The sequence below is a fragment of the Pristis pectinata genome, chromosome 26 (assembly GCF_009764475.1).
Source record: "Pristis pectinata isolate sPriPec2 chromosome 26, sPriPec2.1.pri, whole genome shotgun sequence".
In the NCBI taxonomy this organism is placed as follows: Eukaryota; Metazoa; Chordata; class Chondrichthyes; order Rhinopristiformes; family Pristidae; genus Pristis; species Pristis pectinata.
In genome coordinates this window covers 29,580,443-29,868,800 of record NC_067430.1, presented here as the reverse complement: position 1 = coordinate 29,868,800, position 288,358 = coordinate 29,580,443, and the positions used below count along the sequence as shown (strand labels likewise).

General features: G+C 44.2%; 3 protein-coding genes across 4 annotated transcripts; 1 reads left to right on the top strand and 2 right to left on the bottom strand.

Annotated features, from left to right (window-relative positions):
* Positions 1-77,943: 77,943 nt before the first annotated feature.
* vwa5b1 (von Willebrand factor A domain containing 5B1) lies at positions 77,944-206,142 on the bottom strand. Its single transcript, XM_052039010.1, has 23 exons — positions 205,605-206,142; positions 202,157-202,347; positions 197,720-197,881; positions 194,404-194,623; positions 190,906-191,060; positions 186,410-186,541; positions 163,043-163,167; positions 159,614-159,790; positions 156,449-156,559; positions 150,479-150,681; positions 145,515-145,629; positions 144,949-145,134; positions 140,021-140,171; positions 137,524-137,723; positions 131,203-131,434; positions 116,882-117,190; positions 113,076-113,213; positions 110,761-110,895; positions 91,242-91,351; positions 88,019-88,046; positions 85,348-85,351; positions 79,756-79,879; positions 77,944-78,837 (listed from the first exon to the last, which is right to left on the bottom strand). Exons 1-23 carry the CDS (start codon positions 205,700-205,702, stop codon positions 78,100-78,102), a joined length of 4,044 nt encoding a protein of 1,347 aa, XP_051894970.1. The 5' UTR covers positions 205,703-206,142; the 3' UTR covers positions 77,944-78,099.
* A 37,465-nt stretch (positions 206,143-243,607) lies between these two features.
* ddx19a (DEAD-box helicase 19a) lies at positions 243,608-271,169 on the top strand. Its single transcript, XM_052039242.1, has 12 exons — positions 243,608-243,789; positions 247,720-247,771; positions 250,387-250,485; positions 250,779-250,914; positions 253,705-253,797; positions 253,919-254,021; positions 256,322-256,436; positions 260,545-260,722; positions 261,536-261,773; positions 261,994-262,156; positions 263,987-264,178; positions 268,674-271,169. Exons 1-12 carry the CDS (start codon positions 243,733-243,735, stop codon positions 268,733-268,735), a joined length of 1,488 nt encoding a protein of 495 aa, XP_051895202.1. The 5' UTR covers positions 243,608-243,732; the 3' UTR covers positions 268,736-271,169.
* A 5,455-nt stretch (positions 271,170-276,624) lies between these two features.
* ubxn10 (UBX domain protein 10) lies at positions 276,625-287,085 on the bottom strand. Of its 2 annotated transcripts, none has more exons than XM_052039245.1 (2): positions 287,034-287,072; positions 276,625-279,307 (listed from the first exon to the last, which is right to left on the bottom strand). In XM_052039245.1, exon 2 carries the CDS (start codon positions 279,290-279,292, stop codon positions 278,486-278,488), a length of 807 nt encoding a protein of 268 aa, XP_051895205.1. In that variant the 5' UTR covers positions 279,293-279,307; positions 287,034-287,072; the 3' UTR covers positions 276,625-278,485. The 2 variants fall into 2 exon arrangements, with proteins under 2 accessions (XP_051895205.1, XP_051895204.1); XM_052039244.1 differs by having other exon boundaries at positions 276,657-279,307; positions 287,070-287,085.
* Positions 287,086-288,358: the final 1,273 nt, after the last annotated feature.

Genomic DNA, 288,358 nt, shown 5'->3' with positions numbered 1-288,358 from the left:
TTCTACAGATTTATGGTGGAGGGCATTCTGACTGGTTGCATCACTGCCTGCACAGGATCGCAAGAGGCTGCAGATGGTTGTAGACTCAGCCAGGTCCATCACGGGCACAACCCTCCCCGCCATCAAGGGCATCTTCAAGAAGCGGTGCCTCAGGAAGGCAGCATCCATCACGAAGGACCCTCACCATCCGGGACATGCCCTCTTCTCATTACTACCATCGGGGAGGAGGTACAGGAGCCTGAAGACCCACTCTCAACGATTCAGGAACAGCTTCTTCCCCTCCGCCATCAGATTTCTGAACGGTCCATGAACCCATGAACATTACCTTGTTAATCCTTTTTTTTAACTATTTATTTTGTAATTTATAGGAACTTTATATCTTTGCACTGTACTGCTGCCGTAAAACAACAGGTTTCACATCATCTAAGTCGGTGATAATAAACCTGATTCTGATTCTGGATTGATGAGTTTTCGTAAGAGTTGAACTGTTAACTCTGTTTCTTCTCTATGCAGAATCTGCCTCAGTTGCAGGGAATTTCCAACATTCCCTGTTTTTTCCCAGACAGAATTGGCTTGTGTTTCCCATTTCTGTGTTGACATTGCTACGCAAGTACACATCGGCACTGTGAGCAGCTGACACTGTATGACCATTGACTACAGCTGGTCATGCAAAAGGAAGTCAAGGTTTCTGAGCATTAACACAAAACATCATCCAAATATAGAACGTTATCCAGTCACAACATGTTCACAATTCAGTGGACAATACAGATCCTTCACAAAAGGTATATTTAGTTTCCAAATTTGGGTATCGCCAACTAATTTGATAAGAGAGAGATCGGCGAGATCTGTTAAAGGGGAAAATGACAGTAGGGCAAAGTGAGATATTAGGAATTTTTTTTGTTTGTGTTAAGGGAACAGTTTATATACCGAACAGGCAAAAGGTTTACTTGCCAAAATAAAAGAAATGCTTGACTACGAAGGAAAGTGGAGTGCAGGGAACTAATGGAAAGAGCAAAGTAAGAACAGAAACCTGCAGAGGTCCCAGCACTGGAGAGAGATACAAGGAACAGCGAAAGGTGTTGAAATAGGGAAAGGCACAAAAAGAGAGTCTGAAGGGAGGTTTATAAAATTATGATGAGGCAGAATCAGATGGTTAAAGGTGGAATGAGTCCCTGACAGAACTGGAAATGTAAATTAAAATTAAAATTAAAAATGTGGCACTTATGATGAAGAAACGGTTTGTGTCCAGATTTATACTGGAGGGGAGGAAAACTACCACACACTCAGAAGAAACCATCAATCAAGGACATAGACTCATCAGAATTAACAGTAACAATAAGGTCAAAGTGAGACAAAATAACAGCAATAAGGAGTGACAAATCTTTAAGACTAAATGAAGTCCAGCCCAGAGTTTTAAAGGCTGTGGGTGAGACTTTACACATGCCTAACTATCCCTCCCCACCATCGGGAGTATCTACAGGAGGCGCTGCCTCAAGAAGGCAACATCCACCATCACAGATCCCCACCATCCGGGCCGTGCCATCTTCTCGCAGCTCCCATCGGGCAGGAGATACAGAAGCCGGAAGTCCCACCCCACCAGGTTCAGGAACAGCTGCTTCCCTTCAACCATTCGGTTCTTGAACCAACTGACACAACCCTAATCACTGCCTCAGTTTAGCAACACTATGACCACTTTGATTACTTTGCACTAAAATAGACTTTGTTTTTTTTTGTTCTAATTGTGTTCTTTCTTGTAAAAATTGTGTATAATTTATGTTTCATTTATGTTTTTCTTGTAAATGCTGCTTATCTGATGCTATGTGCCTGTGATGCTGCTGTAACTTTTTCATTGAACCTGTGCACACATGGACTTGTGCAGATGACAATAAACTCGATAACTTGACTTGATGATCTTCTAAAATACTCTTTATTGAGTAATCAAACTTGGTCCTGTTTCTCACTAGGTGTGAGTCAATTTTCAATGAATCTTGTTAAGAAGCACTATGTTTCTCCACCATTGTTTTCTGTGTGTGTGTCTGTGTGTGTATGTGTCTGTGTGTGTGTGTTTGTGTGTGTGTGTCTGTGTGTTTGTGTGTGCCTGTGTGTGTTTGTGTGTGTGTGTGTGTGTATGTGTTCGTGTGTGTGTGTTTTTGTTTGTGTCTGTGTGTGTGTGTTTGTGTCTGTGTGTGTGTGTTTGTGTGTGTGTGTGTGTGTGTGTGTATGTGTTCGTGTGTGTGTGTGTGTGTATGTGTTCGTGTGTGTGTGTTTTTGTTTGTGTCTGTGTGTGTGGGTGTGTGTCTGTGTGTGTGACAGAGAGAGAGAGAGAGAGAGAGTCCATGCATGGGTGTAGTGACCTGTCTTGCCTTACTTTCTGATTGCTTCTTAAGTTATTTGGTTTTATATAAATTGAATAACTTATTTGTACGTATTTACCTATTTAGAAAATTGCTATAAAATTTGCATTTTTAAAGGCTACATATCTGTCTTTTACTCCTCCCATTTCATTAACATCCTCATGATATCAGCAGTAAACTGAGGAGAAAACAGTAAATTGTTCATAAGATGATGATTTCTTCTTTTGTTTAAGACTCATTCATAGCGTCATAAAGTTATACAGCACAGAAACAGGCCCTTCCGCCCAACACGTCCATGCTGACCAAGTTGCCCGCCTGAGCTATTCCCATTTTCCTGCATTTGCCCCCATATCCCTCTGAACCTTTCCGATCCATGTACCTGTCTAAAAATCTAAATGCCTTTTAAATGTTCATGTGGACAGTTTCCAATTTTCAGACTCTGGCCCTAGCCCCAGAGTTCCTGCAGCAGGTTCTGAGGATTACAAATGATATTACAATGTAGTGGTGGCAAACTAGTTAAGAACATTCACTGACCACATTTATTTGAGTGCTTAGTGTTTGTTAGTGCCTCCAGAAAGGCTGGATAATGAAGACAGTCATGGATAAATTCAAGAGTTATTTGGCAAGTGCACTAACAAAACCTGGCATTTATAGATCACCTCTAGCATCAGGTGAAGAATGTAAGAGCACAGGAAAATAGGAGCAGGGTTAGGCCACTCAAGCCAGCCCCGCCATTCAATATGATCATGGTTGGTCTACCTCAGGCCTCAATTTCCTTTCAGTGCCAGTTCCCGATAGCCCTCACTTCTCTGATTTAGCAACCCCCACTTTAATTGCTTCTAATGAGCTAGCTAGCCTTGGAAGTTATCTTGTAGTTATAGAAGACATTGGTGATGGTGTCACTGGATAGGTATCTGAAAAGAAAGAATTTCCAGGGGTGTGGGTAAAGGTGAGGGATGAGATGAGGAGGATTACTCCTGCATAGATTTGGAATGGACCTGATAGGCTAAGTGAGGGTGGTGGTAGCAGGAACTTAAGAGTTAACGTTACAATCAGTTCTGCCATGGTCTTATTGAATAATGAGGAGCCATGTGATCTCCAGCTCCTAACTCATATGTTTAATGATTTTTTTATTCATTCAAGGGATATGGGCTTCGCAGGCTGAGCCAGCATTTAATTACCCATCTCTGGTTGCCCCTTGAGAAGGTGGTGGTGAGCTGCCTTCTTGAACTGCCGCAGTCCTTGAGGTGTGGGTGCATCCACAATGCTGTTAGGGAGGGAGTTCCAGGGTTTTGACCCAGCGACGGTGAAGGAACGGCGATATACTTCCAAGTCAGGGTGGGGTGTGGCTCGGAGGGCAACTCCCAGGGGGTGGTGTTCCCCGGGCTTTTGCTGCCCTCGTCCTTGGAGCTGGTAGAGGCAGTGGGTTTGGAAGGTGCTGTCTGAGGAGTATGTTTCAAAACTGTAACCCTTCTGTGATTCAGTATCTTGATGGTTTCCATGTGTTGACCTCACTTTAGCATATAGCACTTAGGAGGCTCCAGTTGCAATGCTTTCCCCAGGGAGCACACCAATTTCAACTAATTTAAAGAGTTGTGTGTATCAACCGAAACTGCCCAGCACCAAGTAGCATCTCATCCCTTCCATTTGTTAGTCCGGCTGCATTCCCACTCACTGGGTGTGAATGAGTCGATGTTTAAAGTAACAGCCAATTTGCAAAAGACATCAGATTAGAATCTTTGTGGAGCTAAACTAAGTAATCATTTTAATACCCTGTGCTATGCAAATGAGATTTAGAGTGGTGTTGCCATAACAATGCTCTGAAGATTTGTCTATATGCAAGAGGTCACAAATATTTTGACCTTTCTTAAAGAAGAGCTGATGTGGCCTAGATTTCTGAAAATGTTTTTACAGTTTGCGGGGCTGATTTGAGACCTCTCTCTGGTGGAAACAGGAAACTGGGGTGATGGGGTAGAAAATATTGCCCCCTTTTTTTGGGGACTCTGTGCCTTTACTAATTTCCTTGGGATCTTCTGATTACAAAGCCTCAGTGGCTGCTCGAAGCCACTGCCAGGTGACTTAGATGGTTTCTGTGGGTGGCTATGTATGGTGGTGAGCATAGAAACAGGTCCTTTGCTCCAACTCATCCATGCCAATCAAGTTGCCTGCATATTTCACCAGTAAGATTCTGATGTCTCCATCACATATTTTTCCAGCTGTTTATAAAATTTGAGTCTTAGTGAATGTGAGTCATGATCTCCTCTCCTCCCCTGGTATTTCAGATTCCATGAACCTCTAATCTATTGATCTAGCAGGCAGTCCTTATCACCGTTCTCCTGGGAACAGAAGGTTGACGAGTGATCCAACAGAGAGCTGCAAAGTGATGACGGGTTTGGATAGAGTGGTAACCAGAGACTGTCGATATATTATGGTCACCAGGAAATCTAGTGGGGAATTCAGAGATGCTTCTTTACCCAAAGAGAAGTGAGAAGGGGAACTTATTCCTATGGCAACTGTTACTGATATTGAGGCAGATTGTACTGGTGGCTCACTCACAGTTCCAGAGGGAACCAACGGCTAACTGACCTCTTGCTCTGCCTCTGGACTCATCACTCAGCCAAGGGGCAGCGGTTTCCATAACTTGCTGTGATTTTTCATAGAGTCGTACAACAGGGAAACAGGCCCTTCGGCCCCACTCATCCATGCCGACCAAGATGCCCATCTAAGCCTGTCCCATTTGCCTGCATTTGGCCCATATCCTTCTAAACCTTTCTGAACTTTTTATCTTTGGTTTTCATTACTTCATTATATATTGATGCTTTTAATTAACCAGCAGGCGTTTCACGTGTCCTTTAATCTACTTAATTTAAAAAATATATAAAAAATGGTTTTTCAGTTGATAATCAGAGACATTTCAAAATAGTGAAAAGGCCTTTGGTAGCAGGAGCTGTCAGCAGGTGATCAGGGCGGTCCATGGGTGGGGCCTTAGTTCCAGTGCCTTGGTCCAGACGCCTCTCATGACCCTCTGTGCCTCATGGACAACCCACAAGCTCTTGGGGTCTGCACGGCAGCAAATATTTACTGCTGCTGTAGGATTAGTGCAGGCGGCAGCTAGCAGGTGTTGGCTAGCATCAACGAGATGGGCTGAGTTTCATTTGCAGAGGAAGCTGAAGAAATCAGCAGCTTGCTTTAACAGCATTTTCTAACTTGCTTGTGTTATTTCACACCGGTATTTTATCTGTAAGAACTTGGCTGACAGTTCTTCATCATAGACCCTGGTTTGTGTTTTGTTGAGGGATTGCTCTGTATCTGCACTCATTCCCTGCCTGAATTTTTATTCACACTGGTAGGAGCCTCTGCAGAGATTAGGATGCAGTTTTGTCCTCCATTTGAAGTCTGTGTTTATTTGCTGCCATCCTTGAATAATAAGGGAGATCGGCTGCTGTGTTTTATCATCAATAATGAATGGAAAGTAGCAGTCACATCTCCAGTAGAAAGATTGGAGCATTAAAATTACAAATGATTTGGAGAAACAATTCATTTACAGAGCTTTAGCAATCAACCTCAAAGAGGAAGATGAATAGGTCAGTGGCAAGTGATAAATGAAATCACTCTCACTGTATAAGAGTGAGACGTTTGACAGTCATTAACTGTACACAGCATACACCTCCACTAAAATCAAATTCCTGTGTTAAAGTATTTCTGGCGGCTTGTGGAAGCAGCCCACTTGGTGTTGCTGTGTCTGTCCCTCAGTTAAGAAGATGGTGAGCTAGTGTGGATGAACAAGATCTGTATCACCACAACAGGGCGGCGTACAGGAGTGAGGTAGATCGGCTGGTTGAGTGGTGTCGCAACAACAACCTCGCACTCAACGTCAGCAAGGCCAAGGAACTGATTGTGGACTTCAGGAAGGGGAAGTCGGGAGAACACACACTAGTCCTCATTGAGGGGTCAGTGGTGGAAAGGATGAGCAGCTTCAAGTTCCTGGGCGTCAACATCTCAGAGGATCTATCCTGGGCCCTACACATTGATGCAATCACAAAGAAGGCACGCCAGTGGCTCTACTTCATTAGGAGTTTGGAATTTTTAGTAACATAATGTTCAATGTTCAGAAATTCTTCCTAATGCCTTGTCATGCTGTCTGCAATAAGAAGGAAAAATGACATTTCTGCCCCTTATTTGAAATCAATAAACAGGAACAATCTTTGCTGCAAAATGGGTAATTATTTGTTTGCCTCAATACTGCAGTCACAGCAACTTATTGTAGGTGAAGATTCCAGATCAGCAGCAGCTCTATGGGATTCTTAGCCTTTGGTTTTTACTGGCATACATTCATACACATACACCCCCACCACACAGTCCCCCACCCACCCCACACACACACACACCCCCATACACCCACACACACACACTCACACACACACACACCCCCACACACACAGATACACACATACACTTGCACATAACACACTGAACCCTCCCCCCACAAACACACACACACAACCCCCCCACACACCTGTTACTGAACCCCCACACACCCAACCTCTCCACCCACCCCGCACACACACACACACACACACACACACACACACACACACACACACACACAACCATACCTACACACACAGAAAGACAAGCAAACTCAAACGCACACATAGTGCAGATGTGGGGGTAAAGGGGGGGATGGTGTGAGCAGGTGGAAAGGGGAGAGGCTGGAGGGGAGGTGGGTGGTGATGGAGGTAGAACGAGGCGAGTGCAGGAGGGAGTGAGGGTGGGAGGGCGGAGGGTGTGAGGGAGATGGGAGAGGGTAGGAGGGGGAGAGGGTAGAAGGGGAGGAGGTGTGATGGAGATGGAAGGGGAGAGGGTGTGAGGGTGGAGGGTGCGAGGGGGAAGGGGGAGAGTGTAGGAGGGGAGAGGATGGGAAGGAGGTGAAAGGGGAGGGTGTATATTGGGCAGATGGACTACAGGGTGTGGAGGAAGTTCAAGTTCAAGTTTTTTTGTGGTCGTAGACATACATACCCAGGGTATAAATGCCATGAAAATGAGCTTTTTACAGTAGAACAGTGAAAGGTAGCCGTGTGGGAGGATTTGAGACAACTTCTTACATAACATTACAGTGTGTGAAATGTGTAAAAGGACACAGCAAATGAATCTTCTCTGCAGATTTCAGTTAATTGATTGGTTAACCCTGTACTTTTTCTTTCTTTTTTTTACACCAGGATTTTGTGTTGTTGTTTTTCAACATATGCTTATTGATTCATCTTCAAGCTTCCAAAGAGTTGGAAGCAATCCCTACGGTTTTAGTTTGACTGGGATCACGATACAGACTGAAGTAGTTCGGGAAAAGCCGCACTTTAGTTTTGGATGGGCTGTTGATTATTCCGCTGTTAATTCTAATGGATATTGTTTCATTTCTTTGTGTGTGCAATTAGCTAACTTGAAATTAAAAAAAGAGTAAAGCATCCAAGGTAATTAGCAATTAGTGGTTACGCAACCAGAATTTTTAGAAGTTTGTATTTATTGACATTGTTAAATGTTTTAATTAGACTGATTTTATCCTTTATGAACACTGAGAATAAAAACTGAAAGAAATAAAAACAAAACCTGCAGATGCTGTAAATCAGAACATGCTGCAAACACTCAGCAGGGCAGGCAGCACCTGTGGTAAGAGTAGCATTTAATGGTTCAGGTCTGAGACCGAGAAAACGCTGGTGTCTCTCTCGAACTCGTGCAGTTTGCAAATGGGAAGAGGCAAGAGGGCCAGGGGTTTTGTGAAGATTGGACAGGTACAGACATCATTATCCACATCATTCAGTCCACAAACAGGTCGGCGATATTTCAAGATGTCATTACCTCCCCCTCCTTGCCTCACTCAGAAGGGACTTCCAGTAAGATCAACACTTATGAGTAGCGATCTCCCATTAGCTGACAGCCTGACAGGGAAATGGTGAACCTGTTGCCCAAGAGAGTCTGACCGTCTCAATTCATCAGAGCCTCGACAATAGATCTCATTTCCACCTTCAATATTCCCATTGCCCTATTTTTAGTCACCTGCCATAAATGATAAATCTTCCAACCCAATCCTTCAAGTGGAAGAGAAAATTCCCTCAGACTGATAAGCAGCAAAAAATATTGTCAGCCACTGGCAGACTGACCTATTTTTTCCATAGTCAACATCAAAGGAGCTTTTCTTCTTTGGAAATTGGAGGGGAGACTTAATCAAGGTGTGTAAAATCATGAAGGGCTGTGATAAAGTAAAACTTGAATATTAAAAATAAAATGAATACCTGTTCTACAGCTAATATTTTCATCATCTCAGCAGGGTTGGAATCATTGTGTTCCCTGGAATATTAAACTACCTCTGTCAATACTTCAATCCTGAGAAGTCACTGGTTCTTTTACAAATTGCTCTTATAAAGCTATCTCCTCTTATAACTCTCCCGTAGTTATAATTCTGTTGGGGATTCATCTAATAACTGTCCTGCTAGAAGTTATTTAATTTTAAACTGGCACCTTGCTGTTCTATGAGGACAGTCTATGTTAAGTAGCTGACTTAAATTGTTTGTTACAACTGTGACCACACTTTTAAAGTTCTTGATTGGCTACAGAGTGCTATGGGGGGGGTCCTGTGGTCATGCAAGGTGCTATAGAAATATAAGTCTTTCTCTTTATACACTCATGGTTTCAGTATTGTTGGATTCTGAATCTACAACAGTGCTGATAGTCTGTAGACCCCTTGAACTTGTACAGAACCAGGACAATACCACCAACAACCAGTGCTCTGATCTAGCAGGTTATCACCGAATAACATCACAGAGAGCAAAGTGAGACATCAGCACTGAGCTTTGTTCTGGAAAGCGATCACAGGTCAAGCAGCTTTAAAGGAAGAGAGAGAGAGGAAGATGCTTAAAAGATCAGAGAATTTAGGGCACTATAATCCTGCTGGCTTTATAGGTCAAGGCAGGGGTACAGGCATACAGGGACACAGGGTCAAACATGATCATGAGAACTGTACTGGTGGGCAAGGATCGAAGGTGTGATCGGAGTGAAGGGTGCACGGGAGTTCAGTCAGGATAAGAAGTCTCTGAAGTCAAGTCTATTGTCACATGCACAAGTGCATGCATGCACAGGTGCAATGAAAAACTTACTTGCAGCAGCATCGCAGGCACCTGGCATCAGAAACACAACATTCAAACAAAAAAACAAATTAACAACATAAATTATACAATAATTATACAAGAAAGACAATTAGAACAAAAAAAAAGAAAACAAAGTTCATTGTAGTGCAAAGTGTTGCTGTACTGAGGTAGTGATTAGGGTTGTGCAGGTTGGTTCAAGAACCAAATGGTTGAAGGGAAGTAGCTGTTCCTGAACCTGGTGGTGTGGGGACTTCAGGCTTCTGTACCTCCTGCCCGATGGTAGCTGCGGGAAGATGGCACGGCTGCAGAGTAGGTGGCATGGAATAAGTAGCCCGAGGAGCCTAGATCCAAGGAAACAAAGGATGAAAATTCCTGCACATGATAGGCAGAAACAAAGGGACGGTGTTGCAGTGGTGGACGTGTACAGTCTCTGTGGTGAGGAGGACACAATCAGCTTGAGGTCAAAGAGAAATAATGGTGGTGCACTGGTTACGTTATGGGGATAGTAATCAAGAGGTTTGAGCTCATGACTTGAAGATGTGAGGTCTCTACCCAACCCCAGCACACAGAGAGTTCAAGTTCAGTTAATTAAATAAATCTGGTTATTTTAAACCCACCGGATTGTCGTACAAACCATTGGGTTCATTAACGTCAGTAGGGGAGTGTTGCAAGGTGACACAACACAGAAATAAGGCCTGAGTTGGCCTGAGAAACAAGGCTGAGTTGGTAGTAAGGAAGGCAAGTGCAACACTAACACTTGTTTCAAGAGGACTAGAACATAAAAGCAAGGATGTACTGCTGAGGTTTTATAAGGTGTTGGTCAGACCACAGTTGGAATATCATGAGCAATGCTGGGCCCTGTACCTAAGGAAGGATGTGCTGGCCTTGGAGAGGGTCCAGTGGAGGTTCAGAATCAGAATCAGGTTTATTATCACTGACACATGTCGTGAAATTTGTTGTTTTGTGGCAGCAGTACAGTGCAAGACATAAAGACATAAAAATTACTATAAATTACAAAAATAAATAAATAGTGCAAAAGAGGAATCATGAGTTCACAAGAATGATCCCTGGAATGAAAAGCTTAATGTCTGAGGAGCGTTCGATGGCTCTGGGCCTGTGCTCGCTGGACTTCAGAAGGATGAGGGGGGATTTCATTGGAACCTACCGGATGCTGAAAGGCCTGGATAGAGTGGCCATAAAGTGGATATTTTCATCAGTAGGACAGCCTAGGACCAGAGGGCACAGCCTCAGAATAAAGGGACGTCCCTTTAGAACTGAGACGAGGAGGAATTTCTTTGCAGTAACTTTGCAGTATGTGGAGTCAAATTTGGTTCCAATGCAAGAAAATATTGAGGAATCACATTAATGTTTCCTAAAGGATATTGTAACCATTTCAAATTATCTCAAAATCACCTCAGATAAAAAAAATGTCGTTTACCTTTAGTAATCCTCAAAAATGGGCATCAAGAATCTTTGGATTAGTGCACATAATGGAAGCGAGTTCACAGTGAAGCTCCATTAATGTCTTGCTGGTTCTGTCACTGGGAGAATGAGATTATTATCTCATCCTTAAAGTTGAGCAATTTGTTTCTTTGGACAGAGATGAAAGAATGCAATTACAATGATCTGATATTTCAAAAGAACCACAGCACCGGAAAAAGGATTTTGCAAACTTTTTAACAACTATGCTAACATGCTTGCTTCCTTCAGTTGAATTGCTGGAATAGCATTGCAGATGCCCGGACTAACAACCAGAGACAAACCCTCACTGTAATAACTGTGAAATTTAAATTATGTTAATTAAATATTTTGGAATTAAAAAACACTCGCCTTAGTAATGGTGGCTGTGAGACTACTGGATTGTTGCAAAAGAAACACCTGGTTCATATTAGTCTTCAGGGAAGAAAATCTGTCTTCTTTATCTGGTCTGGCCTATATGTAAAACCAGATTTGCTGTAATGTAGTTGCCTCCTAATGTCTCTGTAATAGTCCAACAAGCCATCCAAATGTATTATTACTGCAGCAGTTCAAGAAGGTGGTTCATCATCACAAGGATTTTACCAGGACTGGAGGGCTTGAGTTATAAGGAAGGCTGGATAGGGTGAGGCATAGGAGGCTGAGGAATGACTTTATAGAGGTTTATAAAATCATGAGGGACCTGGATAAGGTGATTCTTATAGCCTTTTTCCCAGGGTAGGGGAGTCTAAATCTAGAGAACATAGATTTAAGGTGAGAGGGGTAAGATTTAAAGGGGACCTGAGGGGCAAGTTTTTCACGCAGAGGGTGGTAAGTATATGGGACGAGCTGCCAGAGGAAGTGGCAGGGGGGGGTACAGTTATAACATTTAAAAGACATTTGGACAGGTACATGGATAGGAAAGGTTTAGAGGGACATGGGCCAAACACAGGCAAATAGGACTAATTCAGGAAGGCAACTCGGTCAGCATGGACAAGTTGGGCTGAAGGGCCTGTTTCCATGCTGGATGACTCTATGCCTCTTATCCCTCTAGGACTCTGGCTCCTTCACAAGGGTGATTAGAGATGGGCAATAACTAGCCTTCTCAGTGATGGCCACATCCCAAAAACTGAATAAAGAAAAAAAAGTTGCTCATTCTAAGTAAAGGCCAACAGGCTTTTAAAACAGATCGAAAGAAACAGTTCCCTACTTTTGCCCAGCTTTGTGTTAGTCAGGTACCTTGGACCATTTTACTTTGACTTGCTTTGTCAATGGGGTCTGATTGGCCTGTCTCTGCGCTGCAATGGTTCTCCGATTCTGAATCAGTGCAAACACATCAGATGCAAAAAAGAATCTCATTTTATGTTTATTTGAAATAGTATTAATACCCCTTGGATATTACCGTTCAATGTCACCACAAAACCCAAGTGGAAGAAGTCATTCTTGACCCCAGGGGACTGCCTAAGAAGAATCACTCTCTGACCTGAATATACTCAGGGACTGAGTCTCTGCAGGCCCTCTTAGAGAATTCCAAAGATCCACCAATGTCCGGGTGAAGAAATTTCTGCCCATCTCAGTCCTGAATGGACGCCCCCCTTTGTTGGAGACAATGACGTCTGTTCCTAGTTATTCCCGTCAGGGGAAACATCCTCCCTGTGTCTACCCTGTCCTGTCCCATTTCATTCTTCCAAATTCAAGAGAGGTGAGGCCCAGCCTGCTTAATCTCTCCTCAAAGGACAAACCCACCCTGCCAGGGATCAACCTGGTGAACCTTTACAGTATTCCCTATTCTTAGAGACAAGGACCAGACCTGTACTCAATGTACCAGTTGCAGTCTCATCAGGCCTCTAACTGGAGAATTCTTGAACCCAAATTATGAAGTTGGCTCCAGGGAATCTAAGAAAATAAGAGTAGCATAAAGTCATCTGATGTTCAAGCCAAAACCACCTTTAAGAATTCTAAAGAAACAGGCAGTATCCACAGAACTATGTGTCCAGATTTATTGCCACAGCTGAGGTGACATTTGGAGTTGGTCAAAACTCATGCATGGGATTTAAACAATTCCACAGCAATATTTGAAGAGGCTTGTTTTGAACGAGGAACCTCCTATGAATCACCTCTGATCATTCTTGCTGGCAGAGACTCGGGTGAGTGGGTTAGAGGCCATGGAAGTTCTTCTCCCTTGTGTTCTGAATGGGAGTTGTGTCATAGAAGCCAGTCTACTAACCCCATTAATTCCCAGATCCTTAATCTCTAAGCATTTCATGCCAATTCATACCAGGCTATGATGAAGACCAAAACTCATTTTTAATTGTGAAATAGAAAATTAGATGGAATTGAAAAACATATTATATCACAAGGAACTGACAGAAGTTTATAAGGTTATGAGAGGCATCGATAGACATCGATTAGAAATATCTAATCCTAGAGGGCATGCATTAAAGGTGAGAGGAGGTAACTTCAAAGGAGATGTGCGGGGCAAGTTTTTTACACAGAGTGGTGGGTGCCTGGAATGTGCTGCCTGGGGTGATGGTGGAGGCAGATACGATAGAGGCGTTTAAGAGGCTGTTCGATAGGCACATGGATGTGCAGGAGATGGAGGGAGATGGACATTGTCTAGGCAGAAGGGATTAGTTTAGTGAGGCTGTTAATTACGTTTAATTAGTTCAGCACAACATCATGGGCTGAAGCTCCTGTTCCTGTGCTGTACTGTTCTGTGTTCTAGGAACTTCATGCAATGACCAATGTAATTTATGAATTCTGGCATCTCTACCATCTGATTTGTGTACCAGAGGTTAAATATGGTTTGAATGACAAATGAAGAGATCTCTGCTTAATTCAGTTTATCCACTGTGTGGTTTTAGTACTATTTGGACGTGTCATTTGACCCTACACAGTGAACTATAATGACAAGTTAACTTTTTAAAATTATAGTGCAAAACTTCAATTTTTTTGAAAGCATGTTGTCTCTTTAATCATGAGCTGCTAAATAGATCATCTGCGATTCCTCAGCTGCAGAGAGAGGAGTTGATTTCCTTCAATCTCAATATCCCCAAAATTGTTGACAAGTGCAGGCACAGATTCTTAAATTTCCTTCACAGAACTGCTCCACATGGTCCAAGTCAGAGAAACAGTCTCCTGCAGCAGGAGGCTGGATGAGTGTGTTGCAGAAATGCTATAAGTTGCTGTGCATTTGGAACTGGTCAAGAGACTGCAGTCAACTGACTGTGCATGAAGTAAACATCATCGTATCTCTTCTTCCATGTGATCCCTTACCCTGTAAAACTGCCCTTGAAACACCACCTCACCCTGGCAGCACGCCAAGCCATTACAAAGGTAACAACAATGAAGCATTTGAAAAAAAGAGGAGTGACTGTTGGTTGAATTGTCCCTGTCAGCTCCATTTCACTCTTTGTTTTAACCATGCTCTTCAGCACCTAACATTTGACTCGATTTTAGTGGTGTGGGAGGCACAAGCATTTGAGATACTAATTCTTAATGTGTCCCCGAGTATTCTTAATAGGGAAGCTCAGACCTAGGGTGGACCTCTAAAATCCTATAAAATCCTACTAGGTGTGTAGTTGGCAACTTTGAAGCTGGTTTCATTCATGGTTCAATGAGTGATGTGGTTCCCTCACAGTGAGAAGGTTGTGGGTTCATGACCCACTTCTGAGACTATAGTTGGTGTTCTAGTGGCCCTCAGTGGCCACCCATGCCCATAACAATGCCTCTGGTAATAAAGTGCAGCCATCAATGCAACCATCTAGGAGGTAATACAAGAAGTCTCTCAGCAGCTAAATACCGGGGAGAGAACCTCCTGTTCTCTCTAGTATTATACACTGTGGAGTCTGGGAGGTGTTTGAGAGCCACTTTCAGTTCTACAGTTGCCCAGTCACGTCTCCCAATATCAGCAGTATGTCTTTAAACATAAAGAACATAGAACATCCAACAGTTCAGCACAAGAACAGACCCTTCGGCCCACGATGCTGTGCCGAACTAATAAAGCTAACGACACCTAATTAAATGAATCCCTTCTGCCTGCACGTAGTCCGTATCCCTCCATTCGCTGCACATCCACGAGCCTATCTAAGAGCCTCTAAAATGCCTGAATTGTATCTGCCTCCACCCCACCCCTAGCAATGCATTCCAGGCACCCATCACTCTCTGTGTAAAAAACTTGCCTGGCACATCTCCTTTGAACCTCTCCCCTCTCATCTTGAATGCATGCCCTCTAGTATTAGATATTTTGACCCTAAAGAAATGCAACAAGTTGGTGCGATGTAATTCTGGTTCTCTGGAGACAGTGCCACAACTGTTGTACTCTGAAACATCCAGCTCTAATTAATGTTGGTGTGAGTGGGAAATGGTTTTGTGAGAATAATCTCACAATGAGGTGTGTGTCCCCTACTGGGAAAACAGATGTGCTGGTGTGGATCAAAACTTGAAGTGACTGATCCACTGATATGATTGGGATGGTTTCACCTGGAAACAATCGCTACCACAGTTCACACAGGGTAAAATCAAAACTGGATTGTATCATGATGATGGTTTTCAGTGCTAAGTGATCCATTTTCTAGGCATTTGCATCCAGGAAATTACAGCAGTGTAGTCACCAAGCTCGGTTGATGGAGGAATTACCCAATCATCTTGGCTCTGCTGGGATATGGTGCTGCACCAACATCTGGTTGGTTCTGCTGGCATCTTGTTCCTTCACAAATTGACTGTCACACTTCCCACATTTCAACAGTGAGAACAGTTCAAGAATATTTCACTGGCTGTAAAAAGACTCCCAATGTAGTGAAAGCTTTTGTTGCTGTTAATTGTCAGAGTTTAAAGCAACGTTGCCTGGGGGATTTGCAAAATGCTGAACATTGCATCAAACATGAAATTAATGGACTAATTATTTGATTATTGATTATTGATACGTGGGCTTTGTTGGACCCTTGCATGATAACATTGTCTGCAAACACTGTACTTCACATGGATTACAGAAGGCTACAATATGTTTTTGTGCAACACCTTGCAAGTTGTTACGGACTTGGGTCTAAATGAACACTGCCAGAAAAGTGGACACTCGGTCTAACTCCTGGAACTCCCTCCCCAACAGCAGCGTGGGAGCACTTTCTTCACATGGACTGCAATAGTTCAAGGCGATAGCTCATCACCATCTTCTCAAAGGCAATTAGGAGTGGGCATTAGATTTTGTCCTTGTTAATAAAACATACATCCCATAAACAAAGAAAGGAAAAGCTGTGTATTCGATCTGAAATGATGTCTGCTGAAAACAGCTTAGTTATTGGTATTGGTTTATTATTGTCACTTGTACTGAGGTACAGTGAAAAACTTGTCCTGCATACCGTTCGTACAGGTCAATTCATTACACAGCGCAGTTACATTTTGTTAGTACAGAGTGCATTGAGGTAGTACAGGTAAAAACAATAACAGTACAGAGTAAAGTGTCACAGCTACAGGAAAGTACATTGCAGGTAGACAATAAGGTGCAAGGCCAAACAGTTAGAGCAGCTACTTGTCAAGTACAGGTCTCCAGCCTGAGACATTGTCTGTTTCTCTCCCTCCATAGACGCTGCCTGACCTGCTGAGTGTTTCCACCATTCTCTGATATTTTTATCCCAGATTTCCAGCAGGAGTTTTTATTCATTTTCCTTCCCTTCCCTTGTTAAACACTTTGACCTGGTGGGATGGAGTGTGTTGTTTTGATCTCTGAAGGATGAAATAGAAGTTCCAGCTGCAACATCTGAATAAAGATTGGCAGACATTTGAACTGGTCCATTGAAGACATTGGATCCACCCAGTGTTCTGTATGTTGTGGGCGAAGGTCATCACCTGCACCCCATTGCTGAAGTGGATGGGGGCAATTGAAGGGAGAGCAGGGAGTGGAGGAGTTCTGAGATGAGGCTTACTGGATTCTTAACTTTAGTCAAACCTCAAGATTCATTCAAAGAACACAAGGAGTTTCAGCTTTTTATCTAATTCTGAAAACAGATTTTGAAATGATAATCTTTTAAATTTGCTCCTGAGTGGGTGTGGAAAGAGGGGATCCCTGGACTACTGTAAGCCCACACCGGCATTCACTGAAGTGATTGGTTGGATCGCCCTGTCAGTCAGTGGGTGAGTGAGGAGGTGCTGTGTGTGCCACTGTTGTAGAGCTGGTGAGTCCTGCTTCAAGCAAACTCCAGGAGACACAGAGAGCTTCATGACAGGTGCTAAGTGCACCACAAGTCATTGGGTGTATTTATGGCAAAGATTGATAGGTTCTTGGTTGGTAATGGGGTTAAACGTTATGGGGAGAAAGTGGGAGAATGGGGTTGAAAATTAGCCATGATTCAATGGTGGAGCAGGCTCAATAGGCCAAATGGCCTAATTCTGTTCCTCTATCTTATAGGCTTATGGCCTATTAAAGACTAACAATAACTAACACGTGTGTGATTATATTGTTATGTCACAGGCATGTGACTTATTTACACATTTAAACATGAATGCTGGAGTTTCTGATCAGTGAAACTTACCTCTGTTTTGCAACCTTTTGGAGCACATTTCACCTGAGAGACAAAACAAATCAGACAGAAGAACTCAGACAGTCAAGCACCATCAGGTGGTGACGAACCATCCCCTTGAACTACTGCAGTTCAGGTAATGAAAGGGCTTCCACGCTGTTGCTGGGAAGGGAGTTCCAGGACTTAGTGTCCATGAGCTTAACACCTTGCTACGAGTTGCATAAGAACATCTTGTAGTTTACTGTACTCCATGCCAGGTAGAGTTTACAGACCAGGCAGCAGAACTGACGAAGGGTCTTCAACTTGAAACATTAACCGGTTTCTTTTTCCACAGATGCTGCCTGACTGCCTGAGTTCTTCCAGCATTTCTGATCTTGTTTCAAGTTCAAGTTCAAGTCAAATTCAAGTTTATTATCATGGGCCAGTGTATAAATGCCATGAAAATTAGCATTTTGCAGCAGCAGCACAGTACGTTACAAACGTAAATTAACATAAACCTAAATTAACATAAATTATACGTAACTTACACAACAAAATAAACATAACGACACTGGTGCAAGCTGAGAGAGAGAGGAAAAATGAAATATAGCCTGAGGTAGAATTAGGTTTTTTCAGGTGGGTTCAAGAACCTGACGGTAGTGGGGAAGAAGCTGTTGTTGAACGTTGAGGTGTGGGTCTTCAGGCTCCTGTACTTCCTGCCTGATGGCAGCATCGAGAAGAGGGCATGGATCGGATGGTGGGGGTCCCTGATGATGGATGTCACCTTCCTGAGACATTGCCTATTTCAAGATTCAAGCATCTACAGGTTTATTTGTTTTCCATGCCCTAGAGATATCCTGATCAGCTCAGAGCAATTACTTTCTTTGCTGTTTTTGTGTTCTGCTTTCCAAAATAACTTCATTTCTCAAATGATAAAGTATAAACTTAAAATGCTGTACTGAGTGTTCTATGACACACTCCAGCCCTGGGTGCTCACTGGCCATGGAAGGTATGAGCAAGTCAGCGAACACTATCTGCTCCTTTCCAGGGACACCTGGACATGAATACAGTCTGGGGTGGACCTTAAGAATAACCTTAGGGGATAGGCGGACAGGGTGGACAGACCACTTAAGGTCACGTCTTATTAACTTGATTGAGTTTTTTGATGAGGTGACGAGGGTGATTGATGAAGGTAGAGCTGTGGATGTTGTCTACATGGATTTTAGTAAGGCATTTGACAAGGTCCCTCATGGGAGGCTGACCCAGAAGATTAAGATGCATGGGATCTACTGTGACCTGGCTGTTTGGATCCAGAATTGGCTTGCCTGTAGAAGACAGAGGGTAGAAGACAAGACTAGAGGTCTGTGACTAGTGCTGTTCCACAGAGATCCATACAGGGACCTCTGCTGTTTGTGGTGTATATAAATGACCTGGATGAACATGCAGATGGGCGGGTTAGAAAGTTCGCAGACAATACAAAGGTTGGTGGTGTTGTGGACAGTGTAGCAGGTTGTCGAAGGACACGGCAGGATATAGATCAGTTGCAGATATGGGCGGAGAAATAGCAGATGGAGTTTAATCCCACTAAATACGAGGTGTTGCACTTTGGGAGATCAAATGTAAAGGGACAGTATACTGTTAATGGCAAGATCCTTAACAATGTTGATGTACAGAGGAATCTTGGGCTCCAAGTCCATAGCTCCCTGAAAGTAGCTGCACCAGTTGATAAGGTGGTAAAGAAGGTGTATGGCATGCTTGCCTTTATTAGTCGAGGCATTGAGTTCAAGAGTCAGGAAGTTATGTTGCAACTTTATAAAGCTCTAGTTAGGCTGCATCTGGAGTATTGCATTCAGTTCTGGTCGCCCCATTATAGGAAGGATGTGGAGGATTTGGAGAGGGTGCAGAAGAGGTTCACCAGGATGCTGCCTGGATTAGAGGGCATGTGCTAGAAGGAGAGGTTGGACAAATTTGGGTTGTTTTCTCTGGAGCGGCAGAGGCTGAGGGGAGACCTGATAGAGGTTTATAAGATTATGAGGCATAGATAGAGTAGACAGTCGGTATCTTTTTCCCAGGGTTGAAATATCTAATACTAGAGGACATGCATTTAACGTGAGAGGGGGTAAGTTTAAAGGAGACGTGCGGGCAGGTTTTTTAGTGGTGGGTGCCTGGAATGCGCTGCCAGGGGTGGGGGTGGAGGCAGATATGATAGAGGTGTTCAAGAGGCTCTTAGACAGGCGCATGGATGTGCAGAGAATGGAGGGATATGGACATTGTGTAGGCAGAAGGGATTAGTTTAGTTAGGCATTTAATTACTCGTTTAATTGGTTCAGCACAACATTGTGGGCCAAAGGGCCTGTTCCTGTGCTGTACTGCTCTATGTTCTTTGACCTTCTACAGGTCCTTTGAGCAGCCTGCTTGACCAGGTCCAGAGGCAGATGATGCAGAGAAAGGCAACAGCAGAGAGAACGTAGAACACTACAACACAGTACAGGCCCTTCGGCCCACAATGTTGTGCTGGCATTTTATCCTGCTCTAAGATCTATCTAACCCTTCCCTCCTACATAGCCCTCCACTTCTCTATCATTCATGTGGCTATCTAAGAGTCTCTTAAATGTCCCTAATGTATCTGCCCCCACAACCTCTGCCAGCAGTGCGTTCCACGCACCCACCACTCTCTGTGTAAAAAGCTTACCCCTGACATCCCCCTTATACCTTCCTCCAATCACCTGAAAATTATGCCCCCTTGTGTTAGCCATTGTCGCCCTGGGAAAAAGTCTCTGACTGTCCACTCGACCTATGCCTCTTATCATCTTGTACACCTCTATCAAGTCACCTCTCATCCTCCTCCTCTCCAAAGAGAAAAGCCCTAGCTCACTCAACCTATCCTCATAAGACATGCTAGCTCATAAGAAGCTGAACATAATCTCTTAACTGGAGTCTCTAACAAGATGACGACACTTGGCCACATGGAGCGAGAGCCCGGAGAGCAGGAACACCAGCTTTGCTGCCACCTCAGGTACTCACGATGCTCTTTGTGTGTGGTAAGTGCCTTTGCCGGCACACTCAGTGGCAGTGCACTCTGCAGTGTTCTGCATTCCGGCAGCACACACATGGACTGCAGTCAGCATCCGATGAATCTGTCACTCCCCCATCTGCCAGCATCATATGACGTCCCCCTCTGGATGCCTGTAGTCTTCGTCTCCCGCTGGTCCCTCTGCTAGTGATCTCTGCAGAGGTCTGAAAGGAAGCATTGATTTTATAACCGTTCATGATTTCTCCCAGCTCTGCACATTCCTCGTAACACCTCTGCATCAACTGTAATTGTGGCAACGCATCCAAGGTTTAGATGGTGGGGGATGGAACAGAATCATTTCCAGAACTAACGGAACATATTCAACCACAGACCATTTTCTTGTCACAAAGGTTGAGTTGTGGGGCACAGGGAGATTTGAGAAGGAATGGCTGGAGCTCAGGAAATAAAGGGGAAGCTAATGAAGGATTGCAGATACAATTACAACGTGTAAAAGGCACTTGGACAGGTACTTGGATTGGAAAGGAGCAGTGGGATATGGGCCTAATATGAGCAGGTGGCATTAGCATAGCCAATCGTCATGGTCGATATGGACGAGTTGGGCTGAATGGCCCGTGTCTGTGCTGTGGAATCATAGAATAATACAGTACGGAAACAGGCCCTTTGGCCCAACTGGTCCCTGCCAACCAAGGTGCTCATCTAAGCTAGTCCCATTGACCCATGATTGGCCCATACCCCTCTAAACCTTTCTGTTGTAAGTTGTTATTGTACCTACCTCACACACTTGCTCGAGCAGCTCGTTCCATATATGCACCACCCTCTGGGTGAAGAAGTTACCCCTCAGGACCCTTTTAATTCTTTCCCCTCTCACTTTAAACCTATGCCCTGTACTTTTTGATTCCCCTTTCCTGGGAAAAAAAACAGTGACCATTTGCCCTAGCTATGCCCCTCATGGTTTTGTACACCTCGAAAAGGTCACCCCTCCTACCCTCAAATAACTCAACCCAACCTCTCGCTATAACTCGGGCCTTTGAGTCCTGTACAACTCTATGACTCTATGACAAAATAATACAGAGGGCACAATGTATAACCTTCAAGAATGCTTTGTGCAGAAGAATGTTTATCTGCACAATCCATTACATTTCGTGCATTTGTTTAATTCATGAGGTGTGGACACGGCTGGCAAGGCCAATGTCTTTGCCTATCCATTATTGCTTTAGGTTACTTCAAATACAAATCGTTTGATGGGGCTGATGTCACATATTGATCAGATTTCCTTCCCTGGACAAAATTAGCAAATCAGATGGGCTTTTATGGCAATTCAGAAGCTTCATTTTCATTGTTATTAATGCTAACTTTTTATATACAGATTTATTTATTATTTGAATTCAAACTGCACAGCTGGGATTTGAACACATGAACATAGATCAGCAATCCAGGCCTCTAAATACCAGTTCAGTGATTATGCTTCTGTAGAACTTCAAGCTGGAAAGAGAGGAAGAAGCGACCAGACTGGGTAAAGAGTACAACCCCTACTATCGAAGCTCACCGTAATATTTATGATATCTCTTCATTAAATATGAACCTATGGTGATAGTAAATGACCCAGAGCCAACACTGGTGTCTGTCGGCAGTCCTGGCTGATGCCCTAATACACAGGTTGGGAGCATGTTCTGTCACTTCAGTTCAATACTGAGGAAGTGGTTTATAAGGACACAAGAGACTGCAGATGCTTGAATCTGGAGCAATATAAAAAGCACTGGAGGAGAGTCCAGATGAAGGGTCTGGACCCCAAAAATCAACTGTCCATTTCCCTCCATAGGAGTGGTTTAGACGCTGCCTTTTGGATAAGAGATTAAAACGACATTTGCCCCTTAACTGGATATGAAAGATTTCAGGGCACCACGTCAAGAGATGGGGAGCTCTCCCTCTGCCCGAGACAAAACTAAAACTTCTGCCAGCCGTCAGCCATGAATCAGTGGGCGGCACACGCACTTCTGAGTCATGGGAAGCGTGGATTCAAGTTCTGCTCCTGAGACTTGAGCACAGAAGTCTCGGCTTGTTCTCAGGTGCAGTACTATGGGAGTGTTGCACTGTTAAACTGGAGCTCCTCTTGGATGGGTGTGAAAGATCATTTGTTTTGTCAGAGTATCACTGTATCAGCCCACGTATTGGAGCTGAGTAGAACAAGCGGTCTACAGTACAGTGGTCAATGTCAATTTTCTCATAAGACAGCGTCGACTTAAGGAGCAGAGTAAAGAGAAACTACAGCAACTTCTACCAATGGAAGCAGGGTGATTTCTCCAGGAAAACACAGTGACTGGAGGCTAGTTACATATAATTTCCATAAAATTAGATTTGACTCTTGAAGCACTATTCTGGTGAAGATCATAGGCATCCTGACCAATATTTATTCCTCGTTCAGCAATACGTTACTTGTGGGTGCTTCCTTATCAAATCGGTTGCTTCGTTTCATACATTAGAATAGTGACAAAACTTCAGAGGACTTTCCCTGGACGTGAAATGCTCTGGGAAGTAAAAGGCGCTATAAAATGAACATATTTTTTCTGCTGATCCGCTTCCACTGTAACGTGTGTCTGGGTCATTGCTGTGATGTATTTTGGATCGCATGTGTTAACTGAAATTAGTTCTTGGTAAAATAACTCCCTACCAATCAGCAAATTGTCACGTTGAATTCAATTGGTTTATTATTGTCACTCGTACCAAGGCACAGTGAAAAACGTCTTGCATACCGTTCATACAGATCAATTCATTACACAGTGCATTGAGATGGTACAAGGTAAAACAATATAGAATGCAGAGTAAAATGTCACAGCTACAGAGAAAGTGCAGTGCAGGTAGACAATAAGGTGCAAGGTCATAACAATGTAGATTGTGAGGTCAAGAGTCCATCTTATCATATGGGGGAATCATTCAATAGTCTGATAACTGTGGGATAGAAGCTGTCCTTGAGCTTGTTGGTATGTGCTTTCAGGCTTTTGTATCTTCTGCCCGATGGGAGAGGGGAGAAGAGAGAATGTCCAGGGTGGGTGGGGTCTTGGATTATGCTGGCTGCTTTACCGAGGCAAGTATAGACAGAATCTATGGAGGGCAGTCTTGTTTCCGTGATGTGCTGAGCTGTGTCCACGATTCTCTGCAGTTTCTTGTGGTCCCGGGCAGAGCAGTTGCCATACCAAGCCGTGATGCATCCAGATAGGATGCTTACTATGGTGCATCAATAAAAGTTGGTGAGTGTCAAGGGGGACATGCCAAACTTCTTTAGCCTCCTGAGGAAGTAGAGGCGCTAGTGAGCTTTCTTGGTTGTGGCATCTACGTGGTTGGACCAGGACATGCTATTGGTGATGTTCATTCCAAGGAACTTGAAGCTCTCAACTCTCTCGACCTCAGCACCATTGATGTAGACAGGAGCATGTGCACCGTACCTCTTCCTGAAGTCAATGACCAGCTCTTATGTTTTGCTGACATTGAGGGAAAGGTTGTTGTCATGACACCATGTCACTAAGCTCTTTATCTCCTTCCTGTATGGCGAACACCATCTCCCCGGCCCTCCAGTTATCTCTGGAGCATCTGGACAATAAAGACACCTATGTTAGACTATTGTTTATTGACTACAGCTCTGCCTTCAATACTTTAATTCCAAGCAAACTCATCACCAAACTCCAAGACCTGGGACTCAACACCTCCCTCTGCAACTGGTGCTACAGAATAAGTTGGCCTGTCTTGCAGTAGTGCCTGGGACGGAGTGTTAGTTATGAGGAGAGACCGGAGAGGCTGGCTCTGTTCTCCCTGGAGTCGAGGGTTCAGAGGGGACATGATTGAGGTGTGTAAAATAATGTGAGGTACCGATAGGGTAGACTCCAGGAAATTTCTCCCCATGTCAGAGGTAGATAAAACTAGAGGACACAGATTTAGGGTACGGGTGAAGAGATTCAGAGGGGATCTGGGGGGACTCTTTCTCTCCCAGAGAATGGTGAGTGCCTGGAGTGCACTCTCTGAGAGAATGGGTGAAGCTGGGTCACTGACAGCATTTAAAAAGTCTCTGGGCAAGCACTTGAGTTGTTTAGGCATGGAAGGGTCTGGGCCAAGTGCTGGGAGATGGGATTAGTGAGGATAGATGCCCACTGGTCAGCATGGAGGTGTGAGCAGAATGGCCTGTGTCCATGCTGTACATCGCGATGAGCCTGTGACTGTATAAACACCCACAACGCTTCAATCTGCTTCTGCACTCACCTTCTGGTCTTGACTTCCTTTAGTAGCCGTGCGTGCAGAGACAGCAGCAACATACACATGTTTTCCCTCTCCTGCAGACTGCCATTTTTCAACGGTGAAAGCACAAAGCAGCAGGTATTTCTCTCCACAAACTTGTGCTGGGAGGTGGGCCAGGAAACTGGATCTGCTGGGAACACCACAGGGCTAACTCTACATGGCCTGGCTGCTGTGGAATTCGTACACAGAAAAGTCTAACAGAAGTCTTTCCTGCTTAACGTGACATAAACTCAGCATGGAATTGCTGCAAAATAAAGTGGGAAGTGATGAAGTTTTGCAAGGGAAGCAGTAAATTGTTGTCAGATTTAAGCCAGCTTCTATATAACTGAGAGACATGCAGGTCCCAAGCACGGGGATACCTGGTACTCCTTGCTATTTGCTCAAGGACATCTAACGACTGGCCTTGTCAACAATGCCCACAGCATATAATTAAATCAACAGTTTGACCCCCACTCCCACTGTGTGTGGCTCTCTCTCTCTCTCACAAAAGGAATTGTTGACGTTTTGGGTTCAAATCCCACAGTCCTGATGTAGGGTTTTGAACTAAAATGTTGACAATTCCTTCCCCCTCCACAGGTGCTGCTCAACCTGCTGAGTTCCTCCCAGGTCATTCTCTCTTCTCTCTTCTTCCATCATGTAGAAGGTACAGGAACCTGAGGGCACGTACCACCAGGCTTAAGGACAGCTTCTATCCCACTGTGATAAGACTATTACGATGAGATGGACTTTGATCTCACGATCTACCTTGTGACCTTACACCTTATTGCACTGCACTTTGTCTGTAGCTGTGACACTTTACTCTGTACTGTTATTGTTTTTACCTGTACTACCTCAATGCACTGTGTACTAACTCAATGTAACTGCACTGTGTGATGAATTGATCTGTACGATCGGTTTGCAAGACAAGTTTTTCACTGTATCTCGTACAAGTGACAATAATAAACCAATACCAATACCAATACCAGAAGATTGTTTCTTGCTCCAGATTCCAGCATCTGCAGTCTCTTGTGTCTCCATAACTAAATAACGGAAGCATAAATATTTCCTACGAGGCCTTCACAAAGGCCTAAAGCCAGGGAGTAAACAAGTAGACAGGCTGGTGAAGAAGGCAAATGGCATGCTTGCTTTCATCGGCCAAGGAAACACAAGAGTTAGGATGTCATGTTACAGTTGTACGAAATGTTGGTCAGACCGCACTTGGAGAAGTGTGAGTTTCTGGTCACTGACCTACAGGTGGGATGTAATTCAGCGAGAGAGGATGCAGAACAGATTCACAAGGATGTTGCCCGGATTCGAGGGCTTGAGTTTTAAGGAGAGACTTGGATAGGCTGGGACTGTTTTCCCTAGAGTGATGGAGGCTGAGAGGTGACCTCATAGAGGTTTCTAAACTCATGAGGGGCATAGATGAGGATCGTCATGGTCTTTTTCCCAGGGTAGGCAAGTTTAAAACTAGAGGGCATAAGTTTAAGGTGAGAGGGGAGAGGTTTTAAGGGGGTCTGAGGGGTAAATTTTCACACAGAGCAGTTGGTATCTGGAATAAGCTGACAGAGGAGGTGGTGGAGGCAGGAACAGTAACAGGATTTAAGAGGCATCTGGACAGGTGCCTGAATGAGCAGGACAGAGAGGGAGATGGAATTAATGTGGGCAGGTGGGATTAGTATCGATATTCATGAGGTTTAGCACAGAAGAGGTGGGCCGAAGGGTCTGTTTCTATGCTGTACAATTCTGTGACTCTATGACTCTACGTGATTGGGCATGAGATGATGTGTGATGGCACTACTTCACAGCTCCAGAGACCTGGGTTCAGTCCCGGCCTTGGGCGCTGTCTATGTGGAGTTTGCATGTTCTCACCGTGACCATGAGGTTTAACCTGGGTGTTCTCCCACATCCTAAATCATGCAGGTTTCTAGATTAATTGGCCACTGTAAATTGCCCCTAGTAAGATAAGATAAGATAAGATCTCTTTATTAGTCACATGTACATCGAAACACACAGTGAAATGCACCTTTTGCATAGGGTGATCTGGGGGCAGCCCGCAAGTGTCACCGCGATGGATGCCCACAACTTCCTAATCCGTATGTCTTTGGAGTGTGGGAGGAAACCGGAGCACCCGGAGGAAACCCACGCAGACACGGGGAGAACGTACAAACTCCTTACAGACAGCGGCCGGAATTGAACCCGGGTCACTGGCGCTGTAAAACGTTACACTAACCGCTACACTACCATGCCTGCCCAGTATGTGGGTGAGGGTTAGAATTTGGGGGTAGTTGATGGGAATTAGGGGAGAATAAAGTGGGATTAGTGTAACTGGGAGGTTGATGGTAGGCAGGGACTCAGTGGGCTGAAGGGCCTGTTTCCGTGCTGTGTGAGGTGACACGGGCCCAGAGTCCCAACTTACTTGTCCCTGCAATGCTGACCAATTGTGTAATGAGTTCAATGACATCAGCATATCCAGTAAGGCAGTGTACTGCGATGGTAGTGCAGTGGTTAAATTACTAGATTAGCATTCATAAAACTGGCCTATTGACTCAGAGACAGGAGTTCAAATCCCACCACAGCAGCTGTGAAACTGGGACCTGAAAAGCAGAAAGCTGCAGATGCCGAAATTCTGAAGTTAAAACCTGCAGAGGTTCTCAACAACACAGGCAGCGTCTGAGGGGAGGGAAAGTCACTTCAGGATGACTTGAAACATCAGCTCCGTTTTTCTCTCTCCTTAGATGCTGCCTGACCTGCTGAGTATTTCCAGCAATTTTTCTTTTTATGCCACACCTGGTTCATTAATGCAATTCAATGAAAAAAGTTCTCTCATCACCCGGCCTGCACGTACGTGACTCCAGGTCCACCAGTGAGGTTTATTTTTAACTGCAGTCCAAAAATGATTAAAAAAGCTATTCATTCCAGGCAAATTAGGGATGCAAATGATATCCTATCCCATGGGTGAATATACAAACCTTCCTTATGCTTTACTGGCTACCGGGGAACGATCATTCTTGTTCTCAAAAGGAAACACTTCCTCTGCTGGGAGAGTCCACAGTGGGGACATAAACTTAACACTAGGCTCAGGAGTGAAGGGGGAGAGAGATGAACGAGCAGCAATTCTTCACACAAGGTGAAGTGGGAATCTGGACCTAACTCTCCCGAGAGGCTGTAACCAACCAAGAATTAGAAAATTGAGATTGATTCCTTTGAGGAGCAGTAGGGTACAGGAACAAGGCTGTAAACTGGGTTCAGATATGGATCATCAGTGAAGTAAATGTAGCTGGTTTGTGGGCTGAATGGTCTCCTCCAGAGAAGGAAACCTGGCTGGTTCAGTCTGGTAACGCATATAGAAACATAGAAAAAACTACAGCACAATTCAGGCCCTTCGGCCCACAAAGCTGTGCCGAACATGTCCCTACCTTAGAAATTACTAGGCTTACCCATAGCCCTCTATTTTATAGAGCTCCACGTACCTATCCAACAGTATCTTGAAAGACCCTATCGTATCCGCCTCCACCGCCGTTGCCGGCAGCACATTCCCCGCACTCACCACTCTCTGAGTAAAAAACTTACCCCTGACATCTCCTCTATACCTGCTCCCCAGCACCTTAAACCTGTGTCCTCTTGTGGCCACCATTTCAGCCCTGGGGAAAAGCCTCTGACTACCTACCCGATCAATACCTCTCATCATCTTAAGTCCGTAGTTTGGACTGAGCCAAGTCAAAATCAAAGTCGAGTTTATTGTCAGATGCACAAGTCCATGTGTGCACAGGTGCAGTGAAAAACTTACCTGCGGCAGCATCACAGGTACAGAGCATCAGATAAGCAGCATTCACAAGAAAAACATAAATTAAACACAAGTTAAACACAATTTTTACAAGAAAAACACAATTAGAACAAAAAAAAATGAAGTCCATTTTAGTAATCAAAGTGGTCATAGTGTTGCTGAGCTCTGGTGATTAGGGTTGTGTCAGTTGCTTCAAGAACTGAATGGTTGGATGGTCAGTACTATATAAAGAAGAGATACACACGAGACTACAGATGCTGGAACCTGAAGCAAGAAACAAACTGCTGGAGGAACAGTCAGTGGATCAGTCGGCGTCGGTGAAGGGAAAGGGATAGTCGATGTCACAGGTTGCAACCTTGCAGGGTCCCGACCCACAATGATGACCATCCCTCTGCCTCCACAGATGCCTGACCCGCTGAGTTCCACCAGGAGTTTGCTTTTTTGTTCCAGTACTATATAAATACACTTTAGCAATAACTAGACCATTTTTCATTATTAGCCAATGAAAATTAGTTCTGGTTTGTTGGAATTACCCCTTGATTCAAAGTACTTTTCAGATTATTAAACGTACGGGAGTGGCCATGGGTGGGCCAGCTTTTAATTTTTTCTCCAGCCCTTTAATCTCCTCCTGTTCCTATTTCCAGATACAGGGATGCGCTGTGCAACTAATCTTTTAGAATATGTCGTTGTGACAGATTATTCTTTCCCATCACCACTAATCTCTCCCAATGTATACAGAACTATAGAACACTTTCCTCCACTTTAACAGACTGCGTAATCCTCAATAGCAAATTTTAAACTCGTTTAGAAGGAAAAAAAAAGTTTGTTGCTGGAAATTTGCAAAAAAAAATGTTTAGCAAGTCAGGCACCATCTGTGGAGAGTGAAAGAGAGCTGACATTTCATGTCAATGGCCTTCCATTAGAACAGAGAACAATTCGAGATAAAGCAGTTGTTAAGATGCAGGGAAAGAGACGGGGCACAGTGAAAGTCAAAGTGAAGGTTTGTGATGGGGCAAGGCAGGAGAGAATGAGAGCCACCCACAAAGTACTGGAGGAACTCAGCTGGTCAGGCAGCATCTGTGGAGGGAGATGGACAGTCGACGATTTGGGTCGAGACCTTCACCTGGATGGGAGATAATGGGTCACTATTTTAAAATATGAACTTGACCATTTAAGAGGCAAAAAAAAACCTCAGAAGATCATGAGTCTTTGGAACTCTCTTCAAAGAGCAGTGTTTTTGTGAATAACAACAAATTTCACATATTCTAAGTCAGTGATAATAAATCAGATTCTGATTCTGATTTTAAGGTAGATTCTTGGTAAGCAAGGAGTGAAAGGTTACCATTGGTAACACGAATGTGGAGATTACCCATTGAATGATGGAACAGGCTCGAGGGGCTGAATGGCCGACTCCTGCTACTAATTTGCATCCTCATTTGACACAAGGGGATGAAGCCACGGGATGGAAGAGGGTGGTGAAGGGTTTAGGTATCCCCTTGTGACTTTTTTTGGTACAATAGTTATTTATCTGTCAAATGCCCTTCTCGTTGTGTTGACAGATTTAAATGTTTGTTTTCCCGAGGGACAATGGTTGGCCTATTGGTTCACATTTACAAAGTTGTTGAAACAGAAAGATCCAACAAATCCTCGCTGGGTTTAGTTTGGTAGATACTCTGTTGGAGTCTGTCTCAGCCTAAGTCAGGGGACTGGAATATTTGGCTTTTTCCACACATTGGCTTAAACAGCATGCCTGCAAGATGTTCTCAACCCTTGAGTGCTGCCAATGTCATATCATGAATATACATCAAGCCTTAACTATCTGTAAGATAAACAAGAGCAAAGTAAATCCTAGCAAGTCAAAAGGTGCCAATCAGTTAAATGTGTTCGCTCCAAGAGCTAGCTACAGGGGGTGGAGGTACAAAGACTGCAAATGCTGAAATCTGGTGCAAAAAAATGAGCGGCTGGAGGAACTCAGCGGGTCAGGCAGCACCTGTGGGGGAAAATGGACAGTCAATATTTCAGGTTGAGACCCTGCAGTAGGACCATGTTACAGAGGATGCTGGAAATAGAACATAGAACAGTATAGCAGAGGAACAGGCCCTTCAGCCCACGATTAATTTAAGTAAACTAATCCCTTCTACCTACACAATGTGCATATCCCTCCAATCTCTGTAGAGTCATGTTCCTGTCTAAGTGCCTCTATAATATTTTCCTCCACACCCACCCCTCGCAGTGTATTCCAGGCTCCCACCGTTTTTAGAAGTCTAAAATCAGAGGATACTGGAGATGTTCAGTGGGTCAGGCAGCATCCATGGAGGGAGAAACAGAGTTAAGGTGGAAGGAGAGAGGGTGGTAGGGACAGGAGAGAATGGTGGGGGGGGGGGAGGTTCGTGGCGGGGTTGGAGACGGTCACGGTGAGTGGGGCAGAGGACAGCAGTGAGGTAGGATGGGGAGAGGCATCATTAAGAGTGTGAAGAGAAAGGATCAGTGCCTTGGAGTCCCCAGTGGTGGCCCAAGTACAATCAGCCTCTGTTAAGTGACGTTAACGCATCAACTAACACTTGTTTCATTGTCTATTATCCACGCTCCAACAAACTTCTACAGATGTACTGTTGAAAGTATCCTTACTGGGTGCATAATGGTCTGGAACAGCAATTTCAATGCGTGGGAATGTAAGAAGCTGCAGAGAGTAGTGGACTCTGCCCAATACATCACGGGCACATCCCTCCCTGCCATCGGGAGTATCTACAGGACTGCTTATCTGATGCCATGTGCCTGTTATGCTGCTGCAAGAAAATTTTTCATTGCACCTGTGCACACGTGTACTTGTGCATGCGACAATAAACTTGACTTTGACTTTGTTTTCCAAGGGTCTTGCCTAAACTTAGCACCAATGACATCAAACTGAGCATTACACACACAGATTGGCATTACTACATATGCCCCGTAGATTTAGTTTGTTTGAGGATAGAAATCTAACACAACAAATGATCGGATATTTGATAAAATTCATTCACATAGTGTACAAGTCGCTGATCAAGCTTCAGAATTTGTAGCTCTGTGTCTGCAACGATTCACTCAACTGACAATTTCCCAATAAAAGCAGCTCTGGTCTAGAGGAAAGTTTGTAAGCACACTCTTAGCTCCTTCAGATTCTGCAATCTCCCTCACATCCAGTCACATCTCCAGTAACAACTTCTGTCAGGAAAACAATTTGAGTTTGCACCAGGAGTTACCACCTGCCTCTTGAAAATGAATAGACTCTTGGGTTCCTGGAACGCTCCACATATAGTGAATAGCTCCACATCGGCTACTCACCACATCGTGCTCCCTGGTTGAGTCCAAGGTCAGATCCATAAACATCCATTCACATTTTATTGCATCTGGACTTGTCTATGCCTGGTTGGCACTGTGCAATGTGCCTTCCACTAGTGACACAACCCCTCCAAACGTGGTGGGCAGGTTGGTGGTGCCGTTAACTGATCATTCCCACTCGCACACTCACAGCCATCCATCTCACCCACTGCACTTTCTTGGACATTTGGCCAATGTCACTTTAGCGAACTGCTAAAGTTTTGATGTAAACTTGGTCAGAATCACATTGACTATCAAATTGGAGTGGATGGTCCAATTTGAATGAAAAAGACTAAATGATCTTTGGAATTACATTCATTGAATTAAGACCTAATGGTCACACTCAATTAACTCACATATTTCAGGGATGTTTATGCTGAGATTGTTGGAACTGCTTTGTGTCAGAGTTGACAGATGGTTAATGAAGCTCACATGGCAACAGCTTCTGTCAATGTGGTGGGATGTTTGTGACAAGCAGGCCACTGTTTAAGAGCAGGTTCGATCATTCACCCATATGTTGCACTGGCCTGGAAACTTCATCTGTGAAGCCATATCTTCCATCACACCACCTCCAGTCAGTCCAACAGTACTCCGATCAGTCTCACCACCATGAATTTCCAAAAACACTTACTTTTCCCTGTGTGGGTTAGAGGGCATGTGATATAAGGAGAGGTTGGACAAACTTGGGTGGTTTTTCTCTGGAGCGGTGGAGGCTGAGGGGAGATCTGATGGAAGTTTATAAGATTATGAGAGGCATAGATAGAGTAGACAGCTGGTATCTTTTTCCCAGCATCGAAATGTCTAATACCAGAGGGCATGCGTTTCAGGTGAAAGAAGGTGAGTTCAAAGGAAATGTGTGGGGCAAGTTTTTTACACAGAGAGCGGTGGGTGTCGGGAATGCACTGCCAGGGGTGGTGGTGGTGGCAGATATGATAGAGGCGATTAAGAGGCCCTTAGATAGGCACATGAATTTGCAGAGAATGGATGGATATGGACTATGTGCAGGCAGGTGATTAACTCCAGGAAAGGGAGCAATGTGCATGCACCTGTCTACATCAATGGTGCTGAGGTCGAGAGGGTTGAGAGCTTCAAGTTCCTTGGAGTGAACCACGTAGTCCAACCACGTAGACGCCACGGCCAAGAAAGCTCACCAGTGCCTCTGATTCCTCGGGAGGCTAAAGAAATTTTGCATGTCCCCTTTGACACTCACCAATATTTATCAATGCACCATAGAAAGGACCCTACCTGGATGCATCACGGCTTGGTATAGCAACTGCTCTGCCCGGGACCACAAGAAACTGCAGAGAGTCGTGGACACAGCTCAGCGCATCACGGAAACCAGCCTCCCTTCCATGGATTCTGTCTACACTTCTCGCTGCCTCAGTAAAGCAGCCAGCATAATCAAAGACCCCACCCACCCTGGACATTCTCTCTTCTCCCCTCTCCCATCAGGCAGAAGATACAGGGGCCTGAGGGCACGTACCACCAGGCTCAAGGACAGCTTCTATCCCACTGTTATAAGACTCTTGAATGGTTCCCTTATACAATGAGATGGACTCTTGACCTCACAAGTGCTACCTGCAATGCACTTCCTCTGTAGCTGTGACACTTTACTCTGCATTCTGTTATTGTTTTTACCCTGAACTACCTCAATGCACTGTGTAATGAATTGATCTGTATGAACGGTATGCAAGACAAGTTTTTCACTGTACCTCAGTATAAGTGACAATAATAAACCAATACCAATACCAATACCAGAAAGGACTAGTTTAGTTAGGCATTTAATTACTAGATTAGTTAGTTTAGCACAACATGTTGGGCTGAAGGGCCCATTCCTGTTGTGTACCTGTTCTGTGTTCTGTGTTCTCTCTCTCAGGGTTTTGTGTCCTGGGCCCTGCAGTTAAACCAAGGTCTTCACTCTTAAGCAGCTTCCTTTCACCTCTGGGTTTGTGTTCTAGGTCAGCCAGAACCAAAGGGGACCTGGTACACAGAATGGCCGGTGTTTCCCGGGAGCCTTGGTGGGACACCGGACAAATACAGAGGGATTTTAAGTCTGACATGTAAGAGATTGCAGAAAGATATCAACTCTTCCCAAAAGAATCATTGTCTTTCATAACCCAATGGGAAATAAAAGCAATAATACCCAGCAACACACAAAAGAACTGGAGGAAATCAGTGGGTCAGGTAGCATCTATGGAGAGAAATGGACAGTCGATGTTTCAGGTCGAGACCTTTCATCGGGACTGGGCAATAACACCCAACCTCTTATTCAAGGGTTGACTGATTGTTAGCAGGATCCTGTTATTATGGAAACTTTACCTTCCCTCCAAACTCTAACCTTCTGAAAGAGGAAGCATTGCAATGTGACTGCACTCAGTGAAGCTTTTCCAAACCCACCAGTGAAGCTGCAAATCTGCTTCCTTATGGAATGCAATGAAATGAATAAAATGAAGATGCATTTGTATTAATAATAGAACCTAAATTACCGGCAAAACTAATCTCAAGGCCTGATTTAAGCCTGACATTTTCATAGGAGTAGTGTGAGCTGGGGTTTAAAATGGTTAGCAGAGTGCTTCCCATCGCATTCCTGACAATCCCGGCCAACACACCACCACTTTCAATGGCCAAGTTCCCATCCCAAGCATTACATAGACATAGAACACTACAGCACAGTACGGGCCCTTCAGCCCACAATGTTGTGCTGACATTTTATCCTCCTCTAAGATCTATCTAACCCTTCCCTCCTACATAGCCCTCCATTTCTCTATCATTCATGTGGCTATCTAAGAGTCTCTTAAATGTCCCTAATGTATCTGCCCCCACAACCTCTGCTGGCAGTGCGTTCCACACACCCACCACTCTGTATAAAAAACTTACCTCTGACATCCCCCTTATATCTTCCTCCAATCACCTTAAAATTATGCCCCCTTGTGTTAGCCATTGTCGTCCTGGGAAAAAGTCTCTGACTGTCCACTCAATCTATGCCTCTTATCGTCTTGTACACCTCTATCAAGTCACCTCTCATCCTCCTCCCTTCCAAAGAGAAAAGCCCTAGCTCACTCTACCTATCCTCATAAAACATGCTCTCCAATCCAGGTAGCATCCAGGTAAATCGCCTCTGCACCCTCTCTAAAGCTTCCACATCCTTCCTATAATGAGGCGACCAGAACTGAACACAATACTCGGTGTGATCTAACCAGAGTTCTATAGACCTGCAACATTACCTCGTGGCTCTCAAACTCAATACCCCGACTAATAAAGGCCAACACTCCATATGCCTTCTTAACAACCCTATCAACCTGCGCGGCAACCTTGAGGGACCTATGGACGTGGACCCCAAGATCCCCCTGTTCCTCCACACTGCATGTGAGGGCCTTGTAAATATTTAAATGTCATATTCCTGTGACATAGTTCAGACTCCAACAGGATGCCCAGGGATGCACTAGCACGATGCTCGGTGACTCTACCAGTCTCCAGTTGTCTGGTGCATTCACCCAGAAATGGGAGTTCACATCCCAACATCACCCCTTATTCTGCCTGGGTAGCCTACAGCCTGACACACGAACATTGAATTCTCCAACTTCTGGTGAACTGCTTCCCCTCTGTCCCTTTTCTCTCTCCTCCTGATCTACCCAGCCCCTATCGCTCTGTCTCTTCCCCCTCCTCCACCCACACACTCCTCCCACTGGGTCCCCTCCCCCCAGTTCCCACCTGCCCTCCCCACCTCCCTCCCTTTACTCCAGGCTCCACCTTCCTCTCCTATCAGATCCCACCATCTTCAGCCCTTTGTCACCTCCACCTCTCACCTCCCGGCCTCTGTCGCTAGTTCCACTCCCCCCTCCTCCGTCTGCCCATCACACCTCCTCAACTGGATCCACCTATCACCTGCCAGCTCTTGCTCCACCCCTTCAATCTACCTCTTTATACTGGCCACCTCCCCTCTATCTTTCGGTCTAAGTGAAGGGTCTCGATCCGAAAAGTCGACTGTCCACTTCCCTCCACAGATGCTGCTCAACCCACTGAGTTCCTCCAGCATCTTGTGTGCAGCCTGGAGATAAGTCCGGCATGCACTGCTCCATCCTCATCTGCACCAACAGAAGAAATAGACCTCCTGGGAATATTTGGTTGACTGTTGTCAGTTTGATAGAGTGTTAGACTGAAAAATCTATTGACGTTCCGGCTCCTTATTCAATCGCCTGAAACCACGAGGGCTATAATCCTATCTCACAACTGACAGATCAAGAGCTGGGGACAGGCCAAGATGGTGAGGGAACAAAAAGGTTACCTTGGAAGGTTCTATGGAATCTCACCGTGACTGAAAGCAAAAACAGATGGTGGAGATCTCTGTGTAAGAACAGAAAATTCTGAGAAAGTTCAGTGGGTTAGGCAGCATCCATGGAGAGGGGAACAGTTATCATTACAGGTCCTGGACCCCACGTCAGAGTTGAGAAAGAGGGGAAAGATTTAAAGGGGACCTGAGGGGCGACTTTGTTACACAGAGAGTGGTGGGTACATGGAACGAGCTGCCTGAGGAAGTGGTAGAGGCGGGTACAATTACAACTTTAAAAGATATTTGGACAGATACATGGATAGGAGAGGTTCAGAGGGAAATGGGCCAAACGCAGGCAAATGGGATCAGCTCAGGTAGATACTTTGGTTGGCATGGATAAGTTGGGCTGAAGGGCTTGTTTCTGTGGTGTAAGTCAAAGTCAAAGTTGAGTTTATTGTCATATGCACAAGTACATGTGTGCACAGGTACAATGAAAAACTTAATTACAGCAGCATCACAGGCACATGGTATCAATATAAGAAGAATTCATAAGAAAAACATAAACTAAACATGTCATACACAAATTTTTACAAGAAAGAACATAATTAGAACAAAAAAAGTCCATTTTAGTACAAAATGAACGATGTGGTCATAGTGTCGGTAAAGTGTAGTGATTAGGGTTGTGCTGGTTGGTTCAAGAACCGAATGGTTGAAGGGAAGTAGCTGTTCTTGAACCTGGTGGTGTGGGACTTCAGGCTTCTGTACCTCCTGCCCGATGGGAGCTGTGAGAAGACAGCATGGCCCGGGTGGTGGGGATCTTTAATGATGGATGTTGCCTTCCTGAGGCAGCTCCTCCTGTAGATACTCCCGACGGTGGGGAGGGATGTGCCCGTGATGTACCGGACTGAGTCCACTACTCTCTTCAGCTTCTTACGTTACTGCACAGTTGGATTGCTGTACTCTATGATTCTAAATAATTTTGTCCGGGTAACAGGTAGAACTCATTGCCCTTCTCAATCTTCTCTGCTACCTAGAATAACTTGTTCCTCTCTTTCTCACTTCAGAATCAGAATCAGAATCAGGTTTATTATCACTGACGTATGTCGTGAAATTTGTCGTTTTGCAGCAGCAGTACAGTGCAAGACATAAAGACATAAAATTACTATAAGTTACAAAAATAAATAAATAGTGCAAAAGAGGAATAACGAGGTGGTGTCCATGGGTTCATGGACCGTTCAGAAATCTGATGGCGGAGGGGAAGAAGCTGTTCCCGAATCATTGAGTGTGGGACAAATGGTCCCAAACATGAAATGTTAACTGATTGTCTCTCCACAGATGCTGCCTGACCTGCTGGGTTTTCCAGCATTTTCTGTTTCTATATGTAACCAAAAACAATCTGAATTAAATAATCATCTGAAATTAAACACAAACACCCAGTATTTGGATGTTTAGCAAAACATGAAGATGAGGGGTAGATTTTGGGAATATGTTCAGGCACCAACAAAACTCCAAGGCTCCAAAATGGGCTCCTGATCTGAAACTCTAGCTTGGTGCAACATGCCAACCTGGTCAAGGAATTGCACCTTGTTGCTAGGGACAAGTCCCCAGAAGAGCTGATTGAGAGATCGTGCCTTGGGTCAATTTCCATCAGAACCAGTCCTCTTATGGGTTTTGCTAAATCATTGTCAGTTCAGTTCAATTTCATCTCACAGCCCAGATGGGGTTGAATTGAGTTGCTTGGCTCTTTCCCCAAGGTTGGCTGCAGGAGCTTGGGAAGCAGTTTTCATTGCTAATCATGACTTTGGGACAATGAAGACCTCAGGTTGAGATGGATCTTTGGACAACAAGGGAGCCAAGGGTTATGGGGACCAGGTAGAAAAACGATGAGGTCAAAGGATTAGCCATGAACTTATTTATCTACTTCAATTCAGACCAGTGACTGGAACTTTGTCCAATATAACGGGTGCGGCAGCCAATCCCATTGAAGGACATCTATGACTGACTGACTGGATTTTTAAACTATCGGAAGAAAAGCTGTGTAGGGTTAACGTGGATATTGCTCATCACTTTTTTCACGGATAAATCCTAGCACTTTGTTTAATGAGAAAATCATTATACTCATTACAATAAATTTGTGTAAAATGTCACCATTCTAACAGAAATATCAGGTTAAGTATTTATATCAACATCATATTTATATTTTTCTGTCTTAAAATCAAAACAACTGTCCCTACATCACATTTTCTAACAGGCACAATTAGTCATCACTCTTCTTCAAATAAGGATGATAGAAAAATTGATAGAAAATAGAAATAAGCAAGCTTTTTAATCTATGAGAAACATAACTGTGCCCCTCATGAGGCTGCTAAACAAGATCAGAGCCCATGGTGTTACAGGAAAGGTACCAGCATGGATAGAAGATTGGCTGACTGGCAGAAGGCAAAGAGTGGGAATAAAGGGGGCCTTTTCTGGTTGGCTGCCGGTGACTAGTGGTGTTCCGCAGGGGTCAGTGTTATGTCCGCTACTTTTCACGTTATATGTCAATGATCTGGATGACGGAATTGATGGCCTTGTGGCCAAGTTCGCGGGTGATACAAAGATAGGTGGAAGGGCAGGTGGTGTTGAGGAAGCAGGGAGTCTGCAGAAGGACTTGGACAGGTTGGGAGAATGGGTAAAGAAGTGGCAGTTGGAATATGATGCAGGGAAGTGTACGGTCATGCACTTTGGTAGAAGGAATAAAGACGTAGACTATTTGCTAAATGGGGAGCCAATTCAGAAATCGAAGGTGCAAAGGGACTTGGGAGTCCCAGTGCAGGATTCCCTAAAGGTTAACTTGCGGGTTGAGTCGGTAGTAAGGAAGGCAAATGCACTGTTAGCATTCATTTCAAGAGGACTGGAATATAAAAGCAAGGATGTAATGCTGAGGCTTTACAAGGCATTGGTCAGACCACATTTGGAATATTGTGAGCAGTTTTGGCGCTCATATCTAAGGAAGGATGTGCTGACATTGGAGAGGGTCCAGAGGAGGTTTACATGAATGATCCCAAGAATGAAAGGGTTAATGTATGAGGAGTGTTTGATGGTTCTGGGCCTGTACTCACTATGAGGGGATATCTCAGTGAAACCTACTGAATATTGCAAGGCCTTGATAGAGTGAATGTGGAGAGAATGCTTCCAGTAGTGGGAGAGTCTAGGACCAGAGGGCACAGCCTCAGGACAGAAGGCTGTCCCTTCAGAACAGAGATGAGGTGTCATGGTTCCCAGTGCTGGCCCTCGATTCTGCTCCATTGATGATGCTTCGTTGTGCAGCACATGGTTTCCATGCACTACTAATTGCATAATGACACACACCTGAGCCCCATCAGGAGACTAGCATAAGAACCCTGGTTTCACTAGCACTAGTTGCCAGAGTATTGGTTAACTTTTGGCTCCTGGTTGCTTAGAGCTGGTGACTCTCAAGCAGTACTGGTTTTGCTGTTCCTTTTAGGGTATCCAATTTCTGTGTTGGGACTCCACCTCAGAGCCGAGGCAAGATTCCTCTGGTCACTGCCTGTGTTTGGTTCTGAGGAAGCATCCTGACCCCAGTCTTGTACCAGGGCACTGCATTTGGGTTCTCTGTGAGCTTGCTCTTTGCTTGACATTGTGACATGAGGAGGAATTTCTTTAGCCAGAGGGCAGTGAATCTGTGGCATTCATTGCCACAGATGGCTGTAGAGGCCATGTCATTGGGTATATTTAAAGTGGAGGTTGATAAGTTCTTGATTAGTAGGGTGTCAGAGGTTACAGGGAGAAGGCAGCAAAATGGGTTTGAGAAAAATAAATCAGCCATGACTGAAAGGCAGAGCAGACTTGATGGGCTGAATGGCCTATTTCTGCTCCTATGTCTTATGGTCTTATAATGTAACAATGATTTTATTTTCTGATTATGATGAATTTAATGTTGAACCAGAATAGAAGCCTCCTTGGGAAGGATACCTTCATAAAATTTATGATTGCCGTGTAGCTAAGTGAATGTGGGAGAATTTACTACTGACATAATGTGGTTTTGTTTCAAAACTAGTAGGTTGTGAGTGACACAATTGCCAGAGGTACCAGTTAGAAGATGGTAGTTAAGGCTTGTGAATCACAGTTGGTCTGTCTTAGGCAGCATCTTGAAATAGTGATTACTGCATCTGTCGTTTGTAAGTGAACTGCATATTCCACAGGGTGTTGAAGGGGACACTGCCAACAGCTCAGAATAAATTTCTACCCTATAACATCCAAGTCAGTCTGTCAATTTTTCATGGGACTGTTCCCTGTGTTTCCCCTGAGATTTCCAGATACATTATATTCTATCCCACAACTCAGTTTGATTTAGACCTTGTGTGCAGGATACTAATAACAAATCTACACAGCTACTGCATTCACATGAAATGATCATTGCTAGTGGCTGACATTTATCACACAATTGGAAAGTCTCAAGAAAATACCATCTGTACAGATGTCAACATTCACCTCCTATCCAAGTTGAAATGCAAAGTAATGGAGATGCTAGAAATATTGAAATAAAACCAGAAAATGACGGGAACATTTAGCAGGTCGGGCAGTATCTATGGAGGGAGAAGCAAGCCCAATATTTTGGCTTCACGATCTTTTGTTAGAAGTAGGAAAGGTTTTATGTTGCAGAGATGGGGGTGGGGAAAATAAGAGGAAGGGTGGTGTTGAGATGGAGGCCAAAAGGTTGTGAGTGACCCAAATTGTTGAGGTACCAGTTAGGAGATGGTAGTTAAGTCTTGTTAATCACAGTTGATCTACTTGCAGGATCTAAGTAGAAGGGGATAGCTACTGGCTAGAGAGACAAGGGCAGCAAACACATGGTAACGCCACCCCCTGGAATTTGCCCTCCATGTCACACCCTATCCAGACTTGGGAAATATATCACTGTTCCTTCACTGTCACTGGGTCAAAGTCCTGGAACTCCCTCCCTAACAGCACTGTGGGTGCACCCACACCTCAAGGACTGTAGCGGTTCAAGAAGGCAGCTCACCACCACCTTCTCAAGGGCAACTAGGGTTGGGCAATTAAATATTGGCTCAGCCTGCGAAGCCCACATCCCTTGAATGAGTAAAAATGAATGGAAACCAGGGGGAGAGAGAGAAAACAGTGCAGGAGCTGTGAAATGAAAGTGGATGCTGGAAATACTAAGAAGGTCAGGCAGCATCTGTGAAGAGAGAATTTGTGTTAATGTTACAGGTTGATTTGTCATCTGAGCAGACCACTTCTGATATAAGCTGGAAAGACTGGCTGTGAAATTCACTTGGTAATTGGTAATTCATAATTTGTAATGGGTTTATTATTGTCACATATACCCAGATACTGATAAACTTTGATTTGCATGCTATCCATGCAGATCATTCCAAATCAGAATCAGATTTATTAACATTGGCATATGACATGAAACTTGTTGTTTTATGGCAGCAGTACAGTGCAAAGACACAAAAATCTATAAATTACAAAAATAAATAACGCAAGGGAATAACGAGGTAGTGTTCATAGACTGTTCAGAAATCTGATGGTGGAGGGGAAGAAGCTGTTCCTGAATTGTTGAGTGTGGGTCTTCAGGCCAAATGTACGTCAGTACATCAAGGGAGTACAAAGGGAAAAGCAATCACAGAATGCAGAATAAAGTGTAACAGTTACAGAGAAAGTGCAGTGCAGGCAGACAATAAGGTGCAAGGGCCGTGATGAGGTAGATTGTGGGGTCAAGAGTTCATCTTTAACATACAAGAGGTCCATTCAAGAGTCTTAGAACAGTGGGGTAGAAGCAGTCCTTGAGTCTGGTGGTATGTGTTTTCAAGTGTTTGTAACTTCTGCCCGATGGGAGGGGGGAGAAGAGAGAATGTTCAGGATGGGAGGGGTCCTGGATTATGTTTTCTCCTTTCTGGAGGCAGTGGGAAGTGTAGACGGAGTCCATGAAGGAGAGGCTGGTTTCCGTGATAGAATGAGCTGTGTCCACAACTCGGTTGAGTCCTGGTGGAGACAGTGTCAGATTCCAGCAGTTCAACCTGAGACCACAGCTGGTGGGCTCCTCACCCTACCGTCCCTCCCTCCTCTCCCCACTTCTCTCTCTGCCTACATGCTCCCTAATTCCTCACCCTATTTCCCATTCCCAATCACCCTGTGATCTCAGGGCTAGGATTGCTAACCCGGTATTGGGAGACTCTTCGCTTAATCTATCTCACAGAGGAGCTTATTTGCAACAGGAGAAATAAAAATAATAAATGAAAAAAATGCCCTGAACAGCCAAGGGGAACTAAACAAATTGTTTGCCTGAAGGATGTGGATTTGATTCATAGTTTGAGGCAGAGGAAGGTAAGACAAGGTTGGACCAAATCGAGATTAATGCTGGATTGTGTTGCTGCAGGGTATGGCACTCCATCACATTGGCACACTTCAAGCTAAAGCAGCCAATTGTCTCATGAGTAAATCGATGGATGAGAGTTATTGAACCGTCCAGATTTCCCTGATTTAACTTGATGCAGTCAACACGTAACCACAGAATGACTTACACTGAAAGGTATACTACAGCCTGTAGGTCTTGCATAGACACACGGCCAAGAAAGCTCACCAGTGCCTCTACTTCCTCAGGAGGCTAAAGAAATTTGGCATGACCCCTTTAACCCTCACCAATTTTTATCAATGCACCACAGAAAACATCCTATCTGGATGCATCACGGCTTGGTATGGCAACTGTTCTGCCCGTGACCACAAGAAACTGCATAGAGTTGTGGACACAGCCCAACACATCATGAAAACCAGCCTCCCCTCCATGGACTCTGTCTACACTTCTCGCTGCCTCAGGAAAGCAGCCAGCATAATCAAAGACCCCACCCACCCCAGACATTCTCTCTTCTCCCCCCTCCCATCGAGCAGAAGCACATACCACCAGGCTCAAGGACAGCTTCTATCCCACTTATGATATTGAACGGTTCCCCAGTACGATAAGACGGACCTTTGACATCACAATCTACCTTGTTATGGCCTTGCACCTTACTGTCTGCCTGCACTGCAGTTTCTCTGTAACTGTGACACTTTATTCTGCATTCTGTTATTGTTTTCCCTTGTACCATCTCAATGCACTGTTGTAATGAAATGATCTGTGTGGATGATATGTAAGACAGGTTTTTCACTGAACGTCGGTACATGTGACAATAATAAACCAATTTACCAATTTATATTCCTTTACTGATTGTGTTTCTTTGTAGACTTTAAGTCCATACTGTACACATCCCCACACCTACACACATCTCCTGAACACACCCCTCAAACCTCCTCAGCTGCACTCCTCCACACCCTTTCCCACACCTACACCCCACACCCCACTACCTCTCTCCCTGTCACAGGTACACAGCACACAGCCCACTCACCCCACACACATATACCCACAACCTCCAGTGTACACACACACACATACACACACACACACACACACACACACACACACACACACACACACACACACACACACTCTGTTCTTTATAGTATCTTACAGAGTTTTGCTTCATTTATTCATTGTCTCCCAAGAAGTCTTTAAATATCCACAAACAAAATTGATTTACTTGAAAATACTGAGACAAGATAAATGAAAATCAACCACTCTTTGATTCACAGTTTTGATTTAGTTTGATTTATGAAACCATAAAAATTGACAGCATTGAGTGATAAAGTGACCCCATTGGATCTATTGGTAATCGGTAATTGGTTTATTATTGTCACATGTACCAAGATACCATAGAACCATACAGCGCAAAACACGCCCTTCGGCCCACCGTGTTATGCCGTAACAGTGAAAAACTTTGTTTTGTATGCTATCCATGGAGATTATTTCATCACATCAGGGCATTGAGGTAGTACAAGGGAAAACAATAACAGAATGCAGAATAAAGTGTTACAGATACTGTTACAGAGAAAGTGCAGTGCAGGCAGACAATAAGGTGCAAGGGTCATGATGAGGTAGATTGTGGGGTCAAGGGTTCATCTCTATCGTACAAGAGTCTGTTCAAGTGTCTTATAACAGCAGGATAGAAGCTGTCCTTGAGCCTGGTGGTACGTGTTCTCAAGCTTTTGCATCTTCTGCCTGATGGAAAAGGGGAGAAGAAGGAATGACCACAGTGGGAGGGCTCTTTGAATACGTTGGCTGCTTTCCTGAGGCAGCAGGATCTATCCTAGATCATTTGGTTCAACTTGAACTATCATATTGTACGTCAAATCCAAACTAAAAACCAAACATTGAACAACTTCATGGCATTTGCTTTAGATTTCTTGACAACTTAAGGACACTTATTCCCCTTTACAGTCCACACCCATTGTACTTTTGGTTGAGATCTATTGGACATCAGGTTCATGAACCAACTTCCACATCTGAACCCTACCTCAGCAATGGAACACTATGGACCACCTCTTGCACTACCATGGACTTATCTCTGATTGTGCCTTTTTTTTTGCACTATGACCTTGTTTTTGCACAGACTTTTTTCTCTCTTTCTTTGCTGTCTTGTATAATTCATGTATAATTTATGTTCTCTGTGTTGTCTGTACCTACGTGCCTGTGATGCTGCTGCAAGCAAGTTTTTCATTGTACCTGTACCTCACCGCACTTGTGCACATGACAGTCAACTCGACTTGACAGCAACATAGGACAGAATTTCTTTCAAATGAATAAAAATTAAAGTGAATCATCAGTAACCCTCAGGTTCCAAGCTCCATGCTGGCTGCTCACATGAGGAAAGTGCAGACTCAAAGGCCTGCCCTATCTTGGAATGAAGATCAAATCATAGTATGTCCATTGCCAAGAATGTTTAATCCCAGCTCCACGTGTTGGTATGTCTCCCTCCATCCCAACCAGATTTCCACAGAAACTCATTAGAATATAAGAAATAAAGGCAGGAGTGGGCCACCCATCCCCTGCACCTACTCTGCCATTCAATAAAATCATGACTGACATTTTGTCTCTTTCCTGCACTAGCCCCATATCTCTCCATTCCATTAAAATCCAAAAATCTACCAATCACTCTCTTGCATATTCTCAGCGTCTGCATCTCCATAGCCTTCTCTAAAGATTCACCCTCTCTCTTGGTGAAGGAATTTCTTTTCCCCTCGGTCATGGACAGCCAATTTTTATTGTGAAAATGTGACCCCTAGTTCTTGACACCCCAGCCTGGGGAAACATGAGCTCCTCATTTACCCTGTCAGGACCCTTTGGAAATATGTTCCATTTCAATGAGATCACCTTTCATTCTTCTAAACTCGAGGGAGTGCAGGCTTAATCTGCTTTATATCTTCTCATGCAGATGTACAGGTTAGGAAGTTGTGGGCAAGCTATGTTGGTGCTGGAAACGTGGTGACACTTGTGGGCTGCCCCCAGAACACTCTATGCAAAGGTTCATTTCACTGCGTGTTTCGATGTACATGTGACCAATGAAGAAATCTTATCTTAAACCTGTCTTCCCAGGGATCAGAGTGGGCTCATTAGACACAGATTCATTTGCTATCTTCACACTTTATTTACACAGAAAGATGGGGATATGATAATCTAGAGATGAATGGCATCCTGCTTTCATCGGCCAAGACGTTGAGAATAAGAATTGGAATGTTGTTAACAAATGTATAAGATGTTGGTTAGGCCACAATTTGAGTATTGTATTCTGGTCACCACACTACAGGAAGGATGTGCTTAAGTTAGAGAGGGTGCAGGAAGGATTCACAAGGATGTTGCCTGGATTGGAAGGCTTGAGTTATGAGGAGAGATTGGATAGGCTGGGTCTGTTTACCCCGGAGCAGAGGGGGATAAGAGGTGACATGATAGAGGTAGATAAAATTATGAGAAGCATAGACAGGGTAGATAGCCAGTGTCAGTTCCCAGGGTAGGGATGTGTAAAATTAGAGGGCGTGGGTTTAAGGTGAGAGGGAGGAAGCCGAAAAGTGATCTGAGGGGTAAATGTTTTACACACAGAGTGGCTGGTGTCTGGAATGAGCTGCCAGAGGAGGGGGTGGGGGCAGGGACAGTAAGAACATTTAAGAGACACCTGGACAGGTGCTTGAATGAGCAGGGCTGAGAGCAAGAAGGGAATAATGCTGGCAAGTGGGATTAGTATAAAATAGGCATGGTGGTTGGCATATGACTCTAGATACAGACCATAAGTTAGAACTTATTCCTCAGTTCCTGCATCTATCCTATAGGTTTATTTGACACCTTCTTCTTATGTTTTGCCTTCATCTGTTCATGAGGAACTGCAAACTTGAACTCTACAATCTCTTTGTATCCAAGTTAAGTCCAACATTTTCATCCCTTGAGGTTACAAGGTGCGGCAAACAGTTATGACGGTGAGTGTATTGGCCTTCACAGCAAGAGGATTTCACCACAGGAGTAAGGATGTCTTGCCACAACTGTATATTGACTTTAAGACTGAGATCGAGGGAATTTTCTTTTGTTACTGAGGGAATCAAGGGATTTGGGGTCTGGATGGGAAAGTGGATGAGACACACAATCACCCATGATGTTATTCAAAGGGACAGCTGGGTTGAGGGCCTGAATGACATGTTCCTGCTTTTATTTTATTTGTTCTCATTTAAAATAATTAGCAAAACACACAGGCAAGACGTAAAATGAATGTATATGCATAGAATAAATATGTATATACTAAACAAGATAGGAGCCCATGATGTTACAGGAAAGGTACCAGCATGGATAGAAGATTGGCTGACTGGCACAAGGCAAAGAGTGGGAATAAAGGGGGCCTTTTCTGGTTGGCTGCCGGTGACTAGTGGTGTTCCCCAGGGGTCGGTGTTGGCTCTGTTACTTTTCACTTTACGTTAATGATCTGGATGACGGAATTGAGGGCTTTGTGGCCAAGTTTGCAGATGATACAAAGATAGGTGGAGGGACGGGTAGTGTTGAGGAAGCAGGGAGTCTGCAGAAGGACTTGGACAGTTTGGGAGAATGGGTAAAGAAGTGGCAGTTGGAATATGATGCAGGGAAGTGTACGGTCATGCACTTTGGTAGAAGGAATAAAGACGTAGACTATTTGCTAAATGGGGAGCCAATTCAGAAATCAGAGGTGCTAAGGGACTTGGGAGTCCCAGTGCAGGATTCCCTAAAGGTTAACTTGCGGGTTGAGTCGGTAGTAAGGAAGGCAAATGCAATGTTAGCATTCATTTCGAGAGGACTAGAATATAAAAGCAAGGATGTAATGCTGAGTCTTTACAAGGCATTGGTCAGACCACATTTGGAGTATTGTGAGCAGTTTTGGGCCCCATATCTAAGGAGGAATGTGCTGGCATTGGAGAGGGTCCAGAGGAGGTTTACACGAATGATCCCAAGAATGAAAGGGTTAACGTATGAGGAGTGTTTGATGGTTCTGGGCTTGTGCTCACTGTAGTTTAGAAGGATGAGGGGAGATCTCAGTGAAACCTACCGAATATTGAAAGGCCTCGATAGAGTGGACATGGAGAGGATGTTTCCAGTAGTGGGAGAGTCTAGGACCAGAGGGCACAGCCTCAGAATAGAAGGACATCCCTTTAGAACAGCAATGAGGAGGAATTTCTTTAGCTAGAGGGTGGTGAATCTGTGGAATTCATTGCCACAGACGGCTGTGGAGGCCAAGTCATTGGGTATATTTAAAGCAGAGGTTGATAGGTTCTTGATTAGTAAGGGCATCAAAGTTACGGGGAGAAGGCAGGAGAATGGGGTTGAAAGGGAAAAATAAATCAGCCACAATTGAATGGCAGAGCGGACTCAATGGGCCAAATGGCCTAATTATGCTACTCTGTCTTATGGTTTATGGCATAAAATATCTTGCTTACACAACCACTACTTCAGATCAGGAACGTGCAGCCTGAGAGCAGTGTGTGTAGATTTAATTGGGACTTTCAAAAGGAAATAGGATAAATGGTTGACAGAGGAAAAAGAAAATGAAGTGTCATAGTGTGAGGCAAGTTTGAGTGAAATAAAGCAGGACAGACTGGATGGCCTGTATGGTTTTCTGCTGTACCAAGATACCAAGCTATTCTCACTCCACTATAGCCTGCCTTGAAGAGTGAAAATTCTACCCGTCAGCACTGACACAAGTATCGGAATCAGGTTTATTATCACTGACTTATATGACGTGATATTTGTTGTTTTGCGGCAGCAGTACAGTGCAAAGACATAAAATTACTATAAATTACAAAAATAAATAAATAATGCAAAAAGAAGGAATAACGAGGTTCACGGGTTAACAGACCTTCCAGAAATTCAATGGCAGAGGGAAAGAAGCTGTTTCTGAATCGTGTGGGTCTTCAGGCTCTTGTACCTCTTCCCTGATGGTAGTAACGAGAAGAGGGCATGTCCCGGGTGGTGAGGGTCCTTAGTGCTGGATGCCGCCGCCTTGAGGCACCACCTCTTGAAGATGTCCTCGAATGTGAGGGAGGGTTGTGCCCGTGATGGAGCTGGCTGAGTCTACAACCCTCTGCAGCCTCTTGCGATCCTGTGAATTGGAGCCTCCATACCAGGCGGTGATGCAAGCAGTCAGAATGCTCTCCATCATATATCTATAGAAATTTTTAAGAGTCTTTGGTGTATTGTGAGTTACAACATAATTGACTGTGATACACAGAAATTGTATGCCACTTATTTCACACGCTTCTTGGTATTGGTATTGGTTTATTATTGTCACTTGTACCGACCTACTTAATAGGGAGTGCTTTTGGTTGAAAGGTACAGTGAAAAACTTGTCACATACCGTTTGTACAGATCAATTCATTACACAGTGCATTGACGTAGTACAGGGTAAAACCAATAACAGAATACAGAGTAAAGTGTCACAGCTACAGGGAAGTACATTGCAGGCAGACAATAAGGTGCAACGTCAAACAAGGTAGATTGTGAGGTCAAGAGTCCATCTCGTCATATAAGGGAACCGTTCAAAGGTCTTATCACCATGGGATAGAAGCTGTCCTTGAGCCTGGAGCCCTCAGGCTCCTGTATCTTCTGGCTGATGGATGAGGAGAAAAGAGAGAATGACCTGGGTGGGTGGTGTCTTTGATTAAGCTGGCTGCATCACCAAGGCAGCGAGAGGTAAAGACAGAGTCCATGGAGGGGAGGCTGGTTTCTGTGATGCGCTGGGCTGTGTCCACAACTCTCTGCAGTTTCTTGCGGTCCTGGGCAGAGCAGTTGCCGTACCAAGCCGTGATACATCCAGATAGGATGCTTTCTATGGTGCATCGATAAAAATCGGTGAGTGTCAAAGGGGACATGCCAAATTTCTTTAGCCTCCTGAGGAAGTAGAGGCGCTGGTGGGTTTTCTTGGCCATGGTGTCTACGTGGTTGGACTAGGACAGGCTATTAGTGATGTTCACTCCGAGGAACCTGAAGCTCTTTGTTAAACCTTCTCCATAAATAATGATTTTCAGTTATATGCTGACAGCGAATCACAGAAGCTTAGATTTGATGCTTTTCATTTTACCCGCCTTCCCCTTCCCTCTTGCTCCCGAAACACTCTTGCACATATATTGTATTTCTTTGATTATTATTCCTTATGTCATCTCCTAACTTCAGGTTTGCCATTTAACTCTTTCCATATCCTTCTGCAATCCTCCTCCACGTCAAGTCATAGAGTCATACAGCACAGAATCAGGTCCTTTCACTCAGCACCATGGTCACGATGACCATCAGTTACCATCTACACTGATCCCATTTCCAACCCTCTATGCCTTGACGATACAAGTTCCCTTGTGGATACTTCTGTAAATGATATGAAGGTAGCTGCCTTCACCACTCCCTCAGGCAGCGCACTTCATATTCCAACCACCCTCTGGCTGAAAAAAGTCTTCCCTGGATCCCCTCAGAACCTCTTCCCCTCACCCTAAGCCTAAATCCTCTGGTTGTTGTTTATACGTCAACGTTTCCTGATATCTACCCTGTCTATGCTCTTCGTAATCTTGTACACGTCAATCAGTCTCCTCTGCTCCAAAGACAAACCCAGCCTACGCATTCAGAAGTTTACTATCATAATGTCACAGGACATGTAAGAATAATGTGTTGCCAAAGGCACTCACTATTAAGTAGGTCAGAAGAAAACAGTTTAGTAAATCACATGCCTTCTCCTGTTTAGCCACTTTGTCAAGCTCAATGTGTTATCCTTCCAGTCTCACAGTCCTTTATCCAACCACTGATTGTCAACTCATGGGAGCTCCTGGAGAAGTCTATGTCAGTCCTGTGCATTAGTCGCTCCATCAAAGTCTATCTGATTAAATAATTTGCTTTACCCTGCACTCTAAGAATTGGAATCCTAACCGAAAAGACCCATTTCATGCAAAGAGTACATTACCGTTTAAATGTGGGTGTGGGAGTTTCATTTTTCATGCATATCTCTTAGAGAAGTGTTTTGTAAATTGGAAATACTGATTGGAATTCAAATGGCATTTGCTCCCTGCTGTGAATCAATCTTACAGAATCTGCAGCTTTGGAAATTCCATGTTTGTCTGAAAAGTGGTGGAGGCAGATACATTAGATAAGATAAAATAAGATATCTTTATTAGTCACATGTACATTGAAACACACAGTGAAATACATCTTTTGCGTAGAGCGTTCTGGGGGCAGCCCGCAAGTGTCGCCACACTTCCCACAATTTCCGAACCTGTACGTCTTTGGAATGTGGGAGGAAACCGGAGCACCCGGAGGAAACCCACACAGACACAAGGAGAATATACAAACTACTTACAGACAGCAGCCGGAATTGAACTCGGGTCACTGGCGCTGTAATAGCGTTAGGCTAACCGCTACGCTACCGTGCCTGCCCACACGCTACCGTGCCTGCCCACATGGTGATACCGCATTGGGAATATTGTGCGCAGTTTTGATCAACCTGCTATAGGAAAGATGCCATTAAGCTGGAAAGAGTGCAGATGAGATTTGTGAGAATGTTGCCGGGACTCGAGGGACTGAGTTATGGAGGGAGGTTGAGCAGGCTGGGACTTTTTTCATTGGCACGTAGGAGAATGAGGGGTGATCTTGAAGAAGTGTATAAAATTATGAGGGTGTAGAAAGTGTGAATGCACTCAGTCTTTTTCCCACGGTTGGGGAATCAAGAACTAGAGGGCAAAGGTTTAAGGTGAGAGGGAGAGATCTAATAGGAGCCTGAGGGGCAACTTTTTCACTCTGAGGGTGGCCAGTGTATGGAACGAGTTGCCAGAGGAAGTGGTTGAGGCAGGTACATTAACAACATTTAAGAGGTACTTGGACAGGCACATGGATAGAAAGGATTTAGAGGGATATGGGCCCAACACAGACAAATAGGACTAGCTTAGAGGGGCATCTTGGTTGGCATGGGCCAGTTGGGTTGAAGGGCCTGTTTCTATGCTGTGTGACTCTATGACTTTGTATGTTTGCTGTGTTTGCAAACATTGCTCAACATCCTTTGCTTTGCCTTTGACCTCACTTCCTCTGCCTCTCCATTCTCTGCTTGACGCCCCATCTCCACACCAAAAGCACCGAACTCTGCTGCTCTGGTCCACATGTGATCCATCGATGGCACAAATTGACGGATTTGACTCTCTGAACCTTTGAGCACAGAAGGAGAACATTCTGCCCCTTGAGTCAATATTAGATCACAATAGAGCAATCCCATCACTCCCAATCCCTCCAACGTTTCCACAGACACCTGTAAATTATTCCTTCTGAAGTCCCTGTACAATTCCATTCTCAAGCCAGTGACTGATTCAATTCCAACCACCTCTACAGGCAGTGAGTTCCAGATACAGGCAGTGAGTCTCAGATACAGGCAGTGAGTCTCAGACACGGGCAGTGAGTTCCAGATACAGGCAGTGAGTCACAAACACAGGAATAGAGTTCCAGATACAGGCAATACTTTCCATTAATTGGCCATCAATTCTAGGTACAGGCAGAGAATTCCAGATACAGGCAATGAGTTACAAATACAGGCAGAGAGCACCTGGTACAGGTAATGCTTTCTCTAAAATGATGATGGATTCTAGGAACAGGCAATGAGTTACAGATACAAGCAATGAATTCTAGGTAGTGAGTGACAGATACAGGCAGTGAATTATCAACTTGTCCCAGATTTCCGCACTACACTACAGGCTGAAAGTCCTGGATTTGCTCAGTTTAAACAGGTCAAAAATTAACAAACTCCAGCCCAGTATAATTCCAATTTTGTTATCTGTGTGAGGAGAAACTGGTCAGCCATCTTCACACCCAACTACTCAATGGATTCAGTGTGGAGTGTGGCTCAGCGACACCGGTGCATGAAAGGGAGGTATTTGCAAACTTGGAACATCCTGTCTTCTCAACCAAGGAGCAGAAAATCAATTTGGGAGATAATTAAAAGAGAATGTCAGGAATGATCTCAAAGACTTTAGAAAGTAAGATGGAAATTAATGTTCAACTCTGACAGTTTTACAGATCAAGGCATCTATCAGCAAAGTAACTATAAGGTTTATCACAGCATTTACTGACAGCATCCCTCCCCCAACTGACATCATCACCAGGGACCCTATTTAACCCTTTCCTCTTTGTTATCGCAAAGCTACAATGATTGGATTATGTTATATTTGCATAATAACAAACCTAAAACCATCTCTGACATGACATAGTCATGTGGCATAATAGAACACAATTTTTAAAATTCTTTTGTTTTCATTATAAAATATTCTTTGATGTTTCTAAGAGAAATAATCCAATGAAGTTTGGTTAACATGGCTGAAAGGTAGTTACCACTGATATAGGCCTTTCCAACAGAGCTATTGATTCCCATATTGGATGACCTGATTTAAAATCTCTTAGAACGGCTAAAATAAATAATACTTATTCCTTTATTCACTTCAATGTCATACACTCTTCTGCTTTTTGGTTGATTGGATAAAGGGTCACAGAAGGGGTTAGTGTGCAAGGTTAAAACACATGAGATTCGGGGTACTGTATCAGCATGGATTGGGAATTGTTTGCCAAACAGGAAACAATGAGTAGGAATAAATCTGTCTTTTTCTGGAAGACAGGCAGTGATGAGAATCAGTACTTGGACCTCTGCTGTTCACCACTGATTGCGAGACGAAACCAAATGCAGTATTTGTCAATGACACAAGCCAGGGTGGGAGTGCGAGCTGTGAGGAAGATGTAAAGAGCTTCAAAGCAATTTGGACAAGTTGAGTGAGTGAGCAAGTACAGGGCAGAGGCAGTATAATGTGGGTAAGTGGTAGGAAAAACACTACAGGCAGAGTATTCTTAACATGGTGATCGATTGGGAAATGTTGTACACCAGTGAATGAAGGTAGGTGCAACAAGGAGTTAAGAAATTAAGTGGTATGTTGGCTTTGAGTGCAGGAGTAATTGTCTTACCACAATTAAACAAGGCATTGGTGAGACTTTACCTGCAGTATTGTGTGCAGTTTTGAACATGGAACATAGAATATAAAACAATACAGGATAGAAAATAAGATAAGAAAAGATATCTTTATTGGTCAAGTGTACATCGAAACACACAGTGAAGTACATCTTTTGCATAGAGTGTTCTGGGGGCAGCCCGCAAGTGTCGCCACGCTTCCGGCGCCAACATGGCACGCCCGCAACTTCCTAACCCTGTACGTCTTTGGAATGTGGAAGGAAACCGGAGCACCCGGAGGAATCCCACGCAGACACGGCATCAACCGCCCATTTACACCAGTCCTACATTAGTCCCATTTCTAGCTGTGGTGGAAGCAAAACCAATCAGGGCTTTCGGCAGGGAATTGAACTGGCACTTGAAGAAAAATAATTTGCAGGAATATGGGGAAAGAGCAAGGAAATGTGACGGATAGGGTTGTTCAATAAAATGCCATCATGGAGTAAATAGGCTGAAGGGCCTTGTTCTGTAAAATTCTATGGTCTCATGATTGAAATGCTCGATCTAATCTGCAGATTTGATTGTTAGCACTGAGCACAAACTGGTAGAACCTCAACTCTCCAATTTGCTGTTATCTAATCAAACAAATCTACACATTCACCGACATCCACCTTTAACAGTCCAATACATTGACTGTTAAGTATTTGCTATCAACAACAAATAAGAGAACTCTCAAAACAAGGTAATTGCTCTGCAAAGAAAGCTAAAATAAAATGTGCATGTCTTTTTATTTTGTAATTCGAATATCCCCACCAAGATATTGCTTTTGATAATGCACTGATGCTTTTCTCTGTAATACTTCAATGGCACCCACTGGTATCCATCGTGGCAGTTAATTTACAACAAAATCTGACTTTAATTGCACCAAAGCAATCCAGCTAGCAATTTTCTTCTTCGTGGGTTATTAATTAGCTTCTTCTCCCCTGTTTTTCATCTTCAACTGTTATTCATTTAATGGTTTCACTTGTTCCAGACTAAATTAAAGTTTGCAATTCCCTTCAAAGTGAACAATGGAGGGACCTTTCAGTCCAAACCTACCTAATCATTTGTCAACCTGAGCTTTATCAAGTGTCTTGAGGGATCCAACTGCATTGGGAATTCACTTAGGATGCACTGGATTGATTCTTGGGATTAATAGGTTGTCTCAGAAGGAAAGTTTGGGCAGATTGAGCCGATACTCACTGGAGTTTAGAAGAATGAGAGGTGATCTCATTCTCACAGACTCACAAGATGGTTATCTCATTCTCACAGACTCACAAGATGGTTAATCAAGATGATTAGAATCAGAATCAGAATCAGGTTTATTATCACTGACTTATATGATGTGAAATCTGTTGTTTTGCGGCAGCAGTTCCAAAACCACCAGCCTAAACATTCATTTCCTCCACCACCAGCACACCATGACTACAGCTTGCACCATCTGGCCATGGAGGACTTCAATATGATTGACTGGGTAAATCAGGTTGGCACTGGATCGCAAGAGAAGAAATTTGTAGAATGCCTACAAGATGGCTTTTTAGAACAGCTTGTGGTGGACCTCACTAGGGAAAAGGAATTCTGGATTTGATGTTGTGCAATGAACCAGATTTGATTAGGGAGCTTAAGATAATGGAACCCTTGGTGGGCAGTGATCATAATATGGTAGAATTCACCCTGCAGTTTGAGAGGGAGAAGCTAAAATCAGATGTATTGGTATTACAGTTGAGTAAAGGTAACTGCAGAGGCCTGAGGGAGGGATTGGAAGGGGACCCTCACAGGGATGATGGCAGAGCAGCAATGGCAGGAGCTTCTGGGAGTAATTTGGAAGACGCAGGATCATTTCATCCCAAAGAAGAAGAAGAATTTTAAAGGAAGGATGAGGCAACCAAGGCTGACAAGGGAAGTCAAAGACAGCATAAAAGCAAAAGAAAGGGCAGACAATATTGCAAAAATTAGCGGGAAGCTAGAGGATTGGGAAACTTTTAAAAACCAACAGAAGGCAACTAAAAAGCAATAAGGAGAGAAAAGATGAAAAATGAATGTAAGCTAGCCAATAATGTAAAAGAGGATACCAAACGTTTTTTCAGATATATAAAGTGTAAAAGAGAGGCAAGAATGGACATCAGACCACTGGAAAATGACACTGGAGAGATAGCAATGGGGAATAAGGAAATGACAGATGAACTGAATGAGTATTTTGTATCAGTCTTCACTGTGGAAGACACCAGCAACACGCCAGAAGTTCGAGAGAGTCAGGGGGCAGAAGTGAATACAGTCGCAATTTCTAAGGAGAAGGTTCTTGGAAAGCTGAAAGGCCTGAAGGTAGATAAGTCACCTGAACCAGATGGACTACACCCCAGGATTCTAAAAGAGGTAGCTGAAGAGATTGTGGAGGCATTGGTAGTCATCTTTCAAGAATCACTGGAGTCAGGAATAGTTCCAAAGGACTGGAAAATCACAAATGTCACTCCACTCTTTAAGAAGGAAGGGAGACAAAAGACAGGAAATTATACACCAGTTAGCCTGACTTCAGTGGTTGGTAAGATGTTAGAATCCATTATTAAGGATGAGGTTTCGGGGTACTTGGAATCACATGATAAAATAGGCCAAAGTCAACATGGTTTCCTTGAGGGGAGATCTTGCCTGACAAATTCTTTGAGGAAGTAACAGGCAGGATAGACAAAGGAGAGTCAGTGGATGTTGTTCAGTTGGATTTTCCGAAGGCCTTTGACAAGGTGCCGCACATGAGGCTGCTAAACAAGATAGGAGCCCATGGTGTTACGGGAAAGGTACCAGCATGGATAGAAGATTGGCTGATTGGCAGAAGGCAAAGAGTGGGAATAAAGGGCCCTTTTCTGGTTGGCTGTAGGTAACTAGTGGTGTTCCTCAGGGGTTGGTGTTGGGTCCGCTACTTTTCACATTATATGTCAATGATCTGGATGACAGAATTGATGGCTCTGTGGCCAAGTTTGCAGATGATACAAAGACAGGTGGAGGGGCAGGTATTGTTGAGGAAGCAGGAAGTCTGTAGAAGGACTTGGACAGGTTGGGAGAATGGGCAAAGAAGTGGCAGATTGAATACAGCGTAGGGAAGTGTACGGTCATGCACTTTGGTTGAAGGAATAAAGGTGTAGACTATTTTCTAAATGGGGAGCAAATTCAGAAATCGAAGGTGCAAAGGGACTTGGGAGTCCCAGTGCAGGATTCCCTAAAGGTTAACTTGCAGGTTGAGTCAGTGGTAAGGAAGGTAAATGCAACGTTAGCATTCATTTCGAGAGGACTAGAGTTAGCAAAACCTCAGAATAAAAGGACATCCCTTTAGAACTGAGATGACAAGGCATTTCTTTAGCCAGAGGGCGGTGAATCTGTGGAATTCATTGCCACAGACGGCTGTGGAGGCCAAGTCATTGGGTATATTTAAAGTGGAGGTTGATAGATTCTTGATTAGTAAGGGTATCGAAGGTTACGGGGAGAAGGCAGGAGAATGGGGTTGAGAGGGAAAGATAAATCAGCCACGATTGAATGGCAGAGCAGACTCGATGGGCTGAATGGCCTAATTCTGCTCCTATGTCTTATGATCTATGAAATGCACTCCGGTTACTTCCTAAGGTTAATCCAATAACATCTCCCGATTCCACATCTTCCACACTGGAGAAGGACAAAGGCTGTAGGTGCATGGGAATACTACTCCCAATCACACACCATTCTGATTTGGAAATATATCACAGTTCCTTCGTCGTCACTGGGTCCACATCCTGGAATTCACTCCCCAACAGCAAGTGCCCAAATCCCAACTAATCAATAAAGAAAATGTATAAGCAACATTTGCACAGTCTGGCTGGGGATGCATTGTAATGCTGGTCACAGCCAATCAGCTACCTGCCGGAGTACCCTTGGCACAAGGATATACTCCTGGCGCTTTATACAATGTTGGTCAGACAGCATTTGAAATATTGTGAGCAATATTGGGCCTTGTATCTATGGAAAGATGTGCTGGCCCTAGAGAGGGTCCAGAGGAGGTTCACAAGCTTCTGATGGTTTTGGGTCTATACTTTATCAAGTACCATTTCAGAAGGGAGAGGGGAGATTGAAACCTACCAAGTACTGAAAGGCCTGGATAAGGTGAACGTGGAGAGGGTGTTTCCATCAGTAGGAGAGTCCAGGATCCGAGGGCACAGCCTCAGAATAAAGGGATGTCCCTTTGGAACAGAGACGAGGAGGAATTTCTTCAGCCAGAGGGTGGTTAATCTGTGGAATTCGTTGCCACAGAGTGCTGTGGAGGCCACGTCTTTGGGTGTATTTAAGGCAGAGATTGATAGGTTCTTGACTGGTCAGGGGGTTAAAGGTTATGTGGAGAAGGCTGGAGAATGGGATTGAAAAAAGAAATCAGCCATGATTGAATGGTGGAGCAAGTTCGATGGGCTGAATGGCCTAATTCTGCTCCTATATCTTATGGTCTCATGGCACAAGGACAGTGCTCCTTCATGCACTGTTCATCAGAAGCTGGTGCCCATTCCTCTGCCCCCCGAGTGGACTCTGCAGTCTGCACTCTTTCCTTAACACACTCCCCAGCGGCTGGAATAGTGCTGCCTGCATTCTGGGATGATCTCTTAAGGACTACTTCCTGTGGTCAGAGCTGTGAGGAGTGGTGTTACCGACATGGTAACTTTGACCCCTGATGCGTGTTGTTTCCGAAATAGAGCGGCAGTACCCAAAGGAGGCCGTTAGTTCTGCTTGGGAACAGGCACCTTGTGTTCCAGGATTTCTGTTAGAGATTTATGAAATATTATTGTCGAAATCAAAGTCAAAGTCAAGTTTATTGTCAGATGCACAAGTCCATGTGTGCACAGGTGCAATGAAAAACTTACTTGCAGCAGCATCACAGGCACAGAACATAAGGTACATAACACTCAGAAGAAAAACCTAAGTTTAGTATAAATTATGCACAATTATACAAGAAAGGACACAACTAGAACAAGAAGAAAACAAAGTCCATTGTAGTGCAAAGTGGTCATAGTGTTGCTGTACTGAGGTAGTGAATAGGGTTGTGCTGGTTGGTTCAAATCATTACAGTTGTTTCAAAATGCCATGTTAATGCTGGAGAAGAGGCGTGGATGGATTTCTTGGCACGGCCTTCCTAGAAGAGCCACACTTGCTCACAAAATTCCAGGGGTAAAATTCACTGGAGCCACACTTTTGATTGTTGGTGGTAGGCAAGGAAGCAGACAGACTGGAAATTCCTTACACAGTCGAAGAGCCTCTCAGCACTTACTAGCCAGCTCACCCCTTCACAAGGCAAGAGAAAATAATGCTAGACAGCAAAAAGGGAGCCACATGTGATGCTGTAATCCTCTAGCCATGTTGGAATTGTAATTGAATCCTAGACTTTCTAACCAACAGCCCTCAATTAGTGAGGATTGGCAGCAATAGCTCTGGCATGATTATCGTCAGCACTGGTGCCCCACAAGGCTGTGTCCTCAGCCCTCTACTCTACTCCCTATACACTCATGACTGTGTGGCCAGATTCTGCTCTAACTCCATCCACAAGTTTACAGTTGACACCACAGTTGTAGGCTGTATCTCAAACAGCGATGAGTCAAAGTACAGCAAGGAGATAGAGAGCTTAGTGACATGGTGTCATGACAACAACCTTTCCCTCAATGTCAACAAAACAAAAGAGCTGGTCATTGACTTCAGGAAAGGAGGCGGTGTACATGCACCTGTCCACATCAACGGTGCTGAGGTCGAGAGGGTTGAGAGCTTCAAGTTCCTCAGAGTGAACATCACTAATAGCCTGTCCTGGTCAAATCACGTAGATGCCATGGCCAAGAAAGCTCACCAGTGCCTCTACTTCCTCAGGAGGCTAAAGAAATTTGGTATGTCCCCTTTGACACTCACCAACTTTTATCAATGTACCATAGAAAGCATCCTATCTGGATGCATCATGGCTTGGTATGGCAACTGCTCTGCCCAGGACCACAAGAAACTGCAGAGAGTTGTGGACACAGCCCAGCGCATCACGGAAACCAGCCTCCCCTCCTTGGACTCTGTCTTTATCTCTCGCTGCCTGGGCGAAGCAGCCAGCATAATCAAAGACCCCACCCACCCAGGTCTTTCTCTATTCTCTCCTCTCCTATCATGTAGAAGACACAGAAGCCTGAGGGCACGTACCACCAGGCTTAAGGACAGCTTCTACCCCACTGTGATAAGACTATTGAATGGTTCCCTCATACGATGAGATGGACTATGACCTCACAATCTACCTTGTTGTGACCTTGCACCTTATTGCACTGCACTTTCTCTGTAGCTGTGACACTTTACTCTGTACTGTTATTGTTTTTACCTGTACAACCTCAATGCACTCTGTACTAACTAAATGTAACTGCACTGTGTAATGAATTGACCTGTACGATCGGTATGCAAGACAAGATTTTCACTGTACCTCGATACAAGTAACAATAATAAATCAATACCAATATGTAGTAGTCACATGGCTTCAGTGTTTGCTCTTCAATTAACATGGCCACTACATGCTGAACGACAAGAGTACGAGGGGGTTACATAATCTTGTAGATTTTCCAGGAACCATGTAGTTGAAGAAATAAATCTGCTTCTTAGTGAAATATACAATAATCTCATGCACAGAAGTGCCATGAAACCTACCACTGAATAAGTAGTCAGTAAGAACTGAAATAACCAATTAATAGTTAACTCCTGATGAAAATGGAGTCACTTATGGGATGGAGCAAAGGGCTATTTTGTACATTTCGAATATCCCAAATGACACAGCCTTTGTTTTTCATCATTTGCCTTTCTGACCTTCTATGGCATGTGTAGAATCTGGCGTATATAATTTCGAGAGACTATCCTCCCCAATTTCTTTGATGGATTATGGAAAAAGACAAACAACTTCACCGGGAAATACTGAGGAAATCAGGAGCAGACTGGCCTGAGTTGTCTCTAGGATAAGCAAAATCTTTCATATTCTTGATCGCAACCTCACCAGAATTCCTCAGAGCACTGTCAGTTAGGAAGTGATTGGAGGCAGTTGGAACTTGTTGCAAAAAAGGCAACAGACTCCTTAAACCGTTGGTATATCACAAATAGTTTGCTCCATTTGGTGTTGAATGGGTCTGTATTATTGGAACCATCGTTCTCAAGATTAGACTATCAAGCTTATCTGTGATCACCTTCTTGATAAATGTTCTGTTCAGTCAATTATTCTCACCAGGGATAAGTGGCCTGTTCGAAATAGTCCCCTGGGGTCTTTGATCTGTTCTCAACCATCAGCAAAATGATGGAAGATGTTGTCAGCTGTGCTGTCAAGTGGCCCCTGGTTACCAATAACCTGCTCACCAATGCTTAATGTGGACCTTACTGGCCACTCCAGGTCTCATCACAACCTTGGTCCAAACATGTACCAAAAAAAGAAACTTCAAAGATGATGTGAGAATAATAGTCCTTGCCATCAAGGCAACACCAAGGACCCTGGTAAATCTAAAATCAATGGGATTCAAGGACAAAATCTCTACTGGCTGGAGTCATGCTTCAGTCAAAGGAAGAAATTTGTGGTTGTTGAAGGTCAATCATTTCTGCCCAGAACATCAGTGCTGGAGTTCATCACGCAGTGTCCTAGGCCAAATCATCTTTAGTTGCTTTATTGATGACCTTTCTTCCATCATAAGGTCAAAAGTGGGAGTGTTCTCTAACTATAACACTGCATTCAATTCCACTTGCAATTTCTCTTAAATGAAATAGTCCATTCCTGTACTCGGCAAGACTGGGAAGACATCCAGATGTGACCTGTAGTCCTGAGCAACATTCATGCTATATATTCATCTGGTAAACAAGCAAACTTCCACAGATGTACTGTTGAAAGGATCCTGACTGGTTGCATCACGGTCTGGTACGGCAATTCGAATGCACAAGAACGTAAGACACTGCAGAGAGTAGTGGACTCTGCTCAATACATCACAGGTACATCCATTCCCTCCATCAGGAGTATCTACAGGAGGCGCTGCCTCAAGAAGGCAACATCCATCATCAAAGATCCCCACCATCCAGGCCATGCCATCTTCTCGCAGCTACCATCGGGCAGGAGGTACAGAAGCCTGAGGTCCCACACCACCAGGTTCAAGAACAGCTACTTCCCTTCAACCATTTGGTTCTTGAACCAACCGGCAAAATCCTAATCACTGTGTTTAGCAACACTGTGACCACTTTGATCGCTTTGCACTAAAATGGACTTTTTTGTATCCTAATTGTGTTCTTTCTTGTAAAAATTGTGTATAAGTTATGTTTAATTTATGTTTTTCTTGTGAATGCTGCTTATCTGATGCTATGTGCCTGTGATGCTGCTGCAAGTAAGTTTTTCATTACACCTGTGCACACATGGACTTGTGCATGTGACAATAAACTCGACTTACACTTTGACTACAATATGCAGGGGTCTGACCACCTACTGTCGACTCTCAACTCATTACCACTGTTGAGATCCCCATTGTCAACATCCTGATGGTTGCCATTGACCAGAAACTCAACTGGACCAGTCACGTGGATCCAATAGTTTGGACATAAGAGCGAGTCAGAGGTTAGATATCCTCCAGTGAGAAATTCACCTCCTGACATCCCAAAGTCTTTCCATCATCTACAAGTCAGGAGCATGATAGAATATTCTCCACTTGCCTGGATGAGTGCTTCTACAGCACTCAAGAACCTTAACACCATCCAGGACAAAGCAGCCCATGGTTAGTATCCATCCACCACTCAGTGGCTGCAGTGTGTGTACCATCTACAAAATGCACCTCATTTACTCACCCAGACTACTCTCTCAGTACCTCCCAAACCTGTGACCTCTACCACCAAGAAGGAGAAGGGCAGCAGTGATTAGGAGCACCACCACCTGCAGGTTCCCCTCCAGGTCAAGCATCGCCTATATCACTGGTCAATCATCGCTGCTGTATCTAAATCCTGGAACTCCCTCTGCAATAACACGCTGGGAGCACCTTCACCATAGACTACAGAGGTTCAGGAAGGAAGCTCACCCCCACCTATTCAAGGCCTTGTAAAAATGGACAATAAAATCTGGTGTTGCCCTTGACACCAACATTCCGAGAATGAAGGTTACATTTATGAATTAATCTGTGAAGAAATTTCTGGTATACACAAATTCCACTCTCGTTTTAAATCAGTAATCTCCTCAGCACCAGGAGCCTCTGTATCCCAGAAATTCTATATCTGTGTTCTGAGCTATTAGTAAAACACAAGAAATAAGGAATAGGAGCAGGGGTAGGTCTCTCAGCCCCTCAGGCCTGCTTCACCATTCAACCACATCACAGCAGATGTTCTACATCAACACCATTCCCCAGCCTGTCCCCTGATTTCTCTAATATCCAGAAATCTAATGATTACAGATTTGAGTGCGATCAGTAATGGGGCCTCCATATCCCCCTGGGGTAGACTTCCTACCCTTCAGGTGAAGAAATTCCTCCTCACCTCTGTCATAAATGACCAACCTTTAATTTAGATACTGTTCTAAACACCTCAGCTAGCGGAACCATCCTTTATTCCTGTTGTGTCCTCTAGAACTTTTCTACATTTGAATGAAGTCACCTCTCACTCTTTTATAATGCTAAAAATATAGAGCATATTGTAAGTATATACTTCTTCAGGCAAGGAGACTAAAATTGCACACAACACTCCAGATGTGGGTTCACCAAGGCCTTATATCATTGTAATATCCTTGCTCCTGTCCTCAACTCCTCTTGTAAATAAAAGCCAGCAAACCACTTGCCTTCTAACTGTCTGTTATACCTGCACATTGGCTTTTAGTGACTTGTGTACAAGGACCCCAAGTCCCTCGGAGCATCAACATTTCCCAACCTCTCATCATTTAAAAAAGTACTAAATTGATGTCAAGTCAAGTCAAGTATTAACAATCTTGCTTCCAAGGTGCAAGGTTGTGGGTTCAAATCCCACTCCGGACATTGACAAACCAAAGTATCATTGAGGGAGTGCTTCATTGCCAGAAGTGCTGTCTTTTTGGAGAGCACACTCGACTGAATCCCTCAAAGCTTTCTAAGCTGATCTAAAAAAATCCCTTGGCCCTGATGCCAAAGAAAAGGAGGAAATTTCTCCCTGGTGACCTGGCCTCTTACCGTCTCTCAAGAAATAGCATAGAACATAGAACATAGAATGGTACAGCACAGGAACAGGTTCTTTGGCCCACCATGTCTGTGCTGAACCTGAGGCCAAATTAAACTAAATCTCTTCTGCCTGCACACAATACATATGCCTCCATTCCCTGCATATTCATGTATCCATCTGAAAGCCTCTTAAACAGCACTGTTGTAGCTACTTCCTCCAGCACCCCTGGCAGCTCTTTCTAGGCACCCACCACTCTCTGTGTGAAAAATTTGCCCCACACATCTCCTTTGAACTTTCTCCCTCTCACCTTAAATGCATGTTCTCTAGTATCTGACTGTTCACCCTATCTATGCCTCACACAATTTTATAAACTTCTATCAGGTCTCCCCTCAGCCTCCGACGTTCCAGAGAAAAAAAGGCAGGTTATCCGTATCTACTTCTTGTGGGACTTTTTTTATTCATTCACAAGATTAGACCATTCCTGGCGGGATCAACATTTCTCGCCCACCCCTATTGAGCCAGAGCTTGGATAAGAATCAATCACATTGCTATGGACACATATGTGTAAGGACTACAGATTTCCTTCCTTGAATGTTGTTTAGCTCAATCCAATGGCTTCACACCACCATTGATAGAACACAGAACAGTACAGCACAGGAACAGGCCCTTTGGCCCACCATGTCTGTGCTGACCATGACACCAAGTTAAACTAATCCCATCAGCCTGTACGTGATCAATGTCCCTCCATTTTCTACATGTTCATGTGCCTCTCTAAATGCCTCTTAAAACCTAACTCTTAATCCTGACCTTATATTCTAGATTTATTTAATGAACAAAATTTAAATCTCTCATCTGCTGTGTTGGGTTTCAAAATATGATTAGTCAGGTCACTCTGTACCCTCTCACCAAGATTGGTGACTCCCTTGCTGTATGACTCCCACAGTACATAACAATGGCTACACTTTGCTGACTGTGAAACATCTTGGATGTCCTGACATTGTGAAAGATGCTACAGAAATGTAGGACTATATTTCCCCTTTCTCATTTGTGGTAGTCATATACAATGCAATCCATTTAGAATGTGATTAAAATTGCCACAAAATGATATGGATGATCTTCAAAGCAAAAACATTAAGAAATCTAAGGCAATTAAATCCAACCTACAGTCTAGGTCTGTTGAGTTATAAGGTTGTCATTCTACTTTTGAGAGCTCTGGTGATGTGTGTAGTCCTGTCACTTTGGCTCCAGTTGGGAGGTTAAGCATTAATTAACCTTGTCTTTTCTACGTGTCTCCTGTGCTGCTTCTTCGCTGAGTTCCAATTAGTGCTCCGGAAATCCTGAAACAATTCAGCTCTTATTAAAGAACAAAACACTCTGAGCCCAAGAGGAAAGAATTGAAGAAAGGCTCTGCAAGTAAAAATCTTCGATAAAGGTTCAAGGTTCATTTAATATTCTGAAAGCAAACTGCCCAATTAATCAAATTAGCCAAGCTTTTTTTTAAAAGTTTGGCATTTCATACAGCATTTTCCAGATACTTTCATTTTAGCTACTCTCTCAGCAAGCTTCTCAGCATGCCTCAGTGATTCAGAGTCATAGGGTCAAACTGTGCAGGAACAGGCCCTACGGCCCACTGAGTCCGTGCTGACTATCAAGCATCAAATAGCACTAACTGCATTTTGTTCTCCCAACATTTTCATCAACTCCCCCCAGATTCCACAGCAGCCAATAATTAACCCACCAATTTGCACATCTTTGGAATGTGGGAGGAAACCTTAGCACTCTGGGGAAACCCACAGGGACACAGCAACACAGCACGGAAATGTTCAAAGTCAAAAGACAAAGTGGAGGTTATTGTCAGATGCACAAGTCCATGTGTGCACAGGTGCAATGAAAAACTTACTTGCAGCAGCATCACAGGCGCATAGCATCAGATAAGCAGCATTCACAAGAAGAACATAAATCAGACAAATTATATACAATTTTTTACAAGAAAGAACACAATTAGAACAAAAAAAGTGTTAAGACAATGCAGAAGTGATATCAATGGAAGCAAACTGTCTACTCAATACAAGATAGCATGGAGTAAGTGCTTTGCCTGTAACATGGAGCATTGTAGATAGAATGCATTGACACTGGATGCATTAACAAGTCTCCACAATCAATAACCAAAGGATGTTCCTGTGGTGACTGCAGAACCTCACAATTGGATTGAAAAAATTGACTCTGGGGATCTGGAGAGCAGTCGGACCAAAAGCAAGTAAGTTGTCACTCGCTGTTCTTCATGGTGAATCCAAGGACAAAGCATCTCTCCAGTGAGGGAGACTGATGGATGGGGGAATGTTTAAGTACCCCGTCCTCCCCTAGTTGCTGGAAAACCCTCAGAATAATTCACCTACTTGCTGGCTGTGTCTGGGAAGATGCAGAAGAGTCTCATTGCAGTGAACTGGGCTTGAGGTGGAGTAGCAATATTACAACTGAAGGTGGGAGACAGTAATGAGACTGGGAAGATACATGGGGAGAATGACAGAAGCAGGCCATTTGGCCCAGCAAGTTAATGCTGGTGTTGACTCCCACAGGAGCCTCGTGCCATCCTTGTTGCTGGAGGATGGCTTTACCAATTACCATTACTGAGTCCCTCAGCCTCAGTATCCTGGAGGTCACCACTCACAGGAAATTCGGCTGAATCAGCCATGTAAATACTGTGGGAAAATGAACGGGTCAGAGGCTGGGTGCCCTACAGCGAGTGACTCACCTCCAGACACTCCAATGCCTTTCCACCATCTACAAGACACAGAAATCTCCATTAGCCTGGATAAATGTAGTTCCAACAACACTCAAGAAGCTTGACAGCATCCAGGGCAAAGCAGTCCATCCAACACCTTGAAAGTGCATTCCCTCACCACTGGTGTGTCGTGATTACATGATGTAGTAGCTACAAAATGCACTGCAGTTGCTCAGCCAGAGGATTCCGATATAACCTCGCAAGCCTTTAGTCTCTGCCACCAAGGTGGATAGGAAAGCCACACTGCTCCCTTCCAATTTGCAGGACATATTGATTTGAACACATATCACTCATCCTTCATCACTGGGTGTAGGTCCTGGAACAGTCTCCCAACAGCACATGGGTGGCCCTGTAGTAGATGGATTGCAGCAGTTCGAGAAGGCAGCTTATTACCTTTCTGGGGGCAAGTAGGGAGGGACAATAAAGGATTGATTTCCCAGTGGTGTCCACATCTCATGAAGAAGAGTCACAGAGTTGTACAGCCCAGAAACAGGCCCTTCAGCCCTCCACATCCATGCTGACCTTTCTCGCCCCCTACACTAACCCCATTTGCCCGCATTGGGACCACATCCTTCTAAGTCTTTCTATTCAAGTGCCTCTTAAATATAATGAGTGTACCTGACTCCACCACCTCCTCTGGCAGCATGTTCCAGATATCACCCACTCTCTGTGTCAAAAAATTTTCCCCTCAGATCCCCTTTAAAACTCCTTCCTTCCATCTCAAACCTATGCTCTCTTGTTTTTGATACCCCCACGAAGGGGAAAAAGTTCTGACTATCTACCCTATCTATGCCTCCTATAATTTTATAAACCTCTGTCAGGTCACCCCTCAGCCTCCTTCAGTCCAGGGAAAACAAGCCCCGTCTGTCCCATCACTCCCCGTAACTAAAGTTCTCCAATCCAGGCAACATCCTGGTGAGTGTCCTCTGCACTCTCTCCAGCACAATCACATCCTCCCTACAGTGTGGTGACCAGAATTGCACACAGTACTCCTACTGCGGCCTAACCAGTGTTTTGTGAAGTTGCAACATTAGGTTAAAAAATCTTCACCTCATTCCATTAACACAACTTTCCTTTTTCCCCTGTGATTTGTGATGCCACATTAAAAGGATCCAGACATGTTAATTCTCAGAAGGGAAATCCAAAAATCTTAGGCAGAAGAAAGAAAATCATCTGCCAAAATAACCTTCACAATAAGCTCCACAAACCAAGCTTGATTTTGGATGGAAGTGCAATCCTTCTCTGTAAGGAAAGGTCAAAGTGTTTTGTGTTATGTCACACACTGATTAGTGAGTCTGAGGGCTGCACTGTGGGTAATGTAGGGCATCAGAGTGTGACAGAACCAATAGTTTAGCCTCAACACTGTGACGTATGGTCAGCAGTAGCAGAGCTGAGATTTGTCTCATGACAGAAGATCACCCAGGTCCCCAGTAATGATGGCTGCCTGGTTACCGTTTGGGCAGTGGTGATGTGGATAAGATCATAAAATCATAAGAGTCATAGAGTCACTCAACACCAAAACAGGCTCTTTGGCCCAACTAGTCCATGCCGACCAAGATTCCCATCTAAACTAGTCCATCTAAACCTTTCCTCTCCATGTACCCGTCCAAGTACCTTTCAACTGCTGTTAATGTACCTGCCTCAACCACTTCCTCTGGCAGCTCGTTCCATACACTGACCACCCTCTGGGCAAAAAAGTTGCCCTTCAGGTTCCTGTTAAATCTCTCCCCTCTCACCTTAAACCTATGCCCTCTAGTTCTTGATTCCCCAACCCTGGGAAACAGACTGTGCACACTCACCCTATCTATGCCCCTCATGATTTTATACACCTCTATAAGATCACCCCTCATTCTCCTGCGCTCCAATGATAAAAGTCCCAAGCTGCTCAACCTCTGTCCATAACTCAGTCCCTCAAATCCTGGCAATATCCTTATAGGTCTCCTCTGCACTCTTTCCAGCTTAATGGCACATTTCCTATAGCAGGGTGACCAAAATTGAACACAATATTCCAAATGCAGCTTCTCCAACGTCTTGTACAACTGTAACATAACATCCCAACTCTTATACTCAGTGCCCTGACTGATAAAGGCCAGCATGCCAAACACCTTCTTCACTGTCCTGTCTACCTGTGATATGTGTGGTTTTGGGACAGTGGGACCCCTGATTCAATAGCCGGCTAGGAACAAAGTAAAAGTTGACTATGAATAAGAAGATTGGTGTCTCAGTTCTCCTTGAGTATTCCTTCTTTAGATATGTTAAAGGAAACTGCTCTCACATAAAAAGCTGTCTTTATTTCTCCATTGCTATCTAACGTGTAGCTCTCACTCCCTAAGCCCCAACACCGTCACTAAACCTGCTGTCTAGAACATTGCTGTTGCATAAAGAAGGACTTCTGACTATTTATAAAGTCCAGAGACTTCTCTCTGCCTGCTTGGTCTCTCTAAGCTCTGTGTCATTGGGGTAACATCTGTTCTTTCATTTCTTCCTTTCCCTCCACCCACAACGCCCAACACCTTTTCCAAGTAAAACAGCGATTTACTTTAACTTCTCCCAATTCAGTGTAGCATATTCAGTTCTCCCACATTAGGGAAACCAAATGCAAGTTGTGTGACCACCCTGCTGAACATTTCCCTTCAGTTCACCTCAAGTCCTGACATGGTGGACTTGTTGTATGAGGAGCGATTAAGCAGACTGGGTCTATACTCTTTTGTGAAGAATAAAAGTAATCTCATTGAACCTGTACAAACTTCTTCAGGGATTGACAGGTTAGGTGCTGCGATGGTGGTTCTGTGGCTGGGGTGTTTTGAACCAGGCATCATAATCACAAATTAGGGGTCAATCCATTCAGAAATGAGTTGAGCAGTCATTTCACTGCCCAGAGGGTGCTGAGTCTTTGGAACCCTCTACCCAAGAGGGCTGCGGAGGATCAGTTACTGAATATATTCATAGCAGAGATCAAAAGATCTTGGATACTGAGGAGATGCAGAGATATGGGGTTAGTACAGGAAAGTAAAAAGTGACAGAAATCAATCCGGGATCATACTGAATGGTAGAGCAGGTAAGAGGGGCCGAATGGTCTACTCCTGCTTGTGTCACTTATGTTCAATCTATAAGAGTGACCTTCAGCTTCCAGTTGCCTGTCACTTCAATTCCCCATCCCGGTCCCACTTTGATCTGACTCTTACCCCACTCAAATCCAACCAAGTTCAAGGAACAGCCCTTCATTAACCCTCTACCCTCCATCTGGGAATACCGCAGCCTTCCAGACTCAACACTGAATTCAACAACTTCAGGAAGTCAACCATCCTTCTTTTGTTTGCAGCTCTCAGTGTTTTTCCTCTCTTTTAATCCAGTATTGCAGATTTAAATCACCTCCACACATTCACACTTCCTACACACAAACAGTTTTCACAGAGTCTGCCAGGTGTCACCTTGCCTCTCCCCTTCCAGCCCATCACAAACCTTCCCTCCGGTTCTCTCCTTCCTTCCCCCGCCTCTCTCTGCAACTTAAAGCTTGCATTGACTCTAACTTCTTCCCGTTCTGATGAAAGGTCTGCACTAAAACATTAACTCTGTTTCTCTCTCCTCAGATGCTGCCTAACCCACTGAGTATTTTCTGTTTTATTTCATGATATAAAATAGGGACTGTTATTCAGATCAACATTCTATCACACAGTGAAGTTAATGCAAGAAGATAGAGAAGCACAAAAGTCACCATTTGTGGCATGTTATTTAATGGAGTTTATATATTGGTTGTAAAGATGCCTAAATGGTTCTTTATTCCAAAGCTGCAATCAGCTCATTAGCTTTGTTAGTCTCTTGTGTACAATTTATGTTTTGAACCTGAGGCAGGGTTTGATATGGTTCCAATTTGATATTTGAAATACAAAATATTAAAGCAATTTTTCATGCTGATATAATGCATAAAATTATAACCTGGAGACAATTCAAAATCCTCATAATGTTGTAGCACAGGAGTAGACCTTCTGGCCAATGTTGAGAGTGCTGTTGGAACATTTCATTTAGAGTTGCAAATTGTAATTCCATTTCACCACTCTTTTACCACGATCTTTTACAGATTTTATTTCTAAATATTTACGTAATTCTCTTCTAACTGGTGCTACAGTTTGCAATGCAATAGCTGTTTACTGAAAAGTGTTCCGGGCCATCAATGACAAATATTTTACGCACTCAGGTGGAAAAAACTGGCCAAGATGGAATGTGAAGTTGAATTGCCATTTTGGTCCATGTTTTCCAAGATCCCAACTTGATGAAGAAGTTGCAGCCAATGTTATGAATGGCTACACAGATGCTCATCAAATAGCTAATTATTTGTTATAATGTTAGCTTCTACCCCACTGTGATAAGACTATTGAACGGTTCCCTTATACCATGAGATGGACTCTGACCTCATGATCTACCTTGTTGTGACCTTGCACCTTATTGCACTGCACTTTCTCTGTAGTTGTGACACTTTACTCTGTACTGTTACTATTTTTACCTGCACTCTGTACTAACTCAATGTGACTGCACTATGTAATGAATTGACCTGAACGGTCAGTATGCAAGACAAGTTTTTCACTGTACCTCGTACAAGTGACAATAATAAACCAATACCAATACCAAGAAAGACAAAACATTTGGTTGGTTAGAGATTGACTAATACTGTACATGTGTGTGTGATGGAGTTTCCTCCTCTTGCCGAGATGTGTGAGATTCCAGTAATCAACACTCAGCATCAACCTTCCATCCACCACACTACACTCTCCAGCGCCAGAGCACAGTGCCTGCAGTGAGTAGGATCTGCAAGATGTTGGTTTATTATTGTAATAATGTGACAATAATAAACCAATATATTGTATTGGTTTATTATTGTCACTTGTTCCAAGATACAGTGAAAAGCTTTTGTTTTGCATGTCATCCAGATCATGCCATACATAATTACATTGAAGTAGTAAAGAGAAAACAGAATGTGGAATATAATGTTACAGCTGCAGTGAAAGTGCAGTGCAGGCAGACAAATAAAGTGCAAGGGCCACGACGAGGTAGATTGGGAGATCAAGAGTTCCAGAGTTCGTCTTTTAGCGTATGTGAGGTTCGTTCAGGAACCTAATAACAGTGGGATAGAAGCTGTGCTTGAGCTCAGTAGTTTGTACTCTCAAGCTTTTATGTCTTCTGCCCGATGGGAGGTGGGAGAAGAGAGAATGACTGGGGTGGGAGAAGTCCTTGAGTATGTTGGCTGGTTTCCCAAGGCAGTGGGAAGTGTAGGCAGGGTCAATGGAGGGGAGGTTGATTTATGTGATAGAGACAGAGTCAATTGAGGGGACGTACACCGGAGTGACTTGCCTAGACTTCTCCAACAGCACCATCAATTCGCATAACTTCTACCACCAAGAAGACAAGGGCAGAGGCACATGGGAACATTTGCAAATTCCCCTGCAAGTTGCACACCATAATGACTTGGAAATATATTGCTGGTCCTTTATTGTCATGTGGTCTAAATCCTGGAACTCCCTCCCCAACAGCACTGCGGTACACCTTCACCTGAAGATCCATTCATTCACTGCCACAGACAGGTCATCGACAGTGGGGTGCACTTTATTCCAAAATGTTTGAATGGATGTCCGTGCTGAAGCAAAGTGGAACATGTGTCCAGCTGGAAAGATCACGCTCTTAATCAGCATAGGATGTGAAAATGCTGACTCTTTAGTCTTCAATACAACATGACCATTGACACTAATGAGAAAGATATAGACTGAATAAAGTGGGGGACGTTGCCAACCCTCCCTTATTAGCACAGCCATTGCAACAGTTGGATGCCTCCTTTCCTTATTAACACAATTGAATGTACTTAAGCCGTAGAGATTTAATTAAAGCCTGCATTTGGCATTTATGAGATTCCACCTAGATCCAAAGCTTCTGGCTGCAAATGAAAGACTCATGGGCTGCTATCGTACAGAGGCATTGATGTAGAAACTGCTGTCATTTGTAAACTGTTAGTTTAGCATTTCTTATTCCCCTTCTATTACTTCAGAAAGGCAGCAGGCATCCTCCTGCTTAATTTGAAAGGTTTAAAGCAAACAAAATCAGGTCTCTGATAACATTTTAATGAGAATAGATTTTAACCCTTGAATTGAATTTTTTGAAGATGTTATCGTGAAAGCCATGCTTTCTGGGATTTACTCCACTACCTCAGCCTTTGACTCTTGTTGGTTATAATTATTTCATGATTTTTGGTACAGTAAACTGCTGTCAATTGATTTACATTGATCTAGGGGTCATTGTGAGTGAGCTCCATATCCTACACAAAGATGCAGGGTCTTCCTTGCACAGATTGAGCCAATCAGTGGTTGTGTTCTGAAGAAGTGAACCTGCTGCAATTTCCTGGGTAATGTAACCCATGTGAATCACATGCAAGAAACTGCAGAGACTCTCTACTTCTTCAGAAATTTGGCATGTCCCCTTTGACCCTCACCAATTTTTATCAATGCACCATAGAAAGCACCCTATCCGGATGCATCCCGGCTTGGTATGGCAACTGCTTTGCCCAGGACTGCAAGAAACTGCAGAGAGTTATGGATACAGCACATCACGGAAACCAACCTTCTCCCCCACTGACTCTGTCTACACTTCCCACTGCCTTGGTAAAGCAGCCAACATAATCAAAGGCCACACACCTCCAGGACATTCTCTCTTCTCTGCTCTCCCATCGGGCAGAAGATACAAAAGCCTGAAAACACGTACCACCAGGCTCAAGGACAGCTTCTATCCCGCTGTTATAAGACTATTGAACGATTCCTTAGTACGTTAAGGTGGACTCTTGACCTCACAATCTACCTAATTATGGCCCTTGCACCTTATTGTCTGCCTGCACTGCACTTTCTTTTTAACTGTAACACTTTATTCTGTACTCTGTAATTGTTTTACCTTCTACTACCTCAATGCGCTGTTGTAATGAACTGATCTGTATGAATGGTATGCAAGACAAGCTTTTCACTGTACCTCAATACAAGTGACAATAATAAACCAATTTGCCAATTTACCACGCAAAATAACTTTGGTGCAGTACTTGTGATGGAAATTACAGTGAGGCCTTTAAAAAGCTGGTCCAGGTTTGCCTCGGTGGTGAGAGAGGGTGTCTGTCCACATGTAATGCCAAGCAATGAGTGAAGCAGGAACATCAAACGCCAACAGATCCAAAAACCCAACAATAACATTTTCTTTGAAATAAAAGGGACTAATTCTAATGTAGTGAACAAGTTACTCTTTAATGCATTATACTCTTTTCAAAGGAAGGTCAACATTAATTAACATCATGCATCTGATGTTACATAAAGCGAAGAAAATATTCTTGTCAGCATTATTTTCAAACACACAACACAATGAGAAACAGAGCAGAACAAACTGATTACATTCCATCCCACTACCATTAAATGCAGGTCTGAGAAACACCAGCATGGAACACTCTGAAATACATGTGATCTGTAAACATTCACTGCACTTATATCTTTAGTTTTACATTTATACAATGACACTAGTTAGGCACTTCATGAAAATTAAGGTGTACCAGAAATCATAGAATCTCACAGCACAGAACAAGGTCATTTCACTCATTGTGCCTGGGCTGGCTCCATTAGAAAGCTCTCCACTCGCTCTCTCTCCCCTGCACTTTCCCCACAGCCCTGCGATTTTTGCTTTTGTTTTCAAGTATTTATCCATCCTTCTTCCACCGCTCTTTTCGGCGGCGTGAGTCTGATTACAACAACTCGCTGCATATCCCGCAACTTGCTAATCATCTTAAACCCGTGTCTCTGCTTATCAAGCCTCCAGACAGTGGAAGCAGTTCCTCCTCATTCACTCAATCAAGAAAATCTCTATAACACCTTTACTTCACCTTCGTTGCTTGAAGGAGAACAATCTACAGTAATCTCTCCCTGTAACTGAGGTTCCTTGTAACTTGGAGTCACTTGAATGAGGGCTGAAAAATTCAACACATCTGCAAGACGGTGGCAGAGATGCTTCTTTGAATCATGAACTACTCAAGCTCCTTAATTCTTCATCTGTACCAAAGGCGCAATGCATTTTTCTAATTTGTCGGGCAGTACACAGTTCAAGTAAGTCACTTGGTACAAGAACATTATCAGACAAATATGACTGATACACATCCTATGCAGTTGACAAAGAGTGACTGCTGGAGGGTCTGTCCAGGACTGCTACGATGACTGGAATAAAATGATGTGTCTTCAGCACACGTTACCATCATGTACTTCACTTAGCAATCAAGCACTGACAAGCTAAGTCAAATAACAGTAGCAGGCATTAATAGTGGAAAAGCTAAAGTGGTGTCTCCCAGTAGTGAACATAGTCTGCTGAAATGGTTCTCAACCAGTTTCCCAATATTCAGACAAACATTATTAGCAGGCAGGCCACTGGAAAGCTGATTAGCCCTGGTGTTCAGGACTGTCTAGTCTTCAAAAATCAAAAATTAAAATGACATCTGAAAATTGCTTCACTTAATTAACAACACAAATCTGACAAACTGCATGCCCACTTGTTAATCTCCAATATGGCAGCTATGTACAGAATTACACTGGGCTAAGCTGTGAAGCTCTTTGATTGGGTCAATGCCTCATATTATACTTGTCCAGACAGTAGTCCAGGAGTCAGAAGCAGTTGCATAAAAGCAGAGAATTTCCCAGACCATTATCAGTGAAATTTAACCCTTGGACTGCCAGCACACATCCTGAGAGACTAAAACAAGAAAAGATAGGCTTGCATTCCTACAGTGACTTTCATGATCTCTGGATGTCTCAAGTGATCTCCAGTCAATGAAGTGCGGTCACTGCTGTACTTGGGAAACATGACCAATAATTTCTGCACAGCAAGCTCCCATAAACAGCATTCTGAAAGTGACCAGATGATTTTGGTTAAGGGTTAGATATTGGCCACAGCATCAGGAAGAACTCTCCTGCTCTTCTACAATGCAGTCCTGTGGAATCTGTTACATCCATCTGAATGAGTAGATGGGCCCTCCCTCAGTAAATCTTCTCTCCCTCAATACTTCTGCTCTCCCTGGTTTTTATGCTCAGATGCTTGAATTGGGACTTGAATTTGTAATCTCTTCCCCAGAGCAAGCATATAACCCACTGAGCCATGGCTGACCTACCATGTTAATTTACATTATTGTGCAGGAACCTGCTGGAAAATGTTGGTAATTCAAAGCAGAACCAGCAGCAGTCCCCACCCACTGGACACCCACATCGATGTGGAGGTAAGGAGCGACCACGACCTTATTGAATGGCAGAGCAGGTTCGAGGGGCTGAGTGGCCAATTCCTCCTATCTCTTACGATGTTACGTAGAGGCCCTGAACTCGCTGGTGGTTCCTCACTTCCTCCGACACTGCAAATCCCCAATATTCGGCCGGTTGCCTCCCATGTTCCAAAGACGTACAGGTTAGGAAGTTGTGGGCATGCTATGCTGGCACCGGGAGCGTGGCGACACTTGCGGGCTGCCCCCAGCACATTCTCAGTAACGCATTTCACTGTGTGTTTCGATATACATGTGACTAATAAATAAGTACCTTATCTTATATTAGTCTTACTATCAAATTAATTTATTTTATCGAAATACTTTAATTGTGTTGAGTGATTTAGATTTTACAATATTAATTATTTACTCTTTATAATTGCTTCATTGATTTCTAATAGTTTTTGAGGCTAGGGAGAAAGGGGAGTGGTTTATCCACCTATCAAAGTTTTTCAGCTATTTCATGGGTGGGGCTTGTTGTAGCCACCCACATGGGGGCTTTGTCTTGAACCAGCTTCTGCCACCATGCAGGCCCTTGGGATTTGGATGGCCTCAGACTGCAAGAAGACCCGGAAAAGGCAAGTCAGTAATTAGTACATCAGTCAACAAGAAACATGGATGGTGAGTATGTGCCTCTCAGCATAGAACATAGAACACTGGAACAGGCCCTTCAGCCCACAATGTTCTGCCAAACACAATGCCAAATTAAACTAAATCTCTTCTGCCTGCACATGGTCCATACCTCTCCATTCTCTGTATATTCATGTGTCTGTCTAAAAGCCTCTTAAACACCACTGGCATACCTGCCTCCACCACCAACCCTGGCAGCCTGTTCCAGGCACCCACCCCTCTCTTAAACATCTCCCTTAAACTTTCCCCTTCTCACCTTACATACATATCCTGGCCCAATATCTCCATGGACCCATTACACGGTACATTTTGAGTCCTAATGCCGAATCAACCACTACTACCACAACAAGAAGGCATTCTAGTATCAACACTACTTCACTGCATCAGTCTTAACTCTAAACAAATAAAACCATTTCAAATGGAATTTTATTTAAAAATGTAAAAGAGCAGAATCTGTTTAATTCTGCTCAATACTAACACTTTCCTGATTTCCACTTGTCTTATTTTAATTTTCTATTAAATAAAATCACTACTTTTATTTAATTTCTATGCAAGCAAACTCCTTGTGTCTTTTTTCTTGGTTTTGTTCTTCGCAAGTGGAATAGAATAGTTTATCTCTGGTTATGTGGCAGGTTGGATGATAGTCATTTATTGACCATTAAACACCATTCTCTTGAAACTAATGGAAGTAGGTTTGACCATTGTGTATAACTGGCTGATAATTCAGTATTTCTCATCCCGCCTGGTCAGCTAAAGTTAATATTAGTCCCAAAGGTCTGAAATTAGATCCCAGCATCCACAGGTTAAAGGCATCAATCTGCCAAGGTGTTAGAAGGATATCAGATAGGTGGGTGAAGTATCTCATGGGATTGGTTTTGAGTTGCAGACACAGGAGACTGCAGATGCCAGAAAGAAACTGTTGGAGGAACTCAGCAGGTCAAGCAGCTTCTGTGGAAGCAGAGGAATGGTCGACGTTTTGCGTCAAGACCCTGCGTCAGGACTGAGAGTGTAAAGAAAAATCAAGACCAACAAACAAACTGCTGGAGGAACTAAGTGTTGGGTCGTTGGAGATTGTGTTCTGCAAATCCATCCACAGGAAGTTAAGGGGCTGAAGTTGGCTGCCCCATCAGATCTCACTCCCCATTGACCATGTCAGTTTCCCCATTATGTTTCAAACCAGTCCTTTGTCCTCGCGTCCTCTTTTAACAAATGGGAACAGATTTAGAAAAGCTGTCCTTTCATGATGTGACAAAATATTTAAGTTTTCCCAGCCAATCAAAAGTCTGCACTTGAAGAATTGCCATGGTCAGATACAGCTACACACCAAGCCAGGAGGAGTTGTCTGAGGACAGAGACACAGTAACCCCTCCCCTACCCCCACCACTAGCGAGCCCCAAGAAAAATCTGTGGCATGCAAAAGGTTAGACCAAGCAAAAAAAGGTTACACTGAGAATCTGCTCTGAAACCCGGAGCAATTATTTCAAGGAGAAATAATCCAAACCAGCAACATCACTTAAAAACTGTCCCAACTTTAGCCAACCCCCATAGCAACAGGTGTCAGAGCTGAAGGATTCCACTGTGTCGACTGGAAGTCTAAAACTTGTTAATAAACCATTAATTCCTAAAGTTAGCAAGAGTTGCGTTAAGGGTAAACACAGACTCAGCTGCCTAATGACTCTGAGGCAACACTTTTAAACACTGTTTGGGTTGTAGCACAACATGTTCAGCTGAAGGTTTTCATCCCAGTGTCGTAACAGGACAAACAGCTGCCTGGCTGAGGCTTTGACAGAGGCAAGCTCCCGTGCCTCGGGTATCTGCTGGGCATCCAGCCACATACAGGCCTTGGCAGCCACCAGCTCCCACTCAATGAAGTAAGCAGCTGACCGATGCTCCAACCAGGCCAATGCCACCGCCGTGGACCAGATCGCTCCCTCGGCATCCAGGGGCTGCTGAAACTCACTAGGGGTGGTCAAGAATGGACTGCTGCCGGCACTCAGGTCGGAAGCTCCGCCAGCCAGCAGGGTGCTCGAAGCCTGCGGGTTCCCCGGTGAGGATGACCGACGTACTGTAACCGGTGGAGGGAGCAGTTCACAGCTTCCACTTGTAACTCTCGACTGGATCTCCACCAAGCTGCTCGAGAAGTGGCGTGACCTGATCTTTTTGGATTCTGCTCCGACTCCGTCTATCCCCAAGTAACTCAACGTTCCCACATTCGCAGCTTCTGTCTGATGGGAGCTCTCTGTGGGTTCCTTCTCTTGGGCTGCCCCCTTGCCGGCGAAGCTGCTCGAATGAGTGTGTGAGGTGGGGCTGACACTTGATCGGTGGCACATGAAGGGGGAGGTCCACTTCAGCTGCTCCATGGGGATGTTAATGGCTTCGCAAAACGCCGGACTCAGCAAGAAGGCTCCAGATGCCAACTGCAGGTTAACCTGAACAATGGAACAATATTAACCCTTTCACAATCATAATATTTACAGCATGATAGAAACACACAACTGTGATTTATCAATAGAAAAATCTCTGCTTACTGCAAATTGTGTTTACAAATCATTTTAGACTAATTCTGAAATTAGGCTGTTTGGAAAAGTTCTGTTTCAACATCAACAGAGTTCCATTGTGTGGATTTAACTCAAGGAGATAAAAGAACTCAGTGCAAATATGCATAAACAAAGTATTAGAAATAGGGCAGGCACAGTAGTGTAGCGGTTAGCGTAACGCTATTACAGCGTCAGCGACCCAGGTTCAATTCCAGCCGCTGTCTGTAAGGAGTTTGTACGTTCTCCCCATGTCTGCGTGGGTTTCCTCCGGGTGCTCCGGTTTCCTCCCACATTCCAAAGACGTACGAGTTAGGAAGTTGTGGGCATGCTATGTTGGCGCCGGAAGCGTGGCGACACTTGCAGGCTGCCTCCAGAACACTCTAGGCAAAAGCTGCATTTCACTGTGTGTTTCAATGTACATGTGACTAATAATGATATCTTACATCTTACAAGCTACAACTTAATGCATATTTAATATTCACCATTATCTGCTTAATGGAAACAGTCATAGATCTGAATGTGTATTGCAGGAAGGTCTTTATGTTTTGGTTCAACTGGTATCAATTTTTAGATATTTTCCTTTACTGTCTCTGCTCCCCAATTGAGTATATACTTGCATTTACACTTCAGTGTTTTAATCAATTGAAGAAGCACGCAGTCCATGATCAGTGCACAAGAAATAGCATGCATCAACAGAATCAATGATTTCAGAAGGCTCAGAGAACCTTAAGATGTTGACACACCCTCCTCCCTAAAGTGATGACCCACCCTTCGACAGTGCAATGAGTCAAATACAATATTGTTGCTAACCAGAGGCATGTAATCGTTGTTCTCAGTCTCCGGCTCACAGATCGACTCACTCATCTTGCTGGGTGACCTGGACATGAAGCCTTTGGCGGCCAGGGACAACATACGCGTTTTGTTAAAGCTCAATCTTGAAAAAAATACAAGAAAAGGTTCTTCAAAGTTCTACCAGCACTTGGTAGAAGGTTAATGACAATAACCAGGCAGTTTACTCCTTGATTTGACCCAGGCCAGTATTGGTATAGAAATACACTCATCACAAGAAGTAAATACAAATCCAATACAGAACTGATCAAAGTCTTTGAAGAAATGTCTGCTGGATACTTCGAAATTTTATAATCAAAAAAAAAAGTCAACATTTTGTAATGTTAACTTCATTTGCAAATCCCTGAGCAAAACACAATCAAACATTTTAGAATGACTTGACTTAATAATAGTGCAAGCTTGCAGGAGCAGCCTAAACACAGCTGAACAATCCAATACCTACTCTGTAAAGGATTACCTGGAAACAGCATTCCCCATCAAGTAATTACCTGTCAGCATGGCAGCATTGTAATAAGTTTTATAGCACAGAAACAGGCCCTTTAGCCCAACTTGTCCATGCAGACCAAGATATCTGTCTGAGCTAGTCTCATTTGCTTGCATTTGGCCCATATCCCTATAAACTTTTTCTATCCATGTATTAGTCTAAATGTCTTTTATTTACCCACCTCTACAGCTTCCTCTGGCAGCTCCTTCCACATACCCACTACCCTCTGCGTGAAAATATTGCCCGTCAGGTCCCCTTTCAATTTTTCCCCTCTCACCTTAAATCTATGTCCTCTGGTTTAAGACTCCCCTACCCCAGGAAAAGATGTTGCATCCCCCCTATCCATGCCCCTCATGATTTTATAAATGTCTGTAAGGTCACCCCTCAGCCTCCTTTGCTCCAGGGAAAGCAGTCCCAGCCCATCCAGAGAAACAAAGGACTACAGATGCTGGAATCTAGACGAAAAACACGACGATGCTGGAGGAACTCAGCAGGCCAGGCAGCATCCGTGGAGAAAAGCAGGCGGGCAGTGTTTCAGGTCAGGACCCTTCTTCAGGACTGAAGATAGGAAAAGGAGGAAAAATATATAGGAAGCAAAAGCAGAGCAGTGACAAGTGGATAAAAGAGGGGAGGCGGGGTGGGCACAAGGTGGTGATTGGTAGATGCAGGTAAGAGATAGTAATAGGCAGGTGTGGGGGAGGAGGGGAGAGCAGATCCACAGGGGGATGGGTCAAAGGTAAGGAGAGAAAGGAGAAATCTGGGTAGATAAAAGAGAGAGAGGCTAGGAAAGGAAAGGGAAGAAGCATGGTAGGGGAGGGGGATTGTGGGGAAGAGGGTGGGGATTACTTAAATTGGGAGAATTCGATGTTCATGCCGTTAGGCTGCAAGGTTCCAAGATGGAAAATGAGGTGCTGTTCCTTTAGTTTGCGCTCGGAATTCTCCCGGCAGTGGAGGAGGCCGAGGACTGACATATCAGTGATGGAGTGGGAGGGGGAGTTGAAGTGACTGGCAATGGGGAGATGCAGATCGCGGTTACGGACGGAGCGCAGGTGTTCTGTGAAATGGTCACCCAGCCTATCCGGTCCTTATAACTCAAGACCTTCAGTCCCGGCAACATACAGTTATAACCACTTGCAAAACTTTTATGCTGACTGGTGATTAAGAACTAGCACAACACTATGAACCAGAATTAAATCATTTTCATGGATGCTTCACAAATAAATAAACTTTCGGGAGGAGATTAAGGTCCATTTTGACTTTCCTGAAAATTGCAATGATATTGTGGAATAAATCCACTTTCAGTGCTTTGTTGGCAGGATGTTCTAATCTGCCTGACCGTCCACAAAAGCAAAAATTAAATAAAAACACAAATTGCTGGAAATATTCCAGATGTCAGGCAGCATCCGTGGAGGGAGAAACAAAGTTAACGCTTCAGATTGATGCACGAGAACGATTCCAATTTCTGATGACTGCTCATCATCCTGATGTGGACTTTTTGTCAGGATATTCCATCGGGATTTCTACCTTTGTTGTCTGTTCAGCAACAGGGGACATACTCTTAAATGGCTGTGCAGCTGCTTTGGACACTGGGCGGCTCAGGGTATAGAGAACAAGCAGGAAAATGGAGTGAAACCAAGATTAGATCAGCTGTGTGTTTATTGAAGGTGGAACAGGCTTGAGGGGCCAAATGGCCTCCTGCTTCTCCTCTTTCTGAATGTTCTTATATTAAAAAACTCACTCTTTAGTGCCCCTTGCAGGTTGAGACCCTCTCCACATGTTTGTGGACTAGGGCACTGTGGACAGAAACCCTTCAGAAGCAGAGTGCTCGGAGAGTCTGCACTGTTAAGGCAGCCAGAAGCGAAGATGTTCCCCTTTTCTCCATAGTGTTGTTGCTTTGCATACAATGAGAACAATGGTGAGGCTTTCCACTTGTCACTGCGAGTGACTCTGTGATGGGTCAGCCCAAACGGAGAACTACACTTACAGAAAAGCCGATCAAGGAATTCCTGGAACTCCTTCTCCAGCCATTAAATGGAATAAATTGTAAATAATTTTGCTGTCTGCAGCTCAGAGAGAATCGACCTAACATACACATTCATTTTTGTTAATGTGCTTGTTTAATATTTTATAAAACTTGTTAACGTGTGAAGGCTGAAGAATAAACAACGTGCGCTTGTTTAAGGCTTAGTTAAATGAAATGTTTTTTTTTGGATGTGCAATCAATTTGTTGTTTTGTAACTCCCACGTAGACTAATGACTAATTGGTGTGACTAATTGATCCTCACTCCAAGAAACTGCTGCAGAGCAGGGTTTGGGAGTGAGAGAGAGTTTTCTTTTAATGGGGAAAGCATTGAAATGTTACTGGGAACCATGTGCCTGCAGGTGCATGGGGTGCAAGGAAGCTCACCAGCACCTCTACTTCCTCAGGAGGCTGAAGAAATTTGGCATGTCCCCTTTGACCCTCACCAATTTTTATCGACACACCATAGAAAGCATCCTATCTGGATGCATCACAGCCTGGTATGGCAACTGCTCTGCCCAGGACCACAAAAAACTGCAGAGAGTTGTGGACACAGCCCAGCGTGTCACAGAAACCAGCCTCCCCTCCATGGACTCTGTCTATACCTCTCGCTGCCTTGGTGAAGAAGCCAATATAATTAAAGACCCCACCCACCCGAGTCATTCTCCCTTCTCCCCTTTCCCATCAGGCAGAAGATATAGGAGCCTGAGGGCACATATCACCAGATTCAATCAACAGCTTCTATCCCACTATGATAAGACTATTGAACGGTTCCCTTATACGATGAGATGGACTCTTGACCTCACAATCTACCTTGTTATGACCTTGCACCTTATTGTCTACCTGCACTGCACTTCTCTGTAGCTGTGACACTTTACTCTGTATTCTGTTATTGTTTTTACCCTGTACTACCTCAATGCAATGTGTAATGAATTGATCTGTACAATCAGTATGCAAGACAAGCTTTTCACTGTACCTCAGTACAAGTGACAATAATAAACCAATACCAATACAGCTGACTACAGGTGTACCAGGAACTGTAAGTGACTACAGGTAAATGGGGAACTACAGGTGCATGGGTGACTACAAGTGCATGAGGACCCACAGGTGCATTGGAGTGTGATGCAGTACAATAAGTACAAAATAGAATAGCTATGGCCCATAGCAATAATGGGCAGCAGAGTGGCGCAGCTAGTAGAGACACTGCCTCACTGTGGCAAGGATCCGTGTTAATCCTGACTCAGGTCCTGTCTGTGTGGATTTTGCATGTTCTTCCTGTGATTGTTTGGGTTTCCTCCAGGTGCTCCGATTTCATCCCACACCCCAAAGGCGTGTGAGTTGTAGGCAACAGACTGCTGTAAATTGCCCCTAGTTTGTAGGTAGGTAATAGAATCTGGAAGGAGTTGATGGGAACATTGGGAAAATAAAATGGGATTAATGTTAGAATTAGTGTAAACGGGTAGTGATCTTCAGGCAAGGCCTCAATGAGATGAAGGGCCACTTCTGTGACGTATCTCTCCATGACACCACGGAACAATGTTGCTGCAGGTTACAGCTCCAGTGACCCACGTTTCAATCTTAACCTCAGGCACTGTCTGCGTGGAGTTCGCACATTCTCCCTGTGACCGCGTGGGTTCCCTCCCACATCCCAAAGGACCGTTGCTTGGTAGATTAATTGGTGACTGTAGAATCTGGCGGAAGCTGATGGGAATGTGGGAAGAATAGGTACAGGAGAAACAAGTGGAGTACAGGATTGATGGGATTGCTCCAGGAGCTAGCACAGACTCAATGGATGTTGCCTTCTCAGCCAGTTCCCACTGAAATGATCCCTATGACCCACAAATACTTTGGGGATATTCAAGGGTGCATGGAATGGGAGGCGCAAACAATTGCAAGGATTTAGGAATCATGATCCTTAGTTGGTCCAAGGATCGCCCCTATATAAGTTAAGCTTATGTGTACACCTCCAAGGTTGTATACCTCCAAACACTTAAAATATAAATTCCTTGCACGGTCCTGTGGAGGTTTAGAGATGCTCTATAACCTCCACAAACATCGTTTCCCCAGGACTCATAACTCCACATTCTGCTCTTGGGAATCGAGTGCTTGTGGCATTAGCTTTAATACCGATATCAACTGCTGCCACACAATAATCGCTTGTCAGTCCCAGAGTGATGAACCAAACCTCATGGGCTGATCGACAACAAATCCACTGCCAATTATTTATTCAAAATCAACAACTCATGTCAAAGGGAATCAGAAACGGCAACGGGTGGAAGGATCCGGAGCCCGAATGCCATCTAAAGGTGACCCCTGTGATATGGTCACTCGGGTAAGGGAAATTCGCCCTTATGGAACTCACAAATTACTACCAGAATTCTGGGATACAGAATAAAAATTCGCTCTTATGTGAAAAAAAGTAAATAAATAAAGATAAAACTTTTTTTCAACTCGCATCTCTTGACGTATCCACAGATGATGCAGCTTTGCATTAGGGAAGTTTGCAGTATGGACCATTTTCTAGGGATACAGCCCACCTGTAATGTGGGGATGGACTGTAATGAAATGTGGGGTTGTTTAGCAGTGTCTCTCACTGGGGTTCTTGCAATGATCCAATCTGTTGATAACCCTCTGAGAGATATGATTTGTGCTCATTCAGCAACTCAATCGAACCAACCGATCTTAATTTCTTTCACATCTTCTCATTACTCACTCACACTGAAGACGTAGAGCAGAAGGCCATGGGTGATGCTCGCATAGTGTTTACATTGCCACGAGCGTCAACCATCATTGGACTTACTTAGGGCAACACAGTGGTGCAGCCGTTAATGCTGGTGCCTCACAGCACCAGAGATCCAGGTTGGTCCTGACTTTGGGAGTTGGCCCAATATATCACGGGCACATCCCTCCCCACCAGTGGAAGTACGTACAGGAGGTGCTGCCTCAAGAAGGCAACATCCATCATCAAAGATCCCCACCATCCAGGCCATGACGTCTTCTCACAGCTCCCATCGGGCAGGAGGTACAAAAGTCCCAAAACACCAGATACTTCGCTTCAACCATTTGGTTCTTGAACCAACCGGCACAACCCTAATCACTACAGTATAGCAACACCATGACCACTTTGATCACTTTGCATTAAAATGATTTAGAAACATAGAACATAGAAAAACTACAGCATAATTCAGGCCCTTCGGCCCCCAAAGCTGTGCCAACATGTCACTACCCTAGAAATTACTAGGCTTACTCATAGCCCTCTATTTTACTCAGCTCCATGTACCTATCTAACAGTCTCTTGAAAGACCCTATTGTATCCGCCTCCACCACGTTGCCGGCAAGCCCATTCCACACACTCACCACTCCTGAGTAAAAAACTTACCCCTGACATCTCCTGTATATTCTACTCCCCAGCACCTTAAACCTATGTTCCTCCTGTGGCCACCACTTCAGCCCTGGGAAAAGCCTCTGACCATCTACCCTATCAAGACCTCTCATCATCTTATATACCTCTGTCAGGTCCCCCCCTCATCCTCCATCTCTCCAAGGAGAAAAGGCCAAGTTCCCATCAACCTGCTTTCATAAGGCATGCTCCGCATTCCAGGCAGCATCCTTGTAAATCTCCTCTGCACCCTCTCTATGGCTTCCACATCTTTCCTGTAGTGAGGCGACCAGAACTGAGCACAATACTCCAAGTGGGGTCTGACCAGGGACCTATACAGCTGCAACAACACCTCTCGGCTCCTAAATTCAATTCCCCGATTGATGAAGGACAATACACCATATGCCTTCTTAACCACAGAGTCAACCTGCGCAGCCGCTTTGAGCGTCCTATGGACTCGGACCCCAAGATCCCCTCTGATCCTCCACGCTGCCAAGAGTCCTACCATTAAGACTATATTCCGCCAACATATTTGACCTACCAAAATGAACCACTTTACACTTATCTGGGTTGAACTGCATCTGCCACTTCTCAGCCCAACTCTGCATCCTATCTATGTCCCTCTGTGACAGCCCTCCAAACCATCCACAACACCCCCAACCTTCGTGTCATCTGCAAACCTACTAACCCACCCCTCCACTTCCTCATCCAGGTCGTTTATAAAAATCACAAAGAGTAAGGGTCCCAGTACAGATTCCTGAGGATTTAGTTTGTTTTTGTTCTAATGGTGTTCCTTCTTGTAAAAATTGTGTATAATTTATGTTTAATTATGTTTTTCTTGTGAATGCTGCTTATCTGATGCTCTGTACCTGTGATGCTGCTGCAGGTAAGTTTTTCATTGCACCTGTGCACACCTGGACCTGCGCATCTGACAATAAACTCGACTTTGATTTTGACTCTGGCTATGCTGAATTCTACACATTCTCCCTGTGACTGCATGAATTCCCCCAGGTGCTCCAGTTTCCTCCTACATCCTAGATACGTATGGTAGATTAATTAGCTCCTGTAAATTACCCCTAGTTTAGGTAAATGCCAAAAAAAAGCAAAGGAGAGTTGATGATAAGAGAGTTGAGAGTTGAAGATAAGAGGGGTTGGAACTGATGAGATTGCTGTGCTGGAAGCCAGCATGGACCATATGGGCTGAATGGCCTCCTTTTGTGTCACAATAAGTAAGTGCTTGAAAGGCACTTGTCCCTTGACAACCAGTTTATTGAATACCAGTGTCAACACCGCACAACAAACAATCTGCTGGAGGAACTCAGTGGGTCGAGCAGCATCTGTGGGGGGGAGCAGAATTGTCGACGTTTCGGGCGGAAAACCTGCATCAGGACCCAGATCGTCAACTATTCCTTTTCCCCTCCACAGATGCTGCTCGACTTGCTGAGTTCCTCCGCAGATTGTTTGTTGCTCCAGGTTCCAGTGTCTGCAGTCTCTTGTGTTTCAATACTCTCACACCTGTTTATGTGCTGGCATCTGAAAGCCCAACTTATTTTTTACTTGTTCATTCACAACTGGAGAATGCTATCTCCATTTATTGGTTTGCCAGCAAAGACTGGACCAAAAGGTTACAGTCTACGTCTTGTGTTGTATCTTGCAGTAAATGAAGGATCAAAGCACATAGCATGCATGAGGGGATAGCATTCATGAATTAAACTGCTTCCTGCCTGAGGCATTGATTTTATTTTCAATCTCCCTGCAGTGAATTAAAGAGCTACCCTTCTACAAACAGGCTGCACTGATAAACATCGCAGCTCCTATGTGAATGATGTGATCCTGTGGCCATGGTGATCACCATGGGAGAGTCTGATGAAGATCTGGAGCCCAGACTGGCTGCTTAATCCTCCCACACTCCAATTTCCTGCTCTCCCCTAAATCTCCATCCTGACTTTTCTCATCATCCCATTTCCCCCTCCCCCTTCCCTTTACATCTCCCTCTCCTTCTCCACTTCTGACCCCCTTTTCCCTCATCTGCATGGCTGCCATGGAAAGTACTCTTCAGCACCAATGACCCACTTCCCAGCATGCAGTACCTGAATGAGACGGCATCGAAGGGTGCAGCAAGCAACAACCGTCTGCGGACATGTGACAGGTTCTAACACTTCAAAATGGGTGAAAACAACAGCAGGGATTTCTTAAATCAAGGAAGTCCCAAGTTAGAGACATTTTAGTTGACACCCAATTTTGTGCAGGGAACACAACAATTCAATAGTGCATCGAGCATGGGTAGAATCCAGTTTCAAAGCTGAAGAGTTAAGTTAATAACGGCACTAATTTCAGATACCTGCAGTAAAAAGGCTCTCAGTGGATCGCTGTGATGAAATCGAAGGACTTTTTCAGTGAAACTGCAAGACAAAGAGACAAATTGTCAGAAATTGTCAAGGTGACACATTTGCCTCATAGTAAAGTATGTCTCCGAATTCATTGCGAATGCACATATAATTTTGATCAGAAAAATTTAGATTTTGTATGACAAATCAAATTAAAAACTGTTTTAGAACTTGGGGCCAGAGCAGAGCCATGCCAACACTGAGAAGGTGCTGCAGATCAGAGGTTCACACAATGTAAAACACTGGAAACTCTCAGCAGGTCAGGCAGCGTCTGTAGAGAGAGAAGCAGAGTTAATGTTTCAGTGTGATGGTCTTTCACCAGAACTGGGAAAGGTTAGAGTTAAAGCAGGTTTTAAGATGCAGAGAAAGAGGGCAGGGTGGAGAGATGGGGCAGAGGACAGAATGGATTGTGACCAAGGGGGTGATAGTAAGGGGTGAAGGATGGGCATAGAGAACAATAGTCTCGGGGAGATGTAAATGCTGGATAATTATCAGAAGTTACCAGAGAGAATACGGTGGGAAAATTCTACAAGTGCTGATTATCTGAAGCTGTTGAATTCAGCGTTGTGTGCAGGTTGATTCTACATTCTGCAACACCTTCCTATTCATTAGTATCAGTGGTCCCCACAGTGAAACTTCCACATGGCAACAATTCATCCAGTGGGTGACAGAGATCAGAGTTAGAGACACAATATCAGAGCCAGGAAATGCACCATCCGATCTCCCTGCCAAGGTATGGCTCTAAGCAATCTGGTCTTTAAGCTTTAGACACAGCATTAGGCTGGTCTCTTAAACTTTCACTCATTCCTGAGATTCGATAGGGTGTCACAGTGGTTATGTTGCTGCCCGACTGCTCCAGAGACCCAGGTTCGATCCTGACCTCCGATGCTGTCTGTGTGCAGAGTTCCCACATTCTCCTTGTGTCCATGTGGATTTCATCCAACTGATCCAGTGTCCTCCATATCCCAAGGACGTGCTGGTAACTAACTGGCCATGGTTAATTACCCCTTAGTGTAGGGCACAGGCAAATAGAATCGGGGGGAGTTGATGGACACAAGTGAGAGAGAAAACATTGCAGGGCTATAGAGAAATGGGGGGGGGATTGGGACTGATGGGATTGCTCCCCTGGGAGCCAGTACAGACCTGATGGGCTGAATGGCCTCCTTCTGTATGGTAAAAGGATGTGTAAGATATCTCCATCTACATCCTGATTTCATTGTGCATCTTGCAGTTCACTGTTAAATGATTAATTGTTCTGCATCAGGCCTGTCTCCTCACATTCACTCTGGCAATCCACCTCGTCCAGATGAATATAAGAAATAGAGTCATAGAGCTATACAGCATGGAAATAGGCCCTTCAGCCCAACTGGTCCATGCTGACCAAGATGCCAATCCAAGCTAGTCCCATTTGCCAACGTTTGGCCCATAACCTTCTAACCTTTCCTATCCATGTACCTGTCAGTACTAACAGGGACTAGTGGAGGCCACTCAGAAATGGCCACCAAACCTTGGGCTCCAGTCCTTCACAAGCTAGTCACTCCCTTCCATCCAGTCCACCTTCACGGTATGTTGCTTCAGGAAGGCTAATGGATGCCTGCCACCCTGGCCATTCCCTGTTCTCCCTTCTACCTTCTGGGAGAAGATACAGGAGCTTGAAAGCCCAGAAGTCCGGACTCAAGAACAGCTTCCTCCCCACTGCTGTCAAACTCTTGAACCAATAGAAACAACAAGACAGAGTCCCTCACCGTGCTCCGTCACTCAGCAAGGTCATGGTTGGTCTTTTACTTCAGTGCCCCTTCCCTGCATTAATCCCAGACTGTCGGAGTTCCTTAATATCCAAAACCCTGGCTTGAATAAACTCAGCAACTGAGTCTCCATAGCACCCTTGGGTGGACAGTTTCAGACCCACTGCCCTCCATAGCCCTTACCGATGGGTGCTTGTGCAAGTGTGTGAATTGGTCACAATTGTCAGGCGATTGTGAAGGAATCCAAACCTGCCGAAGGTTGGCCGCCTTGATGCTGCCCCTGAGGGAAGGAGCAGCAACTTGGTCCTGTGGACTTGGGAAAAGCACCTGCCCTCCAGATGTGGCTGGGATTGCTCGCCAGCTGTGAGCACAAGGTAAACGCACCATAGAAAGGATGCAATAGCATTAGAGGAGATTTGTGCGTATCATAATTAATTAGAGAGACGGCCCATGCTGGGACTGGCTTTGGACTGAAGAAGGCTGAGATGAGATTAAACTGAGGAGTGTAAAATTACAGGAGATCGAAGATGGATCAATGGCCCTTGGCAGAGAGAATAATAACTGGGGGACTTAAATTTAAGTTAGTTGGTAGGATTTGAGAGGAATTGAGGAACCAATTTTCATGATGTCAAGGGTTGAGGGTCTGGAACTTACTGGCTTGAAAGGGGACGGTAGGCAGGGGCACTCACATCAAAACCTGAAGAGCTGTGACATGCAGGACCACAGATTGTGAGCTGGCAAGAGTCCTGATGAGCAAGGTGGGGAAGGGGACGGAGGTGGGTGTAAAGTCAAGGGGGATAGAAAGCAGAGTAGAGGTTACAATAAGATCAACCGACTCAGGAACCAGTTGGAAGGTAGAGCAGATCTGAGAGGTGGGCTGACCCATTCGTGCCCCTTACTCATATATTCATGTGTCTGCATGTTTGGTTAAGCTGAATCCATTTTTAGACAGCATGAACAGGATGGGCTGAATGGCCTCCTTCTCTGCCATAAATTTCTGTGATTCTTTGATCCAATGAACATGTCACTCAATAATTCCTCCAATTTATCCATTAGTACAATCAGGCTGTTCAAGATCCTGAATATAAACCTTATTTATATTCCCATGGAAGCTGGCTCACTCTGCAATGTGTCACAGTTGCCCCACTTCCAGCCATGGTGTTAACTTCCACCGAAACGGAGCAAAACCTGAAGAAGTGCCATCACCATGGCAATAAGATTTAGTTAATAAGGTGTTACTCAGGATATTACATTTCTCTGTCTTTCAATACTGATCCTCTTCACCATCTGAAAGCCTAATACTGTGTGAGAATAAGATTTAACGTTCTCTCTGTCACAGGTAATTAAATCTTCTGGACATGTTTGAGCTTCAGGGTCACTGTTGAAATCTATTATGCACAGTTAGACAGAAAACAGTTAGAAATCAAATCACGCAAGCAGTCACTTCTTTTCTACCGTTTGTTTGGTCCGTACCTTCCGTGCTTCTCTCCCACCCTGAGGATGAAGGGGATGTGCAGGGTGATTGCTTGTTATCCTCCATTGCTGAAAAATATACGAACACAACAGGCCAAGGTAAAAGATCGAATAAATTAGGTCAACAGAAACACGTGGTCGTCGATGTTGTGTCCCCGACGGCTCAGGGAATTGAGGGAGAAAATAGTTCAGCCACACACACCAGGAATCTCTGCCTTTACGTTCCGTCCGTACCAACAGGGACCAGTGGAAGCCACTCAGAAATGGCCACCAAACCTTGGGCTCCAGTCCCTCCTAGGCTTGTCGTTCCCATCCATCCAGTCCACCTTCACAGTGCATTGCTTCAGGAAGGCTAATGCACGCCTGCCACCCTGGCCGTTCCCTGTTCTCTCTTCTACTTTCTGGGAGAAGATACAGGAGCTTGAAAGCCCGGACGTCCATACTTAAGAACGGCTTCTTCCCCACTGCTGTCAGACTCCTGAACCAATCCCCTCTCTCACACCCCCTTCCCAGTGGTGCTGCCACCTTCTTGGACACTTAACTCTCCCTCTCTCGCTTATTCCGTTATTGTCAATTTAACGTTTCTTTTTGGACTACTTCAGACTGCACTGCAATCTTTGCACTAGTCTGCTGTTAGAACCGTAGAACAATACAGCACAATACAGGCCCTTCGGCCCACAATGTTGTGCCGACCTTCAAACCGCACCTAAGACTATCTAACCCCTTCCTCCCACATATCCCTCTATCTTAAATTCCTCCATATGCCTATCTAACAATCTCTTGAACTTGACCAACGTATCAGCCTCCACCACCACCCCAGGCAGCGCATTCCATGCACCAACCACTCTCTGGATGAAAAACCTCCCTCTGACGTCTCCTTTGAACTTCCCACCCATCACCTTAAAGCCATGCCCTCTTGTATTGAGCATTGGTGCCCTGGGAAAGAGGCGCTGGCTGTCCACTCTATCTATTCCTCTTAATATTTTGTACACCTCTATCATGTCTCCCCTCATCCTCCTTCTCTCCAATGAGTAAAGCCCTAGATCCTTTAGTCTCTTCTCATAATCCATACTCTTTAATCCAGGCAGCATCCTGGTAAATCTACTCTGCACCCTTTCCAACGCCTCCACATCCTTCCTATAATGAGGCGACCAGAACTGGACACAGTACTCTAAGTGTGGTCTAACCAGAGTTTTGTAAAGCTGCATCATCACTTCACAGCTCTGCATTTTTTGCATTCATCACTGTTTTTATTGCTGTATTTATTATCATCATGTACACTGTTTCCTCTGTGAGCTTCACGCGAGCGAGGAATTTCATTGCACCCTGGTGTATATGACAATAAACTAATCTAATCTAAACTATCCTAATCTAATCTAAACTAATCTAATCTACAGAAACAATCTGGGCCACTGGTCTTTTGCTCTGAAACTCTCCGTAGCTAAAACAGTAGAATTGACGAGGCTTCCATCCATGGGAGAAGTTTAGTTCTGTAAAGTTATGCACACTCTGCAAGTGGAAAACCTGTGTAGAGTTCATTTGCTGTAATATTGATAATCATTCTAGAGTAAGTGATACCTCTAACATTAGCAGTCAGTCTCTCCCATGTAGTTACCTGCCACAACCTTGTGTGAGTTCATTGCGAATTTAGGTCCTACTACTGACCACATCAATATCACATCCGGTAGATCAGTAATACAACTATCAAAATTTCAGATTTCTTTCTCTGAGTTCATTTGATTGATTTTCTTTTTTTTAATTCATTATATGTCAAGAGTAAAAGATGATTGATCTGACAGTCAGTATGGAGAGAGGTGATGAATTTCCCTGAGCTCCAATGAATATTCTACGATGTGTCTCTTGGGCTTCAGACGACAATTAAACTAACTGGATAGTAATTTGGCTGAGCTGAACCTGTAGCATTGGTTCAATACAAGTCAGTGTTCCAGCCTGGAAACTCTGTGATAAACTCAAGGTCGAATCTGTAATGTATCAAAGAGTCAAAATTATTTTTTGTGAAGTGAAATTTTTGGCAATCCAATAATTGTGGCAACTCTCAGTTTTTCACAAAGTTGACTGTTCTGGCTTGGGAATGAACGCAACTAATATCTTTAACAAAAAAAATCAATTCATTACCTATAGCTGGTGCCAAGGTACTATGCCTACAAGTTCAGCTCCAGTTACAAAATGTGCTTAATGTTGGTGACAGCATATTGAACTCTGCCCCCTAAATTCATGCCTTTGACTTTGGTAGTGAGGTACAATACCCACACACTTACTAATGGAGTGAATTTCTAGGTTCTTAAGGTCATACAGCACAGAAACTGGCCCTTCAGTGCAACTCGTACTTGCCAAGCAAGTTGCCCATCTAAGGTAGTCCCATTTGACCACGTTTGGCCCATATCCTTCTAAGCCTTTCCTATCCCTGTACCTGTCCAAGTGTCTTTTAAATGTTATTATTATACCTGCCTTAACCACTTCCTCTGGCAGCTCATTCCATAGCACATCTCCCTCTGTGTGAAATAGTTGCCCCTTGGGTCCCTTTTAAATATTTCCCCTCTCACCTTAAACCTATGCCCTTTAGTTTTTGATTCCTCAACCCTGGGGAAAAGACTGCGCGCATTCACCCTATCTATGCCCCTCATGATTTTATACACCTCTATAAGCTCATCCCTCAGTCTCCTACACTTCAAGGAATGAAGTCCAAACCTGCCCAACCCTGTAACTCAGGCCCTCGAGTCCCGGCAACATCCTCATAAATCTTCTTTGCACTCTTTACAGCTTAATTACATCTTTCCTATAACAGGGTAATCAAAACTGTACGCAATACTCCAGGTGTGGCCTCACCAACGTCCTGTACAACCGCAACATACATTATCAGACATTAGAAGGATGCCTCCAGTATTTGGTTCCCTTTCCCTGGGATAAAGACCGTGTGCTGTTCTTTTGGCAGTGAAGGAGGCAAAAGACAGAGAGGTCACAGTTGGATTAGGAGGGAGAAAGACAGTGATATCTGTACTTTGCTTGTGGTATGGGGATCATGTTGCTGCTTTGCAGGAACCTCCATTCAGTCCACAAGGGAGACCCTGACCTTCCATTTGCCTGTCACTTCCATTCTCTGTCCCACACCCAGTCTAGCCTCTCCGTCTTTGGCCTCCACACACTGTCCCAAAGAACGTAAGCTTGAGGAGCAGACCCTCATCTCCTGATGGGAAAGGATCTCATCTCCTGACCTGGCCCCCTCATCTTTCCTTTAACAGGGTAATCAGAACTGTACACAATACCCCAGGTGTGGCCTCACTGATGCCTTGCACAACTGCAACATACATTATCAGACATCAGAAGGATTAATGCAACTAGTTCATGAACAGTTGAGAAAGACCAAGTCTCCCTTGTGGACTGAATGGAGGTTTCTATCATTTCCAATTTCCTCAAACTGCTACATTATTACTTATATTGAATAAAATGCACCAGTACAAAAAACTTTGCGGTTGAGTGTTCTACAGAGAAAGATCATAGAAACAGAGATGGTGCCCCACAGAGCCTATCAAGTAAAACCTGCTGTCCTGATCTGCAGGCACCTAAGGAGGTATTAAGGCTGAAGAATTAAAATTTATTCAAAGAGAGAGGTTTTAAATGTTTTGAAGGATGAGAGAGATGTTGTGGTGGAGAGGGTGAAGGAGACCACAAGAACACCAGGATATTTCGAATAGGAGCAAGAGTACATGATGCAGCCCCTTAAGTTTGCTGCTCCATTCAGTCTGCAGTCTCTTGTGTCTCCAGAGTGGGTGAATATGTCTCCGCTCTTGAACTTCATTCTGAGCAAAGAGGCAGCCAGTCCACTTATGACAAGGGTAACGAAAATCAGGCACGGTGTAAAAATAGCTGGTGATTGGCTGCTTAGACTGAGACCCTTTCATTTTGTCTTACGGCTTTGGCAGAGAAACGTTAAAGGCCTGTGGTCCATGCATGTGGACATTCACCTGCATGCGGAGAGCTGATCTCACAAGCCCTCTGCACTCTCAGCAGGTGGTGTATCACTTGGTTACTACCCCTCAGAATGCCTCGAAAAAATTCAGCAAAGACTAAGCTGCTTGGAGCTGGGCCACCTATGAAACCTGTCAAGGATTTTAACAGTTTTTAAATAGTTCTGACATTTAGGAACTTTTAAAAGAAAGAAAATAAAAGAACTAATCTTTTAAAATTATTTTTAAAAGACTAAATTAGAAAAAAAGTAGAAATGCAGTTATAATTACAAATATTAAGTAAAATAGAATAACTTTTAAAAGTTAAAGCTTTCCCTAGCTCCTGATCGGTAAACCTTGAATGCCAGTGTATCTGATTCTAGGCTGCTGTAAGATTGAGGAGGCAGTTCCCAGCACAATGCTGAAGAATCCCAGTGAGTCAGGGCTCTGCTGTTGAACTCTGCGACACAGGACTGGGTGGCACAGTGGTGCAGCTAGTAGAGACACTGCCTCACAGCGCCAGAGTCCCAGGTTCGATCCTGACCTCGGGCGCTGTCTGCGTGGAGTTTGCACGTTCTCCCTATGACCACATGGGGCTCTCCTGGGTGCTCCGGTTTCCTCCTGCATCCCAAAGGTGTGTGGGTTGGTAGGTCAATTGGCCTATGTAAATTGCCCCTAGTGTGTGGTTGAGGGGTAGGATCTGGGGGAGGGGAGAGTTGATGGGAATGTGGGGAGAATAAAAAATTTGGATTAATGTAGGATCAGTGTAAATGGGTGGTTGAAGGTCAGCATGGACTTGGTGGACCGAAGGGCCTGTTTCCATGCTGTACCTCTCTGTGTCTCTATGATTCCACTTGGACAGATTAGGGAAAGATTGGTTACAGGGAAAGATTGAACAGGTTAGGACTTTATTTCTTGGAGCGTAGAAGAATGAGGGGAGATTTGATAGAGGCTTACAAAATTATGAGGGGTACAGACAGAGTTAATGCGAGTAGTCTCTTTCCAGCTAGATTAGGAGAGATAAGTATGAGAGGACATGGCTTTAGGGTGAAAGGGGAAAGGTTTAGGGGGAATATTAGGGGGAACTTCTTCACTCAAAGAGTGGTGGGAGTGTGGAACGGGCTGCCATCTGACGTGGTAAATGTGGGCTCCCTCTTAAGTTTTGAGAATAAATTGGATAGATACATGGATGGGAGCGGTCTGGAGGGTTATGGACTGGGTGCGGGTCAATGGGACCAACGGAATAAATTTCAGCACAGACTAGAAGGGCCGAATGGCCTTTTTTCTGTGCTGTAGTGTTCTATGGCTCTATGGAGTCCAGTGACAGAGCATAGTGATAGATGTGATATTACATCTTTCAGTCAGTAAATCTCAGATTCCTGTATTCAACACTGAGGGTGCAGAAGTTTGAGATCAACTGAAGTTCCAAAATCTGAAAGCCAGCATTTTCAACTGGAATTTCCAGCCAGCAAGCTCTCCTCCACTGACATCACTTGAAGAGACTAATGAGGAAATATTTTGGATCAGAAACCAAGACAGTGAGAGGGACCTCAAAGAATCCATCATCAAAACTCCCAGGGGTGGATTCCCTCCAGTGCAATGGCTTCTCATGCATTGGTCTACACAAGTAGAGCAGCTTGAGATAGGAGCAGCACACAAGATACAGGAGGAACTCAGCGCATTAGACAGCATCTGTGGAGGGAAACGGACAGCCGATGTTTCAGGTTGTGACACTTCTTCTGGACTGAGATAAGAGTTAGCTTTCTACAGATACCATTCTCTGCTTTGTCACATTTAAGAGTAATGTTGGGGGCTCTGTTCTATCTCACAATAAACAATCATAAGAAGAAGAACATAATAAGACAAAGGAACAGGAGGATGCCTCACTCTGTTATTTGAGTTGCAGACAATACAGAGATAGGTGGAGGGACAGGTAGTGTTGCAGTCTGCAGAAGGACTTGGACAGGTTGGGAGAATGGGCAAAGTGGCAGATAGAATACAGCGTAGGGCAGTGTGGGGGTATGCACTTTGGTAGGAAGAGTAAAGGCGTAGACTATTTTCTAAATGAGGGGAGAATTCAGAAATCAGAGGTGCAAAGGGACTTGGGAGTCCCAGTGCAGGTTGAGTCAGTAGTAAGGAAGGCAAATGCAATGTCGGCACTCATTTCGAGAGGACTAGAATATAAAAGCAAGGATATACTGCTGAGGCTTTATAAAGCATTGGTCAAACTGCATTTGGAATATTGTGAGCTATTTTGGGCCTCGTATCTAAGGAAAGGTTTGCTAGTTCTGGAGAGGGTCCAGAGGAGGTTCACAAGAATTATCTCGGGAATGAAACGTTGAACGTATGAGGAGTGTTTGATGCCTCTGGGCCTGTACTCGATGGAGCTCAGAAGGATGAGGGGGATCTCATTGAAACCTATCGGATACCGAAAGGCCTGGATAGAGTGGAGGTGGAGAGGACGTTTCCACAAATAGGAGAGTCTAGGATCCAAGTAAAAGGATGTCCCTTTAAAAATGAGATGAGCAGGAATTTCTTCAGCCAGCGGGTGGTGAAACTGTGGAATTTCTGCCACAGAGGGCTGTAGAGGCCAAGTCATTGGGTATATTTAAGGCAGAGATTGATAGGTTCTTGATCGGTAAGAAGTTAAGGGTCACAGGGAGAAGGCAGAAGAATGAGGTTGAGAAATAAAAATCAGCCATGATTGAATGGCAGTGCAGACTAGATGGGCCAAATGGCCTAATTCTGCTCTTATCTCAGTCTTATGGATAACCTCAGTACCACTTTCCTGTACCAATCCCATACCTGATGATTCCCTTAATATCTAAAGCTCCAGCAACTTCTGCCTTGACTATACTCAGTAACTGAGCCTCCACGGCCTCTTGGGTAGAGAATACTGAGGATTTATTACCTCTGGATGAAGATATTTCTTCTGATCTCAGCCCTAAGTGGCTGACCCATTAGCTTGAGACTGCAACTCGGGATCTAGATTGGAAAAACATCATCCCTGTATCTCCCCTGTCTAACCCCATATGAAAATGTATATGTTTCAATGAGGTCACCTCTCATTCTTCTAAACTCAAGAGACTACACATCCAGTCTGCCTAATCCCACCTCACATGTCAAATCTAGCACCCCAGGAGTCAATCTGGTGAACACGCCCTCCATCACACTTCCTTGGAGAAAGGGGGCATGACCTGTACGTAATATTCCAGCTTCAATCCCATTTATGTGTCTGCAATAAAGGCCAACATACTTCTGTCTTCGTAACTGCTTGCACATTAACATTCAGTGACTTGTGTAAAAGGACAAACAAGAGCTTTTGTTCACCAACACCTTTCAATCACTCACCATTTAAAAAATACACCGTCTTTCCAACAAAGTAGACGCAGTCACATTTTTCCACATTATGTTCCATCTACCCATTTATTTAACCTCTCTGCATCCTCCTCAAAACTCACACTGCCATCCAGCTTTCTATTACCAGTAAACTTGGTTATATTATTCCTGATCCTCTCATTCAAATCATTGATGTAGATAGTGAACAGCTGGATCCCTGTGGCTTCCCATGTATTACAGCCTCCCAAACCAAAAATTCCTACTCTCTGCTTTCTGTCAATTAATGAGCCCTCTGTATATGGCAGCCACAAGAGACGGCGGATGCTGGAATCTGGAGCCACAAACAATCCGCTTGAGGAACTCAGTGGGTCGAGCAGCATCTGTGGGAGGAAAGGAATTGATGATGTTTTGGGTTTCGACAACAATTCCTTTCTTCCCACAGATGATGCTTGACCCACTGAGTTCCTCCAGCAGATTGTTTGTTGCTCAATGTATGGCATTATCCCCAACACCATGTGGCCGTGTTTAACAGCCTCTTGTGTAGCACTTATGAAAGGCTTTCCAAAAGTTCAAATGCACAAAAGCAACTACTTTACCCTTTTCTTTTGTGGAAATTACAATCTTGAAAAAATCCCTGATACATTTGTCAACATGATTTCCCCTTCTTAAATCCACGATCACTCTATCCAATCCTCTTGTTATTTTTCATGTGCCCTGCTAGCATTACTTTAATGAAAACAGAAAACAGTGGAAAGACTCAACAGGTCCGGCAGCATCGGTGGAGGGAGAAACAGAGTTATCTTTTCAGGTCGAGGAAAGAGAGAAAACAAGCTGGTTTTATGTTGATGCAACAAATTCTGCAGATGCTGGAATCTGGAGCAATACACAAAAAGTGCTGGAGGAACTCAGCAGGTCAGGCAGCACCCATGGAGGGAAATGAACAGTCGACGTTTCAGGTCGAGACCCTTCATCAGGACTGGAAAGGAAGAGGGCAGAAGCCAGAATAAGAAGGTGGGGGGAGGGGGAGGAGCACACGCAGGCGGGGGAGAGGTGAGTTCAGGTGAGAGGGGGAAAGTAAGTGGGTGGGGGAGGGGGAGAAGACGTAATAAACTGAGAGGTGATAGATAGAAGAGGCCAAGGGCTGAAGAAGGAATCCAGTAGGGGAGGGCAGTGGACCATGGAATAAAGGATGGGGGAGGGGAGGAGAGGAGAGGAGATGGGCAGGTCGTCAAGGCGGGGGAAGGGAGGTACAGGAATAAGGGAAGACAAAGGAGTGGTGGGGGGGCAAAAGATAAAGAAGGGGAGGGGTTACCGGGAGTTGGAGAAATCGATGTTGAGGCCGTCAGGTTGGAGCCTCCCAAGGCAGAATATGAGGTGTTGTTCCTCCAACCTGCATCTGGCCTCAACGTGGCAGTAGAGGAGGCCGTGTTACGTTGCAGGGAAAGTGAGGGAGTGATAGACAGGACGAAGGGAAGATCTCTGATAAGGTGAGACCAGGATTGCCATGGGGATAAGTTGTAGAGATCATCCAGTGGATGGATTATAGGCAGCAATTAGAAAGAGAGAAAAGGAACAAAAGATATGAAATGAGGACAGTTACAAGGTAAGATTACGAAGGAAAATAAAATGTTCCAAAATGCAGGATTGTCGGACATGCCCAGCAGGTTAGGCTCTGCTGATGGAGAGAGAGAGAAACGAAGCCAATATCACACATGAATGACTTACAGCGGAGCTGGCTAGTTCTGACAGGGACAAAGAAAGTGAATTACCTGAGGTTGCAGAATTTGATACGTAATCTGGATGGCTGCAATGTCCCCAGACAGAAGATAAGGTTCTGTTCCTCAAGCTCACATCAGCCTCATTACATTAATATAAGAGACCACAGACAAATAGGCCAGAGTGGGATTTTGATGGGGAATTAAAGCAGCAGGCAACAGAGAAGCTCTGAGTTGCTCCTGCAATCGGAACACAGGTGTCCCACAAAGCTGTCACCTGTAGAGCAGACCACACCGTGGGCACTGAATGCTGTTCACTAGATGAAAAGAGGTGAAAGAAAACTGTTGCTTCACTTGAGAGAACTGTGTGGCACTTGGAGTATGGTTCCGGTTGCCGGGTTAGAGGAAGGATGAGATTTAGCTGGCGAGGGTGCAGAAAAGATCCATGGAAGCGGAGCGTAGATGGGGTAGATAGTCATGGTCTTTTTTCCAGGGTGGGGGAATCTAAAACTAAAGGGCATAGGTTTAAGATGAGAGGGGAAAGATTCAAAGGGGATCTGAAGGGGAACTTTTTCACACAGAGGGTGGTGGGTATATGGACCGAGCTGTCTGAGGAAGTTGAAGAGGCAGGTACATTAACAATATTTAAAAGGTACTTGGACAGGTACATGGATAGGAAAGGTATAGAGGGATATGGGCCAAATGCAGGCAAATGGGATTAGTATAGATATCTTGGTCGGCATGAACAAGTTGGGTCGAAGGACCTGTTTCAATGCTGTATAACTCTATGGATCTATAAGATGTAAAAGTATAGGTGTTGCATCTCTTGCAGTTGTAAGGGAAAGTTCCATAAGAAGGGGAGTGGTTGGTGTGGATGCAAAAGGGGAGCAGGGAGTTGCAAAGGGAATGATCCCTTTGAAATATTGAAAGGGGAGGGGAAGATGTGTTTGGTCGTGGAGCCTTGTTGAAGCTAGCAGAAATTGCAAAGGTAGTTCAACCAATCTCCAGCAGCTTTAGATTGGGATGTGAGCACTGCTGCCAAGACAAGTGTTTATTTCCCACCTCTCTTTGCCCTTGAGAAGGTGGTAGTGAGCTGTCACCTTGAACGACTGCAGTCTTTCTGGTGAAGGTGCTCTCACAATGCTGTTGGGGAGGGTGTTCCAGGATTTAGACCCAGTGACGGTGAAGGACCGGTGATATATTTCCAAATCAGGATGATGTGTACCTTGGGGAGTAGGGGGTGTGGAGATGGTGGCCTTCCCCTGCACCTATTGCCTGGTCCTTCTTGTTGGGGAAGGTCACGGATTTTGGAGGTACTGTATAACCTTCCCTTCAACATCCTTGTGCCATCAAAATTGTTAATAGCTTTATATTCTGGATTTAACTAAGCACTTGAATTCAAATTCACCAACTACTGTGCTGAGAATTGAATTCCACCCTTGAATTAATATTTAATTAGTTGTACAATAACTTAACCACTATATTACCATACCCCGATTCATTAACATGTAAAATATTATCATGTGAAATTTTGTCAGGTTGTTAAGTGTCTTTTTTGGTTTTAAGGTAGTGTATTTTGCCTTTGGAGCTCTTTAAATATTTAATTACCTTCTGGTCTTATTTGGTGATGAATTACTCCCGTAAGTACCAATGAGGCAAAAGTCCAACATTATTCACAAGTAACCTTATTTCACCTGTACAATTTTCACTCTTTGTCCTTGATTTTTTTTTGTCTAATATCATGACAGATCTCAGGAAGAGATGATTGGTGTCAGCCCTATGATGAAACTGCTTAGTTATTGCAGGATGGTATTCTGCACAGGTTCATTGAAGTGTTCGTGTGCCCAGCTATGGGAAGCTTAATGTTACTGTATGTGCAGAAAGAGAGGTAGCTGGTAAATCATTGCCCAGTATAATCATCGATGGATTCACATGTTGTTAGCTTGGTTTTGTGTAACATAATAATATCCAAATGCTGGGATGTTGTTGAGGAAAACAATGAGTGTGGAAACGAAAGCTGCAGGAGCGCTACCTCAGGACCAGAGAGTCAATGCAGCAGTTTCCCTGAACACGGAGATTAATGTTATGCAGTTGGTTTTTGCAGTCAGATATTGATCCATTAAGCCTTGTCCGTTAAGACAGAAGTTGAAATGCTTCTGCACTGATCTACTGGTTGAATCAGAATTACACTGGAATAAAAAAAAGCACCGTTATACAGCCAGCAGTCATGTGTGCATGAACAGGTTACCTCACTGCTCCCTGATCTATCTGAGGGAGAGTGAAGCTGCAGGAGGTACAAAATCCCAGCCTATCTGGCTGAAATGGGTCAATTTCTAAACTGCTAATCACAAAAAATTACACCTCCACATATATACACACCCACACATTCTCCAATTCATATGCTTCATTAAATTTTATTGAACCATAATATAAATCTAATCTGCTGCATCCCTGAAATCTAATGTCATTATAACACACTCCCACATAACCACACGTATTGCACTTTATGGTGAGATGTGCCTTAAACTGTTATGAGCAATATGCTAATGACAGTTCAGGACACGCCCCAACTGGTAATAAGTAATCACCAGCTGAACAACAATAGCTTCCGAACAAAGTTTAAGAACACCAAGGAATAGTTTAGAGGCCTAGATTGTTGCATTCTCTCTCTGACATTGCATTACTAACCCTTTAACAGTGCAGCACTCCCTCATTACTGCCCCTCCAACAATGGAGTTATCCTCAGCATTGTCCCGGCAGTAGTGCAGCAGTCCCACAGTACTCCTCCTCCAGCAGTGCAGCCCTCCCTTGGTATTAGCCTTCTGAAAGCACAGTGCCTACTGAGCACCACCCTTCAAACAGTGTAGCTTTCCCACACCACTGCTCCTCTGACACTGCTGTACTCTTTCAGTAATGACCTTCTGACTGTGCAGGATTATCTCTAGACAAGAGGTTCTTCGCCAGCATCTTGAAGATTACATATGTGGTTGTGATAAATCTGGTAATTTTTTGCCATTTTCCCTCTTTAAGTGAAAGAGTTTAATATTGCTCCCAGTGTTTAAGCTTCCATGCCAATATCTGGCTCCTTGAGAAAGTTCAGCAAACTCCCAATAAGCTTCACCTTTCAGCCATCTTTATTATGGTATCCGTATCAATATTAGCTTTCCAAATCTTGCAGTGAGTGTGGAGTTAAAGGTGGACAAATGCAGCCTAGCAATGTGCCTTACACCAGCTTCAGGCAAGGACCTTTGACAGCCCTATCCTATCAAGTACACGATCCATGGCATCTTTACATGATACAACTGACCTTACTTGCAAAAATGCACACACAGACCTTTGTTCCTATCTGCTTCCCAGACCCTAGGGAACTGGATGGGGTTAGGGTGGTCCCTTTTCGCCAAAGTCAATGTTAGCCTCAGACCTTCTGGGTCAGGACCAGAAACCTGAGCTGCTCACGGACAACCAATGCCTAGGTGGGTGCTGCGAACCAAATTGAAGTCACTTCATTCTGTTGGCTTGTGTGCATCATATATATTGGAAAACTCACAGCAAATTTTCAAAAGTGTGTATCTCTAGTGCAAACAATCCGATTGTATTTACCAAACCGCTATGCAAAATAATTGTATGTTTAAGCCAAGTGTTCACTGGCCAATGTCAGCCTGAAACAGTTGGTGTGCTCCACCTAGTGTCAGAAAAATTTAGCTACGCACCTTAAGTGAGCCAATAACTTGGGGCAAGGTTGACATTAAATCACTTTTCTGTTGCTGACTGCAAGGGAATGGAAAGACGTTCTGAAGCTGCAGAACCCAGTCTGTTCTAAGAAGAATGAAACCGTCTGAAGTGCCATTGGGGCAGTTTATATTCTTAGATAGTAATGGAATTAAAGGGTATGGGGATAGTGCAGGAAAATAGAGGATCAGTCGTGATCTTAATGAACAGCAGAGCAGATATGAGGGGCTGAATGGCCTCCCCTTCTTTCTATTTCATATTTTCTTATGTCTGTGGTGTGAACACCAGAACAAACATAGAGCATAGGACATAGAACAGTACAGCACAGGAACAGGTCTTTCGGCCCACCATGTCTGTGCTGAACCTGATGCCAAATTAAACTAATTCCCTTCTGCCTGCACACGATCCATCTCCCTCCATTCCCTGCATATTCATGTGTCTGTCCAACAGCCTCTTAAACTCCACTGTCGTATCTGCCTCCACCAACACCCCTGGCAGTGCGTTCCAGGCACCCATCACCCTCTGTGTAAAAAACTTACCCCACACATAACCTTTATACTTTCCCCTCTCACCTTAAATGCATGTCTTCTGGTACGTGACATTTCTACCCTGGGGAAAAACTTCTGACAGTCTACCCAATCTATGCCTTTCATAATTTTATAAACTTCTGTCAGGTCTCTCTTCAGCCTCTGCCGCTCCAGAGAAAACAACCCAAGTTTGACCAACCTCTCCTTATAGTTCATACCCTCTAATCCAGGCAGCATCCTGGTGAACCTCTTCTGCACCCTCTCTAAAGCCTCCACATCCTGATCCAGCATCAACTGTAGACAGGAATTCAAAGTTTTACTTTATCTGTTTAATGTAAGATACCAGACTGGCTGTCCCTGCTGATTGCCACACTGACTGTGTTTGTACCCTCAAAGAATCTTCAATGCATTTACCCTCAAAATCAGAATGAGATTTATTATTACCGACTTAAATAACGTGAACTTTGTTGTTTTGCAGCAGCAGTGCAGTGCAAAGACATAAAATTACTATAAATTACAAAAATAAATGAATAGTGTACAAAAAGGAATAATAAGGTAGCATTCATGGGTTGATGAACCATTCAGAAACCTGAGAATTACTCTGAGTGAACTGCAGAGAATAAGTTGTTGTAAGTAGTTGTACAAAGTTATTGGAATCCTGTTTCTAACTGACCCCAGATTCAGCCGTTGATGAAATAAAACTTCAGTGTATTTTCCTATTTAAAGAAAAATTTTAATTCTAAAGAGATATTGTTTGACAGAAACGTATGTTCTAGACGTGATGATACACCAAGGATCAGTCTGTCCACTCAGATTCAGATAACAGATCCCATTGTAATGTTCAAAGAAGTTTTTCAAAGGTTCATCCCTCAGATATTATCACTAAGTTATAGGATATTGTTCCTTATCACATTTCTATTTGTGGGAATTTGCTTTGCACAAATTGGCTGATACGTTTCCTACGTTACAACTGCGACTACACTTTCATTGACCGTGAAGTGCTGAGGTAGTGAAAGGTGTTATAGAAATGCAACACTTACTTTAAATCTTTATCTGCCAGTAAATCCAAAGAACAGAATGCCTCGCCTCAAGAGTGGTTTGTTGGTGTCCAGCCACACGCAAAGCCGGAGAGATAAACTATAGATGCAATAATGAACACATTCCAAAGCCAGCTGTATACATCTTATAATAATATTAATTTCACTGAGATAAAACTCACCTTCAATTTAAAATGTTAACACGTTTTTCTATGTAAACAGTGGGAGATTTAGAGCAGAACAGAGAACTTTTTCACCCAGAGGGTGGTTGGAATCGAGAATGCGCTGCCTGAGGAGGTGGCAGAGGCAGAGACTCTCACAGCTTCTAAGAAGTTTCTAAATGAGAACATAGACAGTACAGAACAGGACAGGCCTTTCGGCCCACAATGTGCTGTACTAATTAAACTAATGACTCCTTATTAATCCCTCTTCCCCACACACTTACCATATTCCTCTATTCTCTGCATATCCATGTGCCTATCTAAGAGTCTCTTAAACACTCCTATGCTATCTGCCTCCACCAGCACCCCTGGCAGTGCATTCCAGGAACCCACCACTCTCTGTGTAAAAAACTTACCTTGCACATCTCCTTTGAACTTACCCCCTCTCACCTTAAACATGTGCCCTCTAGTACGAGACATTTCAATCCTGGGAAAAAGATACTGGCTGTCTACTCTATCTATGCCTCACATAAACTTCTATCAAATCTCCCCTCAGCCTCCACTGCTCAAGAGGAAACAGCCCCAGCTTGTCCAACCTCTCATAGCACATGTCGTCCAAACCGGGCTGCATCCTGGTAAATCTCATCTGCGCCCTCTCCAAAGCCTCCACACCCTTCCTGTAATGAGGCGACCTTCCTATAACGAGCCCTTGAATGACTGAGGCAGTGAAGGCTATGGGTCAACTGCTGGAAAATGGCATTGGTATTATTGGATACTTGATGATCAGTAAGCACATGGTGGGCCAAAGGGCTTGGTTCTGTGCAAGTGCAAGTAGAAGAAGATAGTCCAAAACTACTTCATTGGATCTAAAGAACTTTAGACTTCCTGAAGTCATGAAAGGCGACTTATAAAGAATGGCTCAAGAGTGGTTGGAGCAGTAACAACCTTATGATAGAGAGGAGAAGAAGAGCAGAAGACTAGAAAGAAATAAAATTATTTGTAGATACTAGATGCCAGTCTTGCGTCCAACCCATGCTCCTTGTGAACGTCACTTCTGGACGGGCTGAGGTTACAGCTTCACTCCACGGTAGTGTAGCAGTTAGCGTAACACTGTTACAGCGCCAGCGACCCGGGTTCAATTCTGGCCGCTGTCTGTAAGGAGTTTGTACGTTCTCCCCGTGTCTGCGTGGGTTTCCTCCGGGTGCTCTGGTCTCCTCCCACATTCCAAAGACGTATGGGTTAGGAAGTTGTGGGCATGCTATGTTGGCACCGGAAGCGTGGCGACACTTGCGGACTGCCCCCAGAACATTCAACACAAAGATATATTTCACTGTATGTTTCGATGTACATGTGACTAATAAAGAAATCTTATCTTATCTTCTTGGATTGGTTTATAACTGAAGAATGTTTCCCTAAGCAAATTTCTGCTGAAAATTTAGGTTCCATTATAGTATTGTCTCCTCTTGATTCATTGGGTGTAATTTATCAACATTCAGTAATTCCTGGTGAATTAAAAAGATCGCCCAAGGTTATAGTCCTATTCAGAACATTGTGATAGTATTAGATTTTGTACATTCTGCACAGTCTGTACATCAACTTGTAGCACCAGATCAATGAAAGGACTTAATAATGATTCTGACCCTGTATTGAACTTATCTGTATGTCAATGCCTAACTGTTCTTGAAGATACTCAGAACATCTTCAGTGAAAATGGCTTTAAAAGAAACAAAAATCCTTCAATCTTAAGATCAATATGAAAGGTATTCAACACAACTTGCAGGAATTAGTTCATTTAATTAGTGAACTTGGAAACTTTACCTTAGATGATCTAATAGCTTCTGCCCACATCACTGAATGATTTACGAAGGAACAAAGGAATTGGAGGAGACAATTCAGTTCCTCAGGCCCACTATAGCATGCAAAGAGATCAAGGCTGAATCTGTATACCTGCATATGTTCCATACTCCTTAATACCCCTGGCTGCCAAATATATATCAATCTCAGATTTCACACTAATAACTGAGCTGGCATCAACTGCAGTTTGTGAAAGAGAGTTCCTAATTTCCATTGCCCACTTCAAGTTGATCAAGTGTTTCCTAGCTCCATCCTGAAAAGCTTGGCACTAATTCTTAGACTCTGTTCATGGTGCCAGACTCCCAGGCCAGTGTAGATCACTTCTCTTTCACCACCCTAGCAGTTGTCCTTAACACCTTGACAACCTCAATCATACCTCCAATTAAACTTAGAGTTTCTAAGGAATGCATTCTGGTTTATGAAATCAGTCCTCAGAATGTAATCCTTGTTTTAATTCTGGTAAATCTGCAATGTACTCCCTCCGAAGCCAGTATGTCCTTCCCAAGGCCTGATGCCCAGGGACACAAGCATCTCTATATCCTCCCATAGATGGAGACGCAAACATCTCTATATCCTACCTTAGGTGGGGACACAAACATCTCTATATCCTCCCATAGATGGAGACGCAAACATCTCTATATCCTACCTTAGGTGGGGACACAAACATCTCTATATCCTATCTTAGGTGGGGACACAAACATCTCTATATCCTCCCATAGATGGAGATGCAAACATCTCTATATCCTACCTTAGGTGGGGACACAAACATCTCTATATCCTACCTTAGGTGGGGACACAAACATCTCTATATCCTACCTTAGGTGGGGACACAAACATCTCTATATCCTCCCATAGATGGGGACACAAACATCTCTATATCCTACCTTAGGTGGGGACACAAACATCTCTATATCCTACCTTAGGTGGCAACCCAAGCTTGGATTTGGGGCTTTCCACTCTCTCATCAATAGATATTATAAATATCGTAAACTGTTGAGCCCCGGACAATTTTCTGCAGAGCTGCACTAGCTGCAACTCCCAATTTAGACCCTCTCTTCCTGGTTCTTGCTGCCTCACCACTGATCCCCTGGAGAAGGTGTGAACAGAGGAAATGGACAGAGGGAGAAGAAGTGATGTTAGAACTGTGAGCTACCAAATAGTTGTTTTTCTTTCTCCCTCCTCCAGCCTCATTCCTCTCCCTCTGCTAACGTCCCCTGCAAATTTCATCTCATTGCTTTTGGTGAGTCTCGGTGAAACATGCTTCAGCCATGTTCACGCAGCCTGGATATCATGCTTGACACTGGAAACATCACCAATACAGCCCTGACAAAGGCCTCGATCAAATACAATAAGGTAAGCTGGGTTTCCTCGGTTTACAGAAGAATATTTGTGAATATTTGAGAATTTTTTACTGGCCTAGTTTAGTTTACCTCTGAAAACATTTTCAAAACTTTTATTAAGTTGTACAATTTCAATACTTATTTCAGACTAGCACTGCAAAGATGTCAGTGCACGCTGATATCGCAGATAATATTGGATACATTCTCATCTCTGTATGAAGAGCGCTATCGGTACACCACTGCTTGGTGTACGTATTAGTAGTCTATATGATTAGCATAGAAGTTCAATTATTGTTTTCTTTGTGAACACAACCATTTATAAATCAAATCATGTTAGCAACAATACACTAACATTCTTTTTGTAATGAGGTTCTGTAATATAAACTAACTCCACAGTGCCTGCAGTGATGGTAGCTTCCCAATGATGCCCAGGTCCCAAGCCAGACATGCTTTAAAAATGGTGCTGATGCCTTTGTGGTCAGCGAGACCCACCTGACAAGAAAGCTGAGTTCTGACCACTGTTGTCCCATTGTCGAGTTCCCACTGTTGTCCATTAAAGGACATTCCCCAATGTTACAGCCCATACACAGATGGAGTCTTAAGCCTGCATGTGAACTGCAGCATTTCAGTGCTCTGAATGTGGCTGTGGTTGGCGTCACTGTTCCAGAATCTATTTCACAACACCTATGTACTGGTGCTGGAGGCTGGACTGATGGGCAGGAAGGGGAGTTGATTTGGAGCCACATGTTGGGGTGAACATCAATGGAGTTATTACAGCAAGTAATTCACAAAGCTAACATAATGGTTGATAGGATGGTCAAAAAGGCATACGGCATGCTTGCCTTTATTAGTTGGGCATTGAGTTCAAGAGTCAGGAAGTTATGTTGCAGCTTTATAAACTCTGATTAGGCTGCTTCTGGAGTATTGATTTCAAATCTGGTCACCCCATTATAGGAAGGATGTGGAGGCTTTGGAGAGGGTGCAGAAGAGGTTTACCAGGATGCTGCCTGGATTAGAGGGTATGAGCTATAAGGAGAGGTTGGACAAACTTGGGTTGTTTTCTCTGGAGCAGATGAGGCTGAGGGACCTGATAGAGGTTTATAAAATAATGAGAGGCATAGATAAACAGCTGGTATCTTTTTTCCATGGTTGAAATGTCTAATACCAGAGGACATGCATTTAAGGTGAGACGGAGTAAGTTCAAAGGAGATGTGTGGGGCAAGATTTTTACATAGAGAGTGGTGGGTGCCTGGAATGTGCTGCCAGGGGTGGTGGTGGAGGTAGATATGATAGAGGCGTTTAAGAGGCTCTTAGATAGGGACATGGACTGGAGATATAGACTGGAGGGATATGGACATTGTGTAGGCAGAAGGGATTAGTTTAGTTAGGTGTTTAATAAGTTTGACGCAGCATCATAGGTGAAGGTCCTGTTCCTGTGCTGTACTGTTCTATGTTCTACAAAACATGCAACATGGACAACAACTAAACCTCAGCAGTTTACCAATGGAGTAATTCAGTCATAGGAAGTCCGTGTGAGGGAAGGGCTGCTTGGGGCTGCTGATGACATAAGCTTATGGTTTAAGAGAAGGCAGAAGATACTTTTCACTCAGAGCAGAAAGGCCACATTATTTCATTATATGTCAGAATGCCAGGGTAACATACTTCAAAGGCATAAGTTCCACACCAATTTTAATGAAGGCTTGGCTGTAAGGTATTCTAATGTTGATGACATGATGGGCCTGTTTCTGTGCTGTACGCTGCTGTGGCTCTGTGACTATAACAATTAACTAATGAATATCTCAGGGCCTTACTCAGAATGGACAAACCATCTTCTGCTCCATCGGATCCGTATTCAGACTGAGAGTGACCAAGGCCCCCAGAGTAACCTCTGTGTCTCCTGCTTCCTGAGTGTGACCGTCTGTAATTGTTCGGCTTTGATCCAACAGCTGCTGAAAGATTTAAAACAAAATTGGTCAAAAGTTGTGTCAAACAATAGTGTTTCAAAGCACGGCTGTTTAGACCATCTGTTATCCTTTCTACACCACAGCTGGTTCAAAACATCTTCACTTCCAACTGGAAAGGATACTTGTGTCTATGGAAACTGAACATTACAGCTGCAGAACACTCTAATCACTACAGTTTAGCAACATTATGACCGCTTTGATCACTGTGCACTAAAATGGACCATTTTTTTTTTGTTCTAATTGTGTTCCGGGGTTGGGACGGTAGTGTGGCAGTTAGCGTAATGCTATTACAGCGCCAGCAACCTGGGTTCAGTTCCAACCACTGACTATAAGGAGTTTGTATGTTCTCCCCGTGTCTGTGTAGGTTTCCCCCGGGTGCTCCGGTTTCCTCCCACATCCCAAAGACGTACAGGTTAGGAAGTTGTGGGCATGCTATGTTGGCGCCGGAAGCGTGGTGACACTTGCGGACTGCCCCCAGAACACTCTATGCAAAAGATGTATTTCACTGTGTGTTTCGCTGTACATGTGACCAATAAAGATATCTTCTTTCTTATAAAAATTGCATGTAAGCTATGTTTAATTTATATTTTTCTTGTGAATGCTGCTTATACGATGCAATGTGCCTGTGACACTGCTGCAAGTAAGTTTTTCATTACACCTCTGCACACATGGACTTGTGTGTGTGACAATAAACTCGACTTTGTCTTTGAATGTTAATAAAGCCTGCAAACATTCTGGAATCTGCAAGAGTATTTGTAGCTATGGGTTATCACTCAACCAAAGATAAACAGAAATGATCCAAAAGGGCCAGTTCCTACATTGATTCATTCCAGTTCTGACTACGTCCTATCCACTGCTCTCTTTCTGCTCTTTTTCACCACTACCTGCACATGGTTTCCTGTTGTATGTTCTATCATTGTCCCACATACTGACAGAGGACATTATAGAGCAAATCCCCAGATCTAGGTACGAGAGAGGCAACCAAAATGGGACAGAGTGGAAGCAGTGTTGATACGTCTGGATAGAACACATTCTGTAAGCACCTCAGTCTGATCTCAATCAACAGTAAAGTGATGGTGAATGTCACTGACAGTAGAAAGAAGCTCCACTTAGTACGTAACCTCCTCCCTAATGTTCATTATGGGATTTGCCAGACCTCACTACCACCTTAGTCTAAACATAGATGAAAAATCTGAAATGACTGCCATTGATATCAAGATAACTTTTGACCCAGTAAGACATTTAGTTTCCCTGGTAAAACTTAAATCATTAACTGTAGTTAATGAGATTCATGAAGCAAACTGTCCAATGGTTGGAGAAGTACTCTGAGTGGTTAAGCTAAGATTCTGTTAACTTTGGATCGTAACAACCCCCAAGCTTCAAAAGACTGTAGGAGGGAGGTAGACGAGAGGGACCCCTCCGTCGATCTGGGAAAGAAGTTGTTGCTCAAGAAGTAATAAGTCTTACTTTGAACACTATGAATGCAAAGTGAATGAAAAGTATGCAAGATGAGACACAGTGATGACTCAATAAAGATAAAACTGTAAGAAATGGTAACTAATGTCTAATTTAATAACTCAGAAACCCTGCTGGGTTGCCAGAGTGAGACAAACAAAGAGTTTATGGAAATGAGTGCATCCTAATACCTCTGATTTTCTTAATACTTCCAGGAAATCTGTCCTATTGTAATGAAAAATTATTCAGCAGTTGCATGCCTGTGATAACATTTCCTCAGGAACATTGAGGATGGCTGCAATATTAATTATTCCTAATGGACTACACTACCACGTTTCTGTCTGTTCCATCTGACCCTCTCAATCAGTGAAGCTAAAAATAGCTTGCAACATGCATTTGATTTCATTCCACTGCTCCACCCAAGTTGAACAAACCTCACCAAGAAAGCCCCTGAGAATCAAAGTCTTACTTCTTTCAGAACTCAATTTGCGAGGATTTGGCAATAATATCATTCCCAAGGTGCAGGTGGATGTAAATTGTTAACACGGGAATGTCTGGAGAATGGAAGAAATTCCTTTTAGTTACTGCTACCATTACCTCTTAATCACCTGGACTTATTGATGAATAAAGAGTAATATATACCATTATAATACATAACAAAATCGAAGATTCTGTGAAATTAAGTCAGAATAGCACAATGACAGTACCTGAATTTGAATATTCTATAATGTTTGGCAGATATTCTTTGTTGTCAAGATACACAGGGACAAAAGCTGTGTACTTGCTGATGATATTACACGCCTTGCTAGTTTGAATCGCATTCAGCTGGTATCTTCTTCCAGAACCTGCAATCCAAAGGCAAAAATAAAATGCACATTTGGTAATCTGATCTTTGGTGTACTGGTAAGATCATTGCAGAGAAATATTTATTGTTATCAGCCACAGCCACTTCTGGTCTTGTAACATTCACACAAAAGGAAGTTTATGAACAAAACATAGATTCTTCCCATCGCAATATCCTCAGGATAAATAGCAATTCGATTACATTTCAGTAACTCTGTGACAATTCAATACCAGCATCCAAGAAAGCAAAGTGATGTCACTTATTTGTAAAACAAACTCTATTTGGTTTTCCTGCCTGCATGTTATTTAAATCCGGTGGTTGAGGTAACATGAAATGATGAAGGAAGTGAGACCGTGGTGCAGCTGACGGAGCTGAAGGCAAAAGCGACTGCACTTGCCGGAATTTGAACAAGAAACAGAACACTGGAAGAACTCAGCAGGTCAAGCAGCATCTGTGGAGGCAAAAGGTGCGAGTTGACGTTTTGGGTCAAGACCCTGCACCAGGACTGAGAGGGAAGAGGAAAGATTGCCGGTGTACAGCAGTATGGAAGGGGTTAGCATAGAGGCAGGTGGATATTAGGCGGAACCAGATGAGGTGGGGATGATGGGCGGATGGAACCAGGTGGGCAGGGGGGGGAGGGGTGCAAGGTGATCAAAGGAAACCAGGTAGCAGGTGAGTATGTGTGGGAGAAGAAGACACAGGGTGAGGGTTACCTGAAAATGGAAAATTCAATGTTCATACCATTGTGTTGTAAGCTGCCCAAGCCAAATGGTATGCTGCTTCACGGTCTAACAGCCCAGGTTTGACCCTGACCTCGGGTGCTGTTTGCATAGAGTTTATGTGTTCTCCCTGTGACCATGTGTGTTACCCCAGGTGCTCCAGTTTCGTCCCACATCCCAAAGGTGTGTGGATTGGAAGGTTAATTGGCTGCTGTAGGTTGCCCCTAGTGTGTGGGCAAGTGTCAGTATCTGGGCAGTTGATGGCAATTCAGGGGGAATAAGTTACAGGGAAAATTGGCTGAGCATCCAAGCCCTGGGGGGGGGGGGGGGGGGGGGAGACAATTCCAAAATTCCACCATCCTCTGCATGGAGAAGGTTTTCCTCATCCCAGCCTTAAACAACCTATCCCTTATTCTCAAACTACAGCCCGGGTCCTAGATCCCTCAGTGAGGTGGAACAATCTTCTCACCATCCAGACTGACAAGCCCTATAAGAACGTTATAAGTTTCAATGAGATCTCCTCTCATCCTTCTAAACTCTAGTCTCAGTCTAGTCACTCTCCCTTCAAAGGCAAACCTGCCATCCCTGGAACCACCTAGTAATCCTTGCTGTATTCCCTCTGAGCCTGGTACATCCATTCTTTGGTAACAAGACCAAAACTGTTTACAATACATCAGGTGCAAGACCCATGCAATTGGAATAAGACTTCTATAATCAAACCATCTCATAATAAAGGTTAATATACCGTTTGCCCTCCTAGTTGCTTGCAGTATGTGCATGTTGGTTTTCAGTGGCTTGGGTACAAGCACATCTACATCCCTTGAACATCAATACTATCCAATCTGTCACCATTTACATTTAATCCTACCTTATCCAGAGGCATCACAGCTTGGTGTGGCAACTGCTCTGCCTGTGACTGCAAGAAACTGCAGAGAGTTTTGGACACAGCTCAGCACATCACGGAAACCAGCCTCCCCTCCATGGACTCTGCCTACACTTCTCGCTGCCTCGGTAAGGCAGCCAACATAATCAAAGACCCCACCCACCCTGGACATTCTCTCTTCACCCCCCTCCCATCGGGCAGAAGATACAAAAGCCTGAAACCATGTACCACCAGGCTCAAGGACAGCTTCTATCCCGCTGTTATAAGACTATTGAATGGTTCCCTAGTACAATAAGATAGATTCTTGACCTCACAATCTACCTTGTTATGACCTTGCACCTTATTGTCTACCTGCACTGCACTTTCTCTGTAACTGTAACACTTTATTCTGTATTCTGTTATTGTTTTCCCTTGCACTACCTCAATGCACCATGTAATGAATTGATCTGTATGAACGGTATGCAAGACAAGTTTTTCACTGTAACTCGGTACAGGTGACAACAATAAAGCAATTTACCAATTTACTAACTGTGACATGAAAAGAGGCAATTCAGCCCATTGGGCCTATGTTAGCTTTCAGAGCATTCCCATCAATCCCATCCCACTCATTAGCCTGCGTCCCATTCCCTCTGAAATGCCCATCACCTGCCCCTCCCCTGATTCTCCTGCACCAGGGGCAATTTACAACAGCCAGTTAACCTACCAACCCACATGAGTTTGGCATGTGGGAGGAAACTGGAGATCCGGGGGAAACCCATGTGGTCACAGGGAGAACGTGCAAACTCCACGCACACAGATAGCGCCCGAGGTCAGGACTGAACCCTTTTGCTGGAGCTGTAAGACAACAGTACTAACTCCTGCCTCTCAATGCCACCCAGATACTTTATTTTTCTGTCATGGGCACCTCACTGGAATGCTGAACATTTTTCCAAATGATATTCCATTTGCCATGTTACCGGAAGATTTCACTAGAATGGTTTCAGGATTGAGGGGGTTCAGCTGCAAGGTTAGACAGAAGAAGCTGGGATTGTTCTTACAACAAAGGAATTTGAGGGAAGATTTGATAGCCGTGTTCAAGGTCATGACTGTTTTTGGTGAGGAGAAGCTATTCCCACAATTCTAGCACCAGGGAGATAAATTTAACGTTTTGGGAAAAAGATATAAAGTGGATTCCACACAGGGAGAGGTTGTAATCAGGAACTCACTGCCTGGAGGAGTAGAGAGGACAATCAATCAATAGGAAATTAGATTGACGCTTCAGGGAAAACAGTTTGTAGAGCTATGGACAAAGACTTGTTCTACAAAGAGGGGGGACTTCATGGGCTGAATTACCTCCTTCTGTGTCAAATAATTCTATGTGGAAATCAGTTGGGATGTAGGAAGCAAAGCGTTAGGAGCTGGGGAAACTTTATTCGATTGAAAAGCAGAGATAAGTAGTGTTTCCCAGACACCAATCAACTCTCAGGTTCTGGGAAGTGCATTATGTACAGGCAGGGGAAAACACAAAAGGAACACAATCAAAAACGGTGCAGAAAATGCTGAAATATACATTGGGTCAGAAAAAAAAGTGCCAGCCATTTGGATGCTTTGACTATTGGTTACACTGTAGCATTAACCCAATGTTCCTAAGATACTAATCTGCCGGCTGCTTATTTACATTTTCTGAATGAATGATGTATCAGCTTCATACCTGTATGCAATCTGTAACAGACCACGTGTAGATGACATTATTCATCATGCATTGAATACAAGTATACCTCTATTTACCGTTGTTCTAGTTGTACATTTTCACTACAATGTCATTGACACATTGGACTATGTGCTTTCAATTTACAACTCTATTTTTTCATCATCATGAATGGAGCAGTGCTCTCCACTCAAGAATACACTATTCCAAAATACTGATAATGCATTTTGAGCGGTCTTTTCAAAATGAAGTTTTGCTTTACCAAACATTTTCCAGGAACATATCTCTTTTGTAAATTGAAAAGTGATTGCATTCTCTTTATGATTATCATGTAGCAACAGACACTCTCTCTGCCACATATGAGTCCTGAACATCCTTACCATGTTCTATCTCACTTTCTTTCTCAGCCATTTGCTCAAAATCTCGAATGAGGGACTTAGCTGCCAGCTGGTGGATTGTTTCATTCCACATGTCTTCCTGAGACGATTTACAGTTTGTTCTGCGATAAAGAAGTGATTGAAGATCGAACGTAACTTCCCACTGAACGACTTTCCCGCAAAGCAACCCAGAAATGACTGCCTTGCAATCGAACTTGCACTGAAGACTGCCTGCGTTACAACTCACTGACTGCTCTTGGAGCTCAAAGGATGATTCATCTTCAAGAGTCGATGATCGATAGTGAAAACAGCCTGAAAAATCAGTCCAAACAATATTCAAGCATTAGCTTTGCAAAGGAGACATTAAAATGCAAATAAATCCACAGATGTGCCAAGCTGGAAGAGCCAAGTATCCTATAAACCTCCAGGAGAGGTGAAATGAAGAGATGATAAAAGAAAAATAAGATTACAACAGAAATACTTTGAGGAAGGTAAGGCATCCAACAAGAATAGAAAGCAGGTGACAAATAGAAGCAAGAATAGAAAGCAGATGTAAAATAGGCTGTCTTCCTTAAAACCTTTGCCCCTCAGTTCTGATGAAAAGTCATTAACTTAAAATGCAAACTCAATTTCTCTTACTCTACAGCCAGGTTTGTAGAGTATTTCCAACATTTTCTGTTGAAACACCTTTTGTGCATATGGGCTGAACCACCTTCTTCGTGGCAAAGAATTCTGTGATTCCATGATATTCTCATCCTGTATTGGATTAATTGGTGAACAATCTCACAGGCCTCTGCAGTACAGTGGGTTGGTTTGAACATGTTGATCAGTCGCAAACATTTTGAATGACCTGTGTGTGGCTGATCTCCAGTTAGTGACAGTGGGGGCATCGATTTATGTATATCAAGGCATTTAGTTTAACAGATTATAACCCTCTTATAAAAACAATCAAATGTTGCCCAATGTTACCCATAAGAAACAATTCAATTTAAATTTAATATAGATTGAATTTCTTCATTATAATAAATACACTATTGATCTTGAGAACAGAAATCAGATAATTTACGTATTAGCGAGACAAAGCTCGGAAACTGGCTTTGGTTAGAAACACCAATTCTTGCAGAAATTCCATTTCAAGAGCATTCCTTTATGAATAACAGCGCAGTTACTTGCTCAGCTGCCATGAACTTGGCTTCCTCACTCTTTGTTGGCAGGATTCATTCATTGGTTGTGGATGTCATTGGCAATATCTGCATTTATTGTCTATCTCTAAGTGTACTTGAACTGTGGAGATAGTTAAGAGTCAACCACACTGGTGGGTCTGGAATTGTGTAAAGGCCAGGGGTAAGGATGGCAGATGTCCTTCACTGAAGAACATTAGTGAACCAGATGAGTTTTCATTACAATCCAGGAGATTCACTATCTCTATTAATTTCAGAGATATTTGAATGGAAATTCCCCAGCTGCCATGGTGAGACCTGAACTCATGATGTCTCTGGATCATTGGTCCAGAACTCTGGCTACTCGTCTAAAGTCAAAGTTGAGTTTATTGTCAGATGCACAAGTCCATGTGTGCACAGGTGCAATGAAAAACTTACTTGCAGCAGCATCACAGGCACATAGCGTCAGATAAGCAGCATTCACAAAAAAAACGTAAATTAACCATAAATTATACCCAAATTTTACAAGAAAGAACACAATTAGAACAAGCAGGGTCCATTTTACTGCAAAGTCTACAGGATACCTTACATGGAACCGTGACAAAAATGGTCATGGAAATTTCTTCCATCCCAGTGTCATTTTAGAGGCACTGTACTTATGAGTGTGTATATTCTTCAACCATATATAAAATATCCCTCAGCTGAATTTCTCCCTCCACAGATGCTGCCTGACCTCCTGTGTATGTCAAGCTTTTTCCCTTTATATCCCAGTGTTTCTCAATGTCTTTTTTTTCTCCCAAATTTATATTTCAGAAAAGGAATAGACAGTGACGAATTTAGAGAGGAAAATTTAATTGAAAGATGCTACAAATAGTCATTGAATTCAAGTAACTTAAATAATGTATTAAAATAATTTGATTATTATTTTACTAAAGTCACTTCAATCATAAACAGGTTCCATGAGAGGAGAATATTCAACCCGATGTGTTCACGTTTGCCATCCAATTTATCCCCAGATGTCAGCTCTAAGTCCATGGCCTTCATGGTTATGATACATCAGGTACTAATCCAGGTACTTCAGAAACATGATGATTGGAACTGGAATTAGTTTATTATTGTCACATGTACCGAAGTTCAGTGAAAAACTTATCTTGCACACTGTTCATACAGATCAATTCATTACAAAGTGCTTTGACGTAAAACAATAACAGAATGCAGAATAAAGTGGAACAGCTAAAGAGAAAGTACAGTGTAGGCAGACAATCAGGTGCAAGGCCACGATGAGGTAGATTCTGAGGTCAATATTATCGTACTAGGGAACAGTTCAATAGTTTTATAACAGTGGGATAGAAGCTGTCCTTGAGCCTGGTGGTACGTGCTTTCAGGCTTTTGTATCTTCTGCCCGATGGGAGAGGGGAGAAGAGAGAATGTCCGGGGTGGGTGGGGTCTTTGATTATGTTGACTGCTTTACCAAGGCAGTGAGAGGTGTAGACAGAGTCCATGGAGGGGAGGCTGGTTTCCGTGATGTGCTGATCTGTGTCCACAACTCTCTGCAGTTTCTTGCGGTCCTGGGCAGAGCAGTTGCCGTACCAAGCCGTGATGCATCCGGATAGGATGCTTTCTGTGGTGCACTGATATAGTGTTCCTTCTCCTCCTCACTTTCAGGCAAGGAGTTCCTGACACCCTCCATCTTCTGGTGAAAACAATCTCCTCACCTCCATCCCCTTTTGTCTTCCACACAGTTACTTTATTTTCTTAATAAGGAATGAATTGAAGGCTTAAAGAAATGCTGTACTCTCTCCTCTTCCAGACACATCTTCACCACCCTCTTTCAACCATTTGCGTATTTCAGTCTTTCTTGGTCTCCACCAATCGCAAATATTCCTTCCCTTCACTCCTTCCCGATATCTGACTTTCTATTGAAGGGTCTGCAAGCTGAAGCATGAACTAGACCTGGCCATTTTGCGGAACATCTGTGCCTTGACCGCAACGGCCATCTTGAGCTGCCGGTTGCACACCATTCCAACTCTCCTTCCCATTCCCACACTGCCCTTTCCGTCCTCGGCCTCCCCTACTGCCAGGGTGAGGCCAACTGCAAACTAGAGGAACAGCACCTCATACTCACCCTGGGTAGTCTGCAACCCAAAGGTATGAACACTGAATTTTCCATTTTCATGTAATCCACAACCCTTTCGCTCCCCTTTCGCCCTCCTGATCCACCCAGGTTCTGTCAGCCCTCTTTTTTTCCAAACCGTCCCTCCCCAGACCCCCATCACCCAGTTTAGTTCCCCTCCTGCATATGCCCATCATCCACTGTCATGTTCCTTACTTATCAGATTCCAGTACCCGCAGCCCTTGTCTCTGTGATTTGTTGTCTGTACTTACCACCTTTCAGCTGCTGTCCATACCTCCCCCATCTGCCTCCCCTCAGCCCCCTTGTATCTCTCCCCTTACCTATCGCCCACCAGCCACTGTCTCCCAACTCCACCCCCCCCCCCCGCCCCACCTGGCTCCATCCACCCGTCAATCCCTCCTCACCTGGTTCCACCTATCGCCTGCCAGTCCCTGCCTCACCATAAGACCGTAAGATATAGGAGCAGAATTAGGCCATTCAGCCCATTGAGTCTGCTCCGCCATTCAATCATGGCTGATTTTTATTAACCCCATTCTCCCACCTTCTCTCCTCAACCCCTAACCCCTTACCAATCAAGAACCTATCAATCTCTGCCTTAAATACACTCAATAACTTGTCCTCCACAGCCCTCTATGGCAACAAATTCCACAGATTCACCATCCTCTGGCTGAAGAAATACCTCTTCATCTCAGTTCTAAAGGGACTCCCCTTTATTCTGAGGCTGTGCCCTCGGATCCTAGGGTCTCCTACTGATGGAGACATCCTCCCCACGTCCCCCCATCCAGGCCTTTCAGTATCCCCGCCTCTCCTCTTTATACTGGCTAGCTCCTCTCTACACTCTCAATCCTGATGCAGGATCTTGACCTGAAACATCAAGCATCCCTCTGCCTCCACAGACGCTGCCTGACTCACTGAGTTCCTCCAGCAGATTGGTTTTGCTCCAGATTCCAACATCTGCAGTCTCGTGTGCCTCAATGTTAACTCAATTTCCCTCTCTACAGATCCAGCCTAATCTGCTGAAGTTTTCCAGCAGCTCCCATCTTTATTGCTGAACAGTGTGCACTGCTTTTCCCCCTTCAAATAATCACAAGGCTCGCGGCCCCATGAAAATCTGTCTCCAGCCTCTGTTGTCAACAGTCTGACTTCAGTGCTGAAGCCACATCCGAGAATTTCATACGAGCCCAGGATCCTATATGGTGCTGTGATCGGCTTCACTCTCAGAGATTTCAGGTCTCTGATGTTGTACTTTCCCATCTGAGCCAGTTAATTTTTGCAACATCTGACACCAACACCACCTCAATTAGATTAACTGGCTGTTTAATCAGATCACTCAATGCACAGCAGGGATGGACTGAAGCTCACTATTATGTTTTATTGCTGTTAATTAAATCTTACTGCAAGCAAGGTCCTTACTAACAGTATATGAGTTGTTGAGGTAATTCAATACAGCATTATGTTCTAAAGGTATAGTCACCCAGTGATGATGCATGGTAGAGAAGGGATCGATTTATCAGTATAACTGCGGGTAGACAGACTTAGTGACTTATCACATCCTGGTTAAGTAACCAGGTATCAAAGTGATGTGCAGAACATTTCCACCATTTTCTAGTTCAGAGTTTTAGTGTTCCTGGGATTTTGGTTTCGTGTTGAAATGGAGAACTCTCCCTCAATGCCAGTATCCATCAGGAGGTATGAAGGTTCCTTATGCCAGCTCATTCTGCTCCTGGCATAATATGAAGGTCTGAACTTCTGGCTTTGTTTTTTAAAAAACGTGTTCCTTGTGGCTCGAGCTCTTTTCTGATACTTTACAAGCTGTCCAAGTAGAAAGATTTCCCTTTGTTAACCATTGACCCAAAGCCTTCTTCTCATTGGTCAAATTACGTGAAGATGCAGGGCTCACTGCCCAAACAAGAACAGAACACTAGAGTCAAATACCAGAGGACATGCACTTAAGGTGAAAGCGGAAAGTTTAAAGGAGACATGCAGGGCAAGTTGGGTTGTTGTTCTCTGGAGCGTCGGAGGCTGAGGGGAGACCCGATAGAAGTTTATAAAATTATGAGAGGCCCAGAGAGTAGATAAGCAGAATCTTTTTCCTAAGGGAGAAATATCAAGTATTAGAGGACACGCATTTAAGGTGAGAGGGGGAAAGTTTAAGGGAGATGAACAGAGCAAGTTTTGTTTTACACAGAGAGTGGTGGGTGCCTGGAACAGGCTGCCGGGGCTGGGGGTGGAGGCAGATACAATAGTAACATTTAAGAGGCTTTTAGATAAACACATGAACATGCAGGGAACGGAGGGATACGGATCATGTGCAGGCAGAAGAGATTTAGTTTAATTTGGTATCAGGTTCGGCACAGACATCGTGGATTGAAGGGCCTGTTCCTGTGCTGTACTGTTCTATGTTCTAGAACAGGCTACCAGACAGGGTTCTTGGATGCTGTACTGGATGTCCTGTTGGAGGTACGTGCCGAATCCACAACTCATCCTCCTGTCCCTGAACTGGCCTCATTTCCTCCCCCCATTCCTCCTCCAGACCAGGACTCCAGAACAAGATGGCCAAGATCCCGAGCATGCCTTCTCCTTGTGACTCCTGGAAGCTGTCCAATCAGATGGAGAGAAGTTTTCTCAGAATTTTCCAGGAAAAATGTTGATCAGGTGTCCCAGAGTATCTCCCCAAGTTTGAGAATACCTATTCAGACCTCCAGCAGTAAGTGATCGGTATAATTCATTCTTAAAATCCTCACTGTTGACCTGCTCAGCTGATTGCTATTAGGAAAGAGCTTTAACTGAATGTTATGTTGTCTGTCCAATAACAGCCAGAAGGCAAGTTAATTGTCAATTAGAACATTAACAGCCCCCGAGGCAATGGTTTCTATTGCATCCTGGTTGTTATACCAAGATAACATCATGCCAAAGGAACAATAAACCGACAGTGGAACTCAGGACCCCACCTTAGCCACATCACTTGTTAGTACTGAAACCATCCCGGGATAATTACCCCTCTGATCTTTGGTGAAGACAGCTGAAGCATTCAAACCTGTAGGCTGTGTTCCCCAGTTAATTCCATTGGAAGTATATATGCACCGTGTGGGAAAAGACAATTGAATGTGACATTCTCTTAGGAGTGAAGTGCTAAAGGTTGGCCTGGCCAAATCCTCGTCAGTCCGTGATGTGAGTTTGAACAGCACACTGTTAGTACTCCCGATTGACTTGTGACCTACTCATTTACTGCTTACCCATTCAACACATGGATGAGATTGGCCTGTTGGGTTCACTGTGGCAACTAATTCTGAGGGTTAATAGACAGCTCTAACATGGGCAAGGACGTTATATGAATTCTCTAAAAGTTCATGGATCATTTCAGTAAACTGACATTTTATTAAATGCTAAAGTTTACCACAGGAGCATTTTAATTTTGAATTTGTGGTTATTTGCTTTGTTTTGGGGAAGAATGCATTGTCATGAATTAATAACAGGTTTATCAGATGTGTCAACTTTGGATCAAGGCAAGTAGAAGCTTTGTTCCTGGATTCTAAAGGAAATGTGGCTCCATTTGTCACACCGACAGCTCAACAGAAGAATGTTGGCAAGGTCTAATTAGTATTTGCTCCGTTGATTACAGAAGGCTATTCATAATTGACATGGTTGATCAGACACACATTTATTAATGTCTTAATGTCTCAGCCACACATGCCCTAATAGAGTTAAAGATGGATGTTAAAACTTATAAAGTAGTATATGAATAATTAATTGGGAATGTGTGCTGGGTAAGTGCAAACTGAATGCTACCCACTTTTAAAACTTGTGAAGCAATCACCAGAGATGTCAAATTAACTTCAGAAGCAGGGAAGGATATTTCATCTCAAGATTTTCTTCTCTGCAGTTGGGTTCTTCAGATTAATTTTTTAAAACCAAATTAAATTCTTGTCTTTTTTTACATACAAAAATTAATGTAATGTGAGTCTTGGGAAGGGAATATTAGTTTGCAGTTCATTTAATCATGGAATCAGGGTACCCTTGTAACACAACATCTGTGGTTCTGTCAATCTTCAGACTCTGTTGCCAGACTCATAGGGTCATAGAGTCATACAGCACGGAAGCAAGCCCTTCGGCCCAACTGGTCCATGCTGACCAAGGTATCCATGCAAACTAGACCCACCTTTGGCCCATAATCTTCTAAACCTTTCCTATGTACCTGTCCATCTGTCTGTTAAATCTTGTTATTGTATACTTCCTCTGGCAGCTCATTCTACACACATACCACCTTCTGTGTAAAAAAAAGTTTCCCCTCAAGTTCCTACTAAATCTTTCCCCTCTCACCTTAAACCTATGCCCTTTAGTTCTTGATTCCCCAACCCTGGGGAAAAGACTGAGTGCATTCACCATATCGATGCCCCTCATGATTTTATACACCTCTATAAGGTCACTCTCAGTCTCCTATGTTCCAAGGAAAGAAGTCCCAACCTGCCCAACCTCTCCTTGTAACTCAGGCCCTCAAGTCCTGGCAACATCTTTGGGAATCTTTTCTGCACTCTTTCCAGTTTAATAACATCTTTCCTTCAGCAGGAACAAATCTGAACACAATATTCCAAATGCAGCCTCACTAATGTCCTGTACAACTGCAACATACATTATCAGACATTAGAAGGATGCCTCCAGTATTTGGTTCCCTTTCCCTAGGATAAAGACCGTGTGCTGTTCTTTTGGCAGTGAAGGAGGCAAAAGACAGAGAGGTCACAGTTGGATTAGGAGGGAGAAAGACAGTGATATCTGTACTTTGCTTGTGGTATGGGGATCATGTTGCTGCTTTGCAGGAACCTCCATTCAGTCCACAAGGGAGACCCTGACCTTCCATTTGCCTGTCACTTCCGTTCTCTGTCCCACACCCAGTCTAGCCTCTCCATCTTTGGCCTCCGCACATTGTCCCAAAGAACGTAAGCTTGAGGAGCAGACCCTCATCTCCTGACAATCTTTTTTCCCAGAGAAAGGGAATCAGAAACTAGAGGGCATAGGTTTAAGGTGAGAAGGAAAAGATTTAAAAGGGACCCTGAGGGGCAACTTCTTCACGCAGAGGGTGGTGCGTATATGGAACGAGCTGCCAGAGGAAGGGGTTGAGGCAGGTACAATAACAACATTTAAAACACACCTGGACAGGTACATGGATAGGAAAGGTTTAGAGGGATATGGGCCAAACATGGGCAAACACAGGCAACTAACTTAGATGGGCATCTTGGTTGGCATGGACAAGTTGGGCCAAAGGGCCTGCTTCAGAATTGTATTATTCAATGACTCTGTGACACTTCAACTTCAGACTAGACACATTACAGCCTCCTGGACTCACCAATGAGTTCAACTATTTCATACAATCAGCCATTCCTGCCTTGTACATTACATTTCCTACATTGACTTATTTGTCTTCCCCTCTTCTGGCAATGTTCATCATCTCCTGCTATTTACACCTCTCCCAGACACACTGTTTGATCTTCACCACCTTCCCCTTTCAGCTGCCTCCATACCACTTGTGTTGTTCAGGTTCTCGTGGTCTCCACCCAATCACAGATCTTCCCTTTGGCTCTCCTTGTCTCTTCCCTTCCTTCCTCTGCAAGTTCAAACCTGATGCAAGGTCATTAACCTGAAACACTAACTGTTTCACTGACCACAGATAACACCAGACCTGCTTTGTGTACCCAATCTTTTCTCTTTTTATTTAAGATTTCCAGCATCTGTAGCATACTATTTTCAGCCTAAACAAAGATATCTGCCTCTGATGTAAAAGGCGACAAGTCCTCTGTGGCATCATTCCCATCCAAAGTCATGAGTCACACAGAAAATCAGTGAATCCCTCTCTAAATGTCAACACTGCTTTTCAACAAAATATTTATGTACTTTAAAATCACAACTATTTTAAGACAGAAATGAGGAGATCTGGTATGTCACAAAAGACTCTTGCAAATTTCTATAGATGTACAATGGAGAGCATTCTGACTGGTTGCATCACCGCCTGGTGTGGAGGCTCCAACGCACAGGATCGCAAGAGGCTGCAGAGGGTTGTAGACTCAGCCAGCTCCATCACGGGCACAACCCTCCCCACCATCTAGGGTATCTTCAAGAGGCAGTGCCTCAGGAAGGCAGCATCCATCGTTAAGGACCCTCACCACCCAGGACGTGCCCTCCTCACGTTACTACCATCAGGGAGGGGGTACAGGAGCCTGAAGACTCACACTCAGCATTTCAGGACAGCTTCTTCCCTTCCGCCATCAGATTTCTGAACGGTCCATGAACCCATAAATACTACCTCGTTATTCCTTTATTGCACCATTTTATTTATTTATTTATTTGGTAATTTTTACGTCTTGCACTGTACTGCTGCCGCAAAACAACAAACTTCACAACATATGTCAGTGATAATAAACCTGATTCTGATTCTGACTCTGAAGAAGCTCTTCACACAAAGGGTGGTGAGTGCAGACTCAACAGGGATTGACAGAGCAAAAATCAAACTGCTGGAGGAACTCAGCAGATCAAGCAGCATCTGTGGGAGGAAAGGAATTGTTGACCTGATGCTGGCTCTCGCCCCGAAACGTTGACAATGCCTGCCCTCCCCCCTGCCAACAGACCCTGTTCGACCTGCTGAGTTCCTCCAGCGGTTTGTTTTTTTGGCTCCAGATTCCAGCATCTGCAGTCCCTTGCGTCTGCATTTTTCAGCATTTTCTGCGTTCATTAAAGTTCTTTCACTTCGTAACACCAGCAAATCCAATAAAAGCAAAGATCTGTGGTCATCCAGATGCAGAAACTCAATACTGCCCTAGTCTTAATCTGCAGTCTCTTGTGTCTCCAAGGATTGATAGATTTCTGGATATCAAAGGAATTAAGGAGTTAGGGCAGGAAAATGGAACTTGAGGTGGAAGATCAGCCACAATCTCGTTGGATGGCAGGGTAGACTGAAGGACAGCATGGTCTCCTTCTGCTGGTAATAAAAATTCATAACAGAAAGAAGGCCATTCTGCCCACTCTGTCTGTACTGGTCAAAAAAGAGCTCTCCAGCCTGTCCCTGACTTCTAGTTCGGGGCCATGCATGTTGCAGCTTTCAAACACACACCCAGGAACTTTGTAACCAGGGAGACACTTCCTATCTCCTCCTGGCAATGAGTTCAAGACCCCAACACTGTCTGGGTGAAAGAAGTGTTTCCCCATCTCCCCTCTAAACCTTCTACTATTCATTCCATATCTCTGTACACTGGTCTTTGCTTAGGGAAATAGATCGTCCTTATTTACTGTCTCTCTCAGCCCCTCAATTCTATACACCTTGATTAAGTCAACATCTATAATTGAGGATCAAAGACATTGTTTAAGCACCATAAACCTTAACGGGGAAATACTGGGCACTGTTGCTTTTCTGTTCCATAAAGGATTCTTAACTCACGGTGTACAGCTCTATAACTATTCCCAATTCAATTAAATCTCAGTTTATGACAGAATGGGAGAGAAAAACTGATAAAGGAAGAAAACAATGCAAATTAGTGTCACAAAAGGGATTCACTTAAGAAGAGGTCAGGCTTAGAGTAAAACAGCACAGAAACTTCATGGAGGTCGGGCTTTGAGAAGAAGATTGGGTTACACAGTAGAGCAAGGTTGTGTTTAATAACATGAATCAGAAGTAACCTGTGGGAAATGGTGCACCTTCAGCTGAATTCTAATCTGTTGCAGTATGCTCTATGCACTTCCATCATTGCAAACAATTGTTCTTAGCAACAGTAGGACCTGAGCAGAGAATCTAATTAGTTACTAAGTGCAACGTTTGTATACTGCACTACTTGTAATGAGATACACCTCCTTAAGCACTCTGAGAATTCAAAAGAATTGGAACCTGACCAAGGGAACATATAAATCGGCCATATTTTCCAGAAGGCTGTACCAGCTGCTGGATGCAGAAGACCATATGATCAAGGGGCAGGATTAGGCCACTCAGTCCTTCTCACCTGATCTACTATTCAATAACATCATGGCTGATTTGGCTGTAACCTCAACACACCCTGCAAGGGATGATTTTGTTGACCTTTCACCTTCTGGTTTATCAGGAATCTATCTAATGCTGTCTTGAAAATACACAAAGACACTACTTCTTCCTCCGTTTAAGGAAGAGTTCCAAAGAATCACGACCCTCTCAAGAAGATTTTGCCTCATCTGCCTTAAACAGGTAGCAAATAATTCTTGGACAGTGACTCCTGGTTCTAGGTTCTTTGATGAGGAAACTTCCTCTCCACATCCACTCTGTCAACACTTCTTGGATCTTAAATGTTTCAATCAATTCACTTCTCACACTTCTAATTTCAATGGTGCAAATCCAGATTGTCCAAAATTGCCTCGTAAAACAACTGTCATTTCAGGGATTTCTCTAGTAAACCTTCTCTAAGCTGCTTCCAATGCACTTACACCTTTTCTTTGGATGGCTGAGGCAGGTACAACAACAACATTTCAAAGACACTTGGACAGGTACATGAATAGGAAAGGCTCAGAAGGACAAAATGCAGGCAAATGGGACCAGCTTGAATGGGGCATCTTGGTCAGTGCAGACCGGTTGGGCCAAAGGTCCTGTTTCCATGCTGTATGACTCTGACTCTTGTGTAGACCAGTACTGCATACAGCTCTCCAGATGTGGTATCACCAATGTCCTTAATAACTGAAGTATAACCTCTCTACCTTCCAGCACAGAAAAAGGCCCTTCAGCCCACCATGTCCATGCTGACCATCTCTACTAATCCCATTTGCCAGCATTTGCTCCATAGCTATCTATGTCTTGGCAATCCAAGTGCTCATCAATGGACTTACTAAATGTTGTGAGAGTCTCTGCCTCCACCACCCCCTCAGGCAGTGCGCTCCAGAGTCCAACCACTCCATGGGTGATAAAATTCTTCCTCACATCCCTTCTAAACCTTTTACCCTAAATTTATTCCCTCTGTCATGGGGAAAGAACTCCTTCTATCTACCCTATCTATGCTCCCCATAATTTGTATACCCACGCCCCCAAGCCCCCTCCTCTCCAAGGAAAACAAACCCAGCCTCTCCAGTCTCTCCTCATAATTGAAACACTCCACCCAGGCAACATCCCGGTGAGTCTCTTCTACGGCCTCTCCAGTGCAGTCACGTCCTTTTTTTTTAATAATTAACGTTTATTCACTAAAAGCACTACAAAAGACAACCAGTGTCAATACACTACATCTAATACAGAAAAGAAGAAACTACGCAACGACATACTACAGTAGAGAATGCAAACTAATACTAACGAAACACACACGCGACACTACACCCGTCAACTCGACACGCGACACTTCAAATAAGAATCGCTTTCCTACCGTCCACGACACACGCGATCCCCTGAGGGGCCCACCGAGCGCGGAATTCGGCCAGGGTGCCCGCGGAAACTGCGTGCTCCCTCTCTAAACGCACCCGCGCATGCACGTAAGCGTGTGCAGTCACGTCCTTCCTATGGGGTCACAACCAGAACTGTACACATTGTTCCAGCTATGGCCTAGCCAATGTTTTATAAAGTTGTACCATAACCTACTTGATCTTATATTCTACACCCCAGAAAATGAAGGTGCGTATTCTGTATCCCTTCTTCACTACCTTATCTATTCGTGCTGCCACAAGCCATATTCAATTCTCCACACAATAAACAATAATATAGAACATAGAACACAGGACAGTACAGCACAGGAACAGGCCCTTCAGCCCAACATGTTGTGCCAATCTAATTAAACTAGTAATTAAACGTCTAACTAAACTAATCCCTTCTGTCTGCTCAATGTCCATCTCCCTCCATTCTCTGCACATTCATGTACCTATCTGAAAGTCTCATAAATGCCTCTATTGTACCTGCCTCCACCACCACCCCTGGCAGCACATTCCAGGCACCCACCACTCTCTTGTGTGAAAACCCTGCCCCAAACATCTCCTTTGAACTTGCCCCCCCCCCCCACCTTAAATGCATGCCCTCTAGTATTAGACATTTCGACCCTGGGAGAAAGATACTCGCTGTCTATTCTAGCTAATCCTCTCATAATCTTATAAACTTCGATCAGGTCTCCCCTCAGCCTCTGCCGCTCCAGAGAAGACAACCCAAGTTTGTCCAGCCTCTCCTTATAGCTCATACCCTCTAATCCAGGCAGCATCCTGGCGAACCTCTTCTGCACCCTCTCCAAAGCCTCCACATCCTTCCTACAATGGGGTGACCAGAATTTAATGCAGCCTAATCAGATTTTTATAAAGCTGCAACATAACTTCCTGACTCTTGAACTCAGTGCCTCGACTAATAAAAGCAAGCATGTCATCCGCCCTTTTTACCAGCCTGTGCAGCCATTACGTTAGCTTTGTGAATTACTTGCTGTAATAACCCCATTGACGTTCACCCCAACATGTGGCTCTAAATCAACTCTCCTCACTGCCCATCAGTCCAGCCTCCAGCCCCACCCACATTTGCCCATCTGCCACCCCAGTGCCACCCTCCTCCATCCGCCCTGCTCCAACTCACCTCCTCCCTCGCCCGTGTTGCCGACACGGCATGCACACACGCTTGCGTGGAGCTTGGAACTTGGGGAAGGAGGTGGGTGGGTGATAGGGGAAAGCAGACAAAGAAAGGATTAGAAAGGTCAGACGGAACCAGGTGAGGGGAGGGGAGGGGAAGGTGGAGACAGGGCTGGAGGGCGACAAGTAGGAACACAAAAGCTACCAGCGCTGGAGTCTGAGAAGTAAAGATAACAGATTTCCTCCCTTGGAGGACATTAGTGAACCAGACCTTTACAACAATCCAGCGGTTTCATGATCACCATTACCAAGTCTATCCGGGAATTAGGGATAACAAGTCCAAACACCACCCCCGGCCGCACACTCCCACGACCTGGGTTCCAACCCTGCCCCTCCCCTTCCACACGCACCCACATCCCAAAGCTCCCATCCCCTGCCTCAATCCTCATACATCCCACCTCATCCACTCACCCCGCACAACCCGCCCCCCCACTCTCTTGTCTCACCAGGTTCTGTGCTGCTGCTGATGGATGCACTCTCTGTGGATGATCTGGAGGTGAGGCTCCCCTCACAGGGCACCATGCTCCTTGCTGTGGGCCCCTGATGCACGCTGCTCTGAGCCTGGGGTAGCTCCAAGTCCTGGCTGTTCGAAACACAGTTCTGGTGCAGCAAGTATGGCCTTGTCTTCCCAGCCAGTCTCGACCCTGTGGTGCTTGTGCATGAGCTTGCTCCGTCTCTCTGCAGATAAACAGAATGCAATGCCATGTTATCGAGCAGAGCCAGATGACATCAACTGATGCTGCTACACATCCTGACATGTAACTGTGTGCACACTGGCCTGTTCAGAAAAACACTGCATCACTCCAATGTTACCAGTCTAATCCTCCAACATGAGTGGAATGGTTCATGTCACAATTATTCTGAGTTCCTGATAAGTATTGCAATAGATTAAAGCTTCTTGTTAAATTTCAAGTTTTGCATATTTTCAACAGCCCTTTGCTGAGCTTCTTCACTTATCAGAGAAATCACAGGGATCCATAGAACATCGAACAGAACAGCATAGAAACATCCAGTCTGTGCCAACTATCAACATCGAACAGAACAACATAGAAACATCCAGTCTGTGCCAACTATCAATCACCCATTTATATTAATCGTGCAATATTCTTTCTTGTAAAACTTGTGTTTAATTTATGTTTAACTTATGAATGTTGTGTACCTGATGCCCTGTGCCTGCGATGCTGCTGCAGGTAAGTTTTTCATTGCGCTTGTGCACACATGGACTTGTGCGTGTGACAATAAACTTGGCTTCGACTTTGCATCGAACCTATTTTATTCTCCTCATGTTCCCATCAACTCTCCCCAGCCTCCATCACTCACCTAAGTACTGGGGGCAATTGACAGCAGCCAATTAACCTACTCACCCGCATGTCCTTGGGAGGAAATTGGCTCATTTATTTTCTTTGTTCAATATACTATTTTCCTACATCTTCACAAGTCCGAAACAAGAACACAGCTTCAGTTATCCATCGTAGGAACACCACAGAACACCAATACAAAATATGCCCGCACTTATCTTTCAGATAATCCAGTACACTTATGTGAAGGACCCCTTTCCCAGGTTCTTCTTTGTGCAGGGAAAGAGTTATTTGACATCTAACTTCAGAAACGGAACCGGAGTAAGCCATATCCACAGTCTAGCTACAAGAGCAGGTCAGAGGCTGGGAGTCCTGTGGTGAGTAACTCACCTCCTGATCCCAAAGTCTGTCCACCATCTACAAGGCTCAAGTCAGGAGTGCGACGGAACACTCTCCACTTGCCGGATGAGTGCAGCTTCAACAACGTTCAAGAAGCTTGACACCATACAGGACATGGCACCCCATCCACACCCATTCACTCACTCCACCACTGACACACAGCAGCAGCAGTTTGTGCCATCTACAGGATGCACTGCAGCGACTCACCAAGACTCCTCAGACAGCACCTTCCAAACCCACCACCTCTACCAGCTAGAATGACAGAGGCTGCTAAAGCACGGGGAACACCACCCCCCCAGCATTTGTCCTCCGAGCCGCACACCATCCTGACTTGGAAATATATCGCCGTTGCTGGGTCAAAATCCTGGAACTCCCTCCCTAACAGCACTGTGGGTGTACCCACACCTCAAGGTCTGCAGTGGTTCAAGAAGGCAGCTCACCACCACCTTCTCAAAGGCAATGAGGTATGGGCAATTAACTGCTGGCTCAACCTGCGAAGGCCACATCCCTCGAATGAACATGAGGGGTTCGGTGGGCCCTTTCTGAGGTGGAACTCTTTAACGCACGTTAACCTCTTTCATTTCACAGCCCACAGTCTCTCGGAGAAAGAGCCGCACCCACCAGTTATTACAGCCAAGTCACGGCTAAAGATCTGGGATTCCTTCATTCTCTCCCCACTGCCTGTTGTTGGGAAGACACCAGGTGAGCATTCTTTGTTTAGTCCCAGTGTACACTTGGCTTTTTGTTCCTTAAATCTCAACGAAACACTGATGATCACCAAAAAAAACAAATATCCCCCCCGCCCCACCCCCCCATCCCATTTTAGAGAGGTCCAACTTGAGGAGAACTGAGGCCCTCCATACATTGAAATGACACATCCCCCCACACCTGCAGTGTTTACTGGTAGCAGGATAATCCAGATCTAGTGTGTGGAGACTATGCTCAACTTTCAGTGGGCCACCGTAATGATCGGGCCAAAAAAGATTACTTTGAAAATAAGGGGAAATTGCATGGGATAATTAAGACAAGATAAGATAAGATCTTTATTAGTCACATGTACATCGAAACACACAGTGAAATGCATCTTTTGTGTGGTGTGTTCTGGGGGCAGCCTGCAAGTGTCGCCACGCTTCCGGTGCCAACATAGCATGCCCACAACTTCCTAACCCGTACGTCTTTGGAATGTGGGAGGAAACCGGAGCACCTGGAGGGAACCCACGCAGACACGGGGAGAATGTACAAACTCCTTACAGACAGCGGCTGGAATTGAACCCAGGTCGCTGGCGCTGTAATAGCGTTACACTAACCACTACACTACCGTGCCTGCCCTTTTTCACTGTTTAATTAGTGGAACAATTAGTGGAACTAATTAGTCGAAGAAACCAATGGCAGTTTGCGGGGAAAGACATGAAGAGCTGTGGGAGTCAACAGCCTCGCTCTCCTGGAGGGTTGTATCACTCTTGTTGATTATTGATGATGCAACAAAATTTCCTTGTGGTCACAGATTTTTAGATCTCAAGGGAAGCAAGGGATATGGGGTTACTGTAGGAAAACCACACTGAGGTAGGAGATCGGGTGAAAGGCCTGGATAAAGTGGATGTGGAGAGAATGTTTCCATCAGTGGGAGAGCCTAGGATGCAAGGGCACAGCCTCAGAAGAAAGGGACGTCCCTGTAGAACTGAGATGAGGAGGAATTTCTTCAGCCAGAGGGTGGTGAAACTGTGGAATTCGTTGCCACAGAGGGCTGTGGAGGCCAAGTCAATGGGTGCATTTAAGGCAGGGATTGATAGGTTATTGATGGGTAAGGGCTTTAAGGGTAATGGGGAGAAGGTGGGACAATGGGGTTGAAAAGAAAAATCAGCCCTGATTGAATGGTGAAGCAGACTTGATGGGCTGAATGGCCTAATTCTGCTCCTATATCTTATAGTGTTATGATCTAAGATCAGCCATGATCTTATTGTAGGGCAGAACAGGCCCGAGGGGCTGAATGGACTGCTAGTTCATGTTCCTACTTCTAGTTCTTATGTTCTTCTATGAGCACCCTAGCAGGGTGAGGTACTGCAGACTGTTAAAGGAACATCCTCTGTGAGCACCTTAACAAACAGAGAGCATCTTTTCATCGCCCATTAGACAAGAGATGAACGCTGGGCAGGATTATCACAGTTGTTGCAACTAGTTCCAGTGCAAAATCTTTCTCCAGTTTTCTGCTGTGTTCACTTTTAAATGAAGGAGATGGTCTCCTCGAGCAGAGGTGACTGATTTGATGGCAGGTGATCAAACCCAAAAGTGAGAAAGGAAAAACTCCCTCCAAAGACAGAAGGTTCCAGAAACCAAAGGACGTGGACTGTCTGACTGGCAGAAGATCCACGGCTGATTTGAAGAAAGGTTTTGGGTAAGTTTGCTGGAAGGAGATTCAACTGCTGTTGCAGAAAGGGGATTGAATGGATATTTGAGGGGGAAAAATTCTGCAGGATTATGGGGAGTGGGATTGACTGAAATGATCTTACTAAAGCCCAGTGTAATGGGTCAACTAACCTCCATCTGTGCTGTAATAATTCTATGGTTCTCTTCCCAAGTATAACATTTCACTCAATGCGATTTCAATCAAAACTCTTAGCTTATATCGACTTTAGCAGTCCAAGAAAATCAGTTCCCTGGATCCATTGAACTAATGATGTGCAAGTCTCCAAGCTCAGTCTTCAAATGTTATTTCCTGTTTTAACAGGCAAAGAAAAGCAGTTATCTGTGGCATTTACTGACTGATTTATTAATCCCCTAGAACCATAAATGCCATGCTTTTGACATTTGAGAGCGACGGAGTACGTTTAATGAAGGGTGTTTAATGTGTACCCAAGGAAAAACAGACTGCAAATTGCAAATGAGGTTCATTGGGGATCATTGTTGCAATCGGTGAAGTTTTTGCAATTGGCAAAACTCTAATTGCAGTTGGTACACTGCAATAATTGGCCCATCTCTGACTAGGGGAATGTTCAGCAGCACTCCACTGTGTCGTTATAGTTTCTAGATGGGAGACAGATGAAGTGTTGGGTTAGACTAGCTGAGAGATGGTGTGGCCATGTATATCAGTTCCATTAATGAAGGGATAGATTGCAGAGCTGTAGGGAAAGTCAGCAGTATTTATGATGTTAAAGATAAATTTGACCTAGGCATGAACGTGGATTCGAGATTGGTCCAATCAGAGGCAAAGGCAGAGCCAGTAGTGAGAGTTTAGGGCTAATGACAAGGATCATCCCAGTGATAAGCTGAGCTGTAACTCAAACCAAACATTGGACATGTAGTCTGACAGCCCAGAGACAGTCTTATAAACTTTAATGCTGCAGTTAATCATCTAGGGTACTCTGAGAGCGCCTCCCAAATGCACAACCTCCACCACCAAGATGGACAAGGGTGACGAGCAAACTGGAACACCACAACCTGCAGGTTCCTGTCCAAGCTGCATACCACCCTGACCTGGAACCCTGTCACCGATACTCCATCATCGCAGGATCGGAATCTTGGGACTCCCTCCCCAGCAGCACTGTGGGAGCACCTTCACCAGAAGGTATGCAGCTGTTCAAGGAGACTGCTCACCAGCACCTTCCCAAGGAGCAACTAGCGACGAGCAATAAATGCCAGATTGCCACTGATGCACAGATTACAAAAGATGAATACAGAGGAAGCATTGTGATTTCCCTCACAAGAGTTTGGGATAGGTAGAATGTACCATTGCTAGTCTTATTTTACTGTGCTTTACCAGACACCCTTCAGGACTTGAGTTGGGTCTTGCCAAAACCCCAAGTTCTATAATCATCAGCAAACTTTGATATCAATCCCTTTAAGTCAATGCTTTAGAACAATCCCCGGACACCCCAAAACCCAGTCTGAGGAAATCTCCTCATTATACAGGCATTTTGCTGACTGTCTTTCAGCCATTTCTACACTTCCATTTAATGCCCTGGGTTGCCTGGGGTGGAAAGACTCAGTTATGAGGAGATGCCGGATAGGAAGGCTTGTTTTCCTTGGAATGGTGAAGACTGATGGGGGACCTGATAGAGGTGTACAAAATTTTGAGAGGTCCAGATAGAGTAGTAAACTTTTCACAATGGTAAAGGTGTCCACAACAAGTGGGCATGGGTTTAAGGTAAGGAGTAAAAGGCTTAGAGGGGAGATAAGGAAAAATGTTTCCACCCAGAAGGTGAAGTTGGAGCTTGGAATGCTCTGCCTGAGGGGGTGGTGGAGGCAGAGACTCTCACAACATTTAAGAAGTATGAAGATGAGCACTTGAATCACTGAGGCACAGAAGGGTGCAGACCAAGCGCTGGTAAATGGGATTAGCATAGATGGGTACCTGGAGGTCAGCACTGGCAAGGTGAGCCAAAGGACCTGATTCTGTGCTGTATGAATCAATGACTAACCCAACGAACTCCTTATCCAGAACTTCTCCAAGTGTTCTCTGAAAGCCTGTGCTATCGCAGACATCCCCTCTCCCCACTTCCCCTTATTCTCAGAAGTCCAAAGTCGGTCAAAGTTGAGTTTATCATCTTATACACAAGTCCACGTGTGCACAGGTGCAGTGGAAAACTTACCTGGAGCAACATCACAGGCACAGAGCATCAGCGACACAATATTCACAAGAAAAGAACATAAATTAAACATAAATTATACAAAATTATACAAGAAACAATTAGAACAAATAAAGTATCTGTTGTAGTGCAAAGTGGTCATAGTGTTGCTATACTGAGGTAGTGATTAGGGCTGTGTAGGTTGGTTCAAGAAGCGAATGGTTGAAAGGAAGTAGCTGTTCCTGAACCTGTTGGTGTGGGACTTCAGGCTTCTGTACCTCCTGCCCAATGGGAGCTGCGAGAAGATGCCCACTATGATCACTATGGCACTAAAGCAAGACCTACCCTTCACTGATCAGTCTGTATCCTCCAAAACATGGGTACATTTTGACTCCAGTTATCACCATATGTTCGACCTCTATGCTGCTAACATACATTTTGAGTTGTAGTATTCTTCATATTCATTTTCTAAAACTATGGTTCTGCTCTGGAGGTGAAGGAAACTTGCCTGAAAGTCCCCTGGAGACGGAGAGAGTCGCTCTGGGCTGCTCCTGCCCACAAGCTGCTGAGCCCGTGCTCTTCGAAGAGGGTTTTTATTGAATGCTGACCCTGGGTCACTGGGGGTGAAACCTCTCTTGGAGGCACGCTGTCTTCCAATGCAATTGCTACTGAAGGCTCTTCTTCTTGGAGTGGTCTTTGTATCCACACCTTGAAATATAGATTTTGATGGGATTTATAACAGGTTAACTTTAAACACAGTTCCAGCATTCCCTCCACATTCTCCGAAAATTCCAGACATTTACATCTCTTCTAGAGATTTGTTCTCAATCACCAGTTGGTTGTTTCCAGTTTTAGGAGTTTGACCATTGCAAAGCTAAAATACGGGGTGGCAAAGATATTTGACAGCGGAATATTAGTTTGACTCTTTTCATTTGGCAGGGTAGGTGATTACCACCAGAGTAATGGCATTTATTTGACACATTTTAAATTAATCCATGTGTAAACTGTATAAAGATGTCTTTGTAACACATAACAGAAACAGAAAACACTGGAAAGAGTCAGCAGCTCAGGCGGCGTCAGAAGCTGCTGAATCCTTCCACCATTTCCTTCTTTTGTTTCAGATTTCCAGCATCTGCGTTTTTTTGATTTTCATACTTAAGACAAATTGCTGAAATGTTCACAGCATCATATTGGGGCTTCAGAAAAAGTCCACTGCTTAAGTAAGGTCAGGCTAAGGAAAAAGTTCGAACCACAGCCTTATCACTGATTAAGATATCTTTAATTAGTCACATGTACATCGAAACACACAGTGAAATGCATCTTTGCGTAGAGTGCCACACTTCTAGCACCAACATAGCACGCCCATAACTTCCCAAACTGTACGTCTTTGGAATGTGGGAGGAAACCGGAGCACCCGGAGGAAACCCATACAGACACGGGAAGAATGTACAAACTCCTTACAGACGGCGGCCGGAATTGAACCTGGGTTGCTGGCGCTGTAATAGCGTTATGCTAACCGCTACACTACCGCGCCTGCCCTTGATTCCATTACTTGATGTCTCCTTCCCTCCATCCTTTCCCAGAGCATTCTTTTGGTTCCCCTTTCCTCTCCCCTACTTTTTCCTCTTATAACATGTTTCATCGCCAACTATTCCCAGTTCCAATATATGGTCATCAACCTGAAGCATCAGCTCTGTCTCTCTCTCTCCACAGGTTCTGTCTGACCTGCTGAGTAACACCAATATTCTCTGTTTTATTTTAGATTTCCAACACCTGCAAGTATTTACTTTTGTAACTTCAAACTATCTTTCCAACACCTCCTTGGTAAACCCTGCTTTTTTCAAAATCCTAACAATTCCAAGGATTTGGTTCAGGAATAAGCCTGTGTTCAGATGCAGACTGGAGCCAAGATCACACATTATATTTCACTTACTGCCACACACACCAAGTCAGGCTGTCCGGAGAGTGGGGGTTAGAGGGGTGGGGGCATTCACAATTGAGACAGTTTTCCATGCTGACCACACTCCAATGCTGTGTGTAGATATAACCCTCATTGAGCTATGTCTGAGGACACAGGATGTTATGATGCCTATGACAGGCGATCAGCCTGTAGCCTCACAATTGTGGAATACACAGTAAGAGTCCACATCAATGAATTGTGAAGTTGACCATTAGGAATACAAACCCATATCGTGAGTCATCATCTGGCGATCCACAGTCCCAGGGATACATGTTCCTCATTCAGGTACTTATTTGTGTCTCGGATTACTCAATGAGGTCGTCATGTTCTACGCCACGGAAAGCACGCCTGACCTTTATCCAACATTCACACATACTATCTGCAGCAGCAACGAAGAGGAGGAAGAATTGTAACATTCTCACTGACTCGTGCTACCCTCTGGACCTCAATTGCTCAAAGTGGAGTTGAAGCATCAACGAAAGCACCTCCAGGGTCTCTGACAGTGACATGTGGAAGCCAAGCACAAACACGGCAGCAGCACGCAACATCACAAGCAGCCCACCGACCCAGCAAGCATTTCCTGCCCCCATTGCAACAGAGTCTGTGGACCTTGCCTGGAACCATTCAGCCATCTCAGAAGCCCACAGTACTGGAGCAGAAACACCTCATCTTTAACCCCAGGCGAGCTGTGTAACTCAATTTTACGCTGGATGGATCAGTTACCATCTGACCCTTTGGGGTAGAAACCAGTTTAAAGGACAGGAGCACCCCGGGGCTTGAGGCTTTTTTTGCTGGAACTATATACTGTCATCCACCATACTGAGCATATCCGACAGCGTGGTAGAGTAAAAGTTTGTGCTTTTTAAAACAATTCTAGATTACAAATTGTAAAATATTTTTCTATCCCATAAAACGTACACTTTCTAGCAGTGCCAACAGTGGAGAAGATGTGGTTCAGTATTTCATTGACTGCTGGTTCTGTTGGGCAATTAGGACCCTCTAAAATTAAACTCCACTAGAAGGTTCCCAACCCCAACCAGCTTACCTTCCTTCCTAGGGTCTTCGTTCACTGAGGTGGCTTCCAGGGGAGAGTCTCGGCACCCTCTCCAGTTGTCGGGATCCTCCTCTTGCGAGTGGTAAAACACGGAGCTGCTGGATTGCTGAGACCAGGTCTGGCTGCACCTCCATTCTTCGTTCTCAAACAACAAGAGAACACAAGATCATGGGAATTCAGGCCTTGAATGGGCCAGTCAGCCTATTGGGCCTGCTCCACAATTCAATAAGGTCAAGGCTAATTACATCTTGGCATCACCACCACCCTGTCCCTATATCCCTGGACTGCCTTGTAGTCAGGCTCAGCTCTGCCTTGAACATATTCAACGAATTTGCCTCCATGACTCTCCACAGTAGAGATTTGTGACCCTCCTCATCTCTGTCTTAAGTGGGCAGCTCTTCATCTGAAATGACGCCCCTCCCCATTCTAAATAAGGGAAAGCTCCTCTCAGCATCCACCCTGTCAACCCCCCTCAAATACTGAGATCAGCTCTCATTCTTCATTGGTCCAATGAGTATTGGCCCAAGCTTCTCAACCTCTCCACGCATCAACCCTTTCAACCCAGGAACCAACTGAGTGAACCTTCTCTGCAGTCCCTCCAATGCAAGTGTACCTTCTGTAAGATATTGAGACCAAATCTGTGCCCAATACTTCAGGTGCGATCTCACCAGCACTCTACAAAGTTGCATCAACCCATCCATGCTTTTATACTCCATAACTTTTGCAACTAAGGGCAACGTTCCAGTTGGCTTCTTAATTATTTGTGATACCCGCATATTAACATTTTGTGTTTCATGTACAGCTGCCCCTAGATCTCCCTCTATCATAACATTTTGCAGTTTTACTCCATTTAAATAATAATTTGCTAGTTCATTCTTCCTTCCAAGATAGATCACTTCACATTTTCCCACATTATACTCCATCTGTTAACTTCTTGCTGACTTACTAACCGACCTTTATCCCCTTGCAAGCTCTTTGTTTGCTCCTCACAACTACCCAACTACCTTTGCACCATCAGCAAATGTCACTATAGTCCATCGTCCAAGTAAATTGGTTTATTATTGTCACATGTACCAAGGTACAGTGAAAAACTTGTCTTGCATACCGTCTGTTCAGATCAATTCATTACACAGTGCATTGAGGTAGTACAAGGTAAAATAGTTAACAAAATGCAGAATAAAGTGTTACAGTCACAGAAAAAGTGCAGTGCAGGCAGACAATAAGGTGCAAGGTCAATAACGAGGTAGATTGTGTCATAATGAGATCGTAAGTAGCTGAGACCCCAACCCTGAATGTCCCACTAGTTACTGATTACTTATTCTCTTGGAATTGGAATTCGTATATTATTGTCACATGTACCGAGCTAGAGTGAAAAACTTGTCTTGCATACTGTTCATACAGATCAATTTGTTACACAGTGCATCGGGGTAGTACAGGGTAAAAACAATACAGAGTGCAGAATGAAGTGTCACAGTTACAGAGAAAGTGCAGTGCAGGCAGACAATAAGGTGCAAGGTCATGACAAGGTAGATTGTGAGGTCAAGAGTCCATCTTATTGTACTAGGGGACCATTCAATAGTCTTATAGCAGTGAGGTAGAAGCTGTCCTTGAGCCTGGTGGAACGTGCTTTGAGGCTTTTGTATCTACTACCCAATGGGAGAGGGGAGAAGACAGAACGTCTGGGGTGGGTGGGGTTTTTGATTATGTTGGCTGCTTTACCGAGGCAGTGAGAAGTGTGGACAGAGTCCATAGAGGGGAGGCTGGTTTCCGTGATGTGCTGAGCTGTGTCCAAAACTCCCTGCAGTTTCTTGCGGTCACAGGCAGAGCAGTTGCTGTACCAAGCCGTGATGCATCCAGATAAAATACTTTCTATGGTGCATCGATAAAAATTGGTAGGGATTGATGGGGTCATGCCAAATTTCTTTAGCCTCCTGAGGAAGTAGAGGCACTGGTGAGCTTTCTTGGCCATGGCGTCTACGTGTTTGGACCAGGATACGCTATTGGTGATGCTCATTCCTAGGAACTTGAAGCTCTGAACCCTCTCAACCTCAGCATCATTGATGTAGACAGGAGCATGTGCACAGCCCCCCTTCCTGAAGTCAATGACTTGCTGAGTTCCTCCAGCACTTTTTGTGTATTACTCAATGACCAGCTCTTCATTTTGCTGACATTGAGGGAAAGGTTGTTGTCATGACACCATGTCACTAAGCTCTCTATCTCCTTCCTGTACTCCAACTCATCGTTATTTGAGATATAGCCTACTACGGTGGTGTCATCTGCAAACTTGTAGATGGAGATAGAGCAGAATCTGACCACGCGGTCATGAGTGTATAGGGAGTAGAGTAGATGGCTGAGGACGCAGCCTTGTGGGACACCAGTGCAGAGAATAATCGTGGCGGAGGTGTTGCTGCCTATCCTTACCGATTGCATTATGTTGGTCGGGAGATTAAGGATCCAGTTGTTCAGCCATTCAAAAGATCACTTTTACCTTAGCAGCACTTTCCTGCATCAATCCCGTCTCCCTTAATTACATTAATATCCAAAAATCTATCTTTCTCTGCCTTGAATGTCTTCAGTGACTAAGCCTCTGCAGACTCTTGAGTAGGGAAATCCAGAGATTTATTTCCCTCCTGGTGAATAAACAGCTGGTTCCTTATTTTGGAATTGTGACCCCTGGTTCTAAGCACCCCAGCCAGGGAACATCATCCCTGTATCTCCCTCGTAAAGCCTCATAAGAATTTTGCATGTTTCAGTGCGATTATATTCTAGAGACTGTGTGTCCGGTGACCATGTGTCCAGTTTGCTTAGTCATAGAGTCATACAGCATGGAAACAGGCCTTTCAGCCCATCTGGTCCATGCTGATCAAGATGCCCATCTAAACTAGTCCCATTTGCCTGCGTTTGGCCCATATCCCTCTAAACCTTTCCTATCCATGTACCTGTCCAAGTTCTTGTTAAATGTTGTTAATGTACCTGCTTCAACCACTTCCTCAGTCAACTCATTCCATATATGGACCACCCTCTGGGTGAAAAAGTTGCCCCTCAGGCTCCTATTAAATCTCTCCTCTCTCACCCTAAACCTATGTCCTCTAGTTCTTGGTTTTCCCCAATCCTGGGAAAAAAGACTGTGCATATTCACCTCATCTCTGCCCCTCATGATTTTATACACCTCTACAAGATCACCCCTCATTCTACTACACTCCAATGAAAAAAGTCCCAACCTGCTCAACCTCTTTCCATAACTCAGTCCCTCAGGTCTCGGCAACATCCTCATAAATCTCCTCTGCACTCTTTACAGCTTAGTGGCATCTTTGCTGTAGCTTAATATGCTTTACTGGGCAATTTCCTTATCCCTTTGTCTCATATCAGAAGAATTAGGTAGAGAGATCAAATCTGTCAAAGTGTTCCAGGTGCATTCTCACTAGGGGCTCATCCAATTGCAATAAGACAATGGAAAATACAAAACACCTGAGATATATCTTAGTAGGGCAAAAATATATACTCCCAGAGACCTACAAAAATTGAATTTATTTTACTACAAATAAAACACAACATGCAAAACTATGCTAGCGATATGTTTTATTAATTCAACCATGCATTTTGCTTTGAGATTGCAGTGTTTGAAACGTGGACACTGTGTATAGACAACTGACCAAATATGTTTCCAGACACCAGACACACAGTAGAATCTGCTGGTCAGGACTGGGGAGAAAACCCAGGAGGGTAAATTCCTCCTCAAGTGTGATGCTGTAACGAGCAAGATGCTGGAGGAACTCAAACTCACCCTATTTCCTTCCTTCCTGCACCCACCCGCCCCATCTGGCCGTCACCCACACACCCCTCCCACTGGGTCCCCTCCCCCCGCTGTTCCCATCTGCCCTCCCCACCTCCCTTATTTGGTTCTAGGCTCCGCCTTCTTTTCCTATCAGATCCCACCATCTTCAGCCCTCTGTCACCTCCACCTCTCACCTCCCGGCCTCTGTCGCTAGTTCCACTCCCCCCTCCTCCGTCTGCCCATCACACCTCCTCATGTGAATCCTCATATCACCCGTCAGCTCATGCTCCATTCCCTCCCCTCACCTCATTATACTGGCTATCTCCCCTCTATCCTTCAGTCCAGATGAAGTCTCAACCCAAAATGTCGACTGTCCACTTCCCTCCACAGATGCTGCCCGACCCGCTGAGTTCCTCCGGCATCTTGTGTGTGTTGCTCCAGATTCCAGCATCGGCAGTCTCTGATGTCTCCAATATGCTGCTGCTGTTTACTTCATCACTAACTTGGTTGAAATTTATTACAGAACTAAAAGTTGATGCTTCTACCGAAATAATCAGACATACTCAGTTTATTATAACCAAAAATGGCCAATATTGCAAAACAATATTTGAGAAAACACCTCCAAATTGAACCAAAGATAAAAATTGGATAATTCAAGCCCTCTCAATGTTACAATTTCTGCAGTCAATGCATGCTTGATTTGTAGAAACATTGTTCGATAGATTCTCTTAATCCCCTACTATCCACAATTTTTTTTCCAGGAGTTCACAAGAGCTCCAGTCTCATCAGACTCCCACAGAATCCAGTATGAAAGCAACCTACTGTCAGCCAACAGTTCAACATCAATGCTTCAGCTCAGCACTGCATCAGTGAGGAGATTTAGGGTAGAGTTGCAGGCTTGTTCTGCCAGAGAAGAAAACCATCTGACTCATCGAGTCTATGCCAGTTCCTTGTAATGCAACCCAGTTGACTTTTATTTTGCTGCGCACGTTAAGCTCTGTGGTTTCTTCTATCAGTGCCTGATGTATGCAGCTGGTTATCAGCAAGGTTTGTGGCAAATTCAATCTTTTGAGTGCAGGGTTGTTACTTTAAATGATTTAGTAACTGGTGTGCAAAAGAACAAAATGCAGGATTTCATACTTACTGACTTGAGGTTAGAGTGATACCTTGAAGTGTCACATACAATGCAATATTCTATTAATCTGTCCCCAGGGAATACAAAGCTTGTTCCAACAGGAGAAGGAAGCATCTCAGTTGTTTCAGGAAGGAACCAATCAACGGTAACGTCACTGAGGAACGGTGCCATTGCTTTCTTTAGGGATTTTACCATCTACAAAACACAAAACGGAGCAATTATTCCCTTCATCCCCATCACTTAATTTGTGTCTCTGCTCCTGAGGATGCACTGTTCCTGCCTCGTTCACATGTCCGCAGTGGTCCTGCAGAATAACCCCGACACAACTCCAGTCAGAAATTTTAATACAACTGGACCTCAGGAATGTCTTAACGCTGGCCTGTACTTTTTCAACTATTTCTTAATTTATTTAATCAAGCACTTTGGTCAATAATTTCAAATTATTTTTACTGAAATTCCAATTTTTAGTTTAATCCACAAGCATTTTAGGGCGAATATTACATGTTTAACTTTCTCGCATTCAACCAGAGTGAGCTCACTCTCAGTAAATCTCTTTAAAACGTCTGCTCTCGTACCTTTGGTTGCAACCTTTCCCCTTCATCAAGAAACTCAGCTGCTCCTTTCGAAGCAGAGGCTAGTCCCAGGACTAGTCTTCTGGAGGCATTCTGTCCGATACCAAAACTGTAGCACCTGGTGGGAGAGAGATTGAGCATGGGTGTTGAAGCAGAAACATTCCCAGCCATGACAAAGATGAAACATTTCACTCCTCTCCTTCCAGTCACCCTGCCACTTGAACACCAATCAAAGTAAACAGTGAGGAAAGATCTTGTTCTCCCTGGATTTAAGGTCTATTAAATGTTGCTATAAAACTGTAACCTGTCCAGCTACACACTTAACATCAACATAAAATTATTATTTTTAAATACAGAGTTTTAACCATGCTGGCTATTTTAGTTTGTAGAGCTAGTTGTCTATTTGTGTACCTTTGGGCTCATGTCCTGGGACAAATGTCTATGCTACAACCAATGTTACTAATACAGGCTCCCTTGTTTCAGGAAGTGTGCTTTGTACAAATTAGCTGCTATATTACACACAGAAGGATGGAACTTTAGCCCCCGCTGAGAGATTTGGGAAATCCTGAAGTCAATGAAATGTCCAAAGCAACCCATGTTCATCCCTCCTCTCATTGCTCTTCTCTCTGTGTCTCTAAGGATTCCCCTACAACTGCTCTCTTTACACAGGGGGATGAACAGCAAGTTATTGGGCCCAGTTTTGCTGGCTGAAATCAATGGTTCTACTCAGATCCTCTGCCTACCAACCATTGTAAGTTCAGTAAATCTGTGGTGGGGAGGAATTAAAAGAGATTTGTGGGTGCTTGATGGTCAGCATGGACTCGATGGGCTGAAGGGCCTGTGTCCCTGCTGTATGACTCAAATCTACTCCCAGGGAAGATTCTGGAGCAGCATGCCCTATTCCCAGACCTGGCAAGTTGACTGCCCCCCTTTCACCGTTACAACAGTGTCTTCATTATGGAGATGCTTCATTGCCAGTGGAGGACTTTGGAGCATCCTGAGGTTGGGGCCGGTGCTATAGAAATGCAAGTGCTTTCTTCATCTCCCCTTGGCATGATGAAGAAGTTCTCCTGATCCATCGAGCCACCACCCCCACTCAGGACTACAGGTGAAGGAAGAGCTCAGATGTTTTGGTCATTACTGAAGCTGAGAGGTGTTCCATGCGGGATGCTGACTGCTTCATTCTATGTGTCACACAGCCACTGAAAAAATAAGACAGCAGTTTTTTTCAGCTACGCAATAGCTGACTCCGACAAAACTCATTCATTCCAAAATACCTGACGTTGTATTGTCATTGAAACCAGCTGAATGGATGAAAGTTAAAGCTCAGTCAAAAGAGAAAGAGTGATCCTGATGGAGACTGAGTCAAGGTTTTACACCCTGGTACTTTGTAGGAAAAATGATCTAGACAAAGGCGTGGGGAAGCTCTGGATGATAGGAGAAAATAAAAATGGACTTTAAAGCTATCGGACAAATGACTCGAGACAGAGGGAAAGTGCAATGGAATCATGTTCTAACTGCATTCTGGATATACCGATAAATGTCACGACTTCTGATTGTAAAATGTGTTATTTAATTCAGAGGGTGAGAGGAAGGCCGTGTGAATGGCGTCAGGGAGTAAGGATCACCAAAGGAAGATTTATAGATTCGTGGAAATTCAGAAATCAGAGGCGCAAAGGGACTTGGGAGTCCCAGTGCAGGATTCCCTAAAGGTTAACTTGCAGGTTGAGTCAATAGTAAGGAAGGCAAATGCAATGTTAGCATTCATTTCGAGAGGACTAGAATATAAAAGCAAGGATGTAATGCTGAGGCTTTATAAAGCCTATCTATGCTAATCCCATTTGCCTGCACTTTGCCCAAATCCCTCTAAACCTTACTGATCATGTCCTGTCCGAATGTCTTTTAAATGTTGTAATTGTACCCGCCTCTGCCACGTCCTCTGGCAGGTCATTCCATGTACCCACCACCCTCTATGCAAAACCTTGCCCCTCAGGTCCCCTTCAAATCTCACCTTACAAATCTCACCTTACAAATCTCTCTAAGGTCACCCCTTAGCCTCCTTCACTTCAGGGAAAATTATCCCAGCCTATGCAGTCTCGCCTTATAACTCGAGCCCTCCAGTACAGACAACATTCCTGTGAATCCTGCCTGCACCCTCTCTAGCTTAATCACATCTTTCCTATAGTATGGTAACCAGAACTGCACACAATAGTCCATGTGTAGCCTAACTAATTTTTTGTACAACTGTAACATGATATCCAAATTCCTGTACTCAATGCTTGGCCAATAGACAATAGACAATAGGAGCAGAAGTAGACCATTCGGCCCTTCGAGTCTGCACCGCCATTTTGAGATCATGGCTGATCCTCAACAATCAATATCCTGTTCCTGCCTTGTCCCCATATCCCTTGATTCCCGTATCTATAAGAAACCTATCTAGCTCCTTCTTGAAAGTGCCCAGAGAATTGGCCTCCACTGCCCTCTGAGGCAGTGCATTCCACAAACTCACAACCCTCTGGGAGAAGAAGTTTTTCCTCCCCTCTGTCCTAAGTGGCCTAGCCCTTATTCTTAAATCATGCCCCCTGGTCCTGGACTTCCCCAACATCTGGAACATATTTCCTGTCTCTATCTTGTCCAATCCCTTAATAATCCTGTATGTTTCAATCAGATCCCCTCTCAACCTTCTCAATTCCAGCGTGTACAATCCCAGTCTCTCCAACCTCTCAGCATAAGACAGTCCCGACATCCCCGGAATTAACCTCGTAAACCTACGCTGCACGCCCTCTATAGCCAGGATATCCTTCCTTAACCCTGGAGACCAAAACTGTACACAATACTCCAGGAGTGGTCTCACCAGGGCCCTGTACAAATGCAAAAGAATCTCTTTGCTTTTGTACTCAATTCCCCTTGTAATACAGACCAACATTCCATTAGCCTTCATCACTGCCTGCTGCACTTGCTCATTCACTTTCAGTGACTGATGAACAAGGAGTCCTAGATCCCTTTGTATTTCCCCCTTACCTAACCCCACACCATTCAGATAATAATCCGCCTTCCTGTTCCTGCTCCCAAAGTGGAAAACCTCACACTTATCCACATTAAACTTCATCTGCCAAGTATCTGCCCACTTACCCAACCTATCCACATCACCTTGAATTCTCCTAACTTCCTCTACACATGTCGCACTGCCACCCAACTTTGTATCATCAGCAAACTTGCTAATGTTATTCACAATGCCTTCATCTAAATCATCAACATAGATCGTAAACAGCTGTGGTCCCAGCACCGAGCCCTGTGGCACCCCACTAGTCACGGCCTGCCATTCTGAGAAACATCCATTCACCCCTACCCTTTGTTTCCTATCCGCCAACCGGTTTTCTAATGAAGGCAAGCATTCCATTCACCTTCTTCGCCACGCTGTATACCTGTGTTGCACTTTCAGGGAACCATGTACTTGTGCACCAAGGTCTCGCTGTTCGATAACAATCACCAAGACCCTGCCATTCACTGTGTATCTGATTCTCTGATTCAACTGCAATGTTGACTGAAGACATCCTTAAAAGTAACTGTGTCCAGTGCCCAGGAAGCAGGAAACGTGGATAACTTGGAGATTTGCAGAAGTTTAAAAGCAGGAGTCTTTATGCAGTTGGAAAGCAAGAATCGACCATTTGGCCCCTCATGTCTGTTCCATCAATCGACAAGAGCAGAGCAGATCTGATCATGCCTTCAGTTCCACTTCCCTATCTCTTCCCTATAATCCTCGACTCACCTGTAGTCCAAAAGCCTGCTTATCTCACCCTCCACAGCTTCCACTGCTCTTCGGAATACAGAATTCCAAGGATTATGAGAGAAAGTATCCCTCCTCATCTCCACCTTAAATCCTGAAAAGACGCACCTAATTCTAGATGGTGCACAATGGAAAACATGCTCCCAGCATCTATCCTGTCCACCTCCCAGTCTGCCAAGCTCCAGAGGATGTGGTGCTGATGGAAGATTCTGGAGCTGAATCATAAACTCTGTTTCTTTCTTCACAGATGCTGTCTGAGCTTGTGAGCGATTCCAGAAATTTTTATTCATATTCCAAAGAATTTCGGTCCATTCTTAACAACCTTTCCTCATCGGACATCCCCTTCATCCAAGGACCAACCTTCTCTGCAGTCGACAAGGAGACCAAAGCTGTCTTTAAAATTAAGCTAGTGCAAGTGTGGTCTCAGCATAGCTCTGTAATGTTGAAGCAAGTCTTCCCACTTCATCCTCCTTGCAATTAAGGCTAACATTTAATTTGCCACTCTAACAGCATCATGTCATAGAGCTATACAGCATGGAAACAGGCCCTTCAGCCCAACTCATCCGTGCCGACCAAGGTGCCTAGTCCCATTTACCCGCATTTGGCCCACATCCCTCTAAATCTTCCCTATCCATATACCTGTCCAAATTCCTTTTAAATGTCATAACTGTACCCGCCTCTACACTTCTTCTGTCGGCTCATTCCATATACCCACCAGCCTCGGTGTGAAGAAGTTGCCCCTCAGGTCCACTTTAAATCTTTCGCCTCTCACTTTTAAATCTCTGCCCTCTAGTTTTGGACTCCCTGACCCTGGGGAAAAGACTTTGGCTATTCATCCAATCTGTGCCCCTCATGATTTTATAAACCTCTATAAGGTCACCTCTCAGCCTCTCAGGGACAAAAGTCCCAGCCTATCCAGTCTCTCCTTATAACTCAAACTGTGCCGTTGTGCTAACTTGTAAGCAGAAGGCCCACTATGATCAAATACTATTAAAGTCCGGATAAAAATTTCAATGACAGACTTTCAAAAATAAGAACATTATCTTCTTTTTTAGATTGCCAGTTAAATGGAGTGAAAAATATCACACACTTGCAGATTCAAGGGAAAACAAAAGATCAAGACATATTCTTACAGTGAGGGGTATTTTTAATTCAAGAATGGAGGATCCTCCGGTGGTACCTGCTGGTTTGTGCGTGGTTGCGGATAAGGTTGATTACTTTCCCCGCGTTACTAACAGAGCCGTCAGTCAGAAGGAACAGTAGGCGGGGGTGACCCCTGTGAACTGGCTGTCGGAAGATCCAGCTCAGCGGAGACAACATGTTTGTTGATCCCATATCAGCCCGGACCCTCCTCATGTAGTCACAAGCCACAGCCAGCGTCTCCTGCAGGGGATTACAGAGTCACAGAGTCATAGTGTGTAGTCCAGCACAGAAACAGGCCCTTCAGCCCAGCACATCCATACTGATATTTTGCCACCTACACTAATCCTGTTTTCCTGCATTAGGACCATATCCTCTATGTCTTGCCTATTTTAAGTGGCTGTCTGACTGTCTCTTAATTGTAGTGATTGTATCTGATTCCACCAACTCCTCTGGCAGCACATTCCAAATAACAACAACTCTCTGTGTAAAACTTTCCCCTCCAATCCTCTTTAAAACTCCTTCCTCTCACCTTAAACCCAAGCCCTCTTGTTTTTTATACCCACACCATAGTAAAAAAAGGATTCTGACAATCTATCCAATCTATGCCTCTCATAATTTTATATTCCTCTATCAGGTCACCCCTCAGCCTCCTTCTCTCCAGAGAAAACAAGCCCAGCCTGTCCAATCTCTCCCCATAACTAAAGTCCTCCGATCCAGGCAACATCCTGGGGAATCTCCTCTGCACCCCCTCCAGCACAAGCTTCCCAACCAGAAGTACACACAATACACCAGTGTATTGTAAAGGTGCAGCATAACATCCCAACTGCTATATTCTTCGCCCCTGCCTATGAAGGTGAGATAGGGTGAATAGCCAAAGTCTTTTCCCCAGGGTCAGGGAGTCCAAAATTAGAGGACAGAGGTTTAAAAGTGAGAGGTGAGAAGATTTAAATGGCACCTGAGGGGCAACTTCTTCATACAGAGGGTGGTGGGTATGCTTTCTTCACCAACTTGTCCACCTATGCTGCCTGTTTTGGGGAACTATGGACTTGGACCCTCTAGTTATCAACATTTCGTAGTGCCTTACTGTTCACTGTATATGTCCTACCCCTATTTGACTTTCCAAAATGCATCACCTTGTTAGGATTAACTTCCATCTGTCGATGTTCCATCCAATTTTCCATTGAATTAATATCTTTTGTAGCCTTAGACAACCGTCCCCACTATCCACAACACCACCAATTTTCATGTCAGTCTCAAACTTACTAATCATTCCTCCAACATTCACATCCTAGTGATTAAGATATATCACAAACTAGGGTCCCAGCACCGATCCCTGTGGAACACCACTGGTCACAGACTTCCGATCAGGAATGCATCCTTCCCCCACTACCCTCTGCCTCCTGTCACCAATTAGGGAAAGAGAATTTTCAAATAAGACTTCTGGAATTTGCAACTTTTCTTATTTCTTCTCAGATATCTGGGCCAGCCACAAGTTTGGATCCAACATTATTTCTATGGCTACAAAGGAAAAGCAAAGTCAAGGCAAATCAATGCATCTGCTATTGGACTAAAGCTGCTAGCTACTGTGCAGGGGTAATGCTGCTTAATTGGACTCTGCATTGGAGAAGGACTTTGATCCTGAGATGTGTGGGTGGATAGTTAGCATAAGCAGTACTCAGCTTGTTTCCTGTGGTCATGGCTCCAATACTGTGGGAATGTGAGAACAAGTATCATTAGCTTTCTGCCAGGCAGCTGTGAGGGAGAGTAAAAATAAATGACACGGCTCACTTGGCTAACAAGTCCAAAGCCTATTAGCGGGGGAATCAGAGAACAGCTCCCTTGGTTTTCGGGATCCATCACTGTGTCACAATGGCACTGCACAATGTGTAGCAATGAAGTGAAACACAGATCCATCATTGTGAAAACAACCGCCATATCTTCCAACCATGATTTATTTAGAGTTATACAGCACAGAAACAGGCCCAACTGGTTCATACCGACCGAGATGTTCCATCCAAGCTAGTCCCATGTGCCAACATTTGGCCTATAACCCTCTAAACCTTTCCTATCCATGTACCTGTCCAACTGTCTTTTAAAAGTTATTAATGTACCTGCCTCAACCACTTCCTCTGGCAGCTCGTTCCAGGTAGATACCACCCTTTGTGTAAAAAAGTTTCCCTGCAAGTTCCTAGTAAATCTTTCCCCTCTCACCTTAAACCTATGCCCTCTAGTTCTTGATTCCTCAACTCTGGGAAAAAGACTGAGATTGTTCACTCATTTCCCACTTAATAACAATAGGATCACAAACACAATTTACCCACAGGGTTCTAAGTACCCTAAGGTTATCACACACTCATAGTCTAGAGATTGGTACTGGCATTGGTATTGGTTTATTATTGTCACACACACCGAGATACAGTGAAAAGCTTTTGTTTGCGTGTCATCCAGACAGATCATTTTATACATAAGTACATCAAGGTAGTAAAAAGGAAAACAGAATGCAGAATGTAGTGTTACAGTCAGAGAAAGTGCAGTGCAGGTAGACAAATAAAGTGCAAGAGCCATGACAAGGTAGATTGGGAGATCAAGAATTCCTCTTGATTAAGAGAGGTCCATTCAAGAGTCTGATAACAGCGGGATTGAGCCTGGAGGTAAACGCTCTCGAACTTTAGTATCTTCTGCCCAATGGGGGAGGGGAGAAGAGAGAATGTCCTGGGTGGGAGGGGTTTTTGATTATGCTGGCTGCTTTCCTGAGGCAGTGGGAATTGTAGACAGAGTCAATGGAGGGGAGGCTGGTTTTCATGATGGAATGAGCTGTGTCCACAACTCTCTGGAACTTTTTTGCAGCCTTGGAGTTGCCATACCAAGCTGCGATGCATCGGGAAAGCATGTTGTCAATGGTGCATCTGAAAAATTGGTAAGAGTCATCAAGGACATGCTGAATTTCTGTCACCTTCTGAGGAAGTAGAGATGTTGGTGTGCTTTCTTGGCTGTGTATGCAGTGCACACAGAGATAGATTGCTTACAATAAAGAGATTGATTCAATTTTTTCTGTTAAAATCACATTATTTTTTATCAGATGAGAGTTGCCATATTTGGGGCTTATCTTTCTCGAAGATTGCTTTTTTGGGCCTTTTTTGACCTCACCCTAGAGTGAAGCAGTCACCCATTTCCACACAGGCTGCTGAACTCCTGACCCAGCTCGTGGATTTCCTTCAGGTTAACTTGCAGGTTGAGTCGTTAGTAAGGAAGGCAAATGCAATGTTAGCATTCATTCCGAGAGGACTGGAATATCAAAGCAAGAATGTAATGCTGAGGCTTTATAAGGCATTGGTCAGACCACATTTGGAATATTGTGAGTAATTTTGGGGTCCATATCTAAGGAAGGATGTGCTGGCCCTGGAGATGGTCCAGAGGAGGTTCACAAGAATGATCCCGGGAATGAAAGGCTTAACATATGAGGAGCGTTTGATGTCTCTGGGCCTGCACTCAATGGTTCAGAAGGATGAGGGGGGTTCTCATTGAAATCTACCGGATACTGAAAGGCCTGGATAGAATGGATGTGGAGAGGATGTTTCCATCAGTGGGAGAGTCTAGGATCCAAGGGCACAGCCTCAGAATAAAGGGACGTCCCTTTAGAATTGAGATGAGGAGGAATTTCTTCAGCCAGAGGGTGGTGAACCTGTGGAATTCGTTGCCAAATGGAGGACAAGTTATTGGGTGTATTTAAGGCAGAGGTTGATGGGTCCTTGATTATGGGTCACAGGGAGAAGGCAGGAGAATGGGGTTGAAAAAGCCATGATTGAATAGCGGAGTCGAATGGTTTAATTCTGCTCCTGTATCTTATGGTCTTATGGTCTCATACCAAAGCCCAGACACCCCATGGTCGGCCTCTGAACCTCTTTCACTGCCCATCACAGCACCTCGGACATTTCCCCAGGAACTTCCACTCCCAGTGGGTTAGGTGTCCATGTATTGCTTCACCGGATCATTGCGGCAGATCTAGAGCATCATTGTTGTACATTACACCTCTTTGAATTACTTTGGGAGGATGTTTGCATTGAGCATTGAAGTCAACTGTGCCCATAATTTGTTTTTATTGCCACTGCATGTTGTACATTATGTGGCCGTAGTCAGGTGCTCTCGATATCTGCTAAGCTGCGGAGGTGGGGATCTCTGGCTCTGATTTATTCAATGTGAACATTGCAGATCAGTAAGAACAGCACAGCTTGCCAACCTGTCAGAAGCCAGCCACTTCTTTTGAAAAGCAGCAGCACTTGTTTTTCACACAAGGCTCAGCAAAGGTGCTCAGTGACAGAGCAGGGGGATTGGTAGCAGCTTGGCGTAGAATCAGGGTGAGGAAGGAGCCAGGAAGGAGAGAATTTAAAACAGTGCCTTGTGCTCCCACTGATTCTGTAACCAAGAAAACAGTGGGAATAATTCAGTGTTACCAATGAAAGATCCTCAGCTGATGAGTCAAAGTTGTTTTTGTTTTCACTTTATAATCATCAATTTAATCAAAATTGATTGCAACAAAAAGAGTAAAGAGAATATAATACAGCCACTTTGTTTCCCTGTACATCAATAGTCAAGAATTCTTTTTATTTATTCACAGGATGCGAATGACTCCGACAAACACATGAACACACAAACTAGGAGCAGGAGTGGACCTCTCAGTCCCTCAAGCCTGTTCCGCTATTTAATAAGATCCTGGCTGATCTGATTCTAGTCCAAACTTTGCAATCCCTCCTACCTGATGCACCTTATCGATGCACCACAAAAAGCATCCTATCTGGATGCATCACGGCTTGGTACGGTAACTGCTCTGCCCTGGACCGCAAGAAACTGCAGAGAGTTGTGGACACAGCTCAGCACATCACGGAAACCAGCTTCCCCTCCATGGACTCTGTCTACACTTCCCGCTGCCTCAGTAAAGCAGCCAGCATAATGAAACACCCCACCCACCCTGGACATTCTCTCTTCTACCCCCTCCCGTCGAGCAGAAGATACAAAAGCCTGAAAGCACGTACCACCAGGCTCAAGGACAGCTTCTATCCCACTGTTATAAGACTACTGAACAGTCCCCTAGTACGCCAAGATGGACTCTTAAACTCACAACCAACCTCGTTATGGCTTGGACCTTATTGTCCACCTGCACTGCACTTTCTTTGTAACTGTAACACTTTATTCTGTATTCTGTTATTTTCCCTTGTGCTACCTCAAGGCACTGTTGTAATGGAACGATCTGTATGGATGGCATGCAAAACTAAGTTTTTCACTGTACCTCGGTTCATGTTACAATAATAAACCAATTTACCAGTTTACCAATTTACCCTCAGTAACCTTTCATCCACTCTTTATCAGGAATCTATCTCCTCTGCCTTAAAAACATTCAAAGTCTCTGTTTACCTCGGTACATGTGACAATAATAAACCAATTTACTAATTTAATTTACCAATGTTAATCTTCTGGCTGATATGTCATCTTCCATTTTTCCTCTTAATAGGTCCACAATAGGCAGCAATTTAGGTTGTGCAGAACACAAGCATGGTGTCAAAAAAAGGTAGTAGATGAAGAAAAGCAGGTTAACAGGAGTAAACTAAGCATCAAATGCTTGGCTTTACAAGCTCGCAGAGTAAAGGAGGAGCATAGACCGAGAGAGGTGATCCATTTCACCAAGGGAAGGAATTAATTAGGGTGAGGAGACATACAGGAAAGTTGAGTGGCAGGAAACATTCAGAAGGTTAATGAACGCTGATGAAATAGCAAGAAAAATACTTATGATGTGAAGAGTAAGAAGTCTGGAGATGAGTGTAAGAAACATCAGATAAATGACAAGTTACATCCCAATCCCATTAATTCCAATTACTTTTCTCGTAGCTATCACACTTGATATTCAATTAGATGTTTTTAATGAATGTTGAAAAGTAATTTGAACCAGTTCTAAACAACAAACAGCCTCTTGCTGCATGATTTTAATGAAAAATTGCAGAAAGTGATGACTTACTTCATTGTAAGACCTGCTAGCTGGGAACAAGGTCCTAAATGTGGAGCCAAATCCAATTATGTTAAATAGACACGAGGGCACCAAACTCTTCAGGATAACCAGCATTGCTTCCTTCACAACAGCAAGAAAAGGGGAAGAGTTAGGGCCTTCAGGTAACTGTAAACCACTGCCAACCAAGTCAGAATAATGGTGTGCTGGTCAAGTACTGCAGTAAACAATGGAGAGAAACTATGATGCTGGAGGAACTCAGCAGACCAGGCAGCATCTGTGGAGAAAAGAAAGTGGTCAACATTTTGGGTCTCTCCTTACCTTTGACCCATCCCCTGGTGGATCTGCTCTCCCCTCGTCCCCCACATCTGCCTATCACTATCTCTTACCTGCATCTACCTATCACCACCTTGTGCCCACCCCACCTCCCCTCTTTTGTCCACCTATCACTGCTCTGCTTTTCCCTCCTATATATCAGGCTTCCCCATTTCCTATCTTCAGTCCTGTGGAAGGGTCCTGACCCGAAATGTTGACCGCCTGCTTTTCTCCATGGATGCTGCCTGGCCTGCTGAGTTCCTCCAGTATCATCGCGTTTTTCATCTGGAGAAGCTGTGATTGTTCTTGATGGAGCAGAGAAGGTTGAGATGGGATTTGAAGGAAATGGACAAGGTCACACCTTAGGTAGGGTAAAACGAGAGAGGCAGTTCCCTACAGTGGATGTTCCAAAGCTTGGGGCACAGATTTAAAATGGTGCCCAAAGATACGTGAGATAAGAGGAAACACTTCCATTGACAAAAAGTAGTCAAGATCTTGTGATCCAAACACAATCAACTTGGGATTTCAAAAAGGAATTGGATAGGTAGTTGAGGGAAAATAATTTGCAGGACTCTAGGGAGAGAGTGGGGAATGGGACTGTCTAGAGTGTTCTACAAGGAAATAGCATGAACTTAATGGACCAAATGGCCTCCTATTGTTTTGTATGGATTCTATGATCTAATAAATTGTGCCTCTGCTCAGTGTTGTTCAGCTTAAGCATCCAATGAGAGATACTGTCAGTCTACAGCTAATTTTCCCTTGCATATATTAACCCTGGAGAGGATTCCATGGTAACCAGTAACTCCAAGATTCTACCACTCACCGACACACTAGGGGTAATTTACAGCGGCTAATTAACCCATCAGCACATCTTTGGGATGTGGGAGGGAAGGCAACCCACACAGTCACAGGGAGAACATGCAAACTCCACAAAGACAGCACCCAAGGTGAGGAGTGAACCCAGGTCACTGGAGCTATGAGGCAGCAGCTCTACTGGCTGCAACTCTGTGCCTAGACAACACACAGAGAGGCCATTCTATCCCTTGAATCTGTACTAGCTCTTTCAGAAATTAAAGCTGTGGAATAGTTTTGTTGTACTTATTGGGTTTATGAACAGTTAACGGTTTGGTTCCAGTCGTGAAATATATATCACATTAAACTGAGTAACTAAGAATATTCTAAAAGCAAAATAAAATAAAAAGTGCTGGAAATATAGTTAACATTTCAGGTCAATGACCTTTTATCAGAACTGAGAAAAGTTGCAGATAAAACCTGGTTTAACTCGTGAAGCAAGTGGGTAGAGGTTGAGAGAACAAACGAGAAGGTCTGTGATAGACTGGAGACAAGGAGGAACTGAATAACACAAGTGGAAGTGGTGCTGGCTGAGAGAGGGCAGTAATTGGAGATGTTGGAAAGAAAAGGACAAGGGATAAGCTGTTTGACACCCTGAGTATTTATGATCTGGAACTTCAAAAATACAGAAGGGCTCAGCAGGTTAGACAGCAAGTATGGAAAGAGAAATAATGTTAATGGTTCAGGTCAAAGTCCCTTCATCAGAACTCTTTGACCTGAAATGTTAAATGTTTCTCGCTCCGCAGATGCTGCCTGACCTGCTGAGCATTTCCAGCATTTTCTGTTTTTATTTCAGATTTCCAGTATCTGCAGTTTTTGACTTTCATGATCGATTGAAAGCAGGGTGGATGTGGTTTAAATTGGGACTTTCCCGAGGGAACTGGAAAATACTTAAAGGCAAAAAGTTTGCAGGATTCTGGGGAAAGACTGGCTGAATGGGAGAGATAGACTGGTCTACAAGGAACTGGCACAAACTTATCGATGCAAAAGCCCTCTAGCTCCGAGTTGCAACAATCCTATGAAGTTACAGTGGGAACATTAACAACTCTGATCGAAACTTATATCAGAAACACCTTCATCTTTGAACACCTTCAGGCAAGGAAGGTGGTGAATTAATTCCCTCCCACTAGAGTACTTCCAATGTTCTCTCCATCAGGATACCGGATGATGTCCACTACCTTGGTCCTTCGGTTGTGACAAAAACAGAAATGCTGGAAGAGCTCAGCCCATCTAGTCTACTGCATTCATGTGTTCACAGTGAGGCCTCCTCTACGCTGGAGGAACCAAACACAGATTGGGAGATCACTCTGGGTGACTCTGAGCGTCTGTTGCCTGCCACCTTAATTCACAATCCCACTGCCATTCCAACCTATCTGTCTGAGGCCTCCTCCATCGTGAGGCCCAACATAAACTGGAAAAACAAACATCTTATCTTCCATCTGGGCACTTTTCAAACTCTGGAATGATCATTGGATTTTTCTAACTTCAGGTCAACTGCCCTCTCCTCATTTCCCATTCTCATGCTTTGTCCCCTTTCTCACCACATTTCCTTAAAATGCCACCCCAACGGTCAGTGCTCATGCTGCTTATCCTCTCATCTGTGTTAACCCATCTCCAACTAGTCCTTTGTCCTACATCTCGCTCCTTCCCCCAGCTCTGCTTTGACCTCCCTTCACTCTTTCCCCAGTTCTGAGAAGGAGTCTCTGACCTGACTGGTTTCTCTTTCCATGGACACTGTGTGACTGGTTGACTTCTTCCAGCATTCCCGCTTTTGTATCAGATTCCAGCATCTGCAGTTTTATTGTGACAATCCTTTCTCTGTTCACCTGGGAACACCAGTGCCCACAGCCCAAGTGAAAGAGTCATTCCCTGGTCCCCGTGACCTCTGCTTAGCAATTACCCTGTGTGGCAATATTGAGTTGCAGAGCGTTGGAATCTTCCTGGGAATGGCTTGGGATTGGGAGACTTTTACAAAGCGTGAGAAGCAAAGTTCAAAGCTGCAGTCGTTACCTTGACTCGATTGATGTTTACCCCACTCATGCTTCCACTCCGGTCGATGAGGAAAATGAACTCCCCCTGCGCCATCCTTAGATCAGGGTGGGCTGTCTTTAAATCTGGGCAGAAGTTTAGCATGATAACAGGGTGGTGTCCAATGTCCTTGTTTAGACGTTTTCTAATAATCTCGTTCTGTCAGGCACAAAGCAGAGATTGAATTGACCAGCTGAGGAAACATATGTAAAGTAATACAAGTCTGTGTGAGAATTTTGACCAGTGCCTCGCTGACCATCAACGCAGGTTTACCTCAAGGCTGCGTGCTTAGCCCCCTGCTCTACTCTCTTTACACCCACGATTGCATCTGTATTTACTCTGGAGACAGACACAGAAACTACAGAACTGAGGCAAAAGAGTAGTGAGGTCATGGACCATATCCAGATTACGGAAGATGAGGTGCTGGCTGTCTTGAGGTGAATGAAGGTGGATAAATCCCCAGGGCCTGACAAGGTGTCCCCTCAGACCTTGTGGGAGGCTAGTGCAGAAATTGCAGGGGCCCTGGCAGAGATAATTAAAATGTCCTTAGCCACGGGTGAGGTACTGGAGGACTGGGGGATAGCTAATATAATAAATACAAAATTTTTACAGGAAAGAACACAATTAGAACAAAAAAGAACAAAGTCCATTTTAGTGCAAAGTGATCAGAGTGGTCATAGTGTTGCTAAACTGTAGTGATTAAGGCTTTGCCAATTGATTCAGGAAGTGAATGGTTGAAGGGAAGTAGCTGTTCCTGAACCTGGTGGTGTGGGACTTCAGGCTTCTGTTCCTCCTGCCTGATGGTAGCTGTGAGAAGATGGCATGGCCCGGATGGTGGGGATCTTTGACGATGGATGTTGCTTTCTTGAGGCAGCGTCTCCTGTAGATACTCCCGATGGTGGGGAGGGATGTGCCCGTGATGTATTGGGCTGAGTCCACTACTCTCTGCAGCTTCTTACATCCCTGTACGTTTGAATTGCCGCACCAAACCATGATGCAACCAGTCAGGATACTTTCAACAGTACATCTGCAGAACTTTGTTAGCAAGTTCAGTGACAAGTGAACCTCCTTAACCTCCTAAGCAAGTAAAGACGCTAGCGTGCTTTCCTTCTGATTGCGTCTATGTGCTGGGCCCAGGATAGGTCAGGAATTAACACCCAGGAATTTAAAGCTGCTGACTCTCTCCACCGCTGATCCCCCAATGTAGACTAGCACATTTTTGCCCTGCTTCCCCTTCCTGAAGACAACAGTCAAAAAGTTGGAGGTGGCCTTTGAAGTGTTTGTGGCCAAATCACCAGAGCAAGTACCCAACAGTTGTTGAATTGCACAACGCTGGGCAAAAGAAAGACCACCACTCATGTTATGTAAAGCCATCATGGCTAACAGTGGCCTTTCTCACCAACTCCGCAACCCTATCTCACTCCCCCTCTCTTTCCATCCAGACCCCTCTCCCATCTTTCCCATCCTATCCCCCCTCTCTCCGCCAGCTTATTCGCTCCATCCCACCCACCACAGAGTCCTGGCCATACCCAGCACACCTTCTAACACCCCATTCCTATCACCAACCACTCTATAACCCACCCCTTCCACCTCACTCTTTCACGGCACCCCCCCCCCACCCTCCCAACCCCTCTCAATGTCCATCCACCCACTCCTTCTCCCTGCCTCCTCCTCCAACCCTGACCGAGACTCAGTTAAAAAAGCAGAAGGATCCCAATTATGACATTAAAGCCCAGTGTTCACATGTAAAAATGGAGCTCATAAGAATATAATAACACAAGAAAATAGGAGCAGGAGTAGGCCACTCGGCCCCTCAAGACTGCCCTAACATTCCATATAATCATGGCTGATCTGCCCCAGGCCTCCACTCCTCCTCTGGCCATTTCCCCAGAGCCCTCAATTCCCTAAACTTTCAAAAATCTATCCACTTCTTCCCTAAATGCCCCAAATGATCCAGCCTCCACAATCCCCCAGGGAATAGGATTCTAGAGATTCCCCACCTTCTGTAAGAAGTTCCTATGCACCTCAGATTTAAGTGACTGCTCCTTAATCTTGTAGCTATGTCCTCTCGTTCGGGACTCTGCCGCCAGTGGAAACATCTCAACATCTACCCTGTCACGTCCCCTCGCGATTTTATACATTTCAATAAAATCACTCCTCAATCTTAGAAACTCTTGTTTAAAAATCAGATGTGAATGTTCATTCCCTGACCCAAGGAAGCAATCTTCAATGTACATTGTACATGTGGTGGTTCCTTTATTCTATTTCTTTATAGTCTAATAAATTGAAGACACAGTTATTGTATTTCTAAGAGCAATCCAAAGAAATAAACACTGCACATTTACCTTGCTGTTTATTCTCATGATGAAAGCAACAAATAATAGCCTGGATGCCATTATAATTTTGTTGTGCTAACGATGGGGCACTCTGTCTGCCTCTTTGGGCCAGATTTTGTGGGGGACAGGTTACCAAATCGTTGTAAGCTTTGGTTCTTTGAATAACTTGTTAACTTAAAAAGGAAGAAAGGTAAGGTTTGGCAGAGGTGCAAGACTGGAGCTATACCATACAGGGGTGGCAGGCAGTAGGTTTGATCTCCAGTTTGGGTTAGAGTCATAGAGAGCAATAACAGCCCCTTCAGCCCATCGATTCCATGCTGACCGTCAAGCACCCATTTACACTAATCCTAACCTAACCCATTTTATTTTCCCAACATTCCCATCAATTCCCTTCAAACTCTACAACCAACCTACACACTACTGGCACCTCATGTCCCCTCTTGGGTGGAGGGGGGATGAGAGGGTAAGGGCTCAGTATCTGAGTAGCCAGGGTATCAAAGGTTATGGTGAGAAGGCAGGAGAGTGGGGCTAAATGGGAGAGTGGATCAGCTCATGATAGAATGGCAGAGCAGACTCGAAGGGCCAAATGGCCGACTTCTGCTCCTTTGTCTTATTTGGCCCTCTGCATCTAGGACTGTGGGGAGGGTGGGGAGAGGTCAGTCCACACAGGGGCCAAATACTTTTTAGAAAATTTTTACGTATTTAGAAATCCTTTCGATGTGGAAAAGAGGCATTGGAGGAAAATGAAATGGTCAATAGTGTCAATGGATACAGAGAGCTGAGGTGGGCAAGGATGGTTTGGAGTTGGCTGAGGGGGTTGTCAGGATCAGTGGAGAGAAAGTGCAGGACTGTAATCAGTTTGGAGTTTTATTGCTTTGCTGATTCAGAGTCATAGAGTCATAGAGCACGGATACAGGCCCTTCGGTCCAACCAGTCCAATGTCGACCATCTTGTCCACTCAGCTGGTCCCAATCTCCAGCTTTCGGCTCACGTCCCCCCAGCACCCTCCCCTCCATTTGAAATCCTCCTGATTTGAAACTAAAGACATTCTTTGACTGTGTTGCATAATTATTACCTTTTTTTCTGAGCTCGGGTCCTTTTTGGTTCCTTTGATGAAATCGCTTTTTCCTTTTAAATGTTGTTCGTATTCATCAGGTGTCATATCTCCACCCTCCATTAAGATGTGAGGCACATGTGGTTCTGAAAATAGATGGTCACAGTAATCAATCAGTAAGAGGCTACCGTGTGCAACACAGCACATTAGATGGTGCACGTCATTAAAGAAACCACACATCTATTGAGGAGCCAACCAACAATGTTGATCCCAGTCACCTTTATTGTGTGACGATTCCGATTGCTGACAAGGTATGATTGCATCATCCCCACCACACAGCCACCCCAGTGGTTATTCTTGGGTGAGTTCTGAGGGAATAAAGTCGATGTCCTGTTCAACAATGAGGTCTGTGAGGGAGGGTATGCTAACTGACCCCTTTCTCTTCAACCACAACACTCATATTTCTGCACTGTGCTATCGGAAGCACCGGACAATCACCAGAAACAAGAACTACAGGTGGAACTGAATGAATCGTTAGGCTCTCTGCCACAGGCAGTTCAATGCTGCCGTTAGCACCTTGGTTGAGATCAGCAGATTCAATGCAAAGAGGTATTAGTTTCCGCGTGTGTGCTGACAAGGTGTTCCACTTTCTCTGGTGCCATCCGGGTAATTGCTTTTCTCTCCAACTGCATGCCACGCGTCAATCTGGTATGAGTCTTTCATTGAATGTAAAAGAATAAGGATGGTTTTGGAGGGTCTCGTTGAAGAATTAGGAGAGTTGATCAGGAAGATAAAAAGATATAAGCTATTTCCCTGGTTGGCGTGAGACTGAAACAAAGCAGCCAACCCTTAAAATTAGACCCAGGCAGTTCAGGGTGATGTCAGGAATATTTCTTTCTGCAAACAGTAATGGAAATCTCATACTCACTCTCACAGCAATCCACTGAGGCTGGGGTCAAACCAAGATCTCAGCTCTGAGTGACGGTAACTGGTAATTGACTTATTATTATCACATGTACCGAGGTGCTGTGAAAAACTTTGTTTTGCATGTCATCCATACAAATCATTTCGTTACATCAGTACATTGAGGTAGTACAAGGGAAAACAATAACAGAATGCAGAATAAAGTGTTACAGTTACAGAGAAAGTGCAGTGCAGGCAGACAATAGGGTGCAAGGCCATAATGAGCTAGATTGTGAGGTTAAGAGTCCATCTTATTGTACTAGGGCACTGCTCAATAGTCTTATAACAGCAGGATAGAAGCTGTCCGTGAGCCTGGTGGTACGTGCTTTCAGGCTTTTGTATCTTCTGCCCGATGGGAGAGGGGAGAAGAGAGAATGTCCGGGGTGGGTGGGGTCTTTGATTATGTTGGCTGCTTTAACGAGGCAGCGAGAAGTGTAGACAGAGTCCGTAGAGGGGAAGCTGGTTTCCATGTTGTTAGCAAATGAGCCCAATAAAGAGCAAACAACCCAGCCCGTGGCTGGTCATTGTACATTTGATGCCCATTTGGGGAAAATGGTTGGATTGGGAATTTCTTCATCAAAAGTGAAGGAGTTTCTCTTGAACCATACAATCCATAAGAAGATACAGGTTGTGACTTGGAACATAGTCATTTGAATGTCTTTGAAGTTGAAAAATGGATAGAACTTATGCAGGTCACATTGAATTCTGTATTAGCATCGGGTATGAATTGGAACTGCCCTTCACAATGGGGTTGACTCATTTGGAATAGTCTGCAGCTAAATCATATGCTAATTAAAGTTTGAAGAGATAGCAATAGGAGAATGACAATAGATGTATGAAATGAGATAAGCACTTAGAATGTGATCTTGGCTTACATGTTACCCACGAGTTTTCAACCGACTGTGATTTGATTGAAGGTAAAACTGAAATATGAGTTGGGAAATGCATTCATCCTATAACCAATCAGTGAATGGCACACAAGCAAAACCTGAATGTTAATGTGGAGCTAATGTATATTTTTAGCCAGTGGAGATCTGGGTCAAACCTATCTCCTACAGAAGTGTGCTTAAATTAACATTTCCCATTATTGACTAGCTTTGATTATTCAGAATCAAAATTAGACTTATTATCGCTGACTTATACTACATGAAATGTGTTGTTTTGCGGCAGCAGTACAGTGCAAAGACATAAAATTACTATAAATCACCAAAATAAATGAATAGTGCAATATAAAAAAGGAATTACGAGGTAGTGTTCATGGATTCATGGACTGTTCAGAAATCTGATGGTGGAGGGGAAGAAGCTGTTTCTGAATCATTGACTGTGGGTCTTCAGGCTCCTGTACCTCCTCCCCAATGGTAGTAATGAGAAGAGGGCATGTCCCGGATGGTGAGGGCCATTAGTGATGGATGCTGCCTTCTTGAGGCACTACTTCTTTAAGATGTCCTCAATGGTGGGGAGGGTTGTGCCCGTGATGGAGCTGGCTGAGTCTACAACCCTCTGCAGCCTCTTGCGATCCTGTGCATTGGAGCCTTCATACCAGGCGGTGATGCAACCAGTCAGAAAGCTCTCCACTGTACATCTGTGAAAATTTGCAAGAGTCTTTGGTGACGTACCAAATCTCCTCAAACTCCTAATGAAGTAGAGCCACTGGCTTTTATCCAGAATGAAAGACCAGCAAGCTCAAGAACCAGTTGCCATTTTGAAACAGTGGTAAGGTTCAAAAAAACATATCACTGTGAGGCTGGTTCTGTTCATCCCATTCACATTGTTGCCAGGGATAAGTCCAGTAAAGGAACACAGACAATCATGATCACTGCGCTTTTGTGCAGGAGGTGAGTGTACTGAGTTGTATGCTGTTTACGTTGGACATATGACATGCCAGCAGTTTTGCTCAGATTTCACTGGTAACCAAGCATTTCATGTTGAAAAAGCCACTCAATGATATATCAAGCAGTTTTCTGGTGGGAGATTAGTTTGATGATAATTCAGAGTCATAGGGTAATACAGTGCAGAAACAGGTTCATCGAGCCAACTGGTCCATGCAGACCAAGACTCCCCCCTGAGCTCGTCCCAGTTGCATGCATTTGACCCCTATCCCTCTAAACCCTTCTTATCCATGTACCTGTCCAAGAGTCTCTCAAAGGTTGTTATTGTACCTGCCTCAACCACTTCCTCTAACAGCTCGTTCCATACACCCACCACCCTATGTGTGAAGAAGTTGCCCCTCAGATCCCTTTTAAATCTTTCCCCTCTCAGCTTAAACCTGTGCCCTCTAGTTTTTTGTTCCCTTTCCCTGGGAAAAAGCCACTCAAATAAAAACCTGATAATAAAAACCTGCTCGTCTTTTATCCCAAGTCTTACAGCACAGATGTTGTGGACCAAATAGCCTGTTCCTGTGCAGCCCTGTTCAGTCTGTTTTGTTCCAGGACTTCTCAGCTCGACACCGAACACAGTCTTGGTCCCAAAATGGGAGCTGCGTTCCAGAGATAAAGTGAGAGAGGCTGCTTTGACATCGGGCTGTATTGGTAATTGGTTTATTATTGTCACATGTACTGAAAAGCTTTTGTTTTCGTACCATCCAGGCAGATCATGCAATACGTAAGTACATTGAGGTAGTAAAAAGGAAAAACAGAATGCAGAATATAGTGTTACAGTGACAGAGAAAGTGCAGTGCAGGTAGACAAATAAAAGTGCAAGGGCCACGATGAGGTAGATTGAGAGATCAAGAGTTCATCTTTCGCGTTAAAAAGGTCTGTTCAAGATTGTGAAAACAGTGGGATAGAAGCTGTCCTTGAATCTGGCGGTTCGTGCTTTCAGCCTTCTGCATCTCTGTACTGGACCAAGCCTTTGTAAAAGTGAAGCCAAAGACAACGCTTCACCAACTGCAGTCAGACCTCAAGCAGTGGAAGACAGATGTGCTATTTGGAGGTCAATCATCTCAGCCCCAAAGTATCACCGCAGGAGTACCTCAGGAAGGTGCCGTGGACCCAGTTAACTTCAGGTACTTCGCTGATGATTATCCTTCGATCGTAAGGTCAGATGTGGACATGTTTGCTGATGGTTGCACAATGTTCAATTCTATTTGAAACTCCTCAGAAAATGAAGCAGCTTACGTCCACATGAGCAAGACCTAGACAACACTTAGACATGGGCTGGTAAGTGGAATGTAAGACTCTTGTCACACAGGTTCCAGGTGATGTCCCTAATGGTATTTACAGCTGCCAAAAATCCACTATTAGCTTCCTGGGACCAGAAAATTAGGTGGACTAGTCACATAAATGCTGTGGCTACAACAAGTCAAAGACCAGGTATTCTACAGCGAGTGACTCACTTCCTGAAATGTTCAAGTCTTTCTGCCATCTACAAGGACCAAAGTCAGAAATGTATTCCAACATTCTCCACTTGACTGAATGAACGCAACTCTGCCTTCACTTCTCGCTGCCTCGGTAAAGCAGCCGACATAATCAAGAACCCCTCCCACCCCGGACATTCTCTCTTCTCCCCCCTCCCATCGGGTAGAAGACACAAAACCCTGAAAGCACGTACCACCAGGCTCAAGGACAGCTTCCATCCTACTGTTATAAAACTATTAAACAGTCCCATAGTACAAGACAGACTCTTGACCTCACAATCTACTTTATTATGACCTTGCACCTTATTGTCTGCCTGCACTGTACCTTCTCTGTAACACTTTATTCTGCATTCTGTTATTGTTTACCCTTGTACTGCCTTGATGTGCTGCGTGATGGAATGATCTGTATGGACAGGATGCAAAACAAGTTTTTCACTGTACCTCGTGCATGTAACAATAATAAACCAATTTACCAAACACTTCAGAAGCTTGACAAAAGAATGAGGGGAGAGTGAGATAAACAGGATTAACATTAGATTAGTGTAAAAGGGTGAGCACAAGACAAAGGAGCAGCAGTAGGCCATTCAGCCCATCGAGTCTGCTCCGCTACCTCACCATGAGCTAAACTATCTCCCAACTAGCCCCATTTCCTGGCCTTTTCCCCATATCCCCTGATACCCTGACTAATTAGATACCTATCAATCTCCTCCTTAAATACCCCCAATGATCGGGCCTCCACAGCTGTATGTGGCAACAAATTCCATAAATCCACAACCCTCTGGCTAAAGAAATTTCTCCTCATCTCTGTTCTAAATGGGTACCCTCTAATTCTAAGACTGTGCCCTCTTGTCCTGGACTCACCCACCATGGGAAACAACTTAGCCACATCTACTCTGTCCAGTCCTTTCAACATTCGAAATGTTTCTATGAGGTCCCCTCTCATGGTTGATGGTCCATGCAGACTCGATGGGCCAGAGGGCCCGTTTCCACACTGTATGTCTCTGTGACTCTAAAGCAGCCTGGTCGATTGGCTGCTCATCCAACAACCTCTACGTCTAGTCCCTCCAACATCAGCACACTGTGGCTGCACTGTATACCATCTGTGATAGGAACTGCCACTACTCACCAAAGCTTCACCAACAGCCCATCCCAAACCCTCAGCCTCTTCAACTGAGACAGACACAGGTAGTAGGTACAGTGGAATGCCCCCACCCGCAGGTTCCCCTCTCGTTACACAACGCAAAATATATCATTAATCCTTCTTATCACCGGGTCTAAATCCTGGGACTCTTACACTGAAAGGTACTTGGACGGGTACACGGATAGGAAAGGTTTAGAAGGTTATGGGCCAAACGCAGGCAAATGGGATTAGTTTAGATGGGAATCTAATCAAATTGGACTTGATGCAGGTTTTCGAACTGAAATGTCGACAGCTCCTTCTCCCTCCACAGATGCTGCTCGACCCACTGAGTTCCTCCAGCAGATTGTTTGTTGCTCCAGGTTCCAATGTCAGCAGTCTCTTGTGTCTCCATTTCACTATTAGCCTCTTCAAGGTATGCCCGCTTTGAAAATGGTTTCCTCCTCTTTTCGATGGGAGTTCTGTGAGACCCTCTCTCGCTGCTTCCCCTCTGTGGTTTCCACTGCTCTCTTTAGTCCTGATGCAGGGTTTCGACCTGAAACGTGGACAGTTCCTTTCCCCCCACAGATGCTGCTCAACCCGCTGAGTTCCTCCAGCAGACTGTTTGTTGCTGCTGAAACTAATCAATTCACTTGCCAAAATCCGTCAAAAATCACAGCAAGATGTGGTAGAAACCAGTTTAAGAAATAAAAGGACTAATTCACCTGAACATAGGCTCAGTTGCAGGTCAGTGGAATTGGAATTGGTTTATTGTTGTCACGTGTACCGAGGTACAGTGAAAAACTTTGTTTTGCATGCCATCCATACAGACCATTTCAAAACATAAGTACATCGAGGCAGTACAAGGGAAAAGACATAACAGAATGCAGAATATAGTATTGGTATTAGAATTGGTTTATTATTGTCACTTGTACCAAGGTACGGTGAAAAACTTGTCTTGCATACCGATCGTACAGATCAGTTCATTACACAGTGCATTGAGGTAGTACAGAATGCATTGAGGTCGTCCAGGGTAAAAACAATAATAGAATACAGAGTAAAGTGTCACAGCTACAGGGAAGTGCATTTTCAAGTAGACAACAAGGTGCAAGGTCAAACAAGGTAGATTGTGAGGTCAAGAGTCCATCACATCGTATAAGGGAACCGTTCAATAGTCTTATCACTGTGGGATAGAAGCTGTCCGTGAGCCTGGTGATATGTGCCCTCAGGATCCTGTATCTTCTGCCTGATGGGAGAGGGGAGAATGACCCGGTTGGTTGGGGTCTTTGATTATGCTGGCTGCTTCACCAAGGCAGCGAGAGGTATAGACATAGTCCATGGAGGGGAGGCTGGTTTCCATGACGCACTGGGCCATGTCCACAACTCTCTGCAGTTTCTTGCGGTTCTGGGCAGAGCAGTTGCCATACCAAGCCGTGATACATCCAAATAAGATGCTTTCTATGGTGCATCAATAAAAGTTGGTGAGTGTCAAAGGGGACATGCCAAATTTCTTTCGCCTCCTGAGGAAGTAGAGGCGCTGGTGAGCTTTCTTGGCTGTGGCATCTACATGGTTGGACCAGACAGGCTATTGGTGATGTTCACTCCAAGGAACTTGAAGCTCTCAACCCTCTCGACCTCAGCACCGTTGATATAGACAGGTGCATGTACACCGCCCCCTTTCCTAAAGTCAATGACCAGCTTTTTTGTTTTGCTGACATTGAGAAAAATGTTGTTGTCATGACACCATGTCACTAAGTTCTCTATCTCCTTCTTGTACTCCGTCTCATCGTTGTTTGAGATACGGCCTACAACGGTGGTCTCATCTGCAAACTGGTAGATGGAGTTAGAGCAGAATCTGGCCACGCAGTCATGAGTGTATAGGAAGTAGAGTGTAGGGCTGAGGACACAGCCTTGTGGGGCACCAGTGTTAAGAATAATCATGCTGGAGGTGGTGCTGTCTATCCTCACTGTTGGTCAGAAAGTCAAGGATCCAGTTGCAGTGGGAGGTGTTGAGTCCAGGACTTGTAGTTTGGTGATGAGTTTGCTTGGAATTATAGTATTGATGGCAGAGCTGTAGTCAATAAACACTGGTCTAACATAGGTGTCTATGCTGTCCAGATGCTCTAGAGATGAGTGTGGGGCCAGAGAGATGGCATCCACTGTTGACCCATTTCGGTGGGAGATGAATTGCAGTGGGTCGAGGTTTTCCGGGAGGCTGGAGTTGATGTGTGCCATGACCAACCTCTCGAAGCACTTCATGATGGTAAATGTCAGAGACACTGGTCGGTAGTCATTGAGGCATGTTACATTTTTCTTCGGTACCAGGATGATAGTGGTCTTCTTAAAACAGGTGGGAACCTCAGATTGAAGCAGGGAGAGGTTAAATATGTCCGCAAATACTCCCACCAGCTGATCAGCTCAATAGCTGAGCACACAGCCAGGGACACCATCTGGGCCAGATGCTTTCCTTGGGTTCACTCTCCAGAAGACTGATCTTGTGCCCTTGATGGTGACCATGAGTTCACTTGCATTGGAGGCTGTCAGGGTGGGTAGTGACAAACCAATCCCCTTCTGTTCAAAACGTGCATAGAATGCGTTAAGCTCATCAGGAAGGGATGCAGTTGTTGACTATGCAGCCCGACTTCATTTTGTAGCCTGTTATAGTGTGTAAGCCCTGCCACAACTGACGGCTGGTCTGTGACTCTATTTTGAACAAGTATTGTCTCAGATAGCTTTCTGGAAGTTGTATCTTGATTTTTTGTGAAGGTCAGGGTCACCTGATTGGAATGCAGCTGTCCTCGACTTCAGTAAGGAGTGGATCTCCCGGTTCATCCATGGTTTCCGGTTTGGGAACACCCGTATTGTCCTCTTTAGTACACAGTCCTCCACACACTAGCTGATAAAGTCCGTGATGGTGGTGACATACTCATCTAGGCTGGCAGCTGAGTCTTTGAGCATGGACCAGTTCACTGACTCAAAGCAGTTGCATAGAAGCTCATCTATTTCCTCAGACCAGCACTGCATGACTCTCTGTACTGGATCCTTCTGTTTCAGTTTCTGTTTGTACACAGGGAGAAGAACAGCCTGGTGGTCTGATTTACCAAAGTGATGGGGAGGGGTGGCTCAGAAGACATCTTTTATGGTTGTATAGCAATGGTCAAGGGTGTTTGGGCCCCTGGTGGGACAAGAGATGTGCTAGTAGTATTTTGGTAACATACTCTTGAGGTTGGCCTGGTTGAAGTCACCTGCAATAATGAAGAGGGCCTCAGGGCATCCTGTCTCAAGGTTGTTGACCACAGAGTATAGTTCATTGAGTGCAGGCTTCATGTCCATCCGTGGTGGGATGTAGACTCCCATCAGGATAGCTGAAGTGAACTCCTGTGGCAGGTAGTATGGTCGACACTTCACCGTTAGATATTCCAAGCTGGGTGAGCAGGAGTTCGCCAGGACCGTCACGTCTGAGCACCACGAGTTATTGACTAAGAAGCAGACCCCTCTGCCTCTAACTTTACCCGAGGACGCTGTACAGTCCATTCGGTGGATTGAGAAGCCCTCAGGTTGTATGGCACAGTCAGGTGAAGCAGGTGTAAGCCACATTTCGGTGAGACACGGCACACAGCAGTCCCTCTATAGAGTTACAGTTTGCAGAGAAAGTACAGTGCAGGTAGACAATAAGGTGCAAGGGCCATGATGAGGTAGATTGTGAGGTCAGAGTCCATCTTATCATGAAAGAGGTCTGTTCAATAGTCTTATAACAGCGGGATAGCAGCTGTCCTTGAGCCTGGTGGAGCGTGTTTTCGAGCTTTTGTATTTTCTGCCCAATGAGGGGGGGAGAAGAGAGAATGTCCAGGTGGGAGGGGTCTTTGATTATGTTGGCTGTTTTACCGAGGCAGCGAGAAGTGTAGACCATGGAGTCCATGGAGGGGAGGCTGGTTTCCGTGATGTGCTGAGCTGTGTCCACAACTCTCTGCAGTTTCTTGAGGTCTTGGGCAGAGCAGTTGCCGTACCAAGCCCTGATGCAGCTGAATAGGATGCATACTATGGTGCATCGATAAAAATTGGTGAGGGTCAATGGGGACATGCCGAATTTCCTTAATCTTCTGAGGAAGTAGAGATGCTGGAAGTTTTCAGTTGGAAGCATCTATGGGCCAGACTTACCCCTACTTATTACCCATCAGATTAGCCAGAGTTCTAGCATCAACGATACAGCAAGCATCAGGCACCAAATCAGATGGAAGACGGTGAGGTGCCAGCACTTCCGAGACTTCCCAAAAACGGAGGAAAGTATCACATCCCTGCAATGAATCCTTGAAGCACAGAGGGAGATTGGTTTTGTGGTAACAACAAGCACCCACCAAAGAGTGCAAGAGCACGAGTAATGGGGGAAAAAATGGGGGGGGAAAATGGGAAAAGGGTCACTTCAACCCTACTCCACCATTCAACCAGATGACAGCCTCAGTTCCATGATGCCTGTACCACTCGCTTCTCCAAAATTCTAAACCTCCAGCTATCTCAGCTGTGAACACAATTCATCCTGCACAGCTCTCTGGGGTAGACAATTCCAAGGATTACAATCATATGAGAGAAGAAATCTCTCCTCATCTCAGTCTTAAACAGGCGTTTATCCCTTTAATTCCCTTTAGAATCTTACATATTGCAATAAGATCAGCTCTTGTAATTCTGTGGGCCCAGTCTACTTAATCTATCCCCCTACGAGTTCTCCCTCCCAGGAATCAACCTAGTGAACTTTCTCCGCACTGCCACTAAGTTAAGATTTCTTTATTAGTCACATGTACATCAAAACACACAGTGAGATGCATCTTTTGAGCGGAGTGTTCTGGGGGCAGCCCGCAAGTGTCGCCACGCTTCTGGCACCAATATAGCATGCCCACAACTTCCTAACCCGTACGGCTTTGGAATGTGGGAGGAAACTGGAGCACCCGGAGGAAACCCACGCAGACACAGGGAGAATGTACAAAGTCCTTACAGACAGCGGCCGGAATTGAACCCGCGTCGCTGACACTGTAATAGTGTTACGCTAACTGCTACACTACCTGTCCTAAATATGTCCTTCCTTAAAAAAATGCACAGTACTCCACGTGTGGTCTCACCAGTGTCCTGTACAGCTGTCACAAAACTTTTTCCACTATCTCCTCCTATTAAAGCAGAGCATCTCCCCCTCACCTACCTACTTACTTGCTATACCTGCAGCTTAACTTTCAAGGTTTCATGTATGAAGACCCCTGAAGTGATGCTGGTGATGCTGATGTGATCTTCATATCAAACCTCCAGAGGTTAGATTCAGTATGTTGTGCAAGGGACAAGAATCAGCCATACATGTAATTGCAAAATTGCTGTTGTAACAATGTGACTACCCAATATAGTATTGCACCTTCATTGCTAAATCATAAATCACTAGACTTGAGCAACTAAAAATCAATACTATATCATTAACTTGTCGTTGGCCTTTGCTGGTGGTTTCTTGCCAACAACATGCAGGGGTTTTCAGAGAAGCAGTTGTGGTAAGATTGATTTTATTTTTGTTTACATTGCTGACCTGTATAATTAGGTCACCTCAACAGGGACCTGCAACAACCAATGGATTTAATCAGAACAGAAAGGACAGCATGGTGGTACAGCTAGAAAATCTGCTGCCTCACAGCTCCAGTGGCCCAGACTCAATCCTGACCACCAGCGTTGTCTGTGTGAAGTTTGCACGTTCTTCCTGTGACTGCATGTGTTTTCTCCGGGTGCTCTGGTTTCCTCCACATTCTAAAAATATGCAGATTGGCAGATGAATCGGCCGCTGTAAATTGCCCCGTGTGTGTAGGTGAGTGATAACGTTGATGGGAATGTTGGGAGAATAAAATGGGATTAATGGAGATACAAGAAACTGCAGATGCTGGAATCTGGAGCAACACACAAAGCGCTGGAGGAACTCAGCGGGTCAGGCAGCATCTGTAGAGGGGAGTGGACAGTTGACGTCTAGAGTCCAGATGAAGAGTCATGACCTGAAATGTCAACTGTCCATTTCCCTCCACAGATGCTGCCCGACCCGCTGAGTTCCTCCAGCACTTTGTGGGATTAATGTAGGATTGATGCAGTGGGCTTGATCGGCTGTCCAGACCCGATGGGCCAAAAAGCCTGTTTCCCTGCCGTACAACTCCATGACCCTATAAAAAGGCTCCCGAATTCCACACACTACAGGGACCCATTGTTAATGCAGAGAGGCAAAGCCAAAGTTTGGGGCGGACTCCATGTTCAAGGTCCTGCTTCCCACAAGACCCTGGCACAATAGGAGTCGGGCAACAATGTATTGGTATTGGTTTATTATTGGTTATTGGTTATTAATGTGCCTAAGCATCAGCTTGAATGAGAACAAAATTTCATACAACAAATCACCCAGTTATACAGAAAGGCAAAATGCTGGAGAGGTAGCAAGAAACTGGCCTATCATTCCCCTTCTTACCCTTCAACATCAACAAGACCAGCCCCCCTCACTACTTTTGACCAAGGCTGAAATTGTCCCAATCTGCCCAACATCACAAAATGGGAGCCACTATCTTCCATACAAGTCATGCGTGCATTTACAGCATTAAGATGTTAAAATGACTGTAATGCACAATGTATTAAAATCTTGACAAAAAAATACTTTATCAAGTCAATATAAATACCTTGGTCTCCAGAATTTCTTAACTTGAAATCTCTTGAGAGTACCATTTTACAGCACACTGCCCTTCAAGGATCATAACACCGAACTAATCAGCAAAAATGGGACTGTTCAAGTGTGTCAGATTGAGCACTGCATTGATAGCAACATTCGAATGCAGAGAGCATGCTGCCTGAATTTGATTGGGGCAGTTCAGATGCTTAATCTGCAATACAAATAATGCAGAAAGAGTCTGACATGGTAAGTACCGAAATATAGTTGATAAATCATCTTGCACATCACTCATCCAAGAACAAGGGTGTGCACCCACTGGTAACCCTTCTCATTCACAGATGAAATATTGCACAGTTTACCCATCACTTCTCCCCCTCCCTGGTGGGATATAAAAGATCCTGTGCCAGGACTTTGCAGTACAGGCCCAGGACAAAGACGATATCGTGTGATTGGTATGAGAGTGGAAACTGGAAACAGAGGTGAACCAAGCAACAGTCAGATTATATATTTATTTCAGAGAGAGCTGCAAACCAACGTTCTGGAAGGCAGAAACCTCCTTGCCCTTCAAAACCCAGAAGGCTCGGAAGTTCTGCTTATCCACTAGCAAGCCGAACAAACCAGAGCATTTGTAATAAGTCTGATGTTGTCGAACGCAGTTCAACATTGTTAACAGCAGGCAATTCTGCCATGTGGGAGTATCACCTCCCATTTTCAAGTGGGAAGGGCTTGATAAAAATTAGCCACAAACTGTATAAATGTATCCTTAAAAAAACATTCTATTCAGTTAACAGACCGATGGTTTGAAAATGGCCACTGGCCTTCAGGATATGCACAGATGTGTATAATGTGCATGAATGGTACAGGAAAGGTGGGATATACAGAAGACGGAGGGTGACCTGTGACTGGTGCACACAATGGAGCTGTTGGTTTGAGACGCCTGTGTTTTTGACTTCTGTCCAGCTGGTTCCTTAACTCAAAGGTTGCGACATTGCCTGCTGGTCTGAAAACTGGATCCTAAGCCCATTTTCAGTACTTAACAGGGGCAGCACGGTGGCGCAGTGGGGAGAGCCACTGCTTTGCAGTGCCAGCGACCCAGGTTCAATCCCAGCCTCGGGCACTGCTCACGTGGAGCTCGCAAGCGCGTGTGTTTCCTCTGAGTGATCCCGTTTCCTCCCACACCCCAACAACATGCAAGTTGGTAGGTTAATTGGCCGCTGTAGATTGCCCCCAGTGTGTAGGTGAGTGGTATAGAATCTAGGGGGGACTTGACTGGAATGTGGTGAGAATATAAAAAGGGATTAACGTAGGGTTAGTGTAAATGGACGGCTGGAGGTCAGCACAGACTTGATGGGCTGAAGAGCCTGATCCCGTGCATCACGTCTGCATGATCATGACTCTAATTCAGGCTGACAGTTCAGCTACAGTGCTGCAGTCTTGGTCTGGTAATCAGGACGGCCAGTCTGGTCCTGCAGAGAGGGTGAGCGGAGGTTTAAACCTCACAGACTGAGAATTGAAATAAATTGCTAGTTTTAGAACACAGAACAGTACAGTACAGGAACAGGCCCTTCGGCCCACACTGTCTGTGCCGACTGTGATGCCAAATTTAATTAATCCCTTCTGCCTGCACATGATCCACTTCCCTCCATTCCCTGCATGTTCATGAGTCTATCTAAAAGCCTCTTGAATGCTCCTATCATATTTGCCTCGACCGCCACCCCTGGCAGCCTGTTCCAGGCACCCACCACTCTCTGTGTTAAAAAACTTTCCTTGCACATCTCACTTTAAACTTTCCCCCCTCACCTTAAAGCTCTGCCCTCTAGTATTCAACACTTCTACCCTGGGAAAAAAGATTCTGGCGGTCTACCCTATCTACACCTCTCTTAATGTTATAAACTGATAGGTCTCCCCTCAGCCTTCGACACTCCAGAGAAAGTAATCCAAGTTTGTCCAACCTCTCCTTACAGTTCATACCCTCTAATCCAGGCAGCATCCTGGTGAACCTCTTCTGCACCCTCTCCAAAGCCTCCACATCCTTCCTGTAATGGGGCGACCAGAACTGCACACAATACTCCAAGTGCAGCCTAACCAAAGTTTTATACAATGGAGTAATTAGATTGTTGGAATACTCTGTCCAGCTTATGTTAGGGAAAGAAATCTATCATTCTTCTCTGGTCTGGCAAAGTTGTCCTCCAAAAACCTCAGGAAGCTACCTCATCCCTTCTCGGAGCAACCAAGGGGTGGTGATATCCTCTGACCTTGCCAGTGACACCCCTTACTTCAGAAATAGTTTTTTAAGAGAAGATCAACAAGTTCCTTTGGTCTCATAACCAACATTCATCCGTCAGTCAACGACAGTGAGGACAACAAATTCCTCAATGACCAAATTAAAGGGACCTTGTTGCGTAAAAGTTTGTCTCCATTGCAACAGTGTTTTGCAAAGAAAAACATGCCAGTTGTTGTGTACTTTGCGGTTGTGGAAGGGGCTGTATCAATACGAGTTCTTTATTTACAGACGCAGGATTAATGTTTTTTGTGTTGTTCTGCACAAAATCACCGGAGACCAGTGGGTTGAGTCATCTCACTGACAGCAGAAAGAGACCACACTGGCCTGGCAAACATTAACAAATGGTCAATGTTTATGAAACATTTGTGTGATTGGGATGCATCAGGGATTAATGGGCTTTGGAAAATTAGTCACTTGTGTAACAGCAAACAGAACTTACACCCGTTCTGCAACTAGTGCCAGTCGCTGGTGTATTCTCTGTATACCATGTCTGTAACCTATTGCCCCGTCCCCCTGTTCGTTTCCCCTCCCTCACCCTCTCTACCTGCCCATCTCCCACACACTCCTCCCACTGGGTCCCCTCCCCCTTCTGGTCCCACCCACCCCCCTCCCTTATTTGGTTCCATGCTCCACCTCCCTTCCCATCAGACTCCACCATCCGCAGCCGTTTGCGGCCTCCAACTATCACCTCCCGGCCTCTTCCCACTGTCCCCTCCTCCATCTGCCCATCAACCATCCTCACCTGGATCCATCTTTCACTTGCTCCATCCCTCCCCCTCACCTCTTTATACTGGCTATATCTCCTCTCAGTCCTGATGAAGGGTCTCGACCCGAAATGTCAGCTGTCCATTTCCCTCCATGGATGCTGCCTGACCTGCTGAGTTCCTCCAGCATCTTGTGTGTTGCTGTAGTCTTTATACTACTGTTTAAAAATGTGCTGTCAGTTTTGTGTTCGAACGTGATAAATCTTCCCGACAAAGAAAGATTGTGAATTTATAGTCGATCACTTTTCTTTAACGAACATCTAGGCAACACTCTCAAGTGGACCTATGTAAAACCAGGGTTTAGTTTCAATGAACCAGGCTTCTGAGCTGATCGGCTGGCAGTGGTTTCATCCTGAATTCAGTGCCTGGGGGAGCACTGATCAGATGCTGCATTGTTTGACAGAGAGGGGACTGAAACCAAATCCCACCAACCTGCATCTTAAAGTTTTCCTGGTGCCCTCGGCATATGATTAACGTTAACTGGCCAATCACCTGTTTGTGGGACTTGGCTGGCACACAATGAGTACTTGACTAATAACCATGACATTGCCTTTTATTGCAAGACTTTTTCAAGCTAAGCAGTTTTATGACATTATAATTAATTTGATAGAATTGCTTTAAACCTGCATCCTTCAGGAACTAATCATGGTGAGAGAGGAATCATAGAATTGTTGAAAATTTACAGGGCAAAAGGAGGACATTCAGCCCATCACATCTGTGCTGGTTGAAAAAGAGCTACCCAACTTAATCCTACCTCAGCTCTGTGTCAGTAACCCTGCAGATCACGGCTCTTGAAGTCCACACCCAAGCTGTTCCACTATCTGCCTGACAGTGTGGAACATCACCCACCTATATCCAGTTCAGAGAGTTGTGAACACAGCCCAGTCCATCACGCGAACCAGCATCGACCATTGACTCCATCTACAATAAGATGGACGCCTGATACAATGAGGTGGGCTCTTGACCTCACAATCTACCTTACACCTTATTGTCTACCTGCAATGCACTTCCCTGTAGCTGTGACATTTTACTCTGTATTCTACTATTGTTTTTACCCTGTACTACCTCGATGCACTCTGTGCTACCTCAGTGCGCTGTGTAATGAATTGATCTGTACAAACGGTATGCAGGACAAGTTTTTCACTGAACCTCGGTACAAGTGACAATAATAAACCAATACCGATACCAATACCAATGCACTTCCCGCTGCCTCAGGACAGCAGACAACATAATCAAGAACCCCTCCCACCCCGGTCATTCACTCTTCTCCCCCCCTCCTGGAGGGCAGAAGATACAAAAGCTTAACCCTTGATCTCCCAATCTACCTCGGGATGGAATCACACCTTGCGCAAAGGAAGATGGTCATGGTTGTCAAAGGTTAATTCTCCCAGCCCCAGTTCATCAGTGCAGGAGTTCCTCAGGACAATGCCCCAGACTCAGCCCTCTTCAACTGCTTCACTACTTACCTTCATGTCATCATTAAATCAGCTGTGGGGACACCTGCTGATGAGTGCACAGTGTACAATTCCATTTGCAACTCCTTAGCAAAAGAAGCAACCCAAACCTGCATGTAGGAAGACCTGGACAACATTCAGACATGGGCTGAGGAACACTGGGTAACATTCACACCACACAAGTATCACACAGTGACCATCTCCAACAGGAGAGAGCCTAACCATGTACCCTTGATATTCAATGGCATTACCATCTCCAGGTCCTAGAGTCTGGAATGTTCCCAGGTATGGAAACAGGTCCTTCAGCCCAACTGGTCCATACCAACCAAGATTCCCATCTAAACTAGTCCCGTGTGCCCACACTTGACCCATATCCCTCTAAGCCTTTCCTATCCATGTACCTGTCCAAGTGCCTTTTAAATATTGTTAATGTACCTGCCTCAACCACTTCCTCTGGCAGCTCGTTCCAGATACGGATCACCCTCTGGATGAAAAAGTTGCCCCCAAAGTTCCTATTAAATCTCTCCCCTCTCACCCTAAACCTATGCCCTCTAGATCTTGATTCCCCTACCCTGGGGAAAAGACTGTGCGCATTCACCCTGTCTGTGCCCCTCATGACACCTCTGTAAGGTCACCCCTCATTCTCCTATGCCCTAATGAATAAAGTCCCACCCTGCTCAAGCTCCCTCCATAACTCAGTCCCTTGAGTAAGACAGCATCAACATCCTGGGGAGTCACTATTGACCTGAAACTCAAATTGACTAGCCACATAAATATCATGGCTACAAGGGCAAGTTTCCAGCTGTGAGTCAGTCATTACCTACCTAAAGGTCTTTCCACCATCTACAAGGCAGAAATCAAGAGCATCATTGGAATACTCTCCATTTGCCTGGATGACTGCAATCCCAACAATTCTCAACAAGCTCAGCACCATCCAGGACAAAGCAGCACTTGATTGATGTCTGGTGTACTATCCTAACTATTCATTACCACTGCAGCACAATGGCCACTGTGTGTCTATACCTCTCACTGCCTTGGTAAAGCAGCCAACATAATCAAAAACCCCACCCACCCAGGCCATTCTCTCTTCTCTCCTCTTCCATCAGGCAGAAAATACAGGAGCCTGAAGGCACATGCCACCGGGCCCAAGGATAGCTTCCATCCCACAGTGATAAGACTATTGAGCGGTTCTCCTATACGATGAGATGGACTCTTGACCTCACAATCTACCTTGTTGTGACCTTGCACCTTATTGTCTACCTGCACTGCACTTCCTTTGTAGCTGTGACACTTTACTCTGCATTCTGTTATTGCTTTTATCCTGACCTACCTCAATGTACTGTGTAATGAATTGACCTCTACGATCGGTATGCAAAACAAGTTTTTCACTGTACCTTAGTACAAGTGACAATAATAAACCAATTCCAATACCAATCTACAAAATGCACTGCAGTCATTCACCCAGACTATTCTGACAGAACCTCCTGAATGCAACCTCCACCAGAAACAAGAGCAGCACGTGCATGGGAACCACCACAACCTGCAGGTTCCCCTCCACGTCACACACCATCATAACTTGGAAATACGTTGCTAGTCCTACAGCACAGCACAGTGGGAGCGCCTTCACCTGAAGGACTGCAGCAGTTTAAGGAGTGCTCACACCCACATGCTCAAGGGTAACTAGTAAACACTGGCCATGCTAGCTGTACCCAGATCCCCACAAACAAATAACTAAATAAGCTCATGGCTAAAATGACTTTTGGCCTCAATTTCATTTTTCACCTCTGATTTGCCCCAGAATCTAAAACAAAATCTCTCAGAGTCGGCCTTGAATGTACTCAGCATCCACAATTGTCTACAGTAGAAAGTTCCACAATTCATGGCCCACAGAGAAGAGATTCCTCCACACCTCCATTTAAAGTGGTCAGCCTTTTATCATCAGCCTAGTTGTCGCTTCTCGCCCATCAGGAGAAACAGTCTCTCTGCATCTACCCTGTCAAACCTCTCAGACTTGTCTAGATACACATCATCACATCACTTCTCATTCTTTTAAGTTCCAGAAGAGGTCTTTCATCCTCTTCTGCTTGTCTTTCCAAAATCATCCACTGCCTTAGAATATTCAGCTCCCATGCTTGATAACCTTTCAATCGTTGTGATGGTTATTAAATCAATTCCAATTATCTCTAATTCATCCATTCATACACGTGGTTACTCTTTAGATATTTATTTATCACATACATGGAAACACACAGTGAAATGCATCTTTTTGCGTTACTGAGAATGTGCTGGGGGCAGCCCGCAAGTGTCGCCACTCTTCCAGCGCCAACATAGCATGCCCACAACTTCCTAACCCTTACGTCTTTGGAACGTGGGAGGAATCCAGAGCACCCGGAGGAAACCCACGCAGACACGGGGAGAACGTACAAACTCCTTATAGACAGTGGCCGGAATTGAATCTGGGTCGCTGGCGCTGTAATAGCGTTACGCTAACCGCTGCACTACCGTGCCGCCTTTATTTGTCTACCTGCACTTTCTCTGTAGCTACAACAATATATTCTGCATTCTATTTCCTTTTTACTGCCTCGAGGTACTTACATATGGAATGATCTGTCTGACTGACATGCAGACAAAAGCTTTTCACTGCATCTTCTACATGTGACAAGAATAAAGCAATTCCAAATGCTTTCTTGAATTCAGAAAGGGAGTCTTTCATTTTGGCACCACCATTTTCCTCGCTTTGACCCTATTTGTTGCTGCAGCATAACCATTGTACCTTCCACTCACTGTTTATCATTGGCTGTTTCACTGCACTGTGCTGTTACCTTGTCTTTTCTCTTTCAAGATCCATATTTCCCCTCAAAACCCACCCACCAGCATGAGGACACATTGAAAATACGTAATAAAACACCACATCAAAGTCGCAGACAAGAATCATTAAATGACACTGACAGTCATTAATATTCTTCAATCAATTGTGCTGATGAACCCTCAGCACACAAAGTCAGATATAATTTTCTGTCAATATCCCTTTATAGATGAGATTTATAACACTTGTACACACTCAGAATCATTTCTAATCTTTGTTCTCTTTCATTATAAGTCAATGAGAAGGCATTTCCCTTTTTACTACACTGCAGACTTTTAATGGACAGACCTGCTTCAGGTACTGATTAATATTCTCTGCACAGCGGACCTAAAGTTGTTGAATTTTCAGGACACGGTTCACTGGGATGTGGTGCAGGGAGCTGGGAGCTGATCTGCCTTTTGACTCCATCACTGCTGAGCTTGGAGCCTGTCAGGACGGCAGCAACAACAGACACTGGGGCAATGCCTCGGGGCTCCGGGAGAACCCATGTTGAGCAAGAGATCCACTCACAAGGGTCCAAAGCCCTGAAATCTGTCCAAGTCCTGTCAATTCTCTGAGGCTGGTATGTTGTGGTTTTGAACACCAAACAATTTCACTGCAATAACTTAGTTGAATAATTATATCAAAAAACATATAGAAAGTTAACAGTTGTCTCATTTTATGCAGTGGCCTCAACACAATGCTTCATTGATTCTGTTTTGTTCAACCTGTCAGCAAAGCCTATTTCACTTTGTTCCATCTGTCAGTGAATACATTTTGCTCCATTCTGATGGTTAGTGACTATGCTGCTTATTTTTCTGCCTAATGAATCACAAAGGCACCTGGCTGTCCCCTGAGGAAGTTTCTCGATCTCAATTCAAACACAAAGATTATCTGCCCTTCATTCCCCTCCTACAAAGGTGAATTGGGGCATTTGTGCTATTAAGTACTGGCACAAGGACTTCACACCCACAAGACCAATGACTTACTGCGACATCAACGTCTTGTAATTCAAACAGCAGCCCATCCAATCATTGGAGAGTTAGCAAATTGGAGTGTTGTCAAACCTACCTCTTTGTACATGTTTATGGCCATCTGCACTAATATCACTCAATAGAGTGGACACTGAAGCCATATTAGGGTAGATGACCAAAAACTTGAGCAATGAGACAAGTTTTAGGGAGTATCTTAAGAGGAGAGGGAGCCAGAGAGGTGGAGATTTTAGCGGCGGTGGAACCCAGGCGGTGAAGGCCCAGTCAACAAGAGGCTGCAGATGCCGGAATCTAAAACAAAAAAACAGAACACTGGAAAAACTCGGCTACCACTTCCACACTGACCTGTCTGTCCTCGGCTTTTATTCACTGCTATGGGAAGGCCAAATGCAAAGAGTTTACATTTGGCCTCACCACTAACAACGAATATATTCCACTTGGGTACCTTACAACTAACTGGTATAAACATTGAATCTTCCGGTTTCGGGTAACCCACACCGCTGGTGTTCTCCTCCCTCACACACTCATCCGTCCGCCTAGGTTTCTGCATCCTTTGTTCACCTTTCCCATCCCCCTCCACCCCCCCCCCGTTCCATCTGCCTGACAATCCCATTTATCTGGTTCTACCTGCCACCCACCTGCCTCTGCTCCCCCCCCCTTATAGTTCTGTATACTTGCAATCTTTCCTCTTCACTCTCAGTCGCAAAACAGCCATAAAAATCGTTTGCCTCCACGGATGCTGCTTGACCCGATGAGTTCTTCCAACATTCTGTTTTTTGTTTCTGTCAAGGTTGATAATCAAGAGGTGAGTATTGAAGGAGGGCAACGATCACAGGGCACTTCGGGGCTGGAGGAGGCTGAGGGAAAAGGGAGGGATGAGGCCAGGGAGGGATTGGTATAGGGTCAGTGAGCATAGGGAAGGAGGGGTGGATGAGACAAGGCACAAGCCAGAATGGAGACAGCAAACTTTGGATGATCCAGAGGATAGAACAAAGCATAAATGTGTCAGAAGAGAAAAAAAGGCTTCCATTTCCATAGTGACAGTCTCAAGCTGTTCCAAAGCACCTCGTAGCCAATAAAGTACTTTGGGGAGGTAGAGAGAGGCTCTTCTTCAAAATGGTGCCATAGGATGTGTTAGATCTCCCTGACCTAAACAGGGTCTCTGATTAACATTTTTACCCAAAAGACATCCTAACTGACAGAGCAGCACTCCGTCAGTACTACACTATCAGCCCGGGTGTTTGTGTCCCAATCTCTGGAGTGAGACAGGAAGCAGCAACCCTCTATTGGTATTGGTCTTGGTTTATTATTGTCACTTGTACCGAGGTCCAGTGAAAAACTTGTCTTGCAAACCGATCGTACAGGTCAATGCATTACACAGTGCAGTTACATTGGGTTAGTACAGAGTGCATTGCTGTAGTACAGGTAAAAACAATAACAGTACAGAGTAAAGTGTCACAGCTACAGAGAAAGTGCAGGGCAATAAGGTGCAAAGTCACAACAAGGTAGATCGTGAGGTCATAGTCCATCTCATTGTATATGGGAACCGTTCAATAGTCTTATCACAGTGGGGTAGAAGCTGTCCTTAAGTCTGGTGGTATGTGCCCTCAGGCTCCTGTATCTTCCACCCGATGGAAGAGGAGAGAAGAGAGAATGTCCCAGGTGGGTGGGGTCTTTGATTAGGCTGGCTGCTTGGCCATGGAAGGACAGATAAATCAGGAGCTAACGAGGCCATGGCTGAGGTTCTGAGCAGCAGACAAGCTGTGACAAGGAAGGAGCCAGGAACTTTTACGGAGGCAGAAAGTGGCAACCTTAGGGATGGCGCAAATCTGTCGAGCGCAGTTCCTCTTAGGGTCAAATCTGAAACCAAGGTTGCAAACGTTTTGGTTCACTTTCAGAAGGTTACCAGAGAGAGGGCTGAATTTGGTCGAACCTGATTGAACTGATTTGGACAAAAAATTTCCTGGTTAAATGGGCACAAATTTAGAGGTGACAATATCTACAAGGAAAATATGGGGAGGAAGCCAATGTAGGAGATGGAACTAGTTTTCAAAGGACAGGATGATCAAGGGATTTTTTTTCCCATAAAACATCTGATAATGGCACATCCAAAGGAGAGGGGAGTCCCTGTGGAAGAAACCATTAACAGCAAGATCCAACGTGAAAGGCAAGGAAGAATTCTTAAATAGATTCAATGTCCGAATTAAAAATATCAGCAGCACAGGAACATGCTAACCAGCTTAAGGCAATCCTCTGGATCGACTGCAACAGCAAACAGTTAATGTGGCAGGATTGGAGGAACTCATTCTGTCATACAGAGGTGCAAAATTATATTCATTCACCGATAAATCTGTTACAGTCCCACAGCCAAACGTTGATTCAATCTTCACAGCATCACTGACATTTTAGGGAGGACCTCCCTACTGAGTGGAAGGCAGTGAGAACTTTCCACACTGCGGATCTAATAAACTCAGGTCCTGGAAAATGGGTCTCAGAAAAAAATTGGGAAATTGCTCTTATCTCAACTCACACCAGTCTTTAAGTAGCATTAATTTAACTCACAACTAACAGTGCTCGCCTTAAATAACACTCATTTAACTCTCCTTCATTAGCACTCACCTCATCAAATTCTCATTTAACTGATCTCATTTAATTCACCATTACCAACACTCATTAACTCTCCTTAACTAATAAACAATAACTCTTCTGAAACAGCATTCATTTAACTCACCTTAACTAACTCCACTCCAGGGGGAGGTTTCACAGAGCTGAGTTTTCACAGAACTGAGTTTTCACAGCTGTGCCCTTGGGATCATTAAAAATTAAGCAAATGGGACATCCCTGCTCTAACTCTTTCTATTTTAGTACAAAATGAGCCGAGCAGTTGGCAAGATTTATGAGTATATTTTAAATCACATGCACTGGAATAAAAAATGAAACATTTCCCAACCACTGGGATGGATGATGATCTCCACAGGTCTGTCGAAGGTGTGTTTCTCTGCCAAGGTGATCATCACACTGCTAGCACAAAGAGCAGATGGATCGGCGTCAGCTCGAATTGAGTGCGTCGGACTTTCGACACCTGTGGAAGGGCAACAGTGGGAGGTTCAGACAGGGCCGCCACTACTGGCTTCATCACCAAACTGAGAAACGAGGTATCGAAAACAAATAAAGATTTCTATCCTTGGTTTTCAGGATGTGCCAAGCGACTTGACAGTCAATCAAGTATTAGAACATAGAACATTATAGCACAGTACAGGCCCTTCGGCCCACAATGTTGTGCTGACATTTTATCCTGCTCTAAGATCTCACTAACCCTTCCCTCCCACATAGCCCTCCATTTTTCTATCATTCATGTGGCTATCTAAGAGTCTCTTAAATGTCCCTAATGTATCTGCCCCCACAACCTCTGCAGGCAGTGCACTCCACGCACCCACCACTCTCTGTGTAAAAAACATCCCCCTGACATCCCCCTTATATCTTCCTCCAATCACCTTAAAATTATGTCCCCTCGTGTTAGCCATTTTCACCCTGGGAAAAAGTCTCTGACTGTCCACTCGATCTATGCCTCTTATCATCTTGTACACCTCTATCAAGTCACCTCTCATCCTCCTTTTCTCCAAAGAGAAAAGCCCGAGCTCACTCAACCTATCCTCATAAGACGTGCTCTCCAATCCAGGCAACATCCTGGTAAATCTCCTCTGCACCCTCTCTAAAGCTTCCACATCCTTCCCATAATGAGGCGACCAGAACTGAACACATTGTTGAAACATCGCCATTGCTCTAGTATAATAAGGCAATAGGTAATGTGTGCAGAGCAAGATCCCACAACAGCAATTTGATAAAGACCAGAAAATCTGTTTTAGCAACATTGGATAGACAGGGTAATTAATCAGGGTGAAAAACACGACGAGGCTGGAGGAATTCAGCGGGCCAGGCAGCATCCATGGAGAAAAGCAGGCGGTCAACGTTTCGGGTCAGGACTCTTCTTCAGGACTGAAGATAGGCAAAGGGGAAGCCCAATATCTAGGAGGGAAAAGCAGAGCAGTGATAGGTGGACAAAAGAGGGGAGGTGGGGTGGGCACGAGGTGGTGATAACCACAAGTCACTTCCACTCCCCCTCCCACACTATCACTGATATGTCAGTCCACGGCCTCCTCCACTGCCAGGAGAATTCCAAGCACAAACTGATATCACTATCTTGTGACCACCCCGCCTCCCCTCTGTTGTCCACCTATCACTGCTCTGCTTTCCCCTCCAATATATCGGGCTTCCCCTTTTCCTATCTTCAGTCCTGAAGGAGGGTCCTGACCCGAAACATTGACCGCCTGCTTTTCTCCACGGATGCTGCCTGGCCCACTGAGTTCCTCCAGCATCACGGTGAGTGGGGCTTATCAACCTGAGGCGTTGGTTTTGTCTTTTTCTCTCTCTCCCTGCCAGTGCTGCCTGACCTGCTGAGTGTATCTGGCATTTTCTGTTCTTATCTCAGATTTCCAACATCTGCGGTTTTTTTTGCTTTTCAATCACTGATTTCAATCTCTCTCCACAGACGCTGCCTGACCTGTTGGGTTTCCCTGCATTCTCCTTTATTTCAGATTTCCAGCAACTGCTTTGTTCTTCCCCACTGCCGTCAGGTTCTCGAACCGACCTGAGAAACCCTAACACTACCTCAAATTATATTTCTTTTTCTCTCTCAGCTTGCACCAGTGTCATTATGTTTAGTTTATTGTGTAAGTTATGTACAATTTATGTTAATTTAAGTTTATATTAACTCATGTTTGTCATGTACTGTGCTGCGGCTGCAAAAAGCTAATTTTCAAGGCATTTATACCCTGTGATTGTGTGCCTATGACAATAAACTTGAACTTGTTCTGTATCTCACTGTTCCAGTAGGTCTCTGTTTTTCTCTCTCCCCTATTTATATCTCCTCCATACAGATTGGTTGCTCTCACAAGGTTTGGTTACTCTCTCTCTCTCTCTGTCTGTAATACCACCCTATCACAGATAACTCTGCTGTTCTCCCCAGCCTTCCCCACTTCCCTGCAACTCAAAACATACCTGTTTTCTAAATTTTCCTAGTTTTTTTTCTTTGTTCATTCAAGGGGTGTGGGCTTCACAGGCTGAGCCAGCATTTAATTGCCCAACCCTAGTTGCCCTTGGGAAGGTGATGGTGAGCTGCCTTCTTGAACCGCTACAGTCCTTGAGGTGTGGGTACTGTTAGGGAGGGAGTTCCAGGATTTTGACCCAGTGACGGTGAAGGAACAGCGATATATTTCCCAGTCAGGACAGTGTGTGGATTGGAGGGCAACTCCCAGGGGGTGGTGTTCCCCGTGCTTGTGCTGCCCTTGTCTGTCTCGCTGGTAGAGGTGGTGGGGTTGGATCAACCTCAAACACTAACTCTACTTCTCTCTCCACAGACGCTGCCTGACCTGCTGAGTGTTTCCAGCCTTTTCTGTTCTTATTTCAGATTAACAGCGCCAGCAGTGTTTTGCTGTTTGAATTTCATCAATTCTACACCACGTCCTGGAAATGGTTCAGCTAAAACACTGATGTTAATATTCATCAGACATTTGTTCAGGGAACCTTTGTGTTACATCTGCTACTGAGCGGCTGCTAGAGAGCAATAATTTTTATAACTGAAGATTGCACAGTGACTGTGAATTAGTGCTTTTCAAATGACCTGAACACAAGTACGATCTTGGAATATATGAGCAATGTTTTTTTTCACCATTGCACCTTCCTTATTCTCAACCTGATGACAGAAAGATCCAGTATGGAGATACTGGGCCAAATGACATTACCATTATGTGTACACCAAACGCAGATCAGGTGATCACTTTGCAGAGAACCAGAGTAACCTGGAGTTTCCTGTTGTCCGTCATTTTAATTCACCATCCCCCTCCTCCTCTGCTGCCTCTGCCCGTGACCTCCTGCATTGTTACAATGAGGCCCAATGTCAGCCCCAGGAAAAACATCCCACCCTTCAGCAGCAGGACTCGTTATTGAATTCTCCAGCTTCAGATGACATGCTCGTTCTGTTTGTACCAGGACCGATCATTTGTGCTGCCATACTTCCCTTCCACATTTTGTTCTCTCATCCGTATATCCCGCCCTGCTGGACATGTCCCTGTAGACCAAACCATAGAGCATCACCCAGACATAGGAGCTGATCTGTCCATTCATAGAACATAGAAAACTACAGCACAGTACAGGCCCTTCAGCCCACAACGTTGTGCCGACATTTTATCCTGCTCTGAGATCTATCTAACCCTTCCCTCCCACATAGCCCCCTATTTTTCTATCATTCGTGTGTCTATCTAAGAGTCTCTTAAATGTCCCTAAAGTATCTGCCCCCACAACCTCTGCCGGCAGTGCGTTCCACGCACCCACCACTCTCTGTGTAAAAAACTTACCCCTGACATCCCCCTTATACCTTCCTCCAATCACCTTAAAGTTATGTCCCCTCGTGTTAGCCATTTTCACCCTGGGAAAAAGTCTCTGACTGTCCACTCGATCTGTGCCTCTTATCATCCTGTACACCTCGATCAAGTCGCCTCTCATCCAAAGAGAAGAGCCCTAACTCATTCAACCTTCATAGCTCGTTCAATAACCCTCTGTCACTTCACCCCATTACAGACATTTCCCTTGCTTTCCCCATTGCCCTCTCATACCGTCTCTGCTATCTAAACTCTTTCTTAGTTCTGGCGTTGAGACTTCAACCTGATGCATTAACTATAAGTTTTTCCACAGATGCTGCCTGCCCTGCTGAGTTTTTCCGGTATTTTCTGTTTTTTTTTCAGATTTCCAGAATTTTTACGTGATTTGTTATCATTTTTCAGGATGGTCTATGGTTACCATACTGAATTAGCAACAGTTTGCTAATCCAGGGGGCTGGACTAACATTCCAGAGACTGAGTTCAAATCCCGTTCAGGGTAGCTGTTTTTAATCGGTTCAAACATGTTGCCAAATTAAACTAAATTAGCTGTTTTTAATTTAAATTCAGTTAATGATCAGGAATTATTTTTGTTTTAAAACAGCTACTTATTAATAACAATGGATACAAAACTACCAGGTTGTCAGAAAAACTCAGCTGGTTCATTAGTGCCCTCCAATGGGAGCTTATCTGATGCTCTGTGCCTGTGATGCTGCTGCAGGTAAGTTTTTCATTGCACCTGTGCACACATGGACTTGTGCATCTGACAATAAACTCGACTTTGACTTTAAACTCAACTTTGATCTGCGATTCATTCCCGGTTTAGTCTATTTGTGACTCCAGACCCATCAGTAGAGTGAAATGCTCTGTTAAATGCTGTCCTAGTGTTCTAGTGATTAGGGATGGGTAGTAACTGTTGGCTTTTCCCCAGTGATGCCCAGATCCTGAAAAAAGTGAACGTTGTACAATGCTGACTCTGAGCAGAACGACAGCAACTGTTTCCAGTTCTAACCTGCCAGCAAACACGGTGCTCGGATTTCGAGGTGGAAACTGAAGTCATAGACGATCGCGTTGGTGACCTCGTCCTCCAAGCGCTTTGCCAGGCAGAATTGATTCCCGCTCTCCTTGTGGTTTTGATGGTTGGTGCAACAGCGTTGTCTGTCTTTCCTGCGAACACGTGTATTCCCATATGCTAGTTAATATTGGCAGCTTGAGATAACATTGTGTTCTTAACAGATAAAATCAGGCACCATTCTCCATTCTATTCAATATTGGTCTGAGGTGTCTGCAGAAATGCCAGCCGTTCTTTACAGAGTTTTAGACATTTCAGTCTGTAACTGCCTGAGACTCGCACAACTGCAGAAGGCCCAAACATCTACACCAGTCCTCATTGAGGGGTCAGTGGTGGATAGGGTGAGCAGCTGCAAGTTCCTGGCTGTCAACATCTCAGAGGATCTATCCTGGACGCTTACCATCCGGGACATGCCCTCTTCTCGTTACTACCATCGGGGAGGAGGTACAGGAGCCTGAAGACCCGCACTCAATGATTCAGGAACAGCATCTTCCCCTCCGCCATCAGATTTCTGAACGGTCCATGAACCCATTAACTACCTCGTTATTCCTTTTGTTTTGCACTAGTTATTTATTTTGTAATTTATAGTAATTTTATGTCTCTGCACTGTACTGCTGCCACAAAACAACACATTTCACATCATATAAGTCAGTGATAATAAACCTGATCCTGATTCTGAATCTGCCATTGACAAACTCCCTTTGCTCCAGTGTAGACCCCTCTTTAGGGTGCAGCAGTGCAGGGTGAACTTCCTGCATTTCCCTAGAATCTGCTGAGCCTATCAAACTTCACTTGAGTAGACCTGGCACAGTTTCATCCACTCCATTCATTTCAATGGGAAGAGCAACTATGAGGAGGAAAGGTAAAATTCAAGTGATTTACTTTGTTTTTAAATGATTGATCAACTGAGGTGGAATTAATTGTTTTATATAGTTTCCAGTTCTTTAAATCATTTTTCAATTATTAGTTTAAAAGTTTTATCGAAAAATTTGAATAGCTTTAGTATAATCTCACACACATTCAAGCTGTTTGATTGTTTTGACAGCCAGTCTAGCCCAGGTTGAGATATCCCTGGAGGAGACTTAAGGTCAGAAGGCTGCGTACTGCATTCAGCCTCACTGGTCAAGTCAGGTTCAGGTTCTTTGTGGAAGTTCTCACCTGGACCCGCTCGAGGGAAAAGTGGTTTTAGTAGGAAGCACTCAAACTACTCCAAGGAAATTTCAGGACAATGTTCTAATGGATCAAGTCATGCTGGCTAGTGGTATACACTTAGTGCAATACACTGAGTTCTGCACTAACTGGTTTTGCACGAACCTTGCACTAATTTTGTATCCTGTATATACCATTGTTTGCACTATTTGTGCGTGCACAATTTTTTTGTCTGCGTTCATTGTATGTCCTCTGTTCTATGTACATCCTCTGTTGTGTGAGTCTGGGGGAAACGACATTTCGTTCCTCCATGTGTTTTACAGCACCTGGGTGAAAGACAATAAAATATAACTTGACGACTTGACTTCAGTAGTTCCAAAGCTCACCAGTAAATATTATCGGATATACACCATTAGTCCAGGGTGAGCTGAGGGAGAGATTTCATTGCATCTGTCATTCTGCTCGGTCACAGACACCCACACAACGCACAGTGGTGGAGTCCAATCTTTGTAGATGTGCGGTGGAGAACATTCTGACTGGTTGCATCACCGCCTGTTATGGAGGCTCCAGTGCACAGGATCGCAAGAGGCTGCAGTGGGTTGTAGGCTCAGCCAGCTCCATCACAGGCACAACCCTTCGCACCATCGAGGACATCTTCAAGAGGCGGTGCCTCAAGAAGGCGGCATCGGTCACTGAGGACCCTCACCACCAGGGACATGCCCTCTTCACGTTACTACCATCAGGGAGGAGGTACAGGAGCCTGAAGACCCAAACTCAACGGTTCAGGAACAGCTTCTTCCCCTCCGCCATCAGATTTCTGAACGGTCCATGAACCCATGAACACTACCTCATTATTCATTTTTTTGCACTTTATTTATTTTGTAATTTATAGTAATTTTATGTTTTTGCACTGTACTGCTGCCGCAAAACAACAAATTTCACGTCATATGACTGTGATAATAAATCTGATTCTGATTCAGATTCTTAATGACCCAATGACAGCAGGTCTGGTGTGGGATTGGAATCCTCTGTTACGTGAAGGGGGATTCCAGATCCGGGGATTTCGTAGAAATATGTTCATAACATTGTGAGTTGTAAGGTTTTAATTATTTATTAGTGTTTTAACATGTTTTAATAACATTTTTTCAAAAATATTTATGTTTTTTTAATCCTTTAAAGCAATTTTAATGGCCTTGAAATGTCTACTTCTGGAGTGAAAGACATCAGCTATGGTATGATGGCGTTAACTGAAGACTGCCTTCTGTGTTACATAGAACATCGAACAGTACAGCACAGGAACTGGCCCTTCAGCCCACAATATCTGTGCCGAATATGTTGCCAAATTAAACTAAATTTCTTTTGCCTGCACACAATCCATATCCCTCCATTCCCTGCATATTCATGTGCTTATCTGATAGCCTCTTAAACACCACTATCGTATCTGCTTCCACAACCATCCCTGGCAGCCCGTTCCAGGCACCCACCACTCTCTGTGCATAAAAAACCTGCCACACACATCTCCCTTAAACCTTCCCCCTCTCACCTAAAATGCATGTCCTCCAGTATGTGTCATTTCCACCCTGGGAAAAAGATTCTGTCTATCCTATCTATGCCTCTCATCATTTTATAAACCTCTATCAGCAGGGACCTAGGGAAGTTGCTGAGAATCATTGGGTTCCCTGATCCAATGTTCAGGGCTGACTTCAGCACATTCAATCAAGGACAGATGCATTGGCAACAGGTAGTTAGGGTGTCCCGATCATCCCTTGCCCAGGTATTGCAAGGCATGGTAGCGTAGCGGTTAGCGTAATGCTATTACAGCGCCAGCGACCCACGTTCAATTCCAGCCACTGTCTGTCCGTGACTGCGTGGGTTTCCTCCAGGTGCTCCGGTTTCCTCCTACATTCCAAATATGCACAGGTTAGGAAGTTGTGGGCGTGCTATGTTGGCGCCGGAAGCGTGGCGACATTTGCGGGCTGCCCCCAGAACACTCTACGCAACAGATGCATTTCACTGTGTGTTTCGATGTATGTGACTAATAAAGATGTCTTATCTTAAAAATCTATTCTGTTGATCTAGGATTTCTCTGCTCCCGCTGAGAACCAGGCCCTCAAACCTCAGTCAGAGCCAAGTGCAAAGGGTTTTGCAAAAGCTAAATAAAAATCCAACTCTCCCTTTTCTGCCCCAGAAAATTAATTGAAATAAATGAAGTTAAAAATAACAGGTTCTGTTGACGATAGCCTGCATTATGGCTCAGATAAATTCTGGCATGGCCAATCCACGATGTACCTTTTGAGCTGGTTCTCGGCTGCAGTCTGTGAGTCAGTGCCAAGAGTAACCAACGTGGGAACATAGACTGATGGAACCACCAGCCTGATTGTGCCATTGGGCAAAGTCTGTAGCTCCAGGGAGGTGCTGATCAGAACGGTCACTGTTTCCAGCGGAGTGATTAGCCCCAAATTCACTGCGAACACTGTCCTCTCCAAGTCCTCATCCAGCACAATGCGACCTGCAGGAGAAGGAAGCCAAGCTATTCTCAGCCTGAATCTGAGTTCAAATTAAATATTACATAATATTCATTTTATCTGTCAACATTTCCAGACACTTAACTAAATCTATTCATGACATTTCATTGAAAGGCTGTTCTTCCAGAAGAAAAACACACGGAGATATGATCATATAATTGAAAAGATGATAGATTTATAGGCTATTCATAAGGTTGTTAATTAAATTCTATTTTCTTAAATTGATGTATATCTCAAGACCCGTTAGACACAAAGATAGCATCTCCCAGTACAGCCTGGCTCCCTGCTCTGAGATGGATGGGACCTGATTATGTGTGTTTGGTTCAGGTCAGGCCAAGCCTGCCTCAGTTGGATTTACTTTGTACCACTGTCATGTCTTCTCTGTTTTTGGTCAGTCAAAGTCAAAGTGGAGTTTATTGCCATCTGCACAAGTACAGGTATGCACAGGTGCAATGAAAAACTTACTTGCAGCAGCATCACAGGCACAAAGCATCAGACACAATATTCACAAGGAAAACATAAATTATACGAAAATTATACAAGAAAGAACACAATTCAAACAAAAAAAAAGTCCATTGTAGAGCAAAGTGGTCATAGTGTTGCTAAACTGTAGTGATTAGGGTTGTGCCGGTTGGTTCAAGAACTGAATGGTTGAAGGGAAGTAGCTGTTCCTGAACCTGGTGGTGTGGGACTTCAGGCTTCTGTGCCTCCTGCCCGATGGGAGCTGCGAGAAGATGGCATGGCCCAGATGGTGGGGATCTTTGATAATGGATGTTGCCTTCTTGAGGCAGCACCTCCTGTAGATACTCCCGATGGTGGGGAGGGATGTGCCCGTGATGTATTGGGCTGAGTCCACTACTCTCTGCAGCTCCTTACATTCCTGCACATTCAAATTGCCGTCCCAGACCGTGATGCAACCAGTCGGGATCCTTTCAACAGTACACCTGTCGAAGTATGTTAGGGTGTTCGGTGACAAGCCGAACATTCTTAACCTCCTAAGGAAGTAAAGATGCTGGCACGCCTTCCTTGTGATTGCAATTATGTGCTGGGCCCAGGACAGATCACCTGACATGTTAACGCCCAGTACACAAATAGGAGCAGGAGAAGACCACCATGCCCCTCAAGCTTGCCCCACCATTCACTCTGATCATGGATGATCCATCTTCCCCACTGTCAGAGATCTCATCACATCAGGAGATCTCCCCTCCACAGCCTCCAACCTCACTCTTCACAAGATCCACACCTCAGCGTGTAGAAATTTCTTCTCTCAGACTGTAGTGGATCTCTGAAATTCTCTGCCCCCGAGGGAGGTGGAGGCCGGATCATTCGAGCAACACACAAAAAGCTGGAGGAACTCAGCGGGTCAGGCAGCATCTGTGGAGGGAAATGGGCAGTTGACATTTTGGGCCAAGACCCTTCTTCAGGACTGGGGAAGGGTTTTCAGCCAGTCCTGATGAACATAGAACATAGAACAGTACAGGCCCTTCGGCCCACAATGTTGTGCCGACATTTTATCCTGCTCTAAGATCTATCTAACCCTTCCCTCCCATATCGCCCCCCACTGCTCTATCATTCATGTGTCTCAGACTGAAACGTCGACTGTCCATTTCTCTTCACAGATGCTGCCCAACCCGCTGAGTCCCTCCAGCTTTTTGTGTGTTGCTCCAGATTTCCAGCATCTTGTGTCGCCGGATCATTAGATATATTTAAGGTAGAGATAGATAAATATTTGAAAGTCCGAGGAATTGAGGGTTGCGGGGAACTGGCACAGAAGAGGAGTTGAGGCCGGCGTAGATCAGCCATGGTCACATTGAATGGTGGGGCAGGTTTGAAGAGCCAAGTGGCCTACTCCTGCTCCAGTTTTCTTGTGCTCTTGTATCAGGTTTGGATTGGACAATACCCAAGCAGATTTCATCCCCTACACCCTGAAAAGTGGCATTGAGCCAAAGCCCAGTGTTTCCATTCAACCCTGAATCAGGACAGTGAAAGTGCTGATATTAATGGGAACTCGAGCACAGTGATGTCATCAGCTCGAAACCCAGCAGAAATCAGGCCTCCACCTCACTAGCCCGGGGAGTGGGAAGTGAACGTTGAGGGGGGGAGATGGATCCCTGCAAAAAGCCAAGGAAGAGTTGTGGAGTAGGGAAGAGTGAGGGAGCTTGGTGGGAGTCTTGCCACTGGGTGTGGATGCCAGGGTTTTGCTAAAATGCACCCCAACGGAAAACCAGCTTAACATTTTCAGAGCTCTCATTAAGTGAATCTCATTCTCTGTGGATTTATACCTGGCTTCAAGAGATGATTGAAAGTATCCTGACTGGTTGCATCACGGTCTGGGACGGAAATACGAATGTGCAGGAATGTAAGAAGCTGCCGAGAGTAGTGGACTTAGCCCAATACATCACAGGCACATCCCTCCCCACCATCGGTAGTATCTAAAGGAGGCAACACCTCAAGAAGGCAACATCCATCATCAAAGATCCCCACCATCCGGGCCATGCCATCTTCTCGCAGCTCCCATCGGGCAGGAGGTACAGAAGCCTGAAGTCCCACACCACCAGGTTCAAGAACAGGTACTTCCCTTCAACCATTCAGTTCTTGAACCAACCGGCAAAACCCTAATCACTACAGTTTAGCAACACTGTGACCACTTTGATCACTTTGCACTAAAATGGACTTTTTTTTTGTTTAATTGTGCTTTTTCTTGTAAAAATTGTGTCTAATTTATGTTTAATTTATGTTTTTCTTGTGAATGCTGCTTATCTGATGCTCTGTGCCTGTGATGCTGCTGCAAGTAAGTTTTTCATTGCACCTGTGCACACCTGGACTTGTGCATCTGACAATAAACTCCACTTTGACTTTGACTTTGAGGAGTGAATATTAGAAAGGTGGGCAGGCGGTTTCATGCAGCTTGTTAACCCACGCCCTAGGACATGCATCCACTGATGAGATTGCCTGGATATGGCATCTCAGAAGGGTCACAAATATTGATCCACCCAGGAGAAGCCTATTCTGGGCTTGGGGTACAGAAGGGAAACACTGCTTCGATGTTTAACTAAAAACAAATCTTTAAGGAGTTTTACCACTGCCATTCTGGAAGGTTCCGGATGAAATATTACTGCAGTCAAAATAACCATCATCTAATTTAGCTTTGTCTTTTATTTGCAACGTTATAATTCGCCCAGAAACTGTTGCTTCGAATCCAACCACTGTAGTGAACTCATCCACGGGATAGATGAAAAGTCCTGGAAGGAAACAGAATTGATTAACCCAAAGGACCAACAAACATCACAAACTTTTTGTTAAGGCACAGTGAGAAGCAAGATAAAAATAATAGGCCCTGAATTTTCACCTCCCTCTCCATTTGATTAAAGAACACTTACGTATAATGGACTTAGCTTGGAGGGAGACTTTAACTAAGCAAAAGGAAATGGAACGTATTGACAACTTAACAGTGCGTTGAAGATTGGTGATGCACCATAAAGTAGTAACCATTTGCAAGAGAAAGATGGAAATGAGCAAATGTCCTTTTATATTGGAGTATCTGCGGATGGAGGGCAGAAACGAGGATGATCCGTGTCATTTAACTCCATGATGTTGCTGTGAAAGGGGTGGGCGATTCTATGAAGCATCAATCTCCATTCTTTAGGGCTTGCCCCAGGTGTAAGATCAGGATGAAAAACAGGGAAGGAAACCAATGTGTCTTGTTGTTCGGTCCTCGAATGAATGACGGCTTGAATGATCGACTTGAGAATTGTGAGGTCCTAGGCTGGGGCAAGAACAAAGAAAGCCTTAAGAAGATTGGAAGGAAAATTGTATATAAGAAGGGCTGCCTGAGACATCAGTAGCGACAACCTGGGAACAACCATCACAGAAGGAGGGCCCTGAGTTCAGAACTCAGAGAAGACTACCTGCTGGAGTAAACGTGGCCAGTTTTACCTCACATGAGTAGTAGGTGAGCCACGAGTCTTGTGATTGTATGTAAGAAGTGATAAGTTGGAATAGTAAAAGTCAGTGGTGTGCATGCATGTTTAAGTAACATAAAGATTAAGTTGTGCTAAACCTTGGTTTAGAATCTCCTTGTTCAACCCACCAGTTGATACCCTATAGAGTTAATAGGGTCAACTTTGTTGCAAAGGAGGAATCCTGCTTTGAGATGAGCCTTTGCAATGGACAACCTTCGTAAAGAGCTCCTTTGCAGTGGGGAGGCAGGATTAAAAGGCCTGTATATTTTCTTACAAGGATTGGTGAAAATGGACTGCATAGTGCTGGCTGTGCCCATCAGTCCCAAGGGCAGCATTTAGCATCCGCCACTCCCAGGAGTTAAGCAGAACTGCTGGAAGACCAGCAGATAGTCAGTGTGGGATATCAGGGCATCAGCCACTCCACTCCGTCACTGCGATCTGCATGGCGTCCAATGGCAGTGTGTAACCACACTGGGGCAGTGCGTCATGGAGTTTTCCAACATGGAACAGGCCCTTCCGCCCAACTCATCCGTGCCGACCGAGTTGTCTACTTGAGCTAGTCCCATTTGTCTGTATTTGACCCATGACCTTCTACTTTTCCTATCCATGTACTTGTCAGAATGTTTTAATAGTTGTAATGGTACCCACCTCTACCACCTCCCCTGGCAGCTCATCCCACATACCCACCACCCTCTGTGTGAAAAAAGTCACCCCTCAGATCTCTTCTAAATCTTTCCCCTCTCCTGACCTCAGCCCTGTGTAGATCAGAGTCCCCCTTCATAGGAGTCTGAACATCGGGTAAAGAGGGGTAGTTGTTGCTTATTTTACACTTCTTTTACTTTGATTTAAATTTTTTTTTAAATTTTATTTACACCGTGGTAACAGGCCCTTCTGGCCCAACGAGTCCACGCCGCCCATTTTAAACCCATATTAACCTACCCGTACGTCTTTGGAATGTGGGAGGAAACCGGAGCACCCGGAGGAAACCCACGCAGACATGGCAGAACGTACAAACTCCTCACAGACAGCGACGGGAATCGAACTCCGATCGCTGGCGCTGTAATAGCATTGCGCTAACCGCTACGCTACCGTGCCTCCCTAATGTTTTAATTAATTATTTCTTTGTCTCTTTATATGTTTTAATTTTAAAAAATTAAATTGGTAAATTGGTTTATTATTGTCGCATGTACTGAGGTAAAGAGAAAAACTTTGTTGTGCATGCCATCCAGACAGACCATTTCATCATATCAGTGCATTGAGGTAGTACAAGGGAAAACAATCACAGGATGCAGAATAAAGTGTTACAGTTACAGAGAAAGTGCAGGGCAGACAGATATATAATTCTATTATTTTCTTTAAACGTCTTTGAATACTTTTTTTATTTTGAAAGCAACCCCAATATCTTCACATTTTACAAGGTCTGAGCAGTTGGGGCAGGGAACAAAGTTTTGTACCTCCCACCATGTTTGCCTGCTGTCAAAGGCTGTGGGGGTGGCTCCAGGAGCGGTGCCTCAGGAGGATGCCACCTGAGCCCTACTTATCGCCGCCCCACTCCCAGATGTGGGCCGAGTCGGTTTGTTTGACCCTCCTTGTAGCCCAGGTAAGTGCTGGTGGGCAGGGACCATGGGAGGTCGGTACATGCAACAGGACACGTTTGATTGGGCTCACGATCAAACTTAACATTGTGGAGAAGAATCAACCCTGTTAAGTAAAATGTCACCCTGGCCCAGAGAAGATGGAATCCTCCCATGGTAGAGTCATAGAGAGATACAGCACAGAAACAGGCCGTTCAGCCCACTGAGTCCATGCTGACCATCAGTAACCCACTTACACCAATCCTGCATTAATCCCACTTTCTATTCTCCCTGCATTGCCATCAACTCCCCCCAGATTCTACCATTCACTTACACACTGGGGGGCAATTTACAGCGGCCAATTAACCTACCAACCCAAACGTCTTTGGGATGTGGGAGGAAACCGGAGCACCCGGAGGAACACCAAGTGGTCACAGGGAGAACGTGCAAGCTCCACACAGGCAGCACCCAAGGTCAGGATCAAACCTGGGCCCCTGGCACTGTGTGGCAGTGGCTCAAATGAATGCGCCACTGTGCCAGCCAAAGTTGAAGTGGATGCGCGGTGCAGGGTGATGTATCTGATGACTGGCACAGTGCCCTTTGAACCCACATGTTTTCGAACATAGAACATAGAACACTACAGCACAGTACAGGCCCTTCGGCCCACAATGTTGTGCTGACATTTTATCTTGCTCTAAGATCTCTCTAACCCTTCCCTCCCACATAGCCCTCCATTTTTCTATCATTCATGTGTCTATCTAAGAGTCTCTTAAATGTCCCTAATGTATCTGCCCCCACCACCTCTGTGGGCAGTGCGTTCCACACACCCACCACTCTCTGTGTAAAAAACTTACCCCTGACATCCCCCTTATACCTTCCTCCAATCACCTTAAAATTATATCCCTTCATGTTAGCCATTGTCGCCCTGGGAAAAAGTCTCTGACGGTCCACTCGATCTATGCCTCTTATCATCTTGTACACCTCTATCAAGTCACCGCTCATCGTCCTTCTCTCCAAAGAGAAAAGGCCGAGCTCACTCAACCTATCCTCATAAGATAGTCTGGACTGAACATAAGTTTGTTGGACCAGTCTGTAGAGGAGAAGGAACCTGCATTCACTTATACCTTTAATGACCTCAGTACATTCCGAAACACCTCACAAACCATGAAGTATTATTTTGAAATGAGTCACCGTGGTTCTGAGTGAACTGCCAATCTGAGCACTGCGAAAGGTAAGAGGCAGGACTATCTGTTTTATTGATGCTGGTTGATGGCTGATTATTGAATCTGGAGTTCCATCCTAAACCTCCCCACAACCTTCCCCTCCTCCTCGAAGCTGCTTTTTGACCAAGCATTTGGGAATCTGCTCTGTTATCTCTTCAAGGGACCCTATGTTGCTGATTGCTCTTGTGAGGCACTTTGGATGTTTTGCTACTTTATAATGGCTCTATAAGTGCAAGTTATTGCTGCTGTTGCTGTAAAATGAACCAGTAGAAGGAAGTTCACCCACTGAGTAATTCATCAAGCTTTTGAAATGTACTTTTGTTGAAATTAATGCAGAGGTTCTACAATTGGCCAATTGCTGAGAAGTTGCCTGCTTGTATGTAGATATATATGTATATGTATGTGTATCTATGTCCTCAGTCTATATATCCCTGTCATATACAATTATGCTTAACGCTACAGAACAACCGTGAAGCATTTAACAGGAAAAGGTTTGGCCTATATCAGAGACTTGGTCAGGAGGAAGAGAATCTCCCTGTGGAGATGATAATTTGGGGTTTGATTGCAAGTGCTGGACTGGGTGAAGGTGACAATCAAGAGATGGGGTGGGGGGGGGGGAGGAAGCAGGAAGAGAAGCAACACTAAAACTTCCTCCCAATCTTTCGCAAGGTGGGAGACAAACAAGTTCACCTTACATCTGGTAATGTATCTTAATTGAAAACGGCTCTGACTATGTCCTGCAGTCACTGATTGCAAACCTTCGACTGAGTGATCCTCCATGTTGGTGTAAGTCAAAGATGCCGACATCCCGAGGGTGTAGCCCGTCATACACGATGTGACTTCTGACGAACTCAGCAGCAGGTTCTGGTTGTTCTCTCGGTTGATAAGGCCTGGCATCTTGCTGCAGTAACGTTCCTTCCAGCGAAGCCCAAAGCCGGCGATGGTCTGTCTGGCAGAAGGAAAACAGTGAAAAGCCATGTGCCTTTGCCCAAGGAGATATCACGCTCTCCACCGCACAACCTCCACTCGCCAACTGAACCCTGGCCATTTTATTCTTCACACAAAGTGGACCGAATATCAAACGCAAGACAATCAGACTGTATGGCGCTCTCTCACATTTTAGAGACACAAAGGTTTAAATAGCCCTCGTACCTTAGCATTCCTTTCAGATACATATGTATAGCAAAACATGACACCTCACCTCCCACCTGGAGACACCTGGGACAGTAGACGCTGGAATCTGGAACAAGAAACAAACTGCTGGAGAAACTCAGCAGATCAAGCGGTGCCTGTAGAGGCAAAATAATGTCTGACATTTCAGGTTGGAACCCTGAATCAGTCCCAGCCTGAAATATCCACCATCCCTCTGCCTCCACAGATGCTGCCTGACCCACTGAGTTCCTCCAACAGTTTGTTTCTTGCTGACCTTCCATCTGTTTTGGCAACATCACAAAAATCAGCAAAGAATCAGCACAGATTTACAAGGATGTTGCCAGGACTTGAGGGACTGAATTACAGGGAGAGGTTGGACAGGTTAGGATTTTATTCCTTAGAACGTAGGAGACTGAGGGGTGACCTTATAAAGGTGTATAATATCATGAGGGGTATAGATAGGGTGAATGCACTCAGTCTTTTCTCCAGGGTTGGGCAATCAAGAACTAAAGGGCATAAGTTTAAGGTGAAAGATTTAATAGGAACTTGAGGGGCAATTTTTTTACACAAAGGGTGGTGAGTATATGGAACGAGCTGCCAGAGGAAGTGGGTGAGGCAGGTACAATAACAACTTTTAAAAGACAGTTGGACAGGTGCATGGATTGGAAAGGTTTAGAAGGTTATGGGCCAAATGCTGGTAAGTGGGGCTAGCTTGGATGGAGCATCTTGGTCAGCATGGAGCAGTTGGGCCGAAGGGCCTGATTCAGTTCTGTATAACTCTGTGAAGTCTATGAGGTAATTGGTATTTAGTAATGGGTTTATTATTGTCACATATACCAAGGTACAGTGAAAAATTTCTGTTTTGCATGCCATCCAGGAAGATCATTCCATACATCGAGGTAGTACAAAAGGAAAACAATAACAGAATGCAGAATATAGTGTTACAGACAAAGAAAGTGCAGTGCAGGTAGACAATATGGTGCAAGGGCCACAACGAGGTAGATGGTGAGATCAAGAGTTCACGTTCATCATATAAGAGAACTGTTCGACAGTCTGATAACAGTGGGCACATCAATCTTCTTTGAAGAACTATTCGAGTTTCTTTTACAAATACAAGGCTGGATGTAGACATAGACATAGAACATACAGTACAGTACAGGCCCTTCGGTCCACAATGTTGTGCCAACATTTTATCTTGCTCTAAGATCAATCTAACCCTTCCCTCCCACATAGCCCTCCATTTCTCTATCATTCATGTGTCTATCTAACAGTCTCTTAAATATCCCTAATGTATCTGCCCCCACAACCTCTGCCGGCAGTGCGTTCCACGCACCCACCACTCTCCGTGTAAAATACTTACCCCTGACATCCCCCTTATACCTTCCTCCAATCACCTGAAAATTATGCCCCCTTATGTTAGCCATTGTCGCCCTGGGGAAAAGTCTTTGACTGTCCACTCGATCTATGCCTCTTATGTTTCCCTGGGCTGAGGAGTCTAGGGCCAGGGGACTCAGTCTCAGAATATCGGTTGGGAAGTTTAGGATTGGAGTGAGGAAAAATCTCTTCCCTCAGACTCTGGTGACCCTTTGGAAGTCACTACGCCACAGGGCTCCAGAGGCTGAGGCACTGGGTTCATTCAAAACAGAGATTAGTGGATTTCTGGACATTAAGGGATATGGGGATCGTAGAAAATGGAGCTGAGGTAGATGATCAACCATGATGATACTGGAGAACAGAGTGGGCTCAAAGGGCTGAATGGCCTAGTCCTGCTTCTATCTCTTATGTTCTCATGTTCTGTACAACCATGTGGTCTTCCAGATACTTCTCCCAGCTCTGTGTTATAATTCAGCTTACGGACATCTGGAAATTTGTGGAGCAGGAGAATGGAGATTAGCGATGATCAGATCGAAACACGTAAGACGCTGAGAGGGCTTGACAGGGTTGATGCTGAGAGGATGTTTCCCACGTTGGGGAAATCATAAACCAGGTGGGCGCAGTCTCAGCAGGCGGGACCCATTTAAGATAGAGACGAGGAGGAATTTCTTCTCCCGGGGGTCGTAAGCCTTTGGATTTCTCTCCACCGGAGAACTGTTGAAGCTGAGGCTCTGAGAATAGTCAAAGCTGTGACTGATGGATCTTTGGACATCGGGAAAGTGTGGTTGGTTGCTCTGCCAGCATGATGACATCACAGTTCGGGGATCTCACTGAGCTGGTAGCCAGCTCCAGCAGGTGAAACCCACCTCCCAGAGATCTCAAGGACTTTGTAAACAGTTTTCTTTGAGGTCAGCCACCAACGCCATCACTTCACTGAACTTTCCAACCAGTAGAACTGTATTGGACTCCCAGGTGACTCAAGGTTCAGTTAGTTTAACAAAGTTCCTTGCTTGCATGAAGCTCACAGAGTAAACAGTATACATGGTAATGATAAATACAGCAACGAGCTCAAAACTACAGAGCGGGGCAAAGACTGTAGTGCAATCTGAAGTAGTGCAAAAAGAAATAATAAAGTGACAACAACGGAAGAACTGAAAGAGGGAGAGTAAGAGTCTGAGAACATGGCAGCATCACTGGGTAGAGGGTGTGAGAGAGGTGAATGCTTCAGAAGTCTGATAGTACTGGGGAAGAAGCTGTTCTTGAGTCTGGTCTGATTGTTATAACAATACAGATTAGAGTGGATTTCAAGTGACTTAGCAACATGGAACAGCTATAATCAGGTTTGGTACTATAGCTATACAGGTTAGCAATGTGGAGACGTAAGAGACTGCAGATACTGGAATCCGGAGCAACACACAAAGCGCTGGAGGAACTCAGCAGGTCAGGCAGCATCTGTGGAGGAAAATGGACAGTCGACGTTTCAGGTCGAGACCCTTCATCTGGACTGGAAGATAGAAAGGAGTTAGCCAGTATAAAAGGGCGAAGGGAAGGCCCCTCTCTCACCTGGATCCACCTAACACCTGTCAGCTCTTGCCCCACCCCTACCCTCCACCTTTGTATACTGGCTATCTTTCATTCCAGATGAAAGGACTCGACTTGAAACGTCGACTGTCCATTTACCTCTGCAGATGGTCCCTGATCCGCTGAGTTCCTCCAGCGCTTTGTGTGTTGCTCCAGGTTAGCACGACATCAGGTTTGAACCTTATTTCCCTCTGCATTGGCTGATTTCAGTGCTGGGGAATAACATCCTTGGCTTCTGGAAGCCCTGTGTCCTGAAGGTATGACTCAGTGCTTCCTGCTGATGTGGTTGTTTACAGATGCTCGATGAGTATGGATGGGCACCATATAAGTCACAAGTTCATCACCCACAGATCAATTCTTTAAAATCAGATAAAGTCCCATGAAATCAGAAATCTGTAAAAACAGCTGCCAAGAGACTGAAGCTCCACAGTGAAGATTTTTCCCAGATCTCTGTGGAAGGGTAACTCTGAATGAGGAAGTGTCTCTTGGAATGGAGCAGAGAAACATTTAGCTTCTCGCAGTATACCATGATTCACACAGGATGTACTTTGCACAAAGTCCAAGTGTTGATCAATAAACAGCTTGACTTTGTTATTGGCATTCATTCTGAGAGCTGCGATGTCATTAGTACCTGTGAATCTGGCAGGGAACCACAGCAGACAAACAAGATGATCATTTTGCCTGATCTCCCTCGGCAGCCAAAAGGCTATTGGTATGTTGACAGTTTGCATCTCTCGTGAAGTATTGTTGCCAGTAATTAGAGCTTCTGTTTAGCCTCACGTTACAATTCAGTGTATTCAACCCTGAGAAGTTCCAGTTGCTACCAAGGATTGAGCTCCACTGAGACATATGAATTGATTTAGCAATTCTTCAGTTATCTGGCGCTATCCCGAAATGTCCAGAGATCCATCGATCTTTGTTTTGAATGAACCCAATGCCTAAGCATCCGATTCGTATGCATCACGGTTTGGTATGGCAACTGCTCTGCCCAAGACAGCAAGAAATTGCAGAGAGACAGCTCAGCACATCACGGAAACCGGCCTCCACTCCATGGTCTCTGTCTACGCTTCCCACTGTCTCGGAAAGGCAGCCAACATAATCAAAGACCCTTCCCGCCCCGGACATTCTCTCTTCTCCCCTCTCCCATCGGGCAGAAGATACTAAAGCCTGAAAGCACGTACCACCAGGCTCAAGGACAGCTTCTATCCCACTGTTATCAGACTCTTAAATGGACCTTTTGTACAATAAAGATGAAGTCTTGACCTCATCATGGTCCTTGAACCTTATTGTCTGCCTGCACTGCACTTTCTCTGTAACTGTAACACTTTATTCTGCATTCTGTTATTTTTTTTCCCTTGTACTACCTCAATGCACTGATGTGATGAAGTGATCTGTCTGGATGGCATGCAAAACAAAGATTTTCTCTGTAACTCGGTACATGTAACAATAATAAACTAATTACCAATTATCAATAACTTGCCTGAGAAGTGGGGACAAGTTATTGAGTCCTGTGATAGAATGATTGTCATATAGAAAAGTACAGGAATGAAAGGTTCAGGACAAGATTCAATCATCCATTCCCTTATTGAATGGCAGAGTAAATTCAAAGAGCCTACACCTGATCCTATTCCTTGTGAAGTGAGATTGAGTAAACCTGAATTATATCCATTGGAAATTCAAAGTACGAGAGGGGTTCTCATGAGATGTAAACGATTCTGAAAGAGTTGGATAAGAGGCTGGTTCCTCAGTGTGGGCACTCTGGAATCAGGAAACACATCCTGGATCAGCAAGTGTCTCTTGGAATGGAGCAGAGAAACATTTGGTTTCTCACATATGTCATAATTCACACAGGATGTATGTTGTGCAAAGACCAAGTGTTGATCAACAAACAGTTTGACTTTGATATTGGCAAAGGCACCTGGACAGGTACATGTAGAGGAAAGGTGTGGAAGGATGAGGGCCAAATGTGGGCACATGGAACTTGCTTAAATGGGAATCTTGGTCGGCATGGACCAGTTGGGCCAAAGGCCGTGTTTCCATGCTGTATGACTTTATGACTCCGTGAGGAATCAATCATTTAAGACTGAAGTGAGAGATTTCTTCACTCAAATAATCATGGGCCTTTGGAACTCTCTGCAAGAAATTGCAGAGAATTGTGGACATAGCCCAGACAGCTGTGATTCTCAGAAGGTGAATTTATTCGTGGCTGAGATTGACAGACTTCTGAAGCTCAGGAAATTTTGGAATCTGTGGATCAGGCAGGGAAGTCGAGGTAGAGGATCGCTAATGAACGATGGAGCACCCTTGACGAACAGTCCAAATTCTCCTGCTTCAGCTCCTTCTGTTCTTATATTGTCACGTTACTGAATAATTGTCCAACACACAATGCTGTGATAGAGCTGCAGAATTTTGATTTGATTCATTGTCTAAGGATCACGTAGCTGGCAATGGCATGGTGCTTTGCAGTTTATCACACAAGTAATCCCATGCGGCTCCTCCTTGTTCCCAGCCAATCCCGCGTGTTCAAGGGTGATAAACTACCTCTCTGTTCCGTGGCTCCTGAGAAGAATCCCTCAGATGAGGGATTCACAGACAGGTGGAGAAGGAGTGCTTGAGAGGGTGGGTGGGAGGGTTTGTTGGGGCAATTGTGCACTCCTTTTGACCTTCTCTGCTTACCCTCCTGTCACAGTTCTCAATGCCACTCCCAACGCAGCGCCCCAGTTGGGCAGGGATTCCACTGAGATGATAGGGATGTTACACTTTGTCAAGGAGGCTCCCAGGTCCTCCTGCCTATTCACCACTGCAACATCGCTCCGTGAGTCTATGGAGCTGGTGGGACCGGCTGTATCCAGGGACTGGGATAGAGGAATTGGGGTACTGATTGTGGGGGAGGTGAGGGCAATCCCCACCAACATCCAATCCTCTTCCACCCACCACCCACTCTCTGATAATGATCTCATTACAGTCATTGCACGCACGCACACACACACACACACACACACACACACACACACACACACACACACACACACATTTAACAGTTAATGTTAACAGTTAACTCAAGAATGAAAAATTAAACTTTGATTGGCATTCCCGAGCTCCATGAAAGACTCTGCATCTTACAGCCCATCGAATGGTGAGATTATTCATTTTTGCAAGGTTCCTAGTCACTGGAGAAGGACACAATTGCAGCCAGCTGTGTGCTGGGGTAAAGCGAGTGCCCCTGGGGAGCACTGGGTAGGAGTGAAGTTCTCAGTCTGCCTCACTGGAAAGGTTTGTTTCCATCAGTTATGCAGGTTGCCTCCACCCACACTGTACAGACTTAGTGACAGATGCCAGCTTAGCCAAAAGTGATAAATTATTCCCACCTTTCTCCCATCATATCACGTTCTAAAACGCCTTACAACTAAACACCATAAATTCATTTCAATGGGATTAACCATTAGGATTCAAATTTGGTGTGCCCATTGCATTGCTCTTGGACATTAGTGACTGGAACTGGCTTTAGGAACTACAATTGCAAAATCTTTAGATGATATAAAACTTGACAATGCAATAAATACTGTCCTTGAACCGATATGCTGCTGCTTGGTAACCAAGGCCAGTAATTAAATGTTGCAGGTACTTAGCATTTAGAAGGCACAGACAGAGTAGAGCGGTGGTGAGGAGGAATGGAGGAAGTCCTAATGATGAAGGATGATTTGGGGAGGGTGGTGAAAGTTGACCTTTGCTGCTGAGAGGATTCAGAAATATAAGCATGGAGGCACAAGAGACTTCTGATGCTGGAATCTGGAGCAAAAAATAAACTGCTGGAGGAAGTCAGCGGGTCAGGCAGCGTCTGTGGAGGGAGAGGGACAGTCAATGTTGCAGTTTCAGACCCACTTTCTTTCCCCTCCCCCATTTGCTCCATCTGCCCATCAGTTTGAGGGAGAGACGAATGAATCCAAGATGAAATTTTAAACTTAATTATGGGCTTGTAAACACAGAGCTGGCTAAAGTGTACTGACAAGTTAGGTTAAGGGATCAGTCAGTCAAGATGCAGTGGCCAACACTTGAAGGGATCCTTCGCATTATGCAGAATAGATACATTCCAGTTAGAAAGAAACTTTCCAAAAGGAAGGGTCCATGGTGAACAGAAAAAGTCAAAGACAGTATCAAACTTGGAGAAGAATGTAAAATATTCCAAGGGCAGGTTCTTGGTCAGAATATTGGACATAATAGAAAAACAGCAACAAATGACTAAAAGATTAATAATAAAAGAAAAATTACAATATAAAACTAGCCAGAAATCCAGATGGTAAGAGTTTACATTGATGTTTAAAATAGAAAACAGTTAATAAAGTTTTCTGGGGAATTAATGATAGAAAACAGGGAGGTGGTAGATGAAGGGTATCAAAAATTACAGGGGGATCTTGATTGGCTGGGTAAGTGGGCTGAGGAGTGGCGAATGGAGTTTAATTCAGATAAGTGCGAGGTGTTGTATTTTGGGAAGTCAAGCCAGGGTAGGACTTTCACAGTGAACAGTAGGGCCCTGGGGAGTGTTGTCATACAGAGGGACCTTGGAGTACAAGTATATGGTTCCCTGAAACTGGGATCACAGCTCAACAGGGTGGTGAAGAAGGCATTTGGCACACTGGCCTTCATCAGTCAGGGCATTGAGTACAGGAGTTGGGACATTATACTACAATTGTACAAGACGTTGGTGAGGCCGCACCTGGAGTATTGTGTACAGTTTTGGCCACCCTGTTATAGGAAAGACATAATTAAGCTGGAAAGATTGCAACGAAGATTTACGAGGATGTCGCCAGGACTTGAGGGCCTGGGTTATAGGGAGAGGTTGGGGAGGCTGGTACTTTATTCCTTGGAGCGTAGGAGACTGAGGGGTGACCTTATAGAGGTGTATAAAATCATGAGGGACACAGGGTGGATGCACACAGTCTTTTTCCCTGGGAAAGGGAATCAAAACTAAAGGACATAGGTTTAAAGTGAGAAGGGAACAATTTAAAAGGGATGTAAAGGGCAACTTCTTTGTACAGAGGGTGGTGGGTATATGGAACGAGCTGCCAAAAGAAGTGACAGAGGCACGAACAATAACAACATTTAAAAGACGTTTGAACAGGTACAGGGATAGGAAAGGTTTAGAGGGATATGGGCCAAACACAGGCAAATGGGACCAGCTTAGATGGGCACCTCAGTCACCATGGACCAGTTGGGCCGAAGGGCCTGTTTCCGTGCTGTATGACTCTATGACTCTGTGACTCCAATTAAAAAGGAGTTTTGCATCATCCTTCACAACAGAAGATACAAGTAACATCCCAGAAATTGCTGCAAATCACAAATTGGAAGAGACGAAGGAACTCAGGAAAATTACTATCACCAGGGCAGTTGTACTGAGCAAATTACAACAAAAAATGCTGGAAGAACTCAGTCTGTCAAGCAGCATCTGTGGAAAAAGAAACCATTTCACATTTCAGGTCAGGGACCCTCCCTCAGAACCTTCAGAGAATGTTTATTCGACCAATACCTGGAATGGACAGGTTATCTTATAAGCAAAGTTTGGACAGGCTGGGCTTGCTTCTGTAGGAGTTAAGATGAAGTGAGGAGAGATTGACTGAAACGTACAAGATCCTGAGAGATCCTGACAGGGTGGATGTGGAGAGGATGTTGCCTTAAGTGAGAGAATCTAGAACTAGGTGTCTAAAATTGATCACTCATGTCAGAATCAGATTTATTATCACTGACTAACATGACATGAAATGTGTTGTTTTGCAGCAACAGTACAGTGCAAGACATAAAAATCTATAAATTACAAACATAAATTAATGGTGCAAAACAAAAGGAATAACAAGGTAGTGTTCATGGGTTCATGGACCGTTCAGAAACCTGATGAAGAAGCTGTTCCTGAATAATTGAGTGTGGGTCTTCAGGCTCCTGTACCTCCTCCCCGATGATAGTAACGAGAAGAGGGCGTGTCCCAGATGGTGAGAGCCCTTAGTGATGGATGCCGCCTTCTTGAGGCACCGCCTCTTTAAGATGTCCTCAACGGTGGGGAGGGTTGTGCCTGTGGTAGAGCTGGCTGAGCCTACAACCCTCCGCAGCCTCTTGCGACCCTGTGCATTGGAGCCTCCATACCAGGCGGTGATGCAACCAGTCAGAATGCTCTCTACTGTACCTCTGTCAAAATTCAGAAGAGTCTTTGATTGCATACCAAATCTCCTCCAACTCCTAACGAAGTAGAGCCGCTGGCGTGCCTTCTTCATGATTGCATCAATGTGTTGGGCTCAGGATAGATCCTCTGAGATGTTGACACCCAGGAACTTGAAGCTGCTCACCCTTTCCACCGCTGACCCCTCCACAACGACTGGTGCTTGTTCTCCCCAACTTCCCCTTCCTGTAGACCACAATCAGTTCTTTAGTCTTGCTGATGTTGAGGGCAAGGTTGTTGTTGCAACACCACTCAACCAGCCGATCTATCTCACTCCTGTACGTCTCCTCATCGCCATCTGAGATCTTACCAACAGTGGTGTTATCGGCGAATTTCTAGATGGTGTTTGGGCTGTGCTTAGCCACATAGTCATGAGTGTAGAGTCATGAGTGTAGAATGTAATGAAGATACAGTGATTTTTTTTTCTCTGTCAGAGGATGGTGAGAACTTGGAACCCCCTTCCTCTAAGAATGGTGAAAACAGAAACTATGAATATTTTTTAACGGAGGTAGATAGATATAAAAAATGTAGAAAATATATAGAAAAAACGCTGAAAATCTGAAATGAAAGGAGAAAATGCTGGAAACTCTCAGCAGGTCAGGCAGCATCTGTGCAGAAAGGAACAGAGTTAGCCTTTTAGACTGAAGACCCTTCATGAGAAACCGTTGCCTGATGAAGGGTTTTTGACTTGAACTGTTAACTGTTTCCCTTTCCACAGATGTAGCCTCACCTGCTGAGTGTTTCCTGTCGATAGAATCTCAATAGGCAAGAAATGAAATGGTTACTGTGATTGGAGGGAAACACAGGACTGAGGTTACAATTGAATTAGCTATTGGGTTGTTTTCTTTGGAACAAGACTGAGGGGAGAATGGAGATGTATATAACTATGGAGTACTGTGTACAGTTTTGGTCGTCCTCTTATAGGAAAGGCATCATTAAACTGGAAAGAGTGCAGAGAAGATTTCCGAGGATGTTGCCAGTCCCTTGAGTTATAGGGAGAGGTTGGACAGGTTGGAACTACATTCCTTGGGGCATAGGAGATTGAGGGGTGACCTTATAGAGGTGTATAAAATTGTGGGGGGTATAGATAGGGTGAATGCACACAGTCTGTTTCCCAGGGAAAGGGGAACTAAAAATTAGAGGGTGTAGGTTTAAGGTGAGAGGTGAGAGATTTAAAAGGGACCTGAGGGGCAACTTTTTCACGCGGAGGGTGTGCGGATATAGAATGAGATGCCAGGGGTAGTGGTTAAGGCAGGTACAATAACAACATTTAAGAGACATTTGGACATGGATAAGAAAGGCTGAGAGGGATATGGGCCAAACGTGGGCCAATGGAAACAGCTTGGGACTAGCACCCTGGTCAGCATGGGCGAGTTGGGCCGAAGGGCCTGTTTCCGTACTGTATGACTCTATGACTCTACAACTCTCTGAGAGGCCAACACAGCTTGAGCAAGAAGGACCTATTTTCCTCAGCAAGAAGGACAAAGATTGAAGTTACTTGGTGGCGGGATCAGAGGGGTGTTGGGGAAAGATATCTTCACTCAACGAGTAGAGGCAGTTTGAGTGTTACTGCTCGAAATCAAATAAAGCTTTTGCGGTCAGAAAAGCCCCACCCTAGCACTGTCAGCTGCCAAAGGTGGTCAGGGGTATTCTGAGGACAGGATGTCCTCATGGTGAGGCCTCGCTCTGTGCCACTGCACTCTGAGACGCAGGGGGCCTGTGAGATCCAGCCTCCGTTCCAGAAGAAGCAGGGGGACTGTGAACGGTGATTCTGGGTGGGGGCACAATCACCTATGAATCTTATGTCTCTTTTTCTCCAGTCAGATTCGACTCTTATGGGAAACTGCACAGTCCCAGTTAGAGCTTCATGTAGCGTTTCCTGAGCAGTTTGGAATACTTGTAGTGCGTACATTTGCAAAGCAGCATGCTGAATCCCAATACAGCACCAGAAGTTTGTATCATACAGCCGGAAAACAGGCCCTTCAGCCCACCAAATCCATGCCAGCCATCAAGCAGCCATCTACAGTAATCCTCTACTGATCCCATTTAATTCTCCCTACCTTCCAATCAACTCCCGTCAGATTCTAGCACTCACCCACACACCAGAGGCAATTTACACCTGACAATCTGTACATCTTTGGGACGTGGGAGGAAAATAGAGCACCTGGAAGAAACCCACACAGTCACAGGAAAAATGTGCAAACTCCACACAGCATCGGAGGTCAGGATCGAACCCGGGTCTCTGATGCTGTGAGGTAGCAGCTCCACTAGCTGCACCACCATGCCACCCATGAAGGATATGGCAGGACAAGTTGATAATGTGGCTAAGAAAGCATAATGGATGGTTGCCTTTATTGCAAAGTGAGAGAAAGTTAAGGTAAGATCTTTATTAGTCACATGTACATCGAAGCACACAGTGAAATGCGTCTTTTGCGTAGAGCGTTCTGGGGGCAGCCCGCAAGTGTCGCCACGCTTCTGGTGCCAACATAGCATGCTCACGACTTCCTAAACCGTACATCTTTGGAATGTGGGAGGAAACCGGAGCATCTGAAGGAAACTCCCGCAGACACAGGGAGAACGTACAAACTCCTTACAGAGAATGGCTGGAATTGAACCCGGGTCACTGACGCTGTAAGGCATTACGCTAACCACTACACTTACAGAATAAAGATATTATACTAAACACTAGTTAGACCACAACTAGTGTGTCAATCATTACAGGGATGATATTGTAGCACTAAAAGAGTGAGAGAAATTTTACAAAGATACTATTAGAACCGGTGAAGTGTGGTTACTAGAGAGAGTGAAAACAGAATGGGATTGTTTGTTTTGATTTGTTTGATTTTCTTGTTAAGTTTACCACTGGAAAACAATTGCCTGTCGTAAAGTATCTGGGGCTAATGACATTCATCACTCCAAGGATTCAGGATGGCACATTATGACACCAAGAATATTAGACTGAATTTATTTTCAGTTAAGTAGAATGACAGTTCTCGGGTGCTTTGGAACATGAAAAAAATGGAACAAGCAAGTGATCAGACTCGTTAATCACACAGCATAAGAGAGCTGAAGAAAGATTGCAGCTAAAGATCATTTTACAGAGGATAACAGACATCTGGTGCAGCACAGGAGACTAATTCATTGTAGCACACTGAGCCCATTGCTTCTGACAACCAAACTTGCAAAGGTTCAATGGTAACATTAGAATTGAAGATTTCTCATTCTTTATTACATTTTCCACATTTAATCTGATAGGAGGTTGGTCGACAGCATTATTGTTCACAATCCTGGACTGAAGTAAATAATTCCACGTTTTCTGAGGGACAGTTTATCATTGACATTCAATTCTGAATTATAATGATGGACAACCAGAACATTATGAACATTCACAGTTAAATACAATAATACAGCTTCCTCATTGGTTGCAGGAGCAATCCTATTTGAATTGGGACATCCCAAAAGCTGGCTTGTTAGAATGCTACAGTGACAGTTTACAGACCACAATGCATGCTCCACCCAACAAAATCTCAAAATCATAAGTAGGAGTCCAAGTACGTCATACAAACCTGACTGGCAGACTCTTGCTCGAAACAGGCAGGTCCACTTAATTCCCAGTTGCCAAGGTGAGATTATACTCACGTCTCGGGAACATTAATCCAGGCCCCTGGATACTAATCCACTACCTTAATCACTTGGGTGCTGGGGTTGGGGTGTCAGCTTGTGGGCAATTGCCGTTCCTGTGTTTGTACTTCTCCTCGCCTGAGACTATGAACCTTACTGCCGAGCGCCGCCTTGACCTGACCCACATCTTCATTCCTTTCATCCAATTCCACTCGCCTTTATGCCCCAGACTAGGTTTACACCAGAGGGTTCAGGCTAAACACCTGTTTGTTTAAAGCATGTGACTGAAGGAGCAGCCGTGCCATGTAGTTCGGGTGACTGGCTCGGGAGGCTGGGAACACTTACGCTCAGACTGATGGCTGTAATTTATTGTAAAGTCTGTCCCTCTTTGTCTGAATTATATCTGGTGTTCAGGGAGTGGTTGCTGGGGGGATTGGGTTGAGCAGTTTTCGGACCTTAAGGTGAAGGTTGCTGGGACTTGGGCTTAGATTATTGGGGTGCTGGTCCCGGACCTTGGAACCTGTGGATTTGTCAATAAGGGCAGGATAATCGGTAGATGTTTATTATTGTCAATGTACCGGGGTACAGCGAAAAACTGTCTTGCATGCCATCCATACATTTCATTTCAAAACATAAGTACATCAAGGTAGTACAAAGGGAAAAGCAATAAGGTCTTAGAATTTAGATTTAGAAGAGTACTACTATGAATAGATCTGCTGAGAGCAGCTTGCAAAGAGTTGTCATAGGAATAAGGTAACAGGCGAATGGAGATTCTCATGGGAGAGAGCTCACCTACTGCTCTGCTGTGACCTTAGATAATTAACAAAGCATGTCCAAGTATACCAGGTGATTTTCAAACAGTGTTCGAAACCTTCTCAGTGATGCTCAGGAAACTGAAAGCAAAACTGGAACTGACATGTTTGAGTCCATCGTCCGTTTCTCACTGCCCCCTGCTTGCCAGCCAGAAGGTGCGAGATGCCGGACTGGAGTGAATCATCGGCTGACAAACCTTCCCTCGCCCTGAGAAGATGTCTCACTTTAGCTTCACAGCCCTCCCACACACGGTTGCTAAATCCGGCAGCTCACCGAGTGGGTTCACAGTGTCGCTACATTCTGGCACTCGGTGAAGTCCTTCACCAGCAGACTTCCTCAGCAGGGCACCTGCTGTAACTCACTGCTGCATTTCATCAAAGCCTAGCAAGCAAGGCTTCAACTGGAATCATATTCCTTAAGTGGATTATTGCACCAAACTGTTAACATGGAAACCCCAATACAGACGACATCCTTGAAGTTCGCACCATAAGTAATGACACAGACCTCATCCCATTGGTCCTTAAAATCTACATCTTTGACCAAAATTTTGCTCCTAATATGGCTTGGTGTTAAAATTTCCTTTCAACATAGGAGGAAGCGATTTCAACCCACTGAGTCTATGTCAGCTCACAAAGTAATTCCCCTCCCCACGATTTTCTCTATAACCCATCCTCCTCACATTCCCATGTTCTATCACCGCAGATGCTAGCGCTCACCTACAAACAGTGGTCAAGTCACCTAACGACCCCAATGCCTTTAGAATGTGAGAGGGAACTGGAGCACCCAGGGGAAACTCACATGGTCACAGGGAGAGCGTGCTGTCTCCACATTTGCGAGTGCACAAGATCCTCATTCTCTGTGGATTTATACCTGGCTTCAAGAGATGATTGAAAGTATCCCGACTGGTTGCATCACGGTCTGGGACGTCAATTCGAATGCGCAGGAACATAAGAAGCTGCAGAGAGCAGTGGACTCAGCCCAATACATCACGGGCACAACCCTCCCCACCATTGGTTGTATCTACAGGAGGTGCTGCCTCAAGGAGGCAACATCCATCATCAAAGATCCCCACCATCCGGGCCGTGCCGTCTTCTCACAGCTCCCATCGGGCAGGAGGTACAGAAGCCTGAAGTCCCACACCACCAGGTTCAGGAACAGATACTTCCCTTCAACCATTCGGTTCTTGAACCAACCGGCACAACCCTAATCACTGCAGTTTAGCAACACCATGACCGCTTTGATCACCTTGCACTAAAATGGACATTTGTTTTGTTCTAATTGTTTTCTTTCTTGTAAAAATTGTGTCTAATTTATGTTTAATTTATGTTTTTCCTGTGAATGCTGCTTATCTGATGCTCTGTGCCTGAGGTGCTGCTGCAAGTAAGTTTTTCATTGCACCTGTGCACACATGGACTTGTGCTTGTGAGAACAAACTCAACTTTGACGTTGACTTTGACAGCAAGCAAGATCAGGATTGAACCCAGATCTCTGGAGCTGTGAGGCATGGGGTCCACTAGCTGTGCCGTGATGCTGTTCAAACCTTGTTTGGTGGTTGGTCCTGTGAAGCAACCAAGGCTCATCTCTCTTGTTGCATAAATGCGAGGAGAGGGTTTCTGACCCCCTTGTCCAAACTGAAGGGATGAGGGGTGTAAAAGGGGCTTTTCTCAGGGCCAGGGTTTTACCACAGGATCACTTCTGGATATCTGATGTGGGGGCATGTCTAACACGGCAGGACGTGCAGCGTAGAAACATAGAGTCAAAGGACGTGTGTGACACAGGAGAGCGTTCAATCATCATGTATGTGCTGAAAGTCAAAAGACTGCAGATACTGGAAATCTGAAATAATAATAGAAAATGATGGATACACACAGCAGCTCATAGAGTCACAAAGTTATACAGCATGGAAACAGGCCATTCGGCCCAACTCGTCCATACTGATCATGATGTCTATCCGAGCGAGTCCCATTTGCCTGCATTTGGCCCATACCCCTCTAAACCTTTCCTATCCATGTACTGGTCTAAATGTCTTTTAAATGTTGTAATTGTTTACAGCATCTGTGGAAAGAATAACTGAGTTAATGTTTCTGGTTGAAGACCCTTCATCAGAACTACTTAACCTTAAATGTTATCTCTATTTCTCCTGCCACAGAAGCTGCCTGACCTGTTGAGTGTTCCCAGCAGTTTCTATTTATATATCATCTCCGTTCTGGTTGAGAAAGAGCTCCCCAAACTTAACTTAACTCCCCACACCAGGTCACTGTCTGTAAGGAGCTTGTACGTTCTCCCCGTGTCTGCGTGAGTTTCCTCCAGGTGCTCCGGTTTCCTCCCACATTCCAAAGACATACGGGTTAGGAAGTTGTGGGCGTGCTATGTTGGCGCCAGAAGTGTGGCGACACTTGCGGGCTGCCCCCAGAACACTCTACGCAAAAGATGCATTTCACTGTGTGTTTCGATGTACATGTAACTAATAAAGATATCAAATCAAATCAAACCAGGTCCATAACCCTGAACATAGCACCCAGCACACATCCAAGTATATTGTCAAGGTGGGGAGGGATTCTGCCACCACTGCTCTTTCAGGCAGTAGGTTTTAAACACTCAGCGCCTTCCAGGTGAAAACATCTCCCAATCCTCCCACCACTCACTTCAAATCTATTTCGTCACTTCCTCCCTGCCCATTTTTTGAACCTCTCAGATTAGAGGTTTCCTAATTGCTCTATCTAGGCCTCTCAAAATGTTATATTTCTCAATTAAGTCTCCCCCTCAGCCTCCATTTTTCCACAGAAAACAACCAAGTCTTCGCCGATCTTTGTTCTTAGAGCCATAGAGTCAAAGAGAGGTACAACATGGAAACAGGCCCTTCAACCCATCAAATCCATGCTGAATGTCAACCACCCACTTACACCAATCCTACATTAGTCCCCGTTTTGTTCTCCCCACATTCTTTTCAACGCAACGCCCCCAGATTCAACCACTCACCTACACACTAGGGGCAATTTAAGTGGCTAATTAACCTACCAACCCACAAGTCTTTGTGATGGGAGGAAACTGGAGGAAACCCATACAGTCACGGGGAGAACGTGCAAACTCCACACAGACAGCACCCAAGGTCAGGATTGAACCCAGGTCTCTGGTGCTGTGAGGCAGTGGCTCTGCCAGTTACGCTACTGTACCCCCCTCAGCACAGAAAACATCTTCATAGGTTTGCTCTCCAATGCAGTCACACCTTTCCTGTAATTTGAAGACCGGAACTGTCTGCACTGCAGAGGCTGCCCGCTCCTTTCAGTGTGGCTAACTGGATGTTTCAGCGCCTGAAGATGAGTCCACGGCCAGATCAGCCATGATCTTATTGAATGGTGGAGCAGGCTCGATGGGCCAGATGGCCGCCTCCAGCTTCTATTTCCTATGTTCTTAGGTTCTTAAGGCTATCCTTGGGTTCTAAAATGTCTGTAAGTTGATTTTGTCCGTAAGTCAAAATCGCTCGATATGGTAACCGTGCGTCTGCAGCTTTGTAATGAATGGAATCAAAAACTCATAAGACTGATAAGGAAAGAACAATTACTAAAGGTGGAGAGCAAGAGAGAGAAACTAGTTCTGCATCCGCAGAAGTAGTGAATGTACGTACGTACACTGGACTTTTGAACTTAATAATATTACGAGAGCTTGTTCACATGCATGGATGTCCATAAGTAAGGCATTTGTACATTGGTAAATTGGTTTATTATTGTCACCTGTACCCAGGTACAGTGAAAAATTTTGTTCTGCATGCCGTCCATACAGATCATTTCACCACACCAGTACATCGAGGTAGTACAAGGGAAAACAATAACAGAATGCAGAATAAAGCGTTACAGTTATAGAGAAAGTGCAGTGCAGGTAGACAATAAGGTGCAAGGCCATAATGAGGTAGATTGTGATGTCAAGAGTCCAGCATATCGTACTAGGGCACTGTTCATTAGTCTAATAACAGTGAGATAGAAGCCGTCCTTGAGCCTGGTGGTATGTGCTTTTAGGCTTTTATATCTTCTGCCCAATGGGAGGGGGAAGAAGAGGGAATGGCCGGGGTGGGAGGGGTCTTTGATTATGTTGGCTGCTTTACCGAGGTAGCGAGAAGTGTGGGCAGCATGTATGGTAGTATAGTGTTTAAATTACTCAACTGGTATCCAAGTGTACAGATCTAGAAACACAAGCTAAACTCACCATTGCAGGTCAGAAATTCAAATTCTGTTATTTTTTAACCATTAATCTAGAATTTAAAAAGCCGGCATCAGTTACAATGATGACCAAACAACTGGACTGTCCTAAAAACCTCTCTGGCTCGGTAATGTCCTTCAGGAAAGGAAATCTGACATACTTAATAAAAACAGAGAAAGTTGGAAATACTCAGTGCATCAGACAACATCTTTGGAGAAAGAGTTTAGGTTCAATGATCTTTCATCAGAACTAGGAAACTTAGAAATTTCTAATTTTTCCTAGTTCTGATATAAGTTAATCAACTTGAAATGTGAACTCTGCTCCATCGCTGATGCCCAACCTCTTGAGTAACTCTAATATTTTCCATTCCTATTTCAGATTTCCAGCTCTGTAATTGTTCCCCTTTTGTAACTCTAGTCCTTTCCTGGTCTTGTTGAGACTTCAGTCCCACAGTAATGGGGCTACCCTCCAACTGCCCTCTGAACTGCCCAATAATTCACAGGGCAAATAGGGATGGACAATAAATGTTGATCAGCTATTTCCCTTCAACCATTCGGTTCTTGAACCAACCTGCACAGTGCTAATCACTACCTCACTATAGCAACTCTATAGCCACTTTGAACACTTTACGCTACAATGAACTTTGTTTAATTTTTGGTTCTAACTGTGTTCTTTCTTGTAGAATTCTTGTATAATTTATGCATAGTTTATGTTTATCTTCTGAATGTTGAGTCTCTGATGCTTTGTGCCTGTGATGCTGCTGCAAGTAAGTTTTTCATTGTACCCGTGCATATACACACTTGTGCATTTGACAATAAACTCGACTTGACCTGACTTGACTTGACTTGGACAACCATGTCCATTAACTGACTAAAAACAAGGGAGTATCACTCCAGAGGGAGTATCACTGACTCCTGAAGCCACTTTATCCAGTGGGAACAATGGATTGAATCAACGTTCCTTCACCCCATTGGTCGTGTAACATTGCCTGTTCTCCTCCTTATCTAAGCTCTAGCATTCTACAGTTCTGACAAGAGACTATCTGCAGCAAATGTTTGCTGTTCCTCCTCACAGACTCTGCCTCACCTGCTGAGAATCTCCAGCATTTTCTGTTCCTGCTTAAGATTTCCAACAGTTGCAATTTTTAAATCTTTTTTTATTGTTTTTAGATCCTTCCTGCAAAAGGCTGGTGAAGATGTTGCAGGTGACAGAATTGGCCAAGTTCAGAATTACCTCCTTTCCTTTTACTCTGAGCTTTGAACATATCCTGGGATGAAGTGGTTGGCTGATGAGGTCAGGCAGAACAGGTTAGCCTAAAACCCACTGGCGTTTAGAGAAATGGGAGATGACTCTGCAGATGGGCTCAACAAGGGTGGTTCTGTGAGGTTGGTTACTCTGCTGGAGGAAATCTAGAACTGAAGCAATAATCATGGAATAAGGGTCACTTACTTAAGACAGAGCTAAGGAGGAACTTCCTTTCTCATTGTCATGAATCCTTCAGATGTTGTATCAGAGAGCAGGGGATGCCCAGGCATTGAGTATATTCAAGATTGAGTTAGAATTTTGGAATTGTTCTGGTGATTGGACAGGAAAGTGGAGTTGAGACCAAACATCATATGAGCCATTATTGCAGTGAATGGCTATTCTCCTGCTATTTTTTGTATTTGTATATCCTATTTCATTGTTGGTCTTTCAATTTTTAAGTCTAGATCATTTAAGTAAATAAAATATTTTACAATGTAAACCTCTAAACTCAGAGTGGAGCACTAAGCTCAAGTGCTACATTCATCAGGTAGCACTTGATGAATGAAGCCACGTGGCATTCAACGAGGTGGTACTTGTGACAGTGCCATCAGGGGAGAGACCTACAGTGATGGCCAAAGGTCAAGAAAAAGAGCACAGTGCACGGGATATAAGGAACACTGTCACCAGCTAGGGTCTGCATTCAAAAACACCTCCTCTGTGTCAACTTGCTTTCTTTTCTTGCTTTTTCAATCTTTTTAATGGTTTTCAAATTAATGCAGATTAATATATCAATGTTTCTACATGTAATACAAAGAGATCAGGAGAAAAATCATGACATGGATAATCATAAAGAACAATAAAATATTAAAAAAATCTGTAGATCCAACGATCTGTTAGTGAATGAATATAATATAAAAGAAAAAGATCTATTATAAAATATAAAAGAAAGAAAAAAAAGCCCAAAACAATAAGAAAAATTATAAACAATATATCAAACCAAACTAAGCTAAAGAAAAAAAATTCAAAAAGCAGAAAAAAAAACTGGACTAAAATTTCTCAATAGAAACAGAGCAATATTATGTCATCAATTCTGTTCCTCTAAATTGAAAGGTTATTATAAGGGGATCTATATCATGCGAAAATATTGAATAAATGGACTCCAAACTTCCTCAAATTTAAGCGAAGGATCAACAGTACCACTCCTAATTTTTTCCAAGTTTAAACATGATATAGTTTGAGAGAACCATTGAAAAGTAGTAGGGGGTATTGGATCCTTCCATTTAAGCAAAGTGGATCATTTGGCCATTAATGTAACAAAGGCAATCATACAGTTAGCGGAGGCAGATAAATGGCCAGACTCCATCCTTGGTAAACCAAAAATTCCAGTGATAGAATGAGGTTGTAAATCAGTCTTCAATACATTTGAAATAATGTTAAAAATATCTTTCCAATATTTTTCCAAATATCTTTCCAATATTTTTCCAAAAGAGGACAGGACCAAAACATATGTGTCAAAGAAGCCACATTCGATTTACATCTGTCACATATAGGATTTAACTTGCTTTCTCTTTCTTTCAAACACACACACACACACACACACACACACACACACACACACACACACACACACACACACACACACACACACACACACACACACACACACACACACATTACCACAACTCTGTGACCTGTGACTTGAGAGTTCACTCTCTCTCACTGTTTTACTCTCCCTTGGAGATGAAAATCCAATCACACCCACTTTACGGCATCCTGCAACATATCAAATGGAAAGTCTCATCTAACACACTGTCCGATTTTCATTACAGCCTTTGTGTTTAAATATGTTACAGTTCCTAAGACATGTTAATATCACTACAGATTTCTATTTTGTAATTAGTAGACTCAGGCAAGTATTAAGGCATTTATTTAGCGTACAAGTGACTCAACACAATAGAGGCAGAAATAGAAAGGCTGGTGGCTCAGTGCTATTCAATTAACATATAATTGTTATTTTTTTATTTGCTCTCGATATTTAATATTCCATTAAGTTCAAAGTGGAAATATCGCAAAATCATTAAAGAAAATCACATAACAGATAACAGGTGAATCAAAAACAAGTCCTACTGCTTCCTCTGTATCATTAGTTTTATACAGTGTAATATGAACATGTACCGTATAATTACAGTGAGGATTAAATTACAGTGTATCACCATGCTTTTAAAAGATAGTCCATGAATTAATGTTTAGTTAGTAGCAAGCCCATGTAGATTCATTTAAAGTCTAAATATCAATATTTAAGAAAGTCAAATAAAACTGTATATGTGCACTAGATAATGAAAGAGATTAAAAAGAAAAATTAATTCTAAAACCTCGGCTTCCAGGACTCCTACTGTTCAGTGGATAATTATAAGAGGGCTTTAGATACACTCAAATAGTTTTTGTCAACAAATTCCTGAGCCAATTAGTTCTGCCCCAAAAAAATGGGGCATGGGATGGAGCAGGGAAAACCAGTATTGTCATAGTGTCATACAGTGATACAGCATGGAAAGAGGCCCTTCGGCCCAACTCGCCTATGCTAACCAGCAAGCTAGTCCCATCTGCCCGCGTTTGGCCCATAGCCCTCTAAACCTCTCCTATCCATGGACTGATCTAGGTGGCTTTTAAACGTTGCTAATGTGCCCGCCTCAACCACTATTTCTGGCAGCTCGTTCCAAATACGCACCACCCTTTGTGTGAAGAAGCTGCCCCTGATGTCCCTTTTAAATCTCTTACCTCTGATCTTAAACCTGTGCCCTTTTGTTTTTAGCTTCCCCTCCCTGGGAAAAAGACTACGTGCCTTCACCCTGTCTATGCCCCTCATCATCTTATATACCTCTATCAGGTCACCCCTCAATCTCCTAGGTTCCAGGGAATAAAGTCCTGAGTCCAAGAATATGCTGTATGTGAAATTGAAGGGGCAATGTAAGACAGTCACCATAAAATCCAATGGGGAATTCAGAAGGAACTTCCTTACCCAGAGATTGGTGAGAAGGTGAGGCTCACTGAGCGTTAGGTGTGGTGAATCAAGTGAAGGCTGATCAAACGCAGCGGGAGAAGGGAACAGTGCTGATACATTCAGGAAAGATGGGTGAAGGCGCAGCATAAACACCTGCATGAACTGTTAGCGCTAACAGCCTGACTCTGATCAGCACCAACTGAGATCAAAGCTGTCTCGATGAGGCCCATGTAATGTCTGTGCAAAGAAACACCATTCTGTTCTAGTTGAGCGAGCGAGGGCTTTTCTCTTTGGAGACAAGGAGGATGAGAGGTAACTCGATAGAGGTGTACAAGATGATAAGAGGTGTACAAGATGATAAGAGGCATAGATCAAGTGGACAGTCAGAGACATTTTCCCAGGGCGAGAATGGCTAACACGAAGGGGCATAATTTTAAGGTGATTGGAGGAAGGTATAAGGGGGATGTCAGAGGTAAGATTTTTACACAGAGAGTGGTGGGTGCATGGAACGCACTGCCGGCAGAGGTTGTGGGGTCAGATACATTAGGGACATTTCAGAGACTCTTAGATAGACACATGAATGATAGAGAAATAGGGGGCTATGTGGGAGGGAAAGGTTAGATAGATCTTAGAGCAGGATAAAATCTCGGCACAACATTGCGGACCGAAGGGCCTGTACTGTGCTGCGATGTTCTATGCTCTCTGAGCATGAAACTTTAACCACAGTCACTTGGCAAATTCCTGCTACTCATCAAAGTGACAAGGCTTATCTGATTATCTAAGTTAGGAAAGTAACAATAAAATATTTGACTTCACTTCATAGGCATTTAAACTGTGCTGGGTTAACAAGTGGAGGTAGAAAACCAAGCTACAGGCTTAAGTCTCGAGGCTAACAGTATTGAGACTACTCAAGGGAACCAAAGACAATATGCATCTGACCAGATTTCCTAGCATCCACAATAAATTCCATTCCAACTTCGTTTAACTGATGGGGAATGTTTTGCTTCTCTGATTTGAAGCATTACCCAAAGTTAAGTTGTGCAGCTTGAAATGAGCAATTGCTATCATAATTGTTTCTTTAAAAGAAAGGACAGTATTTGTTTCTGGCCTTGTCTTAGCAAGTGTTTGCTCAGTTTCTCTGACAGGTGATTGAAGAAACAAGTCTTTGAAAGTAAAAATCAAATAATAGCTCAGATGTGATGCATCTTAAGTGGCCGAGGGATGGAGGGGTGGAAACTGCAGGCACTTGGCCATAACCTTCCAAACAGTAGTTCAAGCTTGGTGCCTGAGGACTGGAAAAATAAGATGCTTGTTCAAAAAAAGGGGCATAGTTATGTCCAGTTACTACAGAGCGGTCAGTATAAATTTGATGATCAGAAGACAAGAACCAGCAGTCACCTGGAAAGTGAAATAAAAACACAAAATGCAGGAAATATTCACCAGGTCAGGCTGCATCCGTGGGAAGAGAAACAGAGTCAACGTTTCAGGTCAATGGTTCAGTTTACTGTTGTTTCTCTTCCCACAGATGCTGCCTGACCTGCTGATTTTTCCATTTTCTTTTTGATTTTAAGTCTGAATGTGCCCAGTTTTCTCTCAACTCCTCGTCTGAGCCCCTCCAGTCACATTCCCACACAATCAGGTCTGTTTATGACATCCCATGCGATTAAGCTGTCCACAACCCCTGACACAGTTGACCACACTGTCCTCTCCAATGCCTCTTTGCTCTAATCCAGCCGAGAGAGACTACTCACCTGCTGCCATTCCTATCTGTTCACTTGTAGCCAAGACTGGGGTTCTCTTCCCTCTCTCCTGACCTTTACTTCTCTCTTCAGTGCTCCTAGCATTCTGTGGCCCTGCCTCACCCACCCCCAATCAGAGCAAGGTAACAATGACTGGAGTCCACGCATTGGCCAACAGGTGTCCGGATCCAAAGGCACAGCCCCAGAATAAAGGGACGTCCCTTTAAAACTGAGATGAGGAGGAATTTCTTCAGCCAGAGGGTGGTGAATCCATGGAATTCGTTGGCACAGACGGCTGTGGAGGCCAAGTCATTGGGTGTATTTAAGGCAGAGATTGATGGGTTCTTGATGGGTGAGGGGGTTAAGGGTTAGGGGGAGAAGACGGGAGAATGGGGTCGATAGAAGGAACAGCAATGATTGAATGGCAGAGCAGAATCAATGGGCCTAATTCTGCTCCTATATCTTATGGTCTATAGTCTTATGGGTGGATCATCCAGCTGTGCCCATCTTGTCATCGCCCAATGACTGACAGGGCAACAGGCGAAATGCTGGCTGATTTCTCCAGATTACTCAGCCCTGCCATCCTTTATCAGCCCTTGTTACTACCAGCCTGCTTTAGGCCACCTGATCAGCACCAAACTGAGATCAAAGCTGGCTCTGTGAGGCTCGGTGGTTCACCGAGCGAAGTATTAGTCACCATGGCAGTTCCACACCACTCACTGCTTTGGCCAACTGAGTAGAGATTAATGGATGGGGGCAATTTCTCCAGACTTGTCTCACAGTGAGAGTCTCTGATCAGACACATTACACTGCTGTGAATTCAAAGATGTTTTAACCTGTCATCAATCAAGTAAAAATGAAGGCGATGCAGTTACAGTTAGACAAGAAATTAATACTCAATGCACTTTGCAGTACAAAACACCTAACATTTAAGGAATATTTGGTCACCATGCAACCATCTGACACAGTACCAACCCTCTAATTCAATTCCCTTCAATTTACTCCTCAGGAAGAAAAGCATTAACTTTTACACAAACAAGACAACCTGACTGGAGCTGTCTGTGGTCACAAACACGGGGTGTGCAAAACTAAGAAGAACAGATGCCCCACAAGTACTTTTACAACATTTTTTTCCCCAAAAGGATGTGTTTAGAACAGGCCGCTGAAGGAAAATCTCTCTCTTTTTGAGAGGGACTCGGAAATCAGATAAGCAAATTGCAAACCTCTGGTCTCCTAATTTAAAAAAAACAACAAATTTCTATTTACTTCACCACCAAGAGAATCCACCATCAGTTGATTTGAAGAGGCACCAATGCATAAAGATCGCATAATTTACATACTTTAGGTAAAATAATTGCTGCTATTGGGCCGTATAAGTATATAGATAACCAGGCTGAGATCCAAAAAACCTTTCATCTTTGTTTAAGCTATTTTAAAAGCATTGTCTGTAATGATAATTTTGGATTTCTTGAATACATCATACAGCTGTCAACTATATTCTCCATCTTAATGATACAAAAATTGTAAATCCACTACTCAGTAATGACTTCAAGTATTTGGCATAGAAATTACCAGAAGAAACATTTTATTTTACATATTTTCCACGATTATTTTCCCTTTTAAACTAAACTTCTAATGAATTCAGTCCAGTATCCTGATAACATTGTATCATTGATGTGATCAAGCATGTTTCTTGGTAAATACTTATTTGAAACAATACATTGAAAAGTAACATCCTCAACTACATTGCTACGATATCGGACTACAAAAGTAACCTTCCAGCCAAGATAATATTCAGGGGAGGAAGTTGAGAGGAAACAATAAACTTACCGTTTATTCTGCTGGTGAGCGGGTTCAAGTGCCCTCCTTGGTCAGAATCCCCAAGGAGAAGGTGAGAGAATCTCAGGAATACCTGTGGATCTGCAATGGTGACTGGAGCTCATCTGCAGCTTTACACCCTTTGTGATGGTTTGCTGGAAAATAAATCTCTGCCAGCAACATGTGCCATTCTAAGAGCAGGTTTCTGTCATCATAAGACTGCTGCCTTTGTATAACCAATTACCAGTGATTATTAGTCCTTTCAAAAAACAACTCACAAAGCTTGAAAGAGAGCTTTAGATGGAAATATCTGATGAGGCCAGCTTTGGTAACTGCATTATAGGGGCATCATTAGCCAGACTGTCTGTTTGTCAGCATGTAACCATGGCGATCGACGCGTAGCTGTGTGTGTCTTCCTTAAAGGACACTGCAAAGTCTGCAACCAAATTTTCTGTTTTTCACTGTACAGTTAATTCAATTCTGCTTCCTGGTAATAAAGCAGAATCATTTTCATCAAACAGGTAGCAGCAAATCATATCATTTATCAAAAGACAAGGGGTGTATCAAGTTCATTCCACAATGTGTGAAAATGGCAAGTAAATCCATCAACCTTCAAAAGGAAAAGTCAGTATTTCCACACTGTATAAATGCCGAGATCCACAAACACACACATCCAGTGCTTCACTTCCAAACTCATTGGAGACTTCCAACTGTTACACATATCAGAGGCAGAAATGTAATAGAGATACAAGAGACTGCAGATGCTGGAATCTGGAGTAAAAAACAAACTGCTGGAGGAACTCAGAGGATCAGGCAGCTTCTGTGGAGGGAAATGGACAGTCAACATTTCTGTTTGAGAACCTTCATCTTTCATCATTAAGGACCCTCACAATCCAGGACATGCCTTCTTCTCGTTACTACCATCGGGGAGGAGGTACAGGAGGCTGAAGACCCACACTCAACGATTCAGGAACAGCTTCTTCCCCTCCGCCATCAGATTTCTGAATGGTCCATGAACCCGTGAACACTACCTCGTTATTCCTCTTTTGCACTAATTATTTTTGTTTGTAACTTACAGTAGTTTTTGTCTTGCACTGTACTGCTGCCATAAAACAACAAATTTTACAACATATGTCAGTGATAATAAACCTGATTCTGAATCCAGACATACAGTAACCTGGAACGGTTGGTGTTACAAATTTCCTGCATAATGGATGCAAGAGGATTTCGACAAAAGTGGACAATCCAAGTGCCAGTTTAGTACTGAATGATCAAACTTACTCACCACCATAACAATGAGGCAGGATGGTTCGCCCACAGCAGGATCAGCAAGAAAATTATTGGGATATAATTAAATGCCTAATATTATTCTAAGAAATCCATCAAACTTGTCCTTTAACTGCACAGACCACAATACCAAGACTACTCATTGAAAAACTGTGATCAAACAGAAAGGTATAATATTCACCATCATCTTTGACAGATATACAGATTACTGCAACATCAGAACAAATTGTTCTATTCCACAGATTTGTTGCTTCTTGATAAGAAACAACCTGCATTTAAAAAGCACCTCATTTATTTTGCTTATAGAAGCCAAACTAAGCACCTGTCAGCTGTTCCCAGGAAGAGTGGGCTGCTGGAACTGGTCAGTGATAACTTCCATGGCGATGCCAGTTGACTAACTGGGCTGTTATCCTGGGATTGGATTTGTCCTGCTTTTTGTGCACAGGACATACCTGGCAATGTTTTACATTGCCAGAATGATGTTGATGTTGTAACTGCATTGGAACAGTTCAGCTATAGGTACACAGGAGATTCTGCAGATGCTGGGATCTGGAGCAACACACACGAAATGCTGGAGGAACTCAGCAGGTCAGGCAGCATCTAAGGAGGGAAATAAACGGTTGATGTTTCGAGTCGAGACCCTTCATCAGGATTGGAAAGGAAGAATCAGAATCAGAATCAGAACCAGGTTTTATTATCACTGATGTTGATGCCGTCAGATTGGAGACTACCAAGGCGGAATATGAGGTGTTGCTCCTCCAACCTGCGTCTGGCCTCAGCGTGGCAATAGAGGAGGCCGTGGACAGTCATGTCAGTGTGGGAATGGGAAGCCAAAGCTACAGCTGGTTCAGCACTGAAGCCAGGATGAGGTTAATGGTGCGGGGGAAGTTAAGGGGGAAGTTAAGGACTGGACATATGGACAAATAAAGTTCCATCAGCAAAGTACAATAAGATGTATTTGGGGAGTATAAACAAGGGAATATACGGTACAATAAATGGAAGACCACCAAACACAGAATGCATATCCACAGTTCCCTAAAATCACAGGAAAGGTAGATAGAAGACCTATACTCACCTTCATTGGGCAAGGTGTACAACACAGGAACACAGAGGCCAAAAGCAGAACTCCATGAAACATTATTTAGGCTTTAGCAGGAGTAAAATGTATAGCTTTGTCTACCATACTGGTAAATAAATTTGGTAAATTGGTTTATTATTGTCACATGTACCAAGGTCCAGTGAAAAACATCTTGCATATTGTTCATACAGATCATTTCATCGCATCAGTGCATTGAGGTAGTACAAGGGAAAACAATAACAGAATGCAGAATATAGTGTTACAGTTACAGAGAAAGTGCAGGGCAGGCAGACAATAAGGTGCAAGGGTCATAACGAGGTAGATTGTGAGGTCAAGAGTTCAATTTATCGTACTAGGGAACAATTCAATAGGCTCATAACAGCGGGATAGAAGCTTTCCCTTGAGCCTGGTGGTATGTGCTTTCAGGCTTATGTATCTCTGCCCGAATGGGAGATGGGAGAAGAGAGAATGTCCGGGGTGGGTGGGGTCTTTGATGATGCTGGCTGCTTTACCGAGGCAGCGAGAAGTGTAGACAGAGTCCATGGAGGGGAGGCTGGTTTCTGTGATGCAATGAGCTGTGTCCACAACTCTCTGTAGTTTCTTGCGGTCTCAGGCAGAGCAGTTGCCGTACCAAGCCGTGATGCATCCAGATAGGATGCTTTATATGGTGCATCGTTAAAAATTGGTGAGGGTCAGGGGGCACACGCTAAATTTCTTCAGCCTCCTGAGGAGGCGGAGGCGCTGGTGGGCTTTCTTGGCCATGGCGTCTACGTGGTTGGACCAGGACAGGCTATTGGTGATGTTCACTCCAAGGAACTTGAAGCTCTTGACCCTGCAGTGGAAAGGGTGAGGAGAGGATTCAAGAGGTTGCTGTCAGAACATAGGAGGCAAAGAGAGTGAGCGGGAAGCACGTTTCCCTTTGGATGATTAGAAGAGATTTGAGATAAAAAATATTTCACCCAAGGGCGGATGGGAGTCTGGAACTCATAGCCTGAAAGGGTGGGTGGAGGTGGGAAATATCAAAGAACCGTGGACGGATTCTTGATGAGGATTAACCTACAAGGCTGGAAAGGAGTGCGGAGTAAGTTTAGATCAAATGATTTCTTTCTGTACCATTAATTTCTATGATTCTGATTTGTCTAAGCAGTTTGCTTTTGCTGCTTTTGGTGCTCTCAGTCGTTGTTTGACGGACAAGGAACAAATTGAACTTGCTGAAGACTGGTTTCTGAGAAGATGGGAACCTCAGGGCTGGACCATCCACTTGACTTCTGGGTAAAGGTGGCACAAATGTTTCACCTTGCCTTCTGCTTCACATGCTGGGCCCTGCCACCTTTGAAGAAAAGGATGTTCTTGGAGCCTACTTTTCCTATTAGCAGTCTAATTATCCACCACCATTCAGAAGTGGATGTGGCAGGAGTACAGAGCTTTCATCTGGCCCACTGGTTCTGTGATTCCTCAGTCCTAACCACAGTGTGATGCTTCAACTGTTGAGCGCACAGGCTGGTTGGCACTCCAGTATTAATTGGTGTTGCTCCAGAGGCAACATGCTGAACTTGTCACTGAACTAGACTTGGTCCCCTGACTTGGTGCTTGACGTAGCATAAGTGATATGAGGTTGCATTTCATACTGTGAGTTAAAGCAGCAAAATTTAATTCTGCTGATATTAGTCTATTCCATTTCACACAACGTAAAGGAGAGTGTATCAGCTGAAGGTGAGGCTTTGCCTTTCCAAGGTAGTGGCCACTCCTACCAGATACTTCTGCAACAGGTGAGGATGAAGACAAGTTTTTCCTTGCAATGGTTCTCTCATAGTCCTGCCACACACCCAGTCTGATGGCTATGACCTTCAGGTGTCTTGGACCATGGTGGTCCTACTGAGTCTCCCTATGAAGTCCCTCACCATCCTGTGATCTTGCCACTCCCAATCTTTCATCCATGCGCAACATAGAGAAGTATTGTTCACCGGCCAAGGAAAGGTGGCAGGTAGTAATTGGCGGGAGGTTTTCCTGCTCTGATGCCGAGAGACTTCAGTGTCCAGAGTCAAATTTTGAGGTTTCCTAAAGCCACCATCTCCCCTATATACCACTGTGTCATCAGCCGTAGTGGTTGTATCCAGTGGGTGAGACAGATCTACCAAAGAATTATTGTGGCAGAGTCTGGGATGTTGCCTTGAAGATATGATTCTGTGCGATCAACTCTTCTCAGGTTGTTGCTTGACTTATCAGTGGGATGGATTCTACAATTTTGTCACAAGTCTGTGAGGAAGATCGGAAGTCAGCATCCAGATCAATGCTGGATAATCCTTCTGCCTTTGTTATTATTGACTTTAATGGCATTTTTTTTACAACAGTGTGTCCTTTGAGGTCATTTCAGAGAAGAAGAGCCAGCTGCAGTGTGGTACTGATGGAGTTACCTACGGGAGAGCTTGGGTACGGATAACATGCTGTTTACTGTGGCAAAGTTCTTCTCGACATTTCCAGTACCATTGCTAATCTGCTAACAAAACCTTTAGGGAAACACAACAATAGGTTTTAGGAAGCATCTTAAAAGAGGAGTAGGAGATGGAAGCAGAAGGATTTGGATGGATTTCCAGAAAATCCAACCCAGGGATGGTCTTTGATAGAGAAACGGAGACAAGATTAAGGAAGAAAGATTTCTAACGTTTTTATGTTTTCAGAACATTCCATTAGCACTCTATAGCAAATTAAGTAAATCACTAAGGACCCTCACCATCGGGGACTTGCCTTCTTCTCATTACTACCATCAGGGAGGAGGTACAGGACCCTGAAGACCCACTCTCAACGATTCAGGAACAGCTTCTTCCCCTCCGCCGTCAGATTTCTGAACGGTCCATGAACCCATGAACACTACCTCATTATTTTTTTTGCACTAGTTATTAATTTTTGTAATTTATTATAATTTTATGTATTTGCACTGTGCAGCTGTCGATAATTTTATCACCATATAAGTTAGTGAAGATAAATCTGATTCTGATCTGAAGTGTAGCCACTTCTGCAGTGAGGGCAATATGGCAGTGAGGGTTTACACAATGAACTCCCACACACTGCAGTGACCACATTATGTGTTTCTGAGATGTTGGTTGAAGGATAAAAATTGGCCAGGATATGGGTTCCAGCTCCTCTTCAAAACAGTGCCATTGGATATCTCTTGTCAGGGTCTCGATTTAACATCTCAACCGAGAAAGGACGTGTCTGACACTGCGGATGAATTTACATAGAAGCTGGGGAAGGGCAGTGAACTCTTCAATGTGACCCCCTCAGAAATGCATTGAAGGGGATAGAATTATAGGAATGCAGATATCACTAAGGGTTGTAGCTGATGAAGAAGGAGAGAGCTGAGGCCATAGAGGTTTAGAAAATGAGAATGAAAATTTTAAAATCCAGGCATTGCCAGATGAGGCTCATATCAATGAGCAGCATTGAACAAGGGATCACATTCTGAAGCCAAAAATTACAATCTAATCTACAGTCATAAATTAATCTCTTGGACAATATCTGTGTTTGGAGAGATGAATAATGAAAATAGACAGTAATATTCAGCTTTTAGATCAACCTACTAGACTGACTCCCATTCTGCACACTGAGTCCTTGCCACAGAGTTATACCGCATGGATACAGGTCCTTCGGCCCAACTCGTCCATGCTGACCAAGATGCCCATCTAAGCTGATCCCATTTACCTGCATTTGGCCCGTATCCCTCGGGCCTTTCCTGTCCATTTATCTGTCCAAGTGTCTTGATATTGGTATTGGTTTATTATTGTCACATGTAGCGAGATAGAGTGAAAAGCTTTTGTTTGCATACCATGCTGTCAGATCATGCCATACATAAGTACATCAAGGTAGTACAAGGAAAAACAGAATGCAGAATATAGTGTTGTAGCTACAGAGAAAGTGAAGTGCAGGTAGACAAATAAAGTGCAAGGGCCACAATGAGGTAGATTGGGAGATCACTGGGAGTTCACCTTTAGCGTATGAGAGATTGGTTCCAGAGTCTGATAGCAGTGAGACAGAAGCTGTCCTTGAGTCTGATGGTACGTGCGTTCAAGCTTCTTTTAGATGTTGTAATTGCACCTGCCTCCACCACTTCCCAGGCAGCTCACTCCATAGATCCGCCTCCCTCTCTGTGGAAAACATACCACTCAGCTCCCCTATAAATCTTTCCCCACTCAAGGATATATAACGCTTTCCACCCATAACTGTTTGTGAAAATCAGTCACCATTAAGATAAGAATGCTGACCTAAAAAAAGGTTAGCATCTTTTAACAATAGGAAGTTTTTAAACAAAAAATGCCTGCCTCTGGATGTCCCTTCCCTTGTGTTAATAATGGATGGCCACTGAGCCAGGAGCAATTGAACTGTGTGGGTGCTAGTGTGATTCACCAACCATTTCACTATCCACCTGTGTCAGTCAATCAGATTCAGTCTCAATTGCACTTTCGCCATTGTGTGCAGTCCTGGTCGCCCCATTACAGGAAGGAGGTGGAGGCTTTGGAAAGGATACAGAAGAGGTTTACCAAGATGCTGCCTGGATTAGAGAGTATGAGCTATAAGGAGAGGTTGTACAGACTTGGGTTGTTTTCTCTGGAGTATCGGAGGCTGAAGGGAGACCTGAAAGAGGTTTATAACAACATGAGAGGCATAGGTAGGGTAGACAGCCAGAATTTTTCTCCCAGGGTAGAAATGTCAAATACTAGAGGACACGCATTAAGGTGAGAGGGGGAAAATTTAAAAGAGGTTTGCAGGGCAAGTTTTTTTACACAGAGTGGCAGGTACCTGGAATGCGCTGCCAGGGGTAGTGGTGGAGGCAGATACGATAGAGGCGTTTAAGAGGCTTTTAGACAGACACATGAATATGCAGACGTTGAAGGGATATGGATCACATGCAGGCAGAGGAGATTTGGCTTAAAATGGCATCCTGATCAGCAGACATCGTGGACCGAAGGGCCTGTTCCTGTGCTGTACTGTTCTATAGTCTATGTTCCATTCTGTACAGCTCCCGTCATTGACACTGACAGTGGATATCAGGCCCTTGTTGAGTAACTTTGCCCCAGTAACTACTCTCCGATTTCTTTCCCTGAAGGATAATAGTAAACCAGATGGGTTTTTATGATATGATCACCATTATTGAGACGGGTTTTTTTTAAACCCTAGATTTATTTAATTATTTGGATTTAAATTCTCCAGCTGCTATAAGGGGATTCAAACGTGCTTCTGGATCAGAGGCTCTTCTAAACCGGTAACCCTGGTGCTACACAACCATACCCTCATCACATGTGTCCACATTTGGCTTCTTGACAGCAGATGTGCTGGGCAGCCATTACTTCATCCAAACAGCTGCAGTCAGAAGGAGCTCTGTAAGTCACTCCTGAGTCTTCATGGTTTTCACTACTTGCTGCATAACTTCACCCCCAAGGGAGTTAAGAAGAGGAAGGGCAGGAGGGACTGTCAGGGCCCAAGCACTCAGGGCAAAGCTCATCGAATGGTGCTTCACCCAAGTCAACCCTCTCGATCCTGAGGTAAATTTACAGATGACACTAAAATAGGTGGTGTTGTGGACAGTGAAGGTGGTTCTCAGGACTTACAGGGGGATCTTGATCAGCTGAGTAGGTGGGCCGAGGAATGGCAAATGGAGTTTAGCTCGGCTAAGTGCGAGGTGTTGTATTTTGGGAAGACAAATCAGGGGAGGACTTTCACAGTGAACGGTAGGGCCCTGGGGAGTGTTGTAGAGCAAAGGGACCTGGGAGTACAGGTACATGGTTCACTGAAAAGTGGTGTCTCAGGTAGATAGGATGGTAAAGGAGGCCTTGGTACGCTGGCCTTCATCAGTCAGGGCATTGAGTATGTTGGGATGTTATGTGGCAGTTGTACAAGACATTGGTGAGGCCGCGTTCAGAATATTATGTTCAGTTTTGGTCACCTTGCTATAGGAAAGATGCCATTAAGCTGGAAAGAGTGCAGGGGAGATTTACAAGGATGTTGCCAGGAGTCAAGGGACTGAGTTAAGGAGAGAGGTTGAGCAGGCTGGAACTTCATTCATTGGAGAGTAGGAGAATGAGGTGTGATCTTATAGAGGTGTATAAATCATGGGGAGGCATAGATAGAGTGAACATGCACAGTCTTTTTTCCAGGACTGGGGAATGAAGAACCAGAGGACATAAGTTTAAGGCGAGAGGGGAGAGATTTAATAGGAACCTGAGAGGCAACTTTTTTCACCCAGAGGGTGGTCAGTGTATGGAACGAGCTGCCAGAGGAAGTGGTTGAGGCAGGTACATTAACAACATTTAAAAGGCACTTGGACAGGTACATGGAGAGGAAAGGCTTAGAGGAATATGGGCCAAATGTGGGCAAATGGGACTGGCTTAGATGGGACCAGTTGGGCCAAAGGGCCTGTTTCCGTGCCGTATGACTCAAACTTTCCCATTGGTCACACTGCCATTATCCCAATGCCCTGCTTTAGTCCAACCTTAGGTCCTGCCACCATTCCCAATGTAGAAAATCACACTAAACCCAGGAAAGAAGACAAATTCATCAAAGAATCCGACTCCATTGCACTTCAGTGGTTGACAGAAATCATTATGTCCAATGATTTGTGATACAGAACTGCTTTCTGGGTGATCCACAGACCCACTGATATGTAATGTGCGGTAATTGGATACAATAACAGCCAATATCCATTCACTGTGTTAAACATTTCTGCATATTTAAGGCTGAAATGTTTGTGGTGGTGACATGTATGAACATGTTGACTGTATATATTATGAATGAATTTCTGCTTTGGAAGAAAAAAAAATCAACTTAAAAACCAGAAAATACTGGAATCACTCAACTTTTACGGGGAGAAAAACAGATATAGTGTTTCAAATTAAAGGGGGACTTGAAATTTTAGTAAAAGATCCAGCCACTGAGCTGTGGCAGGCAGTGACAGGGGCCACATCCTGATGTCTGTTAGTGATGAGTAATAAATGCTGCCTTTGCCACTGATGCCCACATCTCAACAAGATAATCTTTAAAACTAACTAGTTACTTCTGCATCATTCATCAGGAGCCCTACTCTCTCAGTTGCTGCAAGCAACACAACACCAAGAGCGATTGTCACGGTGGAAGCAATGATCATTTAGTGGATTTTGAGAGGGAACACCATTGCAACAATGGGGTAGAGTACGGTAAAGGTTACATTAGCAGATTGGAGAGTATTAGCTATGAGGAGAGGTTAGACAGATTTGTTTTCTCTGGAGTGTAGGAGGCCAAGGGGAGACCTAATAAAAGGATATAAAATTACGAGAGGCATAGATAGGGTGGATAGCCTGGGTTGAAATGTCTGATACTATAGGGCACAGGTTTAAGATGAGAGGGGGAAAGTTTAAAAGAGATTTACAGGGCAGGTTTTTTTACACAGAGGGTAGCAGGTGTCTGGAACGGGCTGCCAGGGGAAGTGGTGGAAGCAGATATGACAGCAAGGTTTAACCATGAACCATGAACAGGCAGGGAATGGAGGGATACTGACCATGTGCAGGCAGGAGGGATTAGCTAGACTGGCATCACGGTCGGCGCAAAGATGATGGGCCGAAGGGCCTGTTCCTGTGCTGTACTATGTTCTACGTTCCAGCAGCCACAGTTTTGCACCATTCGTTAGAAACACAAGTTTGAATCCCACCTTTGCAGCTGGACACTTCAATTCAATGAAGGAATAAGTCTGGAATTTAAATGGAAGTACTGGATCATTCTAAAACCTCATCAGAGCTGGCGGAGTGTGATTAGATGCTCAGCGGGGGAGATTTTGGGAGAGGACACTGCTGTTGGATCCCTTATCTTGTCAATAGATTATGAGAATTTGGCGAGGACAGAATTGGGGACACCTCATTGTCATGTCTCTGATGGGGTTCTTGCTGCCTGGTCAACTGTGAGTTTTGTGCTGAGTGTAAAACCTTGAGCTTTGGACACTCTTTTCCACAAATGTCCGGAGACCATGGTAGTGCGTTCAATGCAGCCCTGAATTACATCAGCAATGTCTGGCTTTACTAAGAAGTTGTTCCTGATTAATGGAAAGTGGTCCAAGTTTTCCAGGGCTCATTGTGGACCTTTCTTTGCTGCGGTGTTGTGCAGTGGGACTAGGCTGCTGGAAGATGTTTTGCATCCATTTAGTGTAGGGCCTGTTCTCTCATAAACTTCAGTTAATGAATGACAATGTTTTAAAGCTCAGCCTGTGAATGTACACATACACAACTGTAATATTAGACTGAAAATGCCTACACAATTCCTATTTAAGTTGTTAGATATCGATCTCAAAAGAAGCATCTAGTTACAATAATTGGAGAAAGAAGTGCTCATGGCATTAAACTGCTAACGTAGAAGTTGTGACTTAAAATCTTAGAACAATCAATGAAATGTATTTGAATAAATGAAATAACTTGTGAGCTTCCACCAGCAGAAGTTACCAGACAGATAGTGGATCGTTACAGAAAGCTAACTGCTTCACGGGTATCCTTCAACACAATGACTTGTATTTATAAAACATCATTGAAGACCAGCTGCAGATGTGGGCAGAGAAATGGCAGATGGAGTTTAACCTGGATAATTGTGAGGTGTTGCTCCTTGGTAGGACTAATGTCAAGAGGCAGAACACTCTTAAAGGCAAGACCCTTAACAGTGTTGAAGAGCAGAGAGACCTTGGGGTGCGTCCATGACTCATTGAAAGTGGCTACACAGGTAGACAGGGTGGTTAAGAAGGTTTATGGAATGCTTGCATTTATTAATCAGGGTATTGAGTACAGGAGTCAAGAAGTTATAATGCATCTCTATAGAATTCTAGTTAGTCCGCATTTGGAGTATTGCGTGCAATTCTGGTCACTCACTACAGGAAGGGCGTCGAGGCTTTAGAGAGGGCGCAGAGGAGGTTTACATGCCTGGATTAGAGAGGCTGGACAAACTTGGGCTCTTTTCTCCGGAGCGGTGGAGGCTGAGGGGTGATCTGTTGGAAGTGGATAAGATCATGAGGGGCATAGATAGGGTGGACGAGCAATATCTTTTCCCCATTATTGAGCGATCCAATACCAGAGGGCATGCATTTAAGGTGAGAGGGGGTAGGTTCAGAACAGACATGAGGGATATGTTTTTTTACTGAGAGAGTGGTGGATGCCTGGAATGTGTTGCCTGATAGGGTGGTGGAGGCAAATTCATTGAGGGCTTTTAAGAGGGGCTTGGATGGGCACATTAATGAGAGGAAAATAGAGGGATATGGGCATTCTGTAGGTAGGAAGGAATAGCTATGTCAGCACAATATTGTGGGCCGAAGGGCCTGTTCTGTGCTGTACTGTTCTATGTTCTAACTAAACACAAGGTTTAAATTTGTCAATGATCCACACATATGGCGTCGTTAATGCAGGCAAATGAAACCTTGGTCAAAAGTGCAGATGTTAAGGAGTGTCTTAAAGGCAGAGAGGTGTAGGGAAACAATTCCAGAGCTTTGGGCCCAGGCATCTCTAGTGGATTAAATTTGGGGTGCACAAGTGGTTAGAATTGGACAGGTGCTGAGATCTTGGTGGGTTATAGACCTGCAAAAGATTAAAGAGGCCCTGGAATGAGTTAAAATCAAGGAAGAGTTTTTTTTTGAAAAGGAGACATTCTTTAACTAATGTGGTATCGATGGCCTCGAGCTTGTGGATGCCGGGAAGTCAACTGATCCTCCCATGTATCTCCAGGGGGCAGGGGTCCAAAGGGGGAGGAGGTGTGGCACTGCTGATCAGGGAGGGTATCCTGGAGGGATTGGCCAATGAAGCTGCATGGGTAGAACTTGGAAATAAGAGAGGAGTGATCACTCTGGGGTTATACTGCAGGCCACCAAGTAGTCAATGGGATTTGGAAGAAAAAAATATGTAGACAAAAAGTAGTAGGATATAAAAGCAACAGGGTTGTAGCAGTGGGTGAATTTAACTTTCCCAATATTGACTGGGATTGATTGTCTTGATGTAAGAAGCCTAACTGGGGTGGAATTTGTTAATTCAGGTAGGGTCCTACACTGGAAGGGGGCTGTACTTAACTTTATTTTAGGAATGAGCATGGGCAAATGGTGGACGTGTCTGTGGAGGAGCCCTATGCGAACAGTGACCACAATTCACACAGCTTTAAGGTTGTCATGGAAAAGGATAAGGTTGAATCTAGAGTTAAGGCCTTAAATCGGGGAGGGCTAATTTTAATGGGATAAGACAGGCCCTGGTGAAAGTAGATTAGGAGCAGCTGCTAGAGGGAAAAGCAACATCTGATAAGTGGGAGGCGTTTAAAAGTGAAACAGTAAGAGTTCAGGATCAGCATGTCCCTGTAAGGGTAAGAAGTAAATATGGTAAGATTAGGGAACCTTGGTTAACAAAGGAAATTAAGGATTTGATCAGAAAAAGAAAGCATATTTAAGGTATGGGGACACAAGAAATTCTGAAGACACTGGAATCTGGAGCAATACACACAAAGTGCTAGAGGAACTCAGCAGGTCAGGCAGCATCTACGGAGGGAGATAAATAGTTGACGTTTATGGGAAATTGTTATCAAGTGAGTGCTTTGAGGTTTATAGAGGATATAGGAGGGGCATTAACAAAGCAGTTGGGAGGGCAAAAGGGGGACACGAAATGGCCCTGACAACAGAATTAAAGAAAGTTCCAAAGCCTTATTTATAAATATATTAGAGGCAAGTAGGTGCCTCAGGAAAGAGAAGGTCCCATCAGGAATCAAAAGGGATGTATTTGTGTGGAGCCAGGGGATATGTGTGGTGTCCTGGATGAATACTTTGGGTCCGTATTCACCAGGGAGGAGGATGGAGAGTTGGGGGAGGTGAATGCTGACAGTCTGGAACATGTGTGTCTCAGGAAAGAGGAAGTGTTTGAGATACTGACACACATTAAGGTGGACAAATCCTCAGGGCCTGATGAGGTCTATCCCTGGGTGTTGTGGGAAGCAAGGGAGGAGATTGTTGGGGCTCTGACAGAGATTTTTGCATTATCTTTTAGCCACAGGTGAAGTATCAGAAGATTGGAGGGCCTCTAATGTTGTTCCCATACTCAGGGAAGGCAGGAAACTACAAGCCAGTGAGCCTTATGTCAGTAGCAGGAAAACTACTGGAAAAAATTCTTAGGGAAAGGATTTATGATCACTTGGGGAGGCAGAGACTGATTGGGGAACTTTGTGTGTGGGGAATCCTGCTTTTTAAGGGGGTTACTCAGAAAATAGACGAAGGCAGGGTGATAGACATGGTAAACGTGGACTTCAGCAAGGCTTTTGACAAGGTCTGTCACAGTAGGCTTGTACAGAAGATTAGGGCATATGTGATCCAAGGTGTATTGGCAAATACAAAATTGGCTTGGTGATAGGAGACAGAGGGTAGTGGTGGAGAGTTGTTTCTCTGACTGGAAATCTGTAACCAGTGATGTACTGCGGAGATCGGTGCTCGGACCTTTGTTGCTTGTCGTATGTATATACCAGGGAGAAGGATGGAGAGTAGGGGGAGGTGTATGCTGATGGTCTGGAACATGTATGCATCAGGAAAGAGGCAGTGTTTGAGATGTTGACGCACATTAAGGTGGACAAATCCCCAGGGCTATATATATATAGAATGTTCGATTGGTGAAGTTGTAGCTAGCAAGGATGGTTGCCTAAGGATACAGAGCAATTTACTCCCAGCAAGTGTGATGTCATGCATTTTGGATTGCCTTATACTGGTAGGACATGTAGAGTAAATGGCAAGGACATTAGAAGCTTTGATGTACAGAGGGACGTTGGAGTGCAAGTTCAAAGCTCCCTGAAAATGACAATGCAAGTGGATAGGGTAGTGAAGAAGGCATTTGGCTTGCTTGCCTTCATAGTGCATGGGTATTGAGTATAAAAATTACAACATCAAGTTGCAGTTGTGCAAGACATTGGTTCAGAGTCAAAGTCGTGTTTATTGTCAGATGCACAAGTCCTTGTGTGCACAGGTGCGATGAAAAACTTACTTGCAGCAGCATCACAGGCACAGAGCATCGTATAAACCACATTCACAAGAAAAACATAAATTAAACATAAATTATACACATCTTTTACAAGAAAGAACATAATTAGAACAAAAAAAAAGTCCATTTTAGTGCAATGTGGTCAGAGAGTTGTTATACTGTAGTGATTAGGGTTCTTCCGATTGTTTCAAGAACCAAATGATTGAAGGGAAGTAGCTGTTCTTGTACCTGTTGGTGTGGGACTTCAGGCTTCGGTACCTCTTGCCCAACGGTAGCTGTAAGAACATGGCATAGCCCAGATGGTGGGGATCTTTGATGATGGATGTTGCCTTCTTGAGGCAGCGCCTCCTGTAGATACTCCCGATGGTGGGGAGGGATGTGCCCGTGATGTATTGGACTGAGTCCACTACACTCTGCAGCTTCTTACCTTCCTGCGCTTTTGAATTTCCATACCAAACCATGATACAACCAGTCAGGATACTTTCAACAGTACTTGGAATATTGTGTGTAATTCTGGTCACCACACTACAGAAAGGATGTGATAGTGCTAGAAAAGGTGCAGAAGAGATTCACCACAAGATTGCCTGGAACAGAAGGCTTTAGCTACAATGAAAGATCGGATCGGCTGGGATCGTTCTCACTGGAGCGCAGGAGTCACCTTAAAGAGGTTTATAAAATTTGAGGAGCGTAGGTAGTTGCAGTCTGTTTCCAAAAGGAGGGGAGTCTAAAACTGAAGGACATGGGTTTAAGGTGAGTTCTTTTTTTCTCACAGAAGGTGGTGGGTATATGGAACAAGCTGCCAGAGGAGGTGGGAGAGGGAGGTATAGATGCAACATTTAAACAGCACTTGGACAGGTACATGAATATGAAAGGAATAGAGGGATATAGGACATTGGCAGGGAAATGGGGTCAGTGTGGATGTGCATCTTGGGCAGCACAGACAAGCTGGGCTGAAGAGCCTGTTTCAGTCCTGTCCCACTCTCTGACTCAGAGCCTGGAAGTGGTCTCCTCTTCCAGACAGCCACCATGTCAGTGCAAAGGTTTCCACCTTCTCTGCCCCTCTGCTCCAGGGAGACAAGTTCAAGCTGATGCAGCAATGAGCCTCGGAACCGAAGGCGCGGGCTCCGGCGGCAGCGCGGCGCCACTGAAGGTAGGACCGGGGTCGGCGCCTGCGCACTCGCCGGTGTCCGCTGCCCGCTTCGGTCCCCCGCCTTTCCGGTTCCCACCTCGCGAACGATGGCGGCGGAGTCGTGGGCGCGGGCGGTGGATCTGCAGGAGTCGGCGGCCGAGTCGGTGGGTGCGGCCCGGGGGGGGGCGGGCGGCTCCTGGCCCGGGGCCCGCGGCCTGTGAACCGGCGGAGAGAGCGGGCCCGGGGCTGTGGGCTCATCGGGGGGGAGGGATGGGGGGGGGGGGGAGGGAGGGGAGGGGAGAGGAGGGGGGGGGGATGGGGATGGGGCAGGGAGGGGGAGGGAGGAGGGATGGGAGGGAGGGGAGAGGGATGGGGGGGGAGGGGAGGGGGAGGGGGAGAGGAGGAGGAGAGGAGGGGGGAGGGGAGGGGGAGGGGGGAGGGGGGGGGAGGGGAGGGGGGGGGGGGGAGGGAGGAGAGGGGGGAGGGGAAGGGGGGTGTGAGGTGGGGGGGATGAGGGAGGAGGGGGGATGGGATGGGGCAGGGGAGGGAGGGGAGGGTGGGATGAGGGGGATGGGATGGGGGCAGGGAGGGGGGAGGGGAGGGAGGGGGAGATGAGGGGGAGGGGATGGGGCGGGGGGGGAGAGGGATGGAGGGATGTGAGGTGGGGGCAGGGGAGGAGGGTGGGGATGGGATGGGGGCAGGGGGGGGTGAGGGGATGGGGGGGTGGGATGAGGAGGAGGGGGAATGGGAGAGGGGTGATGGGAGGGATGAGGTGGGAAGGGGTGGGAGATGAGGCGGGAAGGAGGGGGAATGGGAGGAATAGGATGAGGGAGGGGGTGGGGATGGGAGAGGGGGGATGAGGCGGGTGGGGGGATTAGGGGGGAGGGGGTTGAGGTGGGCAGGAGGATGAGGGGATGGAGGAGGTATGAGGGGCGATGGGAAGGGGGTATGAGGTGGGAGGCAGGGGAATGGGGAGGTAATGAGAAGGGAGGAGGTTAGAGGGGAGGAGGGATGGGGGAGGGCAAAAGGGGAGGTGGGGAGGGGTGATGGGAGGGGGTGGGAGGGATGGGTGGGGGCACATTTTCCCCCAAAATGATGTCTCATCCTGGACCAGTTTTATTTTGATCCACATCCAGTTTCCTGCATCATCGAGGTGGGATTTGGATTCTCTCTCAGACACAATTAAAATGTTCCTTTTATTGCCCAGGCATTGATGGACACAGAAAATGCTAGAAACCTACTCAGCAGGTCAGGCTGCATCCGTGGAGAGAGAAACAGGGTCAACGTTTCAACTAATCCTTTCAAAAATTAGCTCTGTATCTCTTTCCACCGATGCTGCATGACCTGCTGAATCTCTGCAGCATTTTATGTTTTAATTTCAGATTTTGAGCATTGCAGATTTTTGCTGATCAATTTTATAAATTTGTTTCTCTCATCATTCATGCTTGTGTCCTGCATTGACCATCATGGGTTTCAATGCCCATCCATCTTCAGACTGCTGCAGATTTTGTAATGTTTATGCATGATTTGCAGTGAATGCAGCAATGTTTCCAGTGCAACACATTCATGCCCATCAGCATCATTTCCAGCACCAAGGGCATTGCGTCCTGCACAATGTCTTGGGTCATGTGCAGATAGTGTGCAGAAAGAAACAAGAATGCTCTTAGTTAAACAAACAATCTGCTGGAGGAATTCAGCGTGACGAGCAGCATCTGTTGGGGGAGGGGGAGGAATTGCTATTGGAAGCAGGTGGATTGTGTAAAATTGTCACGTCCGTCCTGTAGCCTACACTAAAATGCTTACCGTATGCAGATAACACAGTACCATACAGAACCTTCCCATGCTGCTCACAACTGTTGCTTATTACCTGTGTACACTGGTATCGCACACTGGTGCTGATTACTGTCATCTACCTTTGTTATTTAACATTCAACATGAAACATGAGTTCTACAGCCTTGCGTGATATTTCTTACTTTTTGACACACAGTCTCTGCCTGGGCTTGGGAATACCAGGTCCGGTTTACATGCATTCAATTCTCCCTCCATTGATTTGAGTTCCCAATGTAGACATTCAAGCTGAACTGCATTGTCATTTACATCATCGGCGGCTGTAAAATTAACCCTGTATTATGTGTAAGTGAAAGATTCCATAGCATTATTGAAGATGGGAATAAAGAGTGGGGATGATGACTGCCTTGGTTTAGCTGTGCACACTTTGGCTGCCACATTTTCCTAGATTACATCATTATCTACACCAGAAATATATCAAAAGCTATGAATTACTTTCAAGTGTTTTGCAGGGTCATGCAAAATTTGTAATTTATTTATTGTTGTCACATGTACCGAGATACAGTGAAAAGCTTTGTTTTGCATGCCATCCAAACAGATCATTCCATACATAAGTACATCAAGGTAGTACAAAGGGGAAAAAACACAAAATGCAGAATATAGTGTTACAGTTACAGAGAAAGTGCAGTGCAGGTAGACAAAAAGATATAAATGTAAGTTTTATGCCATTTAAAATTTATTATAACATTATTTGGTAAGGACATTTTTTAATGGAATCTGAATGTCTTTGGCAAGTTCCATCTCTAATGGAACCAAGTGACATCTGAGAGGGAAGGAAAGAGTCAACTATATTGATTAGTCTGGGATTGCTCGGAAGGCAAGCTGGCAGTGGATGGCAGATTTTATTTCACAAAGAGCTTTAGTAAATTAGACAGGTTTTTCCTGTAATCTGATAGTTTTGAGGTCATCATTACGGTTATGAGCATTATATTCCAGAATTAACTAAATTCAAATTCCTCCACTGCTATTTTGGGATATGAACTCATGGATTTTGATCGTTTGTGCAGGATCCTAGGTTACTGAAACCATAATTTAACAATTATGCTATTGTGCTCTCTTTTGTTGACTTGTTATTCTTGTGTCAGCTGCTTGTACTCCCAGGTGTGTTGTGGAACAGAAGGGCCTGGTAGTACAAATGCACAGTTCATTGAAGGCGGACGTGCAAGTAGACAGGATGGTGAAGAAGGCATTTCGCACGCTAGCCTTCACCAGTCAGGGCATCGAGTTTAGGAGTAGGGACATTGTGTTGCAGTTGTATAAGTCATTGGTGAGGCCACACTTGGAGTACTGTGTACTGTTTTGGTCACCCTGTTATAGGAAAGACATTGTCAAACTGGAGAGGGTGCAGAAGAGATTTACAAGGATGCTGCCTGGACTAGAGGGCCAGAGTTATAGGGAGAGGTTGGCCGTGCTGGATCTTTATCCCTTGGAGCGAGGGAGAATGAGGAGTGACCTCATAGAAGTTTATAAAATCATGAGGGGTATGGATAAGGTGGGCGGTCGTAGTCTTTTCCCCAGGGTTGGGGAGGCCAAAACTAAAGGGCACAGGTATAAGAGGGGAGAGATTTAAAAGAGACCTGAGAGGTAACTTCTTTACACAGAGAGCAGTGAGTACCTGGAATGAGCTGCCAGAGGAAGTGGTCGAGGCGGGTACAGTTGCAACATTTAAGGGGCATTTGCATGGGAACATGGAGGGGAGGGGCTTGGAGGGTTATGGGCCGAATGCAGGCAACTGGGACTAGCAGGGAGGATGCTGTGGTCGGCATGGAGCAGTTGGGCCAAAGAACCTCTTTCTTTGCTGTATTACTCTTTGAATCCATGCTATTTTGTCACGTGTTTCAAGTAAAATCAAACACCTTTGTCAGTGAATAAAAATTTGAAAAGATAGCTCCTTTGTCCCAATATTATTTCCTGAATATTTTCCCTAAATCTTCCTTTATTCTCCCTTAAATCTGCTGTGTTACCTTATCCTAACTGCCTCAAACATTCCAAAATGCTTGATGGAGGCACATTCAGTAGAAAAAACTAGAGGAGAAAATACTGAGGATGTAATCAGAGGTTTGATGAGGCGGGTTCTAAAGGTAGTAAGATGAACAGTCTATGGTGGAAGTTTGAACATGAGGGGGATTATGGATTAGAATCGAAGGATTGATCATAATACTCTTCCTCTTTTTCACCAACTAATTACACCTTCAGAATGCTCCCACTCCTGTTTTGTAAATAACCTACCTTTTCCTTGTTGCAGCTGAGCAACCTGAAACTGAAGGAAGAGAGTCCGAACGCTGAGCCAAAAGAAGGTGAGAGCGTCCTTGGCACTGTAAATGCTCAGACCCATCAGGAGCATGCTGAGCCAAAACATTATTAGATCAAGTCTGGTACAGTTCTAAATATTACAATTATTTTAGCTTTTTTTCCTCTGTTCTAACTGTTCAGGAATGGAAATAATTCAATGCATTTATTTATCACAGCTAAACTTTCCAACTTAAGTAAGATTAACTACAGATGATCCTCAAGTCTTCTCATGGTTCATTATTAATATAAAGTGTTACAGTCTTACAATAGTTGGTAATGAAAGTGTTTTTCCATTTCCGTACCAAATACACGAGAACTGCAGCAACAAACAATAGCGGTCAGGATTACCTTCCATCAGTTGGATGGTCATCTGGAAGTTAACCTGTTACTAAAAATCACAAGGACATAAAAGGCTTGTTTGAGGATGAACACTGACCTCTTCAACAAATTCTGCCAGTAATTTTCTGCTAATGGGAACATCAGTTGAAACCAAAAACATAAAAAAAACAGGAGTGGGCCACACAGCCTCTCGAGCCCACTCTGCCACTCAGTGGCGTCATGGCTGATCCGGTCATAGCTTCAACTCCAGTCTCCCGTCTGATCTCCATAACCCATCGTCACCCATGGTCAAAAAACCTATTTTTGTGTAGAATATAACTCAGCATCTGTTGCACACTGGGTAGAGAATTCTCAAGATTCCCAACCCTGCAGCGGGAGAAAATTCTACCTTAGCTCAGTCTTGACCCTTTATTCTGAGGCTGTGTCCCCAGTTCTAGGGCAAGCACTGTTACAACATTTACTCTGTCAATTCCACTCAGTCTTTAACATTTCATTGAGAACATCTTTTAAGCTACAGAGGATATGGCTTCATTTTTCTCAAGCTTTTGGTCAAATAGAAAATGTTGGAAAAACTCATCAGGTCAGTTAGCCTTTGTGGAAAGAGAAACAGTCTATGTATCAGGTCTGTGGCCCTTCATCATTCCAGCATCTGCAGCTTCAGGTGACTGTTTCCACTGCTGCTGTCTGGCCTTCTGCGTTTTTCCAGCTTTTTTTGCTTTTGTTTCAAATTTCCACCATCCGTAGTTTTCATTTTTTGTTCAAATAAAGTTGCATTTAAATGGCACGAGTACTATGGCCTGAATGATTGATGGCAGGTGTTTATAGTGTTCAGAATGGAGTTATTAAGTTGGAGAACCAGTTACACCATTCTATGGTTTGTGAAACCAGGAAGAGAGAGGAGGGGAATTGGAAAAGGCTGCACTGTTAGGGGGAGACGAGAGAGACTGCAAGTGCTGGGATTCTGGAACAACTCACACAAAATGCTGGAGGAACTCAGCGAGTCAGGCAGCACTCTTGTCTCTCACGTCATCAGGACTCTGATGAAGGGTGTCGGCCCGAAATGTTGACTGTTCATTTCCCTCCATAGGTGCTGCCTGACCCACTGAGTTCCTCCAGTATTTTGTGTGTGTTGTTCACTGTTAGGGAACTAGAATTACGCAGAGCAGTGGTAGTTGAAAAGGGAGAGTTAGACTTGGGACCTTTGAAGTCTCTTGAGCATGAGGACGCAGTGAGACTTGAGGGAATGTACGAAATGTGGAACATTTAATTCGATATGTAAGTTGAGATTACTATCGTGCGCACAAGTATGGTGAGGTTCTGGTACAATGGAAAAACTTGCAGCAGCATTCACAGGTGCATAGATTCAGTATAAACTATACATAAATTGTATAATACAGTGAAGAAAAATTGTCCAAAACAAGACAGTGCAAAACCACAATCAGAAACAAGACACAGCAGTGCAAGAGGTGGTCTGCAGTGTTCCATTGCTGAGGGTTGTGCAGGTTGGTTCAAGAAGCTGATAGTTTTAAGAAAAGAGCTGTTCCTGAGCCTGGTGGTGTGCGACTTCAGGCTTCTGTACCTCCTGCCTGATGGCAGCTGTGAGAAGAGGGCATGGCCTGGATGGTGAGGATCCTTGATGTTAGATGTCGCCTTCTTGAGGCAGCGTCTAACATCGAGGTGCTTTCGATAGTGGGGAAAGTGCAGATGAAGAGTCATAAATAGGTTGAACCTCCAGAGGCAACGTGGCCCAGAAGGGTATTGGATATACAACAAGGAGATTACTGTTTAACCAGTGAATTGCAACTTTCTCATACAAAGCTCATGTTTAAAACAAAAAGATTGTTTGCCAACTAAATTTTAAACAACAACAAGAACAGCACAATTTTCTGCCGTGTATCACATTATAGCTGTTGAATATCATTCATCTAAAACACTATTGAATGAAAACATCGCTTGTTCAGACTTGATAAATATATACCTCCTATTTCCCATAAATATCAGATGACAACATGAACCTCCTCTATTTGAGAATTGTAGTATCCCTATGACTGGAGCAGCTAGCATACTGAGTATATTTTTATTTACTTTTCCTTTTATTATGGATTCTAATTAAATTACCTCGATATTACGAAAGCTTCATTGCCTTCCTGTAATCTTTGGCAACCTCCGCATTTGGATAAAATTGTCAGAATTATTGTGGAACAAGGCATGCACAGTAAATGAATTACTTTGGTTTGCTGGGAAGGTTTTGCCTTCATTTTATTCAATAATTCCATTTCAGCAATTGTAAAGCAAGATCATTCGGATAAAGTGGATAAAAGCAGTAAACCAGACAAAAGTGGTGATAGTGCAGACGCCAAGCCAGACGAAGATGACAGAGGTATTTTTAACTTGCATTCTAAAGTTCAAACTAATGAAAGTATGTTTAATCCAAATGTTCTGATGGGCGAGCAAAAAAAGCTGCATGCTGTTGTGTTTAGTATTTATCTTGTTCATCATTGAGGCCACCAGGCAACCTTTTGGACATGTCCATTTCTGAAATTTTAGAGAGGCTTATCATATATAGTCAGTATTCCCATCATGCTTGGGTTTTAGCATTGCTTTTGTATGAAGTATTGTGGTAATTTTATTCTGTTTCCTATGTGGTGACCATTTTAACTCTTGCTTCTGTAGAGGACAAGGCTGCCCAGTCCCTGTTGAATAAGCTCATCCGCAGTAACCTGGTTCAATCATCACACCAGGTTGAGGTGCTGCAGAGAGATCCAAATTCCCCACTCTACTCGGTGAAGTCCTTTGAAGAGCTGCATTTGTAAGTTTTTCCCTCTAAGCTTCTGTTCTGTCATTGCAGTCAACTAGATAAAGTACATATTTGATCAAGCTTTGTGCAGCAAAATGCCCACTTATTGTACCTCCTTCAGATACTTGCTGAAACAGTTTGTTCTTTCACCACACGGAATTAAACTCGCCTTAATTTATGGCTGAGGAGATGGGAAGAGTTCAGTTGTTTAGCATTAAACCAGCATATTGTTTTTGTACAAAACAGCTCAAGTATTGCGGCACTAACCTAATGAGCAGTTTATATACCATGTTTTCCAAAAAGCTTCCTTGTAAAATCACCAAAGAATCATCCTCACCTTTGGGCAAAAGTCAAGATTTTTCTCCCTGGTCCTTCAGGGTGAGATTATGAACGGTTGATTGGAGTCCCAGAGTCCCACACTTCATCACATTTAATCTACAGCTGAAGAATTCTTCCTTAAACAATTTAATATCATTGAAGATGCTGTCATCAGCCATTCATAATGAAAGGTGCAATCTGCGAGAGAGCTGTGAAACTCTAATGAATAGTTTAATACAAGTCTCGTGAGGACCAGTGCAATTTGCTGCTCAAACCACAATACCACATTCATCTTGACTAATTTGCAGGACAACTTTGGGTGGTTCCAACTTGTTGCAATAGATCTTTTTTTAAAGTGACAAAGTTTATTGTAAAGTACTTCCCTGTTAGAAATACCATTCTACTGAATATGATGTGTGCAGTGAAAGAGCAGCAGATATAAGACAGGTGGAATCTGATGTAGAAATAAGAAGCAGGGTAGATCATAGCTGTGTGGTATATGCCCTCTGGAATGAAGCCTTTAGTTAAGAGTGAACTGTACAGTGTATTGCTAAGTCCATTGTTTTCCCTCCAAAGTCTTTGAACACGTTGCCTTCCAAATTCACACCCAAGTTAACTAGAACTCCTCACTTGAATCCCTCCAATAAGGTATCCACAATATCGAGGTGACTCTTACCAAAAATACTAATAATGTGTTTTGTGATTTTGACTCAGTTGAAGTATCCGTTCTCATCCGTCTCGACCTGAATATGGCCTTTGACACTGCGCCCCGCCACTCTCCAAAGTCTGTTCTGGCGGTATGATTCCATTTACGTATATACAGATAGAGACCAACTCACCAGCTTCCCTTCCACACCCCAACATTACCTCTGGAATCACCATGGATTTATTCTTGTCCCTTCTACGTACCTGCTAACAGCATACAGCTCTAACTGAGCTCCATCCCCTCTTGACCCCTCCATTGTCTCTAAAATTTCAGGCTGCTTGGTGGCTATTCATTATTGGTCGAACCAGAAATTCCACCAACGAAGTATTGAAAAGACCAAAGCCATGGCCTTCAGCTACCACCACTGACTCTGCTCCCTAGCTACCTACACAGTTGCCTTAACAGAACTTCTTTTGAACTTTATAGCATCATTATTACTTGGGCCAGTGTCCAGGAAGTGTCAGGCCTCACTTCGGCTTCTGTGGTCTTTAAAGTTCTGTTTCTCTCTTTACAAGTGCCAAGAGAGAACCCATAGATAATGTTGGTGCAAAAACAAACACAGTGACAGAATAATACTATTTCTTTAGTGCATTTAACACCATAGTATTTACTGTCAAAAGATAAAAGATTTGCTGAACTTTCTCTTTCATGACAACAGCCTTTGATTTGTTAATACTCTGGTCCTGTTTCCAAAGTATTACTCATTGCCTGATTTATGAATCAGCACTTTTCTATTTTGGAATGGTCCCAGTTATGTTATGATTGGTTTAAGGCATTTCTGTAAACCATCATTTCCCTTTTGAGTGCGATAGCAATGTTCTTGTATTTCCTCCTATCCAGTCTACTATATTCACTGCTCACAATTGTGCCTTCTCTCCGCTGGGGAGATAAGGTGATAGTCTTGGCAAATGCCTCTGTTTTGCCAGTTGGTGCTCAGTACAATGTTGCAAATGGTTTCAAAGTCAAGTTTATTGTCATATGCACAGGTGCAATGAAAAACTTACTTGCAGCAGCATTACAGACACATAGCATCAGATAAGCAGCATTCACAAAAAAATGTAAATTAAACATAAATTATACACAATTTTTACAAGAAAGAACACAATTAGATCAAAAAACAAAGTCCATTTTAGTGCAAAGTGATGAAAGCTTGGGGTGCTTGTCTCTGTTGATGCCGTGTCAACAGTGTTCTAATTGAGTGTGAAGGTTTAAAACTAAACTGAAAGAGACACGAATGGAAAATGATGAGCCGTGAGGAACATACTCAGGTTTTTCTGCTGCAATGCATCACTAATTTAGGTGGCTCTGACATTTAGTTTGACGTGTTGGAGTATTTATTCTGTAATAATCTCACAGAGTAGGCATATAATTGGCAAATGAATTTCAGCACGATGAGATATTGTATTTTGCCACAGAAGCAACTTTAAAGACATTTTCACATTTTTCTCAGGAGAGTTGTGTGATACATTAAAGAATAAACCAGCATGCATGCTTGAAAGGCAACCTCATTAAAACTGCAAATTAGAAATAAATTGAAGAACTGTCTTTGCACTGTTCACTGATCAGCTAGCATTAACAGTGTGGGTATGAGCCAACACAAATCTGGGCTGTAGAGTGGGAGTACAGAACGATGAGACTGGAATAATTTTTCCACAAAGGAAGGAAAATTGAGTGAATAATTTTCAGTATCCCCATTTATAGCAGCCAGTTTAATTGAAAAAGAGAGTGAACAATAGAAAAGGCTTAGTAAATAATTTTTTTCTTTCCCTGCATTATAGGAAGAAGGAACTTCTGCAAGGTGTGTATGGAATGGGATTCAACAGACCTTCGAAGATCCAAGAGACAGCCTTGCCCATGATGCTTGCAGAGCCGTAGGTTTATTACACTCGTTATTGTGGCCTAATGTGCAGATGATTGTTTGAAAGATTATTGCAAATTTACCTAATATACATCTTTGTGATGTGACCTCTTGTGTTTTCTTTTCCTCTCTAGCCCACAGAATCTGATTGCGCAGTCTCAGTCAGGCACTGGGAAGACGGCTGCCTTTGTCCTGGCTATGCTCAGTCGTGTGGACCTCTCCCAAAGGCATCCACAGGTACAGTGGTACAATTCTGCAGTGTGATACATTCAAGGAAAATGGCAGTAATTTCTTAATTTATATTCTCAAAATTACAATTGTAAATATAATCCAAGTAAAAACAATGGGGGAAATGCTTTGCAGATCGGGTGGCATCTATGGAGGGAGGTAGTTAGTATTTCAGGTCAATGATCATTCGTCAGTACCTCTGAAGATCCTATTCCTGAAGTGTTAACTGCTTTCATTCTCTGTAGATGTTGTCTACCTTGCTGAGTACTTCCAACATTCAGTGGTTTAATTATAAATGTAAGTCTGGTTCAGAAAGAGAAACAGGTTTATAGTAGAACTCAGTTATGATTTTCCAAGACCAGTTGTGTATTTTTTAACACATTAAAACAGCTTTTCTAAATGATCTGTGTTCACTGTAACATTGCTGTTTTAGTGATTTGGGGAGTAACTTATCTTATAAACTGCTGCCACACATCTGTCAGATTTGTTCCGTAACTGGGAACAGCTGCTGCGTTTTCCTCCCACATGGACTGATGCTAATCAGACGGACACATCTAGATGACCTGTGCTGATTAACCCCTTCTGTCTTTTAGAGTCATGGTCATACAGACATGCAGCATGGAAACAGACCCTTCGGCCCAACTCATCTGTACTGACTGCTTTTTCTGTTAATCAATCAGATTGTGGCTGCTTGGAGCCCTATTTGTAACTATTGTTATCTGTTTAGTTTTTTGTTTTGCTTTTGTATCCTAGTGGATAATGTTTGTTCTGGTTTCTTATCTTTGTTTGGACCTTGTTTTAGGTTTATGCTGTACCTTACCACTTCAGTCATACCCACTTACTTCTGTCTATGAAATGGGTATAAGCTGGTTTTCGTTGCTCTGCATTCCCAAGGTTCTTAAGTTTTAATCATAAGACATAGGAGCAGAATTAGGCCATTCAGCCCATCAAGTCTGCTCTGCCATTCAATCGTGGCTGATTTATTTTTCCCTCTCAACCCCATTCTCCTGCCTTCTCCCCGTAACCTTTGATGCCCTTGCTAATCAAGAACCTATCAACCTCCGCTTTAAATACACCCAATGACTTGGCCTCCACAACCGTCTGTGGCAATGAATTCCACAGATTCACCACCCTCTGGCTAAAGAAGTTACGCCTCATCTCTGTTCTAAAGGGACGTCCTTCTATTCTGAAGCTGTGCCCTCTGGTCCTAGACTCTCCCACCACTGGAAACATCCTCTCCACGTCCACTCTATCCAGGCCTTTCAATATTTGGTAGGTTTCAATGAGATCCCCCGCCCATTCTTCTAAACTCCAGCGAGTACAGGCCCAGAGCCATCAAATGCTCCTCGTATGTTAACCCTTTCCTACTCAGGATCATTCTTGTAAACCTCCTCTGGACCTCCAATGCCAGCACATCCTCCTTTAGATATTTGGGCCCAAAACTGCTCACAGTACTCCAAATGTGGCCTGACCAATGCCTTATAAAGTCTCAGCATTAATCGCTGTCATTGTCATCTCTGCCTAATTTGACAGCTTGAGTACCTGAAGCATTAAATGTTTCTCTTTCACGGATGCCGCCTGAACGGCTAAGTGCAACGTTTTCTGTTTTAGTATCAGATTTCCAGGACCTGCAGGGTTTCTTTTGTTGTCCTGTAACGTCTTTGTGACATGCACGTCTAACTTCTTTATGCAGTCTGTCACGTCACAACTGCTAACCAGGATCCTATACACAACTCCCAATGCTGCCTTCAATGCTTTTCTGTTCCTTGAATTCTATCTGTAAAATCTCTGCCCACCTTCCTTTTATATCCCCTCTGACCATCGATGTGATCTAATGCGATGTGGCGTTACTCCTGACTCTGCTCATTCCAGCACTATCTCACGAGTAATGTCACTCTCTCTCCTGGTATTTTTAGGTCTTAGACCTGACCGCCTTTTCCCATTCCTCAGTAATGGCTGCCCTGTCATGCCCTTGGCTCGGTGGCACTTGCACCTGCAATTCATTTATTTTCTTCAGTTTGCTTCATGGAAGAGCAATTCTTATTGAGCCTGCGTACTTTTATGATCCATTGTCTGATGCACATCTTTTGTCTTTCCAGGTTTAATTTCTGTTTAGCTTTCTGCTTACCTACCGTCTTAAACACAGTTTCTGACTAGAAGTATAGGGGCATGGGCCCATGTATCTGAGCTTCCTGTGACAATCCAATCCCGGGGGCACAGTTTATAATTGACCGTGTTGCTATCCAGATATCATTACTGTTTCTCCATGTTACAATCCTTAATGAGGTGTTGATTTTTCACCCCTCTAGTGCTTATGCCTTTCTCCAACCTATGAGCTGGCCTTGCAGACCGGACAAGTGATTGAACAGATGGGAAAGTTCTGTCCTGATATCAAGTTAGCTTATGCTGTGCGAGGAAACAGACGTGAGTACTGTGGGAGCATGGCTTCTGATTATAATGTGAGGGTTTATGCAGTCAAAAGGATGATTTGCTGACCTTCCAAGCAAATTTCAAGAAATATCTGTGATAGTGTATTAAAAAGAAAAATGAAAAATATTATTAAACAAGATTATGTACAAATATATCCTTGTTGGTATTCTAAAAGAGCTCATCTTGAAATTAATTTGATTATTTGTATGTCTGTGTTTATTTGTCTTGGGGTTTTGGGTGTTGCTGAGAAGACATATTTGTTGTCCATCCCTAATTACCCCTGCACTGAGGTTACTTCAGAGGTCAGCCACGTCATTGGGCCTGCAGTCAGATACAGGCCAAACCTGCAAGAATGGTGGATTTCCTTTCCTCTGTGCAGCAGAGAGCCACATGAGTGTTCTTTACAGTTTAGTAATCTGTCATATATTTCACTCTGTAATCTTGCAGAATGTAATGACACTTATCTGGTCAGAAGAGAATAAGTACAGAGCTCGAACAATCTAGCTTCTTGTAACTTGAGAAGAAATAGTCTATAAATTCTAAGCTTACTTTTATTGCCAAAGGTTTATTTTTAAATTTTACACACAGGTCAGTGCATATGTATGATAAAGTTTTAAATGCCCAATGGTCTTTTTTAAGAAAAGAATATAGTGATTCCTCAAACTTAGATGCTTGGCTAAAGTGAAATTACATCAAAAGTGCAGAGATGGTCATCTATAAAATGAGAGGTTTCGATGCAAAACCCTGTCGCCATGAAAATATTTACTTCTGACTCCAATATTGGTGTTTGTTTTCAGTTTCCATGTCCATTTGATTATTGATATAGGTGACATATAGTCAGAACAGCAGAAATAGGATTTGACCATGCATCCCCTTGAACCTGCATCTCTGCACAAGAAGCTTGAGGCTGGCCTGATCTTTGGTCTCAACTTGACCTTCCTGCCTGGTACATGTAACCCTCGATTCTGCCCAGGGGTCTTTAAATCTCAGTCTTCAAAGATTCGACCACTAGTTTGGCCTGAAAGGGCGATGGCGGCAAAAGCACTCATCCTATTTAAAATGTACTTGAATGAATACTTGAAGAGTTATAACCTGCACGGCAATTGATCTAGTGCTGAAAAGTAGGGTTATCCAAGCTTGGCACCCTTTAGAATGGCACAGACATGATGAGCCTTTTGTGTTGTAAATGTTCTGTGATTCTCTGACCCTGCACTAACCTCTGGAGGAGAGAATTCCAAAGAGTTGCAACCCACTGAGTGAAGATGTACTTGGTCATCTCCAACTTAAATAGGCAACTCTTTCTCCTGAGCCTATTGTCCATAGATCCAGATTCCCCCCACCAGGGGAAACATCTGTGCAGTATTTGCCTTATCAACCCCCACTGAATTTTGTGTTACAATGAGATTATTCTACTGACCTCCAGCAAGTATGGGTCCACTCTGCTTAATCGTTCTTCATAGAACAAACCCCTAAACATTCACCGGATCATATACAAGGCAAATATATCCTTCCTTAAATAAGGAAACCAATACTGTGCACAGTACTCCAGGTGTAGTCTGACCAAAGCCCTCTGCATTTGTAGTAAAACATCCTTACACGTACACCTTTCCCCTTGCAATAAAAGCAAACATTCCATACACCTTTGTAACAACCTGCTTTCCCTTTAGGTTTACTTTCTGCACTGTTTATAAGAGGAAATGCATTTCTATGAATCCCAACATTTAATTCTGTCATACTTTTGTCATAATATTGTTTCTCTGCTTGTAACAAAGTGAATAACCTCCGATTTCCCCACATTATACTCCGTGTATCTGCCATCTGTTTGCCTAATCACCTATCTGTCTCTCTTTGCGGGCTGTCTTGGGAATGTTCCCAGGGTGAGGTACAGCTCTCTAGACCAAACAGAAGAGTCCCTGCTTCATGAAACTGGCCCCCAACATACAAGCTGATCACCTGATGATCTGTGGAAGGTACCAGTGACTGCTGGCATGACGTGTTTTTTCCTATGTGTCTGGAGAGGCCACATTTCCACCCACCAGAGCTATGTGATTGCTGGGGGAGCCTACAACATGAAGCAGTTGTCACCCTCCTGTCTGGTGATCAGAGAGGGGAGGAGACACAGGACATGGGTCAGAGGAAGAGGGGATTGGAAGAGAGAACGAGGAGTGAAGGGTTGGGGGTGAGGCAGAGAATTCGCCCCAGTGACCTCCATCCGTAAGCAGACTGGTCAGTGTAGCTCCCTTTCTCAGGTGTGCTTGCCAGTGCCAACCAAATTTAAAGTTTAGATCAAGCTTTATATTAAAAATAAAATACAGCACACGGTAGAATTTTGACCTTTTATCTAAATTTCTTGTGATAGGGAATTATTAATTTACAGAATATTTAATAAAGTAAATATTAAAGTAAATTTTTAATATTTTGACAGTAATAGTTGAAAGGTGTGTTACTCTACACAAGTGCTTTACTTTTTAATATTTGTTCAGTTATTGTTGAATTCATTACAGTCATTTTTGGCAGTATTGAGTGAGATTAACCTACTCCCGCCTTTCTCTTGCACAACCTACTTTTGTTTTTTTTCCACCTTCGATTGTGCTCTCCTTTTATCTGCTGTTGTAAATGTAGTTATCTCTGCTGCAGTTCCTCTGAAGTGGGGTCTGTGAGCTTAAACGTTGACTGCTGATAAGTTACCTCCACACAGAAGCCATCACGTTGTGTCCTAGTGTGTCCATGGTTGCATTTTCCAGTAAAGTTCGGAGGATCTTATGCAGGAACAGAAATCTTTGCCATTTCTTTACTCTGATCTGTGGCTCCTGAAAGATCTACTTGATTGTAACTTGCGTTGTGGCTCAGCATCTAAATCAGTACTTAGCATGTAGTAATGAAGTCTGGTACTTTCTGGACCTGTACATTTCTGTAGCATTTCAAAGCAAGAAAGGAGAGTGAAAATAAATTTGTTATAACTATTTAAATTCTTGAGAAGTGTCAAGATGGTGGTCGCCTCACTACAAGAAGAATGTGGAAGCCATAGAAAGAGTGCAGAGGAGATTTGCAAGGATGCTGCCTGGAATGCAGAGCATGTCTTATGAAAGCATGTTGAGGGAACTCGGCCTTTTCTCCTTAGAGCGACAGAGGATGAGGGGGGACCTGATAGAGGTGTATAAGATGATGAGATGCATTGATCGGGTAGGTAGTCAGAGGCCTTTTCCCAGGGCTGAAGTGTTTGCCACAAGAGGACATAGGTTTAAGGTGATGGGGAGTAGGTATAGAGGAGATGTCAGGGGTAAGTGTTTTTACTGAGAGAGTGGTGAGTGCATGGAATGGGCTGCCAGCAACAGTGGTGGAGGCAGATACAATAGGGTCCTTTAAGAGACTTTTGGATAGGTACATGGAACTGAGGAAAATAGAGGGCTGTGGGTAAGCCTAGTAACTTCCAAGGTAGTGACATGTTCGGCACAGCTTTGTGGGCCGAAGGGCCTGAATTGTGCTGTAGGTTTTCTATGTTCTATTTCCTTCTGAATGGCAGATATAGTATGGTTTGGTATGTTCTAGGTACTGTAGCATACAATTTGAGATTAAGCTACTGAATTAGCAAACCAGGGAACACAAGTTCAAATCCCACCAGTTGATTAATCTGTATTTTTTTCCTGTTTTGCCAGAAACCTCCTTAAATAAAAGTTGGTCATAGTAACTGGGAAGCTGTCAGGTCATTGTAAATTTAAAGAAAAACAAGCTCAGTAATATTGTTTAATGGAAGGAGATTGCCCAGTTGGTCTACAGTAGACAGAGTTGACTCTGCCGGCAGAGTTGTATGAAGCCAGTGCTGCCACGTTTGGTAATAGCTGTGGCTTTGCCAGTCATAACTACATCTCCAGAATAAGTGAACAAGTTTGATCGATGATTGCAAATTTAAACACTGAAGAAACGACCCAATTATTTTTTTCATGTTTGGAATTTGCCGAGACCGAGGGAATTTTTATTATTCATGTTTCCATTCAATACATGCATTACTGTCTGAATATAAATTGTTAATAACATTAACGACCTTTGCTTCATTAATTTGTATGCACTAGGTATAGGTGTTGAATATGGTTTTTGTTTCCAGTTGAGAAAGGCCAGAAGATTTCAGAACAAATCGTTATTGGAACACCAGGGACAGTAATGGACTGGTGCACAAAGCTGAGATTCATAGATACCAAGAAAATTAAAGTTTTTGTCCTGGATGAAGCTGATGTCATGATTGCTACTCAAGGACACCAAGACCAGAGCATTCGAATTCAGAAGTAGGTTTACTGATTACTGAACTAAAAATATTCTCCAATGCTCCAGAAAAACAAGTATCATTAGATTCGGGGGAAGAGTACAGTAAAATTTTGGTGATCTGTTGTCTCAATTATTTGGATATCCCAATAGTTCAGTAGCTAGCTCACCAGGTGATGTTTCCGGTGCTTCCTTGAAACTCAGGCTCCCGTTTCCCATGGTCCCTTGAAACTTACTGGGTTCACTAGAAAATTTATTATACTTCCGTGTAACATCTTTTCTTTAAAAAATTGAATTAAAAAGTGTTTTACAGTATTAATATTGAATAACTTCCAATAATCTGGGAAATCTGCCTCTCTGACAGCACCATTTTCCCCAGGGTGCCAGTTTTACTGTACTTGCAATTCTTTCCACACTGCACTGCCTTAGTAGCCTTGCCTCCAGTCCTGAATCCCTGCTTACTGTGGCACTGTGCATGGCTTTTCTGAATGAGATTGTATGTTGGGGACAAAAGTTTACTTTGTGTCATGGAATTAATATCAATGAAACCAGATTTAAATTGCCTCAGTGACGTCTCTGTTGAGGTTTCACTTTCCTTGATCATTGAGCTGTGGATAAAGGGTGAATAGAAACACGAGACTGCAGATGCTGGAATCTGGAGCAAAAAAACAAAATGCTGGAGGAACTCAGTGGGTCAGGCAGCATCTGTGGGGGGAATGGACAATTGATGTTCTGGGTCAAGACCCTTTATCCAGACTGAATGTGTTGCTTGTGACGGATGCAAACAGAAGTAGTGAACTTAGCTGAATCAGTAACTCCTCCTCTTGCACTTGCAGGATGCTGCCTCAGAACTGTCAGATGCTGCTGTTCTCGGCCACATTTGAAGACTCTGTCTGGAAGTTTGCACAGAAGGTTGTTCCCGATCCTAACATTATCGAGTTGAAGCGAGAGGAAGAAACCTTGGATACAATTAAGCAATATTATGTCCTGTGCAACAGCAAGGAAGAGAAATATCAGGCTCTGTGTAATATTTATGGAGCAATAACTATAGCACAGGCCATGATCTTTTGCCATGTGAGTAAACTTTAGCACTAAATCCTGCTTATCAGTGGAGGTACCAACACCCAGGCCACTTTCTGCTCTCACTAAACAACCAGGCATTGCTAAAACTTATCTGTGCAGACACATTTTTATCACAGACATCAACATTTCTTTGTCATGGTTAGTTTATAAATTGAATTATTTTCTTGAGCCCTCTGTAAAGCGACTATTTAATCTGCTGCTTCACTTACAGACCCGCAGGACGGCTGGCTGGCTGGCAGCAGAATTGTCTAAAGAAGGTCATCAGGTAGCGTTGCTCAGTGGTGAGATGATGGTGGAACAGCGAGCTGCTGTGATCCAGCGATTCCGGGATGGGAAAGAGAAAGTCCTGGTTACGACTAATGTCTGTGCAAGAGGTAACTCAGGAGCTGCTGCTCAAACAGAACTTGTCCTGGGGAAGTGCTGAGTGGTGTGCGATTTCTAGTTCATGCCTGCACCATGCATCTGCTTATTTGATTTCCCAAACTGCATCACCTTGCACTTGTCAGGATTACATACTTTCCATCTGCCGTAGCCTTAGGCAGCCTTCCTTGCTGTCAACAACACCGCCAACTTTTATGCCAACTGCAAGCTTTATACTCCTGCATTCACATTGAAGCCGTTACTATGTCACAAACAGCATGGTTCCCAGCCCCAGTCTCTGTGAGACACCACTGGTCACAGTTCCAATCAGAAAGCCATCCTTCCACCACTACCCTCTGCCCTCTATCTCCAAGCCGGTTTTGGATCCAGTTAATCGGCCCACCTTGTGCCTTAACCTGGACCAGCCTACCTTATGGGACCTTGTCAACTGCCTTCCTGCATTCTCGATGCCAAAGCTTACTCCATTAAGATGTTCCCCGACTAGCTTGCCCTTCCCAAAGAAAGTGTCTTGTTCTTCAAGACAGAGGATAATATCCCAGTCTCTGATAACGGAGCAAAGTTGGGGCAGTCCATGAAAGTCCTGGCGTTCTAGGTCCTGAGCTTCATAGTGAGAGTTGCCTTTGTACGATATCATTTAATGTGGGATGGCCGTTGCACACCAGGTGTCATCTTGACAGAGACATGGTCCTTGCAAAGGGTTCCAAACGGACTAGGGACCAGACTCTGCTGCATGGGCATTGATGCTCAGATACAGATGGACACACATGTAGAAGTATGAACACGTGTTGATGGGCACTGGTGGGGTGGGACCCAGATGCCCTTGCCCAGTGCCGCAGTCTCCCTTCTACATACCCACCCACTCACCCCCTGACTGATCTCATCCTGGCTTCCCATCCCCAAATCCCATCTCCTTCAGTCCCACCAAACCCCTTCCTTCATCCTCGGTCTCCCCACTTCCCAGCACTGGGTTTCCTTCCCCCTTTTCTACAGATCCCTGCTCTCCACACATTCCCCACCCCCACCATCTCCCTCCCTTGATCTCCAGCCCCAAGGGAAGCCCCGTGCTCCATCCCTGAGCGGCGTTCCTTCAGTGTCGGGCCATGGTCCGGGGCATTTGACAGCAGTGGCTTCAGTGGGATGGGGACCTCATCAGACTAGCAGTCTCACAGGGAGGGCTGTCCTGCGGGGTCTCCCTCCCCTCTCAGCTCTCCCCACCTTCACTCACTCTAGGGCTGTTTCCCATTCCTCTCCCCTCGGTTCCCCAGCTCCCTGCTGGAGAAATAAACTGTTGGAGGAACTCAGCGGGTCAGGCGGCCTCTGTGGAGGGGGATGGACAATCGACATTTGGGTCAAGACCCTTCGCCTGGACTCTAATACCCAAAACGTCACATGTCCAACCCCCTCCACAGATGCTGCCTGATCTGCTGAGTTCCTCCAGTAGTTTGTTTTTTGCTCCTGATTCCAGCATCCGCCGTCTCTTGTCTGAAACCTCAAGGAGGTCCACACCTGCCTGGAGTCAACAGATCTCCATCTCCTTGTCAGACCAGCAACCTGCAGTTGGTGAGTTCAGTTGTCAACAGACCCGTCTTCAAACCCTTCGACCCTCTTGTTTCCCACACTGTCCCTAAACACAGGGGGACTCTGTATACACACATCAACAGCTTCCGTGTGAGTTCTCAGCAAATGGTACGGTTCTGTTTCTCCCGCACTGCCACCACCATTTAAGAAAACCTTGCTTACATTTAATAGAATACGTCTGTGATCTCAAATTATGAAATGGGTAAAAATTGTGATTCCCACCCCTCCTTCCCATTTCACACCAGGTATTGATGTTGAGCAAGTCTCTGTTGTCATAAACTTCGATCTTCCTGTGGATAAGGACGGTAACCCAGACTGCGAGACGTACCTTCACAGGATCGGACGGACAGGCCGTTTCGGAAAACGTGGTTTGGCTATCAACATGGTGGACAGTAAATACAGCATGAACATCCTGAACCGGATCCAGGACCACTTCAGTACGTCACTTAGTCCTGTTTTAAGTAAATAAGGTGTACGGTATACTTGCCTTCATTGGCGCAGAGTACGAGAGTCAGGAAGTCAGCTGCATAACACTTTGGTTTGGCCACACTTGGAGTATTGTGTGCCGTTCTGGTCGCCCCATTACAGGAAGGATGTGGAGGCTTCGGAAAGGGTGCAGAAGAGGTTTAGCAGGATGCTGCCTGGATTAGAGGGCATGAGCTATAAAGAAGAGGTTGGACAAACTTGGGTTGTTTTCTCCGGAGTGTCAGAGGCTGAGGGAAGACCTGATAGAAGTTTCCAAAATTATGAGAGGCATAGATAGAGTGGACAGTCAAAATCATTTTCCCAGGGTACAAATGTTAAATACTAGAGGGCATACATGTAAGGTGAGAGGGGAAGAGTTTCTTAAACAGAGAGTGGAACAGGTTGCCAGGGGTGGTGGTGGAAGCAGATATGATAGGCTTTTAGTTAGGTACATGAATATGCAGGGAACAGAGGGATATGGATCACATACAGGCAAAAGAGAGTTAGTCTAATTTGGCATCAGGTTCGGCACAGACATTGTGGGCCAAAGGTCCTGTTCCTGTGCTGTACTGTTCTATTTATGTTCTAAGTTCTGTACTAAAATTCTCAAGACAGATTATAATGGGAGTATAAATCATATTTTATAAAATTTGAATTCACCATTACATCCCAGCTGAACAAACTCTGGATTAAGCATGTACTGTAACTTCGGGTTGTTTTAACTATTTAAATTTTATGAGAATTTACGAGAATAGATGTTAACTGGAAAGATTTGATATGTGCATTAAATTATGAAATGAAAGCTGTTCTTCCCCTCTCCAAACTGGAACTTCTATGAACAAAATAGCAGAAGTTTGATTCTCGAAGTGTGCACAAACATCTGTTCCTTAAGGAAGGATATTATCATCTAAGAGGTTATAGCTGTAGGTGTTTCCTGTCTACCGCACTTTTCTTCATGTTTAATGGACAGACATCTTGCAGCAGTCTGTTTGAGAAAGAAATCTAAACCCCTGGAATGTATGGAGAAGCTTCCTACATCAATAGTTCAAAGACAGGGATTTTCATTCACATAAACACCTACGTTAAAGTAGCAGTGACTGAAATCTGGTCTGTAATCCCATGGTTGCCTGCAAAGTGTGCTTTCCTCCGTGACGTCTGCAGCTGGCCTGTGCTCCACAAGGTCTCAGTGCCTATGGCATTCATCTTCTGTTCTTCATTGGGTGAAGAATCGGTCTTCATGTGATTGGTGCAGTTATGAGTTTCCTCCAAGACAGTGAGCTTGCGATGCACAGCGCCTGCCCTCACCTTGGACTCCAGAAGGTCTTTAAGATCCGACTTCTGATTGGTTAAAAAGCAACCATGCACTCTCTTTCCAATTACATGGAAACCACACCCCTCACGTGGACATTGATGAGAAGGTAACATGCACTATCCTTCAATAGCCACAAAATGGAGGTTTCTGTGGTTTGGCATCACTCTGTGGAGCACACAGTGTGGAACTATTTACAACAGTTCCCAGAAAAATGAATGTTCCAAGTACTCCCTAACCAAAGTTTTTGATTCAAATAAAATCTCTTTCTCCTCACTCAAGGAAGGCTCAAGTGCTTTTGAAAAGAGCAGGGAAGATTTTGGGGTCATTGGCAGGGTGATGAGGAGTACTGTAGATGAGGCGATTGGACGGTAGAGTGACAGGAAGGAGCGATTAAGTGTGACAGAGAGAACAGAGGCATTTGTGTCAGTAGGAAGAATAAAGACGTAGACTATTTTCTAAATGGGGAGAGAATTCAGAAATCGGAGCTGCAAAGGGACTTGGAAGCCCTAGTTCAGGATTCTCTTAAGGTTAACTTGCAGGTTGAGTCAGTAGTAAGGAAGGCAAATGCAATGTTAGCATTCATTCCGAGAGGACTAGGATATAAAAACAAGGATGTAAGGCTATAAGGTGTTGGTCAGACCGCATTTGGAATCTCATGAGCAATTTTGGGTATCTAAGGAAGGATGTGCTCGCCCTGGAGAGGGTCCAGGGGAGGTTCAGAAGAATGATCCCGGGAATGAAAGGGTTAATGTATGAGAAACCTTTGGCTCTGGGCCTGTACTCACTGGAGTTCAGAAGGATGGGGGAGGGGAATCTCATTGAAACCTACCGGATACTGAAAGGCCTGGACGGAGTGGATGTGGAGAGGATGTTTCCATTGGCAGGAGAGTCTAGCATCCGAGGGCACAGCCTCAGAATAAAGGGACGTCCCTTTTGAACTGAGACGAGGAGGAATTTCTTCAGCCAGAGGGTGGTGAATCTGTGGAATTTGTTGCCACACACGGCTGTGGAGGTCAAGTCATTGGGTGTATTTAAGGCAGAGGTTGATAGGTTCTTGATCGGTGAGGGGGTTAAGGGTTATGGGGAGAAGACGGGAGAATGGGGTTGAGGAAAATAAGATCAGCCATGATTGAATGGTGGAGCAGGCTGGATGGGCTGAATGGCCTAATTCTGCTCCTATACCTTCTGGTTTTAAAAGGCATCATCTGCTTCCATTGGTGAAAATAAAACATGTTTCTTATGGTAGTTTGAATGACCAACCTGACCTACCTTGCAAAAAGGTTGCGCACCAATAGCGCAATCTCTGTGGATGATTAGCCGAAGGCCACGCATTCCATCCTGGATCCCAAATTGTTCAAGGGTTAGAAGAAAAATTAGAGTTGCGATTAATTTAAAGTCCCATCTCCTCAACACTTGGACTGTGGATTTATAGCAATACAGTGGAACCATAGAATCAGAGTAATGTTTTGTGACTTAAAACCAATCAACGTCACCTAAGTTAATGTCTTGCACTGTTGTTCTATCTGAAAATTTATTGTGACAGTGATAATAGGTGCAGTAGGAAATCAATGTCATTATTGTACATTATGCTTCATGTTCGAATGCTCTTGTCTGCGCTGGTTCATTTTGAGCACTGTATGCCTCTTTAAGTGTTCTGACTGAACACTGTTGCCTCATGGAAAGCAACAGTTTACAGCATATAGACGATATTAAAATAATTTCCTTGACATATACAGTCAAAAGCGTCTGAAGTATAGGCTCAACAGAAAACTCTTCACTGAGGACATTCAACATATGCTGATTATCTATAAGTTATAGAATGTGTATTGTTCTGGGAACTGTTGTAAATAGTTCCATACTTTGTGGCCCATGGAGTGACAACAAACCATAGAAACCTACTAAATGATGGTCCATGTTCCCTTCTAATCCAGTTCGATGTGAGAGGTGTGATTTGCATGTGATTGGAAAGGGAGTACGTGAATGCTGTTGGACCTCTGTACATGCTCAGTTAGCTTGCTTGCTAATCAGAGATCAAGGCCACACAAAATGGATGTGCTGATGCAGTTTAAAATTCCCTGCACGTCCCAGCAAAGTGAAAGGTGTTCTGTAAAGCATACAGGCATGGGGAAAATAAAGGTCCCTTACCCTTCAGTGGTTCTAATAGAACAGTGCTGAAGAAGTCTCATTTTTAGACATCCTTCCCTCCTATTAATCCCACTCGTCCTTAAAGAAAGAACTTGCTTTTTTTTAATTCATTCAAGGGTTGTGGGCTTCGAGGCATTTAATTGCCCATCCCTAGTTGCCCTTGAGAAGGTGGTGGTGAGCTGCTGCCTTGAATCACTGCAGTCCTTGAGGTGTGGGTGTACCCACAGTGCTGTTAGGGAGGGAGTTCCAGGATATTGACCCAACGACGGTGAAGGAACGGCGATGTATTTCCGTGTCAGGATGGTGTGTGGCTCAGAGGGCGACTTCCAGGGGGTGGTGGTCCCCGGGCTTTTGCTGCCCTTGTCCTTCTAGCTGGTAGAGGCAGTGGGTTTGGAAGCTGCTGTCTGAGCAGTCTTGGTGAGTTGCTGCAGTGCCTCCTGTCGATGGTACAAACTGCTGCTACTGTGTGTTGGTGGTGGAGTGAGTGAGTGAGTGGGTGTGGATGGGGTGCCCACCAAGCAGGCTGCTCTGCCGTGTGTGGTATCGAGCTTCTTGAGTGTTGTTAAAGCTGCACTCATTCAGGCAAGTGGACTTTTGGACTTGGAATCAGACTTGAGCCTTGTTGATGGTGGACAGATTTATTGGAGGATAAATGGAAGCCAATGAACGTGACTCTCTAGTGATAGAATCGCAAGTCTTTATAAGTCGTAGTCTGTTAAAATAGAACTCCCACCAGAGGATAACTGACATTCAGCTTTGTGACCAGAGAAGGTATCCAGAGTTATTAAATGTGATTGTTGGTTTGTGGCTGGACCTGGCTTAAAAATGAACAATCCAGGCTTGATTCTAATCATCCAGCCATGAATTGGTTCCAGCTTTGGTCCGTGAATGTAATACTTTGCTTTTCAATGATGGCAGATTGCTGGCTTGACCAGAATTGACATTTACCTGTGTGGACACAATGGCTCTGTGGTCTTCTGTGTTGTAACCACGCTACGATTCTCTTCCAGACAAGAAAATTGAAAAACTTGATACAGATGACCTTGATGAGATTGAGAAGATCACTAACTGAAGTACAACAGGCTGAACTCATTTGAGCCCTTCTCAACCCTGTGACAACATGCACTGCCCAGATGCAATTGGACTTTTGGACTTGGAATCAGTTCAGTTTATTCTGTAGCCAATTTTGAGAATAAACTGACAGAATCAAATTATATTCAATTTACCTCATTTAAAAGTTTGCATTGGGACTGTAAAATTTTGTATTTTTCCTTCAAAGGAGTGAATAATAAAAGATGCCAGGGAAGTGTTTACATTAAAACATTCAACATTATATAGTTTGTCCTAGTTAGCCTTAAAAAGAATATTTGAAATGCCAAACAACAAAGAAAAGGTGAGAAATGTAAATGTGAAGTAAAAGTGACCCTTTCAGTTCCGATATTGTTCATTTTTAATACAGTGGGTTACAAACATAGATTTAATTCTACTTGGGAATGAAATGTTACTGAAATAAATTGAAACAAGGTATGTTATCTTAGACAAATTTAATGACACTTCATTATTTAGCATATGAATTACAGAGTGTAATTTATTCTCACCAACTATGGTAGTTGAGGTGGTTATCTGCTGGCTTCCTTAATTTATTACACACAGGTAATTTAATCACAGCTAATTTCCACCTAGACCCAGGGATGGCATTTTTAATCTCGTTACTCACCCTGTATTCAAAGGTATCTAGTGTGCTATAGTTACTCTTGGCCGCTTCTACAGACTGAGATTAAAAAACTTCCTACTCTGTGACATGCCAGCCTCCCCAAAAGCTCTCCCATAACTTGCTGTTCAGCTATAGTGAATCAAAAAGCCCCTCTAACAGTTAACCCAGTGCTTTAACCAAATAGGGATGTTAGTTGCTTAATACAGGAGCTTGCATAATTAGCTTCCAGAGTGGTTATAGAAAATGTAATATGTTTTTATATGACCCAGGTATCTGATTTGATCTCCACCTAAAATTTCCAGGCATTTTGGGTAAGAAGCAGTATTTGCTGGGCAGAAGTAATTTCTAATTAAGCATTGAAGAGTTTGAACATAAATCCTGAATAAAGCTGCTGTTTGAATAAGTAGACTAGAGCAGCATGTAAAGTGACTTGCTCGATTTCTTCAGAGTTAATAGTTTTTGGATTAGCTGCACTCAATAAACATTCTGTATGATGGCTTGGAATTTCAACTCGTATAACTTAAATATCTGCACAAATGAAATGCATCATAGTCAGTTCTTGGGTGTATAACTTTATGCTTGTGTAGAATATAAGCCAGATACTGTTCCGAGCTTCTAGCTGGATATAGCTTTTGTAGACCTGTGCCCTCACATTAAGTATGATTGTTCTCCATTTCACGCTTATGTAAAACTAATAATTGACTTGTGAGGCTATATTTGCCATGCACTGTGTGCTACTGTACTACAAGAGGCAGCTAGAGAAATCAATGACATTTTGAAGACCTGTGACACACTAATCAAGTCAGATTTCTGCTGTTATGTTGTTTCCCATTTATACAAGATATTCCATTTGATGAATGTTAACTTTCAAGTCAATACATTTGTACACACTGTTTTTAAATCATTTTACTAATGCAATACTTTGATCCTTAAACATGAATTGGGAAGTGTGTATCTTTATTTTTCTACTTGAAATCTGTCAACCAGAGATTGGGTGATTTCTTGTGCTTGTCCCCTGTCTTGAACCTTCATACGCTGTGGCTGGTGCACATAGTTAGTAGCTACTGTGAAGTAGCTGCCATTGCAACGTTAAGGAACAACTACCTTGATCAGCATAGCAATCCTAATTAAAAAGGGAATTGTGGTTTGGCAATCAATTATTTGCAATATATGGCTAGCTGGTGAATGACTACTTGTATTCGACAAGTAATGTTTTCATTTGTTGACTTGCAGCTCTGCAGTAAGTGGGAACTATTTAACAATCTCTCCTCACACTGGAACTGATTCAAATCTGTTGTTTGCTGGAAGTGGGGAGAGCAAGGAGGAAACTATTAAAAAAAAGACAAAATATGAAATACAATCTTCTGCGACAATATTGGCTGTGAAATTCTGTTCAAATGCAGAAATAAATTAAACTTTTACCGAGTAAAAATTAAAAAGAATTTGAGGTTGTACCTAAAATTTTAGGAGAATTTGACAAAATGCCCTCTCCACATGTATAAAAGCTTTACCTTAAATTGGTTGTGCAGCTTCAATTACTGTGTGTTGAATTTTGTACTATAGGGTGTATGCATTTGTACACAGTGCATTTTTATTTGAATTGGATTGTAATTGGAAATATTTAAACTGCAGAAATGAATGGCGTGTCATGGATAAATTGAGACTGAAATGCCTATAATTTTACAAATTGTAATTGATCATTTAGCAGCCCTGACAATGGAGATGGCTAATGCTGCTTCGGGTTTCCATATTATTCTTATGTACTAATTGGAATAAAGATTAAGTACATAAACTGTTTTGTATTTTATTTTAGTGGTCATTAATTTCTGAATCATTATCTTCTTAAAGGTTGCTTCATTTTATGTGTGTGTGTTATATCACAATAGGGAAAGGTGATATGTTTTTATGTTGTCTGGTACCCAAAAGGCAGGAATTATTTGTTGTTTTTGTAGAATCTTTGCATCATTAATCCATTTTGAATATTTATATAAATGCTCCCTTCTGTCTTTTCCTACTAATCAAGTGTGAGTCTGGAAATTTGCTAGTTATTTTCCCTATCTGGATAGATAATACCTTCAACACTGCATGACTTGGTTTCTGCTGCATCTTATAGTGACAATATCATTTCAGCCAATTTCTTTACAAAGCCATAATATAGAATTTCACTATTATGTTAAGCTACAACAGATTTTTACTGTAACAAAGACAATGATCTATAAGTAGCAGGAATTTCATTAATTTGTATTCCTATATAGGATTAATCTCACTAGCCCAAAGTGTGCTTTGTTCTTTGTTTTAGTTTAACATCTGTGACAATGTAAATCTTTCCAGCTCTCACATCAGTCTATGATCTCTCTGAGTGAGCTTTCCCACTCGTCATTCAATCGGCTTGTGACGGACCAAACAAATTTCAGGCAGAGCTCATAGAATAAACTTCTCTTTGCTTGTTACCATAGTGGGCTGCAAGAAGTTACTGTATTTTGCACTAGATGCCTCTCTTGTTACTTCTAATGATTTGGTTTACTTTATTCCTTTATTTGGGGGGGGGGGGGGGGAAATCAGTTTCACTTGAAGTTACAATGGGGTGAATCTTGCTGGAGTCAGCAGCAATGATTGGCACCCTGCCATTTAAACTTCAGTAACTCTGCTGAAATCCAAGACACTGAGTGGTGAATGATGCCAGATTCATCACATCACTGCTGGACCCCACAGGAAGGATAACAGCAGACCCGATTCCTACTGGGATGCAAATATTATATTGGGGAAACACCACTGGATGCTACAGCAAGGGTCAGATCTTGTACTCAGAGACAGCATTGATTCCAGGTCTGTAGTGCAGAAAGGTGGGTATTTTTAAAATATTTTAAACTACAAGCACTTAAATTATTTCAATGTGCCTTTAATTTTTAAATGTTTTGCTTCAAGTTGTTACATATCTTGGTATGACAGATGTAAAATCCTTTACAGATCTGACAGAAGACAAAGCCTCTAGCACAGCAGCACATCCTCCCAGACCTCACCAACCAACACCAGGACACAAGTGGTCAGTGAGATCAGCCCTCCATAGGTGAGAGCAGATGTGGGGGAGCCACAGGCAGTGACTCCCAGTGTTGGGCTTGGTCCAGTGCAACCTGGACAACCATTACCATGTGGACACTAGAAGCTAGGATATGGAGAGTGAAAAAAAAATCAAGCTGCTGGAGGAACTCAGCAGGTCAGGCAGCATCTGTGGAGGCGAAGGGATGGTCATTGTTTCAGGTCGTGCCCCTGCGTTAGTCTCAACACGAAAGGTCAACTATCCCTCTGCCTCCACAGATGCCGCCTGACCCACTGAGTTCCTCCAACAGTTTGTTTTATTTGAACCAATAGCGTATGTGGTAGCAAACCCCTTCAACAGTGAGGTAAGACAGAAAATCAAAACGTGTTGCCTTTATTTTAACAAAGTTATGAGTTAAACCACAAATGTGACACAGAAAAACATTGTACTAGTTGGCTGACTGCACCCACAGTTGAAATGTAATCTTAATTACTAAGGACTTAATTTTTTGTTCATTATCTCTAAATCAGATAATAATGAATCCTAATTACTAAAGGATATATACACATCAGAAACCTAAATGCCTACACAGTCAAAGGAAGAACATGTTAACTGCACATAGCACCAGTGGTCGGGTTTGAACCTGGGTCCCTGGAGCTGAGACAACACCTACTTGCTGCACTGCTGTGCCATCCCTGTGTTCAGGAGAACCTGGTTGAACTGTATTTTTCTGAGCCAACAAAGGAGGTGCCATTGCTGGTGCAGCGAGTATCCATGGAAGAACATCAGGAAAATAACAATTACAACGCAAGGTATAGAATCATTTTAGAAATGATATAGAGCACACCAAGGTGACTGGAGTCAATTGAAAGGAGGCAAATTTCAAGAGATCTGAGTAACCTGAAATCAAACTTAGCAAGTCAAAATTTAATTCAACAATGAGAGGCCTTTAACATGGAGATGTTTCAGCTACAGTCCAGGTGCATTCATGTAAAGAAGTGTGGGGAAATTAAAGTTAGTTGGACTTTTTGGTTGGTAGCAAAGGGATGGGGTGCAAGGCATAGCTAATCAAAATAATAGTGTAAAATACATACAGCAGATGCCAGATTGCTAGCATGTGAGAACCAGGCTGATTATAAAAGGTTCAGAAAGCATGAGAAAAGACTGGCAGGAAGCTGAAAATATTCTCTAGGTATGTGAGCAGAACAAGGGTTGTAGGAGATGTGGGGCCGAACTCAGATCAAGAAGGAAACTTTTTTTTGACAGCATGGCTGAGGTTTACAAATGAGAACTTTACATCAACCTTCACCGAAGCTGATGCTGCTGGAGATTCAACAAAAGAGGATATAACAGATTCTGGATGCACTAAAAATTTATGAGGAGGATATACTGAAAAGGCTTAGCTGTACTTAAAGCGTATAAATCACATAGCTCAGATGAGATCTTAAGTGGCTGAGGGAAGGAGGACTAGAAATTATAGAGACATGGCCATAACCTTCCAAACAGTAGTTCAGGCATGGTGCCCAAGGACTGGAAAAATATACATGCTTGTTCAGAAAAAGGGGCATAGGTTAAGTCCAGTAACTACAGAGCAGTCAGTATAAATTTGGCACTCAGAAGACAAGAATCAGGGACAGAATTAGCAGGCACTTGGAAAGTGTGAAATGAAAATAGAAAATGCTGGAAACACTCAGCAGGTCAGGCAGCATCTGTGGAGAAAGAAACAGAGTTAATGTTTCAGGTTCAGAAAGTGTGAATTGATTAAAGAAAGCCAGCATGGATTTGTTAAAGGCACATGATATCTACCACCTTAGAGTAGGGCTGAACTATGCTAACATTGTATAAATGGACTTCCAAAAGACATTTGGTAAGGCTTGTTATCAAAAGCAAAGACCAATGTGCACGGAAGTAGTACAGATAGAAAAGTGGCCAAGTAACAGGAAAAAGAGATCGAACAGAAGTGTGCCGTGGAGTTCCCCCAGAGCTTAATAAATCTCAATGATTAGTACTGGTGTAGAGGGCACATTTTCTAAATGTGCAGATACACAAAACTGAGTGACTGGTGGATGGATGGAGGATGAAATTTAATGCTCAGACATGTGAAATTTTGGGAGGAAGAGGCAAATTTAAATCACAAAGGACACTTTATAAAATTTGACTTCAGGATCAGGCTATGGGTGGCAAGGCCAGTATTTATTCTTCTTCCTTAATTCCTGAATGGTGTGCCAGGCCATCTCACAGAGCATTTAAGAATCAAGCACATTGGTAGGTTCAAAGAGGACTGGATAAGTATCTGAATGCAAAGAATTTGCAGGGCAAGGATCGGGCTAGGCAGGAATGGCAGATTTCCTTGCACGAACACGGAGTGAGCCAGTGGGATTTTTATTTAAAACAACAATCCAATATTTCATGGTTATTGTTATCAATGATCAGGTTTTTGTTTTATTTCCAGATTAAGTGAATTTAAATTCTACAGCTGTCAGAATAGAATTTGAACTCTGGTCTCTAGATCACTAGTCCAGCAGATTGATCATTGCACTACCATTGGAACACAATTCTAAAAGAGAAGCAACAACAGGTGTGGGGACTGTTTGGACACAGTTTCTCGAAAATCACAGGGTGCGCTGAGAAAGTGATTAAGAAAGCAGATGGTGTCCTGGGCTTTTATAGACACACAGAGTACAAGAGCAAGAAGTAATGAGTTTTTCTGAACCACGGGTTCTAGACCTCACGCTCTAGGAAGACATGAAGGCTCTGGAGAGGGTGCAGATGAGATTCACCAGAAGTCCAGGAATGAGGGACTTGGGTTAGGTGGAGACTGGAGATGCTAGGGTTGCGAGAGGTCCTGCTTCATACTTCCTTTGACATAAACATGGAACAGTACAGCACAGGAACAGGCCCTTTCGCCCACGATGTTGTGCCAAACTAATCAAGCTAATGGTGTCCAACTACTCTCATCCCTTCTGCCTGAACAAGGTCCATATCCCTCCATCCTCTGTATATTCATGTGCCTATCTAAGAACCTCTTAAATGCCTCTATTGTATCTGCCTCCACCACCACCCCTGGCAGCACATTTAAATGACCCACCACTTTGTATGTAAAAAAATAACTTGCCCCGTACATCTCCTTTGAACTTTCCCCCTCTCAACTTAAATGCATGCGATCTTGTATTGGACATTTCAACCCTGGGAATAAGATACCAGCTGTCTACTCTATGCCTTTCATAATCAGCCTCTGCTGCTCCAGAGAAAACAACCCTTGTTTCTCCAACCTCCCCTTATAGCACATGCCCTCTAATCCAGGTGGCATCTTGGTGAACCTCTTCTGCACCCTCTCCAAAGCCTCAACATCCTTGCTATAATGGGGCAACCAGAATTCAATGCAATACTCAAGATGCAGCCTAACCAGACTTTTATAAAGCTGCAACATAACTTCCCGACTCTTGAACTCAGTGCCTCCACTAATAAAGGCAAGCTTGCCGTACACCTTCTTTACCACCCTAACAACTTGTGTGGCCATTGGGCAGAATGGCCTCCCTCTATGCTGTTTCTCAGAGTAATCATAATCCTCCAACAATTCTCACAGGCCCATCAACTCACTCCTGACTCCTCTACTACCCATCTACACTAAGGGCAGTTGATGGTAGTCAATTAAACTACCGACCAGCACATTTTTGGGATGTGGGAGGAAACCAGAACATCCGGGGAAATGCACATAGATAATGCTGGAGGTTAGGATCAGACCCCGGTCACTGGAACTGTGAGGCAGCAACTTTCCTGTTGTGCCACACTGCCGACTGGAGGGAATTAAACTCATGAAGGGAAAGGCAGTAAGTAGGGAGAAACTGTTCCCATTGGCAGAGGAATCATGAACTAGCAGAATGAAGTGACTGGCAAAAACAGCAAAAGTGAGATGAGGAACGGTTTTCTTTACACAGCGAGTGGTAAGATCTGGAACGCAGTATAGTATTCAGAGAGGACTGGATAAGTGTCTGAAAGCAAAGAATCTGCAGGACAGAGAGTGGAACTAGCTAGATTGTTCTTAAATAGAGCTGGCACAGATTCAATGGGCTGAAAAAAATCTCTTGCAGCAGCTGTTCTGTGGTTCTATTACTCAGTACTTTGTGGCTACATTAATGAAACACAGAACCAATACGGAGCGACACTTCTAGTTTGCTTGTAGAAAATACAAAAATGGCTTCACAAAAGAGTGGATTCAAACAGAAGATATTCAATATTTATTACAGTTTGGTTCTTTCAACTTGAAATGAATGTCAATATTCTATTTGAAAACCAAATATCCTGTGAAGGATTTTAAATCCTGTCATGGGTTTGAACAGAAACTGTAGTAAATCAACATAACATTCAGATCAGAATTGTTCAGTAAAATTATTTGATACATTCTTCTAGCTCTGTTCTGTGCTATATAACCAGTAATGTAAACAAAAGGCTATAAAGAAAATGTCACAATATAAACAGGTTGGCATTATACGACCAGATCAGAAATGTCACAATATTTTAAACAAAATATATTAAAATTTCATAAGAATCATTAAAAAATTAAAGCCACTCCTACGTGTAGATTAAAAGCATGAAATGCTCACTTGTCCATCTACAGACTGACAAAAATCAAAGGAAAATCTTAAAACTAGGAACCACAGCTCTCTGCTACATTAAGCTCTTGCTGTTTATCCTTTGCCCTTTTTGTTAAGGGGGCTGGGTCTAGTCTATCTTACAGTTCAAACGGCCCTTTCACAGCACTTTACTGCAGCTTGTATTCCTCCCCACCCCCCACAGAGTTTCATGCAGCATGGATGATGTGATCAGACGGCGATGTGGTTGTGCCAAACTCAAGGAAAGACCATTACATCTTTCATCATTTAAAACTGAGCCCGAGTAAATATTTCTGAAAACTGTGCGTCCATAATTTCAGTGCCATTTCCCACTGCTCATACAACTTTGTGTTTTGCTCAAAAGAATTTGAACTATCCAGTAGGTGCATCAGCAAAAGAGATTGGATAGAATCTGTTGTGCATATAAAAAAAACTGTGCTGAAGCAATGCTGCATGGGGCTTCTGTTAAAGCTGTGGCTGACCAAAAATTCTACACAATGTGCAATGCATTGACTGTGCTGGGATCATGAATCCCAGGTCCACTTTCTGCAGCTGCACACAAAATGCTCTTTGGAAATGCCATCCTTACCCTGGGATTTCCCTCCACAACAGGAGCTCTGAAAGTAGTTACTCTATGCGAGAACTGCCATTTCAACTGGTAGATCTGCTTTGGGCCAGAAAGGAGATTGCAGGTGAGTAAAGGGGACTGGCACCATGTATCCCCACTGACCAATGGCACCCCAACAATGAGGAACTTAAAGGCTTACCTTATACTAGGAAGACTTTGAAGATCTGGCTTTGCTTTGATCCAGGTTGGGACAGATAACTATAACTTATCCAAGCTGTACATCTAGTTATAAAAATGACTGTAAATGAATGCTCTGTACCTAAAAGTGCTACAGATTGTTGATCATTGCAACAGACTATATTTTCCATCCTCTGTTTATTTACTCCCAACTAAGGCGAGTTATGATGGCTACAGATTTTGCCAATGACCTCTGACAAGTGCATTTTGAACAGGCAGCCTACTGAAGTTACTATTAAACTGCCCTTTGGAATTGCGTTGGAGAGGAATTCCTATCACTCTGTGTAATGGGAGAGACCACAGCACAAGTAAACATGTTATTATCATGCATGATATACACTAAGGTTCCCTTTTATTTTTTTGATCACCATTTGGGATTGTAAATTATCCACAAGTTCTTCTATTTAACAGGTGCATAATTACTGGACACCACAGCACTGAAAGTGGTCATGGAAAATTTAGATCACAACCTCAACTGTCAACCTTTCCACTGATAATCATACTTTTTAGAATGTAAGAAAATGCCATTTAAATGATGCTGCTTGCCCCATCAATTGGATTTATGGTCAGAAATCTTAAATTACTTAATTTGTGGTGGTCCATAGGTTTGACATCCTCTCACAATTCACAATAGAAAAACTGATACACAAGTACTAATCACCGTCACCTTGTAAGATACAAAGAACTGATTTATTCTGAATTCCACATTCCTCCAGAGTCTTCGACAGGTCATTGAAGCTCCTCCTAGGCACATCCATCGTTTCAACCACAAAGTTCTTATAGTTGCCATTACACTGCCATTCCGCCACAGATAGGATAGTTTGTAGGGTGTCTGAAGGTCTGAAGCAACGCTCAAACCTCTGGCCCGATGGGTACCTCACAGCAAGTCGCAATCTCGGCTCGGATTCTGAAGGCTCATCTGGTGGAAAGACTACTGGACTTTGAAGCAAGGGTGCTTTGGAAGTTGCAATGTTGGATTTGAAGACTGATGGCTTCTTTTCCTCATGGAATTTTAATTTTTCTTCAAGGTCAACATGCAAGTGCAGCTGATTGTCTTTGTGGTCTGCAGTCTTGGTTCCAACATCACTGGACTCCCTCCTCCCAATGGATGGTAGAACTCTGTACCTGTTTAAGGAGGAAGATGGCCGAGATGGAATATGATGGAGAAGTTCTGGAACTTCGTCTTTGGTCACTCGAGTGATCCTGGCGGGTGGATATAACTCAGGGGGCGAGGAAGAGGGACAGCTGCTCCGATCGCCAAAAGTAGTTGGAACCGGAATGGGATATGAACAAGTCTCTGCACTGTGAACATACGCAGAGCTAGACCGACTACGACCTTTGGCAGATTTAGGCCTTGGAATATTCATGATGTTGGGGCCTTCGATGGAGTGTACTGGCAGATCAAAGGAAATGCTTTTAGACCCAGAGGGTGGCCTACTGGTTGGTTCTGCAGCAGCCATTTCACTCTTTCATACCTGAAGAGAATTGGAAAACCCAGTTAATTATAATCCTTCAACACACATGGCACATCAAATTGAGGTAATAGTTTGCAGGAAGAAGAGTAATGTGTTTTAATAGAGCGATTTTAAAAGGAGGGCAAGAACCTTGCCCTCCTTCTAAAATTTCACATTTGTGCACAATTTTTCAGGGACAGCAGGACAGGTTAACAAAGTAATTAATAAACCACAGGGGATCTTAGACTTTCAGCGTAACCAAGAGGTTAAGCTACACCTACATACAAGAGAAGTTAAGCCCTAGGAGGAGTACTGTGAGGCAGCAGCTTTTCTGATCTGAAGCCAACAATGATTACAACCCAGTTAAGCTGACATCCTCAGAATGCAGCAAGGATTCCCTCCCTACCCCACACCCCTATTAAACCCTGACTCCTACAACTGCTCCCCTCCACCAACACACTTTCTTGCCTAACTGAACTTAAAACAGAAAATGCTGGAAGCACTCAGTGTGCAAGGCAACATCTGTGGAAAGACAGACAGAAGACCCTTCATTAGAACCGGGGAAGAAAGAAAACACATTGGTGTTAACATGCAGAGGTGAGGGAGGGATGTATCGGTGAAAGGGAATATCTCTGATAAGGCAATGCCAGGATTGTCATGGGAATAAGTTGTAAACAAGGTCATCCAGTTACTAGGTTACTGGGATTCAGTCCATCTATGATATTGGCTGTGTTTCTTTCTCTAACAGAAGCTGATCTGCTGGCCTTGTCGTACAGCTCTGCATTTCACACCCTTTACATTCCTTTGTGTTCTCACTCTCTAGCTGCCCTCACTTCATACCGTTTATATTCCTTTGTTCAGGCTCTCTCTGTGGAACGACCCCCATTAATCCACCGACCACATGACCTTGTTTATTACAGCAGGAGAAAAAAACCATTTCACATGAGTCACTAGCTCCCAAAGAAATACACACTGCCAAAGAAAATAATCACAAGGAACCCTTGAATCCAATTAAGAACCCTTGTCTTAACAAGGACACAGTCTAACCCAGCCTGCTACACATTTTAAGAATATAATCAACTGTGCAACAGTACTGTTCCACTGCAAAGTGTGACTTCAGCTGGTATATAGTGTTAAACAATGATGGATTGCATCGTCCCTGCTAGAAAATAAACATTTCAAAAGAACTTTCCACCATCACTTTGGGGGGGGGGGGGGGGGGGGGAGATTAAATGGCTCAGTTTTAATGAAGGATTACACCCAAAGTGTTTCTGCAGATGGTTTCTACCTGGCATTTGTTAATATTTTTGATATGCTGCTATAAAACATTGGTGCAAATTAGCCCCAACAAAACAAAATCTTGGCCCTGCACCAAATCTGTGAGCTGAACTAGAGATACATCTAACATGAGAAGCAGATCTGATAAGGCAGCAGTCAGCATGTAGGTGCAAGTCCCAAAGGAAATAATTTAACACAAATGAACAAAAAGCACTTGTTAATAAAGAATAGAAAACACACCTGAAGAACGGGTGTTGTATATTACTGCTGATCAGAGGAGGACCAGGTAACTGTAAAGTTCCTGCCAACCAGCAAATGAAGAAATTATAAAATTAATAATGTTTTTACTACGCAGAGTACATTTTGAAGGAGAAATGGGACTAAAAGATGATGTCATCAAAGCAACCGGTTAATTATGTGATACCAAAACTCAAAGCTAAGAATAGCTTTATATATACAGCTAAGAATAATAGCTAAGAATTTATTATGAAATCTATTGGCAAGGGAGACAGACTATTAAAACAGAGACTGGTGGGATCATTGAATGAGAAATGGAACGGGACTAAATGGCATGGGCGGTGGGTGGGATGACTTCATTCTACGCTATAACAATGACTGTTTGAAAGAAAACAGATGTCATCGTATGCTGATCTGTATTGCAACTATCTTGATGGAGGACAGAAATACCATTCTTGGTTCTGTAATTTATTATAAAATTCCCAATCTTTCAACAGATCATATAATCCATTTACTACAACAGGGACTCTATCTCACTTACTTAATCTCCAGGATTTATAATTTTTGTCACAGTATCAGTAGGTTTTGTTGAACGTCCCATTTGACCACTGTTCAAAGATGACATATATCATTGACAATACATTCTTGATAACATTTTCTACACCATTTTTATATCTTGGTCTTGCGTAACACCATCACAAAAACAAATGTAAAAGGGAGCTGATTAAGATTATTTTATAAGGCACTTACTAAGACAAGATTTCCTTATTAGTCACATGTACATCGAAACACACAGTGAAATGCATCTTTTGCGTAGAGTGTTCTGGGGGCAGCCCGCAAGTGTCGCCACACTTCCGGCACCAACATAGCATGCCCACAACTTCCTAACCCGTGCGTCTTTAGAATATGGGAGGAAACCGGAGCACCCGGAGGAAACCCACACAGACACAGGGAGAACATACAAAGAGTGGCCAGAATTGAACCTGATGGCACTGTAATAGCATTACGCTAACCACTACACTACCATGCCTGCCACTAATTGTTACAAGTACTTTTGTTAACTCCACCACATATCATATTTGCTCATTAGCATGTAATACAGATCAGTAGTCTTAGCCAATGAACAATCAACTATTCTAGGACCTTTTTCCTCCAGCCTCTAGTGCAATAGTGAACTGCGCAAACACAAGAACAAGGAATCAACCCAATTCTCACTTTTCTCCTCATGATTTCTGATGACAGAATCCCCATGAAATGCATTTTCCTGATATGTGTAAAAATCATTAAATAGTGTTCAAATAATGAAAATCACTTCATAAACAACATTGATCCAAAGATGGCTTATTAAAATTGATCACCAAATGAAGTGCTTTCTTTACAAGGCCAGCCTGGAAGATGCCCTTCATTGCAGCGCCGTCTTCTCCCTTGTACAGACAAATCCAATTAACACCCGAGTTCAAACCTATGCCATTTATTTACTTCAACCCATTGTTCAAAATGGAAAACAGAACAGCCTGAACCCTGGAACCAATTACTGGACACGCCCGTGATACCAGTATTTGAGGATATCATGATTCATGCAAAAATATATTCGACCGTGCATTATTAATATAGAAATTGTACTGTCTGTTGCCTTACTCCCACCTCAAGCTGATAAAATAGTGGCTTGGAAATAAGTTGTAAATTTATATTCAGTGGCTTTTCATGTTACAGAAAGATCTGGTTTAGTAAATCAGGTTAGGTCTTCTGCTGATTCACTTTACCAGCTTAGAGTGAATGGTCCTTTTCCAACAGTGCAGCTAGTAACTGGACGGCAAAAGGCTCTTCTTTAGCAATAATAGGTTTGCACCAAAGTCAACAAGTTTAATGTCAGGACCATCTCAAAAACAGCAACACTCTCTGCAATGTCACTATTACATGGCAGTATTATTGATCATGATTTGTTGAGGGTATTTCATATAATAGGGGTAAATGAGAAACTGGACACAAGAACCTTTATCAAACACAGAAAAGGAATTTAGGTTCGATCATGTTTCCTTCTGATCCTGAATGCCAAACACCCACTTCCTACTTGTACTCTTGGATCCTACACTATTCATACCTCAAACAGGTCCAGTTCAGCAAAAATGTGAACTGTCAATCAATGAAAAACAATCTAGTCTGATGGCACAATCATTTACTTGTATTTCCATTTACAAAGGAGAAATTTGTAACAATTCACAATAACCAGATGGCTTGTGTGTTGCTTCAGATTCCAGTAAAGAGTTATAGAGCAATACAGCAGGGATACAGGCCCTTCGGCCCAACCAGTCCATGCCGACCACGGTGCCCACCCAGCTAGTCCCAATTTCCTGCGTTCGACCCATATCCCTCCAAGCCCCGCCCCTCCATGTACCTCTTAAATGATACTATTGTACCTGCCTCACCCACTTCCTCTGGCAGCTCGTTCCATATACTCACCACCCTCTGCGTGAAAAAGTTGTCCCTCAGGTCCCTTTTAAATCTTTCCCCCTCACCATAAACAAATGCCCCCTGGTTTTGGACTCCCCCAATCTGAAGTCCCTTGTGTACCCAGCAGGCTTGACAACAATTAATATGATCTAATATTGCTGGAGTAGTTAAGTTACCAGGCCAGTATCCAGACACTGGACTAGCAATTAGGAGACACCAATTCAAAGTCCACTGTGGCAGATGGAGAATTTAAATGATAAAATAATTTTAAAATTAATAAAAATGTCCCAGTATTGGTCACTATTGGTTCACCTATGTCTTTAGGGAAGGAAATCTCCTGCCCTTACTAAGCCAAAGCTATCTGGTTGACTCTAAAATGGCCTAGCAAGCCAGCAATGGATTCAGAAAGAGCAAGGTTGAACTTGGTAAGTCCTCCCTAAAACCATCTGGGGCTGATACCCAAGTTAGGGAAACTGTCCCACAGATGTCAAACAAGGCTGATGTAGTCGTATGCACCAAACCATACCTTCACCGATGCTGCAAAGATCCATTTCTCTTCCCTGCTAGCCAGCCAATCTTCTATCCTCAACAACAGTTACACATTACACCAACATTTTTTATATTCTGCAATAATCTTTAATGCAGCACCTCAAATGCCTTCTGGAAATCTAAGTATAGAATGGTAACACTGTCACTGACTAAGATGCCCCAAGTTTGGCAAACATAACTGGCAGACTCAGTCTGCTGCAGGTAGCAAGTAGACTTGACCTCGCCTTCACTAATCTGCTTCAGTTACATTGGCCTTTGACAACGTCGGTAGGAGAAGTCAGAGAGCTTAGAACATGGAACAATACGGCACAGGAACAGGCCCTTCGGCCCACAATGTTGTGCCAAACCAATGACATTCGTAATAAAATGCCCAACTAATCCCTTCTGCCTGCACAATGTCCATATCCTGCCATTTCCCTCACATTCATACGGCCTATCTAAGAGCTTCTTGAACACCCCCATCATATTTGCCCCTGCCACCACCCCAGGCAGCACATTCCAGGCACCCACCACTCTCTGTGTAAAAAAACTTGCCCTGCACATTTCCTTTGAACTTACTCCCTATCATCTTAAATGCATGCCCTCTGCTACCAACATTTCAACCCTGGGGAAAAGACACTGGCTGTCTACTCTATCAAAGCCTCTCATAATCTATCAGGTCTCCCTCAGCCTCTGACACTCCAGAGAAAACAACCCAAGTTTGTCCAACCTCTCCTCATAGCACATGCCCTCTAATCCAGGCAGCATCCTGGTAAACCTCTTCTGCACCCTCTCCAAAGCCTCGACATCCTTCCTATAATGGGGTGACCAGAACTGAATGCAATACTCCAGATGCAGCCTAACTAAAGTTTTGTAAAGCTGCAGCATAACTTCCTGACTCTTGAACTCAGTGCCTCAACGAATGAAAGTAAGCATGCCATACACTTTCTTTACCCCCCCTATCAACCTGTGTAGCCACTTTCAGGGAGCTATGAACTTGGACCCCAAGACCCTTCTGCTGACCAACACTGTTAAGGGTCTTTCTATTAGCAGTGTACTGTCTCTTTACACTTGATCTCAAGGCACATATTTGGCTGGGTTGAACTCCATCTGCCATTTCTCCGCCCATATCTGCAACTGATCTATATCCCACTGTATCCTTTGCCGGTCTCCTACACTATCCACAACACCACCAATCTTCGTATCATCTGCAAAGTTACTAACCCACCCATGTACATTTTCATCCTGGTCATTGATATACATCACAAACAGCAGAGGTCCCAGTATGGATCCCTGAGGAACACCACTAGTCACAGACCACCAGCTAGAATAAGTCCCATCGACCACTACCCCGTCTTCTATGGGCAAGCCAGTCTGAATCCAAACAGCCAATTCAGTGTGGATCCCATGCATCTTACTCTTCTGGGTGAGCCTCCCATGAGGGACCTTGTCAAATGCCTTACTAAAATCTATGTAGACAACATCCACAGCTCTACCTTCATCAATCATCCTCGTCACCTCGTCAAAAAACTCAATCAAGTTAGTAAGGCACGACTTGCCCTGCACAAAGCCATGCCGACTGTCCCTAATTAGGCTGTGGTTTTCCAAATGCTCATAAATCCCATCCCTAAGAATCCTCTCCAGTAACTTCCCTACCACTGACGTGAGACTCACCGGTCTATAGTTTCCAGGATTATCCCTGTTTCCCTTCTTGAATAATGGAACAACATTAGCTACTCACCAGTACTCCAGGACCTCGCCCATGGCTACAGAGGACACGAAGATATTGGTCAAGGCCCCAGCAATCTCATCTCCGGCCTCTCTCAATAACCTGGGGACCTTAATGCTCTTTAAGAGACCCAACGCTACCTCCTCCTTTATCTCAAAATGCTCCAGCATATTTGCATGCTCCACACTGATCCTCCACCTTGGTAAGCTTTGCCATCAGTATTTACCAAGATAAAGTCTGAGTTTCACACCAACAACGCGCTCAATTGCATAGCGCAGCCCAAGACCAGCAACGTGGAGAGAGCCACCACGGAGCAGCAACTTAAATGGATGTCACACAGCCCAGACCCCACTTTTCTCATACCCTCCCCCTCAAAAACCCCACACCTCCTACCCCTCCCCCTCAACTACCGCCACACCCAGCAATCCCCCTGCACCCACTCCACAAACCCCTCTCAACCCCCCTGCCTCAACCTCCACATCCCGTCCCCATCAACCCCCATGCAACCAACATGAACCTACATTCCCTGTTCCCTCAACCCCCCACATACCCTGCATAACCCCTCCCTCCACAGCACCTCCCCACACCACTCAAACCCACTGCACCCTCCCTCAACCACCCCTCCCCCTCACCTCTAACACCCTCCCCGCACCCCAAATCTCTCAACCCTGCCAGACCTGTCCCCTCCTCACCCGTGACCGAGCAGCACCAGTACCCCCACCCTGGCCGCCCTGTTGTCCAGGGATGCTCCCTCTCCTCGACCCCATTGCCCGGGAACGCTCCCTCCCTGCGAGGGAGCGCTCCCTCCCCCGACCCCGTTGCCCAGGGACTCTCCTTCCTTGCCCAGGGATGCTCCCCCCCCTCCAACCCGTTGCCTGGGGACACTCCCTCCCCCCCCCCCGGGGACGCTCCCTCCCCCGACCCCGTTGCCCGGGGACGCTGCCTCCCCCTCCAACCCCGTTGCCCAGGGACGCCCCCTCCCCCAGCTCCGTTGCCAGGGGGCACTCCTCCCTGCCCGGGGCGCATCCCCCCGACCCATTCCGGGGGCCTCCCTCCCCCCACCCCCGGGGCGCTCCCTCCCCCCGACCCTGGTGCCCAGGGGCGCTCCCACCCTGCCTGGGGGCGCTCCCTCCCCCTGACCCCGTTGCCCAGGGATACTCCCTCCCCCCCAGGGACGCTCCCTCCCCGGCCCCGTTGCCAGGGGCGCTCCCCCCCTGCCTGGGGGCGCTCCCTCCCCCTGACCCCGTTGCCCGGGGGTGCTCTCCTCCCTGCCCGGTGGCGCTCCCTCCTCCCAACCCCATTGCCCAGGGGCGCGCCCTCCCCCCAACCCCGTTGCCCGGGGGCGCTCCCCCCCGACCCCGTTGCCCGGGGGCGCTCCCTCCCCCCGACCCCGTTGCCCGGGGGCGCTCCCCCCCCCCGACCCCGTTGCCCGGGGGCGCTCCCTCCCCCCGACCCCGTTGCCCGGGGGCGCTCCCTCCCCCCGACCCCGTTGCCCGGGGGCGCTCCCTCCCTGCCCGGCCTCACCCGCCGCCTTCGCTCCGCCACCGACACCCGACTCACCACAGCAGCGTCGTTCCCTGGGCGACGAATGACGCCAAACACGTCACGTGACAAGGGGGAATCATGCGCATGCGCATATCTTCAGACAGCAAGTTAGGTTGCGGCTGGTCAGTGTAGGGTTGGTTCACTGCACTGGATTCTGTGACGTCATGACAGGGAGAGTGTGAAGCCTGCCGAGTACTGCACCTTGCAGCGAAGTAAAGAGCGTTGCAGCAGAGCACTGCACCTTGCAGCGAAGTAAAGAGCGTTGCAGCAGAGCACTGCACCTTGCAGCGAAGTAAAGAGCGTTGCAGCAGAGCACTGCACCTTGCAGCGAAGCAAGGAGCATTGCAGCTGAGTATCGATACTTGCAGCAAGCCTACTGCAAAGCTACAGAGGCTTGAGCATTAACCTGCCTCATTGGCTTCAGTTCTCTGGTGTAATGTTTCTGCCAGTCTACAAAGCTCCGAGTCTGCACTAAATTGCTGGGATTTACAGCATTAGTCCAGAACCGTAAGCATGGCAACGGAACATTGCACTAAATTAAAGAACATAGCAACTTAGTATACCAGTGAAATATCGAGCCTTCCATTAGTCCCCGGAGCAATGAATTTTGCAGCAGCTCTTCAGCACATCAACGTAGCCCTTGTGTCTTGCAGACGAAACATTGAGATCTGCACCAGATTGTGGAGCATTGACCTGTCCTCGATCCATCCCAATCCAGAAGGACACACGAAACTGCGGGTGCCGGAATCTGGAGCAACAAATGCTGGAGGAACTCAGTCACCGTTCGGGTGGAGACCCTACATTCAGTCCAGATGAAGGGTCTCGATCCCAGTTATCAACTGTCCATTTCCCTCCACAGATGCTGCCTGACCCTCTATGTTGCTCCAGCATCTTGCTTATACCACCTGAAGCTTTTCTGCATCCTCCTCGCCACACTATCCGCTGAATCCCGCCTGAAAATGATCTATTTGTTATACTGTCTGTTCCTCACCCATTAACCAATCCTCAATCCACGGCAAAGTATCCCCAATACCTTACAGTCCAAGTATTGTTAATAAACTTTGGTGTGACACCTTATCAAAGACCTTCCAAAGTAAATTAGTTTATTACTGTCACATGTACTGAGGTACAGTGAAAAACTTGTCTCACATACCGTTCATATAGATCAATTCATTACACAGTGCATTGAAGCAGTACAAGGGAAAACAATACAGAATGCAGAATCAACTGTTATAGTGACAGAGAAAGTGCAGTGCAGGCAGGCAATAAGGTGCAAGGCCATAGATTGTGATGTCAAGAGTCCA

Coding starts and splice junctions, on each gene's coding strand:
- vwa5b1 (XM_052039010.1), bottom strand. CDS start 205,702: ATGCAGAGGGAAATAAGGTTCAAACCTGATGTCGTGCTAACCTGGAGC. Junction 156,560..159,613: donor TAAACATCAATCGAGTCAAG/GTAACGACTGCA, acceptor GCTGTTGTGAAG/GAAGCAATGCTGGTTATCCT. Junction 88,047..91,241: donor GAAAAGAAGTGACTGCTTGC/GTGATTTGATTT, acceptor ATTTCATCACAG/CGATCCACTGAGAGCCTTTT.
- ddx19a (XM_052039242.1), top strand. CDS start 243,733: ATGGCGGCGGAGTCGTGGGCGCGGGCGGTGGATCTGCAGGAGTCGGCG. Junction 250,915..253,704: donor TCCTTTGAAGAGCTGCATTT/GTAAGTTTTTCC, acceptor CCTGCATTATAG/GAAGAAGGAACTTCTGCAAG. Junction 253,798..253,918: donor CCCATGATGCTTGCAGAGCC/GTAGGTTTATTA, acceptor TTTCCTCTCTAG/CCCACAGAATCTGATTGCGC.
- ubxn10 (XM_052039244.1), bottom strand. CDS start 279,292: ATGGCTGCTGCAGAACCAACCAGTAGGCCACCCTCTGGGTCTAAAAGC.